The sequence below is a fragment of the Aphis gossypii genome, chromosome 1 (genome assembly GCF_020184175.1).
Source record: "Aphis gossypii isolate Hap1 chromosome 1, ASM2018417v2, whole genome shotgun sequence".
Lineage (NCBI taxonomy): Eukaryota > Metazoa > Arthropoda > Insecta > Hemiptera > Aphididae > Aphis > Aphis gossypii.
The window spans coordinates 40,399,678-40,603,014 of NC_065530.1; the positions used below are offsets into that span (position 1 = coordinate 40,399,678).

General features: G+C 27.5%; 1 protein-coding gene and 1 pseudogene across 4 annotated transcripts; one reads left to right on the plus strand and one right to left on the minus strand.

Moving 5' to 3' along the window:
• Positions 1–3,027: 3,027 nt before the first annotated feature.
• LOC114120559 (fasciclin-2) lies at positions 3,028–155,253 on the minus strand. Of its 4 annotated transcripts, none has more exons than XM_027982494.2 (15): positions 154,828–155,253; positions 41,370–41,538; positions 40,339–40,496; positions 39,988–40,253; positions 39,294–39,691; positions 34,835–34,991; positions 32,572–32,938; positions 31,428–31,556; positions 30,326–30,600; positions 29,746–29,935; positions 20,154–20,288; positions 18,313–18,382; positions 10,753–10,881; positions 6,894–6,965; positions 3,028–6,189 (listed from the first exon to the last, which is right to left on the minus strand). In XM_027982494.2, exons 1-15 carry the CDS (start codon positions 154,901–154,903, stop codon positions 6,105–6,107), a joined length of 2,676 nt encoding a protein of 891 aa, XP_027838295.2. In that variant the 5' UTR covers positions 154,904–155,253; the 3' UTR covers positions 3,028–6,104. The 4 variants fall into 4 exon arrangements, with proteins under 4 accessions (XP_027838295.2, XP_050056019.1, XP_050056025.1 ...); XM_050200062.1 differs by lacking the exon at positions 10,753–10,881 and adding an exon at positions 18,031–18,129; XM_050200068.1 differs by lacking the exon at positions 10,753–10,881.
• A 24,072-nt stretch (positions 155,254–179,325) lies between these two features.
• Positions 179,326–180,618, plus strand: LOC114120557 (uncharacterized; annotated as a pseudogene).
• The last annotated feature ends 22,719 nt before the right edge of the window (positions 180,619–203,337 follow it).

The window sequence follows — 203,337 nt, forward strand, 5'->3', positions numbered from 1 at the left end:
ATTCTATCAGTATATTATTATAACTATTTTCATATTTTTAACTACTATATTAAATTACTTTTCATAATACTGTCTGATTCTACACAGCGTTGCCCGTAGATTTATCCAGTCTTTAACTCTGTTAAATTTAAACTACATACATTTTTAACACAGTTATTGGGGTGGTTTCCATCAGATATAAAATACCTACAGGTTGAAAGCTATATTCGATCGTTATAGCTAATTTATTTTCTTTAACCGATGACAATATATATAAGCTACAATATATAAATGATAATATAAACAAACAAAAAAAAATATTCGTTTTTAGTAATTCAATAAATCACTATAATATTTAAAATACAAACTTTTTAACCTTACCAATCTTTTTTTGGTCACAAATTGATATAGCGACGAGTACATTTCCTCAAAATATCAAATTAAAATAAGTAAATAGTTTTGGCTCGGCAATATGATGAATCAGACAATACAATCGATTGTCACCTATCCTCGAATCCTCGAAATAGTTCTATACATCACTCGGCAATATTATTGTTTACATTTTCTGTGTTTTATTGAATTCAATTAAAATATTATATCAGTATATCAATACCTAGTGTGTTTGTAATATTTGAAGAAATGATTTCAGTCACATATTGACGTTTCACTAATTAAAAAACGTATGATATTATCATTGAATAATCAGCTATTGTGATGAAAACGTATTACCTTGAATTACATTAAGGGTGATCTGTGGTCATCATACTTACAAGTCCTTCAGTCAATGTATCAAATTCATCAAAAGCCGTAACACACCTAAATTTTTTTAATAATTTAACATCAGTAACCAGCTGTAGGTATACCTAACCCAAATAATTTTTTTTCAAAAAAATAACTGAATTAATCGAAAAAAACGTATCAAAACCGGCGGCAATACGTATTAGCGGATGGGTTTTCAATGCACCATTATATAAACACAATATCATATAACGACGGATAGTGAGTGGGTCGGCCTTTAAAATAAATCGTTATTGAAAAAAATCCTTTTATCAGGAGAACTAATTATTTAAAAAACGAACAGTACATAAAAATAAAAAATAAAATAATAATATTATTATATTTATTAAATATATACAATAGTTATAAGTTAATGAAATATTTTTACTCGGTAGGCGGTAAGTAAAATAATTACTGTTAATGACACTGTCGTCATTATTATTATGATTATTATCAAGGCGAGTATTAATTTGTTAAATGGTTAATTTCTTTAAAACTTTTTATCAAAACTAGTTTATAAATTTTATAATTAACTTAATAACTTAATTAGATTGATTGTCGTCGGGGTAACTCAGTTTTTTTCTGATAGTCTGAAAAGTTATAGATATAGCATACTTAAAGTTACATTCTCTAACGACGCGAACGGTAGTTTTTTTAACAGTGTGTATACTGTATATAATATATGAGGTCAACAATCACCCGAGATCGGGATTGGTGCCAGTATATAATAAAGCGTAACCTCGCCAGCTTCCACAATAGTGAATTACGTTCACCGCCACGGTCCATTTGTTATGACGCTCACGGAATGGACCACGTCTGATATTCGCCTGTCGTAAAATGCTAAGTATAACTTAACCTGTAATCTTTGCACCACATCGCGATCATTATCCTTATCCAGAATAAACCCATTTTATTTCATAATGTACGTATAATAGTGGCTGCTCTTAGATAGGTATCGTCTACTACATTATATAGCACAATATTGTCAGGATTATTGATTGCGATGCCAACCATAAAATTATTATCGTCAGGCAATCACATATGGTTGCATACCCTGAACCCAAATCAGGCACTGTTTTGTTTGGACATTAACCTATAGACTTCGATGTTTATTTGTAAAATCAATAACGTTCCCTATATGCATATAAGCAGTGAACCATAATGTGTGAAACACCTAATACAATATGTAGAGAATAAGTATAATAATTATTAATAAGACGCCATAAGTCCTTAATTTGTTTGTTGAAAATTGTCTCGCGAAAAATATGGAAAAATCAGCATAAAAAAAATCCATTAGTTTAAATCTTAATTAAAAACCATATTTTCACAACTAAAAGGAGAAATGTATGCTTATGCTGTTGATTTTTTAATGTAGGTATTCTCTTTAGTGGGTTGTATTTTAATCACGCCAACTGAGCCTGACTTAATTTTATATTTTTATGGTTGTTCGATCATTTCAGTTAAAATGAAAGTAATTCATATTTAAATGAAATAAATAATAAAAGCGATTTCAAAATTATTTAATTTTCTGTGGTATATATAAATACAAAAACTACGTAGTGTTAAGATAATGACTATGATAATTGAAAAGAGGAAGATCGTTAAAGAGATATAATACTTACGTTGGTTTTATTAATGTTATTTTGTATTCCACTCAAAAATCAAACGAAATTAAGTTAAATTGTCACTTATACTTATATGTGGCCCACTGGTACATGTATAAAAAATGATGAAAACAGCTCTATTTATAAACTTAAATTGCCAAAATTAAGCCAGCCATTGTTTTTTATCATCACTCTAAATCAGAAAATTAATTTTTAATCAGGTTGCTTATTGAAATCAGTTGTGTACCTATATCTTATTTAAAATAATATGTAATAATAAAAAGGTAAATTATAATATTGTAGGTAGGTACTAACCAATATAGGTACTCCATGAAGTGGCATGTGAAATAGTTAAGAGGGTCCTTTATAAGTAATGGTTAACTTCGAGTCAAAAGGCGACCACTGCAGTGATGACACTTCTCGTTACCGACCGATGCTGTAGAAACCACGTATATACTTGTATTATATACAATTGTCAAATTACTTTATTCTCGTCGTGATTTTCGTTCTTTTTTTGTTGTTGTTGTTGTTGAGCACCTATATAATGTGTGTACCACCGCACAAGACTAACGACGGACTTCGAGGACGAGAAGGAATAGGAAAAAAACCCACTCATCGTTCACATTCACGAAAAAAAATGTATTTCAGCAGCAAAAAAAAAAATATATATATATATATCATGATAATATATTATAGTATAGAGGCAGACAATTGGTAAATGACATATAATATTATAATATATTATATACCACCTACGTACATACAAATAATATATTATAATTATTGTTCATATAGCTGACACTTAAACGTAACACATATTTAAATATAATAGTTAATTATTAAAATATAATGTTTATATATATATAAATATTATTTTTATTGTTATAGTATTAAAGATAGAATATAATATGTTATTTACAAGTGCGCGTTCGTACGGGGAAAAAACGTCGTCCGCGCGAAAAAAATAATAAAACTTTGAGAGTCTATTGTAGTAACACGTACCGACATGATATTATACGGAAGGTATAGTTAATAAAGAATATTATTATTGTAAAGTCAAATGAAAATCGCAAAAGACTTCTGCGTTACACTCACACGCTGGACGCGATTTACGAAAAACAATATAGAAACGTTTCGTCGATTACCTGCAGTGATTTTATTCGAAACGTTTTGAAAACGTTGTAACAGCGGTGAAACAATAACAACACGATGTGCACTATGACGGCGGGTGTAAAATCTAATATTAAACGATTTACGTACATCAAAAGACAAACACGCGCCGCCGAACGGAAGAAGAAAATAGTTTATATTATTATGACAGAACACTGTGCTGCAGATATTATTATTATTATTATTATAGTCAACGATAATGATACCGAGTTTTGAGAACTGTTAAAGGGTCTTTTTGAAACTCGAAATCGACAAGTTTAATATAACGCATTGGTGGTGTCGTAGTACAAAAATAACCAAAAAAGAAACGTAAAAATAAATATTAGATGTAATTTTTACCTACCTATGTATTTGAAAAAAAAATTATCAAACTAGTCAATAAAAATTATTAAATTATGTAAATGTGTTAAATTAACAATAATTATTGATTTATAAGCATTATTATAGTTATATCATGTTTTAATCATTATTGGGGAATTATTATATTCATTCGTCACAATAATAATAATAATAATAATAAAAAAAAAAAATGACAAGATGACGGCCGAAAGGATGGCGATTAATGACGGCAGAAATGTATAATGTAAATCTTAAATCGAAAAAAAAAACAATACATTTTTTCACAGTTAATTTAAACATAGTAATATACAATAATTTACAATACGAATTATGATTGATTTGTATAATATATATTTTATAAATACATTTTTAATATGGTAATCATTTGTTTTCCGCAAAAATGATAATAATATATAAAATAAATGGCCGATAAACGCGCGTATAAATAGAAAAAAAATTGTCTTGAAAACCATAATAATAATAACATTATTATACTTAGGTAATATGGCGAAGGTATAAAACGCGTTTTTATATTATAGGAGTGTTGTACATGATTAAATTGTTCGAATTTCTCGGAAGACGGGACAGCGATGTTTTACGCGATTACAACATAAGAGGAGAAAAGTAATTTTTGCTTTTCGAATCAAAACGTTTTAGTAAGAACCGCACAAGTGGTCCTTAATCCAAAAGTTATATATATATATAAATATTATGTTTCAATTACATTAAATGGCAATATAATAGAGGAGTTTATAGTATCTAAAGCCGACCTGTGCGTCAATCGACTTAAAACCAAATCACAACAATTTCACAAAATATATAATATTATTATCTTATACATATTTAATAAAATAATTATTATACGTCAGACAATGTATTCACACGATTTAAATTTAAAAAAAAAGTAAAAAATGATGTACGTAGGAACAAATTTAAGAAATAGTAATAATAATAAAAAAAAATTATCAATTCAAACGATCGTTACACAATAATACGAAAATAGTTTTAGACATAATATTATAATATAATTTTTACACGACTTAATATGCATATCATTTTTAAGTACAAAGCAGCATCAAACAACCAAAACGTTGGGCGAATCGTGTCCGTTGTAAAAGCAAAAATTAAAAATTCGTGTAATAGTAGGTAATGGTTTTTTTTTTTTTAAAAAACCGAGATTCCACCGAGAAAAACGAACGAATTCGAATAAAATCCTACCAAGTGTATTTATGTGCCATACAGTTTTCAGTTTAACACTTATGAGTTATAGTGTACAAGTACAGAGATAATATTTTTATGATGAAGTAGTTTTATTTAAATTGTTCAAAATCATGCATTCTTGCAGCTGCAAATGTGTTTTTATTATTATCATATTTTTTATTTTTTTTATTATTTTTTTTTTTTTAGTATCAAAAATGGTTCTGAATTACATCGAACCGCACGAATGGATAACACTAAAAGGGTTTATTATATTGTGATATTTCTCAGTCCGAGTTTGTTGAGAGATTATTATTCGATGAAAATTCGTTCGAAATACGGCATACCTAATTATCATCATATTATTATACGACATAATATATAATGTATAAAATGAAATAATAAAAATTAATAATCCTTAACGCTAAACACTTAAAAAATATAACATTTAAAATATTATCTACAAATCCTGGCGGAGAGGGGGGGGGGGAGGAGTTCACGACACGAATGCGTTACACGGTAATAGCGGTGTATATATCAGTAGTAAATAATAATATTATAATATTGTATTGTAATAGTAAACATTGTATAGTAACAATAATAAAAGTAAAATGTATATTGTATATAATATAATAATGATAGTAAAAATATTATGTAGTAGCAGTATTATAATAGTACTTATATATAGTATAGTTGCTAGGTATTATAAAACGCTACGGTAATAATAATAATAATTACGTAAAATAAATGCTAGAGCGGCGCGAAACTCAGTCGGTCTAACTCGAATCATTTCGAGTACAATTATAATAATTATACACCCCAATCACAATAATATTATATTATACAGCGTTTATCTTAATAATATATTATTAATGTTTTGAATTTTGTTTTTCAAAATATATATTTGTCAGTCGTGAAAACGTCGCTCCGCGTACACCGCCGCCGTCGTAATGTGCATATTATTACGCGGATTACGTGTGTAGTATCGTGCAATCGTGTCATCGTCGTCGGATTGGTTTAGTTCGCGCGCGACCGTTTTTAGACGGCAGAATCCTTGCCGACGAAACGAGTCTGCGACACGGACCTTTTGACGTCGTACTCCACTTCGGTATCCTTTTTCAGCCTGCAAAACGAGGACAAAAGCCAAATGGTTTATAATTGTGTAATTATTATTATTACAATTGATTTACTACGGTATAGCTAAATTCGTTAGCTCCGAGGGGTCGATTTTTGTCATAGGCACGTATTGGAGGTGAAAAAATATAATACATATTGCAATATAATATTATACATTATACGTATTATAGTGGAAAAAAAAAACGTGAGTTTCAAATTAGTTTCATTGGTCAGTCGAAAAATAATTGATATGAAATGAAATCCTAACTAGATTTTTACAAAGGTTCATAAAAAAACGTTCGGTAATTTTTAACACAATTTCCAAGTTCAATGTATAATTGGGCGATTTATCTGATTTTATCGATGTAGGTATTACCATTGATTATACATATTATACGTGTAGATAATTTGCATGCAACGAATTCTTCCCCAATTTGTCGTACCTGACTGATTTGTTTGAATTATTAAATTGTAATTTATAAAACGAAAATAACAATAATAACAATTTAGCGACGACACGCAAACTTAATTTTAACGACCCTACATATATGTATAGTAAATGAGTGTAAATGAATGGGTGGAACTGAACACGGGGCGATACGACCGAGGTACATAATAAAACAAACGTCTATTTGGACACTCAGACCTGAAATCAGCGAGAAGGTGATATTTTTCGATTTTATTTTTGAATGCCGTTTTTCATGTACTTACATTTCGGTGGGTTCGATGCGTAAATTGTTGCTCTGATAGGTGTTGCCGTTGGTTAAAAGTTCTTTGCCCTCACTGGAAAATAATGCGTAAATATAATATAAGACACTATTGTACCATTATGTATATTAATACATACAGAGTAATTTATCAAGCATGTTCAACCCTTATTTTTTTCATTTAATAATTAATTTATTCTAATTCTGATGCTTGCGGTTAACAAATATACGTAGAGACCATATTTTTAAATTCTTAAAAATGTTTATACTATACTTTAGAGTGTCATGTGGCGATATCGAGTTTTTCAAATGAGAGTCCCTCCCCTTTTTATAGTAAATTATTTTGTGTGTATAATATATATTATACATTACTCTTATATATTGAAGAACCTACCAATCTACCTAATTCAAAATTCTAACGAGTAGTTTTTCAATCATTTATATGTTTATTTTAATGATAAAATTTCTTAAGAATGGTTATAAAAAAGTAGGAAATATAACTGGATCTACCTACTATTTATTATAGGTACATGAACTATTCTTTAAACTATAAATATTAATAGAATAATATAAACAACTAAAACTTAATAATTAAAAAAAATAAATTAAACCTTTTGAAAAAAAAAAGTTGTATCTCCACAAGACATATAATAACGGAACCTAGGTAAAACGAAATAATTTAAAGAATTTGAAAATATGGCCAACAGGATTTTTAATAATTGCGTTATTGAAGAAAAAAAAGGGGTGAGCATGCCTGGTGAGTCACTCAGTATATACAATGCGTGTGTAAGTAGGTACTATATATAATAACAATATATATTTATATATATATCATGTATAGGTATATTACCACTAGGTGGCGGTGGCGCGAACTTTTTTCTTTGTGTTAGACGCACCTATATAGTCTTTACGAGTTACACTTAATTATTAATGTTTACAACAGACTTCATGTACCTAAGTTGTATTACAATGACCAAAATTATATTATGTTTATAAGCGTCGTATCTATTACGCGCATATATTATAATGTGTTGTAATTATGTTGTTTTAATCGAGAATTTATATTTTGTATATTATACAAGGTGATTATTTTAACGTCACTCGTTATAAAAGCCCAAAATGTTTTTATACATCATAATTTTAAGTGCCGAGTACTTATGTGGGCATAAACTTCCTAGCGTTATAATACGTATTTTATTGTTTTTTTTTCCACTAATTTTCATAATATTTTATAGCTGCACATTTTTTACGAGTCTTACTTTTTTAATTTAATTTTATTTAATGACTGTCTACATTTAGATGATTCACAATATTAAAACAAAAATATGACCAACAGTAAAAATGTGAAATTTTAAAAAATTTACTGGATAAAAAAAAAAATAATCAAAAAGTTAGCTTTTCTAATTATTGAAAATACGCGTAAGTATAGGTGTAAAACATTGTTTAAAAACATGATGATCGACCAAGATAATTATTATAAATATGAACATATTTAGCAAAGCAACCAAAATAAAACTAAAGAAAAGTTAGAAATTAAAATATTTAATAAATTTAAGTTCAACTAATAAGACTTCGGAAATGTATTTATTTTTCATTTAAGAATTTTTAAGTTATATAAGATGTAGGTATACAATTGGTTATTCATTTCTAGTTTAGTACTTTTGTTAGTGTTTATAAAAATATTTTTTAAATTATCAGATGTATTTTATGTCTGAAAATCAACAAAAACTTTAAAATTTTTATTGAGAAGAATTACTTTTAAAAATTCTATTGGATTCAACCCTGAAAACAGATGGAGTTTTATCGAGTTAGACTTTTCTATGCTATAACCCTGCGTTAATGTGTATAAATAAATACCCAGTATATACAAACGTATTTAATGGTAAAAATTAACATTTGCATTTTTAAATTAAAATTATATTTATATCATAGGGTGGGTTACCGTATTTTCCCATTTAAGAGCACTAGAAACTGGAAAAAATACTGTTGCCCCGTGCTATATATTATCACAAGGTGATTTTTTTCGAACAACGTTTTTAAAGTTAAAAATGCAATATGTTTTCACAAAGAATTTCTCGCATAGCACCCAAGTTTGCGTCACCACTGACCTATGGCATTACCATACACATACTTAAGTATAAACTCTTAATAATGTATATATTATTTATTTATTGTACACGTATATTGTATATTATAATGTTATATTCTACATCGTATAAAATGTAAATATAGTAGAGGTGTACACGTTGGCATGTGTTCGGAAAAAAAAAACACCCAACAATTTTTATAAATCGCAAAAGCGGGAAAAAAATTAATTTAAAGCGAGTTAGTCTGCAGCAGACAGGTAATTGGCTTAAGTGTATATAATTTATAATACATAATATATTTATATAGGTATAATACTAATACAACTTAAAAGCTTATATTATACTATGTATATTTTATCATACATAGCACTATAGCAATGTTGTTATAATATGTAATAAATGCGCAAATGTATAAAATAATAACAATGCTATTACGTTGGTCGCCGACAGGTACAGACGCGCTACCTTTGAAGAGCGCGCGCGGTCCGTCGCTAGGTACCTACGTATTGAACAGTTCTATAAGTAAGGTGTTAAACCAAAGCCGTTCACACCGTGTCAAGTATACAAAATTATTCAAATTTCGTAATTATATAATATTATAAACTATATTATTATTATGTTAAACGCATATATGACGTGTTAGCTGCAGCAGGCGTATATTGAAGATAACAGTATTATAGCATATTATTACATAGCAGCGAGATCTACGATAGGTGCATATTATGAGTTACGACATTACCGATACAAACATAATATAGGTGTTATTATTATAGCATATAGTTTTGTATCAAGTCGCTTATCGTTCAAATTAGTTGGTTATCACTCTCGAAACACGCAGCAAATATTTTTATTTGTGATCGCATGAATATGTAGATGAACGACGAACGAAAAAAAAATTTAAAAAAAATAAAACCACTCACACAACACACTCAAAAAAGAAGAATTTGTACAAAAATAATATTATTGTAATAATTTAAATATATAAAAAAAAATACAAGGCGGCACACACACAACACAAACGGGAGAAAGATAAAAGAAAGAAAGGGATAGGAAGAAAAAGATAAGGCGTAATATATAATAATATTATAAGCTGCATAGTTAATATAGTTGCGGACAATATTCTCCAGGTCATTTCTAATCATTAATTTTGTCATATTAGTGGCGAGTACGGGTTAGGTTTTGAAATTATAATTCAAGATGTAAATTCAATATAATAGAAGTTATTAATTTGTCTGTGTTTAATATCTACAACTTTTTAAGTACTTAATGAAATTACTAGCTATACATATACTTAGATCAAATCTCAAAAAATATTGCCATAAAAATTTAAATTATTATTTAATTAATAGGAATATGTTTTTAAAGTTCCTTTATTTATTTGTTTACTTGTATAGAGTTAAGATTAGTTTTTACAAGACAACTTTATATTTCAAAAAACTCGCCTTCTTATAAATTAAATATATTTTAAGTACTAAGATTTTTAACGTACCTATCCTAAGTCTTAAAAAAGGTGAAGAGAAATATTTATGTTCACAACTCACAAAGTTTTATTCATTTATCCGCAACTATAAAACAAAGTACCTATAATATTAAGTATTATATACTATATTACATCACAGAGATATTATATATAGGTGATAGGTAGGTACAGAAAGTATAGAATATAACGCTTTAGTAATTAAGATTTTGATATTATGGTAAATACAAGCGACCAAACCAAATCAATTAAATAAAAACAAAAATATTAATTAATTAAACAGACAACACGTTTCTTACAACACAAAGTTCATATCTGGCAAAGGGACTTTCTCTACGTCGGAAGTGTAAGAAGAACCGTTTCCGTTACTAGATGATTCGCCCGTACTGTTGTTGCAATATGGCAACGGAAAACGCCATCCATACAAACTGAAAACGGCCCTCGATTTGAATAAATAATAATAATGGTAACATGTAATATTATAAACACAGGTAATAAAAACACAATGACAAAATATCCACCAAGTCAACAACATGTAAGTATATTATATATGATACAAATCTACTACAAAAATGTCTCACCGTTGCGGTCATTACCACCGAACTAATTTTCTTATAGCTTATTTCCGGCTGAATGTTAAATATATTTAGGTACACAACATCAATAATTTTAATGTTGAAAAATTATTATAAAATAATATAATATTATATTATACAAACGCATAAATTTCCGACTTAGGAAGATTTTTTAAAATTATTAATCAGATAATGTGAGTTAACGACGGTGAGACACTTTTTATAAAATAATTAATAATATACAATATGACCAAAGAGCATATTATGTACCTAAAATTATTTAAAAAGTGTGAATTTAATAATAATATGAGAAAAAGTATACATTTTTACAATGTAATTTATCGTTAAATTATACATTAATATATTATGTAGGGAATATGTTTGTAGTAATGTAGTAGATATTTAATATCTAATATTGTAATACGTATAAAGGAAGTAATTTTTTTTGTTCATATCAGAGTAGAGGATATATATATAACCAAAAAACATCATAAAAAAAATATAATATCATATTCAATTACTATCAATTAAGATACTTATATAACGTGTTTATTCTTAGGGTTATAACTATGTTATAAAAAATATCAATATTTTACTATTTTAAACATTAAATTATATAATTCATTTTTTTCTGTTATTATGAGGGTGCAAAAAAAAAACGAACATACCATACATTTTAAATATATGTATTAAACTTACGCGAGGACATACAACTTAACGGTCAAGGTTATACGGAAAACAAAGGGTGTATAAAATATATAATAATGCGATTTATTATTGTCGTGTATATGCACGTGTTAATAATATAGTTTAAACATAAAACGCGCACACACATACACATTCACACATTAATACATAGACATGCGCAGCCTACAAACATTTTTGCAATACATACAATTGGGACCTTATTTTTAAGTGAAATGATACAATTACAATTTAAAATCATTAAAATATTAAAAAATTGAATTGGCTTATTAAGTTTTAGTTGCCTTTTCACTGGTATAAGGGTTTTTGAACCTGTTAATAATTTCTTCATTATATGATATTGTTTTAGATACTGGTTTTTGAAAACAAAATTTTATTTTATTGAGAATAAAATTATGAGTTCTACAAAAAAAACAAAGAATCTTCAAAATAATAAGTATAAATGGGCTTTTCTTGGAATCACGAAATAGGCAACATCAACTATAAACCATTTAATATGCATTTTACTACACAATAATAAATAATATTAAATACGAACAACCGTCACCTTGTATAACTACTATGCTGCAGTGATATCGCAATTTAAAAATATGAGTAATATACAGTAAGGATTATAACTAGGTATGTAAATATAATACAAAAAAATAATTTATAAATAGGTATAATAGGTATATACAGAATGATTCTTTTTATATGACATTAATCAGCAAATCAGCGTGAAATTCCAATGAAAAAATTAAAAGTGCTGAAGTCTGCAATTTTTTCGGATATTCTTGAGATCATGGACTACGGAAATTCCTCCATAATTTTACAATAATTATATATAATATTGATTTATAAATATATAAAATAAAAATTAGTAAATAAAAATTAACGGTTTAAATTGTTTATTTTTGATTTCAACACCTCGAAGGTTAGAAATATAGAGTAAAACTAATGAATAAACAACATGATTACTATAAAAAAGAGTAATTCAATTATTCAAGATGCAATTTTCTTAGTTTAAGAGGTAAAGAATTGAAAAATAAATCATCATCAGACAAATTATTAATACAGTGCAGTGTGATCAAGTGGACTTGTGTACCCAATATTAAATGCGCGGAATTTTATTTTAAGATTAAATGAATGCCTTGAATTAAATCATGTAACAGACAAATGTATAATTGAAATCGAGAGAGTCAATTGATCTATGTATTAATTTATAAACAAACAAGATATAAAACTCTCTTTGCTTATTTACAAACGATTTAATTGATACATTATCTATATACCAAAACTAAAAGTTCTTTAAATATTTATTATTGATTTTGTTTAACAATTGAAAAGTGTTAATTGGTGAGGATACCAAACAAAAGAATTATGCACACATAATAATATTAAGGATAGGTCATGACTATATAAGAATTATTATACGAGTATAATATTATAATCTTTTTTATGTATGAGACAATGCAAATTATAATAATATTATCTATACTTGTGGAAGGTTTCTCTTTCTAATATGGGACATAATATTTTCATGAATTAACAATTATCTGATGGTGAGGTTAACTAGAAAATTCATTGTTTTATAATCTATGAAATTATGATGGCATTGATTTCAAAACATTCCTAAAAAAATGTCGACTAAACACCCAATGTATGTTTATTGAAAACTCAGAAATTAAAAAAAATAAATATGAAATTATGGATTCTGAAGTCTGCAAGATATGTTTCTTGAATTTCCAAGATAATGCTCAACTGATTTGCGATAAAAGAATTGTGATGTGCGTATGCATGTGTGTCAACGACGACAAAATAATATAAAAATAAACAGTGGTCGTTTTAAAGACCAAATAACAACGTATTATTATGATATTTTCATATTTTTTTTAGACAATCCTCAAAACATTGTATTGTTGTTTGAACTCGCAAAAACCTTCGTTAACATCTACACAAGAATAACTATAAGTATTGTGACGGTTCAATGTAAAAAATATAATACTGATCATCCTTATAGTATTATAGAACACATTTTTTTTTTTTTGATCTTAATAATGGCAGCCCACTATTTTTATTATTATTATTATTTGCAAATAAACGCCGATGATCGACTTTTGCTCGCAACGATAATTGCACGCAGATTTTGCTGTGCGAGTTCGACGTTTACAAGCTAATACTTTAACACAAAATCTGTAGTGGAGCAAATAGTGGATGTGGTGGCGGGGAGGTTGTAAGCCCTCTTATAAAATACAAATAAAAAATATTCGACTTACAGCGAATATGGAAAGAGATTATTTCAAAACCCTGTAGAGGTTATATATTATTTATGTATAAATACTCCCCATGAGAATTAATTTTATTTTCGCCACTGTCCATTTTCGATTTGTTGAAAATAATGTTTTTTTTATATAATTTGAAGTGTTTATAAATAATTTGAATAAGTTTTTTGAACTTTGTGAGCCATAATTCTAATTTTATATTTGACTTTGCAGCGTTTTCTTGTTGATGTACCGCAAACGAAAATCGAACTAATACAACTATTATTTCTTTAGAAAAGCGTTTAAAGTTTAGATGAACGGAACATGAGTATTGCGATTTGCGAAACGAAGCACTTCTCGACAGCGCCTTTTTCTATATAAACTTTAAACGCTTTTGAACGAAAAAAACCATTACTTCAATGTATGCGATGGTATTTATATTTCAACACACACATATGTCGAACTTTCGATAAAAACATCCAAGTATAAACCACGATAAGTTATGAAATCAAAAATAATACCGCAGTCGATTCGTTAAAAATATTAATTCAAAAAACAGTGGTTATTTTTGTTTTTACACAAATAGTATAAATAGATACACTTCAAATTATATAAGAAATAAAACATTTCGAAAAATCGACTTACACTTTGACTATATTATGACGTATTATTCTATTTTAATTAAATAATACCTATAATGAATACAAGTAAATTGTAAATTGTAAGTATAACATAATATATACACAAAACATAAGCACATCCACACCACACGAATATAACGGGGCGGGCGTTGAAATAAAAATGATGATGGTTTTTTTAGTGAAAAGGGTCAGGCTTGACGTGTGAGTAACGACGCGGACGTTGTATTATATTATATGCGTATGATGAATGCAAAATGATGACACGCACACACACCACAGACAGCAAAATAATCTTAACCCACACTTGCTGGTATATTATATAAATGACACACGAGTTAGTTGTGGCGTAATATTATTTTCACGCTGTTAATATAATAATAGAAAACAATATTTATAAAGTATAAATGATATATATATATACACACACACACCTATACATAAATACTATTATATTAAACGCGTTGATTTACTTTTCGTCGGGGACGGAGGGGGTACTAAAGGATAGGATAAGGGATGGATAATCTTTTCGGCTCGAAATGTATATATCAATGTACCTATTCAGCTGAATACAGAGTATCAAACACGTCATAATAAAAAGATATGATAATAATATCTTGTACAGGTGCACTCGTACGATATAATATATGTAAATGATGAATAATAATAATAGTAAAACGTCGTTTATGAGCAGGCGGGGTAAGCGGGTGTGATCCTTTCGACGTTATTATATTATATAATATTTATAAAAAAAAGAGTCGCATTATATTATCGTCATCGTCGGGGCGTATTAAATTTACCGTTTAAAATTAAAATTATTAAGAGTTGAAAAAAAAGAATCGAGAGGAAAAACTTTTTCCTGTACGATTATTATTCCGCATCTTTGGTCGCGTTTGTATTATATATTATATAGGTCCTTAACACGACTTACTAACACGACTTTAAAACGAAACGAACGGAAAACTTTTACTCGCTGCGGCAATGTCGATCGTCGTCGTCGTCCATATTATATACCAACACTTTAGGGATTAGTATAATAACGTATGAAAATTATACGCATAAAATAAAATATCCTCCGCATTGCGACCCAACCCCTATCAACAGAATATTAAACTGCTTACCGTGTATATATATATTATATAAATCGTAAAACTTATGACAAAAAGACAACGATATATTATATTATCTGTGACATACACGTACCATAATAACGTATGAAATTAATTTAAAAGATTTTAAAACTATAAAACGATATTCGGAAGATCAATAATCGAATTCTCGAAGGAATTATGAGTATATGGTGATAGTTTATTTTCCGTGATTACGCTCTAATCGATATTACAAAACGAGTATATTTTATGAGTACTTACAGTTTATATATAATAGATACACATATATATATATATGCAAGTGTATTGTGGGGATTTGACAATTTTACATTAAAAATACATTTGAACGTGCCAGGTCATTGTGATACACCTTGTATAGATCAAACGATGAGGTTTATAATTTATATTATAGTTTCGACTGCAAACAATAGTTTCATAGTTAACTGTGAGAAAAATAGGTCTTTAACTAAGTAAAAAGTTGAGTTGTTGTTATCAAGTTTACGATTTAATAATACATAGGTACACGTCCACAGCTCACCAACCCTTTATAATAGTATATAATATATTGGCAAAAAGTAAAAGTATAATAATAATATTATATGCGGGTACCGTGAAATTTCATTCTCCTAAATATTATATAGACCACGTATTAATATATTATGCATAATTTTGGTCGACCGACACCACTGAACCGCATCAATTAAATGTAAATACATTGTACGATAATACGTCATGCGACGCATGGAAATCAATTGGGTGAATCTGAGTTTAAAGACTTAACGACAGTTTGTTTAAATTATCGCTGTTTAAAGACCTAAGTCAAACTCTTCTCCAGTAAATCCTGAGTATACCTATCCTGGTGTTAAACGCCTATTGTAGTACACAAATGCTGTATACGAATCTGGTAATAAATTAAGGCACTTATTGTAATATTATTTTATGGCTCTACTGTGTTATGATATACCGAATCATAACAACCCTTGATAGGAGCACAACTAAGGGGTAAACTGTTTCGTGAACGAATATATACCTACATACTAAATACATGAGAAATTAATATATGTGTCGGTGAACTTATTATGTATGGACACTGAAATTTACTTAACTACTTCGTTGTTTCGAAGAACTTTTTAGAAATGTATACCTGTTATCAAAATTCTCTGAACTCTGAATCGTCAACTTTTAATTTTTAAATAAGAACTGATCATGTATTTATGATTTAATAATAATCGGAAAGTTTTCAGAGTAAATATATAATTAATGTACCAACAATATTGAACGAATATATATAATTTTTATTTTATTGATACACATTTTAACTTTAGTTTAAACTGTGAAATAAAGTGAATAAATTGCTTGTCATTGATTTAAATGTTCATTTTTATGGGAAATATTATACTATTTATTCAATAGTAAATAGTTTTCAGGAAATTAGGTATTCGGCCACAAATATTATAGATTATGCATGAAATTACAATGTTATATGTACGTATATTAATATAATGTCGAAAGAATCACTTATACTGGGCTTATGCTAGTCTATAGCTAGGATTTATATGCATTGATATGTTTTTCTAAGTGAAGTCTTGTTGTAAATTTGGTTAGTTATGTTCACACATCGCCTCATATTTATAAATTTAAGATCAGTGTAGTTATATATTAAACATATACCTAATACAAAAAAACACTTACAAACGTTTTGTGATATATTTAATTAAAAATAATACGAAAATGCATAAAAAATAAAGGAATTTTTGACAGTTTCTATTGTCATAGTTTGAAATTTTGGAAACCATTTCAAACTTACTCCTTACCTCTACCATATGGAATTAACAAGATTTCAGATTATTATACTCTGATAATCTCAATTCCTTAAAATGTGAAAACCATTCATTTTAAGTTTGAACGAAATACATTTTAAATCTAATTAAATTGGAATGTACAGATTTATATTTTATTTTAGAATTGGAGTATAAAAAACGATTCAGCTTGCATAAAAAACTAAGAAAATAACTTAGTTTTTTCATTTAATCTATTTTAAAATTAAAATACGTTTCACATTCAATTAACGATAGTTATTAAGAAATTGTTAGTAATTTCTGTGTACATACCATGACAATTTTAACAAAATAAAATGCATATAAATCCTAGGTCTACATATTACGATGGTGGTTAAGTAAGTTTCTGTATCTATATAATTTGTAATAACGACGTTTTATTTATTATTAGGAAAATCTTTGGAGTTTTCACTAAAAATCTATGCATAGGCGTGATGACAATATATAATATACCCATTTATAATTGGTATACCTATATACTGGTGTGTTGCTGTTGATTATCTTGCTGCCTAGGTCTAGTACGTCGGCGTAGATGACTGCAGTGCGCACATCCAAGTGCATAAAATGTACACTATATATGAAATGATATGATATGATAATATGTTATAGCTAAAGTAGGTACACGTACAAGTTGAACGTACAGTGTTAGGATATCACGAAACCCGGTGGATTAGTGTAACCAGCAAAGTGATTATTATGTGTTTGTATAAATAACCCGAATAAAAAATAATAATAATAAAAAAAAAAATCATACCTTCCGAGCTTTGCGTCTTCGTCCCTCTTTTTCTTCCGACAGCACATACCGAACAATATGTACAAAATACCTGTGGAATGCGTATGAAATTTAAAACAAAAACAAAAACACATTATTACATAATATTATCAAATTATAGTATGCTTACGACGAAGCGTATCCGTGCGTATAACGCACTTATTCTAATGTAAATAAAAGTTTAACTTATTCGGTGTGTGCTTTTACGATGAAAAGACTTTGAAAATTAACATATAGGCACTGAAAATATAAGATATAATGGTCTGATCTGAGATGGTTAAAAAAATATTTTTAAACCTGATTATAATAATAGTTATATATTCTTTATATTTTTGTTTGAAACTGAAAAAAAATTAATTTAAATTATGATAAACACCTTATAAATATATATTAAAAGGCGGTATATTTAAAAAAATATATTAGACTATACATAAGAGTATATTTTTAAATTATTGTTTAACAAGAGATACAAAACTAATCGATAACCACAATTATAATACAATATAACGTTAATAGAGTGACGTTGCGCGTCTATATTCTATTTTGACAGGATCGACGTCATTTTTGTTCATTATCATATTTTCGTTTCACGAATAAAATATTATACGTGATATAATATAAAACGATTAGAACAACTATAATCCCATGTTGCTATTTCTAAACAATACACTTCAATTGCAAAAAATGTATTCTTATGTAAATATATTGTATTTAATTATGTATTAAACGTGATAGGTTTCGTAAAAGTATAGTAGGTATCACAAAGGTTGTTGAAAATAAACGTAAGAAACCTAATTTGAAATGCGTTTAAATGTATGAAATGTATAACATGATTATAGAAAAGAAAAATTATTACTATTTTTCTGAAGAATAAAGTAATAGATTTGATACAATAATATACTATAATAATATATTTACTATAAAGTATAGGCAGTATTATGCTAGTAAGTTATTCTATTTAAAATAAATATAGATAAATACCGGGTACCTAATCTATAAAGTATACAAGTACACGTCGTGGTATGGTAATATATTCTATATTTGATTATGTTATATTTTATTACCTTTTTTTTTAGAAATTTAGGACACACCATTGATGATAGACTGGATAATATGTGATATTGGATATCAAACCGCAAATAATAAAAAGTAAGATTAAAATTACAAAGTATAATATGAAAAAAAAATTATTTTAAGTTAAATCTTCTGATATTTTTTATGAATGTGATGATCGAAAATATGAATACGCGATATAGGGTGTAAATTTTGATTTTTTGTAAAATGAAAAACTCCAAGAGATAAGGAACGGTCATCATCAATTCAACGAATGCAATTTTCGCTCTGAGGAAAATATTGAGAATCTATATTATTGTAGTCATTTATATCATTATGAAACAAACAAAATAATAAAAATATTACAATCAAACCTGATGGTAAATATTTGTAGAACCGATTGATCTAATTATTCCCTAAGATTTTAGATATCCACGACCCTATTTGCAAACTTTTAGTTTGCATATGCATTTATCAAAATGTTAAATATTGAACAGTGGATTATGTTTTTCTAGAAAAATAAATGAAAAAAATATAGATAGAATCCAAAGGTAACAAATTATCAAGTTTTTAGTATCAAAGTTGCTTCATTGTACCAATTTGTATAAGTGAATAAAAACTGATCAGTGATAGTGATATGAGTAAAAATATATAAATATTTATAATAAGGGTAATACTAGCTTAAACCAATAAATCAACTCCGCGTAAACCCGAATATTTGATAATATATATAATATGGTTAGTGGTTACCGACGGTTCGACTGACTTACCAGTGTTGTTGGTGAAGTAACATGACACGTCAATGACTACCAAGATGGTGAATAGGACGGCTAAGACGATGCTGATTATGACCGCCGAACTGAGCCGGTTAGGGTACGGCGGTTGCATGGGAGGTATGTCCACGCCTGTAAACGAACATGATAAATCATCATTGCATGTAATAATATATTATTTTATCGTTACATTATTCTATTTTTTGTCACGCTTAATACGCCTAGACATAATAATTTATCTTTATGCGCGTGCACTGCTCAAAAAAAGCCCGTTCGAGACGAGATGTAGTTCTTACAATTTAATAATAAATATTGTATAATAATTTATAATAATTGTCGTAGGTAAGTGGAAAAAAAAACAGAGTTAGCCGCAAATCATAACATATTAATCAATTTTCGTAATTTTGTGATTGGTGTCGTTCACAGGTAAGTACACACGTATACACATACACATACACACACAACACATACGTCATACATAGACACAAACACATGCACATGCTATATTATATTATACACATAAAAATATGCTGCACTATGACAACAATAATACACGGAGTGAAACGTTTGTTGTTTTCTCGCATCCACAACAATTGTTGTTCTTCGGATGAAGTGTATCATCATTGTTGTTGTGTGGTCTGGGACCATTTAAACGAAATACAATAATAAAAAAAAATAATATTCATAAAAAATAAAATTGAAAGTATAAAACCGCAAAGCGTTAGTGCAAAAGCCAAGGAAACAAGAAGTAGCTGATATTATAATACGGGTAGCGTGTATACTGTATACGTTACATACATCGGTGATGATGCTATAATATACCTAAACGAAAAATCTTTGTCATCCGATATAATATTATTATATATATGGCAGCCCCGAGTCGTCGGCTATCAGATTTCGTCGCCGGCGCGGGTTGCATGTGGGGGGTAGCAAAGAAGCCACGAAAAGATAGAAGAATACCGTGCACTTAAATATAAAATCCGTAAACGCATCATGCTCTTACCTCTACGGACACGTCATCGCCGTGTTTTATAACAGTATTATTATTATTATTTTTGTTGTTGTCGCGATGTTGCTGTTGCTGTCGTTGCGATACACCTCAATTTATACTTATATATATATACATACGAATACGTACACTATGCAGGGTGGTATTATTTTATCGAAGAACGATCGATATTCCTCAACAATACCAGACGCATATAGCGAAACCAAACCAACTTAATCTAAAAGTCAAAACCATACTCTGTGCTTCAACTGTCAGCTAGATTAGCTCAGGAATAACGACTGTCCCGCGATAAAATAGCCACTTATCCATGTTATAAAAAATCAATCAAAATAATCATGCGTTAATAATAGTAGTAACACAGTATTTTATATTATAATATTTTTGTGAGAAAGGGGTGGGAAAACTATAAAAGTTGACAAACATACACCACAATTAGTTTATATATTAAAAAAAAAAATATTCGTTTATTATTGTCTTATTACATTATGTTTATTATTAATAATACATTATATTATTAATAATATATAATATATCACTAAATGCATTTACAACAAAATTTCATTTATTATTATATAATATAGTTACTTAATGAGAATCTAAAACAAAATCAGTAAATATTTTTTTGTTTACACGTTTTATCTTATTATAATAGATATCATATAGCATCAATAATGGTATAGGTACATCAATAAGATTGGTGACAAATTATACATAGTAATAATATAATACCATAAAATCTAAATCGTTTATCTAAAATAGGCAACTATTAAAAAGTGAGTAAAACTTAATTATTAAGACATGTTTTTTTATTACTATATATTGAAAAAAAATTTATAAAGTAAAAATAAAATATAGTTTGTATTATATAATATGTATGACTTCTACTCAATAATGTTATTAGGTATATATATTATGATAATATCTAGACGGATAATAACAATATTAGTCTATCGATTTAGTAATTGTTATCGTATTATATTTTATATCTGATGAAGCGTGGATAAATGTACACATACGATGGGGTTAATATTATAATTTATAACATTAGTATAACACGAGGACGGCGTTAATAGATAATAATATAGGTATTGGTATAAACAAAATATTATGTCGGAAATTATATAGTACCCAAGGTCGGAAAACAATTCGATGTATATATATAATGCATTAGACAATATCATAGTAGAACTGGCGTATACGAATATCGATGGGGTGGTTTTTGACGATCAAATGAATTTTGTTTTATTTAATCATATACAAATATGCGATAAAATCCTCACATGATGAGACAAGTGATGTTTGTAAATTATATTTCAACCATGGACTGATTTTGTGGTATACCGTTATGATGGTAAAAAACTAATATAATTTCCAGTAGACCAAATATGAATAATCACTGATCGAATATGGACGCAAATCAATAGAACAATAGCTATAAAATATCAAATATTATCCCTAAAAACAGTATATTCACAATACGTGACACGGGGAAGTAATATTTGAAATAGAGACGAGTAATTGAAGAACTAATACAACGAACTCCTCTAGTCAACATATAAAAATCGTAAATAATAATGTCGCCGTCAGGGAACGAAAATAGAGATACAGGTTGCAGAGTAAGTAAAACAATACCTATCCTATGATTCGTAGTCGTTCATACACACATATACATTTTAAACATTTACATAATTTTATCACAACAAATATATAATATTAGACAAGTACAAGGCTTAACAAGCTACACAATAACATAATACTATGTATATAATATATACCTTACCACGTGGTAGCAGCTTATTACATCGTAAAAACATACATAATATTATTAAACACTAATCGTTATCAAACTTTTCGATTTTAGCAGTCATAAAAATAATATTATAATGAATTATTATTTAAAGCAAATAATATTTTGTTTGTGAGAAAAAAAAAGGTTAATTGAATCGTTCGCGAGACATGACTGCGTACGCGTGTGGAGATGGGTGAAATACAGTATCATAATAATTAATTATGAAAAATAATACTTATATAAAAAAAAAAAAAAAATAATAATAATAAAACAAAAATATAGCGACTGTAAGTCGAACGGGTAAAAATGAATAGTAATAATAATCGTTAAAATAATATGCTAAAAACGATTCGCATGAGTTTTAGCGTAACCACCAGCGGTTGCCACCAAAGGAAGCAGCTAAGCTTAATGCCGACAAGGCGACAATACAATTGCGCACGGCCAATCGGTTAACGGTCGCAGCCGCGTTGATGACAGCCACCTTTGCGGTTTGCTCTGTAAAATCACAACACATAACACACTTGGATATTACGCTCGCAGACATAGAAAAACAAATAAATAATAATAAATAAACAAAATATAAATAAACAAACAAAAAAGTGTGTATTGACTATTGTTATTTGTTGTAAGACGAAAGGTCGAGAGAAACGGTAGCAGCGTAATAACAATAATAATATGTTGGGTTCTTCTTCCCGACGTGAAGAAGGAGCTGCAGTAGGACGAGGATGAAAAATAAACAAAATATAACAACCGTACAAATAATAGACAGCTATGTACTATTTCTGTGATTACGCCTTATTTCCATCAATAATATTATACTGCTTATTTCCTTATTAACGATTATTAAAAACGTTATCGTAATTTTGTTAAAGAAAATAGTAGGTACTCGTAAAAAAAAAAATAATAATAATAAATAAATGCTTAGGATTTACCTACGAGTAATGGTTAACGATAAAGTCAAACAAAATTATTGGATAATTAATATTTAAAAAGTGTAAAATAATTTTTTTATACACAATATTGCGATGGAGTATTTTTCTATTCCATCTTTATATATTATATATTGTTATATAGACGTAAAGGTGGCTATTATATCCTTTCAGTATACGAATATAATATTAACAAATATTTACAAATGAAATTACTTTTTATAATATTATGCGAAATGTATTATAAGTTTCACGAGATCTTATCAGAAGTTTAATACAGAAAGAGGGAATGAAATGTACGGTTTTGGAATAAAATAGTGCGTAGCACGTATATTATTATTTCGACAACCACGCGTGAAAATCCAAAATGCCTAACCCACAACAACAATATAATATTCATCAAACTAAATATCAGGCTTAGTTATTGTGCGTAAGAAATCAATAAATCTTATAGTTAGTAAACTACACGTGATAATATCTCAATACTATTAGATTTAAAGTATATTATTTTTAATAAATAAATGCATAATCGCAACTGTAACAACGGTTGGAACTCGTCGGTGCTGGTTGCACCCTGCATTTTCCCCTAAATAGATGCAGTTTATTATTATTGTTATTATTATATTTGTTGAATTATTCAGTAAGAAAATCATGTGGGAGTCTAAAGTGGTAGGGTATAATAAACTATAGCGTTGTATTTATATATGATATTACGTTATGTAGGTTTTAGGTAGGTACAGCGAGTAATAGATAGATTTTAGATTGTGGGAAAAAATGTACTACGTTTCCGTTACTGCGTTTTAATTGTACCTTTATTATTCTCAGAGAACTCAATATTTTTATAAAAATTCAAATTTTGGTACAAATTCATCGAAATCTTGTTGTGCACGTAGTTTTTCATGACGCGAAACTAAAAATTATTATTATTATTTTTTTTTAAACACCGTGCAGTTAATAATTAACAATAGATATATTAAAATGGAAATTACATACATTTATTAAGATTATTATTATCAATTATTATTTTATTGTTATTTAGTTACTTGTTTTCAGTCGTTTTAGTCTCTGTCGTGCACTCGTGTCAGTGATAGTGATTACAAATTACGATATTATAAATACCACAACCTTATTCATGTTATCGTTCGATATATTAGTATAATAATATTATTCTATTGTGTATATCTATACATGTTATTAGATTTTTAGGAAGGATGTGATACAGTCGATGAAGACATACGTTCAGTTCGAGATTGGCAAAACAAATTAATTAAAAGAGGAAGTCGTATACTGAACATTTTTAGTATACGAATACTGCCATAGATCGGATACAACAATTTAACAAAAGCATATTACAATTTTATTGTTTGAAAAAGGGATAATAATTAATTTAAAAAATCAAATACCATCAAACACTGATATGAAAGTCTGGAAATAAAGAAATTATTTTTATATTATTTTTTTTTTATAAATGTGTGTCTTATTTGTTTAATCGAATTCGACAATCACTAATATACCACAAAATATGTTCTATTTTTTGTAATACAATTAATATATGAATTTTTTATTCAGTGTAAATTATATAGATAAATTGCATTGTTTTGAATTCTTTCTAAATAAACATGAAAAAAAAACTTGAAGTATTCAGCCCTAATAAACATAATGTAACAACAATCATTGTTACGTCGACCGCAGAATGTTTGGTCGAGCACACTGTCGCACGTGGTCTATTATATGAACTCGATTCCGGAAACTATGTAACAAACTATTTTACGACTAGCTCGCCGTCGCCACCCTCACCTATCGTTCTACAAGTTAATAACAATAATAATGTTGTACGGACACAAAAGGGTTAAACTCGTCAGCCATATCAAAGCGTATACATTGGGACAGCAAGGTACATTATATTATTATATATATATTGTAGAACACGATTGGGTACACACAGAACGCATCACGTACACATACATAGAAGAACGTAATTTACTTTAAAAAGTCAATCAAACTCCCTTACCACACAGACATTATACAATGTTAAAATAACAATTTAGAACTTTTATAAAACGACGAATGCAATCAGGATTCAGGATTTAATAGTATATAGAGTTGACAGACATAACAACATTGTGATAAATATTTTTTGATAATAACTCAAATAAGATTTTTTGACTATAAGAAATTTGTGAAATCATGAAATAGATGAATATCATAAATTGAATTAAAATAATTAGGACTTAAAAGAAGAAGAGAAAGATGAACCAACAACACTATTTTAATATTTATCGGAAATCAACTATTATTATTATTGTTTATCTAACATAAAACTTAATTTATTTTTCAAAGAAAAATATATGTAAAATATATTATATATGTATTTTATACAATAAAATATGAGAAATGTATTAAACTTGTAATATATTCATACGTGCATGTACATGATATTCATATTACAATATGCGATCTATATAATATTGAGTATATAAAAATGCAAGAGAATATAAAATAAAAGCCAATTCATTACGAAACGATTTATTTTTTTTTTGAGCGAATTCGATGAAAAGCCAATTATAATTTTCTTTTGTTGGGGAAGGTGGGCATAACGGCTTACGTCTCTTGACTTGGCAGCAGCGAGGTGTTTACATTATATAATATTAACGAAATAATGCAAAAACGTAAAAACGAGTCGTCGTCATCCTACAGTCTGTCACTTTGTTCCCGCACGAAACAAAGGGAATTCTTGTTCCGGCGGCATTTCGACAAACGATTTGAATAATTAAATTTTTTCGAATCACGGCAAGCGAATGTTGCGTTTATACTGTATATTACATAGAGTTGGCTGCAAACAAAACGTAACATTCAGATAGAGCGGTACGTACGCTGTGTATACACTTAAAAAATAAACAGTGTTAACTTAGAATTATACACACTTTTTCTGTTTGCCGTTGACAATTTAACGCGCGCGACGGACGTTAAAAGGCATTTTAAACATATAGTCGCTTTTAAATTTAAGTAAATAAATACGGCGGACAAAAGAGCCGGCACACTGTCGGGTGGTGACATCGTTGGGAAGCGGGTACCTACACTTATTCCTTTGTAGAGCTACCTACATTCTGTGAGTTTTTTTAACACTTGCATACGCAAACTCTATATATTATAATAAGCACAATAATAGTAATAATAATATATAACGCGGATAAAAAATGGAAGGCCCGCCAGAGGTGGTGAGTTGTGTACGTGGTCGTCCGTGTGTGCGGTGGTGGTATGGAATGAAGGGTGGTTGACGCGTGCGTCGTAGAGGCGACAAGGGTTGCGGCAAAGTAAGTTCGTGTGAACTATGTAAAACCAACACTTGAAATGTTATATACGTACCTATATATATTATACTGTAAATAAGTGTCAAGGGCGGTCGTGTTTCGGGAAAGACATTGTCTCGAGGGAGAGAAAGATAGAGAAAAGAGGAGAAAAGAGTCAGGTACATTTTGTGTCAAGACCACGGATGAATAAAAAAAAAACGTAAAAAATAAACCCGGGTAAGTTGTCGATGGAAGGTAGAAAACAACGTAGATACAATAACCATAAAATGAATAATAATATTATCACGCACAAAATATTATATTAAAATACGGTCTACGATATCGACAGTTGGTCGGCACGCAAAATCGTCTACTTTGAAAAACAAACATATCTTTGTGGCTTGTTTACAAGGAGGGAGGAGGAGAAGAGATGGTACATTAGTATATATAATCCACCACCGCTATTTAAATCATCGAATCCTCCGAGCTATATTGTACATCACAACTGTACCGTAAAAATATCAAAAGGTTTGCGTTAACACTCGCCACTCTTATTTAGTCTGTCCCGCAAAATAAAGAGTACCGTTTCGAAACGGTTTGTCCGTAATACATTACACTAACGACAAAAGAGGATGCCTTTATACCCGTAATTATTATGTGAGTACCAGACATATAATAAATCGTAGTGTACTTTCGTCGCTGTCATTATTATTATAAAAAGTTTTTTTCAAACACACTCTGACACAATTTTTAAGTTGGTGACGTGCCGGTGCGAGATGACGATGAACGAAAATATAAGTCTTATCGTGTACACTTTAAAGTTTGTTTTTAATTCGGGAAATGTGATATTTACGTACAGTTGGTAGCATAATATATTGTGTTGGGTGTTTGCAGTAGGTAATTAATTATATTGTACGCGCATTATACATACATATTATTATATTATATAACGTATTACATAATATTTAACTTGCACAAAAAGATCCGTTGATGTGTTAATGAAAAGCACAATAATGTTGTAACCCGTAGGTACATGAAATATCATAAGAAACACTGATGATAAGAAAAAAATATTTACAAGCTACTGAAAAAATCTATAGATATTTAGTTTTTATTTTATTTAAGGAAAAATCGTAATGACATTTTTAAATACAATTATAAATATAATAAATTATCCAAATTTAAGGTTTTTTTAGAACAATAAAAAAAAAAAAACTAGATATTATCCATATTTTTCTCATCTGCAGTGTTTCATGTAATGTATTAAATACTTACCTATATACCTTTAATCATTGTATTATTATTAAATATAGGTATAATAATATACATATATTGTTAAATATTTATTATGTTAATAATAATAATAACAATAATAAAAATGATAGAAATTATAGTATATATTATTATACAATAATGAATACAAAACACGAAACACGTTTTTAAAAACCCAACATGCATGCAGTTAAAATAAATATAAACATAAATAGCAGACGCATCCCGTTTACCATAGAGAATAAATCGTTTGAAGCTCTACCAATATAAAATATGTAAAGAAACAGCACAAAGAATACAAATATGACGGAAAATAATAATAAGAATAATACCAAAAAATAATAATGATAAAAAAAAAAAAAAAAAAACGGCACACAAAATTCCACACGTTTATGATGTAATATTTTTTAATATCGTTACGTACCACCTAGATTACAATCACCAATCACAGTGTATGATGTTTTAACATATCTCATATAAAATAATTTATACAATTACAATAATATGTCATGCTAAACATTGTGTACTCGAATAATGCAATTTGTAATGAGCTTTACGGGGACGACGCAGGAGAATTGTAATAATGAATATATCGTAACGTGAAGTAGGTACCTATATAGTGTACTACTCATTTACACTATACGACTTGTGTTTGTGTTTATTCCGAACGTGGCGATTTTTTTACTCTGAACCATTCGTTCGTTCGTTCGTTAAGGTAAACTTCACCGTTAATTAGAAATGGTAAATAATAGGATACGTAGATACTACTGATAAATACACCGTCGAAGCGTGGTACGTAAGTACACGATCTCTTTTGGAATATACGATTAAGCGGTGCCTATACTAATTGGTTGCTATGCGATAGTATAGTCGAAAACGTAGGTACTTATTTGTATTACTGCTTCGAAAATAAACGGAAACGTTTTAAAAGATTATATAGAAAAAAAAGTTTCAACGGATTTTACGTCTTCTCAAAGTAAAAACGTAACTGTATATTATACTTACGTTAATTAAAAACAAAAGTTTAAACTTTTAATTAAATCGTACATATAAACGGTTTTAATGAGGAGTGTATTATTATACACTGCTTAGACGAACCGACGTTCCACGGACTCTATCTCCGCTCTAAAAACCTATAGCGTGATAGAGTTCATAAATAAATACGAGATGAGAGTACAAATGTTTTAGTATCGTATATTCATTAAAACATCACCGCAGCGCAAACTGTTCATTTCGTTATTATGTACAAGTAAAATATTATTTCATTAGAGCTATTAGGTTTTATCAGGTAGGTACTCACCAGTCGCAGTTTTGAAGACGAGTTCCGATGGTACACTAAATCCAATCTCGTTGTGGGCTCTGACTTCCACTTTGTAAAACGTGTTGGCATTCAGATTGTCCATCAAAAACGCAGTCTTGTCTGGAGACCTGAGGTCTTCAGATCGACAAGAATCTCTTCTGACTGTCCACACAGTGTTTACCTTATCGGTCTGAAACACGAAACAGCGGCGATTAACGAACGACAAAAAAATTATATCCTTTCGGGTATTATTAAAATATAGTTGTATGTCCGAAAAAACGTTTAGTTTAAAGTGGCGTAAATGAGTAAAACACCAAGGAAGAAAAGGCAAAATAATTTATCCATCAAAATTAATTAGGCAAAAAGGTACCTTTGTACTCCTACAAAAATATCAGGGGAAAGCGCCCCCTTACACCCAACCACAATTATGCACTGACATTTTATATTTATGCATATTAAAAAAAAAGGCATTTTATAACTTTAGGGTAATGGTTTTCGATTACAATTTATAAATTAACTAAAAATTGTTGATAGAACTATTTTTACTAACTTAAAATTTGAGTGAATAATATAAACTTACCACGCAATAGTGAACGTTGTACAGGTTTATGGGCTCCCCATTGTCGGCCGGTATCTTCCAGTTCACTTCGTAGCTGTTTCCGTACGGCGAGTTAATATAATCTTCGGTGTCCACGTCTTTGATGACCAATATTTTAGGTTCTTCGGGCGCACTCCTCTTGGGCATAGTACGTTGTTCCTGTGAACCCCAATCGCTGGTACCCACGTCATTGATGGCGGCGAACCTGAACTGATAAGTTCTGTGAGCTTCCAGACTTTCCAGTATGTAGGGTGTATCTAATAAAATAGATATAATAATTATTTTTGTAAAGTAAATTTATTGAAAAAATGTTTATAATGCAAATGCTATAATAAAAACTTGTTTGACCCCCCCCCCTTCCAATATCATCAGGTAGTACTAGAAATGGTTTCCATACGAACTTTATTTACTTTTTAATTTTTCAAAAAAAGTTTTCATTCAAACAATTTTAATAGATGTATTGTTTTGTTATTTTAAATAAACATTAATCATTACTGTAAATAAAATAATAAATAATATAATTATGAATACACAATAAACAAAGAAACTGCAGAACTGATATTTTAATAAAAGTTATCATATTTTAGGCATATTTTATGAATTTGATTTGTATTTTATTATTTTTGATAACATGAATATGATTTAAGTTATTGGTTTGAGGACTTAAAGTTTTTTTTTTTTCATTTAACGATTAAAAATTCACGGTTACCTCTATTAAACAAATGAAAACGCTATGACACAGATAATTTCTTCCCAATATGAGATCAAACGTTGGTAATTTTGTTATAAATATCGAGGGAGTAAAGTCATCCCGTGTAAAACAGTTTTTAACTATATTTCACTTTCACGTTGTTTTGGTTAATAATATTAAATTATTCTTGTACACATCTTTTCGAATTAAACATATTATAAAATGATATATATCGTTTAAATTAAAACGTAAATAAATATTATAATTGTGCTATTATTGCGAAAAACATAAAAACCCTCTCCTCAAATCAGCTTAGGGGAAGTTTATCTTTCCTCCTCGAAACGGTACGGTAACGTAATCGTAGTGCTATAAATTGTGTGTTGCAGTACTTACCCACTGGCCAAGATTTATTGCGAGCTTCTTCCCACGTCTGCGACATCTCCTTATACTGGACGGCATAGGCTTTGATTTTTATACCTCCTGTGTCTGTCGGACCCACAAATCCGAACGAAATTGTTGTAGCTGAAACGGACATAGAAATGAGTTGAAAGAAAATTGGTATTTACGAGTAAATGGGTGGACTTTCAAACGATTGATGAATGTTTACTGTGTAAATACGTAAAGAGGATGCAAACACCTCCGCAAACTGTTTTTTTTTTAAGCTGTTAGGTCATAGGTACAGTCAAGTGGTTACTCGAGAATTAAAATATTAAAGCTGAGTAAACAAATTTTTACGAGAACTTTTTGACTGTTTAATATAGTTTTTGTTTTAAGCATATCACTTACGCAAAAAAAAAGTTATTATTGTTTCAAATCCATTATTTTGATGTTTTTCAAACTTAAATAACTTTTTTCACATTATAGCTGTAGGTAATATAGAAAAAAACTTAAACGATATTGCACAGTTAAAGTTTCCCTCTTTTAACGTTAACAATTGGACTACACATATTTATACGTTTTTTATTTTTGTACTTTTACAACTCTGTCTAGAATGAAGAAGGTTTCTTATAAATATTATTTCGTAATCACGCAATAATAAATTGACAAATAATTATAAGTTACATACAACTTGCAAATTACTAACTCGAATTAAAAATAACTAAATGTAATAATAGTAATATTATAAGTTGATTATACGTTTTATAATATTCATAATTCTGTCAGCATAATATGCTAAAACATAGGATAAAAAAAAAATAAAACAAAGAATGAAAGAAATATAACGGTATAGAAATTATTAACAATAATTTCTAGAAGTATACAATTTAATTGTATACCAACAAAATCGTTTATAAACAATTAATAAACACATCTTTTTTTTTCATTTTTACGAAATTGTCGGAGGTCTATATTCTATACATTACTTTTCGTAGGTCATAAAAACGTACGCCCTAAATTCATAGATATTAGCATTATAAATCCTACTCTAAAATCCACTACATGAAAATTGGTGGAACCCGATTTTATGAATTAATCATTTAAATATAGACAAAAAATAAGGGCTGCTATAGTTCAAGATTCTTGTCATGGGACTTACCAGTGACGACTTCAAACTTGGTCTGGGACACTTTGGACGGCCGGCGTGCTTCCCTGAGCGTGATTTGTATGTTGTTCTCGCCGTGTATGTTCTTGGTTAGGCACGTGTATACGCCGTAGTAGGTCTGGTCAATTGGGGTTACCAGGAGGTCACTGTATGGGCCTTTACCGAACTTTCTCACGTTGATGTCATCCTCTATCATTCGGTTGTTGAGCAGCCACGTGATTGACGCGTTCGGCAGAGATTCGGAAATGCATGAAAGGTTCACAGGCTTCCGGTTCCACGTCCACACCTCCTTGACCATGTTGCTAGCATACACTGGCGGAAACTCAACAGTCAGATGTCCGTTTTTCCTCGCTTCGCCGCCCTATAACGAGTATAAGATTTCACAATTATTTCAATATTTAAAGGTAATGTAGTAACAAAGTTACAGGACTTATTCTATTGCTCACTTAAATTGTATCATTTAAAAACAAAGTTATGAAAATTATGAATTACGATTTTTAGAATTGTCTATAGGATAGACATACGACTTAAAAATCGTATTATTTTCTATCTACTAGTTTCAATTTCGATTTGTACAACATTTTTTTGTTATATATTTTGTATACATACATCTGCTTTGCTATATCAGTGAAAATGGTAGTACATATAACTAAAAGCTTTATATTGACAAAGGTCATTTCGTGGCATTAACACTTTTAAGTGTTAGAACATATATATGGTCTTTGTATGTCATATTTATAATTGTAAATTTCAATTAACAAAATTAGAAGGAATTTATTATGAATGGGAAACAGCGGTAAACATATTATGCTTGGTTAATCACCTTGTTATGATAAATTAATAATATGTCACATAGTTATATAACTCAATGGCGGTATATACGAGCGGATAAAAGTGGCAGAAAAAAGGGGTGAGTTACGGGAATGATATTATGTACGACTATAGTCTCACGTGTACAGAAGTATCTACTATTCATTAGTTTTTGCGTATCGTATCTATTAGGTAAAGTAATAATAAGACAAAAATTGAATATACAAAAATGTATACTTTGTATGATCAGTTGCAACTTACAGAGCTATAGGTAAATATTCAATATAGATACTTAAAACTTGTTAAAAATTAACACATAATTGGTAGATTTGCACTAATGACAAACAATATAATATTTGGTCTAAAAATTCTCAAAAATAGGATTTAAAATAATTAATAGGCAGAATTATTTCTAATTATTTTTTTTTTCTAATAAGATTTAAGAATAGCAATGAATAATTGAAAATTATAATTTTAAATACAACTTTTAAAGACATATAAATATTTATTTCATGTCAATTTTGCTAGTAGCCATAAAGACTATCTCTAGGTTATGCAATTTAGAGTTTTTTAAGTGCAATAAATAGTATTCTGTAATGAATACCGGTTTAACGAAAATATAATATTACCAGTGTTGTATTTATTTTGATTCGAGTATTTGAAACTTTTTAAACTTATTAAGACAACTTCATAAATCAAATACAGCTGCGAATAAGGTAAGGTGCATGAGCATTATGAGTCCTACAAATTCCGGCATTCATTCAAGGCTTATGTTCCTTGTGTTTGCCTCACATTAAATTTATCAAACTTACTGAAACATTCTTATTTAGTTTACTTTTATATTTTTATTTTATTTTTGAGTTATTACAGTATATTATAAAAATTATATTATTGTATGCCCACTACATTCTTTAAAAGACCAGGAGATAATAATATCATGAGAGGTACTCTATTTCTTATCAAACTTGTTACTTTCTATTACAAAGAGGCAAAAAGAAAACATAAACATTGAATTCACAGACCATAAAAAATCATTTAAAAACAAAAATATCAAGTAACTAATCGTGGTTGGCAAGTTTTCTATATGTCACGGGTTACTCGATCGCTTTCTATACACAGCAGTGTTCGAACACACTAGGGTGGCGGTTGCAATGGTTATATAATATTAATTATAGTTCTATGCGGTCGCATAAACAACAATATTCAAATATTGATCAGTTTGCCTTCTACTAATGTTTATGTATTTCTTATCCCTATATAGCAACTACCAATATTAGATGTGTTATATTATTACAGTATAATGGCTTTTGGGCTTGGGCTTCGTTTAGCAGATCGACATTTTAATAATTGACACGCCGTTGGCAAAAGTGGCTTTGTACGGAAGAGCCATAGATATACCTTTAATAGTAAAATATAATTATTCAAATTCCGTAGCTATAGTACGTACCTTGTTCGACGCGATGCACGTGTATAGTCCGTCGTCGGATCGATTCAGGTGTTTAATCACAAGAGTGGCCGTTGCCAAGTCCCCCATAGTGTCGTGCTCCACACTAATGCGATAATCTTCGATTCCTGGTTTTATGACGACGTTTGTGCCCACTCTCCTGTAATTATTTAGCACAAAGTTTGGATTAGTAATATTGTTATACTATATACAGGCCGTTGCAGCCGATATTCGTTTGTAAATTACTGTCACCACAGTGCCCGTTAGAATAGAACAGGCGTTATTGAAATCTCGATATATAGTATTATAATATCGATTGCGTGATAAAAACTTTTTAATTTACGACGCATATATAGACGCGGCGGCAGCTGCGTCTTCTTTGAATATTATTATTATTCAGTGTTTCTACAACGCCTACATTATTATTATGCTACGATCTCGGTGGTCTTTACTCTTTAATAACACAGCGTGTCTCGAAGAAATGTATTGACTTTTATATAATATATATACCTATATTTATTGTATATCTCAACAGCAGACTCGGAGTAGTTAAAAATTCCGACGTGCCCGAATAAAAGTGATACAGTAATGTATACATATATTGCTGCAGCAATGACTATATTATCTTTTGGCTTATTTCCGTGCTATACCATTTTATATTTTACCCCCTCAAACTTTAAATGGTTATAGTTTATAAATCTGTTTTATTTTTATTCTTTTAGATTGGGTTGTGACACATTCATAATGTAAAAAATGGACGCTTTATTTAAAAAAAAAAATGTTTTTTGTTTTGTTTTAAATTTACAGCAACATCAAAATGTAAAAGTTTCTTGTTTATTGCACGATTTACAAACAAAGTATTACCGAGTTAATCTTAGCTGCGTTATTTATTCTAAAAGTTATGATCAAATTAAATTAAATTATAACTGTATTTAAAGACATTAATATAAACACGCTGAAGCGCGTCTTGTAGTTGTATGTACCTATGATTTTTTTTTGTATATACAGAATATTTGATGTATGTTTTGATAACGATTAAATTTAGAGTACGTTAGTGGAATCGCGATATACTGTCTTTTGTTTGTTAAATATAATTCTTTCAGTCTTGTGAACATTTTATTAAAATTGTTTAGTATGAAATATTATAATACTATGCTGATATAAACGCCTGTATATATAATATATATCTATTAAATTATGTAATTATCGATGATATTGTGAATTGTGATTTAATGGGTTTTAATACCGACCGATTATTTTTTTTTTTGCGACAAAAATAGCTAATACTTTGCGCATGTACTGATAAAACTAGTGACAAAATAAAAATATGAATATAGTTTTTAAATTTGATATGCATGTTTTTTAAGATTGATAATAAAATTACTTAACAATTTGATTCTGCAGAATCAATGGTCTTCCTCGTGATTTTTTTTTTTTTAGTGTAAAATTTAAAGAATGTTTAAACGTTATTCATACGGAATTAAACATAATTGGGATGATCGACCTAAAGTAAAGTTTATAAAACATGATTTTGGGTGAAAAACATTACTATTATGGACCACAATTTAATTACATATAAGTGCAACTGTGAAAGCTATCTTTTTTATATTAGTCGCACACGATAATAATCATTTAACTACGCAAACATTTATTGAGAAAGCACCTAAAAATGTGCCTTTAAAACGGTTATTGTTATCGAGTTATTGACAAAATAGAATAGACTATAATATATTCAATATATTTTTTTATTTCTATTAGATAAATATGATTAAATCCACAATGAATATAATATTATATTAACATAGAGTATTATAAATAAACAACATGTTAATACAATATTGTTATTCGTTGCGGTTGTAATTTACACTGAACCGTATTATAGATAAAGTTTTTGAGAACAAATAATACCATTGAGATTCTATATAATAGTATATAGTATAATATTGTTTTCGTAATAATATGTGCACAATATAATATGTACATATTTATAATTTGCAATAATATTATAATAGTAGCGTAATCATCTACGTAATTGCATTGCATTGCAACGATCTTTAAAACGTTATAACATTTCCTCGAAATGTCCAATCGTTTCATTGTAACAACCTAATTAAAAACTTTAACGATTAATTATTATTATTATTATTATTATTTTACTGATTATTCGAAATGGAGTACGGAGATCGCTTATTGTATAACGTGCAATACCAACATCGGTAGCGTTCTCGATGTTTTCAGACGGGAAATTACTTGTTGTGGTCGCCGAAGTTCTTGCGTACACCGTTAAAGTTATATAGGTACTCCCGCAGTGTAGTAACTAGTAATTAAAACAGTCTAAACTAGCTCCTAACTAACCGTATAATATTCAAGAATTGTAATCGAATTAAACGAACACGCACCTACGCAACGTTACCATATACGCGTTTATTTGTGTAAAACATTTAGGTATAATAATATTATATACGTTTATAGTTAAAAGCAATTGTTATTTTCTTTGTCAACTATTCAGTCAAACATAATGTAATAATTATAAAATGTAAAGCAGAATCATCACAGAATCACGGTATCATAACTTTCTTGGCTGGGAATTAACGAGTTAAAACGTTTGGTACATAACTATTGTTACTTTTTACTTCAAATGTTTTTCTCTTAGATTTATATTTATATTTTTTTAGGCATAGATCACTATGCCATTAAGCTTTAAATGAGTACATTTCTAAATTGTAAATAAAAAAGTAATTGATTTTTAACTAAATTAAGTTACTTTTTTTCTTGTTAACTTATAGAATTTTTACACATTTTTACACTAACTTTAAACTTAACTTAAATGTTTCTATAATATAAATTATTAACGAGATATTATAAGTTCTATAGTATAGATAAAATGTTAATTATTGTGATATTTAAAAAATCACGTGAGCATATTATCAACGATATGTTATTGTGGCTTATGGCTGTACTTATAAGCAGCCGTTTGGAGGCAATTTTGGCGTGACAGCGAATATCTAAGGCGCAAATTAAATTAAATCTCAACACGATAAAAAATTTAAAAACGTGTACGTTTACTTTTACTACTGTGACACGAGTAACTAAATGTAACAATATAATATGTATAATATCCCCAATACGAGTAAAAGAAACGTACACTTTGTAATAAAATGAAAGGAAATTGTGGGAGTGAAGTGGTGTATTCATTTCGGTTGTTTGTAGTCGACGTTTGAAATTACGAGTGCACCTATATTATAAAGTTATATAGAACTATTACAACCTACCGTGAAATGAAAAATTTATATGATAGAATGAATTTTAGTCACCAATATCGCCGTTATAAATACTTCCAGAAGCCCTAAATCCTATTGTTGTGATTGTGTAACCACTCAAAATTCTGTCACTAATAAATAGTCTTTATAATTTATAATACTTCGTGAAATTTAATAACAAATATGTATAATATATACATACCTACAGACAACATACACATAGATGACATTTTTTTAAACAGTTTACAATATTATTATAGTTTATAGATGACACAAGGACGTCTCGCTGATGATTTATAAAAAGCACAAATATAATATAAAAATTAATTTATGAGAATAAATTTATGTACAATACACCAGTTATTGTAAATTAAATTGAAATTCAAGTAGGTCACGAAATTATTTTAGAACGAGGAAAGAATTTTAAATAATTACCATCAAATAATCAGTTAAAATAATAATAAAAAAAAGTAAGAAAATATTGCTACGAAGAAGTTTTCTTTTTTTTAAATGAATAAAATTTAACTTCTATACTTTAATCTAGTATAGTAGTCTTTTTGATTATCACCTGAAACTTTTCCTATATGACCTCGTAATTACGTAACAGCCAAAACAACCAAAAATAATACTGATAGGGACCATTTTTAAGTTATTATGGTTTATGTAATATTTGTATTTAAATGAACCATAAAATGTAATTGAAATAGCCTATACAAAACCCCTTACAATTGTGATGTGTAACGTGGTGCGTTAATACATATTATTATGACATATCGCCATATCGGCCATTCTTCCTCTTTCTAATGTGATCTTAGAGCAAATAAAAATCATGAAAAATTTTGGAAAATGATAATAGTGTTTCAATACATTAAGTTTATTTTGTGGTATTTAATTTTCAAAATGTATATTTTTTTTTTTATATAAATTAAAATTAAAAAAAATTTACATCCATAATAAATGCTTATACAAACAAGGTTTATTTATTTTTCATTACTATAATATCTAAGCTGCAGCTCAGAAATGTATTTGTGATTGTTTTATGTAAAAAAAAAAAAAAAGTGTAATGCAAATCTATAACCAGTAAATCCATAAACCTCAAAAATGTCAACGAAACGTTCTTTTGTTATAAAAACCTACTAAACGGACACGTTTGTCCTGGATCGTGAATCAAATCGAGAAATATCTAGTAAACGACGACTCACCTGAACATGATTGACGGTAGAGGGTTGCCGTTTGCAGAGCACTTAACTCTGGCCTCGGTATTGATTGGCACGGACACATTGGTCACGTCCAACACTTCTGGTTTAATTAGCACGACCACGTTCACCAATCGTTCGATTTGTCCAGCCGCGTTGTTAGCCACGCACTTAAACTGACCGTTGTCAGTGCGACTGATACGATTCAGGCTCAATACACCAGTTAGCTTGTTCACGGAGTATCTCTCAGTACCTTCGCTTAGATCCCGCTGATCCGGCATGTGTATCCACGTAACCTTGGGTTCTGGTTTACCGTTGGCCGCGCACCGCACGCTGGCCATCTCGCCTTCAACAACTTCCAGCTGGGAAACTTGGTCAGGAGCAAATGTTGGTGGGATGTGAACCTGTGATATAAATACATATTCATCATTAACTTCAGTCATTTTGGTGTGCATGATTTTGGAAAAATATAATGCATCAATTCACGCGCAAAACGCCTTCATGAAGTCTCATAACAAGTGTGAGATAAATTTTATACAGCTGCGTTTTATTTTTATCGAACTTTGTGACTGACCCACATATATAGATATTAAATTATTTTATAAAATCAAAATTTCAAGGCTGATATTGTTGGATGATAGATAGGATTAAAATTTTAATGAAAAATACGAGTATAGTGTTGTAATGTTACAAAACTCACCTCGACTCTGATGTCCCGGTCCAGGATGTTACCCGTGTCTAACACGATGGCTCGACACTTGTACAAACCGTCGTCTTCGGCTGTAACGTTTTGGATTAGAAGACCATCGATGTCCTTGACAAAACCATTGCCATCTTGAATTCTGGTGTCTTCCTTGTACCAGTCGACCAGTGGAGCGGGATTAGCCTTGACTTTGCAGCGCACTTTGTAACTTGTTCCGGCGATTGGATATTGTTCAGTGGGAGCATCAACCCACGTGATATCGTCTTAAAAAATAATATAATAACAATTTATAGAAGATAGTAAATTCAAAACGAAAGAGAACTCAGTCGATCAATTTTGACGACTTACAGAAACTGTCCACGATCACGCTGCGAACCAGATATTCAGAATTCGAGTACGTGGCAGTGCATGTGTATGTGCCCACGTCCGCTTCGGTGAGACCAGTTATCACCAGCCCCAAATTGTTGCTGGAAGTAAACGTCGTGGTCACGTGTGCTCCGGCGGTCCTGTAACGACACACATCGAACGTCAATATTATAATGTACAACAGTATTTTACAATAATGCACTATACGTATAAATAAATACGCGAATCTCTGGTATAATATATATATTTATATTATCTAATATACGCGTTTGATGATATTTTAATTGCGACGGCAGACGACCGTATTGATTTCGCGATTTGGGGGCGACAAAATAGTAATACAATTTTGTTATTGTATCGGCACACGTGCTGTTTATAATGTATTATATTATTATATATCAGCTGCAACTTCCACCCTTCTGTTTTCGAATGGAATATATCCATGGGGAGTTAGTTTTACCAGTATTTTTGGTGATACGTGTCATTATGAGAGATAATTTAGACGCTGCAAACGGGTATCAGAAACTATATACAATGATGTATATAATTGTAGGTAAGTATACTACGCGGTTGTCATTTTGATTTTAACTAAAACTATAAAATCATTTACTACAATGTGGCAATTTTATTGTAATTATAATATACTTAAGTAATAACAGTTTTGGCTACCGTTATAGTGTCACTCGTAAACAGCTATATAGTTATCTGCTGCCAGACCGCATTTCCAATGAAAACAAAGGGGTGCTGAAGCCCTCTATTTTACAAAATGATCAACTCCAACCCACCATCATATACCACACCCTCAATCCAATAATATAATATTTAATAATAGTCTTGTACAATATAAAAAATAATTATTTATAAAATCAAAAGTAATTAATCAAAAATAGCATAAATTATTAGGGTGTTGAATTCAAAACTGATGGTGCCAATCCCCCTTTCTGAATTTCGTCAAAGGTTATTTGCGAACATATTATTACATACTATACACGTATTGTAGTCAATATACTTACGAGGTTTGATCGATCGTCCTGTTCTGCGGATCTAGCCATTTGAGATTCGTGATAAATTCTGGTTGGTCGACGTCGGGCTGGCAATTCAATATCAAAGATGAACCAATCGGTTTTGTTTGTTTCGGTTGTGTCGGTCTGATGATCAGCGAAGGTTCTTTGGCTATAACGTCTGAAAAAAAAAACACATGATTACATATATAGAATATATAGATAGTTATTCGCAATCGCAGCGGAAACTCATTAATTATTACTCCGCATTTCGTCACAAAGAGATAAAAGCGGGTACTGTACCGAGGATCATCGATTCTCTTACTGCAGTTTTCTTGGTTGACCTTTTCTGAGTCACTAATGGATTTCGTTTTCTTTTCTACAACACTGTACTTGCGAGATTTCGATTTCAATTCAATACACTACTGATGTACCTATATACGCTCCAAAAATACATCCACTCATACATATACACGTACCTATAATATAATATTTTATTATATAGATTCCTACGCGCCTTCTCGCTACACAGTTATGACTTTGATATTAAAATTTTGTTTTTCAAAAATTCGATAAACATGTATATAAACACAAAATCTATTGTACACTTTTTTTTTTTGTTAATACATGTGTATTGTGTACACGTAACTATATAATATATAGTATATATATATATATATATGACGCATATGTCGGAGTAATATAACTCAAAGAATCTGATGAACGACGAATGGAATGAAAATAAAAATGGCATTAAATGGTCTAAGCGAAAAATACATCCCAATATAATGTATAATATTTAAAACAGTCTCCGAACGAATTATTAAAAAATAAAGTAATATAGGTACATTATTCGATGTAAGTTTCAACTACAACAATAATAACTATGTATAAGTATTATTATTGTGATACCCATAAAATATAATAAAGCGTTGAACCAGAAAAATAAAATCTGGTTGTTATTTCACCGCGAAGTTTCTCTACGATATTGCATTATATAATAATAACATGTACTTCGTGGCAGATGCTAAAATGCGTACAGACGAATTAAAATTCTGATCCAGGCAACCCTCGCCCCAACAACCGATCCCTGAATTGAATAATAATATAACAATAACGAACAAGAAAAAAATATCGTTTAACAAATTAGCACGAAATGGTTTCTTTGTGCAAAAAATAAATCCACCGAAGCCGTAAAAAGTATAATAATATTATAATCTAAATCTCCATTAAATTTACGTGCGTATTTGACTCGTTAGTCGTTTCAATTTTTAACGGGATACACTATTTATGCGATAATAATAATAATCGACATTGCAATGAGCTTATTTCATACTGAGTTGCATTTTTAACTTGATTAGATTTATTCTTTATGTATACGTATAGGTATTAAGTATAAAAGGTGGCCTTGACTGAGGTTCGAAATATTTATATTTTCGATATCATATATTATGATGTGTAAATGTCAATTGTTTGCGTTCTATATTACGCCACAGTCGCAATAAATGTATAATATAGTATTAATATATTATATACCATGAATGAATTTATAATGCGTGTGCGGTAAAAAATCTAACCTCTGTAGATGGTTTTTCAACTTGTATCCTATAATTTCTCGGGAGTGGGGCGGATTTGGAACTCGCGCACATAGCCCCACAACAGTGCTGTGCAGGCTATATAGTGTTGGGATCGATTGGGCTAGGCGATAATTTCAAAAGAACACTTAATTCATACACACACGCACATACATGCACCTATTCGGACACTAACTTACGCCTGCGCGAGTTCGCTAGAAATAATAATAAGCCCCCCGGAGTACAGGTCGGTTTACGATACGGTCACCCGCCCAGACATCGGCTCCGCCGACCCGTTGTCGCACTAGGGGAACACGCGCCCTTTGAATTAGTTATACCTTGTTTACACAACAATTCCCTTTTTAAGGGTGGCACACGCAACTCCACCACAATTTCCCACTGGACCATAACTACGGCGGCTTACAGGGTTGGGTGTTCGGGAGGGGACGGGGATTTAAATTAATTTGCCCGGAGGTCGTTTGGTTTCTCGGCTATAGATGTTTTATTGGCACCCGGATTTGCCGTGTTAGACACCCGGCCGCAGTGGCGGTGTACTATACACGCATACACACACACACACACACACACAGCAGAGGGATGATATATACGTAGGATAGCGCAATACACAATTAAGTGTCTCCTATATATGAGCATATGTATACACACCACTTTCCTGTCGCGCAGTCACTACCCCGGGGCTAGAGAATCGAAATAATAACGGTTTACTCGGTGTGTAAAAACAACAACGCACCTATAACCTCACGAACGTCTCGCCTTATTACGTTTGGGGACGTGCGGTAATAATATAATTTTATTACTGTTGAAGAATACCTATACCAATATTCTGCACTATTGCGGAACTATCTCGTCCCAAAGTATATAATATTATATACACAGTAATAAATGTCGCGACTATAAAAATATTGACGCCGGCGATATATACCTACGGTCAAACAAAAATACAACACACACACACACTCGCATACACGGTGAAACTTTGTTCAAACAGTTTTGAAGAGATCTACTCGAGTAAGTGTATAATATAATATATTCATCGGTTGACACATTATTTTATTGTTGTGGATGTTGTTTTTTTTTATTATTATTATCGTCTACGTTTGGGTTTATGCGTGGAACTTTTCAGTTTCAATTCTTAGTAGATTATTATAATTTTATTCAATCCGATACGTTTGTAAATTTTTAAAGAACCATAATATATCTTCGAATCACCTATGTATAAGTATTATAAAATGAGACAAAAGATCGTATGATAATATCAAGTATATTATAATAAAGCGGTTGGCAGAAGCAGAACGCATGACATTAAATACTCGTGCTGCAAACGAGTGCGTAAATTAAACGATATTATACGATTCAGTTTTAACTACAAGGTTTAATTACGCGAAAAATTATTATTCGTTTCCCGAGCTACACATACACACGCACACATCATACACTATACACAAAGAGGATTTTATCGTATTTCACATAATTTGGATTTTAGCCATTTTTTCACGTTCCCTGCTGCATTCTTCCACAGATATACCATTAATTCACTCGGCGTATGGGGTTGAAAATGCAATAGTATTAGAGGACGACAAATTGTTCTGAATAGTGAATATAATATTGGACGAATGACGAAAAAATAAGTTCGCAATACGTAGCATCATATACTATATATACAAAGAAGTTTCGCGTAGTAATATTTTATTTAATAATTCACGAATTTTATTATAACTCGTTAGAGAAAAAAAATTAAATCATAATAATAATAATAATCAAGTCGATGGCTTTGAAATTACGCGATGGTTGAAAAATTAGTGAACACTATTCATATTATAATAACGTTAAGGTTCCATAATTACATTTTGGTAATTTGGTTTCGTATATATATATATATATATGCGTATACATGGTTTGTTAGCAATATTGTACCGTTTAATTAAAAACTTTCAAAGCGCAATAAGGAAACGAGGGTTGAAAGCACTTCTTGGGGACATTCAAGTGACGGCGTCGTCGCCGAGGGGCGAAGAAAATATTATACGCTCTACCGATTGAGACAAATAATACGAATTTTGTCGGTTAAAATCGGGAATTCGATAAGCTCAAAAATATATATAAAAAAATATTCACTGTTAACTGTTATCATTAGAGAAACAATGGAATATATTATAATAAATACAAATTTTCCTCTTATCAGATACCTATTGAGATAAAGTACATAGGCAAATCACACTTAACATTATAATAAAATAATTTTATTAGATACATATTATTTATGTTTATTTTTATAAATTTGAAAATGATTGATACATTTTTACGATAAAATTATAAAAATGAAATATAGGCAAACCGATTTAGATTATATTGTACGGTTAGTATATACCTAATATAATAAGTTTGATCTGAAAGGTATCATAATAGCTTGAACGTCCGTCTAGGCTAAACGCTAGAATAAAATATTGTAGTTTTGAGTTTCAATTGGAAGAAAAAATAAATAGGGATTATAAATTTAAATTTTTGCGGTATATGTTTAGGTTTAAAACAGTCAAGTACATACAATTACACAACCGAATTAATACACAGAGTGTAGGTACTCTAACGTAAAATATTGTATAAACAATTTAAATAAAAACTGATTGGGACTCACTTGCATTGCGGGCGTATAAGAAATGAATCGGTATTATAAGATATCGTATATTTAATACGTAGGTTATAAGTTAGACACGAATATTAAGATGTGTTTGTGGTCTTAATCCATGAAAACACATAATACCAAGTACTCAAAATCGGCCACTATGTAGCAAGTTGCCCATTTTCTTCTCTACAGTATAAACCTAATCATAGTTATAACGATCATTCATTCGTAGAAACCAAAATAATACTATATTGTATGGGGTATATAATATATTATATATAGTGATTTTGGGCGATGGCAATTAGTCCGAAATTTGCGCCTGGCTTCCATTGTGCAGACGGACGGTTTCCGATTAGTGTGACCCAGTGCAGGTCACGCGTATATATGTGGAGGAGAACTTAACCGTACACCACCGATTGAAAAACTTTGAGACAAAAGGTTTTTAATTGATTTCCGAGGTACGGTGGTGGAGTGCATTATATTCATTTATATTATATGTGTAAGTACAGCGTAGTAGTAACGAGGGTATTTTCGGCACAGACATGCATATATATATATACAGAGAAGTCCCCGTGACTAGCATATATTATATAAGTCTTTGGTAACAATATATTTAGACGAAAATGTTTTGTTGTCCATTGCTCTGTTCTCGGAGTGCTGAAAAAAGCGGTAACGTTCGTTTTATATATATAATAAGGACCCCGACCGACAGAAAAAAAAGAATGAAAATAAATAAAAACGAGAATTTCGGTACATAATAGAGCTTTTCGTGATACCTCGGTCTTCAATTATATACCTAATTTACGTTTATTCAATAGGTATTCGCGGACCATGGCGAACAAATTAAAATAATTCACATTGCAATCCTGCTCGCTCGCTAAATAAACGTAAAGATATATTATATTATTTAATTTCAGACACGATTTTGATTTCAAAAAATGTATCTTGACGATATAATTATAACTTTGATTATTATTTATCAAACGGAAATCCTTTGTGAAAAAACATAAAACTTAGCTAACACTTTCTGGTAGTTATAATAATACAACAAACGGGTTTGGTTAGATATACTAAGTACATTGCACATGGCTACCGTAGTAGAGGCGTTACGAAATAATATATTTATTTATCGTCATCATTAGCATAAAACGTGATAACCTCGCGGTTATTATACATTTTTATGTTTCGTTTGGCAAAATGCGAAATGGTTAGGTTGAGCAATTCTGAAATCCCACTCAATTAATCAAAAGTTGTTGTTTCGTTTGTTGAATTCAGGGCTTAGGTCGCTGACATCAAAAACGAAATAATAATAGACAACAGACTATATACATATATACCGAGCAATAAACCCTAAGTACATCCGAGGGACTCGCAACCGATGTTATTTAGCAGTTTCACGTATGGAATTAATATAATTATTGTAGTTTGAATGTAAAAAATATGTAAATAAATAAAAAAATGTATTTTTATAGCACGCCTACAGTTCAATCAAGAAATTATGATGTATATTAATTTGATAACTAACACTATACAGCGATAAATTAATTAAAGTTATTTAATATGTACACCCTGCGTTTTGTCACCATATAATATATACTGATCGTTGTAATTAATAAAAAAGAAATGTATAGGACAGGTACCATTCAAGTAACAATATACACAGGGGTGAGCGGGGACCAAAAAAAAAAAAATGTATCTTGATACATATGACACAAGATATTTTTATTTTAGGCATATAAATAGATACTTGATACTTTAAAAATTAATAATAGATATAAGATACCCTACAAAAAAACTGTTCAATATTTACCGAAAATATACAAAAAATGAAATAAAAACTGTTGAAAATGTTTTCAAATAATAATATAATTAGTTAGTAGGTGATACTAATATATATCAAAATATTTGTCAATTAAGCAAAAATAAAATACCTACTAAATATATCGTTGATGTATCTCGCAAAAAAGATATTTTAGATACAAAAAAAACAATAATTTATATGAAAAATTTAATGCAATATTGTAAATTTATTATATCAATACATTTTTTTTATAAAATACTATAAAATATATTGCTCCCAAATGTTTATTATATATTTTATTTTTTAAGTCAAACATTTCTACTCGTAGATTAGAATAAGGAATCCTTTTAAAAAACAAAATCGTATCTTATCACTCCCTATATTCATGTATTCGAAACACAATCATAATGTATCGTCATCGGCTCATGGTACACCTTTAAATCGTACAAAATAATATGACTTAGACTACAAAACCCACACGCAAGAACGCGTAAAATTATTATCTACCAGGTGTTTTCGTGTAGTCGTTGCGGGTAGTGGGTACATACGTTTGAGAATAGTAATAAGGTTGAGGAGGAATTCAACATCAACGATAATTATTATAAACACTAAAGCACGTGAACAAGAATAACAAAGCGGTAATTGCGCGATTTTAATTCAATCCGTTTCGGGTCGTGCACATGTATTAGCTAACAGATATATTATAATATAATGCTATGTGTGTCACACACTTATAGTGATGGTCGATATTAATCAAAAATGTCAATACTATATAATATAGTGTAATATTGTTATATAATAATTATATGATAATAATAATTGACAATTATAATTAATACATGGAATGACGCATGAAACGAAAATCGTCCTCGTCCTTTGTAATAAAACGATTTCGAGAGCAATAATGTTATAATAACGATAATGACATCAGTTCTCATTAATGATTCAACAAACTATACTAATAATCATAGAATTCTATTATACTGTACTAGATAAGAAGCTTGAATCATCTTGTGATTCTTGTTTCATATTTTTTTCAATTGACAAATTATAATAACATGTAAGTATATTATTGGCATGTCGGTGTATTACATAAAAAGTTTACAATTTTTATAGAATATATTGTGTACTTGTAGACATTTTTGCAACCCAAAACAAGAAGGGGGACGAAATTAATTATTTGTATTTGTTTTATTCAGAAAAAAAATACGCGATAAGATTAACTAAATCGTTAAATATATATGACAATTTTTTATTTGGTTTACCCGATGGTCACATAATATGATGGACGATGGTACATAACTATACAGTTATTACTTATTAGATTAAGCTCAAAATACTTTTGGTGTCTGTAAATTTTTGTTTAAATAATTTTTACACTTATATTTTTCTAATTTTATTCAGAGCTCTAACTGAGTAGTATAGATGTCAGTGCCAACTTCCATTTATACTGTTGATTGTATTGCATAACAATTTGATTATTGCACATAATATGATATTGTGCGTTCGTGGATTATTCAAAATATATTATTAGATATTATTACATGGGCGGTTTATCTGACACGAAGGCTATACTCGCCCCGCAGTGTGATATAGGTAAAGGAAAACGGCACCACACCACATCATCCCACTATAATATACGTGCACGATGATTTACGCCACTCGATTTCGTACCGTCTTTGTAAGTTGCGTCGGAACGGAAGCACTAGTGTTGGCGTTGGAAAATGCCGGCCGTATATAGCTAATCATGAAGAAAATTGCACTTTTATCTCGTTACTCGGTGAAAAATCGACAGCACCATCATCGCTGCCGTCATTTATCCGAACCGCTCTTTCGCATTGCAGCCGTTGACACACTGCTGCAGTATAATAATATATACGGTCTCGCATAAATAACCGTCACTTTGATCATGCAAACGAGACACGACCAGCTCAGAGACATTATAATAATATTATGTAAACAGTATACAGGGTAATACACCTCAGCCGGTTACATCTAAAGATGCGATATTTTCGGTTTATTTGGTCCTCGTGTATACTCTGGTTCTCGAATCAAAACTATGGACCGTCCATAAAAAATTGTTAAAAAAAACCTGGTAAGATTTGGCATAAAACATTTCGTGCTCAATTCACCTCGGTTAACTTTAAGGGACTTTGTATAGGCAACTTTAGCACGAGATTGAGAGACATTAATTTAATTTTAAAATCCAACTACGTTAATACCGTCTAAGTATCTAACATATTTCAAAGTAATTTACAGAAGATATCCTCTGTAATAAAATCTGTCTCAAAAATCGTATTGACAATAATATTTTACGGGAATCGACAATGTATATTTTTTCAATTTTTAATTTTAACTTCTGCAAATTGTAACAGCAGTTATTTAAAATTAATGTATTATATTATTTTATAAGATGAGACAACTAAAACTTTTTAAAAATTGAATATTTTATAAAATAGTATAATATGCAGTGATTAAAAACTGTATGTTAAATCGTAGGTACTCATTTTAGATTAAAATGATTCGTTGACATCATATTAATTACATTTTGATATATAAATTGTGTGTAGGTACTGACATTATTTTCTAAACATGGTAATAAAATATAATAACGATAAATAACATATAACCACAAAGGTTATCAAAATTCTTAACTATATAATATGTCCCCTGGCTAAGTGTGATCAATGGGCTATAATTTGGAGACCCTTGCCCTGGCGTAGCGCATCGTAAAATATTACTTTATAAAATTGTAATGTTTTACACCATTATGTATATAAGTCAGTGGCGTAGTTATGGGGGGGGGGGATATGGGGATAGATCCCCCCAGAACCTTTTTTTTTAATGTTTAAATCATTGACTTATTGAGCCCCCACTTTATGTTTAACCAATAAATTATATATCCCCCCCAGAACAAAATCATAACTACGCCACTAATATAAGTATGCTTATAAATGACGTTTACACGTGTAAAAACGCATATCTTCATCGGATTAAAACAACGCAAATTAAAGTCATGGTCATCGAGATATGTAGAATAATATATATAATTTAAACCATTTGCTTATCGTCACTGTTCGGAATTTCACAGTACTCAATGATATATAATATATATGTGTACCGGATAATCAATTTAACTTAAGACACCCATTGCTTTAAAATCTATAAACGTTTTTGAAAATAATTTTTTCTAAATACCTATTTTTTATTTGTTCAATAACAAAATGTTTCTATACAAAACATATTTTTATTTTTTCGTCGTTATCATTTTAATTCATCAAATTCTGCAAATTGTGTATAAGTACATTAGGAATTTTAATTTTTATTTGAATAATAAACTACATACACTTTTTTAAATTTGATTTTTGTAGATCGAAATACTCCAAATAATATTTTCCGTAAGAATGTGGAATTTAAAATGTATGCTTTGTATACTTTCATTCAAAATTGTAAGCAACTTTGAAAACGATAGCTATAAAAGTATATTCTAAAAATATGTTGTTTTATAGTAAGTAACAAATTAAAAATATATTTAAAAAAACTCTATAGTGATTTTTGAAATAACGAGTGTGATACATTAAACAGATCATCCGTACTTTATAATATAACAATAAATACAAAGATTAAACCCGTACAACTATAACAATATTTTATACCATCGCAGCCGAGCTCGGTAAAGATGAATTTCGCTCGCCGTCACTCGGATTCACGCAGTCTGTGATACGGCTGCGGTGCGGTACATTAGTACAACGCCACGGAGAAGAATTTGGTAAACGATTGATCAGAGTGGCGCGAAACCACCCCCGCGGGACGTATGCTAATTGATCTCGTGCCGCACATTCCCTCGTGTGTGGTAAACGCCCGGGTGTATATATATATTATAAGTACATATTATTACACGGTATATTATATAATGAACATTATACGAGAACGGAAAACCCTATAGCCTATAGGTACATTTATACATACGCGTACAACCCTCATTGCATTCGCATTTCGAGGTATATGTATACATACGCAGCAGCCTACCGCGATTTCCTATTTTCTCGCGTCAGTTATTGTAATAAATTCGGATTCCAATACCCCCCACCCCCACCCCCCATACACCGGTCTTACGAAGTCTCGTGTGAACGTGATAAATCACAGCGCAATGAGTGAATATCTTTTTCTGCTCTCGTGCTTTACGTGCGATATTAATTGTTATGCACAATATTATAATTCCTACACGCAGTTCTCACAATGATCAAATATAATAATTTTTCGAGTTTACCACTCGAAATCGAGTGATCGACGAACGAGAAAATTGTACACAGTGTATACAACCGCACTTCTTAATAGTATTATAATAAACTATATGATACTGATGAAAAACCCAATTAAATTACAATTATGATAGAGACTATAGTATTTACCTCAGAAAAAGCAGCCAAGCAGATTATTTCAATGTCGATCACAGGTAATTTGTTAAAATTGTTGAACAGATTTATTCATAAGAACCCGACATCATATTGTTGCTTTCGTTATTGATGATTAATTGCTTATACCGTGATAGCCTTATTGTTGATATTATATTATTTTATTTATTATATTATTGCAACAAATTTTAGTATACTATAGTATACATTCTAATATATTAAATTACAAAATACATCATATAAAAATCATTAACATCATATCTAAATATTGATAGCTACGCTTACAACGACAGACGTTAAGAACAGTGTGTCATTGTGATTGTCAGTTATAGCAATGTTATTCTCTTGCATATTTTTATTTACTACTTTTAAAAAAACAAAAATATACAATTTGACATTTAATTGTGCATTAATTTAATCGGAAAATATATAGGCATAGACATTTATTATTAAATTGTAGTTCTACGTTTTAATGTTATTATCTTTACAATTTTACAATAATATTATTTATCATTAATATAAATTACTATTTATATTAAAATATAATACAAGTCAAACGTAATCGTGACTAGAGAAAGTAAAAATTATATCGGTTAACGAAATATATATCTATTAAACGTGTGACATTGACAAAAGGTGATCCACCAAGTAATGTTTTCTTACTTTTTCTTTAAATAAATACATTATTTAAATTCTGACTTTTGTAATTAACTTAAAATTACATTTTCAAATACGTCTTGTATTTGTTCATTCTATTTAAGGAGTATATTTGTGACATTAGAAACTTATTTTTATCAAATGAGAACCATCATTTTATATACTATTCAGGTAATATTATTATTATTTTTAAACTCCAGCAATTTTTAAATAAATTATTAAAGATTATTAATAGGTAATAACAATTATTTTGAAATCATAAAAGCCATCATATCTCCTAAATATATATTATTATAAATCTAAATGATCCATAGTTTTTTATTTATTTAACTTTGTGCAAATAAAAAACTATTTGTTTGAATTTCGAATTAGTTAGGTACATTAACCCAGTAGAAAAATCATCCGATAAAGATGACTTAACAGTTAACTATTAAATAGAATAGTTCTTACTTTAAATAAAAAAGTTTGTATGGATCTTAAGAAGTATCTTTAAATTATATAATATTATAAAATATAATTATTTTGAAATATGGTAATAGAGGTACATAGAAATTTCAAAAATTTCAAATAAAATAAATGCGTTATTAAAGGAACAATAATGGACGTGAAAATGTTTTATGAATCGCCCTGTATAAATATATAGTACTAAAATATGCAATTAAGTCCAATAGAGCTGACTTAAAAAAAAACCTTCCCGAAACCACCATTTACATATTATATTTAGACCTTTATGAAATTGCGTTTTAACGATGAGTTTCTTAAACGCTCGTCGTAATAATACCAAGAGGAACTATCTGTCAAAACGAGTTAACCGTCGACTTACAATTAGTGCGTATATTTTAACTTTTTTATGCGTTTTCCAGGGGCGCATTTCAACGCGCTTCGGTACGCATATATTTTATGCTATATTGAGGAGTTAGTATACGTATACATCGTATATTTTAATATATAGTTTTTCGATCAAGAACGTAATATTTTTACGAACATCGCCAAACCGCATCGTTCAGCTCACCGTAATATAATAATAACGGCAGTAATGGTACCCGCAGCCAGCATCCGTGCCTAAACCTGCTACCTATACTATATGCATTTATACGAAACAACAATAGGCCGGACGTGATTCACCGATCAGATATACATGTATTATATAGTGTGTGCGCGCGACATACGAGATCTCCATATGGGTAGGGAATTTATCATCTTTCAGAGAGAATAAAAATAATATATTGTATATCGTATATATTCTTTCTCTTTTTTTGGTTCGCTAGGTTATTTTTCTCCATACGTGCGTCGTATACGCCACTGATTGATCGGCGTTGGCACATCACGTACTACATATACTATATATAATATACGAGCGTGGCACTGCAGAGTGATACACAGGAGGGTCCAAAAGTATAAGGGACAAGATATATCTATACACATCCTACTGCGGGATTGTGTTGTCACAGTCGGGGATGATGTTTACCATGTGAATCACGTGCAAGGGGTTCGACAATTAAACTATGTCTCGGTGTAATCGCGGCGAGAACTGCACTGCACACGTTCGGGTCGTCGCGGATATAATGTCGTATTTATATATAAAAAAAAGGGTCTCGACAAAAGAGGAAATTAATTATATGCTAATTTGAGGGCATCCTCATATATTTTTTTTTTTATAACTATGTCAATTAGAAGCATATTCGTGTTCGGAATCATTACCAGTGGGTCATAACTCATAACAGTACCTATGGTTCGTTTTCCCCGAGGAGCCCGAAAATTTAGATAAAACCTCAAACAGTGTTGTCACGTATAAACATAATATTATGTACTATAGCATTATGTATTATATACCTACTTTTATTTGAAAACATTTTCGCTTTTCTCTGTTTGACGTCGTCACGTAACGCCTTCTACCCTCTGTTCCGGAAATTTTCCAGTTTGTACCTAATAAAACGCGACTATCTACGATATCTTTTTTCTTGTTTTTTTTTTTTGTTTTTTTTTTATTATTATTACACACGTATAAAGTATACTGTTAACAAAAAACGAGCAGTTTCGAATTCACACCGTTTGAAACTAATACCTTTCCGCGGTAGCACTGAACGCGACACTATAGCTGAGCAATTAAAATAAATTAAAATTGCGTGTAATATACACTTGCACGATAATGGATTCGAAATGAATTCGGATTTAACGCAAATTTTACGCCGTCGAACACATTATACGGCGCGACAGACCACCATCATGGTCAAGGACTAATGAAATTATATATTATATCATTATTATTATTATTATTATTACTATTATAGGACCTCAAGTCCGTATCGAACCACACACGCTCACTGCTGCAACATCGAATTACTCTCGTATTATGTCACACTCGCATTGTTTTAATTGACAATCAACTCACGATATTAGAGTTTTGTAATACACGGTTACGGTGAAGTGTATTTCACTACCTCGCCTGCGGTTATAATTCTATTTATTTTTCCTCCCGTGTGCAGCCGTTTCGCAGTAGACGCGCACGCACGTACGTACACGGTGCTGTCCAGAGTGTGACTAAAATTACAGATTTTAATGGATCAACACGTACACGCCGGTGTTGTTATTATTTCATGATACAAGAAAGGAAAAATACAATACTATTGGTCGCGGGTTCGCCGACCGCCCGCTGCTCTCGCTACACAAGCACGCACCGAACACGTTTTCCCGGAGGGATCTAAGATCCAAAAAGAAGATTTTTCAGAAGCTCTACGCGGGTAATCCGATACTACAATATCGCGGGTTCTGCGCCCCCGCGGCGACGAGTACAATCATCCTCAGAGTGGAAAAATCCGGGAATATGTTATACTGCGATTGTGGCGTTTACCCGAAGAGTAACAAACCTAAGCTAACTTATTTTATAACGAACTACAGTGATTAGTCAGTCGTGCGGATTGTATCTTCTTAAACATTCAATAATTTATTATTCCCACTCACCTGTCTTTGTTGTAATTGCTGTAGGTATCATATTTCACAGTGTTATTAAAAAGATAAATGTCATGACATATAATATTATACGCATACGTAAATTATTGAACATTAAAAAATGCTTTCATGACATATTTTACTGACCTGCTATCGTCTAATATACAATAGTATAATGTGAAAAAATACTCGACGTGGTGACGAAAAAAAATTCAGTTTTACGTTATTTATTTTTACTATTATAGTCGAGCTGATTTGTATACCAATAACTTAACCTAAAGTTATTTTCAGCGAAGCACAAAACTTTGTTCGATAAACTAAATACATTTTGATGGTTATGACGACAAATGGTGAAATAAATTATACAAAGTATAAAGTGTATTACATTATTATACAGACGACCCACTGTGCAATATTCGGTCACATAAACGTTTCAGAGATGTTTCAAATCAACTTGTAACATTGCGTTTATTGTTACTTTTACGTTGCGCCGATGTTGTGGTAACTGCCGTTGTCCAAATTTGATGACGTTTCATATGAGTTGCATTGATGTTTACATAACATATTTTATAACATCGTACCAACATCTCTGAGATGTTATAAATAAAACGTTCTAGAAACATCTATCTTACAATTAGTAGATGTTACATAGATGTTATTAATCAACATCAATACGTAATAAAACGAGAAAAAAGTGTAAAAATAATCTGTCCGAACTGGGTTTTGAACTTGTACAACGGAGAATCATGATTTTATCTACCTAACTGGGGAACGCCTTTACCTACCTAACCACGACTGCCTATTGGAAAATGTGTGTATAATTGTTCTATTTGGGTAATGACATTTTCACAATATTGAGTTTAGAGATGATAGTTTAAGGACTAAGCAGCGGAGCCGCGGAGGCCGGGGAGTATTATTATGTGAAAATAACACACATTTAAGTACATTACTTACCTAAAATTGTATTTTAAATAGATACAAAACATTTTCAATGCACAATATAATAGATTATGATAAAAATGTACAAAAGAAAAATGCTCTCAAGTTTCAATAATATATAATATATTTATTTTATTACATGTAAGATGTAGGTAACATAATATTATGTAGGTACCTATTTATTATAAACATAACATTTTAAATGTAGAGGACAAAACAGTTTAAATATTAATGCCAATAGACAACAATTTAACTAACCTAACCGTAGTCCCTTAGAGTCCCGTCACAACAGCTAGTCACAAGCGCATCGCCGTCTGCCGACGTTAATCCGTTAACCGTTATAATTTATAATTTTTACATTTTTATCTTGTTCCCTGGATCCCCGCTCGCGCCTTTCGCAGTCGCCAGTTTGTCTAGTGTCTACCGTAGTCCCTTCGAGTCCCGTCACAACAACTAGTCACAAGCCGTAAGAAATACCACTATATTTGTCTATTTATAAATAATAATTGAATTTATATAAATATTTTCCATCACAATATCACATCACTACGCTGTTGTTGTACTGTTACAGCAACTTGTTTCAGTGATGTTGAAACGTCAACGTTTCTGGGATGTTTATTTGTAAACTTAAAATATTTGTAAAACTAAACCGTTTACGCGATGTTTTGGTAACGTCGAGGTGCGATGTTAGCATTGAAACTTAGATCATACATCGCAACAACGTTCTGTAACCTAAAATGCACAGTGGGGATATAGACGAGGAAGTGGCCCACACAAACTCACACAAGTATAAGACAAAAGGTACCTATAAATGTTTGGTTTTATACCACATACAGTTCGTGCTCAGTGATTATTTTTATCGTTATATAATTTTACTATGCCAATATAACGAACATCTCAATAATTTATATCAATTTAAATTTTAACACTTATAAAGGGTACCTACATAATATATTTTATTATAATCATTCGGAATTGTTAGTAGTAATATGTTGACTTAAACGTGTTTGGTCTGGTACAAATATACAATTATTATTATGTTGTAGAATGTTAGTACCTACTATATTATATTTTAGTTTTTTTCTATATAGTGGGCACATACTATTTGCAAAACGCATTTGGTATAACACAAACAACGGCTTCAAGTGTTTAACAGCGCAACAGTATTTATGGTCAAGTGCACTATGTATAACAATAACAATAACGACCGAACGCGCCGATACGGTTATTACTTATTACCTATATAGGTAAAGGTACGTGCGAACGCAAAAATAAAAAATAAAAATATATTTATGTACACAGAGTAAACGCATACAAGTCCCATACAATAAATTGCTACACGCCTCGCGTGTTTAGCAGTTCCGATTTGCATTCGTTATCTCCAAAATATATGAAAAATGCAACTCGCGCAAATCGTAATAATATACATTGGACATACGTATATAATTCAGATGCAGAATAGACGATAAAGGAACTGGCATTATTGAACCACCCGTCACGTACTGCAGAGCGGCCACATGCATTTTTTAACTTTCCGATAATACACTCAGAAGTTAGGAGCGCACGTCTGATCGATTGAGGGGGTGCAAGGTCCTAAGCCTTCCAAAAACCCGAACCCTCCGAACAACTCACAAATATTATACATATATAATATATATATATTATATATATATTTTTATTATTATACAAAACACTATTATCTGTGCGCAACACTCCTTCGTGTAGTAGTAGTTCTTGTTGTTTTTGTTGCACTGCTATTGTATTATTAATATGCCTCCTTTAGTGGTGGTTCCATAATAATAATATTATATTATATTATTTATGGACGAAAATTTGATTTTTGTAAACGCCATGAATTCACGCAAAGTCCACATTTCAGCGACCGATTCCTTACAAATATAATATGGTAGAAAAACTTAGGTACGTAACACAAAAACAAATTAACAATAGAAACAACCGCATTTGTTGCCGAGATGAGCGGTGATTGTAGAAGTTTTGCTAAGTATATACTAATATCTAGTAGGTATTACACATATATATATACTTAGGGTAAAAACACTTTTATTCGTAGGTTAATTTTAGACATCGGAAAACACATGTCCGTGACATTTAAATAACCCGTGGTTAAATTAACCCAGTGTCAAACACACTTCCGAAAAACAAGGGTATAGTAATAAGTAGGTATTATTATTTTAAACGTATATATTTAGTGCATCGTAGCAATGCATAACGTGAAGTAGATAAATATGGCAGCATTATGTTAACAATAGGTAGGTATACCTATACTCTCTAGTAAACAAGGACAATGTACGTATGTATAATATCATGTGCATACACTGAGGCTCTTGTAGGATTTCGACTATAATCCGTACGAATTAAAACGTGTCCACAGAAGTTCAAAGGAAAACAAAAATTAAATAAAAACCTATACGGATTATTAGTGTATAAAGCAGAGGATTGTAAAATCGGTAGGAAACTAGCAGCGGAACTATACTATAGCATCAGTGTGCTTTTGCATTAAAGCCCTCGCGAAGACTTATATAATATTACGATAGTGTACCTCTATTTACATGAGTAAATTCAGAGTTTTAAAATTATTGACAATTCTTTTAAGAAAATGTAAAATCCTCTTGATACACAATATATATATTATACTAGGTATCTACCATCAAAGCGTATGAAAATAATTCATGGTGTTAAAATGGAAATTACCGTTAGTAATCACTAATCAGTAATGACACTAAAAACTAATTTTTATCATAGACATCACAAATTTATTACAACATATTATATAACAAAACGTATAACATTAAATTTGTTATAAACAAGTAGCAAGTATGTTAACAAAGTGAACAAAAAAAATAACACTTTTTTTACAAATTACGATAAAATATTGATAGGTACTAGCTGTGAGTATACCTAATTATTATTATTGTACATTTTTGGGGAGAAATAGGTAATTTAAATTGTACAAAATAAGTAATATTATATACGAGTATATAATATTATATATTGTCACTCTAAGCTAAATGTTCACAAAGGCAAATCATTTTTTAGTTACACCGTCGGAAAAAATCAATTCAAAGAACAAAACAACACATCACCGATATGACGACGTGAGAAGATAAAAAATAGAAAATATTTAACAAGGTTATATACTTTTTTTTTGCGGAGTGAAAAAAAACAACACCCGCCGACAATAAAGTTATAAGATAAGACTACTCGAAAAATACGATGAATTATCCGTATTGCAGGCACTCATGTATAATATGTACTGCCATAATGTTGCGGCAATAACAATGTGACGGAGCAGACGACGTAGCGCGTCGACTTGAAGGGGTAGCACTAAACATGTATATCTATACATTTTACGAGTATATACCTACTCAAAGCGAAACAACCAATTTGCGGGGCTTTTTTTTCAAAAAAAAAAAAGTAAGCGCGTCAACGACAACCGAATTTATTAGCAATTAATTTTTGGTGAAAAAAGTCGTGCTTACGACCGAAGACTTATCCGAATTAACAACGACAGCACTATATAACGAGACAGGAAGACCAAACGATATGATAAAAAAAAAAAAAACATATTCTAGTCACGTGTCGCTCGTTTAGAGGAAAATAGACGGTCGCTGTGGTGCGCGGGAGAGCGTAAAAATAAGACTATACACGAGAGAGGGATGACAAAACTATAGCGATCTAGATGAATAGGATGAGGGGGGGGGAGTTAATGCCGGGAAAAAACTTCATAGAGAAATTTCCGGAATACACACGCACACACACCAAAGTCGTTTAGAAAATAATCACTCGGCGGCGTTTACGGGACCTAAAGCACGAAGCCCTAGGCCGTGTCGTCATGGCGACAGCATGACCGACGACGATGTACACCAACTATAAATATATATGCGTGTTTCTGTTTGTGCGTAAGTGCGTGTGTGTGTATAACGCGTGTACAGTTTATCAAATAAATAACTCTGTCGGCCCGCGGAAATGGGCGACAACGACACACTACACGGTACGGTGAGAGGGATGAAGCTGCGGCGACGATGGTCGCGGTGCGTCAGTAATTATTTACACTAAAGCGCGCGCCACACTTGACGCGCGACCGACGACCGGCGAACGGGTAAAGGGTTTAAATTCTAACTGCGGCGGCGGCGGTGCGTTAACATATAATAACATTAATATTATACAGCTAAGCTAAGTTGGCCTTCACGACTGAAACCGTCTACATCGTATACGTGTCCGCACCACCTCATTGCGGTGTATCATAATAATATACTTATAGCTATTTTAAAATTGTATAAATAAGTATAATTATTATTATATAATGTGTAGCCACGGGAGAGTGCGGGTATGCTGTAGGTGTAAGTGAAACGATTTCGTCTACAAAGCCACATCGCGAGCAAATATCATTATATTTATTTCGGCATACGGACATCATAGAATGTAGATAGGTATTATTAAAATATTATAACAAATAACGTATCACGACCTTAACTAACCCCTCTGACTGTTTTAGACGTAGTAGGACATTTCCTTTACATCTTGTTTTTTTAAGATTACTATTTTATAATATTAAATTATGTTTTTATTTTTTACTTATTGTCCAATTTTTCTAAATATTTTCATAGATATAAAAAATTATAGATGTTTGCATTTTTAACAACCAACATATATATTTTAAGAATTAAAAAAATAATCAGAAATTATTATATTATATATTTTTTAATTATTTTAAAAGCAAGTTTTATTGTTTCAAGTAGTTTAGTTGATCAAAAATATACACATCTATAATTTATTATATTTATGAAAATAAAAAAAATGTACCTATATATTGTAATATAATTACTCATAGGTACCTATAAATAATATAATAATTATATAAACGTATTTTATCACTAAAAGGCGATGATAGATAGAAAATACACACATCATGGTAAAATCAATACAATCATAAAGCTCGGTTCAGAATCTAAAAATTATTCAAGGTTTATTTAATTTGAGTGTTTTAAATGAACAATATTTTAGATATAGGTGTAAAACCCTAGTGCCATTAGTATTCTGGCAATAATCCATGGCTGCACGACATATATAGTGTATAAATCTGAAAACGTTAACATTGAAACTGTATTTGAACGTGTAGTCTAATAATCGTGATTCTGTAATCTGTATATTGAGTATTTTATATGCACACAATGTGGTGTACACCCCTTTGGTTTCAAAACAAAATAAAATCTTATAACGCCATGATAGGACGTCATTGCACGGTTTCACAATAATAAATCACTTTACATATATATCTACCAGGTATATCGCGTAGTTTGATTTAATTTATGTTTTACTTTTCGACAACGACAACGAGAAAATATTTCGAATAAAGTACAATAATTATTATGTCGTCGACAACAATATCCATTATACGATTGTTAACAATTTAATTACGAGCTCAGGAAATGAGTTTTCGTACAAATTAAAAACAATTTATTTTCGCAATTTATTAAGACAATTAAATACATATACATTTTAATTCAAACAAATTTTTATGGGTTATAATAATAAGTAGTGACAACAGTTTTTGATAAAGTTAAATTGTTGATATTTTGTGTAATATAATTGAATATTATTAGCCTTGAACACGATCGTATTTTGAAATTTTTCAAAAGAAAAATCAAAGAAAAAAATAACACAAAGAAACTTATTAAATTTGTTAAAAATCAATTTCCCGAAGTACCTTATCTCAATTTATCCCATTTCGAATTTCTGTAAAATTGGTTTTACGCATAAAGCCATTTTAACTGAACCTATTCGATATGAATATTGTTTTCGAATTTGGTTGACACTAAAAGAAAAGTATTCCATTAGTTATATTTAAATTTACAAAACGTATTTATATCAATAATATTATTTATAATAGCATAAATTTCTATTAAAAAAGTAGAAATACCCAAATTAATTAAATATTTTTAAATATGAGTAGTGCAACTACTAGTAAGTTATATTCTATTAAAATATAATTATTATTGTTATTATTTATTTTAATGATTTTTTTTGGATTACTAGACAGTGCTTGTGTATTTTAACTATAATATAAGAACAGTTACCTAGTGTGCCATATCAAATAAATCTATTTTATTCATTTATCTTAGTTTTAGTATTTAGAATAATATATATATATATATATAATACATATACTTATTATGCTTTGTTGCATAAATATAAAGCGGTTAACCATCAGTAACACCTTTTGCCGGTTTTCAGCGTCCATTAAAATATTTTTATTTGAGTTTGCGAAACGAGTTGTGTTGTTGACTTTGGCGTGCATAGACTTTTAAATGTAGAAAAAACTTTTTTTATTCATAATTTCTATTTGAAGTTTATAATAGAAAATATTATTACGCTCTAGGTAGGTACCAGGTAATACAAAGAAAATACATTTAATATAATATTGTTTACATGGATTTAAATTAATATTTTCATGGTACTTTGGAATTATGTAATTCCAAAAGCTAAAAGGGAATCATTTTTAAAACAAAACATTTTCTTACGAGAAAATTGTATAATTTAAACAAGTAATTGACAAATTTTCCAGGTCTATCCAACATAATAATATTGTATGCTGCAGGTTTAAAGAACAATTGTATTACTATTATTATTACGATTGATTATCATTCCTATTATCATGCATTAATATAGTATAGTCTACAAGCGTATATAAAAAGAAAAAAATAAGCCATTGCAAAATGAATAAAACAATATGGATGTATAGAAAAATTGAAAAATATATGTGTAAAAATGAATTTTGTATTTCATCAATCGATACGATTTTTCATATCATGGATACACCACGTCATGTATAAAATACTATAATAACGATAAAAACAATTACGTCTTATGGTCCCGTTGTTTTATATTGCCATTCTTAGAGCGCTCTTCACTCGCATACTCAACAATTGCACATATATATTTATATAATATACTTGACAATCCGTTTCTCTGCGAAATGATCCCGTGATCCAAAACACTTGTATTTTTTTTTCATCTCTTTGACTACACGAATACTTTGCCGTACAACGTGTAATGATGGTGTCTTACTCTTGGGAATAATTGAAACACGAAATGATTACCTCTTGACCTTTTGCTTATATGACCAGAAATACGCTTCGAACACACACATTATACTAAATATAAGCACTCACCATGCACAGTATCGACAAAGAACATAAAGCACTAAAGCTCTACACATATTATTCTCTTTCTAATTAAAAATAACCAAAAGATACATAACATACATTGCTTCTATTAGTCTGTATTCTGTAAACATTATACGGTTACCGATAGTTTTTCTTATCAAGCAAATTAATAATTGGTACTCAAATATTGTTATTTTCAGATTATTTATTTTATTATGATGATCCAATGACTCAAAATGAGATAGAAATAATGAATAAATGGTGATTTTTTTCTATCGGATTATATTTCAATTAAATTCAATTATACCCAATTAATTATTATTTTACCAACACGTTTTATTGCAGATGATTATTATAAAATCCGAATATTTAAGTTACATCAACGACCAAACAGTAAAATATATAAAAATTAATTATAATAATAATATTTAATGATATACTATGTATACTGTAATAAAATAAGATATATCACAAAACAGAGATAATATTTTATACAATGATTTCGAATGTTTCCAGATATTTTTATCATCCTAATATTTATATATAAGTATAAAATTTTTATTGCTATCATCATATATTAAATATCTAAACTCTAAATTTTGAAACATACCAATGCCAATACCTTTCTTATTCTAGTCTATAGATAGGTTAAACATTTATTAACCAATAAATTCTCGAAATGTACTATATCATCATTATAACAATATATTATTGTAAACCATAAAGTCAAATGATATTATTGTTGACTACACACACACACATACACAAAATAAAAAATATCATTAGTATTATATTATTACATTTTAAATGTTAGTGAACTGAAATAAGAACTATTTCTTTTAATTTTGTATTAATGAACGTTGTGTAATTATTGTGCATAAAATATTTTACTGTAAGTAATTTGAAAAATTATAAACGAGACTGAACTAAAAGCTACACTCAATTTTTGAAAATATACGAAATTTCAACCTTTGAATATATAGAATATACAAATAGATACTCTTGATTTTGAGTAAGTACACATTCGTAGAGCATTTTTGAGTAATTGAAAACTCGTTGGAAAAATGTTTATTAAAAATAACAGGTCAGTACATTACACAATACCAAACTGGAATATATTTGCAAACTATTAATTTTAATACCTACATTTATTTTTTATTTTATATTATTAATATTTATGATAAAAACGATTCTATGATTAACTAATAATTATTTTAAAATTATAAAGCTACGAGGCTGTTATTTTCGTTTTCATTTTGAAGTTGATATACGTTATATAATTAGCATATTATGCAAATTAAGATAATTTTAAACTAAAAACAATCGATAAGAGTCGAACGAATGATATTATTATAAATAACTTGTCTACCGAGGAAATATGAGAATTAGTTTAATATATTGCGTAATATATTTTTTCTTCCCCTCCAGAATTGCCGTTGCTAAGATAAAATACTAATAATAATCGAGAGAACTCCGCGAATATTTAAGGGTATAAATCATTCGAAGACAAAACTTTAATAATTTAATAATAAAACATATAACAGTTATACCTATAAGAACAATTTTAATTAACAGTTCACTGCGTGTAGACTGTAGACAAACGTTTCTCCGATTAGATCGTATTTAATTTGTGGGTATAGGCGTCTAAATTGTATTCTCTTAGTTTCACTCTCTATTTACTACAGTATTTCTGTTTTACTCCTTACTCGCGTATAAAGGACCGGAGATTGGCGAACAGTTGGCGCACGTGAATTATTTTATAAGACATCTGTGGGGTAGGACTCATGCGTCGTAATAGAAATAATAACAATAATAATAATAATAACAATCATAATTATTTCCCTTTTACGTAATTGGGCGCATGTTGTGTACTTACGGCGAGTGGATAACGACTTCATTACACATATTTCACAAGTTGTATAGACAGAGGTCTTTAATGGATGGTGATAACGGTTTCACACAACACATTATTATGTACACATCCATGTTTAAGAAGTGTTATTGACGGCCCATTAAAAAAAAAAATATAAAAAACAATGCTGTTTACGCCCTCATACGAATCTTTTTTAGTAAATTCATCCTCTTGACAAATGACTAAACAAAGACGTCGATAAATCATTACATCAAATATACTAATATATAGGCAAAGAAGGTACCCATAATATTATAAGATAAACAAATTGATACTTTTAAAATTAATAATATAATAATTATTCGAAATTTGATTTAGATATACCTAGCGAAATTTAAAAAAAAATATTTTGTTACGGAATATAAAATTAAAAATGTTACTTTCACTGTAAAATCTAAAAAAAACTTCGATAAAAACAATAAAAATAATACACAAATATTTTTTCAGTGTTGTTTTATAATATAGATTTAAACTATATAAAAGAGGAAAAAAATACGAAAAACTTCAATAATTTTGAAGCAATACAATGTTTGTCATTAAAAGAATCTGCCTGTATATTATCAACGCTACATCCTGTGAAATACATTATGTAACTATAATGCACAACTGCAAGTGCACAAAGAGCTAGTATTAAAGACGTGAAAAAACGGCAAAGGATTTATCTTGTAACTATACTTGAGATTTTATTAAATTCAATACATAAGAATAAGGAGAAATATCATATTGTTGCATTTATACTACATGTCTATATGGATGTATGCGTACTTGCGTGAGTGCCTATAGCGAGTGTATAGAACGTATATGTGTATAACGACTATAATCCGAGCAAAATCTCAATTTTTAGGGGAGAAAAGTTCGGATTATATAGGCACGTGAACAATAATCCGAGATAACCATCGAGTTCCCCTACTAATCAAATTTAAATCAATATTTGCTGTAATATGACAGACTATATTATAATTAAAATAATATATATATATATATATATATATATATATATATATATATAATGATGATAATAATAATAATAATAATAAAACTAAATATAAATCTAAAACATAAAATCATTATATGTTAGGTATGTTGAAATTGTTTCTGTTTTTATATTAATTATACCTATATCTTATTTAAAATTGATGAATTTCAATACATATGTAGTCATTGATTTTGTCGATATTAATATAAAATTCGATAAACAAATGCAATTATTAGACAATGAAAAAAATTATACATATTTGCCCATATTTATAATTTTGCTAAACTTTATTTATATTAACTATAATAAAATGCATTTTAAATAATTATTATACTGTATTAAACTATTAAATTTTAAATAGGTCTAGGTCCGATCTTGGAAAATTCTATAAATGGTACCTATATATTTTATTAATTATTAAAATGTATGAAACTCTTATAAATTTTAACGTTGATTATCATAATTTTGGAGTTTTTTGGCTAGCACCTTAACCATGATATAATAAGATGATAAAACTGGAACAGAATATTACAAAAAGCAGTGAACACAAATTAATTTAATCAAAAGACAAAACAATTTTAAAATAATACAATACGATATTGTATTAGGACTAACAATGACAAATAAATGTCCGATATGTATGTTATCGTTTTTCATGCTTTCGTCGGATACGGGTTAACGTACATTATTTTTATTATTGTAATATTTATGTTTTTCGAAATCGACATAAAGTCACGTACTAGCAAAAATCATTCTATAAGCACTGTCGTGACCTCTGACACAGATCCTTCGTGTGCAATGTGCATATTATAATATAGAAATTCTGAACAAATCCTGGTGGGCGTGTGAAGTTCGCGACAGTGGCGGCAGACTTAACTTGCGGGTATAATATATATATGTGTGTGTGTGTGTGTGTGTGTGTATATGTACGCTCGCAAGTGTATACGGCGAGTGGACACTTCGACCTTGTCACCGAAGAAGAAGAAGAAGGACCCTTTTTGTTGTCAGGACGTTATTGGCGCCTCATAGTCCCGCCAACATTACGCACGCACACACATATAATGTTTTTTTATTCTATGGACTGATTATTATTTATATACAAATATAATGTATAGAAAAAAAAATATATAATGTTTTTTTTATGAAGACAGTGCGACGGCGACAGAGTTCTTTATGTGCTCGAATGATTATTTTTAGTTTTATACATTATTATACATTATTTCAAAACTTAAACTTTCTGAAGTACGCACAACCGAAATAGGTGACCTACGACGAACAGACTTTATTACCACATACCATGGGTGACTAGAAAATATAAATCGGCAAAAGTTATACGGTAATAAATAAGTTTTATACTAGAAACTATAATATTTAGAAATGGTACAAACTACAATACTATATTTTACGAATATTTAGTTCAATTTTTTAAAGTCTTAAATTAAACAAATATAATAATTTAAAGTAATACCTGTTACCTATGTGTACGTATAACTTTATACTGGCCTTATACATTACGTGTAATGGGTTTACTTATAAATGGATATTTCATAAATCAACACAAAAGTTTATAGAGAAAAAAATTAAGTTAATTAATTACAATGGAGTTGTATTGAATACAGGTGTGTGTAAATATATTTTAAGACCATAAAGTAAAAGAGTAAATAATGTACGTTACATAACGAGTGCTTAATTTATATGAAAGAACCCATAATATGGGTTTAGGTGGTTTTAAATTGTTTTACTCTGGTTCATGTTTGAAAAATATATTTCTTTCAAAGCTTAAGTATAACGATACAGATAAATACTACGTATTTTATACAGATACCCAATATTATCATATTTAGTGTAATAATATATTACAGAAATATAATACAATTATTAATTAGTTTACACTTGAATATGCAATAATGCCTATACATTTTTAATCGAATTTACTCAAAAATATATTGTAAAGTACTTAATAATTAAATTGTTACCTTCCATTCGATACATTCTTGAATAATATATAGCATGAATTATAAAAAAATAAAGCGAAGTTCAGTTTAAAATTGCTGAACGGAGAATTTCACTATTAATAAAATAATAAGCAATCAAATGAGTAAATACTATAATGCATATCTAAACACAAGTAATAAGTAAACACGTGCAAATATGTGCAAATATTGTGAACTTTTGAATAAAACAATTTATTTTTACGAAAATTGTTTTTCCTCGGTTCGAATGTCAACAGCTGCCTATCGTCGTACATCCAATTCCCAAGAACCATCATATATATATGGATAATAATCGACGGCGGTATGGTGGCAAGGGAGCGGTCGTTTTGCTACTAACAATAACGACTTTGGAGGGATACGAATATATACGACATACACACAATAGGTCACGTGAAACAAAAATAAAAATAAAAAAATTATACATTTTCATTATCCCTCTACGATCGTGGGGGGACGCGAGGATGGCAAAAAACAAGTCGTCGTCAGTAATAAAATGGTTATTAATTTAGTTCATTGGACCGAGCGAATTCCATAGCGCATACTCACACATACACACACATTATATAACGTTATATAATAAACAGGGGCTCGTCGTTTGTCGAAGGAAACTTTTCAGGGCTATAAACACATTTTGCCCGTCACAAAACGACTACACGGTTAATGCGTTTCCTCGTAATTTCAAGGGACGTCGTATAACAATAATAATTTTGGTAATGTCAAGGAACTCCTTTTCCACTCTCCGTACATTGCGAGAGTTCGTACATCGCGTATGTGTATTGACGTAATAAAAGAGATCGGACGGAAATGATGACTCAATACATGACGGGACATCACGACCATCTTCGTCGAACTGTTTTCTATTGAGAATATCGAAATAAACATTTATGGTGGGGTGGAAGTAGAATATATGTTATAATATACGCCATTTGTAAAAGCATATGATATATACTTATATATATATATATATTGTACAAAACATAATACCTATCTTAAAGGTTATTACCAAAAAATCAGTGTCTGTTTACACTTTACACACAATAATACTAAGAAATATAGACAACTTTACTGTTCTATAGTTATTTGTGAAAAGAATCCAGACGCGGTTATCCAATTTAATGAAAATTAAAAGTATGTTGAAAAAATATATAAATATTATAATATATTCTATATAGTATATAGGTTGATAATATTAATTATAATATTATGTTATAGTTATAGTACCTATTGATAATTAATAATTAATTATTATAAAAATTAAATGTAATTTTAATTATCAAACTTTAAAAAGTAGAGTAAAAACAATCGATAGATTCATATCAAAATACCTTAAATAAATATTGATAATTAATTATTTATATTAAGTACCTTATATAGATAAGATAAAGTATTGTGCGTGAAAAAATGTTGTCACTTAATATCATAAAAAAAATTCTATATGTAGTAATAAAAGTCTTTAAAGCATATTTAAAAATTATGAACAAGGTGAATAATTAATTAAAATACATTATAATTGTATTGTTTTACATGAAATGAATTAAGCATTTCACTATGCAATATATTTATATATTTTACTAAAATACTATTAACGTGTAAATTTACTTTACTTTAGGTATCATTTTAGATTAAAACATTGTTAATAATTAATATATAATAGAAAATTAAAAAATTAAATAAACATTAATATTAGGTATTTTATTTTTTTATTATTTGTAACTAAATATTTTTATTTTGTTCATGTATAAGTATACATTTATCAAAAATAAAAAATAGTACAATGACTGATCGAAAAATATAATAATTAAGATTAACTAGATATTTGGAGGCAAATATTAAAATACTAAAATATGAGATTCGTTATTCGCATTACTTTTAAATAATTTGCAATAATCCCTAAAATAATTATATCATAAAATATTCGAAACAGGCTAACCCAAGTTGGGTCGACCACTGTTTTATTTTTAAATGTACAACATTAAGTATAAAAGTTATTCATTAATTAATTATAATTACTGTGTGAAAACAAGGTTTTTAAATAGTAACTTAGTTATTATAAATTTTCACGCTCTGACTTGAGTACAATAAAAAAGGCCATTTATTAATTTTACTAAACGCATTAATTAAATAATGTATGTTGTATGGTATAATATAACATGTTCATTATGTTAACCTTCCTGGCTACCTCTCAAACATTACTTTGGAATTAATAAAAAAAAAAAAAACAATCCATATTTTTTTTAAACATTATATTAGATTCAGCAGATATCATATTATATTAATAATACATTGGTAGCTGTGAGACTGTGACGTAATTTGTCAAACAATATCAACATCACGATGATTCGAGACGGCGATGGTTTTCGTGATGAATCGATTGGACGTCGAGAAGCCTTTGACAGGCATATAATAATTATAGAGTTCGGAGACAGGTCAATGGTGGATGTACTGATGGTGGGGGTAGAGGCGACTTCGGAGAGCACCGGTGACTTTAATTAAACGTGATTTCTAAACGTACCAAGAGCGCGCGAAAATACTGTACAGCGGCGGCGGAGGCAGCAAGTGTTTGTCGGTATTGTACACGACCAGGGACGGCAAAAGCTAATTAACCCTAAAACGGGAAAAGGTCGTATTTTCTCGTACACCGATCGTAAATCGGACCGCACGAGACTATTTTTTCACGCAGTGTTAGTACTGAAAATAAAATTAAGAGTTTGTATGTACAGTGACAGGAAAACTATTACAGATGCATGACTACAATAAAATAATAATATGCTAAAAGCAAGTTTCGTATGGATTTATAGTTTATATTTTTTTTTACCAAATCCGTAGAAAATGAAATCTCGCTATACTCGCCGCGCACGCACTTACCACTGCCACCATCACCACCACGGTAGTAGTCTTCACTGCCTACGTAGGTATATGTATATTGCATACAATAATATATATTTATTAATAATATACGCAAAGGCGCCGCACACAGATGTGCCGCCCTTCAGAACCGTTGTGCATAAATCACTTAGCGCACTTGCAAAGGACTCGCCCGCGAACTTACACAGGACGGGACGGTCTTCGAACCATATGACACATATATGTATAAAACAGAAAATCGCTTTGAGCTGGGTGCTCGAGGGAGGAAACATCGTCAAAGGCTGGGTCGCGAATAATTTATGCGTGACAGTTTCGATTTCTAACGACTGACTATGTAGCTGCTACACGTCTGTATATTATACACCTATAGCGGCGATGTGAATTATTCGGAGACAAATCAAAGTCCACGTAAAGATTATAAATAACTACGCTTTGACTACGATAAACGACTATATGAAGTTACGATCGCATTTCGTGGAGTGAATATATACCTACTTTATTAGACGATTATAGAGATTGCATCCGAATCGAGTGGTATTAAAATTATCGTAGTTGTATAATATGCATGATTTATATAATTTATTTACTTTACATTTATTTTTCATTTATCATAAACATTGCGTTTATTTTGTTTTAAAAATTATGTAAGATCAGTTTTAGGTTTAATTTTTATGAATTTGCTTTAAACGAAAATAAATATTTTTTAGCAATTATTGTTAAGTTATTTATTTATCATCAAATAAAGTATAACAAATAGATAAATGGCACAAATGAATCATACCTAAATACGATTAAAAAAAAAAATGTTATTTCATTTTAGGAAATAATAATAAAAAGATTAAAGTGACATTTTTATATTCCCAGCTTTTTATATTTGTAGCCAGATAGTGTAGTAACTTAATATTTTTAGTTATCAATATAATGGTAGATTAAATAATGATAAGTAAAACTATACTAATAAAATTTTTATCCAATCTAAAAACTTATATATTTGGCATTATGTTATTCAAATGCGTTGTTTATTTCAAATACTGCTATTTTACAACTTAATACGATGAGGTACAGATAATAATATTTATTATTTTAATGTATACTTAGCGCTCGTTAACAGAGAAAAAAAACAAAATACGAAAAAAAGATGTCTTACATACACACATTATTGTTATTATAAAAACATTCTGCTGCCGCAGCGTAAAAGTAAACGGCGTATAATATTATAAATTATATAAAAACCCTTAGTCTGCTATTTTAGCACACCCAAGTCCGACAACTTTATACATACCTATTGACCTTTGTATATAACATACGATATTCGTAAACGATCCGATCGCTATTTTTTTGTTTTTATTTCTTTAATTATTTTACACTTTTACGGCGAGCATACGATGATCGCATCTCGATGGTTTTCAAAGGAAATAATATACGCAAGGTTTGTTTTTTGCTTTTGTTATCAATATTGCGTCGTTGTTGACATTATAAATTCATCTTTGTTGTCCAAATGAAAAATATTATCCGGTTAATATTGCTTATGAAAAAAAATAGAACAAAACAAAATGATTTAACGCATCTCTTTTCTTTACAGCGAATGGTTGAAAGTCGATGTAGTTGATCCAACGAAGCGTTTCCTTCGCAATTATACAAATACAAATCTTTAGCATTATTTGTTTTTACGTATACAAAAAGTAGTTTAATAATGGATAAATGCCATGTTATATAGGTACTTGTACTAATGATGATAACGATCCGACAATTCAATTATAATCATTGGGAATACTATAAAAATGAACTCCGAACCCAAACATTGTGATAATACGTAGAGAAAGTTTTTACGGCTCTATACATCTATATATAATATTATATACCTATACATTTAATTTATAAATAATATATAAAGTACACAATTAATACTTTGTAAACCTCGCAATTCAACTTTAAAACAATTTGTAAGGTTAAACAAAAAGGTCACTAAAACCTACACTGCAGTGGCAACTACAAAACTTCTGGCAATAATCGAGTAGGTACAAGAGATATTATACATTTGGTTTTTCATACTATATACACCTATATACCGTGTATATATGGGAAGAGTGAAATAACTTTGAAACAAACTACACTAACGTCTTCAATTTAAAGGTTTGTCGACGGCACATTATATATATCGTCTTTTAATTTCATATATAATAATTGAGTTCAACCCAAATATTTTTGTTTGATTAGTATTATAGAATAATATAGATCTTAGTGTTATGTTCTGAAGTGTCATCACTAGGTGACTTCTTCACTCACGCTTCCTGATTCTTTACCTTCGTCAAATTTGTTTTTCATACCGCTCTTAACTTTGCATATTTTATATAAATAAAAGTAGTTTATTTAATATTTGACATGTTATATATTATAATATTACTCAAATATATTCAATCCATTCGTTAACTTTATGAAAAATGTTAATATATATTTTTTACTTAATGTTGTTATATGCTATAGTAAGTATTATCATCTAAGTATTTAATAATAATTAATTTGCGAGGTAAGTATTTTATTAATCACTAACAATCCCTTCCATAAATATAGCACAAGTAAATGTTCATAAACATTTCTATATTGTACAAAGTGCATTTAATGCTGTTTTTAAATACTAAGTAGGTACTTATCTATATATTTGATTTCAAGATCAGAACCAGAACGCCTCCTTTTTAAATAATTATAAAAAAATGTTGTAGGTCTACAATTTTAATATTAAATAAACTATTTGTAACTACAATTTTAAGCTATTGAAGTTTAATCAAACGGATTTATAGCAAACGTTCCAGAACTTTAACAGAGAATCTCACTTTTATTTCCATTTTACTCTTTTTAAAAAAAAAAACTTTAAATATTCTTATGAATGAAAATTTCGAAAAAATTAAGAAAGTATTCTTCCATCCATAATTGAAATAGATATTTCTATGTATGCCATAATCATAAATGTTTCTAACCATAGGTAATTTAAATTGAAAAATTAAAGGAAAAATCCTTTATAATGTATTATGCATTAATAACGATTAAATATAAGTATAGAAATTCGGGTAGGAATGCTACTAGTTTTTCTACTTGTTTAACGAGTAACAATGAGCGAATGTAATCATTTTCACGGATAGGTACTGCCATAAAATGTTTCAACTATTATTTAGTATACTCGGTTTGTAATAGAACTTATACCGAACTATCATAATAATAATTTATGGATATAATATTATTTACTCATATTAACATATAGACTTTTACCGATAAGGAAAATCAAAAACTATAAAAAAAATATTTATTAGATACAAAATATATAATACGATACATATTATAATAAACTTTATAATATAGTAACTATTGTACAAAACTATAACGAACAATATACCGACGTCAAAGTGTACGTTAGCGTAGTCATTAGACAGCAATGTATAAGTATATAAAATGTATATATTTGATAAGTACGAGTATAATATATATACAGTCAATCGTGTTAGTCATATGGCGCGTAACGTCGTATCACGAATGCATATATAATATTATATACGACGGTTTTCGAGTCCGACAAAAGGAGTATGAGATATATATATATATATATATATCAACTACCCTCTGCGTGAGAGGTACACGCGTTTATATATATATATAGGAAACCGGGATAGGCAATCGAATTATACGCCCAAGGGATGAGAACAAATTTACATGGCTTTGATCCGCATCCCACATTCTAAACACGTACGGCACTCCGCAAACTTTGCCCCAGCCTTCATGTCCTATCCACCCCTACAGAGGTTAATGATTTTGGCACGAGTACACGAGTAATTCTTGTTTATTTATTTTTATTTTTTCATGCTAGTGCAAAGAAAAAAGAAGAAAAAAACGGCGATGGCACGAACGCGGTGTGCATTCGATTTCCAAGACTTTATTCGGTAAACAAGACGAGAACGGAACATAGGTAGTGCCATATAAATCAAAAGGATGTTGTTTCGCAAAAATGGGAAAAGCGGTTGGAAAAAAAATTTCCCACACCCGTATGATTTATACAAGCTCTCCTGCACGATTGGGGATCTGGCGCCTCCCCCAGTGACTTATTTATCGTATTTTAACCGACACCTGACGTCTTAGCAAATGCCCCGTGTTGCTGTTTTTTTTTTTTTTTTTTACAAAAGTTACAGAAATAACCACAAAAAAGTACCCGAAATGATAGTCTATTATTCATAGCCGGTCCCTTCGCAAATCGTCCAGGGGTATACATTATTTTTTTCCGCATGCACATAGGTACCTATATAATATATAGTATATATTATAATATTATAAGATTCACATTCTATGTACACATGTACTGAATTGGCAGGTATATTGAACGTAAAAATAATAATGTTATAATAAATGTGATAAGTATATTATCAAAATATTATATATTTTATTCACAGCCACAGGTTTGAAGGTATATATATTATTATATAAATAATTTTGACTGACAGGTCAAATAAAAAGACGAACAAATATGAAGAGTTTATATTATGTTTGATTAAGCAATGAATGTGATATAATAATATACTACCTATTATATTTTATTTTTTTTATTATTAATTTAAAAATAACTCAGAATTCTACAAAGAAAAGTTTTTCACGTGTGTTAAAGTTCACACAAGGCATTTTTTTCTTGAAGGGTGGTTTATAATATTCTAAAGCTTCAAAACAGTATATATGCAGTGTCGTTCATCACATCATGTATCCCTAGGCACAGAATTGCACATTTAAAAAACGATGTACTGAAAGTATAAATCATTTTTTGCAAAGAACATTTATTTTTCAACAAACGTTAGGTATATATTATAAAATATATAATAAATAAAAATATATAATTATATATACGTAAAAAAAAAACAAGAAGATAAACGTTTAACGAACGTATTTTCTCAACACGCATGCATATATGATTGGAAGTTATCATAACTTAGAGTAAGACGCTATATTAGGTCAAGAAATTGTTGAATATTTTCATAGCTTAATATCAATAATATATAAATACAAATAAATCGCAATAGACTTTTCAATAATAGCCACTCATACGTCTATAAACGTTGTAACTTGAATTTATGTTTTCTTATACGTCATTGAAAATTGTTCAACCAAAACACATAAGATGTACGAATGTACCATGCAATGTCTGTATGTATACACTGAGAGGAAATTATTTATAGTGCATATTATATACATCATACATCCGAATAACATATATTTCTTAGCAACAATAAACTATTCAGTTCCTTAACCGGGTCAATGGTTACATATTAACTATTTTCATGTACCTTTAAGATTACCTTTTAGAAATATAGGTACATAGACCTATTCATGAGAAATATTAACACGTATAAACAGAGTACATAGTAAATAATTAACACTTAGTATAGATACATATAAAATATATAGTAATTTATGGCCGCATACTCGAGTTGATGCACTTGGGACTAACGTTACCGACATTTAGGTACACCTATATGTACACATACCTACTATAAAATGGTTATCTATACTACGACTTACGAGTTGATAGTACAATAGTGAGTGTAAGTGAGGTACCATCGAAATATGAATACAATAATGTTTGATTACAACTAACTGCTGACAATAGACGCACGTATATTTATAGCTAGGTACGGAATTCTTTTCAATCAGACCCAGTTTATAGTGATATTTATTATATTAGGAAAATGGCGAAAACTCACCACCGCAATCGTTTATTTTATTATCAATCCATCCCAAATAATCCACGCGTTGCGTATAGTAAACTAACACGGAAAGGGGCCACTGACGGCAACAGAAAGAAAAAAACATTAAAACGAGGGAAAACTTTATAGATACGTAAGTAATTCTTCCAAGACGAAGAGCAAAGAAAAAATAAATAGTTGATGTGGTGGGTAGTAGAGACGCTCGTAACTGGGCGGCAGCCTTAGTCGTGGTCCGCCGCGTGAGATCTTCGCGGCTAATGCCAATTATCCCGTATGATGAAGACGAGGAATGGTGGGGGTGCAGAACAATAAATTCTCGAAGAAACTGCTGCTGTTTCCCTGTCATGGAAAACTGTTATCGTTTTTCTGGTGTGTTATTTATCACAAGCATAAAAATGTATATCAACATTTCATAAAAAGTTGTTATCAAAATAAATGATTATATTTACTATACATAATTTTATTATAATCGTATTTACATAAATATGTGCGTAGTTCTAGGTAAAAAGATCCCAAGCTTAAGTTAAAATGTATTTATGTGTAATAGAGAAAGAGAGAATACTTACAATACATTGATTAATAATATAATTAATTTGACAACCATAATCATTTTTTTGTTAATCGTTTATTTTAAAGTATAAATTATTTGTTTTATTTTTAGATTTAACTGGTAATATTATAGTACAAGTAATTTATCAATGTACAAAGTATGAATGGCTAAAAAGTCAATAATTGGTTTGTATTACTTGCATTTCCAAAAGATGTGCTCACACCATGTCCCGCACAGTATTACAATGTAACTAAATAGAAAAAGAATCGTAGAGGAGCAGGCAACAGCGTTATCGTCGTTTTTATTTTACCCCTCTTACAGCACATAAATCCATTATATAATAATTCATAGTCGATGTGTATAAATGTGTACATACATCGTAATCCATAACAATAAAACTTGTATTTTTTATGCAGCTGGGAGAGAAAGAAGAAATAACAAAACGCAAATATCCTATAAGTAGCGTAAAGGTATAATATCTCCGACACGTCAATCCGATTTTAAGCACAACTCTATCTCCATCAGTAATATATTAAATGTATGTATTAAATATTGTATTGATTATACATACAAACAACCTTGTTTTACAGGTGAACCTTAATAGTACTCTTAAATGGATCACATAAACAAATAAACATGATTTCTCATAACTACTACGCTTGATTCTAATATTATTTATTACATTTAAAACAAAAAAATTTAATTTGTTTCAAAACGTTTTTCAAGTTGATATCATATTATTAGATTTAATAAACAAATATAGAAAATAAATTTATAATTCTAAAACCAAAATACATGTATAAGTCTTGAATATTATTACATTATTCTTAAAGAATCATATGGAATAAAATAATGTTAGATGAATACAATCAGTAGCAAAAAGGACCATGTAACTACTAGGTTACTATAAATTATTATTGATGTGCTTTTTACAAACTGAAAAAACAGTTTTTTATTTTCTTATAGTATTGTTTGAAGTACAAAAATATGTTTTTTTATCCAACGTGAAATACCGTACAACGTGAAGTTGTAGGGAAAAATAGAAAAAAAACTGTTCATTACGACGATTTATTGTATGAAATGTGTTATTGTGTTGTTCAACGCCTAGCTTGTTCTTAAATATATAAGTACAGGAGTTTACTGAAGTAAAAAGAAATAACATTTTGGACGCACGACACAAATTGTGAACAGAAATCTAATTCAATAATTTCACGAGATGAAAAATGAATAGGCCACTATATACTACAATAAAATAAAAGTACTTATATGAAAACGTTCGGCTGTCGTAGAGTATGTATAATTTTACGATGCGTCTCGAGTATCGTAACGAAAATAACTGCTAACGAAGGATCTGACACTCAAAATTACTGACCCACTTTTTTGTTGGAGTGAATATTTTTGTAAAATATTGTCATATACGTTTAACATACTATTGGCACCAAAAGTAACAGAAAAAAAAAGTTGTGCTATTTTTGTACGAAAATCGAAAATGTTAAGTTACCTGGTAATGACAAAGTTGAACAAGTTAAAAAGATAAAATTTACTTAAGTTAGTTAAATAAATTCAACCGAGTACCACACAACATAATATATGTTAAAATTAAATTGTTTTTTAATTAATATGTACATTATTTGTATGGATGATAATATGTTTAATGTTATAATGGTTAAATATTAATTTTTTTTTTTTATTTAAACTACAATTATTCAAGATACTTATAAAGCAAGTTTTTTTTTTTTAAATTAACTGGAAAAAATCAAACTATTACATTTTTTTAGTTACAATAAACTTGTTCGTTTAATTAAAAAATTAACTTAAACTTTTTACCAATGCACCCACTTCCCCAATTTTAATTATATAAGTATTTTAATACTATTATTATTACTATTATTACTAATATTACTATATTATTTTAACTATATTATAATTAATATAACAGTGTAAATTTAATCACGGTAATTTATCAATGATAAGATGTATAACAACTACAAATAAATTGTGCAAGGTAAAAAGGTATTTATAATTAAGTGGGTATACGCAATGTCAATAAAAATACGAATAGTGTTTATCAATATTTTTTTACGAATAGGTAGTCAAACAAAAATCACTATTATAAATTATTCCATGATAAAATGTGTACAGAAAATTGTACTTACGCAAAAAAAAAGTATTTTGATTTCATAATTTCATCATAATACACTATATAGTTAGTAATATAATTTACGATGCTTATATTATATTATTACAGACTAGGGAAAAGCGCGGCAGTTTTATTCCGGTTAGGATTTTAATCACAAGAGTCTCTCGTCGTATTTGTAATATACTAAAATATGTTCGCTATTATATACGCTATGCATGAACACAACTTCGATCCATTTCTACTCACAGTTTCATATTATATTTTACTTTGTATGATAATATAGTAAAGGTAATATTGAAAATCGATATATGATAAGGAGCGTGTAAAAGGTGTAAAAACGCGACGTGTTCAAGTCAATGAACAATGATACCTGTATAATATTATATATATTGAGTAAGTATTTAAATAGTAGCCATTGTCGTTATGAGATGAAGAGCTGTGGTAAAGATTACACGCATATAACATGTTAATCGATGATAATCTGCAGCTCGAGTGCGCGGGTTTAACGTCAAATAATTTTAAAGACGAATGTAGTGCCGCAGTGTGGGAGCAGCAAACAGAGTATAGGTTTACTATCGCGTTTCAAAACAAAAAAAAACCTTGATATAGTACCGGTTGCTATTAAATAGGTATAGATTGTATTTCATAGACTATAATAAATATATTATTTACTTGTAGCCGGCGGCGGTCACATATGCATACATCATAATATAGAGATCTCGACTCAAATATTGTATACAAAAGTACAGGATAAAAATAAGACAGATTTGAAAACCAATGATGCACATACCTGTAACAAACAAATTAAAATATAATGTTAATATAATATATTGTCAAAAATATTGGTACAATTATTCTTAGGTAGGTACTAGGTAGATATAAATATACCGTGTATAATACATTATATTATATATATTTGTAACTAAAAAATATGGCTCAATTAAAAGTATATTATTTAGTTGTAGGTAATACATTTATATTGAATTAAGAATATTTTTTTGCTAATTTCATTCTTATCTGATTATTTTTTTACGTTTTTGAATACCTATACTTATATTGAATTTCATACTTCGCGACTCACTGATTTTCTAAGAATTTCAAAATATAAAATCTGATTTAGAACGAGTAGTATAAATCATTTTTAAGAACCACATCATTTGGTTAATCATTTTGGCAACCTAGCCCCAGATCACTTTATTCCAAACATCTAAACTTTAAATACCTATTATCAAGTAATAATTATTAATCAAATACTAATTCTAAATTTATTTTTACACATTTGAATTCTGAAAAAAAATATTTTGACTCAGGGAATGAAGTTAAAAATGTATGCTAGCGCTTAAAAATTTAAGACTTAAATGCTTAACATGAAAAAATAGTAAAAATAATGATTTTTTTAAGAAAATATTTTAAGGTAGTCATGAGTTATAAAAAATAAATAAATATTATATGTATTTCTAAAAACAATAATACTTTTCGAAAATATGATTAACTAGGTATAGGTAATATCTAAAAAATAATCGCCTTATATCACAAATATTATCGTAATAAGCAAACTGTAACGTTAGCAGTATGATCAGGAAATATTTTTAAGTTAAAAAACATAGAATTTAAATGATTCTAAAATTAAAAGTAAACACGGATGTTGTACATAGTGTTTGATGACGCATCCAGTATGGTGAAGACAATGAAACAATGAGTACGAGCATAAATACTAGATTCAATAATAAGTAAATCTATTTTTTTTTTTGTTGTTAAACCGTTTTTAAGGAATTTTATATTCTAAATATAATTGAAAAACTATTCGTTCAAATTAAGTAAAAAAATATCTACTTAATAACTTACAGTAAAAAAAGGTGGTTCTAATTTGTAAAACAAAAGTTTGCATTACCATATAAAGTTCCTTAAATAGTACGAATATGTTAAGAATTTGAAAATATAGTCTTTGAGTAAATTTGAAAATTCCAAAAATCAAAATTAGAATAAATTTATTATCATAGACTGAATCACACTGTAAATAAAAGGGACCGCTTATTTACGTCATAATCGCAGTTCACAAAACGTGACAGAAACGATAGACTATCAGTCTTATAACTCGCATAGATATACATGTAGATAAATATACGATTTTTAATTTCTAAGTATATTTTTCGCTGCGCATAAATTTCAAGGAAAGCTTTTAACGCCGTTTGTGATGCTATTTATAAAAATTAGCTAATAAAAATTAACTGAGTTTTATAATCTATATAAGACGTTGTATATTGTATATAAAAGGCCCAACGTGAATGTGCGACCAAGTGCTCGGCAGTGGTAGGCATATATATATATATGTACCCAAATAATATAACCAACCCCCAAAGATCTAAATGAAGGGAGTGGTTTTTAACCGACTATACCTATATGGTATATGACATCGTTCGACGATATCCACGGTCGTAAAAAGGCTCGCGCGATTTTCGTGAGTGAACCGGAAGAAAATAAACATACAATAATGCTCGTTTTATATGTTATATACATAGTATTATGAATGAGCGTAAATTGTACGAAGCCGACTTAGTGGCTCTCTCACTCACTCCGAGAAGAACGACGTGTTATGTCGTCGTGTTATAGTTGGTGTTTTTTTTTTTTTTTTTGTAAACTGGTGCAATGTTTATTTTTTACGCCAGGGCGTGCTGGATTCGAAAGATTTTAAAAATAAAACTGCGAACGCATATGATATTATACACATACATAACGCCTGCAAATGACTGTCGACAAGAACATATTATTGTTATATTATAGTATTTTATATTACAGTGTGTACCTTTATCTACTACAAATCGCTTTTGTTAATTGCCAAGCCAACACTACAGTCGTCAATTTTATTTTTCAAAAATAAAAAAAAAATAAAAAGTTTTGACGGTATTTTGTTATGTTTACCGTTTACCTATATTATAACCCTTAACAGTTAATCTTTTTTTTTCAATTATATTATAGTCTAACTTATTAAACAGCTTAAATTAATCATAAGAATAATTAAATTGCAAACTATCAACATTAATATAAACATAATAAATGCTGCTATTAATAGAAAACAAACTATTCAAGTTCGATTTTCTATATTAATTGTAAATTTATATACCTAACTAAATAATTCTAGACGTGCGTTAGATAATAAGAAATTTTATAATATTAATAAATTTATTTATTTTTTGAAGTCTATGGATTGAAGAGGGTTGTCACTTGTCTGTATTCACTATTCATACAAACAAGTATGTGAATAACGAGAGTAAATATAATAAAATAAAAAGCACGTTTAAATTTCTCAATTACTATGAAAAATACTTGGAATTTCATTGTTTTACCCACAAGGTAAAAATAATACCATCACTGATGATAATACATATTTTCAATACATTAAATTTTAAATCGTAGTATTATATTCTTCTTTCTAAACGCATTCAAAATCTAAAAATAATAAGCGTCTATTTTCCATTAAAATTAACGATTGAAAAAAGTTTACATTTTCCTTCACAACACGCAACAGCCAAATGATTGTAATATTTTACAACCATTAAACAGTATTTCACCAGTATTAAGGATTGTTTTGAATACAATAATATACATTTTATGTATTACCTAATATTATACAGACGGTGCGCCGGTAAAAAATAGGAATAAATCAATTTGACTATTTGTGATTACCTATTACACTGCTACCTATCTTACCTACTATATATTGTATGTAGTTTTCTTTATTAAAATGCTTGATTTTTGTACTTCTCAACTAAATTCTTTGAAAAAATGAAAAAGCCAATTATAGCCAATACAAAAATAAAACTTTTTTTTGTTTCTTAAAAATAGTGATTTTGACTCATTTCGTTTACTTGCATACACCATTCATACATAAATGCATGTACTTAAAAACTCATTGGGAGGTAGTTGATATCCAGTGCTGATTCTAGAAAATAACTAACAAAGCCCAATATTATATTTTATCGTCGTTGAACATTTTATTATACAAACGAAACGAACAATTTAATTTAATTTAATAATAACATTACATTGCACTAAAACGTTGTCACCGTCTATCTTACTAATGGATTTCGGATAATTCGATTATCACAGACCGATTTAATTGCGCAGGCAATGATGATATTATAAAAATGTCCCACAAAGAGAGAGAGGGAGAAGCAAATGTCCACGCGTACATACAGTGGCAATATTTCATCTTAATCAAATCTCGACAAGGGCGACGGACAAAATTACGTGATGTGAGGGGGGCAAAGAACTGACGCCACTGTATACGGGCCATTTAACCCGAAACTATATAGCAACCCCCCACAGCCCTCACGTAAATACGTACACTGCACCCTATAATAATAGCAATATTTTTTCTCTCAAAAACTGACGGTGGCGTCTACTCACTTGAAATACGTAGGACCGCCGCCACCTTTTATTATTATACGTATAGTTCGCCAAATGCAAACGGCCACAGCTGACGTAAACTACCGCCGCCGACATTATTATTTTTTTATTATTACATATACAAGCGTAATTACGGAATAAAATAGGCATGGACGTTGGGCGCAGTGGATAGGAGTTGAGGAGTGGTATGAAAAAGAAAAAAACACGCTATAAAATGTAAAAATTCGCGGTGGTTTTGGTGTTGTGGACGTGTCGGCCCCGCAACGGGTTAGAGGGTAGCGCCATAACTGCACTCATTCTCTCGGCATTTTTTTTTTTTTTAATCAAATGACCACGAGAAATATTACCCAGTACATGAGTGTTTGATAATACTCCCTAACAAACGACGGGTCACAACAACAGCAGCATTCATCTCATTCTAAAACATAATATATTATAATATATACATCCATTTGAGTACTGACTTCGAAAGATCAGTAATTCTAGTTATTAAAAAAAACGAGTCCAGATTCAGATAGAATATCTTGTGTACGGGGTATTTTTAAAAAGAAATAAAAACTCATAACATTTATCAAAATCACTCTACAAATATATGCTTCAAAAAAATATATTACTTAAATAATTTTGTAAAGTATAATGTAAAAAAAAAAAATTAGATAAATTGAAAACAAAAGAAGCTAGGTACTATAAATAGGTACTCTTATTAAATTATTTCATAAAATCTTCTTATATGATGTACAATTACTGTGAAATGTATAATAACTAATAAGGTTTTATGTGACTTAAAAGCTATAGCTAAGAACAGATATACATATACAATATACATAACTTATAGGGTAATTTATTTGATGCACATTTTGCATTGTTGTCATTTAATTGACAATGCAGTGGTTTCATCAATAATCAATTTATAAAGAGCAATATAAAAATAGTACATAAATATTATATATATATATATATATAAAACATAAATTTGATTAAACTTACTAATTTTACTATATTTTAAATACTCTACTAAAAGTATTTAAATATGATATAAAAATGTGCAAACAATCTCACTATTCTATGGACACATACATCACTTTATAGCTATATCACCATTTCATACCCGCGGGGACATTTAACGCACTTTAAACAATACATTAATACTTGTTACAAACATTACCATAGGAAAACACAACTAAAATTACACACTTATACAACAAAACCGCACACTTATGACACTGTACAAGTGTATAATGTGTAATATTATGTTTTGTGAAGATATATTGCGCTTTACTATATGCCTATTACATATATATTTTACTATAGTGTATGAATATTTTTTAGTCTTAGACTAATAACCACATGGTGTAAACCTCAAACAATTTTACGAAGTGAATATTAATCACACAAACGGATTTATTGATAAAAGTTTTAGAAACGATATTGACATCAACTGCAGCGCTTACACGATAGCTTTATATTATAATTGCACATAGAATATCAAAGTGGTAAAAGTGTAAGCTATACCATATATTATTGTATTTGTTATACGTAGATACAATATACACACAAACAATAATACTTTGTAAGCTTTTAACGGTGCGTGTTACACCTGCAATATCGGGACGGAAATAAAACGAACAAATGTGGATATATAGAAAAAAAATAGAATATTTTAAAACGTATATATAAACTTCGTACCTATCACGATTGCAATAAATTTTTGTGTTCAGTATAATAGATGCTGTATACCTCTACCGGATGTCGTTCCTACCGTAGAAAATAGTGCGCAATCGACGTTGTTTGTACCTGCATAATATTAGTTATGGAAGATAATCGACGATTATTAAATCGAATTTTTGTTAACAAAAAAAAAAAAAAAAAATTTAAACAAAAATAAATTAGCCACGAATCACTTGGCTATTATAATATAATGGTTCAAATTAATTTAATAGGTATCCGTTACTCTCGTCTTTTCCGCGCGTCGTACATTTTATACATTTGGCAAGGTACCTATAAACTGAGAAGGACAAATATACTTGGCGCATTATCAATAAATAACATAACAGATTATCTGTCGTAAATTATACAAGCAGAATATATTTTATAATAAATTATCTATAATATTGTATAGAATTATAAATTACGTATGGCAACGACTATATCATGCATACTATACGCAATACGAGTTAAAGCAAGCACAAAGCGCGTTTAAATTGAAACATTGTACACATACGATTATGAATAGGTACCCATATATATTATAAATGTATTATATATTATATTGTATTGAACTGAAAAAGTCGATACAACTGTGTACGGAATTCCTCAAAGACCAAAAATCAATATTATATTTAAACGTAATAATATTTTATCTCGATAAAAAACGACGTCGTGTATAATATATATTAAAAGAATATGCGCGATAATAAAATTGACACGCGATGATTATAACTAATACTATTGTTATAATAATTATTATTTTGCACGAATTTTCAAAATCGATTTCGTTCATGCAGTGAACACGGTTCCCGCGTCAAAGGATTCATGGCCCGTGGGTTCCACCACAGCTGATTCAACCCTGGTTTTGTTTGCATCCCCCTACACGTACACAACACAACACACACTGTATAGCACGTAAATGTCGACGACGACATTCGGTGGAATGAATTTATTTTATTTTTCCTCCAAGCAAGACGACAACAATCGTTGTCTATGCCACTACAGCCATAAACTTATATATAATATATTTGTGTGTATGAGTGTATATGTGTGTGTTATGTACTATCACCGCCGTTGTAGTGGCGCGGAAATGTTTTCCATCCTGTTTATTCGCCAAAAAACATCATCAACAGCGCACACGCATAGCAATAGAAGAGAAAAAAGAACGAGGAAGTGATGGAAAAAAAAATAAAAATAAAAATAAAAAAAAGCCTACGGAAAACATGTCGCTTACACATTGCGTTTCACATTGTAATATGTATACAAACATTTACCGGTCTGCGTTGTTTTTAATTATCGCGTGTGGAGTGGCGGAGAAGAGTCGTTTAATTCTACATACAACTACAACAATATAATACATATAACGGGTCAAATAAAATAAGAGTATTATTTTTCATGTCAACACATCCCGTTTCTTTTTTCTATTATATATATATTTTTTTTTAAATATTATTTCTTGCTTTTTTGTTATATTCAAAATATAGAATTATAAATATTACCACAAACTGTCAATCGACTTAAATAATAAAAACACTAAAATTTGAATTATTATGTTATGTTCATTGTAATAAAAGTATTAATTGATTTTATGAGCTCTCATCAAATGGAGTACAATACAACAGACTTACATAATATTATAATAACGATACAATGGAAAGGTTAGGTTAGGAAGTATGTGACATTAATAAGCAATTATATGATGTCTTGTCTGCCTTGACGAATATTTAGAAAAAACCTATACATAAAATACATCGTATAGTTAAGATAGTTTAAAAACCGTAATCAACTTAACAAGCGTATAAATAATTTTAGTTGTGAAATTATAGCAATAAAATGATAACTCATCTTCTGTCAATCAAAACGAGTCAACATATCATACGTTATATAGTAATATAATATAATAAACAAATCTATTTCGATAATATTCCTCAACAATTTTATTAATAATAATCGATAAGTAATAATAGACCATAAACGTTCCATTTAAAATATTTAAAACAAAAGAAACTATTTTTTGCAACAAGCGTTAAGTAAAAGCGCCTAAAAGAAAAAAAAATATATAAATATAATATGATTTATACTATGCACATTTATAACTGTTATACTTCAGTATAATATAGCTGTAGGATAACATAAAAAATAAAAAATAAATAATAATAATCAATAATTGTCGGAGTTATTTCATCGAAAAATGCGTATTTTGAAGCAGTTAGAAAGTATTTCGCTATTTTATTTATGGCCTTGTCGATAGTTTCTGACTATACGACATTACATATTCATTGTTCTATGGGTATAATTTTTTATGACCAATAATAGAGTTCTCTTATTTCCAAACATTTTTTTTTTTTTTTTTTAAGTAGGTATAACTCAATTCTTTAAGTAGGTACTACGTCGGTTTTATTTGAAGTTGGTTGAATGAAAATGAATGAAAAAATGGATTACCCCCAGATAATAATGATTAAAAATCCCCAATTCACTAAAAATGCTAAAAAATGTGGTGTTTGTGTGTGTGTCAAATTTCATAAAAACTAAAGCTGTGTGTTCTAGATATAGAATAAATATATCATAATATTTATATATACCTATATATGTATTGAAAAGATTCGATTCAAAAAAAAAAAATTGTAGATTAAAAATTAATTAAATTGCAGAAGAGATTACACGCATGTATTTTATACACATTGTACAAAAAGTCTATTATATATTGTTCTCATACAATAGGTAAAGAGTAATTTCTAGATAATAATAAAAAAAAAAAAACATTCACCAACTATGCTGGCCAAAAAAGTTTTTTCATTAATTTTATAGTTTTAATTTCGTATTTAGAAGGTACTACAATAATACTATAAAAACAACTTTCATAGCAACATTTGCATCTATTATTATAATAAACATTAAAACATATTTTAAATAAAGGGATATGAATGTATAAATATATGAAATAAACTTATTTGTTTAACGATAGAATGTAATAAACAGAATGATATTTATATATATATATATTATATATACATATATATACCTGCAGTTGATTATTATTCTTTAAAAAAACGTTACATTAATATTTAATCGAAAATACGATAACATCGAGACTGAAGTATTTATTAATTAACTATTTCATTCGTTTAAATATTCGAAGTCGTTTACCTATATTATAATACACTGTTTTGTGTTCAGCTGTTCTAGCTTTATTTAATATATGTAGTGATTTTAATAAAATAATTATTTTAACTCATAAATAATTATTTTTGGAATTTAATATAATTATAAAACGAATTAAACGATTTATATTATTATAAAGATTAAATTAAAAAATATATAATAACCAAGAATATTAAAATTAAATAAACTAATTATTATTATTATTTATATTTTAACTTATTATTTAACTTTCAAACTTTTTAAATTTTTTACTAGAATGTGGTATAACATTACAGTAAGGTACAGAATAATATACTTACATAGGTACTTAGTACCTTTAGTATAAAAATAAAAATATTATGATTTCTTATTAAATATACATTCGAGATTTCCCTACTTTTAAATTAATTTTAGTTGTAACCTATAACTTATAAGCACGGCAGCAGTTATCTAAGTATAGAAGAATATTTCAGAACAATGATTTTATCGAAGTCCGCAAAACAATAAAGGTGCCCACGATTTGTTAAGAACACGTGATGACAATCGTGGGCAAGTGTCTAAGTATATAAATATATTAATTATAAAACTGCAATATAATATATAATATCGTGGTATTACCACATTTGGTATACGCGCTTGGAGATTCAAGCAAAGACGGTTGATTATTGGTGCACACGTGAGACTATCGATCGTGAGAGATTCGTTCTTAAATTGAAGAGAATACTGCAGTGTTAGTGTGTAGTATGTACAAGCACTGAGACAACCGCAAGTACCCTTTTCAGTTTCTTATTCCAAAAAGATTCGTACATCGAAATGATAACACAGCGATGGTGAAGGAAACAGTTGTGGTGGTATAGTAGTGAAACACCCCAACGTCGAACGACTCCGTGTATATATTGCACAAAAACATATATCAGAATACGATAGCCCGCGGTGATGTCCAATACAGAAGGGATTGTCGTTATATTCAGTTTCGTACAAATACAATTACGTGTGCTGCAGTATTTGTTTTAGACAGCAGAAGACTTTTGATGAATCCCAGAACATAGCAAATATATCACAAGAAAAAGGAACCGTTGCATGATATATTTATATTATATGTATCGTCAACGTTTACTCCCACACGCAATAACATCATACGAATACCTTAACATACTGCAGGGTGTATGGCATGCGGTGCAATATCAAAAGAAGTTTTACGATGCACGAATCGCGAGTTACAGGTGTACCGATGAAAAACAAAAATAAATATTACATGGTAACGAAATGAAAAAATAAATTGTATTTAAAAATGGTAAAATAAATAAAAAAAAAGTTACAACTAAATACGATGATATTGCAGCAATTCAACATTTCTATATTAATAAATATTACAAACGCTACTATTAAGTTATAAGTATATGAAAATCAAATCCCGAGTACGTAGAAAATTAGTTATAACTTTTTAAAGTTTTTAAGTATTTATAAATTTAGACGAGCGGAATGGTAGATCAAGATTTTACGGAATACCTTTAAGTCACACTTCACTCCGTTCATCTATACACTTTAAATTTAATTACATATGATTAATTATAACTACTTCTATTTTTTTTATATATAGGTACTTTTACACAGAAATATATTTTCCTCTTAAACATTAAACTATAAATGTGTTTTGTATAAATCAAAATTATATTTAGATGGATACTAAAAAATAATACTTAGTGTAATGCTGTAATATTAAGTGGTATGTTGATACCAATAGAAAGCTATTGATTTAAGATTATTTTAAGTCAATATTCCTTATATTTAAGTTAAAAATAAAAATTTACTTTTTAATATTTAAATAAAATAGAAGCAAAGATGAAACTTTGAAGTCTTTTTTCGTTAATTGTTTTCAATTGTACTGTAAACTTGTTTTAAAACCTTTTTAATAATACAACGTACTTATATGAAAACTTTTAACTCATTAATGTATGCTAAGCAAACGTCCTATGATGATGTGTATAATTTAACGAAGATACTATATTACCTTCATGATGCACAATTGAAATTAAAAATAATGAAAACTGGTAGAACTATTTTTAAAAAAAATGTCATTAGGTATAAGTATATGTTTAAATAAAAATACAAATTTTAAATTTTAAATTAGACAAAAATATTATAAAGACTAGGGTAACATACATGCGTTTTCATCATCGTCACCACCAATATGGCGCCATTTATAACTATTATTATTTTCAACGAATATAAATTATACAAAAAATTAATAATATAATCTAATAAAACATTTTTTTTAATCTACCAATTGCATTCCATTGTAGGTAGATGTAAGTTTTGCTACTGCAGTTGTCGTCGGGTTTGTACCAGTACGCAGAGAGGATTATGTTATTAGATTAACAGTAAGTTATAGGGGCGAGGAAACAATTCCACTAAAAGCTTAAACGCTTAAAACGGCCGAGCTCGTAAAAGAGTTCTACACTTCTACCCCTCTTGGCCACATTTCCACACTGTGAATTTTGGATAATCCTATACACGTAATAAATTGAAAATAATTCAAAATTCTGTTAGGCATAAACAAAGATAATTTTTCAGAGTTAAGTAGTTACATTAACAAGGATTCAAATACATTAATTGGAAGTGGTTTTCTAACGCACACAACAAATATAAAGATTTTTTAATTCAATTTTTAAAATCAATGCACAGACTTTAAGCTCTAATTTGATTCCATATATATTATATGTTTAATTAAGTATACTAAATAATATTATATTGCTCTACGCAATTTTAAGTTTAACTATTACATACAAGGCAAACCACATCTACAAAAAAAACCTAGATTTTTTCAAAACAAAAATGTCATCAATGGCTTCTTTAATCAATTGTTCTATGTTTACTGGATTTTCAACATATAATCTTATTGTGCCGTAGGTACGGATTGTGTATATTTAATAAAGAAAAAAAATTCTTTCATAAGTCATAAAAAAAAAAATAGTATGGTAATTTAATAATAAAATTGTGATAGTGATTGTTTTATTGACAAATAAATTAACAAATGATATTTAAATTCACAAAATTAATTTAATATTATGCTTATAGCACAATATTATATAAATAATAATTTCATATTACAGGTATTTTATTTTTATTTTTCATAGAAAAGTAATAAACATTTTGCATGCAACTTATCAACAATGAAATAGTTTCAAAGGTTCAAATATAATTTTAAATAGTTTTATTTGGACACTGCTCTAATATTTAAAAATAATTAAATAAATGACCGATTGTAAGCTTTTATTATATGTAAATAATATGTTGTCAACATTAAGTAACATCGTCCTCAGAGTTATTAGTAATTTAACTCATGACCACTTCCAGTTTTCATGCCTATAACTATATAATATACACTGTAGTGTTGTGATCAGATTTTTTCCACCCGGGGGACGCACATTTCCGGTCGTTCAATGTTAGTCATGGAAGGAAAAACAAGCTAGAGAGTAATACATATATATAAATATAAAGAATAATAGACAAAAAGAAAAGGAAAACATTTTTAGTGCCTACACGTGGCCACAATATATGTACATTAAGCCTTCTCGATATTTTCGTACAAACCCCAGTAATGGTCTAAAGGGGCACTCTACCCCTTGCGGTGTCACTTTACCACCCCCGTAGTATAACCCGATCCCGTTTGCACTCGCACACATACACATACTCGCGTCTTCGGGTCGGATTGCATTCAGCCGTGCACGCGATTTCACCGCTCTGAATTCTTGCTTGTTGCTGCGGTTTAGTGCAGGCTGCCGGAAAGCTCCCCAAAATAGTATAGAATTTCAAAAAAAAAAAAAAAAATTATAAATATGTTTATATTTATTTATTCTAACCTAATTCAAATGCCATATGAAAGAAAAAAAACCTATTCAAATTCGTGTCGACGTTATACCGGTTACGTTTTAAGAATCTCGTTTCTGCAGAGTAAATCGCACGTTAAACGTCTTAATACCTATACATACTATAGTATTGCGTATGGTGTGTAACTGCTATATAATACTGCAGATAAGTACTACAGAATTAAGGAAAATGCCAGGTATACGAATTATTATAGCTTAGTTTACTTAAAATATGAGCTCAACATCTAATGTAACATACATATTAACTAAATTTTTAATTTTTTTTTACGGAGTCAATATACAATTAATATATTGTACGTAAACAATTATGCATATAATATAACATGTTGTTCAAGGCTATACTACCACAACGATTTTAGATACCTAATATACTTTATCGTATTATTCATTATGTCGTTATATACTTTAATATTATTAACTAATAATAATAATAATAATATACAATAAGTCCGCGAATCAATGGTCAAGTATACTCAAGTCATTTGGTAATATTATTATACTTAGTAAAAATAGCTGCCGTGCCTACATAGGACAATTTTTTCAAAAATAATGTCCATTCAATAAATAGCAGTTTATATGCAGGTAGGTTAATTTCTAAGTTTTTGAATTATTGGAGTGTATGATAAATTTTAATAGAAATTAGCCAACCGCGATAGAGCTGGTTAACATTAAATCTTATTAACACCGCGGGCGCGCGTATACGTCATAAACATCTACACTTCTAGAACGGTAAATTAAAGCAATTTAAACAACGACGGGGAAATTAGTAAAACACAGAACTTTCGTTTTAATAAGAATTACTTTATAGTAGTACTAACACTGTGTCAATTAGAATAATGAATAAAACAAATTAAAATTAACATCATAGCCATAAACATAAACATGTTGGCGAATTAGCGTAAGTGTCATATATAAAGTATAGCGGTTTTGTAATAACATATTAAGTTTTGGTAAGAAAAAAATCATAGCCCTAACGTAAATCAGATGATAATGTATTATGTATGTAAACTAAATAAAAACATATTTTATTCAACCAGTATATAAATTGCAATATTGTTAAAACACCATAAATTATAAGTTGTAATCATATAATACACAATGAAATAAAGAATTTACTTATTTATTAAAATTATTACCTAAACAGTCAACAAAAACAAATTTACTAACAGTAACTTAATAAATAAACTGATATTTGGTTCGGCAGATCATCTATAATTGTCTCACAATAATATAACATAAATAGTATACTTACTAATACTATTACAATTCTTCTGTTTTATTTATGATATGATTGATAGATTGCAGATAGACATATTATTCATAATATATATTACCTGAAAAATAAAAATACACACAACCGTTAATATTCATATGATTACTATATTCTCACGCACCGTTAATTTGCGAAGTGGATTAAAACGTTACATAGGAGGAATAAAGTTTATTAGAAAAAAGTATGCATGCATTACTTTATCCTATACACACACACAACGCAATGCTCCCTCGGAAATTCAAAAGGGAATAGTGACCTTTTTGGAACGATGTGGAGTAGGGTATGGGTTAACATTTGGATTCACATAACAATTGAATTAAGTGTGTTCTATTACATTTTTAAGCAACGTTTTGAATTCGCCGCCCTTTAACATAATGTATGGTGGACATAATATTATGATTAAGTGGGATGGAATAACCTGCAGAGTGCACTTGTTATAGATACAACGGGAAAATGAGAATGAATAATTTTGTTGAACGAATGTAGTATATAATACATGGCACACAAAACCTGAGAAAAAAATACAAATCCCGACTTACTTAATCACACTGACGATGATTTATTTGGTTTGTGTAACATTCGTTAAGACTGTGCATATAATAAAGTACGATAAAGTTTTTTCGGACATTATTTTAACCCAACGTGAGCATTGTACAAATAATATGGTTTATTCAAAATATACGGCATTTGTTTGACTTCAGTACTAACAGATTGGCTTCATGACCGAATCCTCTCAAATACAATTTGCGAGTGTGTATCGTCGGTGTTAAAATTTAAATTGAATAATCAAAACCAAAAAAACAAATTAATATTTTACCATGTTAAAAACATTTCAGTTTTGACATCCTATTACCCTATATTTATACATCCATTCACAGGGAATTAATTTTAAAGATAATAATATTCTCGATTATGTATTATGCTAATTAATAATAACAGTTAATCAACATCAAATAAAATCAGAATATGCAAAATTATTAAACAAAATCAATCATAAATCCGTATAAAATACAATTATGTATAATATAGATTATAGAACACACGTTTTAATCACCGACCAATAATGTGTGTGTCCCGAATATTTCTTCTGATAAAATGAATCTAATAAGTTTTACTAAAAATCTATAGGTAGCTAATTTATTATTTATTTATACATCAAATAATTCAACACTATACTATAGTTATTTTATTATCTTGATTTTAGTCGATCTTTATGTATATGTGGTAGCCAAATGGTTTTTAATTTTTATTAAAGTTCTATAAAAGAATGCTTTGTTGTTTTAATCGCTTAAAAAATCCTCACTAAGATATTATACTTTAAATTTTTACAAACCACAAATTAAAAACTTTTTTTTAAAACTACGTAAATTATTTATTTTACTGGTATTTTACCAGTTATCCATTCTCATAATCATAAATACATAATTTATTCAAGTATTGACCAATTAATTCATAATACATACGTATCTACATTAATGAAAACGAAAATTTTAATTGTTGAATAAAACCTATTGGTTTTGCAGTTACATGTAGTTTTCAATAAAATTACAAAAACAACCATCAGAAATCGAGGAAATTACAAATCAATAATATTTAGTATTCACTAATATAATTATACTATTAAAATTGTCGATACAAATTAAATAGTAAATTAGTTAGAGAGTTATTGATTAATATTGAATTTTAAATAGGGATATTTCCATTAAAAAAAAAATAAATAAATAAAAAAAACATTTCATAGACTTTAAATAGGTGGTATGGGTACTTAAAATTAGTTATACAATGTTTTTATTTAATAATATATCGGTAAATTATATTGTGCTAAATATAAAATGTTATAAAATGTAATTAATGATCGATATCACCTAAGCTACGGTATAGTTTGAAACATTTATGAAAATAAATCACTCAGTATATTATAAAGTGTTAACAAGGTGAACAAAAACTGTGATATTTGGCAAAATGGGCGATAGCAGTAATAACAATCACAACGTGGTGTCGATTGTTCTCGACGTTTGGCAAGATAAACGACTTCCAGTTGAAAGGACAAAAATTCAAGCTGACGGAAAACCCATGAAGTAAACGTCATCCTCTCTCTATCCTCTCTCGGTGGTCGTCAAAAGCAAACAAGTGGATGGGCCCTGACAGAATTTTTAAAAGGCTATCGGGCGGAACGGAAAATCCCCACACCAAACTTGTGTACGAGACATACCCTTCCTTATATAGTACTCGCGCTTTCAACAGAGGGTGCAAAAAATACATTTAATACGCTGTCAACCAATCGATCAGTTATTTTATTTTAGTTTCGTATCCACTACCCCAACTTTGTCGCCCTTCTCTAAGCACCACGTTCAGTAATTCATCAAAAAATATTTATTAAAAAAAACTTTTTGATTTTATCCTAATTGCTGATGGTAAAGTTGGGGTGTCCTTATAATTTCACTTTCCTAAACATTTCCAAAACATTATTATTGGTGCCAAAAGATAAGGGCGAGATTATACAACACTCGTAATCAAAGTACAGACTTTCAAAACAAAATTAAGTTAGTAAACATTTTTCAAAATTATGTATTTATTTGTAACAAACTTTAGAAACATTAATGCGGTTATTTATAAATATAAGATAACTTAACTTAACTTAGAAAGTAGCGATTAAGAATCAATTAAAAATAAAAAAAATGATATCAATATAATAAGATTTGGTTGAAGTAAAATTAACAATGAGAATTTGTTAAAATAAATTTAAGCATCACATTTGTTGCTTCAATAAAATATATATTTTGCTTATTTTCCGCTTGATTAAGTGACTTATATACCAAGTCCATAAATAAAAACGTGTCGATACATTTTACACTTGGCCTAACAATGCAATTCTTATAGATCAGATCATTGGTCTTTATTACAAAACGTCATGCCTCATAACTACAGTTATCAAAACCGGTACTTTTTAATGAAATTATACATCAAAAGAGACATTGCACCTCCTATCGTCATTGTCTATAACATTTTTAAATCATTTTTTTTTTTTTTTTTTGTATAATAAAAATATATAGTACTAATGTAAGTACTATTCATATTACAGTTTAGATAATATTATGCATAAATAAATACGGAATATTATTTCTTGTATTACTATTATATACAAATGTTATAAATTATATGATTATTATTATCTAAGAATATGTTTACAAATTTTAATTTATCTTTTAAAACACGGTGATGAATAAATAAATTATCCTCACAATTGATAGCATAAACAATATTAGTTCTAGTATTGACATTTAAAAAAATTACTGCTAACAGATATTATCAAATGTTTAATTTGAATCATATAGGTTTTGTAAATTTTAATTATTTATTTTTACGCGTTACGACTGATTTAAATAATTACTTAATGAATTAAACTTATTATATTTACAACCACAATTTTATAATAATTGCAGATAATAATTTTATTGAAAATTAAAAATGTGATATAATAGGTACAATATGCTTTCTTTATATTATGTTTATAGGCTGATTCGACAAGAATTATCATTTCCACTATTTTCATTTAATAATGCATTTATTCACATTCTGATTTTAGATTTTTAGTACAAATATCTACTTAATTTCACCTGCCATGTTTTCAAATACTTATCTGCTACATTTTTGAAATTATGTTTTTTTTTTTTTTTATTTAAATAAATTTGAATTTAAGTTAAAATTGACATAACATTGTTCTTAAATAGTAAAAAAATATAAATAAATATATGAAAATATGATTCTTAGGTAAATTTAAAAATTTTATAAATTTGAATTTGAAAAAATACATAAGTAAAGGAAATAATAAGATTGCTTAGGAAATCACCGTTTACATGGCATTGGTGAAATACGATACATTTCAATTCAATAGGTACATTTCATTAAAAATATAGTATCGTTTAACAAAAAAGTAATTTATAAACTAGCTACTGTGTTTCGAAAAGTTTTGATGGATTTACGATGAAAAGTGTTTGTAATATAACTTAAAAATAAACTTTTTCACGAAAAAGTGTTCGATAACTTGTTCGTCATATAAGTCATTAATGGTCACTGAAATAAGGTTGAACTATAGTCTGTAAGAATCATTGGGCTGGGTATTAACAGTATGCGTGTGCTTTGGTTAACAAATAGTTGGCAAATTCTATTAGATTTCCTAGTAATAGGAAAAAAACCGAGCAGTAGTACAAATCGCTTTACAGTCGAATGTACCAGCTATATATCGATGCATGAACACGTGACAAAATTACAGATAAGTGAAAACACGATAAATGGTAGGTACACCAACGAATATATCACGTAAACGTTTAGAAACTGGATTTTATTGGCGTATACCTATAGTTTTTAAAAGTACGTATATATCGCACACTTTTAATTCAATTGAAAGTCGAATGCTCATTTATATACAAACTTACCTTGGTCAACTAGTGCTATTAAAGTTAAATATATAATTGAGTTGTTTAAAAAATTATCGTTAAAAAGTTTAAACACATATATAAGTAATATAATTATCAAGAATTTCCCATTCTAAAAATTCTATAAACAAAGATTTTGTTCAGATTACAATATCTTTAAAAATAAGACAATAGAATGCATTCGGTATACTAAAATAACAACATCCAAATCGTATTCAAATAAAATAAACACAATTTACATTTTATTTTGACTTTTAGTTGTTTCATAAAATATATATGAATATGATTTATTGAATTTCAAATGTAATAAAAATGTAAAAAAAAAAAAACAAATGAACTTTTTTTGACTACAAACATATGGGTTTCCCACACGAAATATCCAGATGTTTATCATATTATGCAATTGTCCCACAGTTCAATATTCATTAAGAAAATATTATATATTATTAATATTTCTATGACGCTCGTTATAATACTCTTAGTTAACACAAAACACGTAATTATAATAACTTAATTAATATTTAATAATATTATAAAAAAAACTTTTACAGTATACAGGTAGTAGGTACAAACATTTATTATCGTTTTTGATTTTTCATATTTAGATTACAATTTAGAGGATCTGCAAATAAATCCTAACTAATTCTTAAAAATAATTGAAACATTGAATAGAAATTAAATTTAGGAATTAGCTGTATGCCTGTATAATCGTTAGCTGCGTTAATCTACTATTTGCGCATTGTTACACGAAGATACAATAATGGAATAACCAAATAATTATAGTAATTAATCCAGATAATTTACAAAGATTCAGGAAAACAATTAAAAATAATTTTAATTTGATTATTTAAATTATCCAATTGAGAAGACAAATGAATCATATAATAATAATAATTGAACGTCAATATATTTTTTTACTTATCTCGTACTTTATTATATATCTATATACATATCTATATATATACTGTGTCTTACTTAATTATCATAACTTAACTCGCATTAAAGAATTTAATTTTGTCAATATACCTATCTACATCTTAAAAATTCGACACTGAATTTAAAATCAGGTGTTTAGTCGACTAATAGGTAACGACGATTTTTTAGCTCAATAAAATTAAAGTAAAATGCATATTTCCTTAAACATAGACCCCATGTGTTACATCACTCCGTATAACGGTAGCAATTAGTTTTGTGTTCGACGATGAACTTTCCAGAGACAATCCCCCCATTGTAAACCCTTTAAATGACCTACCGAATTACATTCAATTATTCACAAACTTGGACGATTCACTTACTCGAAAAGCTCCCAACGAACAATATATTAAGACATACATTATACCCAAAAATAATGTTTTATACTATATGAAAAAATAACCATGGGTCACGCGTATAATAATGGATTATATTGTATAGCTAACATGTGTGTACCGACGAAAATTAAAAAATAAGTTTTAGTTGTTAATGTTACTTATTTACGTGCACCCATACGTTGTTCTTTTAAATCTATCCTGCTTGTAACTTATAATACATTAACGTGACAATAAAATTAATTATAACCAACACAGTACGACAGTATTTGTACAGAAACAAAACTATAACAAAACCACAATAATAATAATTACAAACTATAAACTTCGAAAAAAATATATATTTAAGCTCATTACATTATTATAATAACTGTTGAGCGGTTTTTCGATATGATTCGATGTGAGAACATAGTGAAATACTAAGTAAATAATTAAGTAGTGCATATCTACACAACAAGAATGGTTAAAATGATAATAATGTGCGTGTTTTTAACGTCGGAAAAAAATTGATTGTCTATAGAACTTGTTCGAATGGGTGAACGGAAGGATCGCTGAAATTCGTTGTCTAATGTAACGGACGTGAGGGGTTCGCTTTGTTTACTCTATAATATAGCACACCACCATACCTTGATATATAATTACTAATGGAATACAATAGTAAGGTAAGGGGATAGGTGGAAACTTGAGTTCACAAAAGTTTCTGATCCATGTGTATATATAGGTATGTATGTTTGTACAGATATACGTAGAAAGGGCGTTATAGAAATTCAATCGAATGTAACTGCACATCGAAGTTTATTTGTATACCACCGTAACGACACTATTGCTGCAGGTAAAAACATTCCTCGTCAGTACACAGCGAAAACTGTCATTATCGCAGCGCAAAAATATTCGTGACCGCCGACCAAAACTTTGGACCCTCGTCGTACACTCGTACATCATCTCTCAAGGGACCGATTTCGGCGCATTTTTTTCTCTATATATTCCCAGGAACAAACCTAATACTAGTTGTTATCGTTGCGGTCAGACTTTGTTATTGAATGGATGTTTGACTATTTAAAACGACAAGGGATCAATATAGAACCATCTAATTTATAATAGAAACAAAAGTCGTGAAGGGAAAAACAGTTGTAATACGTATCAAACTATTAGTTATTTAAGTGAATAACGGTTTCTTAATGTACTAAGTTTCGAACGCAAATTACACAATATGTTTCTAGTATATAAAAATAAGAACTAATTAGTGATACATAATATTTATTAGACCAAGATTACAAAGTACTACTTCTTTATTTAAAATGATACGATCATAGACAAACACAAAATTAAATTCATCTCAAACTTGGAACATCAATATAACTCTGCAGATTTCATTTAAATTTGATAATTTATTTCCTCACAATATATTAAATTAGGTACCTATATTAGATAAATATATGTAGGTATTATAAAAAGTAAATCAATCAAATAAAAATATAACTTTTTAAGATTTTTACACTAATCAAATCAAAAGAAATTAATTTTTCTGAAAGCGATACAACTTGTTGCTAGAAATAAACGAATTATACTAATAATAAAAACCCAAGATTTTACAATAATTTCGAAACACAAAACTCTCACCTTTAATATCCAGTTCAAAGTAAAATATTATAATCAATTCAGCCAATCAGATCTCTACAATCTATTAAAACACGCAAAACAATAAATATACACGAATTTTTATTTAATAAAATAAAATTAAACTGTTCTATTGGTGAAACATCAATTTGTGTATAACTTTTTCAAAACACTAATAAAATATGCAAAAGTAGAAAACAAAATACAAAATCAAATGGATACTGATTCAGCTGAAATTGGATATAAATCTGGATGTAGGTACTGCAGAAGAAGTTATATTTCAATCAAATATATTATCAGTGTAATGTCACGAAATGTGTTTACAACGGAAACTACAACCGCAATCGTGGGATATTCGATTCAGCCAGAAAAATAACAATATTTTACGTCTAGCATATGTCATTAAAAAAAGTTGTACTTTTTGATTTATACCTACAATGATAACATGGATAATTTATACATACAACATCAAGATAGACTGATAGTCATGTCAACAACGATTTTTAATATAAATGTTGACGTTTTAAAATATATAATAGGAAATTTCACATTTATTTTATATTTTATAGGATTTTTTTTTTTACTTTTATTATGTACTATTTACAACTTTAAATTAAACATTTTTTTTTTTACTATACAATACATATATTTGTTTAATGAAAAACCGTGTGATCGAATCTTAAAGCCACGAAAGATATCAATACGAATACTTAAATATAGTAAATAATAATAAAGCAGTATTACTATTAATAAAAAAAACAAGTTCATGGCTGTGTGAAATATACTACAATTCAATTTAAATTAGATTAAAATATTGATAATTATGATTTTCAAAATTGAAAAAAAAAACATAAAACAATATGACATCACATCAATTGGTACATAATTTTGTATATTTAAAACACTTGAACGTGAAGAAAGAAAAGTGTTTGTAAATCGTGTAACAATAATTTATATTAACATTCAAGACACTTAAAAAACCTTCACACTAGTCTCTCTTACTTATTTTTTTAACACGTACATAAATCATAAAAATATACTCAGTTTATACAATGACGATCCAAGGTACTACACAAACGCATAGTAAAATCAAATTTATTTATAGATCAGAGAGATCACCATACGATACACGTTTCAACTTAGTTTATCACGTTTGTCTGTCAATGTCATACTATAAATACAAGCTAAACACTTAAGTAAATCTTATCGAATAAAAAATAAACTGAGACGTAGCATTATTAATTTAATGACCCAAAAGTACCTGTCATTTATAAATTATAACTTAAACGATCTGCATTTACTCCTTTAAATTATTGCGTACACACCTAGTTATAAATTTAATTAAATTATTTTTACAACTAATACACCAAATACGCATCTGCACTATTTAACGTGTATTATGTAGTCTGTTAACATATACATGTTTAGATTTATTATAAGTGTATTAAAAATCATAATATTAATAAAAGTACACATATATATATTGATTTCGTATGTTGTATGTTGAATTCCTCGGAATACCCTCTTAAATTTTCACGGTCCAAGTCATCCTTTTTTTCAAATACGAATTACAATAGGTGGTGGTTTTGGCATGCAAGAGTAAAGTTTCTCTATACGACTATACGCCGAAAACCGGCAACGGAAAAACTTCAAAAAAGTTTCGGAAAGCCTCGTGTCGCATAAATAAAACACACCCCTGTGACCTGTTCAACGGCCGTGTGCATATTATTATTATGTGTAAACACCCAACTTGGCTATCACCCTGGAGTCAGACGCCCGTGTGGTATACAACAACTATACAAAAGACACGCTGTTGTGTACGTACCCTCTAAAACTATATATTTTAACAGCGCACGTCTGTAAAGTTTTTATTTATACGAAAGTAGGACTCACGAGGTATTGATCTATGGATTATTCAAAGGGTGCTCGATTATTCAAAGAGACCAACCGACGTAGAGAGAAAATGAGAGAAGGCTTTACCTACACATCGAAGCGGAGTTAATGTATTTTAACTTGTTCACGGCCCATTAGACGATAAACGTCGACTCGATGACCCGGATTCGAATAATTACATAAGGTTTGGGGTAGTGGTTTGAATGTGACTGCAGTGCGCATATTTACTACTGACTCTTGGGAGAAGAATTTAGGGGTAGTCGTGAGTACGGCCACAGTCGACACAGCCAACACTACCCTTGACCCGTGGGAGTCCTCCACACCACTATAGGAATGACGGTTTCCAACAAATATTGTCACTAAAGCCACTATATTCTATCCTTTTGGAATGGAGAGATAACAGTTACTATACATAACTGGTCTTAACCCTATGATAAAGCACTGCCATTGAAAGATGTAAAGGAATATTTAATATTATAAGAGTGTCATTTAGATTTAAATTTATGAGAATATTTATAATACACTCGTAAATTAATTTTTACGATGTATACTACACTTAATCAAATAATATCGGTTTAGAACACGTTGATAATGTTGACAGCCATGAGATCCAAAAAAAGATTTCACAGATATTCGTCATAATCGGCAAAGGGTATATTATTGATGATTTACTTAAAACGCTTTTGAAATGAAAAATTCTCCGAAAGAATTTTAATTTCATAAATACATATGTTTTAAATTAATTACTTATGTTAATTATATTTGTTAAAAAATAAATGTCTAACATACGAATGCTTATTCGCTAAATTATTTTTATAACTTTTAACTTACGACCAAATTAAATGCAACAGGCATAAAAGTCTTCAAGAATGAAATCAAATTATAAATGTTTATGATTTTTTTTTTTTTTTAGTCATTAATAATAACTCTTACAATATGAAAAATTCACTAAAAAAATGGATAAAATCTCAATTAAATTAATATTTATTTGATATTATATCGTATAATATATTTTATATTACTACATAGTCACTAATACATTTTAGTTGTATTTAAATATAAATAATAAATAAAAAATATACAATTTTCTCAAATAAAATAATTATAATAATAATAAAATAATCAATAAAACGGATCATTTCTAATTAATTGTGAAGTCCAAATTAAAGGATTTTATTAATATTATTATTATTGGCCTAAATACAGGGGAAAAGCAAATTCCATGGTTAAATGAACTCGGATGACAAACGATTTGAGGAAAGGGGAGCTTAAATGCAGCGTATCATTAAAGCTCTATATAGGTCTACACAAAGTGATTAATGATGTAAAAAATTTCTATACGCAAGCACTAGAGTTGTATACCATCGAGGGGAAAGAATTGCATCTGTGAGGGTTTTAAAAGATATTTTCGATATTTTTCACAAAAACTGCTAATTGTCGGAGAGTCCAGGGGGTCGCCTAGACACTCAAATAAGTTTATATACATTTATTTCGATTTATTATCCGGGAAAAAAGACGTTTATACCTATGTACATATATATATATATATATATATAAGTTATATAGGTAAGGGTAGAAGTGTACAGTATAACCATTTGCTTTATGGCGCGGAAAACGATTTCTGACACCATCAGGTGATTTCTATCCAGACTCAGTATATTATAAATATATATACGTGCGTGAGACATTTGTCCAAGTATATAAATGTATACACATTACACATACTTCAAAGTGACTGGTGAGAAAAATGAATTTTTTTCACAGGAAATCAAAAATTACCTATAAAGTTAATTTAATGGTCACTGATTGTGGTTGATCGATCGGTAGGCCATGTTAAACGTGTGATACAGATATCAACGAAACAAAACATATAGTACTACACAATTTATACTATGATTACATGAGTTATTATAGTAATAATTATAGTCGAAACGCCTAAAGTATACAACTGTTTTTACGTTAATTTAAAAATATTTATTAATATATTATTTCGGAAGACAATTGCATGTACGGACATCGATCATATAATGTTTGGTAAGGCACTAAAGTGTGAACTGTGTATAGGATGTAAATAGACCGTAACATACAGTAGACATTTTTTTTAATATATATAAGAAAGGATTGGTTGAAATAATCATTGGTGGTTAACTTTTGTTCGAGATTTTTTATTGTTCTATAAGTGTTGCAAAATTAAATAATTGAAAGCGTGAAAATAAAACATTGATAAAAATATCTATATTCTATATTATCATAATTAAATTGTGTAGCTTCATTTCCCATGTCATTACAAACAGTATTATGATTACTTTTAATACAAAATATTATATAGATTCTTGATAAAAAAAATTTAAATGAATTTGTATCCAATAACGGCAATGTTAGGTAGGTACTTACTTATTTTATCAACATTAATAGTAGTTTTAATTATTTTACTTATACGCAACGAATTTAAGCCAAAGAAAAATTCAATAGTTTTAATAAATGTAATTTCAGGATGATTAAACCAAGATGAGCAAATGTTGATTAATTTCACAAACTTTATGTTTAACAAATCACTTTACAGATGGGTACACATTAATTTAGTTCCCAAATATTTACGAATATAAATTAAGATCCATTATTAATAAAAAAAAAAAAAATTACCACATATAGCATTCACATCAATATTTTTGAATTTAAAATATAATATTTTTAATATAATTATTATTAGGTATACATTTATCTAGTTATTTAGATCTACTATAACAAAAATATAGACTTAAAAATCGTTAAAATAAATACGATTATATGTGCAAGGTTTTCTTATTTTCAAAAATCATAACATTTTTCTTTTACATAATAAAACTGTAACACATAAACAATATAATCGTATTTTTAACAAAATATTGAGTTCAATAATAGAACAAGCTTTTTAGTATTAAAACACATTAAACAGTCTGATATTAACACCCAAAACCTACCTATTATATTATATTTTATTGTAATTTCTGATAATTATCAGAAAGATAATATAAAAATACACTAAATATGCATCAGGTGCGCAATGAGTAATTTCATTTTCTAGATACTCAACTCATAAAGTTATCTCAAAAAGTAATAAGTAATTTAAAACCAGAATAAATAAATAATAATAATAATTACAACAACAACCACACCAACAAACAGACATTTGTTTCCGAATAAGATATTCGTCATCGGCCATCGCCATAAGAAATACGACGTTGTGAAGGAATTTCTGAACCGTATCTCCACAAACTCCCCTGCTTTATTATTATTATTATTGTAGGCAATAAAACAAAATCTTTTTCCAAACATTCGCATCTGGTCTTTTCGGGCTCGAAGAAGACGGCGGTTGTTGCAGATGGTGTGCACCATACAGAAAGGGGGAACGAAAAATTAGAAACACATTTGGAGAACACAGTCATGTTAAATACATTGTTTGTTTAACCGAATCATTAATGGATCATCCATAGTTTCCGGTAATTTTTCATTTGCGATGAAACATAAATTCTCAAGTACGATACTAGTATAATTATGTAACGAAATTTGCATTATCGATGATATTCACTATATGGTATATAGTATTATTTATATTTGTTTTTATCCTCTAACGTACATTGTATTATTCAGTAAAGAGTAAGAATTTCAAATAATAATAAAATTTATTATTGACCTATAAAAACAACACTATTTTTGGAGTAAAAAAAAAGTTAAGATTAAAATCTAAAATCCTTCGAACAAAAGAACTTAATAATATAAATTCTTAAATTAGAAAAAGCTCTACGAAGACTTATTAATTTAAGAAAGACATATAGGATCATTTCCTTTTCGACATTTTTACGTTGTATAAAATTAAATTAAAAGAAAACAATAGTATCATTTACTAAATACGTTTTTACAAATCACATTAATAGTTTAATAACATAATTTATCAAGTTTTATTTTTAACAGCCACCATTTCTAATATAAATATATAATACTATAGTAGAGTAAAAAATTAAATATATTTTATACCATAGATTGATTTACTTTGATATAAAATTCTATAGCTGGTAATATAATTATATAAGATTTGTTGAACCTTTTAAAACTGTATCCCAAAAAAAAAATATATATATAAGCATGTTAAGAGAAAACAAAATATTTAAAACGATTTTACCCGACTCCGACTGTAAAATATAAAAAATTCTATTTGTATAATTGAGTTTTCATATTTTAAACAGAAAATACAATTAGTTATTTTTCAAACAACATAATATTTATACGTATAGTATCTACAAACAATGTTTGCATAAAATATAAATTTTATTAAATTTAACGTTTTAACATTTTTTTATTCGTTGTATGTATAATCAAAATAAATCATGATTGCATCAATGACAAACCTACATATCATAGTCAATATGTTCACACAGTCTACACGTCAAATAGTTATGCACGCACTGAACTAATGAACAAGTATACAACTGAAACACTTAGAAAAACCCATGGACAATTTTTCAAATCACTATCACTACAATAAAATAACTGCAGCTTTACTTGAAAACCGTAATGTCCATGTATTGCTAATAGAACTAAAAAAAATCGTGTCAGTTTCATTTACTTCACAACAATAACAACAAACCAAAGAAGAATCATAAGTGATAAAAACTAAGAATTTACAACAGAAAATTGTAATAATATAATATTTAAAGATTGAGTACCTACCTAATTATAGTATCTAAATTGGTCAAAGTAAAATTTTTTACCATTATCGAATCCTATGGATTCCAAGTACATAAACAATATTATAACAATTATATTATTTCAAATTACATTATATTATATATATATATACTGGTTACTGTTACTTATTTATTTTAGAACCAGAAATTCACACTTTGTAAATAATTATAATTAGTGAAGAAAAAAGAGCTTGGAAAGATTTATGTAATACAATTTAAGATTGGGGTATTTGAAAAAGAGTAGTTAGGCAAAATTTTATAAAAAAAAAAATGTTAAGAAAGAGAGAAAGCTAGCCCCATTTCTAATTACTGTTCGAGTATCATAATTTTTAAATTCAAATTCTAAAACTAATGTATACAGCATTGTTTGTAGGAATACTAGAACAAAACATCGAAATTATTTCTGTAAACAGAATAATGTAGGTTAAATTTAGGTAGTAAACAACAAATCTACTCAATGTATTCAACGTATATATCTAACATAATGATTTATATTAACATTTACTTTAATATGTATATACGAGTATTTGCATTTCACGAATCAACTATACCATCTTTTTGTCAATAAAATTTTCTTTTTTTTTTTAATTGTAGGTAATACTAATTTATATAAACTTAAGTCAGTTGAATTAATTTTGTATTACATGACTATTTAAACTTTAAATACATATATTATAAATTTGTATTAAAAAGTTTTAAGGCGTTAATGTACAAAATATCATTTTAATCATTTTAATTTTATATGACAATATTTTTCAAAAAAAAAAATTTAAATACGTGTTATAGCAATACATATTACTTGTTTAATATTGCATAACATGAACAATATGAAAAGCTAGAAACGTATATAAATAGTAAGTATTTAGCATATTATTTCTTACTTCATAACTAGGGTATTAAATTTGTGTTATCATCCTTTTTAGATCAAATAATATCAAATGTTCAAATACTTGTTTTAAATATTATGATATTACGTCAAATACAGAAAGTACCTAGGACCTAGGTATATGAACTTTTATTAAAATTTAAAATGATAATATGAAATTGAAATTAGTTTCTTCAGTAAAAACATAATATATACCTATATTCCTTATAATTTGTTTTTGTAAAATAATATTATTTAGTATGTATCATGACTAATACAAATATATGCTTAAATTTGGTTATACTGTATAAGATATATATGCGTTTGTATGTTAGAAAGTTAGTAAATATTAAAAAACATTTCAACTCCTGAATTATTAAAATAAAATGTTATGAAATTATTTTTTCATTTCATATTGCTATAATTTTTTTTTTTTAGTGGAAAAAAATTGTGTTTCTTACAAGTTACAACTATAACATATACAAAACAATAAAAATGGCACTTATAACTTAAAACTATACATTATTATATTATTTAAAATTTGTCGAACAAAGTGATCACGATTATCATTTTGGAGGAGAGAATGTTGCTGCACTGTTAAATATATATTATATCATCAAGATTATCTAACTTAATATTTACTTATCTTAACCTATAAATGTAATAATATATCATATTATTATTATAAATACATAAAAATTAGTATTCGTTTCGTTGTAATGTTAAATAAAATTATTGTACAAGTTAGTAGAACTATAAAAGTTGACAGCAGTAAATACATATTGACTTTATAATAAATTGTAATATTTCCTGCTGTATATTATAGGTATGCTTAATCTCTTATTACAATATACCGTTGAAAAGCTTCGACGAATACGTTTTTCATATCTATTACGGACATCCGAGATGCTTGGAAAAATGGAAGGATAATGACAATAGGAAATGGTACTACCTTAGTTTATACTCACCGAGTTCACTATTTTAAGAATATTTTACGTTTATCAACGCAATCACAAATATAATTTCTATTCGATTGGAGAATCTTATTAAAAAAATGCATAAAAATCAACTACTTATACGCGTACTTAAATCGAATGCGCATAGTTAAAAACTATTTACGAGAATAAAATATCAACTATAGATACGGCAAGAGAAACTTTATGGTTTAAATAATAAATAATTAGCAATATGTACAAAGGTCGCATAATAGAGTACGAATTAAAGCACCAAAGTTCCGTATTGTGTGATGAAACCAAGGCGCATACATATTATATAATAACTGCAGGAAAAAATCATCAATTTCAACGTGTCAATAATATAAATTGTTATATATACCAAATACAATTTTTAATAAATACACAGTATAATAATAAAAAATATTTAATATAAACCAGTATAATTAGTTCTGAAACGATGGGTTATCGCTTATCATTTAAACTGAATACTTCATATTACGAATTATTTTTAATGTTAAGTATTTTTTCTTTTAAATTTGCCTAATCTTAATACTATTTTGTTTATGTACACAGCCCCATCAACACTTAACAAAATTAATTAAAAATTTAAAATGCTTCTAAAACCATTACAACACAAAAGATTATATCAAAACAGATACAAACTCCTCGAGCATAATCTAAAAGTGTAAACTAACTTTATTCCACTTCGGGTGCTAAGTGGAAAAATACATCTTTCATTTTAGTGATGCTATCATAATAAATCATATAAAAACAACGCAGATTTGATAATTTTTTGTCACACTTACGGATTATGCATTACGAACTTGTTTTCATTAACATCAATAAAGATTCTGATTACGATATCAAAATTTAAAATTTTTATACAATCATTTTGTTGTTATAATTTTAGCACAATATTGGAAAAAAAATTATTATTTGTTTTATCTGAAATTACTAAAATGTACAATTCCATTAAACATAATTTATATTCATAAATAAATTTATTTTAAAAAACTAACTGACTAGAATCTATCAACATCGAAAATTTAATAAGTTTTATTTATATTAAAAAAAGGTTTTTATTTTTATTATGTATACCTAGTTTACTTAAGAACCTTACACTTAACGTTATTTTTAGATATACAACAAGCTTGTTATACTTTTATTTTTTTTTTTTTACTTAACATAGCTACGTTTGAAACAAGACACTTTTATCAACATGGGTTGATAAAAAAAAAAATTAAATTACTTTGAATGTAGTAATACATTTTTTTTATAATAAAAATAATTTTCACGTAACTAAACAAAATTAATATCATCTTACTTCAATAGAAATCCACTATAATTTTCCAATAATAATAATAATAATAATAATAATTAATCTTTAGAAAAAAAGATATATACTGAGTGATAATCAGACATGATCATATCAATTGTTTCTTTTAATAATGATAGTTTATTAAAATTCTGATTTCGAAATTTTTAAATACACCCAATTACTACATTATTTGAATGATACTTTTATTTGTTTATACCATTTTAAAATCATCTCACTGGTATCAAATAAGAACCCTCTTTCTCTACTCTAAATTGTTAAATAGACGATTTTTTTTCGTGTGCATGTTATCAAATCAAAATTAATTTCAGTAGTTCCTGAATTAATTAACTTTATGAACTAAGTTATAATGGTTATATGATAGTGATATTTAAAGATGTAAAACTGTGATAATTCAATAACTTTAGCAATTTTTAATAATATAAATATTAAACAACATAATATATTAACCTATCACTATAAATATTTTTAATTGTCTGTCTATGATAAGTATGTATTAAAATATATATAACACATACTTTATACAATAAGTAAAACAATTATTAAGAATTATTTACCCAAAAACTAAAAGTTTAGGTATATTAGAATTGATTAAATATTTTCAAAAAAAAAAAATCATGCGATTAACAATTCACAGAAAAAAGTTTTTGGTTCATCTTTAAAAAAAGAAATATCTCTCTTTAAATAGTTTAAAAATATTCAGAAAATATGATCTTTAAATATTTAAGTAAACTATAAAACCAAAAATCAGAGGTTGAATAACAGCATTTTTAAAGGATAAAAAATGATTACCTTAAAGTATTATAAACATATTTTTATATAATAATAAACACCCTGTACATATTGTATCATCATTAATCTTTTCATCACAGTTGACGATTACAGGAAAATATAAAAATACGCATCAACGAGAAAAGTCTAATAATATATTAACTTCATAAATAAAAAAAAACATTGCAAATATATTTGCATAAATTCCAACAGAAAAAAACTGTAATTTTATCCTTAATTTATTTATGCATAATACCGCCGATGTCATGCTATAAGGTTTTCGTATTTCAAAAACCTCGTGATAAAGTACAAGAAGTAAACAAGAACTTTTAGACAGTAATTGGAAACTGTGTACCAAGCGTCAAATGTAAAGCACAAAAATAGCTCTGGTAAGATTAAAAGTTGTAACGATTGTGGATGTGAACAATAGAATAAGGAGGATATAATTTTTTGGGAACATTTTTTGCCAATGTACTCGTACTATGCCCCTATTCTATATATTTCTAAATTATATAATACACATTATTATAGGATTCAGATAGTTTCTTTCAAAACAGGTTAATTTCCATCAATTTAAAAACAAAATATTAAGCACAGGCTTTTTGATTTGCAATGAAATTATTAAATTAATTTTATTGAATTATTCGTTACACAGTATGATATAAAATGTTATTTGAAAATTGTGATTAAAACAAAATATAATTTTAAAGCTTAAAAGTTACGAAGAAGTCGACTTAATAATAATAATGTATTTCTAAAACTATTATGATGGGAATGATTTTAGTTGACTCATATACATACCAAGAAATCTATTTCCCCTAGACAGGAGAACTGTTTAGAAAAAATTGATAACATTAAACACTTCTAATTTCATTTTTACATACCTGCAACATAACAAAACAAAATAAATAAATAAGTAACATAAAATATTTATAAAAATTAATTAAAGTATGATTTAGGTACACACTTAATTATAACTTAAAATGAATAAAAAAAAAAAAATAGATATTAATTATACCTAAACAACAAAAATTATTTAATAATTGGGTTTATAATTTGTAATTAGTGTAAAATGTGCTTCTATAATTTACATTTAAAAAGTTCACAGAAAAAGCGTGTTGTGGCATACAATTTTAAGTTAAAAACAATCGGTTTTTCATGTAAATTAAAAAAATAACGAAATTTATGATCCGTTAGACAATATTCGAGTCTCGTCTTCCTTTACAGCGTTATTATATAGACTAAATATATTATTATAATTTATTTAAATGATCAGAATCCCTTAAGAGAATACTAGAGATAATACAATGTATATTTGTAAGATATACATTTAAATATAATAATACAGTACATTCATTAATTTATTTGATATATATATATATATATATATATATATAAGATGAACATAATTGGTAATGATATATATTTTTATTTTTATTTTTTATTAGGTCAACAATTTTATGAAACAATAAAAATAAAACTTCTTTGTTGTAACATGTTTTAGTATTATGAAATATGCGATTCTTTTATAGTCAATAATACAACTGATATAGAAGGTAATGTAAAATTAAATTAAAATAATTGTATGTAATTAACTTAGTTGCTCAACAGAAATTTTAAAATATTTTTTAAACGTATTTTTATAATACTTGGAACTTAATTAATTGTGATCAATCGTTAAGATATATATTTAAATTAATAATATTTCAATAATAATTCATAATCAGAAAAATTAGTTTTATCTAACTAAAATTATAAACTTTACTTTTTATAATATATTCATAATTATACATAAAATCTGAATTTCGTATTTAACAGAAATTATTATTCCTTATTATACTGAAGTAATACGATAATGATATTATATTTATTACAATTTTTTAAGTATGCGACAATATATTTCTAATTATAAAACAAAAAGTTAACTAGAATATTAAAATACCTATTGAACTTTGATTGTTTACACGTTTGATATAAACAAACAAAACGTATAATATAATCAATTATATCGAATCATATCAGACAAACTACAACCGCTTCTCAGTTGCAATAATAGCCCACGTAATGGTTTCATAAAATCCCGACGGAAATCAATGAGGTTTCTTGCATACTGTGCATTTCCTTTCGGATAAGACAGTACCGAAACAATGATATTTAAGGAATTTGAAAATCAAAATCTTACCTAGCTGCTATAACGTGAGACAATACGAGTACGAGTATAATATGTATACATACATAATATAAACGCCATATAAAACGGCAACACAGTTCATTGTAGTTCATATACTGTTACGATATAAAATCAATTCTCTTTTCCCTTACTTTGTTAATATCGCTGAAATTTCCCCGGGGTCTCCGCCGGCAGTTGCCCCTTGTTCTGTTTATACGCATGTATTATAGGTACTGTAACTTATATAATATACATACACTAGTCACTAACCATATACTGGCGACACTTTTGAAAGAGCACCGGGCTCCCGTCCTTTCCTGCACATGCAAGCTGCTATAGTGTTTATTATTATTGTTGTTATCATCAACCGTCCACCGTGATGGATACGACAAAACGAAGCGGTTATTATTGCACGCGGTTCGGTTAGAATACACCGTAGAAATTGAATCCGATCGATTCATTCGGTGTGAATTAAATCCGACACCGACAATCCATCATCGGATAGCATTGTGTAGCACGGGACAATTTTCGGGGCGGAGATAACGCAGAGATACACACATAATAGTACATATACGCATCGTCTCCGTGAGCTTTTATTATATTATATTATATACTATACACCGTGACGGACAACAGTTACGACATGGCGGCGATGTATGCAGAAGAACGACGAGGGTGTGCATACATCATCAACAGCGTTAAACACAATAGAGATCACCCTTAATCTGTCAGAATCCCTTTGTAAATAACGTAGTTTCACAATCAAATTTGCCACAAATAAGAGATTACAACAATGTCAAAACGTTGTAATTACTGTCGATTGTACCTATATTGTTTTTATCTATATACCTACGTCCAGTGTTAACGCCCTCTTTGGGCGTGTTTCAAGACACAAACATGAAACAAGGGTTTGCAACTAGAAGAACGTAATTTTCAACCACGTTAAGGTCGAATGACAACGCACAGTAATTTTCATACCAATACTATACTGAGTAAGTCCTATTTTAAGTATTATATTAGTTTATTAGGTATACATTAGACACCCCGTCACTACTTATTTCACAAATTCTAACGAAATTTCGTAAACGTAATTATTAAAATAATTCAACAAAACGTATACGTCAGTAAAATATAATTTCGCATTTGCCTGTAAAAACGCCTGTATTAAACAAAATGAACAATGAGCATATTGTGATATTATATTCACGACACGTTATATAATACATTTTTACTATTTAAATTCAGTCGCCAAATTTTTAATGCAAAAGTAGTAAGAAAAACCAAGCACGTATAATAAGTAAATTTAAAAACTACATACATGTATAAATGATAGTTTTATGGTTTCGACAGACTTCAAGTGCTCAACATAGTGGTAGTTTAAAAAGAACTAAACGAAAAACTGAACGAATAGAATAATAATTGTCGTGGGGTTTCCAATATTTTTTTGTGAAATTGTATTTCCGTTTGAAAATACCATAATAATAAGTCTACCGTGCACGCCACTGCACGCGCGCATGACACGGTGACTCAGTCTAAGATATCTTTTATCGGCTTATCGGGGAAAACGCATAATGTCTATAACGCAATGGTACCTATAGAAAAACACATAATATACGAAACCCCAACAACGTCAGTCTGTTGTCACAGCTATAATACATATACGTCCGGTTAATTAATCACTACTGTCCATTTCTCACCCCACAGAATATTTTACAGGTGGCCGCCGAACACTTGTCATGTATGGAGCAGCGACGGCGTCAGCTGCCCGTCTGTCCCTATTGGACCCCCTCCACTCTTCATTCGGACTCGTCAATAACGAATTAACAGGGGACGGACGACAAAACCATCGGGCCGACAAATATGAACGCACAATTGCTGGATAACTCTACTGCGGTACCTAAACAGCCGATGACAAATTAAAGTGTGCGCCCCGGCTTGTTTGTTTCAATTATCGATTAATCACTCACAATATACATTATATCGTACTATATTATTATAGTCTAAAGTCAGCAAAATTCTACATTTTCCAAACCCTGTTCAATATATTATTATATCAATGTAAAATAAAAGGACAATTTTGTTCCGGATACTTTTTTAGTGCAATATTGTAGTTTAATGATGCTTATTTCTATAGACGGAAAATGACGTATTTTATAAGTTTTAAGTTGTTTTATTTATAATTTATCTGTTAAATACAGCGAACATTCGTATAATTTAAAGTAATCATAATAAATAATGATAATGTAACATACCGCTGTATAATTATTTTTCTCTGTGAATTAAATATATAAATACACTAACGAAATAGTAATGTGAAAATAAACTCAACTAAAACAACCAAATATTGTATATCGTACAAAATAATAATGTATTCACTAATTTCGATATTATAATTTATGTTATTGAAAAACAAATCATTTGTAAAATATAATATTATAGTATGTGCTATATAAGTATTCAAAATAACAAATGTAAACAACTCTGAGCGACAATGGGTCTATACAGAATATAGATGGTCATAAATTACATGATACGAAGAATAAGAATGTCACAGTTGCATATTAAAATGTACATAATATTATATATTGTACACGGTAAAATATACCATATACGCTTACAAAACATGCTGGAGAAAACTCGGTATGAGGTCTTCCGTCATGGGTTATTTAAACCCCTAACGAACCCCATTTCATCTATTTCTCAATGCTAACAATCAAGGATGAGTTAACTGAACTCAAACTAAAATTTCTAAAATTTGTTATGAATCAAATATCAACGTTGAAATATTTCAAGCTTATATTTTAATTTGGTAAGTAGGTAGCACATACGTAATTACAAAATATGATTTAATATAAAATAATTTGAATCAAAGCAAAGATAAAAGTAAACTGCATATTTTAATCGACAAATCGTATTATATACATATAAATAACGAAAATGATATTAATTTATTGTTGTGATTTGTTTGTGAAATCACGAACGCAAGACATATAAAAAGAAACGTTTGACCTCATAAACCCGTGTTTGGTTCATTTGATTTCAGTGTTCTTAAATAGCATCGTATTCACTAGCTAAAATAAATCCCAATAATAACCACAACCGAGCATAGTTGGTTTATTTTTCAAACACGTCAAGCTGTCAACTATGTGTATATCTACTATATAGGTATTACAGACAATTTAACAAAAAAAGCACGATCGAAATGACTTATCTCCTTATTACTAAATAATGTGAGAATTGATATTTCCAAACGAATTTGCTGAACACGTTTTAAATATATATTATATATATATATAATACATCATGATCAAATATAGTTAACACACACACACACACATATATATATAACACATTTTAAATCAATACTTAGTTACAATAGTTGCAAAACAACCCATCGAGAAAAATCAATTTTTATAAATATTATGACCGAGATTTAACATTACTACAAAAAGACGTACATGTCGACGGCCAAAATGGTACTATTATGCAAAAATTAATGCAGCAATGTAATTATAATACCTAATTATGATGTAGCAATACAAAGTTTATGTTAGGCCTACAATTCAAAATTTTACATATATACAAAAATCAATCAATCAAAAAAAGTTATTAAACATTTTTTTATCAAAATATAGGTATACTAATATAAAATCTTTGTTTGTGGCATGTGTTGTAACATTTCTACAAATTATGGATGATACACCCATATGACACACAAAACGCTCGAACCTGAACTCTGTAGAAGGTACTACGATGTACAATATTTATGTATACAATTTGTATATAATAAAATGAAAAAAATAGCAAACGTATCTGTGTATAATAACATGGAGGAAATATGTATTATGGACGACCAGGACAGTTTATACTTGCTACTGAATGGCTTCATGTATCCGCTTTCATATCAAACGACAGCGCTATACGGCGGTGACGCGTGTCACCCGGAAAAAGAAATGTGAATTTATTTTTCCGGCGTATATATACGACTCTAGAGAAGTTCTATACTCAACTTTCATTTCAAGATGGATAAAAAGCCGACGTGGCTGGTACACGTAATAATAAAATATGCCAAGCAGTATTTGCGCGCCCGCCGGTCAACGACGCCGTATACGTCGTATACACCCTTACACTATACGATACTATACACCCCTGTACTACTACTATACACCTATACTAAGGACCTCGCGCGTATAGTGACGGAATCAATAAACCGGAAGCGTATACGAAAGAAAGCCCCAATGGGCCAAGCAGTCACTGCCGCCGTCGTCAAAGTCCGTGTCAACAAGCTCAGGTCATGATTAATGTATTAGAATGCTCTAGCAGGTCTCTGCTGGTCCGCATCCTATCCGGAGGCTGCTGCTGCGAACCGACATTATCGAGTGGCCGCAACGTGCTCGGAATATTGGCACAAACCGTCATCTTCACCGAGCAACGTTCCTGCATCAATCACAAATTCAAAATGTATAAAAGTCCTTCTATATATCTCACACCATCCCTCCATCACTATCTCCCCCCTTATTCTTTTCCGCCATTTTTTCTTATCTATACATTTTTGGGGGAAGGAGGCTTTCCTCTCATACTACTGCATAGACCCTACTAAGTCCAAGGGATTTTAGCACGAAAATACGTCATGTTACGTTCAGGAAACGACAATAGATTTCCCCACGTCCAGTAACAGATATCAATGCAATGCGACATTTCGACGGAAGCCATACCCTCCATTATTTCAAACACAAAACACAAATAAATCAAGATTGATTTAGATCCGATTATCGTAAACGCTGCGCACCGCTTTGATAAGTCATCTCGTCACAAACTATAACCCAACAACAACAATTACGGTATACTTATCATAAACTACGTGAAACAATTAAAATATATAGGTATATAGTGCTCGTATACCCATACTCATTGTTATGGTGCTTAATTGCTTTTGTGTACATTACGAAACGTTGTACTAACACACCATGATGGATTGCTTTTTATTTTACATTGTAATGGAGATAATAATATATTATAAACTTAAAATTCGTTGTCAATTATGTCATTGTGTTAATATTCATACTTACATACCTAATTATTTGATTACAGCATTTTAACTTTTCTCACGATATTTAAAAAGAATAAATTAATAATGCGCATTTATCATAACTAAATATATACATATATTATTTTGTGAATAGGGCAATAAAAACGAATAATTAATTACTTTACCACATGATTTTTACTTTTTACTGTTTAGAAATTAAACTTAAATTATGTTTAAAATATATATTTTAAAATACGCATGCAAATTACATGAAAATATATTTTTGAAATATGTGTACAAAACACACTTATACAAACTGTTAATAAGTTTCCTACCCAAAATCAATTAGGTCAATTACATGAAACCTCAATAATAGCATCCAGTTAAGTTTTGAATAAATAATATTTACAAACATTTATTTAAAAGTACCCATTGATATAACAATATGCGACTTCGTTTTCAAATATAATGTCAATTATTCATATCCATTTTTTCTTTAACACAAACTTACGTATTGTGTAATGTGTAAATAGTAAACACTATATTTTGCATTAGATGTTTATATACTCGTATTATTGTGCAAATATTTATAAGATAGTTTATTCATAATTTTATCAATTTTCGTTAAAAACTAAAATGTTAAAACACTTATCTTAGCATACATTCTTAATACAATTTTACAATTGAATAGTTATTATCTCATTCATTAATTGATAATATTGATAAAATAAATCATAAATAATATAACAGACATTTTAATAATTTATACTAAAAAAGTCCAACAAACAAATTTTAATTATATTAAGTTTACAAACAATATGTATAAGTATATACTATTATACTTTGCAAAGAGGTAAAATATAATATTTTAAATTATTATACCGAAATCAACCAATATTACGTATTAAACTTTGGTTTCATCGATAACAAACAGTATTTATTATTTAAGCTGTTTTAGGCACAATAGTTTTCTTAAAATAATTAATAAATGATTTCTAATTACATTGGCAAAAAGTGATATTATCCTATAAATCCGTCAGATTTCTATTAAAAATACTAACATTCTGCCAAAGAGAGGATGTCTATCACACTAACTCGTTCGCAATTTATAAAATAGACCACACACTTCATACTCTGAGACTAGAATTCTTAAACAGGATAATAATAATAATATGTGGAAAAACTTTAGCAAGAAAGTGCAAACTTTGAAATAAAACTTTAACGCTTAAGTATTATTTTGAAAATTTTAAATTATAATTGTAGGACAAAAATATGTTATTAAAAATAAAAAAAAAACCATTATGTAAGAATTATAAAATACAATAAATTATCAATTAATTAATAAAATGGGATTTTTGATAGTAAAATAATAATTGTAATACCTACTATACATTATATGCATTTGCATATACATTTTTTAATTTAAATTACGAAAACTTTGGTTTTTTTTATCAAGTTTTTATAATTATTCTTACAAAATTCACAAATCATATATTTATATGATTATTCGTGATTGAGGAGACGCTATGAAGACAAATCGTGGAAGCCACCCTTAACGAGGAGAAATCTAAAAATAATAAAACCATAGGGCTAGACGATCGTTTCGTCATATTTCTATACGGCCATTGAAAATAAGGAATGTCCTCCCCTCTAGGGAGTAATATGTCATTGTTTCAGCGATTTCTATTCCCCTAGAAATACGAGGGATGTATTATTATTGACTTGTCATCCATAAATTCGGTCTCGTGCCTCAGTGTTCCGAAAATGATAAAAATCTGTACACCCCGCGGGGAAGGAAGATTCTTATTTGTCTCTCGTTTATTTTTATTGCATTACTACGCAATTGTGATGAAACGAATAGAAATTAAGGCTCACTCTCTTTCTGTCTCTAATGATAAGTCTCAAAAATAAACACATCAAAAATCAAACGACACATAACATTCTTTATTCAGTCGAAGACACATTAATTCTCGAATGTCTCACGCTAGTAACATATGTTCAGAGTTTTTGGCTCCATACAAATATTGATTGCCATTTTGGTCAGTGAACAAATAAAAAAATAACATAAATTATATGATTTAATTTTTTTTTTCGTTATAATAATTGAAAAGTTTGTATTGTGTCCCTCGCCATGAGGCCTTTAACATTTTGTCTGGAAATGTGTTTTGAATTTACCATTGCATGTGACGAGTATAGACATTCTACTTAAATTCCTTAACCTTCGAAACAAAACCATAGTAGTGAGTATAATATGAATCGATTGGACCCTCGACGGACACCCATGACATGTGTGGCAATAAAATACCATATGTGGCGTACCATTATTTATTTTTTTTTATGGGGATTCAATGGGGAAAAAACATTGGGAATCTATTTTATTTTATTATTTTAGGTCAAAAACTTGTCATAGCATTTTTACGGTTTTTAATGAAAGAACAAATTTACGAGTTTATGAGTCACAAATTTGCTATTTAACTTACATTTAATACCACGGCTTACATTTTCAAAATACCATGGAGGTTCTCTCAACAAAATAGAACGACTTATAATTTAACTAAATACAATAATAATAAGTTAACCGTATTTAAATTTTTTTAGCTATCGAATCTTCATAAACGTTTTGGCTACATGCCTATTATTATATTAAAACAAGAACAGGAAAATATATTACGTTTTTTTAATACGATATTATGTAATAATATGCTCGAGAAAGAATGAACATTTATATTTTTCAACCAAAGTATAATAAGAAAAAAATCAAATGTTTAAATAATACGGCTTCTTGAGAATATAAGAAAGATTAAATGAGGCGTCGTTAAGGAAGTAATGGACTTCCATTGTACACCTGTCTTCATTTTTTCCTTCTTTTTCCCAAGCGACATTTCTGACATTGACACTCTGTATGTGGGATAAAGGGACACCACGCACAATACTTAACAATGTGGGAGAACGTACAATTTTAACTCATCGGGGACTCATTAAATGACAAACACTTGGCGTTCATGTGTGGTTTTTTTGAATAACACTCTCACTGGAAAAAATAAACTATATTATACTATCATAGAATACGTATATTTCACTCGCAGTTCGGAAATCAGATTTCCATCGACACTAAAATACCGCGAGACTATAAACAAGTGTGTTAAAATAATATTATAACAGTCCTTGCAATAAGACCAGCCAAAAATAATATAATTTAATAACTTCTGTACTACTTTATAGTCAAAATATGTTAGTTCTATTATGCAAGAAATATGTGCTACCCGCGCGTAATAATATTTTCCCTTAGGTATAATACGCATAACTAATATTATAGAAACTGAAATATTAATAGAAAATACTCCCTAATCAAAAAATATAGTATAATATTATAGCACCTAAAACAATAATAAAATAATAAACACACAGAAATAATATTGAATCAAAGCACAAAATAACTTATTTATCGTAAATAATTTCGGAACACATTTCAGTGAATCTTTTTTTTTTTAATTGAAACACTTTCTAAAATTAAAAACGAATCGAATATGTTTCATTTCTGTAGTTAATACGTCTAGCACATTGTTTTCGTTATTTCATTTACTAAAAACATAATCTCCGTCGTCGTTCAAATTATATTGGGTAAATATATATAAATATAATATTGTACACATACATAATATACCTAATAGTATATACATATATTAAGGTATATTATTATGAAAAACAGACATGATTGACTGATATTATTGTCAATATGATTTTACGGCAACCTGTCCAGATCCTAAGCCGATTTTTGAAAAGGGTTAATCCCCATCCCCAATGGTGGTAGTTTAATCCGATATTATAATTTTCGGCCCGTAAAACGTTTCCGGGCAAACGAGCAATACTGTCGCGTTCATTAGAATCCCATTATGTAGTCGGATGATACAAAATAGACCGGAACACACACCCCTTCTGCAATATATGCACCTCCTGCGTATACGTTCGATCTACCCATGTCGATCGGCGAAAACCTAATGCACCGAATCTCGGATGGCCGATCTCACATCCCCATCGCGGCCAGCCACCGGAACTCTGAGGGTTACACAATGCTCCGGGGAAAAACGATAGGGGGAGTGCGTGTGTCCTACAGGATGTGATCCTCATCGACGTTTAATTCCAATTAATTATGGTTAATTGTAGTGTTCCGAATTAACGGATGAAGAAATTTACCCTTCAAAAATATTAAAGGGCGATTATTTGTTCCCCGCAATTATTAATAAAACCGACGAGGAAACCAGACGATTATCATTCTTATAGTACTGTATATTATAATGATTTAAGGAACTTTGGGATACGATTCGAATAATTTATTATGTTCAATAAAATATAATTTTCTTAGATAATAATATATAAGTAAGAAAGTCTTATAAAAAAATATCATTTTAAAGCTCTAATCATTTTTGTTTGATAAAATAACAAAATTATTCCTTATTAAATATAGCTAGTATAGTTGGGTAACGTGGGTAACGTGGGTATATAATTATATAAATTATTTTTTAAATTTTAATTATTGATTACTTTTAATTAATTACTATATATTATAACCACCGCCATAGCAGTTAATATAAGTTATATTTCAAATAAGTAAATTATAAATACTAAAACATTAAATCGGGATAGTGTACAAAATCCTAACATTAAGCACAATATATAAAACCAAAAAAAAAAAAAAAATTGTTAGTAAACTTTTGGAAATTATTCTGTATTATTAGAAGTTAAATAATATAATTTTACATTTTTAATGAAGTTCGAAAAATTGTAAAAATCAAATAAATATACAAAAATATGAAATTATTAGTGATCTTTTACGATATTATTATCATAAATACGAATAAAAATTACAAAAAAAACAGTATTTCAAGTGATTTAACCTTTCAAAATAACCCAATTTTACAATATAAAATTAAATCTGTTATATCGTTTAATTAGATTACAGCATATCTAAATAACATCAGTCAATAGAATATTGTGTTAACGAAGGTATTTATATTAATAAAACTGTATAGTATCATTCTACTTATGTTGAACATCTGGTTTCAAAATAATATCATAGAATTAAATGTATAACTCTTAAGTCATATCAAAGGGGAAAACATTCGACCCATTTTTAACATTGTATTAAGGTTTATATAATATACAGTATATTATACATGTATATTAAGGGCAGGTAGTATAAATATATATATATACGAGTATATATTCATATATTTTTTAATAAACGCAAACTGTAATACATAACATTATAGTGGGTTGTAGGTATATATCTACGAATAATCTACAGATGTTCATTGGGCAAAATGATTAGGGGATATAAGAATATAACTCTATAATATACCAAGACTATTTGCAAACCTTTATGATATTATACAATTCACGCGATGCTTATTGTAAAATTACGTCTTTTACGCCCTTTTAATTATAGGCTAAAGCACGCACGATAAGTTCAGCACGGATTTTCTTTGACCTGGATTTTAAATGTTTTTCGTTTTTTAAACATAAGTGATTAGCAAATACCAATCAGGAACATATGTCTTTTTTTATTCTTTCTTTAACGGGTGTTACCTACCATCACGACCGGAATAAAAACGTTTTAAACAATGGACTCGTTAAGCAACACAATGAAATATGACTCATGCAAAGACAGACGGAGAGGGAGAAAGAGAAAGAGAGTGAGAATAAAAATAAAGTGCATAATAATAACAGAATTGAGTGATACAGTAAGTAATACGATGTTATGATGTTAAACTACTACTGTGCATATATAGCGTGAACATAAACGTTCAATATAGATAACGATTATGTTTAATAAACTTATGACATCATCGTACTAAATTTATTAACCACTAAATCAATATATATATATTATATAATATACATACAGTATTTACACTCCACGAAATATGAAATAAAACAGCACATTTGTGCAAGTGCAATTAAGATTGATATTAATATGAATTATTCAGTGAGTATTATAACACTATATACGAAAGAAAAAACTCGAAAATAAATATTTAATTTTTAATTTTAATTAACATACATTAGATTTTCTAAACGTAAAATGCATATGATAGTAAATAAATGTTTTGTTAATTATTATGGGTTTTAAATCCATCAAATAAATGAATGAATAAAAACCTTCCCACATAAGTAAATTAACAACTTATAAATTGTTTAATTTACTAACCTCAAATTAAATTAAAAAAAATTTAGAATGTATAAAGATAAACACATTTACAAATAAATTTATAAAGCAAGAAACTTAAATACGAAAGAAACATTTTGTGAATAATAAATATAATATTATAATATGACATATGTAATATGTATAATACTATGTTTTTAATCATAATACAGGAATAATAAAATAAATAATTTAAATAAATATAAGAAGATCTTACGGTTAAAATACAAAAAGATTAATAATCACGTAATTTAAAAAAAAATTATAGACTTAAGTTAAATTAATTCACTTTAAATAAAAATCAACGTATGACTGCTACTAAACCATACAAATACGGTATTTTAATTATCGTACAAGGGTTCATTAATTATTTTTAAGGTATTCGTATTCGATATACTGATCAGTAATCATTAAAACCTTAATCTGTAAGGAGTTAAAAGTAGTTAATTTTCCAAGTTCGTTAAGTTAAGTTATAAGTAATCAATTTGTGATCAATAAGTAATATATTTTTTTATTATTTTAATATTTTAAACAGTAATATTTAAATTCATTGTTTACTCGTGTAAGACGTGATTAAACATCTCAATTTTTATATTTTTTACAATAATGTAATCCAACTAAGTAATAATTAAAAAACTTTCAATTTTTGCATTTCTAATCAAGTTTAAGATGAATATGAGAAACAAAATTTTAAAAGTAAGATAATTGATGTCAAGTAAACTACATAAAGAGTTAAATATAATGTAAAATAAATTACAAACCTAACTAAATGAAATTATGGTTTTTTAAACAAATCACCTTTTATACTGTTTCGTATTTTTATTGTTTTTATTTTTGAACTATTTTCAAGTGTTAAAACTTGACGATTATAAGAAAAATAATAAATACTTTCACTTGATAGATATTTTAACACACATGTAACTAGCATGTCATCTGAATGTTATTTTTTTATTTTTATCTTAACTTGTCGCAGTATGCATAAAATACCACTAGGGATGTAATTTTAATTATGAAAGTTGTCACATTTAAAAAAAAAACTTTCAAGCTGCTTTCTTCATTACGATGTTACTACTCCAAAAACTTTACACCGTTACAGCCTCAAAACCAACCAACTACACTCAATGAATATTTTTAAATGTGTTTACAGAACTAGTTAGTTCTCATACGGTTAAAATAAAAACTATATACCTACCTAATATAAAACTTTCAAATCAAATTAAAATGAAACAATAGATTTCAAAGAATTTTTAAGTTGTTACCAAAGAAAACTAAATTTTTGCATATTTCATATAGTTTCTCAACTATTAAACTCAATTAAAATTTCTAAAATATCATATAATATCATAACATATGAATACATATTTTATACAAGATTTTACAAATATAAATCATTATCCTCTATTTTAAACGTATTTTTGTGTATTGATGATTTTGCTAGATAACTTAATACCTGTTTTAGGAATAGTATTACATTCAATGATGCAACTAATAGAAGTGTTCGAGTTGTATAGCATCCCCAAAGATACCTCATCATTTCATGAGTAGGCACCCAAGACTTTGAAACTAAATTATATTAATAAGTATAAAATTTGGTTTACAACTAAACCCTTAAATCCCTAGTTGTGACACTGGTTAAATTATTTGTGTATTATAAAGTACAATTTCTTTTAATTCAGTAATTAAAATAATTTTCCAATTTATCATTATTTTTTAATTATTCCAAATGTAAGTATTTAAAATAGTTTAAACAGTCTTAACATGTAAAAAAAATCATATGGGTATTCAATATATTAAATTATTAGATACGGTTTCAAATATACCTAGCTAATGAGCAAGGAGCGTATAACACTTCAGACAACACAGTTACAAATTTATTGTCAATAATATTTTCTAAAAGTTACACATAATGTTTTTAGAACAAACAAAATGCTACTTCACAGCAAACAAACTGTTAATTATAGGTTACCTAAATAGATAGATATGCTTGATCGACAATAATAAATAATATACTATAATACTATAATATACTTAAACGGTTAGTTAAGCAAAATTATTATTATTTTTTTTTAATAGTTTTGCATATTTCTAGTAGGTATAAAACAAATACAAATAACAAAATGTTTCTATAAATAGAAATGCTTTTTCGATGCGTACATTTTCTAGGCACTATACAATTCTGTGTAATGAGTATTTACATAAATGCATAATGCAATAAACACTTACAATGTTACAATGATTTCATTCATATTTTATGTAAATATTCAATGAAAACTTAACAAACTTGTAAATAAATTGAAAAATTTTTAAATAGTAAAAAATATGTAAAACAATGTGGTGTATAAAAAGATGCGTTTATTGATAGTGGTCTAATGAATTTGTCAATATTGTTTTACATTAAAAAAAACATGTTCTTATCTATTTAATATGATAACAATGAATACAAAATATAAATGTAAATTTACTGTTGAAGTGTTTAAGTTTAAATATTTCAAAATTTTAAAATAAGAAATAAAATTGTTTTGTATTTCGATTCGATACAGAAATAGAAAAAAGTTTCATCAGTTTTAAAAACATATTTTAATAAGCATTTGTAAGGGTTAAATTTTAGACAATTGTTATTTAGATAACACATTCCAATTTTTACCAATAAAAGCACCATTTAGGTCTTTAACTCCAGGTTTGCAAAATATTTATACCCCCTTCCTTGTCTTGTATTTATTTATCGTTTAAATATTTTTAATTATAACTTGAGTATTTATTAAAAAACAAAATTAATATACATACAAAAATAAATGATTTTATTCCTATTTTAGTTTGAAGGTTTACATCTGATATCGTGATTTATATACAATTGTACAACGTTATAAAAATAGCTTCATATTGTGAAGTTGTTAATAATATTATTGAGTTGGTATCTCATGAAAATTAATATTGTCTTCATTCAATTATTATTTTTACATAATTATACTATATTAGTCCACTAACGTTTCATTATGAAATAAAGTACAATGTTAATCCTACAGGGATTACGTTTACCTATATTATGACAAATTCGATATATAATATATATTTTGTAGGTATTTTAAACCCTGCTTTAAAAATTAGTTTCATATTAATTTTAAATATTAAGCTAAATTTGAAAAAAAAAATGTGGAAGAGACCGGAAAATAGGTCCGTGGTATTAATTAGTCAAATAATAAATAATTTTACAATTCAAACAATTTTGAGCTGGTGGTGTATAGTGTCACAGGTTTTAAAGGTGTGTGTTCATACTCGCAAGAAAATTTATATATTTTGCTTTGAACACTAATTATAATCAACAAAAATGCATTATTTCCGGGAATTTCACGCGAAAAGTTTGTGAAAATGTAAAAAATTAAAGGTAAAAAAATATGACAAGAAAAACAAACCCCGCCAAAAAAACTTTTGTAATCGTACAAAACATTATATTGACATTATCGTTATAAATATATACATGGCTCGCGCACGTCAAGGACGTCAAGTTTTTGCGTGTCCAATATAGTGACATGGATATAGGGTGTACATTATAATAATCATTTACGAGTACAAACGATAATAATAATATACAATAATATCGTCCTTACGTCGCCACTAATCGCCACTCCTAAACTCTATACACCATACGTGTACATAATAACGGTATTATATATATTATTATTGTTTCGTCTTTCGGTCTGTCTTTTTTTTTCGCGCTGGCAATATTGTAATGATATGATACATACGCCGTCCTGTGCGGACACGCGCACGGCTAACCAATTCAGCCAATTAAACGGCACTTATTACACAATTGTACATTGCCGACATGAATAATATTCCGCCGGGCAGTACGGCGAGTGCACGACATACATTTCCGCCGCCCGCCCAAAACTATGGTTCGAAATATTATTATTATTATTACTATATTTTATGTGAGCGTGGTCGGTCCGTCCGTCCGCCGGTTCCCACGCGTTCGTCCTCAACGCCACAACCGCCACCGCCGGGGGTTACCACGTGTGGCCGTCGACCGGCGCAGTGCTGCAGAATAAAAGATTCAAAATTGAAGAAAACCACCTCCTCGTCCATTGATATTGTCGACCAAACAAAATATATAAATAAATAATAAACCTATTTCAAAAACTAATCGGTCGTGTATTATGTATTCATGTGTATCTAAAAATTAAAATTAGCGTCGCTAAGATTTTATAAACCGCATTGCCCTTATAATATTTTAAAATCTATGGCAATAATTATCTACTAATATTTCATTGGTTTTTATTTTGACTTGTAATATTACTGTGTATTCCTACTTTAAATTGAATTACAAGTTTTTATAGTTCAACTCCAATGTTCTCTTTGAAACAAACATTAATTCTAAGACTATCGGCATTTATGCACAAGTATTAAAGTATTATAATTTAGGTGCGTTGATAATTATCATTAAAACTTCTAACCATGTATTACTCATAAAAGTTCTTAAACAATTTTTATTTATTTTTAATAGTTAAATCTCTATAAAAACTTTATATTTATCAATATACCACCCACTCTAAATATTTAGACCAAACCAGATACTTAAATCATATACGATATTAACTGATTCTACTATCGACGACGACCGTAACGATTCGATTAGTTACATATTATATTAAAACTTCGAATCATTTGCTTTATACTAAGAATCGTGGCGACGGTTAATCGATTGTAAATTGAGAAATAATTCGTCATTTCATGAGAAAACCGCATTAAAATAAAAACTGGTCATTTGACGATTGAGACTTGTATGGCAAACTCCGCCCAGAGATGTTCGATTCTATTGGAACGCCACGTAATTAATCGCTAACAGATTTAAAAATACGAAACAGCCGCCCTGTAAGAAACTTAACTATACCCAAAACGCGATTCCCACGAAACTGGATCTATTTTTCATCATCACAAGACCACGCCTAGTCAAATACGCAGTTTTGTTCTATCTCACATCGTCCGTTTATACTACATTCGACGATAACAGTGTGCGTGATAAAAATCGATTTGGCGGGAACGACGAAAAAGTAGTCATGTAAAACCGAAAGTTATTTCGGACGTCTGCACTATTCGAAGACGCGTCGAAAATCATACGGAAAGTTTGTTTATATAGTCATTACACGCGCGCGTAGGTCGATAATGACGACGATACGCGTTTTCGGTATCTCGTCACGTATACACACACACACACACACACACAAATACAAGGCACTAAGTATGTATAACCGAAAATTATACGATAGTAAAGACCGATTTTAATGAAAGGTTTAATAAAGGGATTACGTACAGGTATATTATACAATTATACATACATATAATACACACAAGTGGAGTGAGCGTATAACAATCGCAAATATAATTATACAGAGTGATTCACCAAATCAACTCAGCTTCTTTTTGCTTCTTGAATATCTAATGTTGTTATTCAAAATCTAATTTTTGGAATTTTTAAATAAACTTACTTAAAGACCAATCAATTTTTTAATGGAACCTATATTTTTTCGAAGTAGAAAAAAGGGTTTCTTCTATTATTAATTTATTAGATAATTTTTCTAAATATTTTATATAACAATATAAATTTAACACAACTTTTATTTTATACTTCTGTAAAACAATTTTTAAGGTCTTTTACCCTAATTATAAATATTTTAATAACTGAAAAACTATTTGTTTGGATTTTGAACTATGTAGGTATATCAGGATTTTCATAGCAATTATCCATTAAATAACTTTTGGTAAAAAGTCAAGAGGTTCTCATTTGAAAAACAGAAATTAATTTCGCTTAAACACTCCTTAAGTATTATATATTTAAATAAATTAAAATATGGTCTTGAGTATACTTAAAAATTCAAAATTTAATATTTTTATAAATTCATTACTTAAGTTAAAATGGGGGTACGCATGCTCTGCAGTGAATCAATCTGTAATATTATACATTATACACCATATATTAACTATTTTACCTAATGCGACATTTATAACTTTATGGACCTGAGTACCTGACGATGCATAATAATTTGTTGTAGCACTGCAACTAGTGTTTATAATATTATATACAAGAATCATTTTTTAAAGTATTAAAGATTTATAATTAGATATTATGTAAAATAATAAATACTCTCATATAGATGTTGGTGTACAAGATTTCTACCACTTATACCATACTCAAGCTTAAACGACCAAAGATATAATATCTACATAGAACCCAAGATTTCTGAGCACATGCAAATTGTGAAATTATACTTTAATCGAAACAATACATAATACTGTTATTTTATGAGAAATGGTTGTAAAATATATAGTGTGTATAGGTTAATGTATTTTCATCATACTATCACTTTAACTATTTTAAATTTATGTATAATATTTTAGGACTTATTTTTTAGATATAATACATTATTTATACATTATATACATATATTAATTATATATTATAATACCTAGATGGTAGATTAAAATAATTTTTATAACATTTCATACAATTATTTTTTATGTTACCACATTTTTGCACATTTTTTGTAAATTTGATTGAAATATATTAACATACCTGCAACAAAAAAAAAAAAAAAAAAATGATTAATAAAATGTCCATGAAAAATTATACACTTATTTAGGTTTAATTTTTCATATACTAAATATTCAGTTCTTAAATCTATAATATGTTATACCTACACAACATAATTAACAAACTATATAAGAAGGAATAATATTGTCGCCTATTTTAAGTGGCAACGTTTAATAAAACAAAATGGTTATTGTAAACTATATTCACTCGGTCAGGATATTTACAAATTGTATTTAAGTCCATAACATTACCATAAATACGCCCATGCCAAACACATTTTACTATATCACTTGTGTGTGGCATGTACTCGTAAAAAAAAACCTAACTCCGAAACACCCATTTTTCGACCCTTTGCAATATACGTTCTGCAGGCAAGATGCTCTAGCTTTATAAGTACACGGAGAGTAAAAAACTGCCAAGGGAATCAATTGGACAGAGTGGAAAAGAGTATTAAAAAAAGTACATTCCTGTGCCATTGAATATTATACTCTTATGAATTTCAAATGAGAGAAATATGCATATACGAGTACAGACCCCAAGTTTCCCCACAGGAGTTTTCAAAACTATGGAATAATAAACCCAACCAGTTACCCTTTAAAGACACACAACCACAACGCACACGTTGTTTTATCTAATCATTATATCGTTCATTCAATTTGACCACCGGACGTTAAAATACAATTCTTCATGGCTGAAAACGTCACTGTCGAGTTCACCGACACCATTAACGCTTTACTCGATAGGTATATAGGTAATACACAACACAATCGTACTAGATGACCTGCAACACACCACATCAATAATATACCTAAAATACGTCTTATTTATATATTATTATCACATATCGGCAGTGACAACCTCATTGTTGGAATTTAAAGATATTTCAGTTTAAGCTAATTGCCACGCGCCAACAATGAAAATGATAAAATGATAATAATATTATAGTAATATAGCAGACAAAAAAATACTTATTCATAACATATTATTTATAATATTATACCTATGTTTTTTGCAGTTCGTCGTTACAGAGAATTTAGCGTACCAAACAAGTAATATTCCGTCTAGCTATATTGTTCGAGCATAATAATAACAATATACTCGACAATATCATAATATATACTTGTGCATAGGTAAGTTACGTAACATTAAGAAGACAAGAAATAATATGATACTCTCCTTCTCATTCGTTTTTGGCACACGTGACGTATATCACACATGCTTGCCTCCCTTTGATGACGCACACCATTTCCTACCCCTATCATCAGATCATTCTTTTGCACGCTCGCCAACGTCATGCGTACGTATAATTCACTGAAGTGGACGAAATTTACGATATCGAAACAATATAATAAACATATACATATAATCATACAGCTACGTGAGCAGCGTATACCACCGCCAGTGGCGTGTAACGGACGTATCTAATACGTATAGGCATTTCTTTAGAAACAATATTTTAAAGGGTGATATGGCCGTAGGGTTGGTCTGCGCAGCAAAAACATTTTCGTAGTACATTATTATGATATGATATTAGTTATATAAACATTTTACGTGTTTGTCTTAACATTTTATTAATATATTTAAATTCTACGTTAGAACTAATTGCGTTATTAGATACCTTTACCCGATGGCGAAATTGTTCAAAACAACTCCCTGCAGTATATAATAGGTTCGACAATTAATCGGAAAAGAGAAAGAAATGAAATCTCATCTACATCGTAAAATAGATACATCCACGAAATGGTCTACGCCAAAAAATTAAAACCAAATAGAACCATAATAACATCTCTATGGACTATTGAACTATGATTGAAACAGAAGGACGGTATTGAGAGACAATTTAGTCAGTTTGTATATTAGGTACGTATTAATATAGGTAAATTTTAAATAGATCAATAATTTACGCTATTATAAACGGTATCACCCACTACAGGATTTATATATCCGCGTGCGAAACGAATGCAACAATAATCATAATAATAATATACTTTCACCAAACGTACTCGAAAACACGGTATACTTGCAGATTATTAAAAATACATTATAAACACGCAACCATAAAAAAATAGATACAATAATTATATACGAGATGGTTATTTTACTAAAGACAATCTTTGCTCGCTCATCTTTTGTGGTTCTTATGTAAATTGTAAAAAATTACACAAAATAGTCTACAGTTATATTAGGTATATACATCGTATACGAGCGGGGGCGTGCGTTTAATGACTAGACAAGCACTAAAACAATTTTCAAAAAAAACAACACTGCAGTGTATACAGTTAGTTACGATTATCTACCCCTAATCTGTACGATATATTTATAATAATAGGTAGGTATACGCATACTGCCGAAAAACGTGATAGTTCAAATGCACATAAATTAACTGAGATAACAGAGTGTCTTACGAGAGAGAAAAACCGTTAAAAAAATCACCTCGAAGAGGTACGAGTTGTAATGACTCTCGACGACGAAAACGTGCTGGGAGACGTGACGACCGCCGCAGCCGCCGCTACCGGTCCAAGAACAATAGCCCGGTAACGTTCGTGAAACTACAGTGACGTTCGTCCGCGGACACTTAGCGACAGACGGAGGCGGCAGCACGTTCCGAAAAACTAGAGAACTGAGAGAGAAAAAAAGAAACACTTTATTATGTGTACAACAACGCGTGTAGACAATAAAGTAAAACGAAAACCATAATATAATATATAATATCGTAGTAGGTATTATATTCCTCGACACGGCTCCGTCGAATAGCAGTCGGTCGATGGTCGGTTTCTGCACATATTATACACATCGTGAAATTATTAAAAACACAAGTACGATTACAACAATACGAAATCCGGTAGAAATTCTTTTTTTTATAATAACACTTTTAAAAATCTCTAAACGTTTTACAACTCTATTTACTACTACTATTTTCTATCATTTGTATAGTTCATACTTTTCAAAAATGCATTTAGGCTGTATTGTATTCGACATCATCATCATCATCATCATATTATTATTATTATTATACAAAATAATAACATAAGTACAGTGTAATAATATATACACGTTCCATCTATACCTAATACGAGTAAATATTATAATATTACAGCTTTATCGCAATAACGTTAGTCCCCGAGAACGACGACGGTGGCAAAAGTGAGTTTCCAATAAAAGTCTGACCACCTGCAATCGTCAACAATAGCCTCTAAGTGTTTGTGTTAATCATACGTAATATTAAATTGTATATAAAACACCCATAAGCAGTTGTAGAAAGTTTTACTTGAGTATTGTTCCGATTTTTATTTTTTCCTATTTGCGGTTTATTATTTAAATACGGCTATAAAATATTTTACCCTACATTAAACGTTAATAGTTTCCGATTCAAAATGCCCAACGGCACGCTATACATAGCTTAACGACACTTTTATAAAGAAATCTGTTGGTATCGCAATTTTGAAAGGTCACGACTAATTTTTGGTTTCAATTGTAAATTATAGTATATTTATTTTTTATCAAACCTATAATGAAACGTATGTTCGTTTTATAGTTTATACTAACCCGAGTACTCACAACCTGACCATTAAATTATTACTTTACATCATTCGAATTTTGATTATGACCAACACTTACATGAATTTTGATATTTTTACCAAATTCACTAGATTAACAAAAATAAAACACTTGGTAATTCTTATAAAATTGAATAATAGGTACTTCAATTATACATAATTATACGAATAATTAAAAATAAAAATAAAACATTTTTAAATTACCCCTATAATATATTGTACTATTGTAGTATAATTGTAGCCTGTAGGATACAAACTAACAATATACGTTTACCGTAATAACATTTCAAATCAACATCCTACTATTCACCCTAAAATCTACCATTAGAATACATAATATATATATATATACAATAACACAATTAATAACCCTTGTACGTACACTATTATGTATTTAGGTATCTCGTTTACAGAATCATTATTTTTTTAATTGGGTTTCATTCTTTTAACGACCATGCGAGACAGTTGCTTTGATATTTCGATTCTGTAATAACATTAAATCCACTATAGCTATCAATAATATCTATAATATATATAATTTCACTACATATAAATATAACTTTAAGACTAAAAGACGAGTACAACCTATTATAATACAATGATAACTTTTTTCAAAATTACATTATAATATTTGAAACGTTTAACTCGCCAATATTATTTTAATCAAGTATACTCATAGTCATTAGTATTATTATATTATTTATCACTATTCATTACATAACAAAACCATATTTGACATTATTACACTATAAATATTACACAGTGTCGGTACTTTATGGTAATCGTTTTATATTATACTATATGCTTAAGAAATTGTAACAAATCGTGGTATGAACGACATTGGTGGTACATCATAATAGCATTGTTCCAGTAAAACTAATGCCATTCGTTTTATGGATAAACTTCTTTGAATAAATACAATTATTGTAAATGCATATAATGATATGTACTTTTAATTAAAAATTAATATTTATAAAAAAAGCCAATATTTATTTTTTTTTAGACCCCAATAATTATGTTTTGTTGTGTCAACAATTCACATTTTTTATATTCATAACATTCACTACTAGACTAATACTCGAACACACCTCATATAATTATTATATTATGTACATATATGTATATTATACACTAATCACTAATCAGCAATAATCGAATTAAAATCAATACTCTCTCAGCAACTAAAAGAGTATCTTTATATGACATAATGACCGACCACAACAAGAACTTCAAGGGAAAATTTATTTGGTTTCAATAAAAAAAATATGTATAATGTATATTTTACATTCATCTATCAGACTAAACGAAAACTGTGGACAAAGCGAGGAAAAAACTAAAGCCGTATATTATACATGAATGGCATGCAACCAGCTTTTTAAGAGAATGACGCCATACTCGTCAAACTATATATGCGTATTATATCCGTACTTTGTTACTTTGTCCAGTGTCCATCATGTCTATATTTAAGTTTTTGTAATTGGTATGGCGAACGATAATTTCAGAAGCAATTGCCCCCCTCCCCCCTGGAGTCTCTCCTAATTACAATACTTAATAGATAGTCATTACTGATATAAAATAAAATTAGTTATATTACAGTATTACATATATTAATGTTATATTACAGTTAATGTTAGCGACCCCCATTTTTTGCGTAAATAGTATCATGTATAGGTCTTTGGAATATTTTACTTTGCCTTTGAAAAATGGTGAATTTGAACACCACTATAGAAATAATTAAAACGATCTGCCCGGGTAACTAGGTCAACATCCAAAATTATATTATATAAATATGATACAATATATCTCGATATATTAAATCAAGGAACATTTATATTGACTAGTTTACTTTTAAGTCAAAGCGTGTTACATATACCTGCTTACATAAATTATTGTAAGATAAAAGGATATGAACAAATTTATAAAGTTGAATATGCAGACATGCAGTATTGCCAGTATATTGGATCTATAAGAAAAGTAAGTTCTCAATAATAATATGTTTAGCACGTGGCGCCCGTACACATGAGGACAATAAGCAATGATAACAAATCGATATGTGCATTGGATATATGTAATATTAGAAACACAAAACGCATAATAATATATAATATAATTTATAATATTTTTATGTCGTTCAAAGTCATCGTTTAAGTTTCCGTCGCACTATTGAATACTATATTATGTAGAATATACGTTATGCAATACAACTAATACACCCGACGACAGTTTTGCCTATATAGCCACATTGTTCCATAGAGCCCATTACCGCCCTATAATGCAGTGTTATCGTGCAGACGACGATATAGCAACGGTAAACACCGACCGTTTGAGGAGTAAAAGTTGAAACTCATTTTGTACCGCGTGTTGTCAACACACTCAGTGGTGCCTGTGGATGACATTCGATTCCCTTTGAACGCGTTGTTCCCGTCTCCCCTTAGAATATATATATTTTATATTTTTTTTTTGCCATCTGTAATTTCTCGAAGAACGCCATTACTTTTCACGCTTCCGGAGTGCTATGTCTACTTATCGTTGTGAGTTTATATGTATATATATTTCATTATACTTTTCACAGAGTTTTGCGTTACTCAACCACCTCATGCCCATACCACCGTTCCTTAAAGTAAAAACCACATCGCGACACCAAAAATAACTACTCGATGATAAGAGAAAACCAGGAAAACGACAAGTCCACTAAAAAAAAAACTAGTTGTAAAAAGAAGTTAATTAGGGAAAATATGAGAATCATAAAAACTTGCGTAGATCATTGACATGCTAATAACTTGTTTGGTTTATTTAATTTTTTTTAATTTTAAATAAATGTTGCCGGTATATTAATAAACGCTTATCCAAATCGTTAGCTATGTATACACTTTGTAGACAGAGGGTATATAATGATATGACATTTAAAACTAGAATCATATTTTTTTTAACTACAAGGCGAACCAATCATCAAAAGCATTCAAGGACATTAATAATTGATTGATATGAAAAAGATGCAATAGATCGTTAAACTATTCATCAGAATAGTTAATATCGGTGTTGAATTGGTCATGAAGACATGAAGTGATAAATTGAATACTATTTAAGAACAGTTTAATGCGATAGATACATTTATTTTGCGAAATGAAAACACTGAGTCTTAGAAATAATATTTTAATCGTAAAAAAAAATATTGATTAATGGGTATGAATATAATGACCAAATAATATTTTTAATAAGTTAGACAAATCAAACAGCCAATCTTTGTATTAAACTGAAGAAAATAAAAATATACGTCAAGGTAGATTAATAGTTAAGTTAAAGTTAAAGATAATTTTACAAATATGAAATGTATATAAATAAATTCAGACATGACATTTTGACAACAAATTACTTGTTTAAACATTTAATTATTAAGTATCACAAAAAAAGTGAATATAAACAATGAAATACTGACATTTTTCTAATATCTCATCTATTAAAATTTCACTAACCAGCTTAAGTATAGGGGGTGATTGATTGTATCCATTTGGAAATGAAATGAAGTTATCTGAACTCAAGATGTGATAGGTATTTAATTGGTATTTATTGTTACTTTCTCCTCTAAAATTGGGGTCTTAAACAGGATTTTTTTTAAAAGAATCTTATCCAATACAATACTGTTTTATTTAAATTATTTATTAGTTTTTTAATTTCAACCATTCAAATTAAATTTAGTAAAATTCTTAAATATATATTATGTGCGTACACACAAATACATAATACATGAATATATCTTTAGATCTAAGGTATAAAATTATTTATTTAAATACGTCCAAATAATAAAACATAAATATATATATTATGCAAATTTAAACAATAAAAGTATTTTTATAAAACACTTTTCTTATCATAATTTTAATTAAAATTCCAATCATTACACTACAAAATAAGCATTTAAAAATATTTTTTCTATTAATGCAATAAAATTACGTATCTGTAAATATATGCATTATACTTCACTGCTCAATTATAGCAACAAGTAAACTTTGATAGTAATTAATAAGTCTTATAAAATTTAAGTTTTAATTTCCTACACAAAAAAAAACTTTTATTTAAAGTGAGTATAAATAAATAAAATCCACAAATAATGACACATCGAAATGAACCTAACAGTTTCACAGTTAACAATTATAACTTCATCATTTCCTATTGGCATTTATTGTACATAGATTTTGATTTAATACTCCTGAATTTTCCATTAATAATAAAGGAAAAATAGCATAACTAATAGTAAAAATTAATGTTAACAAATATATAGAACATAAACGAACATACTAGGTCATTTTGAACAATTAAGTATTGTTTGATAGCATATCCCACATGTCAACACTCAAAAAATGTTTATATTGTCTATAATACGATCTCAAATACAAAAAAAATATACAATCAGTTTTTAAACCATTTAAATTATGAAAACAATTATAATTTAATAACTATAAGTACTATAAACTATTCATTTACATTACCTATATAATTATAAAATATTAATAAAAATAACAATATTGAACAATTAATCAATATAACATATAATATATATTATATATATTGAACAAATACCTACCATTTAATAACTGACTAAAATTAAGGTTTTGTTAAAAACATTTATTTCTTTTTTATTAAAACATTAAAATACCTAACAATACCTCGGAGCATAATATTTTTGAGTTGCTTGGTACGAAAGATAATTAACAAAATTTGGTTAGATAAAAATATAATAAAACAATTATATAAGATAAATATAAAACATAACTACAGCCAAAGAAAAAAGTATTTCTTTTTTTTATAATTCTAAGATTATACGACTAATTAATAACCAACTATATAAATGTCTTTACAATTATCAATTCATTTAACCACGTAGTTTCTACGAAATCATACAAGAAGGTATTTCGTTTACGGCATTTTTTTCTATGTTTATCGACGTCATGTAAAAACCATTTAAGCAAACAACACGCGTCAACTGCGATACGATCGAATTTTTATTTTTATTTTTTACTTTACGAGGATAAAACTACCGGAACTAAGGAAATCTCAAATCTTTTTTTTTATTTATTCTTCAGACTTTAAATCCGTCATCGCGATTATTATACATAGGTACCCGGCAGCACACCGAACTGGATATAAGGAAAATAGACACACCATGTTTTTTTGTCTACCACAACTATGAATTCCCGTTACACAGTCTGCTTTACATGGATACAGTCATATACATATATATATATATAATATATATATGGTGGTAACGGTAAAGCGCTCACGTCCAAACACTATAGCCATTAAACCAGTTAAAGGAGCACTCAAGACGGCCGTAACATAAATCCCCCAACCGAACAGGTGTGTTTAAACCGTTTTATTATGCTTAAGGCAGGAAAAGCGTGGAAAAATCGAGTTTCAACAAAATAAAAATAAAACCTAGGTAATAATTCTTTAGCGATGTTTATCACTCTACTCTCTTCCCATCACCATTTACTTTGGTGTAAAAATATAGGGAAGGGTGAATGCCAAACGCCAGGATTTGGCGCACAAAGCACCGATCGAATGCAAAATGCGCGAAATGACAACAATAGGGCGAATTTTCAAGAGCCACAAATCAAACCACACCCTCACCCATCCAAAGAATAAAAAAATAAATATTTTTAACCATAAAATATTCTTAGGATACGGTCTATTTAAAGCCTGAAAGTATATGGTCGTTAAGTTTGAGCACTCTGAACAAACTTTTTTTTGTGTACAAATTTCTAACTATCGTCCTATTGAACCTTGATATATTTCAAATTTTTGATTAAAATAAAAACACATAAACATACAATTATTAATTATAGGCTAACTTTTATACGAATACCAAGTAAAAAATAAACCTTTAACTGTATTATTATACCTATAAGTTCGTTATTGATTAAAAAAAATCAAGTTAAAATCTCATATTAATTATAATACTAAATTATAATATTTAAGTAATTAAATATTGAACAAGTTTCCATATTGATAATATAATATTAAATTGTGTAAATATATACAATTAAGATACAATGACTAATAATTTTTTATTAAGTTAATTGTTATAATCATTATAATAATAAATCAACTAATTTTAAAAGACATTTCTAAATTCTCAATTTATTATCATAAATATAGCTGTATACTATAACAGAACAGACATTTGAACCTAACCTTTTATATCTATCGATAAAAATACATAATTCCAATGAAAAAAGCTACCTCCTTAATAAACCATCAATTTACTAATTTAAACAGATTATAATTAAACTTTATTAGGTACTAAAAAGTGCTATCTTAATTAATTTAGATGTATATAATTTAACACAATTAAGCTGATAATATAAAAATAGGATTCTAATATCGTTTTTATTTTCAAACAACTGAATTTAATATTAGTAAAATTACTAAAATATTTTCACTAACATTAAATATTTATAACACTCTAAAACTACATAGGTACTAGCTTTTAGCACCCTTCATTTAACGTTACAACGATATAACTCGTAAAGGTAATTGCATTCTTTATATTATAATGCATTATACCTGGTATATTAATATATTTATTAAATTACACAACACGAATATTATTTACAAAAATGAATCACTTAGATAATTTATTAAGTAATTCATAATTTTCATACGATTTTTTTTTTTTGTACAAACACAAAACACATTAAATTATGTAAGTTAAATATCATTAATATTAAATAGGGACTCTTTTAATCTAAAACCAATTTGTTTTCATTGAAGTACTAATCACGAAAAATAATTAAGACCAAATAATTCATAATATCAAGTTGTTAACAATAAATATAACATCTTTAAAACTTGTTGCTAAAGTTATAACAAAAAGATTTTTTCCTAATTTTTTTTTTCTTATTTGACAATTAAAATTAAATGAATATTTAATTGTATTTTATTAAATCGGTATTTTTTCAAAAAATCAGCATTCAAATTATTTTTACAATGCATGATTAATAATAAACATTAATCCGTATGATTCATTTAAGTTTTAGTATAGCATAATATAGGTATAATAGCCTTTTTAATTTCAGTGTATTGCAAAATAATAAAAACTAAACAACAAAATAACATTAGACATACGGCATTAAACATATGTATGCTATGAATATACGTAGCTACTGTCATTAAGCATAAGATTTTTGGGAGATAATAACAGTGGTCGGATGTTGACTTTGTTGTTGGATAAACTGGTTATATAGCCAGTCTTATACATAAGACACTGAGAACAAGACTAAAAAAAATTTCTTTATAATATTATCGTCTTGCTGCACTGAGTCACATATCATTTATGACCTTGAACAGCAAAGAAAAAATGAATAGTCAACAATAGAGACGCTCTAATAACTTGAATTGTAACACTTGATCCATCTAGTAATATTACATACACGCAAGATTATCACGTTAAATGTAATTATTCTTGTCTAAATGAAAACGTGCTACCGTTGTTTTGGTCTTTTTACTGTCAGTGCAGTTTTACTAAAATAAAAAACTTGTACGTACTAAAGAAAATTAATTTTTAACAAGTATATGAATACAAAAATACATACATAATATAAATATATTATATTAGGTAATATAAGAGTATTAAATAAGTACAGTCATATAATATATAGTATATACGTATGTATAATAGTATACATATATATTATATTAAGTGTTATTATATATAAATAAATAACAATTAGGAAAATAATTCGTTTTTAAAAAGAAAATTATTATCAGACTTTTAAATAAGTTTTAATAAAAAAAAAACAACAATAAATTACAACCTTATATATACTAATTAAATCCAAAAAAATCATATCTCACACCAAAAAAACGTTACAGAAATATGCACTTCAACGAATTAAGTATTAAAACAATATGAAACGAATGGTGATACAATAGTGTAGCGGGCCAATGAAATTTCTTCTGAAATTATCCAAAGCAATAACAAAACATTTAATTTATAAAATACAATTTTAAATAGATTTTAGCTTACCAAAATATTATAGAAATATACTTATAATCTGATGTTTGATACACCATTAACAATATGATTTTTTCAACTAGTGATAAATCAAAAATCACAAAAAATGTATTTAAATTAATCAATAAGTAAATTTTAGAAATAATTATTCTATACATTATGGTATTTTAAGAAAATAAAGTACTTAAAATATTATATCTATTACGTCATTAAGATTTTACAGAACACGAATCTGTTTATTTCAAGTAATACAAATTCCTATGATAATAAGAAATTTTAAAAATTAAAAAACAAAGAGTTGATACAATTAAATGTAGGCATAAAAATTAAATAATATTTTACATCATATTATAAACAAGAATACTTTACACATCTACAATATAATATGTCTTATAAATTAATAATCGTATTATCATGAATACAACAAAAGAAATGAACAATGACTATATGTGCCAGCTGCCATAGTTGTCATGATGGCTATATTATGTTGTACTATTATTGTTATAAGGGCATTTTAATTGATGTACTGCAGTTTGCTTCTACTGTGATTGAATAATAATATAATATAAAAAAAAATTGACATAGGTACTGCTACATTCAATAATCTTACAAACTAACATAAAATATCATACATTACACCAAAAATTGAGTATAATATTATTTTTACAATACTACTCTAAAACGAGTATAAGAAAAAATTATGATTTTTGTTAGTTATTATTAAAGTTAGATTTATTTACCAAAATCAAAAATATGAAATTTTGTTTAAAATGAAACTACAAATAAATTGTAAATGTAAAAAAAATTATATTTAAATCAATTAAATAAAAGCATTTTTGTAATATTATAAAGTAAAACATCAAAATGCCTTACGATTCTAAAAATTAAACGTTAAAATATAATTATTACTTTTATAAGAAAATATTAAATAAGTAATGCAAAATATTAACAAAAATTATTAAATTAAACAATGGAAGAATCATAATTGACATTATTATTCAATTTTATATAATATTGACTAACTGATTATTTAAATTAGTAAAAAAATCATAATTACTCATTAATGTATTACAATTTATTGTAGTTAAAACATTTTTGACAGTACTAAATAAAAAAAATGATCGATGGATATTTTCTGTAAAGAAGAAACCGTGCTATAATTTATTAAACGTTAGTTACACTACACAACTACAAATATACATAAAATATCGTTCGATTAATATCACTATTATGTTTTTAGAAGTTTCGTGCTAATTTCTAAAATAATGAAATCACTTTGAATGAATTAAGAATGAACGAATTAAACCCAATGGGGGTTGAAATTTGTTACACAATAAGTCACGAAATCACGTTACCTCCTTTTAACTTACAAACACAATTGTTATTTTTCTGATTATTATCATAATTTAATATGCATAGGATTATTTAAAAAGTGTATAAGTCTGAATCTGAGCAGTACCTTCCAATTTAATTTTTGTTATTTATTTTTAAATTTTCTAAGTAATTAAGTAATCAAGTGTGTATATTATTATGTATTATTACATTTAAAAAACACTTAATCAAATAAAATATTAATGTGAAAATAACATGAGTTATACAAACAAATATATACTTGTTTTCTTAATTTCTTCCAAACGTAAGAAAGTATTAATTGGAAAAACATCAGTGTAATTTAAAAAGAGTTCGCATAGAATAGCAATATATTTTTTATACATAAGTATGATTAATTAAAATAATGTATAGATTAATCTTTAATGATTAAAAATATTATGGAATTAAATATTCAATGTTAAGATTATAATAACCGTTTTACAAAAAGGCATGTATAAAGTTTATAAAAATATTAATCTCATCAGATAACTTTTGCTCATACATGCTTTAGAGCGTGTAAAATAGATGGAGAAATACGCTATAAATCAAACGTGTTTCAGATTTTCTTTAATGATAAACCACCCTAAAGTTATAGAATGAACTGAATTTGTCCCACGTGACCTAGAAAGAATCGCTGAAACAATAAATAAAAGTAATATGGTTTTAGTCTACGTTGCGTTGAGTTTTAGGTGGATAAATGGCCTATAAAGAGTATATTATAACCTATCCTTATCGTATAATTTTTCGAACCCTTCTCAAAGTATATAAAATAATCGTTTATAAGATTTTATAAATCTAATATTGCTCACAACATATTCAGAAAACACTCGAATTTTCAAAACTTTTGTACTTTATCACACATTATACATACCTATACTACCTCTTATATATGACGTATAAGTTAATTATAAAAATGTTAAGCCTCTATTCTTAAAGAGATTCTCAGTTAAGTAGTTTAATCATAAAATAACTACTACGCTAATAGAAATTTTTTAAGTAAAATAGAAATTACTAAGCAAGATTCATTAAATATAACTATATATAAGAAAACTGATTAAAATAAAAGAAGACTTTAATCATACATATTGTAACAATAATTTTAAATTAATTTGAAACTTATTTATTACGCATGTTTGCTATTTTAAACTGAAAGAATCCATTTTATTACTAAGCTATACGATTAGCGTTAGAAATCGGATAACCAATCCTTGAGAGGACCAAAAACTAACCAAGGAAAGACCGAGTGACGATGAAAAATGACCCTTAGAGATGACCCCCTTTACCTATCCTATTCGACATTTTTCCTACCATAAATGGTTTTAATTTCGTATCAAGGACGTATATACTGGTTGGTCTCTAGGGAAATACTGTGTGTCTATCCTACCATCACTCCCTACGTTCTTAGAAAAACCCCAGGCTGATTTCCCTTCTGGTTTTCGAAAACCCCCAGAATGTGGCTAATACCTCAGAAAGTTCAGGTCATTTTATATTAAAACAAGAAGACTTTTTTCTGCCGTTCACGCATCACTGATAAAGGTTGGAAAACTAGCATCGATTCACTGTGACTATAAACAAAACGAGGGTGCAATGATATTTCCAATTTAAGGGAAAGGCCAGAAGGTGTATAAAAATCAAGTCCCAACAAAATCAAGGATTTATATGATAGAAAACTATACTATTATATAGTATAATGGCTATAAAACATAACGATTAAATTAAATGCTATATGAATTACATGTGACAAATGAACAAACAAAGTTTCACTAGTATAAATAATCGACTTTTATGAGTATATTCATCATAATATGGTAAAAATTTAATTATTTTTTTCATTAGAAATCTGCATAATATATACACCTATATATACACGTCATTTTATAGGATATGTTTACATTAACATCATCGTTTATAAGAAGATCATGTTCTTGATAAAGATAAATAAAAAATAATCATACAATATTTATAAAATATTTTAATTTTCTAAAATCCAAACATTTGTATACACTAACTCAAATCCATGTGATAATTAATTATTAATAAATTTAGTATTCCGTAATAATTTAAAATATTTAATAGGTAATAAAATAATATTTATTTTCATCGGGTAGGTACTCACTTATAATATATTGATTTGTGTAAATCAAATCAACATAGAAAATAAAACACTAACAACATTAATTATTCATAGATAATTAAATGTAAATTAATGCTTAAATTGTCTTAATTTATAAATAAATTAATACATTTTATACTTTAATTTGTATTCTTCAATGATAAGATTTTGAATTATTTACAGGTATTAACTAGGTATACAAAAAAATACTAAATAATACATTTACTTAATTATTTATTATCCTTATCTTTAAACTAAAATATACTTTCAAGAAATAATATTACCATTTATAGATAAAAAGATGGAAAAAATTGATTTTTCAATAAATTTGCCGATTTCGATTTAAAATAAAAATAAATACTTTAATTCTAGAAAACATTAATCTTAAAAAGAATTTCTTAAACTAGATAAATGTACATTTATTTAAAATCAATTACCATTCGATAAAATTGATATATATTTGTTATACACATTGCTATTGTAGGCTAAACCGGACATATGAGCAAATAAAATAAACACAAACATTATTTATGAGAAATTGAAACGGACTTGGCAATATCTACAGGCATTCCGCAGACTGCCGGCACGGAAATAGTGCGTCCATACATAACATAAATATTTTGGCTTATCCAGAAGTTTAATTGGCAAACAATGTCAATACGACGACAGATGCATCGTTTTTTTTTTAAAATACAACTAAAATAAATAGTCAGGCACATGTATGCGTATTGACGTATTGTATAGGACTTTAGCCTTTATGACACGTGAGACTGAATACAAGGGATTGGACAATAATTGTTTGAATATAATATATAAAATATTAGTAGTTTAGTTGTCCAACAAATATTTTTTTCTGATAAAATCACAAGAAACACAAAATACAATTCTTATCCAAGGACAAATGGATGATTTTATGGTGGACTATATATATCCGTTAAGATAATGGAGGGTGAATAGTTCCTTTCCCACACGCGTGCATTTTGAATAGAACACGTGTACAAATCAAGAATGATACGAGACACATTTCAAGAAATAAAAGCATTATTTAACAGCGGGCAAAGGACATAAGGATAAACTCAAAACCTTATAGTGATAATGAATAGCAAAAAATAATATAACTGTAAACCAATGAGTTTTGAATTTTAAATCAAATCGTTTATTTGAATAAAATGTCAGCTAAACAAAATATTAGATACAACTAAATAATATTACACTGCACCAAGAAAATAAAAGAAACTATACATAATTTTAACAATGGTTATTGTAAAAAAGAAAAAATTTAAATAAATATTTTATGTTAAATATTATTATATGCATACATGTGTAGATATATGTTGTTAAACGAAAAAAAAGTGTTTATCTTAATACGGTAATATATGAATATAAAAGCACGTATGGATAATAATATAAATGTAAGACGTAAAATAGTACCTTGCTGTTAGATAATGATAATAATACCCAATTTAAAAATAATAAAACCGTGTGAAATAATATTTTTAAATCAAGAAAATAAAATAAATGTAGAGAAAGAAGATAGTCATTCATCAAAAGTTGAAAAGTGTGGTGGTAGTTTTAAAACAACGAAGAGTCTGCGTGGGACTTGAATAGTATGTGTATATCAACAAGACCGATCGTTAAGTAACGATATAACCAGTTTTTACTATTATATCTACAGAGTGCGACAAAAGTCGAACCCACAGGCAATGACCCGACCAGTCATGACCCACATTAGAGAATGGAAATAAAAAAACTTGCAATCATCGCGAGCATAACAAATGAGTATTCTACTCACGCGGTATACACCACACACGACTTAATATTTGACGTGGTATTATAATACCTCTAATCTTAAATTATTGTGTACATGTAGGTATAATTCGATTATGGTCCCGAAGCGACACGGCGTGGGCATCTCATTTCAGTACAATAAAAACGAAAATGTTTTTTGTAGTCCTTGGTTCACAGAAGCATATGCGTTATTATTAGAAAACTGATATATACTAAAAAAAAAACACTATCATTGAAAAATAAGCAGTGTATTGAAAAACATTTTTTCCACGATATACACGCTACGCTTCGAGATTCCGGATATCCTCTACGTGTTAGTTGACCGGAACCCCCCTTTAAAAATTTTATGGAAAAAGAAATATCTAAATAACCAACTAGATAAGTAAGATGTGAAAAATTTTTTTACCCACCTATAAATGTAATAAATGTATTTCTTATTACCATCAGTGCGTTAGTAACAAGCACGTAAAACAAATTTTATAAATATAGTCATAAACTCATAACAGTATATACCTAGTATACCTGTCTGAATTAGTTTCAATAAGAATTATAATAATACTATAATCTGAACAATAAAAAATTAACTATATTTTCATAACATAAACGGAAAATAAATCTTAAAACAAAAATGTATGCACATTGATTTTAATAGAATAGCACAAACAATATTTTATACTTCGATATTGTCAAAAGCCAAATCACATTCCAACATACATTACATATATTTAAAACACGAATAAATCTATAAATCTATAGGTAGGTATATAAAAAGCATGCAATAAATATAATATGTATAGTGTATACATAATACATTAATACATATACCTAATATTTTATGTAAAACGAAATAATTTATTTAATCGAAAAAGTATAGAATACACTTTTTTACATTAACCTAACCTATGTACAACAAAATATATTAAGTTTTTAAAATTAAAATAATATACTAAAACATTGCTTATGATAGATTGTTAATACAACAATCAAAATATTCTTGAAACTAAACATTTTTAATTTTCATGAAAATTCGAAGTAAAATAATAACCAAAGTCGTTACAACATAAAATATCTACAAAGAGTGTATATTTGTGAATTTCAAAAAACAAAAATCATTAAACATAATATTTACAATAAACAAAATCAATATACCTACCTAAAAAAAAAAGTTACTTCTACAAAATACAAATACTTCTTTTTTTTAATCAATCCTTGATGAGAGTCATCAAATAACTTCCTACAGTTATCTTAATAATCAAAATCAATTTAAAATTTACGTATATAAACTGTATAAGTTCCCTCAAAAAGTATTACCGTCTATCTAAAACCACATAGGTTCGTACCTAGTATTCTCATGATGTTAAATGTGAGATAACCTATACAAATTTAATTGAACACCTACAATATTAGTTTTTAACTGTGTGGTATTATTTCATAACAAATTATTATTTTTTTATATGTTCATCCTTTTTTTTTTTTTGAATGTCATTATTTATACGAGAACATTTTAAAAATGTATCGAATTTATTGTCTAATTTAGAATAAATGTTGATAAAATGTCTATGACCTCGAAAACCAAACATACTTTAGTATACAAATGCAATCCTCAAAAAACGAACGCTAACTCTAAATATTTATAGACAAATGTATTTTGTTGTTCTCATAACTCACTAATAACAGAGAATTGAGAAAAAACAAACGAATTTATTTTAATAAAAAAATACAATCACTCTTTTCTACTACTATTTTAAGAACAATTATACAAGTTTTAAAGTATAATTAAATTCATATTATATGTATAACTTTTTACCTATTATTTACATACAAATTAAAGACATCCAGAGTCAGGCATCCAAAAGCAGACATATTTAAGTAGTTAACACAAATAATACTTACAAATCCAAAACATTTTTGTCACCAAAAAAAAAAAAAAAATAGTTATAATAGATATTAATTGATTTCATAAATAAGTAGATATATTTAAGCAATAGATAATTATTTACTTGACCTTTCAGAACTTATGAATTTCAAACCAGCTGAACTCTGAACAAATAACTCAGTTTGACATCATAAATAATTGTACAACACAATAAACATTTTTTATTTTAAACATAACCAACGACTTTAAATCTTCTACTTGATACTATTATCATACAAATATATTATAATATAATATACATTTTCTCGATATTTTTCTATCATAAAAAACTTAACACTGTTATTAAATGATAATAATAATGGAACCTAATATGATGACGTATTCTTCTATAAATTATGTTCATCATAACTTTAGCTAAATTTTTGTCTAAAAATAATTTCACAAAAATTTTCTAATTTTAATAATAATATTAACATTCACAGTAGAAACGATCTAAATACTTTATTTTAATGATTTTTTTTTTTTAATATAGATATGGAACTTCGTATATAATATATCTAACAATATAATATACGGTATACAATTTTCAAAATTTTGTTTTTTTAGTACTACGATAAGGTATAAACCAATATGATAAAATAACAACCAACTAGATGACATCAAATATATATAAAAAACCACTATTCCATAAGACGTGAGCCATTATTATAATGTCTTGAACATGGATATTATTAAACAATATATTTATATAACTATTCCTTCGCATTAACATATAAGTTAAAACCTGTTTTTAACTACTAAACATTAAGTACATTGTTTTTGTGAAATATTATTTATTTTATTTTATTTTATTTACAAACCCTAAGTATTTCCCACGAAAAAATCTACTTATTAAAACCAACGAACAGCAAAAGTGTATCCAATCGATACTTGTGTGCTTTGTACGTAAATCAAAATGAAAATCGAGATCAAGGATTAGGCAGACTCAAAAAGACGCACTTCGTGGGAGCCACCCGGTGCCATCACGACTGGACAGAGTAATAGGAAACGTGAGAGTCACCGAGGTAAAAAAAATACACAGTCGAGTGTATTGTGTATGGCCCAGTCACGATACGATAAAAATTGTGTTGCTGTTTCACGGCTTATCGTTAAAAATACCGTATACATTAATTCTGAACGATATAATAATATAGTAATATAATGCTCATTGTTAACACAAAAACCGTTTCGAAAACAAACTGAAACAAATTGTACACAGCAAATTTATAATATATATGACAGTCGATACATGATAATATCACGCACTATAGCTTGTTGTTTATACATATTGGACGTAACAAACGATTAATACAAGAATATTATTTGATAAAATACTAGGAATAGTCATAATAATTAAGTATTAGTATTATTATACACATTGCAGTTGGAACAAAAATAATAGGAAAATTAAAATCATTATGCTTAATACTGTTTACTAGGCAGTTTTAGTAAAATAAAATACTCCGAACTTAAAAATGTTATTGGTTTAAAGATCAGTTGTATACATAATATACAATATTAAAAAATAAATACATCCTCATTGTAATGACTTAAAAACTAAAAACTACATACAAAACGACTTTTACTTTATCATGATATTGGTACAAATGTATAATAGAATTACATTTTGTTTAGTTATTAGGTACTTATTGAAGAATGGCGCCAACGGCTGAGGAAATAAGCAATATATGCAGTGCGGACGCCGGAAGGCATAGTCGACTGACAGACAACCTAAGAAAATACAGACGTCAACAAACATTCAGATTTTAAAAATCTAATAATAAACATTAAAAAATGTACAAGCTTTAATACATTTTACTTTTAATAAAATAACAACTTTTCTTTCACTAACAACTTAAAAAGAAGTAAGCATTACCAAACTGTTAAAAATGATTGAAATTTGTAAGAAAAGCATTTTCATCTGAAAAATACACAAAAATATTCAACCATCAATAAGCGAGAGAAATTGCTCATGTTGGGATGGAAAATAATATTATATTATTAACTGAAATAAGAGAGTATAGTGAACTTTACAATGATAGAAGTCATGTCAGGGTAGGAGATATACATTCATTCGCTAAATTAAATAAGACTAAATAATCCATTGAAATGATAGGTTCCTATTCATACGAGTATATGACCATCCATTTTCCATAAGACATTCAATTGACATGAAAAACGGGTGTCTGACATCGACATGATTGTTATTCAGGAAGTTTCATTATTTAAATTTAAAAACATTGATTTTTAACACAATAATGAAAAAGTAACACAAACTTTTAATGCGCACACAATAATACATATATTTAAAATTAAAAATAGTAAATAATTGTATTACATTCTATTTACACTTATAAATTATAATCTAAAATCTAAACTATAAAATATGTATTTAGATTCAAAACAATGTTTTACCTACTAACTATAATATTACATTGTCTACAACAGTATCTGCATTATTCTCATCAGTTATCTATTAATTACACAACTATCTAAATTCTATATACACTAAACGAAATAAATGTTTGTTTTTAGTTTTAAATTCATTTAAGGCAAAAAGAATAATTATTGTGTTTCAGCATTAATTGTTAACTAGCTGAATAAAATGTAAATTTTTGATATAGCTTGAGAAAAAAATACCTCAACAAATCCCTTTTACACATTTAGTAGGCAAAATTTAATTAAATAGGTACCTAATACAATTAAATAAAGCAATTTGATATGTATTATGCACTTACATTATTAGTCTTATTTTATATTATTATTACTTTTTGTTTTAACAACTTGTGCATTTGTCAGGGAGAAACACTGATATTAGCTTAGAATTGCACAAAATTAAAACAATCCTCACATTATTTCGTGTCAATTTTTTGTATTTTATTCCGTAAAAATTGTTTACGTTACTTTCAAAAAAGGCAGTTAAAAAACTTTTTATCGCGCCATTTAACACGAAACTTGAAAGTTTACGAAAACAATATTATAATATATATGTAATTAACTTATAATCGTGTATTAATCTTACATACCTACATATTATATATGATAATACCTATATAATATAAGAATATTCAATATTGAACACCTGTATTACGTACGTCATGTTTATAAAGTGGTTACAATCGATTACGTTTACCTACAGTTCAAATATTGCCAGCCATTCGACAAGTCGTCCGTCGATGATCACGGTTGTCTAGTAGATAACGATACACTAAAACTGACAGTACAATAATAGACCTGTAGGCTACTATATAATAATATTATTTATTTACAGTACAATATCAAATATAAAATCAACATAATTTTATAAAGGGATAATTTTTTTTTTTTACTAAGTGACAAAAAAAAATTGAAAATACACGTGTTAGGTACCTATATTGTTCAATTCTTTGTCCACCAAAATCGAATGATTGTGAACACGTGCGTACTAAGAGTGGTGCCCAACCTACTAAATGCAAACAGACCTGTGTAACGCACACAGGTACTATTTGCCTAAATTATATTACCCATATGGCCATGGCCATCATTCGTAATTATAATAATTTAATACGTCGTATGTCCACCGACACTAGTCACAGACCACCACATTGTAAACTATTTTTGAGAGCGGGTTTTTCGAAAAATTACGTATGTGATACTGTGATCAGTATAATTTATTACTTTATTATTTATGACTACTGCTGATAGTGAGTGCTACGACAATGACGATAGCTATGACAACAAAATTACGCAAATGTGGGGAAGATCCAGTCAATTAAAATCAATAGGAAAATTTAAATTTTTTAAAATTTTTAAACTTAACAGGACAAAAAGAGAAACAAAAATCAAAATTAAAGTCTACATGTTTTCCAGCGGACGACAAATAGGTAGATACTAATCGCAGTCTCCCGAGGGCCGAAATCGACATTTTTTTTCGTTTTAATCGACGCATAGTCCGCATCATATTAAAAAAAAACTTGGAATGATATATTGAAATTTTTTTTTTTAATACCATCACGCCGTGTCCACTAAAAGTCCGTTACGACTTGTGGTGTATTCTAAACCAACATATTAAGTATAGACGGTTTTACCTGAAACGACGGCGACAAGCAGAACCAAGGCCAGCAGCGGCGTAGTAGGCCACGACGACAAGCGGTTTCGCGTCATAATCGTGTGGTTTTTCACTGGAAGCGAATAATAACGACGAGACGACGGAATTATTACTCGAAAACGTATATCGCACAAGTTGATAAGACAATAGAAATATCGATCGATTTGTTTTGTAATATTATTATATTATGTCGGTTTACGGATATTACGAGTTATTCGGGTTTGGCGGTAATTCGTCAACAGCGTATCAGCGACATATTTACGTACCGGGGTGAAATAAAACACGACGTGATGATTAAGCCCGCGAAAGTAACAAACCGAAGACGGCGATACGTAGAAGAATGTGCGTACGACGACGGCGGACAACGACTGCGGTGACGACGGCACAGCGACGCGCGAAACGATGACGGCGGCCAGTGGCAGTTGGTAAACGGAATGCAGGTGCCGCGTGTTCGGCGCCGGTCGGCAGTCGTCGGCCGCGGCGGCATCGGCGGTGGGCTGCATGGTGCTCTTGACTCCTACGACGCGCGCGCAACGAAACACGACGCGCACCGGTTGGACCAGTCGTGGCGGCGGCGGTCGTTACCTGTTCGTTTGTGGTCGATGTCACCGCATCGCTCTTTTTTATACGCGACCGCCGTGGTTTGCCGTTGCCGAAGTTGGTATCGCGCGAATAGATTCCGTTCTGCTGGACCGCGGTATACCTAATAATATCGTCTCTCTCGATACGAAACGGACGAAACTATGATTTCCTGGTCAAGAGGGACGAGGAGCTTGGCTGTATAAAATTCGATAAAAACGTATATCAAATCGTATATATTTATATTATACACGGCATGATTGAATAAAAAGCCAGAGAAATTTCCAATAATATACTGTTTATTATTGTGTGAAAACTTAGCTCACATCTAGTTATCTCCGCCTTGAGCTTAATATACATGACACCATGACAAAATAAGAAATAAAATCACAACCAATACTACCAATGTAGTTAAAGTCAATTACATTATATTATATGTATACCTACATATTATTATAAGAGATTATATATGACTTACTGGTCACATCGGTGTCGGTAATTTCGGTAAAACTTGAAACTGTGACGAGTTGCAAAGGCGACAGTTAATTATTTTCATTAATGAAGTGAATAAAATTAACTATCGGATATCGATTAAAATAAATAAAATTATTGTTTCTTATGATTACTTTCAATACGATTTTCATCAAAACATATAAATCGATAAAGAAAAATCATTTATACAATAATATAATTGTTCATATATTGTATTCAACAGTTTTATAAACCCAAATAAAACAATGTTCACACATATTATGCATAAATCGATTAAAAACGTATTAAAATACTAGATCGTTCTTGTAGTTTTTAATATTATACGTGCAGTACGAATAGAAGTACTTTTAATTTTAATTTTTTTTTTCTTTAATAAACTGTATATACATTTTAAACCATCCCTCTTATAAAGATAGAACCATAGAACCCGTCATCACTATTGGATCCGGTTCTGTTTCAACGGCGCGTTTTTTTTTGTTCTCTGATGTTTTTCATCAATGCCGCGAAGCGACATCCGGTAGAAAAAAAAATAATAAAACCCGAAAAAGTAGAAATCGTCACTTCCCCGTGCACCCGCCGACCATGGCCACGGTTCATTGTCGTCAAAAATTGTCTCGATCGTATAATACGGAGTATTATTAATACCTATTATCGTGGTCGTCAAACACGAGCACACTCGATTTCCGAAAATCCCGAACTATATGGTTATTTAGAACATAAAATAGTTTAAATTATACTAGGTAATATAATATTGGATATTATATTATTAGATGTTCGATTCGTTGGTCTATTTTTTCCACGTATAACAAACTACAAACGACGTTACTTTGAAAAACGTAAAAAAAAAATAAACTAACAATAACAATACACTGCAGTACAGTGTACACCTTCGTATATGTATATAATATATTATAATATATATTATGTACTAACCTTTATATACCTTTACGGCTTCACGGATGTTTTCGTAGGAATATAGTGTATCGGGAGAAAAGCAAACAACGTACCTATACTATAATATACACATAAATAAACTATACTATACTACGCGTCTCTATCCATTTGAATACAAGTTTTTGATCGTACCTATATGTATTTTTCGTACCTACTAGAAGCAAATACTATACTTTAAACACATACATAATATTTTATATGTATATATACATATATATATATATATATATATATAGTATACATATTATTATTCTGTTAAATAAATATTGAATACCTACTTTTCTTCTCGTGTTCCTTGTAATTTGTATACAGGCTCGGTGGGCCGCTTAAAATTTAGACCGACTTAGTAATATAATATGGTCGAAAATATTTAAATACCCCAAACTCTGTTACTCTTAACAGCTCAAAAATGTATATAAATATGAATTAATGATTTTATATTATTGAAAAATGGGCAGCTAACATTTTTAGGGCCAGTTAAAATTCTAAAACTCGGTGGGCCGATACCTTCCCTATTCGGCGCTGTTTGTATATTAGAATCATTCAACAACTACATAATATATAATATACCTATAACATTCGAACTCCCCATAATATTATTATTTATTTTTCAGTTTTCAGTTTACACAATTATTTATACTAAAACATTTAAACATTTTAAACACGAAAAATTGAACACAATCAAATACAACAATCTGCACACATTCTATCTAATTAGTTTTTTATTTAGATACTTAATTTTTATTGCTTTTACAAGTTATAACATACGTATAGACGTACCTATAGTAAATTAATAATGTAGATAGTTAACAATGCATAGGTACAATTTGTACAAACATAATATGTACATTTTAAATCAAATACATTTCAGTTACTTTCGTGTAAATATAATTTAAATTGACGTGTTGAGAATAAAACCACAATATGAATATGAAAAAATACTAATTATATTATGTAAGACTTGAATTTTTAATGCATTTTTTTCAGACACTGTTTTCTTTTTACGTAGGTAGTTAAAGATTAATTTACCATTAAAAAGAGTTCATTAAAAATTTGATGAACTCGTATACGAAGTTTTTCATTTAAATTCAACTGAATCTGTATATTAACTAGTTCATTTAAAACATGACATTGCAACTATTGCACGGGACAGTGTATACAAATAAAACTTAACATTTTAATAAGATAAAATCCCGGTTCATATATTTACATATATGCTAATATGGTAATAAGAAAAGTGAATTATCAAAATAGCTTAATGTTAGTTTTAGACCCTAGATTTTCAAATTGATGAACTCTATTAAAAAAAAAAAATATGGACATGCATCACAAACCATAGAGTTTACATAGTTTATGTTACAAATTACAAATTACGTTTTATTTCGCTCAGCCAAACATCATCAATATTTTTTTTTTTTATAGTTTCAACTATAAAATTTAATTTAAACTTAAATACAATGACATCAGAAAAATATGATTGAGAAAAACTCAGTTTACTAATATATTTCAAAAAATTTCATAAAAAAATAAATAGTAGGTAAGAAGAAGAATATAATTAATAATTATATTATAATAAAGTCTAATAAATTATGACCACGTGTATTTTGAACAATTATCAGGATGATAATCTTAATAGGAATTCAAAACCGCAATAAACAAATACTTTATTAAATAATATTATACTATAGGTATTGCTTCTTATAAGTACATTAGTTGGTACGTTAGAGATAATTCCTATTCTAATTCAAAATTACCTATGCCAATTTATGTGTATAATTTATGATAGGTATAATTCATATTTGTAGCCACAATTTAGTAAATTTAATTTTTAATTTTTTTTAAGAATTTATATTATTCTTAACAATAATTGAAATAATAAAACTATAAAACATTAACACTATATTGAAATTTTAAAATTTCAATAATTGCTATATGAGTTGCAATTATATAAGAGTGTGATGTACTGATATAAACAAGCAATAAACCAATTTCAATTAAGAAATACTTAACTCAAAATTTATATTTTTAATTATTATATGAATAATTTACTATACTACAGTGAATGAGAAATTTATTTAAGTATCCTATAATACATTATACTATAGTCAGTACTCAGTATTGTGTGCGATTATACAATAATACTTTATACAATTACAGTAATAAAATTCATATTTTAAATTGTAATTAATAACTATAATCGTTTGTATACATATTTAATATTTATCCATAAAATAAGGTTTATAATATTAAACATAATAAAATGTTACCAAACATGTTTATTTTATTTAATATTATTATACTATTAGAATTAGATTAAAGCTTTACATTAATCATATTATAATATTCTTTATTACTATAACTAATGTGTTAACTTCTTAAATTTTAAAAACAAATAAAATAAATAAATACATAGATTAATCAAATTAATATATACAATAGTTAACTCTGAAGTAACTTTTTTTAAAACATTTTAATTATTATTAAGGCTCAATTAAAATAGAGTTAATTTGTTTCATTCCAATGACACCTATAAAGGAAAGATAAGGGTCAGGTGTTATACATATACCATCACTGTAAAGCCATCTGTTAGAAATACATGTCGTATGTTCGTCATAAATAAAAATAAAAATGTTCACACGCATAGTTCATTAAAAAATAAATTATTTTAAAACACATTATTACATTAGTATATAATATTATTATCTATGAATTACAATTGTGTTAATTGATATAAAATGAGTTTTTAAATTATTGCAAAACAAAAATAGAATATTTATATTATTGTTTGTATTTATAAAATTCATAATGATATGAATATAATATATATATATATTGGGTACTTGATAATTGGTATTTATATTTTAAAATAAAACACTGATCATTATAAAAACTTTTGGTAGATTACTTTAAACATGACAAACTATGACATTTCCACTATTATTAGTTATTAGGTTATGTGTTTAAAAATAAAAAGCTCACAAAAACTAAAAACATAAAATAATAATAATAAGATATTAGGTAAAACGATTAAATTTTTATTGTCTATTTAATAAACTTTACTTTAATACTTTTTTTTTACTTTATTATTTTTCTTGATATAAATTATAAATACATTAGTATTACAGAAATTTAAAAACTACATAAATTTATTTGTTACCATTATAAATAAACCTTAATAACAATAACTTAATTTAAATAAGTTAAAGTAACCTAAATAAAGATTAAAATAAAAGTAAATTTACCTCACCTAAATAAATTAATCTAAATTATTTAAATTTTATGTAATGATCGTCCTTAATTATATAGCTGATTTACTATTAGAAAACTTAACAATTTAATATAGAATAATTGCTATTCAAATATAAATATATGATAGGATTATTGTGTGGTCAAAATAGTAAACATCCTATAAAAATAACATATCTAGACGTCTAGTTGGTTTAATATACCTGGTATATAATAGTTCAATGTAATGTATCATCGTAAAGTATAAATTTAAACATAAATCCATAATATGCATAATATAATAAAATTATTCATCTTTTGAAGTGGAAATAATCTTAATTATTAACATTTATGTTGTCAAAAGATACCTAATGCGATTAAAACTTTACAAATTTAACCATATTCACCGTTTATACCAAAAAAATCTCACTAACTTCAATTTCGACTATTATTAGATACAACATAAAACTCAATTTGAATTCATTACATCCCCTTCTGATAATATCTAAAAACGAATGAGTTTTGTAAAATAACAGATTTCATAAACACAATTCACTATTGTAATAATATATATTGGCGTGGAATTGGATTGGAAAAGAAGATTTAGGGTGTTTGGCTGCCTCCCTACAAAAAAAAAAAATGATTGCTAAACATTTCTAAATGGAACGATTGTCTATCACACTTGTTTTTGGGGGGGTTAGCAACGAGGGGCTTGGAAATTCACAAAACATAAATGTTTATAACAGCGTGGATTATCTAATTTCAGGCTACAACAAGGGCTGCTGCGGATGTAGGAGTAACAACTGCTTGTTCGAGTCACCGCTATACTACCGTAATGTTGTTGTGCACTCAAGACGTAGCTTTTAGAGTACAGAGGCGAACCGCAATCGGAAGGGAGTTTATGGAAACCGAATAGCAGGAAACGTTTATATGCCGAGCGGTCGGTAATTGAATTATTATGTTATCACAGGAAGAAAGGTGCACAATTGCGTTATGTGGTCAAACGCAACGCTGTTAGAATTCATGATATAGTTGCTTAGAAAGATAAATATTGCATTTGTCAAGGTATAGTCAAGAATATATAAACGTGGTTGAACGGGAAATACTTGAGAAAGAAAAAAACGACTTTACTGACCTGTCCTAATGGTTAGGTACTCTTTGTAAAAAAAATTGCATCCATGAAAACGTATTTTTCAAATGGTCTTTTCAAAAGTAATAAAAATAAGGCATAAATATATAATGGTCATCTCTGAACTCTTTTATACACCTATACACAATAATATGGTAGTTTCAATAACAATCGGTAGGTACTATAGGTAGGGTAGCAAAAATGGCAGTAGCTAGTTGTAGTATACTATAGTATAATATACTAGTTGTGAATAATATTATGTATAACCAAAAAAAAAAAAAAAAATTAATCGTTGTATATAATGATTAAAGCTAGGTAAATGATTTCTACAACTTCTATCATATTTTTCAAGTGAGACATTTAACCTTTCAATGTAGAATTTTCAATAAATTCGTATCCATATTTAACTATTTAAATTAATAATAGATATTACAGTCAATATGAATATCAAATTATAAGAAAATAACATATCACTTTATCGATTCAATATGTTATAATATGTATATAGTCATAAATTATAATTTATTTGTAGATGATGTATCAATGTGTTATATACTTTTGCAGTTATACCTACTCGATAGTATTGTTTTAAAGTATCACAATTATATAAATTAATGATAAATCAAATTTCTATATACATATAAGTCATATATATATTTTTTATTGAAAATATACTACTACCTACCTAGGTAGATACTTGGTTATTTATTACACAAAAATAAATTTTGAAATATTCACTTGAATGATGTAGGTAATAATTATATTTTATATTATTATATAAATATAGTTTAAGTAATTATACCAAACAGACACAATTTGCATTAATTAAATTATAATCTTAATAGCTTAAAACATAATATAAATGCCTATATTATACATAAATTAATTAAATAAATTTATCGTTGACAATTTAGATGTATTTGTCTTGCTGTGATTCATAACTAATAAAAAAAATAATGTAAACAAATCGATTAAGATGTTCAGTTTATTTTTTCTGTGGCTATATAAACAATAAATAATAAATATATTATATGAATAAATAATATATTACGTTATAACTTTAGATGTATTTTGTAACATATTTAATTTATTTCTTACTGACTATTGTTGTCTCTTACATGAATATAATAAATTAATCTTCAAATATCTTGAGAATAATATTAAATTTATACCAAATAACTATTTTAATTCATTTATTACAAATAATTATTTTTAATTAGTACGCCATAATAATTTTATAATAAAAACTTACTATAAATTATTGTACATATTAAACTATCCAAATATTTTTGAAAAACACAGAAATATATATGTATAAATTAGTTATAAATTGTCCAGTCATAAGTTATAAATAATTTTAGATTATCTGCAGGTATCCAAGTACACAACAACAAAATAATTTTATTAACTAACTGAATACATAAATAATAAAAACAAAAAGCATATAATATTTAACTCTCGAATATGAAAAAAAAACGAAGATAAAAGAAATAATATAAACAATTATTATTTTAATCACTTAATTTCAATATTAATACATCATTCATTCATTAGGTACACGAATTAACGAGTCACAACATTAAATTTACTATAATTTTGTGTTTGTGTTTCTTATGCTACACGTTTTCTGTTAGGTACGTAAATATAAATTACATAAATTATTCTACTATCCCGTCATGGATAAAATATAATGCCACAATTTGTTTTGTTGTCAAACTTCCAGTTTCTATAATCATCATATATTATTAGTATTACCCTCTTAATGTGCTATGCATACGTTTGTATGCATATTAAATTATATCACAATTTACTTAAGTCTAAAAGTTCAGCTAAAAGATCAAATTTAAATCACTTGAATTGAACTCAGAAGTCGAAACAATAATGGATTCATAAAGTTGAAATAATTAATATTTATATCTAGTTATTGTTATTATTATTTACATTTTAAATTATAGTAGGTATACCTAAGTATATGCTGTATAAACTGGATGATCTTACTACCTGTATATCTTAAAGCAAAAAATTATTTCCAAAGTTCTGAAATGAAATAAACTTAATTCATCATTACTAAATACAAATACCTATATTAAAAGTGCCTATATTATTAGTGACTGATTGTAAAATTAAAAGCTATATTTCTACCACTTGGAAGTATAAAATTTAACTTATATCTAGGTATATTTATACAAATGTACCAACAACTATATAGAAGACTATATTAAACATTTTAAATATTTTTTATATTATAGACTTCATTTAATGTTTTCTATTTTTAAATTAAATAAAGAGTGTATTGAAAACTAAGTATGTCGGTACGGAAATAATTCAAAAACCAAGTAAATTATATTTTATTAAAATGTATAAAATAATAGCGATACTATTTGAAAAATACTAATGCATATAAGGATTTAATATTTAAACTATATCACCTAATTTGATTAGATTTGTAGAAATAATTTAAAAATAATCTCTGAATCAAATACAAATACTTCAAAATATGCATGTATCATAATCTTATAAATATATAATTAGTGAAAAACTTACAAAAAGAAGACAAAGTATGAGAAATAAAAATAAGCACCGATTGTCATGAAAAGTTTTTTTTTTTTGTTTCAAACATTTTAAAATAATTGTACTGTGTTTATTGTTTCAAATTATAAATCTTATTCTTGAAAATTAATATTGTCTTATAGGTAAATAAGAATTAATATTATTTAATTGAATATTGTTACCTAACACACGCTCTACCGACTACCATTACATGTCAGAGCTTTGTTATTATAAAATATAAACTATACAGTATATTTTAGTAATTAAAATCTAATTGTAATATTTCACTGATTCTATTACTTGTTAAAAACCAAACATGACATTCATCAATATATTTATTGAAAACATAATAATAATAAGTATTAAGAATAAATTAAGTAAACAAATCTATTGAAATAAATAAATAAAAACTACTCCGAAAATGTCAGTAAAAAAAAAAAAAAAAAAGAAATGAAATTTTAAGAAATACATTGATTATTTAGTTAAACATATTTTAACGATTTTAATTCTTAAAAATATGATTTTATTTTAATATAATATACACTGCAGGCATATTAATATAAATGTTATCTTTGTCCTATAATATGCATGATATAACTATATTATACTTAATTATATGTGGCTAAATAGTTAATAAAGGCTTACTATCGCTTTAAACCATCAAACTAAAATGTTCAAATATTGTATATCCACTTAAAGTACAAGCATGAATAGTAATATTAGCCAAAATATGGCTTGTCGAAAATATTGATTTCTAATTATTTCTCATACGTCATACACGATACACATCATACAGAGCTAATAATTATTATTAATTTAAAATTTAGATTGAACAACGTCCTATTATTTTATTACTATATTGTCCTGATTAAATTAATGGAACAGCGCACAAAATAAATAGTGTTCATCACAAAGTTACTACAAATGGATATTTTGAGCATTTTGAGTTATTATTTCTTTAATTTATTGTAAGAAAATCAACTTTTATACAGAATAAGTAGACAGTTTATCAGCTAATAAAGTATTGTTAATTATTGTATTATATTTAACATTTAAATTCATTCCCAGTACCCACCTATTATAAATTTAGGTATAATAAAAAAATATATGTATAAATATATATAAATATATAAATATATGTATGTATTTAGGTATTGTTTACATTGTCTACAGGTACCTATAATATCATTGTTTTTTATTATAAAATTAAACATAATCTTATATAGGTACTTTTCAATCATATTTATAATATAGGTTAGGTACCTATAAATAAATCCATTTAAGGTTAAACATGCAGTGACAATATAGCTAATTGTAAAAAAAAAATATGTTACTTTAATAGACATAAATAAATAATAATAGGTGTATAAACCTATAACAAATATAATATTATTTACCTTCTGGAGATAGGGGTATTTACTATGTAGTAGTAGACCAAGGGGAATCTAAATTAATGGCAATATATATTAAGTAAATATAACTATATAGTATTCTTATCTATTATTATCACTTATATCAATAAAATTAACAACAGACCACCGTTCAGGACGTTCAGATATATGGTTGTCTATAATTGATAATATCAAATATGTAACAATTGTCGACTAAACTACTGTTGGTTAAAATATTTTTCGGCCAAAATGTCTTCGGCTATAGTATTTATCAGCTAAAATATTGTCGGTTGAAATATTTGTCGGCTAAAATACGGTTCTGCTATTATATCTACTTGTCCAACCAATTATTTTTCGGCTAGAATACGGATCGGCTTCTGTATTTCCGGCTATTATACGCGCTCCCAATTGTACCATTTAATATTATACCTATTACCTACGTTAAGTCTACACTCACCAATCTGTATACTGTATGTATAGTTTATGTCAACAGTATAAGTGTTGGTATTTTATAGTTTGATATTATTACTTATTAAGAATAATATTATCCTAATATTCATAAAAAAATCAACGAATAAAACTATTATACCTATACTACTACTATATTATTGTAGACATTTAGTCAGTAAATACTGAAAAGTTGCATAGTTAACCAACATAATTATTTAACATTAAATGCAATTTATAAACATACATTCATAGCAAAAAATGTGTGATAACTGATAATAGTTTTTATTTGATCGATAACAATATTATTTCTTAAGAATTTTATATTTTTTAAACATAATATTATACATATTTTACATTTTTAAACAGTTACATGGGCCCGAATCGTTACATAAATATTCATATCTATTCATGACTCGGTATTTTAAAATCATAAGTCATTTAGAAATTAATTTGTATGATTCTTTATAAATTATTCATTAAAACGTTCAACATTAACAACTTACAACATAGATACAAGAACAATTAAATTAGTCATAATTCACTTTCTAACGTCGCTCGTCGTATAGTTATTTATACTTATATTCGTTCAGTTGAAACAACAACTTTTAAAAGCCCCTTAAATGTTCTAAAATGTTCTAATAAATTTTAATAAATAAATTTTTACGCTGACAATAATAGTTAAGAGTTTTAAAATATTGTTTTAAATAAATAGTAATTATTATAATTTTGATTTTGATTTTATGTATAATTTATAAATATATTTCTATATTTTCTAACTTGTAATTGAGTAAATAGTGAATCACATTTCACTTATTTTATTTCACACTTATTAGTATAAGAATAAATAAAGATTTGGTATATTTTTCAAAACAATAGAAAACAAAGTAATAATAATACTTCATTTTTTCCAACAAACAATAAATTATGAAAATATTGTTAAATAGATTGCAACAATTGTGTTAGATTACTACCAGAAAGTTATGGTCATACAGGAGAAATTCAAAGTAACATAATGGATATTTTTATATGAAAAATCTATTGATTGGCGGGTGGCTAAAAATTAAAAACTACGTAAAGTACATTAATAAGACATAAATATTGTGAGTGCCTATACTAAATATTACATAGGTGTACAAAAAAGATGTTTCCGTCTTACATAGTTACGTAATACCTAGTACACCTATAATATCATCTTACAATAATTTTCTAATATTAATTTATATTTATAATTAGGTAATTTTAAATTTTAACTTTTAATGAACGTTTTAAATTTGAATTACCAATGTATACATTAAAATCAAGGGCGCCCGTAGGGGGCAGGGAAAGTAGGAGCAACTCCCCCTTGGTTTTTTTTCTGGACCAATTATCATTATCATAACCATTATGTAGTATAAAATATCACAAAATAAATATTTCTGAAATTAAAAACAAAAAAGATTTTTTTTACCAAGTGATTTTTACACACGCTTATGAATAAAATTACAAAAGTTGTTTATGGTATATAGTGGTTAGACCAAGTGCAGTGTCAACCAAAGTTTTAATTTTTTGTTAAAAATAATTAATATTCATACAGATTGCATAGATATAATAATTTCTAATGTGTGATATCATTGGCTGAATTATTATCTGCATTTGATATTTTTCTTATAGGTAATTTATAATTTAATAATTACATTTATCATTATTACTGTTTTTAGATTTTTAGAATAATTTTTGCATTGACATCTAATATTTAAAGTTTTATAAATGACTTAAAATGAATGCTATAAGATTAAGTTCTAACTATCTACACATAATTAATAATTTAATTTTTACGTTCCTGCCTATATCAGAGAAAACACGTCACAAAAAAATAACAATACTACTTTAATACTAATCAGATAATGAAACAAACATTTAAAAAATAAAATATATTGTCCCCCTTGACGAATTCCTACCGACGTCCTTGAGTAAAATCCATTATTTTCACAATAATAGAGATCACACAAGTAAGTTGTTACCATATCTAGAATTAAAACTTGAAATAATACCTAGTACAAATTATATAGAATAATATTTTAACTTAAGTAAAAAATGACTGTATTGCCTTATTCAATTAATTTCATTAATTCAAAATATTACCAAAAATGCTCAAATATTTGAAAAATAATTTATTAAATTTTTAAAAAGAGTTAGGTACTTTTTATGTGATAATTTGTTATTGCATTTATATAATTACATACCGATCTTAAAAAATAAATTATTTAAAAACTGTGATTTATTAATATGAAAGAAAATGGTTTTCTATGCTTATAACCACTAAATTTTAATACACAATCTTAGTATTGTTTGATTTTAGATAGCCTATACTATAATACAGCTTACTAAGTACCTATACTAGATTCAAATACATATATACCTATATAACATAAAGAAATTGTAAGATGTCAACTATGACGAATGAAATAGTTTTTTTTTCAATGAATCTTCTGTTTATTGAAGAGGAACATAAAGATGACCATAAAATAATTATTTTCGTTGACCTCTCAGAATAATTTATTATAAAAAAATAAAGATCATTGTGCTTTGACTGACAATGACATAAATATGGACATTTCAAAAACAAAAAAATAAATACAAGCATAAAATGATTATTTTAAGCTTATTTTTCAGAAGTTATTTTACATAATATGTTTAATACATATATATATTATAATTTATAGATCGTGAATATCCAATACGGAATGTTCAAATATGTTTTCTCATTAAAGTCTAAGCTCAGACAAAAATAAAATGGGTATACCATAAATCGTAATAGCTACAATTTGTTTTTATAGAAATAGTGTAATAACCTTCTTCAAAACAATTTGTGTAGCTATTTCCCGGTCCTATTTTGCCGAACGATGTTCGACGACAGCTGTTAAAATACTGAATGTATCCAGTATATTATTACTGTCTTTCGCCTAAAAGAGTAACATTTATTTTTATATAAACCAATACTATTATAACTTCAAACGATGTGACCATTCACAATATTTTGTTCAGTATATTAGAAAACACAATATTATGAGTAATGAGTATCATAAAGATAATTTATGGTGATAATTCTTAAAATGAATTATTTTTATTAATGAAGTATATTATTATAAATTTAAAAATATTATTTTTAACTAAAATTATACTATTATTATTATTATTGTTAAAATATTACCATGTACCTACCTACTCAATTCGAGTATTATCAAATACAACACCGTGGACCCTACTTAATCTAAGCAAGCCATCAGATATCTTGGGACCCAAGTCTATTACCTTTTACCTTACCCACTATAATGACCAATGGGTAGTATTTAGTTTTTTTGGTGGATATAGTATTTACTTAAATGTCTTTTTGAAAAAAAAAAAATTATATTCATATTATATTATTTTATTATACTTTTAATAATATACATATATATAAAATAACATACAAATTTTATGTTTAATGAATTTATATTAATATAAATTGTAAATCTTACATAAATATCTTAAATTTAAATAGAATAATAAATTCTATTAGAAAAAAATGTATAGTTCACGTCCAATTAAAATTATAATCTATATTTTTAGTTTCTTTATTTTTGTAAATTATTTCTTATGTGAGATTTTTTTTCTTTGGTATACAATTATATTTTAATTTTAATTAAATTATAATTTTTGGTTTTTTTTATACAAATATTAATTAAAAATAAAATTAATTAAAATAATAAATCTTGTTCATTTAAATTTTAAATACGTGACTAATTTTTTATAGAATATAATGCAATTTTATAATATATTTTAGGTACCTATAGAGTATAGGCTATAATACATATTTTGTTCATTGATTAAAAGTTGATTTCGTTAATTCTATTTAAACTAAAATAAATTAGATAAAATGTTTATTGTAGAACTTTTTAGTTTAAATTATTTAAGTAATAATTTTATGTTCTTAAATGAGTATTAAATAGCTTTATTTAAATATTTAAGTTTTCTTGTTGTATATTACTAGACATTACATGATTTACGATAAAAGAAACATCTGTATTCTAGGTAGGATTAGACATAATTATATACAGAAATATTTATAGTAACAACTACTGTTTTAGTTAACGTTCTTGATCTTTCCTACCTATCTCACAATTCCATACTTTTTTATTTAGCTTCTAAGCCTATCACAGATCACAATACATTATGTCTGATACATTAGCAGGCGCGGATCCAAGTGGAGGGGGGTGGCAAGGGGCCATGCCCCCCCGTAAACTCTGGTATACACTGTATGTATATTTGCATTGTTTTGTCGTTAGCGTTTTTAGCGAAATTTTACTCAAGATCCCCCCCCCCCCCCCCGTAAATGTGTTCTGGATTCGCGCCTGTACATTAAAGAAATAGAAAACTGAGTAGGTACCTGTTTTGATGAAATAAAATCAGTAAAGAAAAGAGTAGCTAAAATTAGATCTACTTGTGTATACACATTTTTATAAACTAGACACGCAAAGGTCTGAGTATCGAATAGTCTTTATATTAATTATAGTTATTTTCAAGTAATTTATAACCAAAAGTGTCTAGAAAAACCAGTGTTTCGCTGTAGTTGAAGAAAAAAAATAATGACTTAAAAATATGTGATACGTGCAGTGATACTTTATAGTTTATATGTAATGAATTTAGCTGAAGATTTGTTTACTGATTACAATAACAAATACCTATATGTACATTATCGTGGATTAGTGGATTATAATTTATTTAAACGATATTGTGTATCCGATACATAATTTTAAGTTAACACATATAATGGCCTAGGCTTATATGATGACTTCTGCCATACGATCTTTGTTACAAACCACCATAATATGTACATTTTATATTATTATAAAAACGTGATAAGTACAAGAAACAACAGTAGTTCTATTCAATTTCTAGGTACATATTCTAGAACTCTGTCCATATGCGTTTCTATGTAATCAGAATCGAACCAGTTAGTGATAGTTGGAAGACTCGTAAACACAAGTCGGATTATGAAAAAACGCTGTTGACACGTGCCGTGTTACCAACGGTTCTTCACCTGCAAGTCACTACACGAAACACGGTCTTTGCAAGGGTTAACAAACCTGAGGGGATTTTATTATTATTATTTTTTTTTTTTTGTAAGTATAATTATATATTATTACAGGGTTAATACGAATACTGTGTAACTCTAATCTACAGAAAGGATCATTGTGCGGAGGTGCTCAACTATTATAATATTTTATCTTGAAAAAAAAACGAATTTTTAGAAAATTAAGTTCCATCTGATAATTTATAATAGTAGTTAGTAGAATAAAGAACAATAATTATAAATTATAATTTACAATTCAGTCACCAGTATATTGTTGTGGAAGTGTTGTATACAGATTTATGTAGTAGGTGTTCGATTTTACATTATTTATCAGTTTTACATTTTAATTTGTGTACATAATTAATAATAATGTCCCAAAAACGTAATTATACATTAATTCTTAAGTTAATAATACATACCTAAGTATGAAAAACATTTTTGAACAGTAGATATAAAACTTAAATAGTAACGAGTAAGTTTATAACCAATAGGTACTAAGTAGTAGGTATAGTATTATATTCACTATATTGTATTTAAATACTAACTCATAAGATATTAGATACAACTATACTAGATACTTTTATGTGATTCTGTTTACGGCTATATTATTTAGGATGAGTTGTTTTTATTTCAAATTTTTAATTTAATGAGGGAAATGTCATAAAACAGGTTATCGTTTATATTTTTAATCATTATTGACTATTTAATATTTAAAACTAATAAATAAATAATAATAAATATGCATCAAAGTGTATATATAATTATATAGGGTATAGGTGCGAGTTATTCAAAGATGATGTAGATACCAATTATTATAAGTATAGTTTAAATTTTAAAGTAGTGGAATAATAATCAAATTGAATATCTCTGTATCCACAACTCTTTAAATTAGTAGATACCCATGATGTATCCTATTATATTATACAATAATATTAAAGTGTACACTAGAATAGTAGAATATATTATGTAGTCATACCTATTTGAATAGTAATTATTTTTAAATTCAAAACAATTTATGTTAAGAATTTAAAATATATTATTGATTAACAGACATAGTTTTAGACTCAAGCCAAAAGTTTTAGCTGAACTTTTAAATCGCACACATACTTTAGTCATCGGTATTTTATATCTGCATCTAAAAGTTAAAGATCTGAATTAATTTTTAATCATTGTTTTGGACAAGCTGAGTATTTCAGATTATTAAGCAAAATAAATAGGTAAATATTTACAAATAATTATTTATGTAAACATATTATGAAATGTGTTTGAAACGTTATGGCCAAGTACCAATACAATATTATTATCAATTAGTTTCTCTTAATTGTGAAATAAAATACATTTTTATCACTATTTAAAGTGTTTTAACAACATCCTACTGCTTATAGGTGATTTATCAGAGTATAAAATGTACAGATATATTTTAATCTGTCTTTTGAATGAATAGTTGTAAAGAGATCGGTGGCCTTCTGAATACAAAATAATGTATAATACTATCCTCCTACGACATATTTTCAGAATTCTATTACTTTTTTCAGTACAGCTAAATTTAGTTTTCAAACTTTAATTTTAAATTTTTCTTTTGTTTTTGTTTTTATTGCTAAAAAGTTTGAATCGTTTTTCGGATAAAAATGCTATTTTATTAAAACAACTTAAATTTATACATTGTGTTATAAAACTTTATTGATAACTGAAATGCTTTTATAATAAATATAGGTAGATATTTTATTGAATTTTTTGTGTATGTATTTTTTTGATAGTAATAATGAATATCAGATATTATATTATAATTGAAATAGTGATTAACATTTTTGCCTTTATTTATTTATTTATTTGTTATCATAGTATTAAAACATAATATGGATGCTCACGTTTAAGCAAACAAAAAGTAGATTTGTTATATTTACTTGATAATATTTCACGCTGCTGACATTTTTTATTTTTTCGTAGAAGTTTATTAAAAGTATATAATTATTATTGTTATATTTAAGGTGATGATTGGAGATAACTTAAAGTCGACATAAAGTACTTATTTCAATACAAACCAGAGAGTACATTATTTTCAAAATTAGTATTAAGATTTTTGATTAGAACACTTGAATTTTAACAGCATACTAAAAAAATCGTTGAGCATATCGTTTTTAAGTTTAAATTTTATAGACTATACCGAGAAATAAAAACGAAATGATTATTGTCAATCGCAAAAACAAAAACGTATATCTATCATTGATTAAAAACTGCTGAAAACAAAATAACAGAAAATGTGTACATGGAAATGCCATTTCTACTATTACGTCATTTGCTAACAAGTATAGAAAAATCTTGGTTCTAAGAATTCGCTTTGACAAATAGAATATTCGTGAAATTTTTAAATGATAAACACAAACACTCTCTGATACCACCAAACTATTAAAAACAATAAAAAAACAATAAAAAACGATAAAAAAAAAAAAAAAATACCGATCGAATCTCGGAAAAATGATCATGATCATCTTTTAAATGAGATCTCCTGCCCGAATCGAAAACCATAATATAAATCTTATAGCAAGTAACTTATTTCGTGTGTATCATTCAACGTTCGGACAACAATTTAGCTCCTTCCCTTATAACTTACCCTCGATGCTCATCAGTTCGGATAACCTTTTCGATAAAAAGTCACCCCATGTCATCCATTTAAGGTTTAACTAATGAAAAGTTTACCCCTCATACGTGAATGTCTGGTTTATAATAATTAGTTTATACATTTATTCTTTGAAAAAAAAAAATCATTTTAGTAATATCAAAATATTGCACTGAACATGTCCCCTTAAGAGATGGTGAATGCAATAGCACGACACTAAAACACTTTGAGCAGTGTTCAATAATTATTGTAACTATAATAAGCAATTTCTGCTGCATATCTAGTTTTTGTATAATATAAATGATGCTATAGGCTTATAGATAATCTCAGTTAAATTATTATATTCCTCTTTTATAATTATCACTTAATAAAGTACATACTTACTATTAAACTCATACATTATATTATATGAAATAAGAAAAATATCTTTATAATTAATATAATATTATATTATGCATATTATATTATACATAATATTATATTTATTATTATTTCTACCTATTAAAAAGGTAAATTTATATTAGATTAAATTTAAATCATTATCATTATTATAAAATTAGATTGTATTATATTGTTATACGAATATAATATTGAAGCTAAAATAAATTAACAACTCATACCTATGTATTTTTTTTTTACACAATTATTATTAAATGATAAATTTAACAAAATAAACAAAATAATTAATTTTCGTGTAGTGCGTTATTGACTTATTTTAGTGTGGGAGCACATCACTATTTCTTTTACACTGCAGACTAATGATCATCTATACACATTTATACGACCTACAAGTGTGCATTAAAAAATTGCCTACGTCGAATTCCTTAAACAACGACCGGTATCAAATCACCTTAGTAATAGTTAATAATATTACAATAATTATTATATACCTAATATTATAGTATTATGCGATTTATTTTTGAAAAAAATAATCTAACTTATCGTATTTCTCTTAGAAAAAAAATACTAATGATAGTGTGAATAATTAATAAAATATAGAAATAGAAACTGATATATACTTCTCCTATTTAGAATCTTTTTTCGTGAGCAATGATTTATCAAAGAATTCAAATTTAACTCATTGATTACAGTAATTTACTCATTAAAAGGTATACTCGAAATCTACAAGTACTATAAAATAGAGCGACTTCTCTGAGTAATTGTTTTTATTGAGAATAAGCCTCAGTAGCTGGATCGTTTGATCAATTCTTTTTTGTTATTATTAAATAGCTACTAGTTATTATAAATTTATAACTATATACGATAGCTTGAAAATTATTATGTACAAATTAGAATAAAATACTAGTATTATATAATAAAAAAACCTTTAAAAATGTCAAATTATTGGTACTTAAATTACATATTTTACCTATAATTTTTATTGCCAATTTGAAAATAAACTGAAAACGTTAACAGATACAACCTAATGCTCTTCTGTTACAACTCGTTTGCAAAACATATTTTCTTTACCACCGTGAACTGAAATTTTATTATACGACATGTCTGTGACTTACATATAGTTGCAAATAAATTGTAATAACTAATGACAACTGTAATTTGTGAGGTATACAGTCAATATATTTACACATTTATTCAATTATACTATATAATTTTGTAAGAACAACGACGATTCAGCAATAAAAAGTAATAATAACTAATCCGTCTATACACTTATTGTACTTTACATACATATAGGTGATGACAATTATAATTTTATTTGTCACATTTACTCTTGCAATAACTGAATAACCATCACCTGCTGTCATCATATTCCAATAATAATATGATCAATGAAAATGTATTGTATAAGACTTTCTGAACAAATTACTTTCACAAGTAACATCATTGTATGTAGAAAATATTAAATAACAATATATTTATTTATTGTAAATTTATAGGTAATTTGTACTTAAAGAAATCCCTAAAAAAAACTAATAATAAATAATAATAATAAGATAATATACACTATACGTTACATGTATAGTTATGTAAGTAAATATATATTAATATAAACAGGAATTTAAACAACAAAATAAAAGTTGCTAAATGTTTCGATGTCGGTGAGTTGATTTCCAAGATTTATTTTATGTATTAATTGATTCTCAAGTTTGTTTACGAGAGTGCTTATATCTTCATTTTTCAACTCTTAGTGAATTAATTTGAAATACATTGCATGAACACCTTCCGCAGTTTTCCTCTTTAAGCAAATTGCTCAGCGCTTGCCTCCTAACAATAATACTTCAACTTTGTTATTTTTACGATTTGTGTTGATTTCTAAAATTTCATTATTAGAATTAAGTTTTAAATAACACTTCTATCGACTCATACTATAAGTTCAGCTTTGTATATTATTCGACAGCATTTTATGAAAACAATACTTATTATATCCATCAATCAGCTTTAAAGGATTCAACTTTTGACTTGTCGTAAACTCCGTGTTAATGATTTAAGTTCTTCTAATTATTCTTTTTAGAAAAAATACTATACGACACTACGAACTAGTAACGGCTGCAACGATACTAAATAATCTGTTCAATACATAATAATATATTCTAGAATGATTGACTATAAAAACTACTGCCAATTATCCAAATTCCAAATAGATATTCGCAACAAAATATTATAATCATAACTGATATACAATATTAAGGGAATTAATTTGTACGTATTCAAAGACCCATTAAATATGATAATCAAACGTTATTTAAAGTTCTAAATTTTTTGATATCAACTCTATATTATATAGAATAAATAAATTAATAATTAAATTTTTAATTTATCAGCATATCTATATTACTATAATTTCTAACTACCTTTGTTTTATTTTATTTTTGACGTATTACATTATTCTATAATAAATTAAATATCCATATTTGTTTTATATAACCTATTGTGTATTTTAATTTAAGTATAGTAAATGTATTTGTTGAATTGGGCTTCCGCCCGTTTTATTCTCAATAATTAAATATTATTATTAATGTACTTATTATCACTATAATTATTTTATTCTACGAAAATAGTTAGTAAATTTGAAAAATGTCGACTAACTTAATATTATCCCTAGCAGATATATTATTTAAACGATGTATTAAGGTTAGTTCCAAACTTCCATGCAAACAGTCCGCTTTTACATCGCTCCCGATTTATTCCCTGCTTGCATCTGTATTTTAAATATTATAAACCTAATAAAGTAGTAAATACGTGAATGTATCTATTAATCTAAATTGATTGATGAATGATTTAAACTATATTCATAACCTTAAAAAACCTATAATTAATCAATTAAGTGGTACAAATTAAAATTTTTATAGCCTTATGAGTTGTGAGTACTTATAAGATTGCATAGATTATATAATACTGTTTTGTCTAATTGTATGTAATGTAAATTACCAACTTTATTTAAAAAATAGAAAAAATAGAAAAAGTATAAAAATAGAAAAAAAAGAACATAAAAAATTTAAGTTTGTAAAAAAAATTCTTGAAAACAAACAAAATAGAAGTATGATCATAAAAATAGAAAAGTGGGTACTGCTCGGTACATTAGGTGTCAAGTGGATAGACATTTTTGCCAAAAACATGGCATTTATAATATTACTATTTATCAATATTAAATTATTTTAATAATATATACTATCATATCATATTATATTATTTCATTATATTTGAGTCAATATAAACTCACCGTAAAACACTGTGAATAGGTTTAAAGTATGAATAGGTATAATATCTTAAAATTAATCTACGTATTTTTAAAATGTCATTGCTTGTAGAAAAAATCATAACATGCTTCAAAATTTTATGTCCTCGAGAATTATGTTTTTGAATTATTTTGAATTATAAAATATTTCTATACAGATTTAAAATTATAAGATTAACTTATATTGGATCCGGTGATGAATTTCAAGAATTTTGACCCAGTAAATATTTTTTTATTAATATTTATAAAAATAAAAAAAATGAAATTTCTAAAATTTTTCATGCCCATGATTAGCACGAAAACATTCAAAATATTTTGAAAGTTTTACAATGCTTAGAAAAAAATAATATAAACATTTGGTAATTAAATTCTGTTTTTATTTATTTTATTTTTTTTTTGGTTTTTCTTGATTCGTAAATTTTTTATTTTGACTCCCTAAAGTACCAACTAGATCCAATTGTCAATTGACTATCAGAAACCACACTCAAAGTTGAAAATCCAAGCATTTTTTTTTTTGTCCAGAAGTAAATGATAGAAAGGCAATAAATATAACTCATACATATTGTCAAATCAATATATCATCACTCCACTTAAAATTTAAAAATCTTAAAACATGTGTATTTGTTATAAAGTTAACTTGAGTTTGATCATCTTAATTGTTGATTATTTTAAAAATGTTTATATATTTATTCCCTATTATTTTGTCTTAAAATTCTTCAATTTTTTTTTTTATTTTTAAAATCAAATTTAATGGTATTAAGTCCACATTTTAAAAAGTGAAATTATCGATCTCAAATATACCTAAATACCTAATAAAAATTGAAATATATTTTCAAGTTTTTTATTGCGTTATTACTTGTTTTATTGGTAAGTACGAATGTACGATGAACATTGGACAATAGATATTAAATGCTCTTTAATACACGAAAATAATGAATTTAAGTTTCTTAATCACTCAATTTGTGTCATAGAAACAAAATATACAAAAATGACAATTTACATAATTAAATTGGGTTAATATCTATTAAACAAAATTAGTTTTAAATTTATTAAAAAGATTAGGTATTTCTAAGTTTATAGTTAAAAACTACCCAGTGTAGCCTGCTACAATTAATTATATGTCATTAGACTCTATATTTTAAGTATAGTAGACAACTAATTTCTTATTAATTTATATAGAATAAGTTTAATACGGAAAGTTTAACAATCACCAATGAAACTCAATACATTAACTTAGGTATATAGCATTTAAAAAAGCAATTTTTAATAATTATCAAGTAAGTTTCTAATCAGAGAATAGTTGCTTTACTATATACTATATTACTAAGTAGGTAGTAGATTTTGAGCTTACATACTTTGTTATTAAATAAGTCATTATAGTAGATATATTAAATTCTAATTGAATAATAAAATACCACATACAACAATTAGGTTCTAATAGATTTTGTAAAAATTTAAATAAAAACCACGTATTTTAGATACTATTTTAAATTTATATACAAAAAAAACAAAAGGAATAGGTAGTGTATTAAATTTTCAAATTTTTTTAGCCAAACATAAAAGTTATTGTATACAATACAAACATTTGTAAATAAAAAACTAAAAACAGTAGAAATACTTGTAAAAAGCTTAAAATTAGTATAAAATATAAATATTTTCAAAATCTTATTGGGTATAGAAAATTACAATTTAAAACATAAATAATAATGGAAAGTTTCAAGTTCATACAATTAATATTTTATTTATTTAATAATAAGAAAAAAATAGTTTATGAATAAATCGTTATTATTCGATATCCTATTTCATATTCTAACTTAAAACGCTCATAAAAAATAATGGTGCTTTACGCCATACTATTTTTTTTCTTATTCCATTAAGTACAACAAATAAGTAATGAAGGGAACATTAAATTTTCAAGTTTTTTGATTAAGAAAAAAAATCTAAAAAACATTATTAATTTTTATGTTATAAAAACAAATTGACTTTATCAAAAATTTGTGTAGTATAATTAATATCACCGGTTTTTTGTTGTTATTGTTTACTATTTGAAAAGTAGTAAGAGATATTTAACTCACTAATCTATTACGACTACCAGCAATTTTAAATAATAATAATAACATTGAAAAAATTTTACTACTCTTGATGGGGACGTTACTACGTCAAACACAAATAAACAAATCATTGTAAAACCAATACATTCATCTGCTTAGAATTTAAAACAACATTTATTTTAATATTTAGTAAACCTGTTTTCTTATTTAAATATCACTGGAGTCTTAGCTCACGATTAATCCACTATAAAATGTTTAGTGATTATTTATGCAATCAGGCAAGATGTTATTGTATTTAAATTATGTGTTTAGATTACAATTTCTTTGTTTTAACATATTTAAACATATTTTATTAAACTTACAAATGCCAAAATATAGAATTTAAGTTAATTTAAATTATAAATGAATATATTACTATACAACATAATATGTTGTATTATTATATTTTTTTTCGGTTTAATTATATTATAATTAATGGTATAATATAAATAGGTATGTGTATTAATAAACTAACTATATGTATTTATAAATAATATTAATTTTTTTTTCAAATTTCATACAACTTTATTTAGACATTTTTCTCGAGCAGTATTTATGGAAAACCATTAATTGAAGACTACAATCACGAATATTCAGTTAAGCCATTTTTTAATAAAATATCAACACATTTTAAAGTAAACTTCAACTTGTTTGAATAATAATACCTACTAGGTTATAACTTTAAAATGGTTGAATCATTAATTTGGAAAATAAATTTCATCATTTATTAAACTAAAATCTCTATCAGTTATTTTGACTAGACATAATACATTTTATAAAGAAATTATATATAAATTATATTTTAATGTGTGCCACTGAATTAAATTTAAAATATAATATTGATTTAATGATTTAAAGTTAGTTTAGTTTAGTTTGGTTTTATAAATAAAATATTTATTATAAACAAGATAAATTCCAACACACGTATAAATAATTAATAGTAGGTATATAGATGTGCCAATTTAAATTATAGATTCTGAAAGTACAAAAAATTAACAACCCTCAAACGTATGGTATGTATCTATTACAATTACACAATGAAGAATTGGAATTGGATTGTGACAGTAATAACGTGAGGGAAAAAATATTGTTTCATGCAACATCCATACGTAATGCAAAAAATATTGCAAAAAACAATATTGACTGACGAAAGACAGAGCGAACCAGATTTGGAAGTGGTGCTTGTTTTTCACCATGTTTGTATTAAGCGAATAAATATGCTGGACTTAAGGAAGGTAAATAAACTATTCACATTTAGAGCATTTAAAGTATACATATCGATCAATTAATATTTTAGTCGTTGAATTATTTAATGTTTTAAATTTTAGTTTTTATAATATTGCCAAAGTGCTAGTGAAAAATATTGAAACCACACAACAGAAGTCAACTACAATTTAAAAATACCGTCAATATATGATTGTGACACGACACTAGGAAACGGAAACGTTTATGTTAAATACGATGATAATATTTTTTATCCGGAATATATTGTTCATTATTCCTAAAACATAAAAGTAAAAATATTGATGTTTTTGATTTCAAAGTGTAACATACACAGATATTTAAGTTTGGTTCATAAAATCAAAATTATAAGTGAATTATTAGAATATATATTAATGATTCAAATTATAATCTATAATTAAAAGTTTTAATGACTTAATAACTTCATCTCCTAGCTCTATTCAAGATATGTACTGCAGTAGGTTTACATATAACAGTTTTTAACTTTTTGTAGGTTTAGGATACCATTAGTTTGACCTTAATAATCGTAAAATAAAACCCATATCGTTGTAGAAAATATATAATAATTAATAACTGTGGATCGTTTTATTCAATTTTTAAATTTTAAAAACAAAAAGGTCTTTATGAAAATTAGAATAGTAATTTATCAAATTTTCAATCTAAAATATTTTTGTATCGTTATTGTCAGTAAAATCCATTTAAATTAAATTTTAAAAAAATAGCCACAAGCACGCAGTTGTACTCTTATCACACGATAAATGTTCCTTATATAATTATGAGTTAACCGGTATATTTATATAAATACCGAAACTTAAGATTAACATACTTTAATAATACGATGAAAGTCAATATTATATTTTTGTTTATTGTTCCGTCCTAAACGGGATAAATCAATTTTCTACGAACCTCTCATATTGCATAATAATATGTATAACAGAAATAAACCGTGTTGTAGTTGAACTTCAGTTTACACCATTATACTATATACCTAATGTATTTTTTAAAGTATGGCAACTGATTGAAGGTTAAAAATAATAAATACGAACGACAAATCTATCATACCTATAATACTACTGCAGCTTCATTTGACTACTTGAGTATCTCGAGATGTGTGTGTGTGTGTGTGTGTGTTTTATTATTATAATTATTCATCGTACTTAAAATTTAAAACGATATATTATACTATATCTGGAATATCTAATGTGTTCAAATTTGATTTCACCGTAAAATTGTCATATCTTCCCGATACACCCTGTATATTATACACTCCACATTATTTCGTATGCACTGAGCCACTGAATAGGCCATAAACGTATACCACAATTTTAAAACCAATAATAGAAAATAATAGCATAATATATTAAATATATATTATATATCATGTACCATATACGAACATTATGCTGTTCACAGACTTCGGGCCGTTGCAGCGGAATATGGACCGTCGTTTGGCGGAAAGAAAAACATTGTCCTTCCACCCGCCACCCCCAGCAGGACGAGACTATATAGCGTATCCTTGGAAACCGGCTGGCGCCAGTGGCGTCGCGACGCGCCAATTACGACGCCACAGTTTGCCCCTTCGGTTATTATTATTATTATATATATATACATACATACAAACACATTATACATACACTGAAATAGGACTTGTGTGTAGAGTGTTGTATATGTATATATGTAGGTCTGTCCCGGGCGTATATTACTCATTGCTTTACCCTCTCCCCCGCAGAGCCATCCCCGCCACCATCACTTCGACTATCGGACGACGACGATACATCTAAAACTCCGTAAAAACTATGACTAATACTATACGCGTTCGACCCTTTTATCGATATAATATAATATAATATTACACGCATATAATAATATCATAACTGTAATTTTTCTGTTCTCCGAAACTTATTTCGTCCGACAAAAAAAAAACGGTTATCCTATATTATGTGTGTATATTAATATTACTGCTGCTATTACAGCCGTTACGGCGTTACTACGGTCAATCTGCACGTATATATTACTATACGATATGGAGTCTAAAATATCATGATAATAATATGCACTATATATTATATATATATATGTATTACTATACTTACTAGTTACTGTACTCTGTAGCATTGTATGTAAGCAAAACGCGACGATGTATAATAATAACAAAATCGATTTCTTTTAAACGGTGTCTCGAAGGAGAATTGATAACAGAATGTGCAGTCATTACGTTTTCTACGTATCGTGAACGTGCAGAATATTTCTTAAATATTCAATTAATAAACTTACTGTAGAAACTAAACATTTCAATATGATTAAAAAATAATGTATAATATAAGTATATACAAATCAGTTGTTAGTTTCTATTTACAAGGATATTTTACACCGACCGTGGTATAAAATATGCCACTTCGAAATTGATGGTAACCACGTAACAAGGGTCTATATTTCTATAGGTATATGGTAATGGTATACGTTATAAACTGGGTAAGCGGGTTACCGTAATATTTAGTATCATGGAACATTCTATATTGTCGCCGGCATTTTTTTCCGCGTTTGTCGTGCCGTTCAATTCTCAATCCACAGTATTTCACACCGTCCAAAAGAGCATATTAAACCATAATTAATAGTGATTAGTGGTGACATGATGTACACTATGCTGTGAGACAAAATTTAAGAAAATCGAATTTTATACTTTTGTAATTTTGTGAGCCTTATATAATATCCAACCCATGTACTCGCATAGCCCATTTATCGAGGGTTACAAGCCAATAATGGCGATACGCCAAAGTGAATACACTACGCAAGTTATGTCACCAGTTCACCACTCACCATGTAAGTTGATAAACAATTATTCATATACGTTTCCTACGAGTCTGAATATCTTATTACCGTTATTTTTAATTGACTGTGCTTGTTTATTAAAATATGTATAATTAAATAAGTTTGTAAAAACCCAGTTAAACCTTACAAAAGAAGTAGCATAACTACTAATTCGAATAATAATATGTAGATTTAAAGTAGGTACCTATTATGGTAGATTATCGTAATTTCATAAAATTGTATTTTTACATCTTTATAACGTGTATAATTTTCTACAGTCCAAGTTAAATTTTGTAGAAATAATCACGTTATGCGTCCGTCAATTTTTAGTGAGTACCTATATATAATAATACCATATTATTATAAAATGGAATTAAAATAGCTTTATCATATAGAAATATAGAATAACGAATACCTAACTCCTGAATAAGCATCTTATATGAATATATAAATGTAGAATAACGTTGGAGTATGAAAAAAAGATATACACAAATATTCAAAGTAATCGCAGTACCTATGTATCTATCGTATCACTGTACAAAAAAAAAAAACACAATTTATTATTGCCAAAGCCATTGCCAGGGTACATGAGTATTATAGCTTGGTATAGTCATGAGTTTGGCATATGTCAATTATTTACATCAGTGGAACCAATATTATATTTATAAATCATAGGTCATACATGCCATCATCTCGATAATATCTGTATAATTATAATATAGGTATAATATGCTAAAAACATCAATAAATTATCGTATATTTAAGTTATCAACATCTTTAGTCTCTACATATTAATTTAACTTTAAAATAAACAATTAGATAATAAATATCTTTTGTATGTTACATTATGTATATTTTTGATTAGTTCAATAATTTTTATATATTTTATAATTAAATAAGAAACATTAATTTAATAAAGAAAAGTTGAAAGACCTCCTAAATTTCAATAAACAATAGCAATTATACAACTAATAATAATTATGAAAATAATTCAAATTTATAAATAAAATTGATTTTATTATGATTAGAAAATCAAGAAGTTCAGATCATAATAAAGTTGAAAGTATAAATTATATTTATAACTGTAAATAATGTATCTATGTAAAAAATTGGCAGCCAAACAGGCGCACCTACCGTTAGCTACCCTCCTATAAATACGTTTCTGGCTACAAATATTATTCATTCCTTTATTAACAAATAACTAACAATAAATAATAATTTAAAATAATATTTTAATTCATAATTTCAGTTAAGGATATTATTTTTCGAGTATAATATAATTCGTTATAGTTTTAAAATTCGATATACCTACTAATATATTATATATTATATTATACTATTCAGTATTTACTAGCAAAGGTAATAATATAGAAATAAGAGTGGGGACTACACTTTGTTATAATATCCACTTGAGTTTTATTTTTTGTTTAACATAATGGTTTTTTCATAAATACTAATTAATATGGATACTATTTATTTTATTATATTTAAATATTTCTCGTTTTTTTTTTGTAGAAAAAGATATAAAACCAACAACCCGATATTTATGCTTTATATAAAAAAATATTGAAACTGCTGTATTATACCAATGCTTACATCAATCTAATAATATTAATATTATCGACTTTTTTAAGATTCAAAAAAATCATATTACCAAGTAAATAATATAGAAATGTAATATTATCATGATAAATATACGATAAAAATGTTATGCAAATATGAAAATATAATAAAACATTTCCATTTGTTTTTAATGTCAATGTGAATTTTATAATATAAATCATTTCTAAATAACTTTTTATTTTATTCTTTGAAGTTCCTAAATGCAAATCTTTCTTTTTAATATTAAACAGGTAATGTTCAAGTATCATTGAATTTTAAATAGGTATAAACTTAAGATGAGTTCCTTTCACTCTGAAACACGAACTTAAATTTATTTATTTTTTAACTTTATTCTTTTGTAGTACAATTTGTTTGTTATACGCGAAGTCGTGTATAGCACAAGCATGACCAATACGTGCCTAAGCTAAATAAAACTAACTTCTTGATAATAATTCCCAGACTCTATTGGCAATTTTGCCTTCATTTGAAAGCACTTGACGGAGACAATCATTTGAAAGTTTAGAGTGTCGTCGTAATCTTTTTTTCAAGTAAGACAAATCTCAATGAAGTGAACTTCATAGCAACGGTATGAAGTGTCCCTCAGCTAGTGGTTAAGCTTTTTCTCAGAGACATCGTATAAATGCGAGATCCTCCCTTATATGGGTGTGAAATTTCACGAATTCGGCATGTCGTTTTAATGAAATAGCTTCACTGGTATAATTCAAAAAGCAGATGTATTCTCTATTCGCCGACTCTCAGAGAAAAATAGTCATGAATAAATAGGTACTTTTCCATTTAATATTAATTCAACGACTTTAACGAATAAACCCATAAAACCGTATATATATAAAGTAATTTGTTTTATTGATGTACATTCTGTGATACAATATAAAATGTAAACGATATTTTTCATTTTTAAAATGTTATCTTTCTGTAAAAACGTAATACTTAGAAAGAATTTTGTAAACCACAAGTATTATTATAGCTATATAATATACCTATGAAATATCATTATTTTTGATATTGTAGTTAAGGCAAACATATTTTAATAGATTTAAATTTGTCCGTTTCTTCTTAAACGAAGGTATATAAAAGTTTAGCTTGTCGTGTTATATTATTACATCTATGAATTTATTTTTATTTTTATCTTACTAATATGTTATAATATTATTAAGAATTATTTATAACATAATATAGTAATTTGTTATCAGTTTAAATTATAATATCATAATATTTTTGAATCTTCTCGGAAAATTAATTTCAATATTTTTTGATTGTTATCTAATAAAATAATTATATTATATGGTAATATAGTTTCCTCTTCTAAGAATAACCTTGATTTCTGAAGTTGAAAGAAGATAAATCTGGAAACTAAAATCTGAAGTACCTACCTGTATACATAGGTACTATATATAGTTTTAATTTTAACGCCTTCGAGAGTTTTTGGATCATTTATGTTAAGAATAAATAATTTTAATTTTTTAATTTAAGCAACAATGTTTAGCTATCTTGTTTAAAACCGATTTCATAGTTTCAAATACCGACGAGTACTTCGACAGAGCTTAGCAGTATGCATTTAGAAGTTGGTATAATCTTAAAGTCAAAAACATATTATGATAAAAACTCACCTAAAATAACCTATAGGTATATACGAATTATATACCACACAAGCTATATAAAACCTAACGGAAATAAAAGTCATTAAAATGGTGATCGACGTGCGATAATATAAAATACGTGTATATTTACATTTCCTTTACTATAAATATGTCACAACTACGTTTACCTTTACTGAGTTTTCTGACTACCATAGTTTATTTTTTGTTTATTCAATGACCATAGTCTATATTCTATAATATTATACCTACGGCTTTTTCATGTACCCACAACATATTATTTAAATTTAAATTTAAAAAGAATATCCCTAAACACAAAGATATACAATTGTACTGACTACATCTTAGTAATTGGATAAAACTTTTGAAAACATATTTAAATTTGTCATGATATTTACTTGAAAATGACTTTTCCAAAATCTTATAAACTTTTTGACTAATTCAATTATGTTTTAAGAAATTGTATCAGATTACTAGATTATAGATAATATAATATTGGCAAAATGTTATTACTTTGATGCAAAAACAAAAAAAAAACACAAAATAATTAACATTAATATTAAGTGCAATTGACATGTGCGTGAGAGCTTTGCTGTTTCTTTTACACCAAGTTATACACAATAATGTTCATTTATTACGAACGCATTTACACACGCACACACAATTTTTTAAATTATATTGAACTCCTTATGAATGGTCAGTAAATAGATTATAATATAACTGGAGGTAAAGGCTCGAAATGTGATGGTCGAAAAGAAAATAATATTATTACTTACCTTACATTGGTGTATTGTAAAAATCAATGCTGTGCAATTAAAAGTATGATATTTTAAACTTTGAAACCTACTTTATATACCTAGGTAATAATGTAATATATTGTACACCTAAAGGCGTGACTCGTGGTTTCTTTATATTGTATTACATTATGTACACTCCGTGTACTATGAGCCTGCTAAACTTAAATTTAGTGAAACGATCAAAACCTAATTTGTCGATGGTTGAAAACAACGTGTTTCGTCGTTTAAATTTAATGTATAATTCATCAGCTGCAAGTTCCAGTGCGTATACAGCGACTTTATAAAACAAACGCGGTCGAGAAATCCCATTACGGATTAATAATAAAGATATTTTATAATATACTTGTTTTGAAAATAAAGCTCACCTTCGTAAACCCTCAAACTTGTATCGGTAACGTGGGAAGTTTTACGTATAACACATTATAACAAACTACTAGCTATATATTGAGTAAATAACGAATATAAAATTATAACAACTTTAAAAATTATGGGGTACCTATAAACTCTTGACTCACTATAAATTATAATTCATTTATTTATTGTTATAGCAATAGTATTATTGTGCATTAGTATTAATTATCGATTGAATTAACTGTGATAAATTCCAGAAGCGATATTTGGGTTTACATACTGCTTTCCCTCTCCACGAGAACAGACACAATTTACTTTATAGATTTTTTTAAAGAGGTATATTAAATAGGTATATATTGAATATTATAAACATAACGAACGAAATAAAAATAGATTTATCATTAAATTTCTACAAAAATTACAAAAATAAAATTATAAGTACAATGTGATAAAGTTGAATAGTGCGATATGAATGGTTATAAATAGTTGAGTACTACATATAAAAAATTATTTGTTTTTGAGAATAAATTCATTTTGAAATAGTATCAAAATTAATCATAAAATCATATCTAAGTAGAAATTTATAGCTTTAAATCAAATGTTATGACCAAAATAAAACTGCATTTTATCATTTATACATAAACACTATTCTATTTAGACGTAAATTATTATTTATAGCGGCGTGTTTAGAAAAATAGATGAAACTGTACAAATTAGTAAGCATACCTACTAGCTAATGGCTACTAATTATTATATGTATATTGTAATATTCCAGTAATTATTAACATTCGTCTTATTCCATGATCAGACTATTATAAGACTGTAAATATGCGAATGTATTAAAAAAAAAGTCAAATTATTTTCTATTTATTTATATACATATTTATTTATATCGTAATTATTCAATCGGAAGTTATAAACGCAATATGTAGGTTATTAACCTATACAGTATACTTATATCACTGAAAATTATTATCCATTACTTAAGTACTTATTTAAACTGACTAAATAATCGAACCAGTATATTAATCTAGTGTAAACATATTCCAGTATATACTATATATAGTGACTATAGAGTACCTACGGCACTGCATAAGTTATAACCCTTTGAATGAGTCAGTTATATCTATAGGACATAATTTATAAAGTGTTTAAAAAAGGTTTAACATTTCATGGAAACGTCGATACCAACAATTTATTTAAACAACAAAACACTTTAAAGTTTGTATAATGTAGATTATAGGTGTATGTAGACATATTTAATGACTTTAGAATTATGCACGGGCTCTTAAAAAGTAGGTTACGGAGTATGGAAGGGAAAGTGACTTCGTATTAATTTAATTTCATTAATTAAATTATCACTGATGAAATATGATTTTAATCGGAAATAAAATATAAGGGTCTGGGTACCAGAATAATTTGATTAGATCCCTCAAATGTCGGTAAAGTATATTACATTATAAGCCCAAACTTTCTAGTCATTTAATTTTAATTAAAATTTTTTAAGTGGCCTTATATAATTATTAATTATATTTTATGAAAACTCGTACTATATACTGTAACAGTGTAACTTGTATAACAATCACATCAAATGTTAAAAGTTTACTAGTTGAAAGGTTATGATTGATATACATATAAGTTATAATTAATAAGTGAATGTGACTATATCTAAACAAATTTAAGGGAATATTATTAATGGTATATGATGATGACTTTATGAATATTCCTATATGAATAAAACTATATTTTTGAGTTTATATCTTTTTTAGTGTTTTTATTCATACATACAAAACTAACTCAAAATATTATATTATTTCTGTGTTTTAAAATAAATATCTTATATTTTCCTATATTATAATACATAGTTTCATATACTTAATTTATCACAATATATAGGAGAATTGGATAAATTGACTACTATTTAATATTTCAATAATTATCTTGCTAGCTACAACTATAATAATGTCTCTTGGTTAAGACAAGATAACGTTTCAATGGAACAATAGTGAATTATTAAGTTCTGTTGGATGTAATTTTAAAATCCTAAATAATCCTTTTAGAATAACTATACAATATACATATAGTGTATAATATTAAAATAACACAATAAAATAATTTTTTACTTAGTATTTTGGAGAATTGTTGTAGATGCATTATTGTTTATGGCCTTCACATTTTCATTGTAACGAATACGTTATCATGACCAATGTTAGTTACCTACACAAGTTACATGTAAATCGCTAAGCGGCGTCTCAAACAAACATGACTTAATTTTTTTTATGTTTGGCTGTTCGGTTTTTTATAAAATATGACGTTAAAATATTATGTCATTGTTATAAAATAAGTAGCTCGAAGTAGTTTGTTTTAGTTTTTTGATCATTAGTTAGTACAAAATAAACAAATAAATGATAACACAAGCAAGAGTGTTATTAGATAATAATTTCTATTTATATAATTAACAACTTAACACCAATATATTTTTTTAAATTCTCGAGAACCACCATGCTTGCTTGATGCTTCACTCTTCACTAGGTATTATAATAGTATGAAAGGATAAAAAGTGTGTTTTTCTTTTAATCACGTTTTGGAGTTGAAGATATCCAGTATCTACTTTTCTTAATAATTGGAGAAAAAACTACAAAAAAAATAGCAAAAACAAGAATATTTGTACAATTGAAACAGATTAAAAAAATCGATTTTAATTTTAATTTCAAAATTCAGAAAGGAATAACTGTAGAGACTTGAAATTTTCTTAAAATATTATTTATGTTAGTATTTTCTATATACTATGAAATTTCTGAAATATTTAGACTAATTTAGAGCTATTTAAAGAAATGTTCTACTTATGATAGTCGAATGTCAGTCAAATAGATTAATATTAATCTTAAATATATAATACAAGAGTATTTGTCATTTGTTCTTATAGAAATTTAAAAACATCAAAAGTATAAAATCACAAAATAATTTTTATTAAGGTTGCAGTTAAAATTCATAATGAGGGTTGATAATAAAGTAACCATTTAATTGCATTAAAAAAAACTGAAAATATTACACATTTACATATCACAAAAAAAAAAAAAAATTAAAATTAAAACATTGAATATAATAATTATTAATTAATTAGTTACCTATGTCAAAATAATCAGTTATTTTAAGCTTGAATAATAGGAATTTAAACTTGAAATTCACTATAAATATATATTATTTCTGATGGCACAATGCCCACGTGTAACAGGTATAGAGAGTAATCATGCAAATATTGCTAAAAAATTTTATATTTATAACAGATATTTTACGATAACGTTGGATTATTTCAGTAGTTGTAAGTGTATGATTTCATAAAGACGAGCTTAGTTTTCACAATGTTCTTATTTATTTAAAAATCTAAATATCTCCTAAAGGTAATGGATATAAAATAAAATTTGATAAAAAATTCCATATATCAATAATATTATACAAAATTATTCTAATTAAAAGTACTTAAATATTGTAACAAAATTGACCAAAATCAGTTTTAAAAATTCTGTAAATAATATGAATTAAAAATATAAAAATAAATAATAATTGAATCCTATGCAGTGGTGTAAGGGGTTTTCACCCCCCCCCCCCCCCCAAACCAAACCAAAATATTTTTTATAATGGTTAGAACAAAATGAAAATGAAGTATTAATAACTCGGAATTTGTATCATAAATACATTTAACCCCCCCCCCCCAGAAAAAATTCGTATCTACGCCTGATCCTATGTTATATTACTACTTTTTTTTTTACGCAAGTTAAATTAAAACTAAAATGAGTGTCAAGAAAAAATATATTACATTTATATTGTTTATATGTATATTGTATAATTTATATAGGTATTTAATGACTAATATAATTTGTATTCTTTTGTATTATTTAAATGTTTTATTATCATACCTATTTTGACAATTTATTTAGACAATACTCATATTTAAACTTTGAAGGATTTTGGTAAACAATAAGTAATAATCAATAATAATAGAAATAATAATTAAAAAAATGACATCTACGTAAATTTAATTGAAATTTTCGGTTCGCTGAACCACAGTCGATCGTTTGAACATTTGATTTTAGGGTATTTTAAAACGATGAACTATACTTCGTTAAACTATACAATTAGAAAATTTTGTATAATTTTAAACAATTGTTATTACTTTTAGATACGTTAAATTTAATGTACATTATAAATAATTGTTTCATTGCATTTTATAAGAATTATAATTTTTAAACATAAATATAACTTATTATATATTTTAATGAAAGATATACACATATATATACATTACTTTCTCGCTAATTGTAACACATTCCCTATAGAATACAATTAAGCACGTATTGAATACATAAAAATTCCAAACGCTTTCGAGCTTAGATAATTTCGCATAGAATTCGTGTTAAAAGCATTTTGTGTTTAAAACTTTATTCCTTCCTTAGGTATTTAGGAATCTATTCTATTGCAGCTTGATAATCAACAGGCGAAGCTCAGAACAAATATTTAAATATCTTCATGTACAGTTTAATATAATATTAAATTCTAAACGAATACATTTTAACTAATACCCATGCTGATATTTAATTAAATGATAAACAGAAAATAGTAACAAAAAATGGAATACATTCTAGCATAAACCATTCTCAAACAATAGTAAATTTATCATGGCTATACATCAGTGTATATGTATTGTGTATGTATAATACATCTACAATCTATATATAATATATACATTATAAAGAATAGGCCTTTTTTATGTACCCATTTTGTGGCAACAATATTTAACTTTTTTCCATTTTTTTTTTCATCGAATTGTTCCAAATACCTTCTTAAGTGTCACCACATTGTCCGATTTTCAAAATTTTGATTTTAAAGGGTTGAAATCTGTAAAAATAAATTTTGAAAAGTAAAATAAGACAGATTGTTTTACCAACTATATAAAAACCACAAGATGGCACATTATTATATTTTATCTACCATACTAAAAAAAATTGATATAACTTTGAAACTTGAGGATTAGAAATTATAAAACTACGTACACATCTCGCGGGGTCCGCAATCCACCACAGCTAGGTGGATTACTTACCTGATAATATTATACTGCTCGCATTATAATGAGTCTCACAGGTAACGTCAAGTGCAACGACTATAATATAACCTGACTAACACGTAATGACATGAGAACTAATATATAATATGTCTTAGTTGGTATAATATTATGATATATTATGATTATGCTAAAACGTACATAATTATTTTTAAATATATTTATTCATATTTGATGCATAGACGCATAGTTATGGACTTGGCAATTATAAATTATAGTACCTATTTTTATATATAAAATCTAAAAATTGTATGAAATCATTCCTCCTTTTAAACTACTTAGCTAAAATATAGTTCTAAATATTTTGACATTTCTTATTAATAATATTTAAAATAGCTTTACAAAAATATATTTTGTTTCAAGATCATACATTTTAACATTGATTATAAATACTATAATCAATATATTAGTATTTATAATCAATGATTTTAATTTAAAATTTCTGTTTTTATATTACACTAATGGCTTTGGGTATCATATTTTTATTAGAAAGATTTCTTTATTCATTTTGTTTGAAAAATCTTTTTAAAGAGACTTTTCATATTCTTCCTAGGAATGATTTTGACGACAAGTGACAAACTCGTGATGAGGTGTTTAAATTGGGATAATAAGGTTTCTGAATTCTGATAGTATAAATATGTGTAGTTTTGTTTATTGTTTTCATATTTAGGACTTGGGTTACAATGTAGGTTTTGGAAGCGATATTTATGTTGATGCGAATAAAAATTAATTGAAATAATAAAGATTTATTATTTGTATTTTTATTATTAGGTATGGATGATTTTGCTTTAACTGTTTAAATTAATTACAATAATACACTTATAAAAATGAATTATTTCTATTATTATTATTTGAGAATTTTTAATTTAGAACTTATATAAGGAAACTTGTATTCAACCTTTTTATTTATGAAATATATATCTTTTCCAAGAAATTTTAATCTATTTAGATCAATATAATATCATACATTTTTTTATTTTTACAATACCTGTTTAATGATTTGTATTAATAATTATTATAATATATATTTATGAATGTGTTGTACTACTATCTAGAGTCATACATTTAGCTTATAATATCACATTTATTTTTCCTACACATAATTAATAAATATTAATTTTTTTTTAGTTAAATATTATTCATGAATAACTACAGATACGAGAAAAGAGTAAAATATGTGATGGTAGACACAAAAAAAAAAATACACGCATCATTGTAAAATCAATACGTTTATCACTCCACAGGTAAGAATCAAAATATATTTTTTATTAATATAATAAATAAATAACAGTGATAAAAATTGCTTGATACAAGTTACCTAGGTTTTTTTAGTAATTTTTTAATTGAAAATTAAAAAATATTCAATGATTATCTGATATCTCCAATATTATTAGTTATGCCTGTGTTCAGAATTCTGTAGGTTAGAGTATAAAAAATAATAATATAACTTATGGCTTAGAGTAATATTTAATAATAACAATTATGATGACAAACACTTCACTGTAGAGATTTTTCCAATTCTAGCAATTAGAAGTAATTTTTCGTTATACCTATATAAAACTTTTTTAAAAATGTTTTTGACAAATTAAAAACTTTTAAACTTTTAATTATTGTAAGTGCCTATCATTTTTCATTGTGCAATGTTGACGATTCAAATATAAGACAGTGGCTGTAAACAGAGATAATAATATAAAATTACCAAATTACTTTTAAATTATATACGCAACAAAGTTCACGACAAGAATTTTTTTTCATCAAACTTTTGTTATATTAACATAAAATATATGTTTTATTTTATGTTTATAATTTATATTTGTGTATCAAAATCAAAATTTTAAGTTTATAGTGGAACTTTTCTAATAAAAGAATAAAAGTAGTTTAATTTATACATCTTAATGATAACTCATCTGATGAGTTGTCTCATATATTATATAAGGTACGTATTGTTAGATACATACAATATTATTCAAATGCGTTTGTATTAATATTTCTCGTCGATAATAATAATGATGGTGTAGTCGATTGTCAATTCTAAATAATAATTTAGCTATAATAGTCAGTTCCACTATATTATTATATTATTCCTAATGTTCCTACTCACTACAGATACAAGCAAGTTTAATCGAACTACGATGATAAATTAATATGTGTCGTATTATTAGGTATTTCACACTACTACACTAGTTGTAAAATCTCCAAGCGTAGCGAACAAAAAGCAAATAACAGAAATCGAAATAAGTAACTAACTAATTAAGTCTATTGGAAAAATTCGATTTGTACGTCATCCGCGCATTCGCCAAAAATATAATATCATTTTCGTATATAATATATTATATAAACAGTATTTAGAGGCTAATGGACCGCATGCTTATTTTCCTAATACATACATCATATATATAAAGCTTAAACTCTATGTAACTAAATTTCCTATGTTATATATTATATGTCCGGTTATTGGTCTAATGGCTTGTTGTAGCTGGTATAAAACACATAATAATATTAAATATGCTATAGCTGGTATTCTGGTAACTAAATTGCATACTGCTATAATTAGTATACGATGTTTGTAATCATATCGTAAGCTTTTTCGGTAAATAAAAAGAAGTATACATTTCGATTGACAATAATATATTTATTATCTTTAGATATATAATGGCAGTTTTTTTTTTTTTTTTGAGAGGACTTTTAAACCAGATTAGTAGCTGGTGAAACTTTTGTTGACCCAACGTGCCATTATTTAGTATTAATATAAAAATTCAACGGAGGACAAAATTCTTATAACCTTTATATTTCCAATTTCAAGAGGGGGATGGAATTCTAAAAACTGAAAATGACGTCACTGCTTAATAATGCACATATAAATACCATATAAACATATGATAGCAGCCTACAGAATACCCTCGATGAGTCACGTTAGCCGTTTTTTCTTCAACGAAGAAAAGTTACCGTAAGGCTTCCCGCTTCCCTGCGCGGATACGGTCGGATGGTTAAACGGAGAAAAACGACGTCGGCTCGATCGTAGCAGCTTTTCTCGCGTGTTATATTTCACGTCCGCCGTGTGGGGGTTATACATGTTGGTATGGTACATAACGGTTCGTATCCGTTTCCGTCGAGTGCTATTGAAAATCCCGTTGCTCTTCTATATATTAAAGCACCTATACCACACTGCTGCACACGCGTACGGTTCATTTACCACTGACACCTTTACAAATTAATAATTGCGCTCCCGCGAAAAACGATAGGTACATATAATACAGTCTATATAATATGCGTATTATATATATATATATATATTATAGTTAACACTTAAGTGTAAGTTAGTCGTGTATATTGTATACGTATAAATATAGAGGTGCCTACCTATAAATATATGTAGGGTAAATGCGCGAACTCTATCATAATATCTATAATAAGGTAACTGTATGTCTGTGTGATCTTGTTACAAAAAAATACAATGAGTGCTATTTTTAAAAAAATGAGATTATTACGATTTAGTTAGATTCTTTCGTTACTTATTTTACTTGAGTAAAATACGGTATACTGCAGACTATAAGAAATACCCTTAAAAATCGCTTTAAAACATAGTATCGACTACAATATTGTGAATTGTTATTACGTTCTTGTAAATCATGCTCATAATACTTTTAGAGACCCATTTTAAGCACCTAGTGTATAAAAAATATATAAATAAATAATAAATTGTAAATAAATAAATAATAAAACTATAATGAAATACAACTTACAAGAAACTACAAAAACTAATTTTCTCGAAACAAAATTTTCGAAAAAAAAAACTTTCAATATTTAGAAGTGTTTGTTAGGGGAGGTATCACTGTGTGTGTGTGTGTGCGTGTATTTATGTGTATTTATTTATAAGGCTGGACAAGTTAACAATTTTTTTTAACTCATTAAGTTAAGTTATTTTAAAATAATAAAGTTCAGTTAAGTTAAAAGTTACTCATATTTTTTTTCGTTAACTCGTTGAGTTGGACGTTAACTTTGAAATAAAAGTAACTTAACTTAATTTAAAGTTAAAATTTTCTAATTTGCAACATAAAAAATTCCAGACACATAATGATATTTATTACATAGTTTTTCTTCATGCTCAAGAAAATTACTGAGGAAATTTAAAATAATATATCAAAATATTAATTAGCTATCAAAAAAACCTACTTTTCTAAAAATATCGTTCAAAAATTTGCATTATTCTTTGGACGAGAATTAACTTATTTTAAATATTTTTGAATACAATTAACTTTAAGTTACCACGTTAATATTAAAATAAAATAACTTATTAAGTTAAAAGTTAATTTTAAAAAAAGTAACTAGTTAATTAACTTAATTAAAATTAACTTAACGTTTTAACTTAATTTTAAATTTTAATTCGTTAATTCCCAACCTTGTTTATTTATACACAGTTGATACACATATACAATTGTGACTATTTCCAAAGAAAGAAATAAATATTAATCTGTTTTATGCATGTTCAATCTCTGCTGAGTTGATCTCTAATACATGAACTAAAATTAGTTTCTTTAAACGTGAAAAACCCCTCGTTGTCTTAGTCAATTAAACTATTGTTATGGTTATATAATCTTAAAGGACAATTTTTTTTTTATTTCAGTTAAGATAAGACACTTTTATCGTGATAAGCTTTAACATAAAGTTTCATTTTTTATACCATTTATTTGATCATACAGTATACTTTTAGATTTGTAAGACTTTCAATTTTTTAAATTGCTACGATACATTAAGTTATAATTTAATATTCCAAAACGGAATATCTTTTCAGATAACTCTTCAATGTTGATTAGTATGTATCAAAGTACATAAAAAAATTGTTTTATTTTCAATCATTTCGAATAAGTAGAGTGAAGCAATAGGATCAAATACCTCGATAAATATTATTTTTGCGTGTTGCACTTTAATCCACTCTTCTAAACTCAAAATGCTAAAAGTAAAAACTATTGGTTCAATACCTTCTTGATTCTTATTCCATATGTTGTCATTCCCAAAACAAAGTATAAAATTGGAAGTAAGATTTGTTATAAAAAAAAATGTACATAAAAATATTTTGATAAAAAATGATATTTTTATATCTATTTATATGGCTGAAAATTATATTAAAAAAGTAGCGTTTCCAAAATCACAAAAATTAATAAAAATAATGAGTCGTGCAGCTCTGCGTTAGAACGATCACTTAGTATAACTATAAGGAGTTATCATTTTTCATGTTTATATATTTTCATTTAAATTTGTAACAAAATATCAACAATTGTTTTTTAAGTAGTTAGATCATTTTTATTTTCTATACGAATTTAGATACTTTTACTTAGTTTTAAATTTTAATTATATGTAATACGAAACTAAATAATTTTTATAACTTTCTACTCGGCACAGACACAAGTACTTAAATTAAATTTATAATATTTTTAAATTAAATTTCGTTCGCCCATAAAAGACGTTTTCTATCTTATTTTGGGTAACTTGTTTATAAAAAAAATATTTTTTTTTTCATTTTTATCGTCATCACAGGTATAAAATACATTTTCTTTTACCGTTTTAGTATTTTTATTTTTTGGAGCAGTAAAAAACATACATTTTTTAATAATAAAATAATCAATAAAAATAAAAACTCTCTAGTTAATATAATTTTGTATATAATTTCCATACCCAAATAATACAATTATATAATTTTAATAAACATATAGTCATAATGTATAATGTTTATACAATTAGAGAAACATTTTTAAATATGATTTATAAAACTTAATTTTGTATTTACAAAGCTAAATCGGATGTGGTATACATAATATTATATAATGTTGAATAATAAAATATTTTAATAAACAAAATGATTATAATATAATACATAATATTGTATAGTTCTAAAAAAGGAGACAAACTTGTTGCATTCTGACATTTTTGTTTTTTATTTTTTTTCCATGTTATTTTGGTTCTATAAGACTCATATTTATGATTATGATGTATATAGTAAAAATAATAAAATAATATCTAAGTTGAACCAAAAAATCATTTTAGCGTGTCTCGCGTTCGTGCAGATATTCTTCAATTGATTAATACAATAAATGTGTGTTTTAATATTTCTGTACCTACCCTAAAAACCATAATTTTATTATTATAAAAACAAAAGTTTGTAAAAAAAATATTTATTGGTAATCATATTGATGTATTACGTAATAAGTAATAACAGTGTTAATAATATTGAGTTTTTAATAATGATTTTAAAAATATGTCACTCAAATACTATTTTCTGATAATTTTTTGCAGAATAACTCTTATTTAATAACATTATATGATTTTAAAATGGTTCATTTATTTAATGATTTACGGATTTTTTTTTTTTTTATGTGGACACAATATTAAAAGTACCTAATATAGATTGAGGAACATTTAAATTTATCAGACTCAATATTAATTTATGATTTATATGCTTTTTGGCAACGCAATTTACCCATAAATCATAACGCAAAATTCTCACAGTAATAAAGTGAAGAAAACATTAGCAGTATTACTCCCCCTCTACCATCAATTAGTTAGTAATGTATTATATTATTTAAACCAGTAACTTAAAATGTTTTTATTAGGATATACAACAATCTGTACAATGTACATAGGTAGTTAGTATAATAAACCGAAGAAACATAAAATAATTTTTTATAACGAGTTTACGTGATGAAAGGTGCCATCCAACCACGGCACTTCAACGGTGAAATACTAAGAAAATTTAATTAAAAAAAAAAAAAAAAAATGTGATACTTATTTTGAGTACAATATATTATTTTATGTAGGTACCTACTGATATTAATATACTGATTAAAAACTATTTGGATTGGGATTATTGGTTATATGTAGGATATAGATAAGTACCTGAAACAATATTACAGTATTCAAAAACAAATCACGTTATAAATAATTGTACTTTTTACTTCTACGAGTATGTATAGACTTTATAGTTTATACTACCTTATAGCAAAATATCTATGTTTCTATGTATCCCATAATGTGGTATATGCTTTTTTATTTTAAAAATAATTTTAACTTTTTAAATAAAAATTGTTATATTATTTTAAAAATAACATTTTTAATACCTATTTCGACGTGATGTTTGTTTAATGGTTTCCTACATTTTTATGTAAATATTCTATGTGTGTGTTTATCGTCAAACTTTAACCTATATATTATTTATGAAAAAAAAAAAAACTAAAAAGTCTGCCGAATGCGTTTAAAAAACTTTATCGTTTGTGATATTAATGAAATGAAAAAAAGTTTGGTAGTAGCTAGTGAACGAGGCGTGATTCGATTGAAAAAACAAACGATTTTTATCGCTATATATACATGCATATATATAAATATATATACATATATATATATATACACTCGTCACGGTTGCGGTCGTAGAGGTTTTTTCTCCTCGTTACTACTTTATACACATTGTCTTTTGTCGGTTTATGTACACGTGAAAAAAATGTATAATATATAACATACACTTATGTATGCATTATGCATGTATATATTGTGTATATAGTTGCACAACTTTCGATGTTTACAGATTTACAAATTCAAACCCGCGGGGTAAGCGTGCAGCAGTCTGTCTTCTATTCGTAGGTTCCATATAGTATAAATATATATAAGCATCATCCGCTATATATGCGTATATTAGGTATATATATTATAATAGGTACTATATATAATATGTATATTACTATATATATAATATTCAGCAGCGAGTTCCTTACATAATAATATACATAGGCCATTCGTGCGCACATATTTTCGAGTCAAGTTTCGATGTTCTTTTATACTGCAATAAGTAAAACATATTATATATTATATAATATTCATAATATATACTGTGACATATGAGGATGGGTGTAGAAGGATATATATGTGACAGTAGTTATGTGTGTATACTCTCATATTCTATGATTTCCTTCAAAATATTTCATTATAAATTGTATAATATATGTATATATATATATATGAAAAAAAGCTACCACTCGCTCCGTTCCATACAAAAAAAAAGAAATACACACGTTTAAAAATAAAAGTGTAACACATGTCTATAATATTGTCACCTCACCGCCAAATTTGTAAGTAGGTACAATGTTTTAAAATAAATATTGTGTTTTCCGAACAAACCGAGGTGGAAAAGGAATTCATTTCTCTGCTCTCATCGCATCACCACACACCTCTTATAATGACATAATATTTTACCATACGTAGTTTATCCACGTCATGCGTGACGCGATTTCATCGTAACCGGAGATGAAAATAAGCCAAATTCCATTATTACTTGTATTATTATACACCTGTAGGTACATATTTTATTCGCAAAACCTCCTGAGATTATTTGAACACGTGTCAATTTATTAAGAATACGTGACGCAGGTATGTTCAGTATACGCACGGCTATTTTATATATATATGTGTGTATAAAACTGAAAATTATACGAAATTGAATTCAATAAAATAGCACGGTAGTATTAAAAACCCATCGTTCGTTTAATATATATTATGGAGAATGTAGTTTGTATAAATTAATACCACCATTATAATAACATCTACATAAACCTATATGTATATTGGATACACTATACATGTTTCGGGGTTATTTTAAAACAAATTAGTATTTTCAAAACCATCGTTTGAACCGAAAAGAACCAATATTACTGTAATTAATTAGATTTGAATATTTTACGTACACAAATCGCACAAAACATGTCAATATTTTGCTAATGCTCGCAATAACGAATTTAATTTAATTTATATATTATTTATTAGATTTTTATTGGATGTAAAATGTATTATAGAATAATTATTATTCTGTGTAAAAAACTGTTAAGTTACTTACTATTCGAGTTGTTCGTGTACAACATTTTTCAATATCGTGAAATGGAGAAAATATAATCGCAATAAATTGTTAAATGAATTCTAAAAAAATATATATAATATTATAAGGTAATATACATCTCATCCCGTATCCGGTTTGCATAATATCGAGATATACCTTTACATAATGAATGTATACATAATATAAAGTTTCAGCTTTTAAGGAAATGTACCTATTTATTCTTTATTAATAATAAATAAAACTATTTAAATGACATATTATCTAACATTCCGTATTATATTAACAGAAAAAATGTACTGAAATGAATTTTGACGTTTTTATCGGAATAACATTTATACATCAAGCTTGAAAATATTAAATAACGTTAAAAGTATTAAATTTTTATGACCTATTTCACGTATAACCAAATATCTACTCAAAATGTTTGTGTGTATGCTGGTATGCACGAATTCTGAACGTATAATTTCAGCGGCTGTTTTTCAAAAATCTCATACGCGCAATTAACCATACTAAAAAATATAATATTATTCATCAATCCGATAGGTATAAACTTAATCATTTATCTAACGTCGCACATCAAATACCGATGACGATATGAATGTTATTATATTTTATTTGAATCAATGATTGCAAAAACGTCATGAGTCAATTATTTAAAACTTTTGAATAATATTGATAAAAAGTAAAAACTGTATAGTGTAAATAATTAAAAAATAAATTCTTATTAAAATATATCATATACTTATTAGTTATTAGACAACTAAAGACGTTTTTACTCTCAACGCATAAAAACACATGACTTGTTTATCTAAGTTTTTACTAATATCTCAATTTCATAAAATTTGTGATTCGTGATGTTTCTGGAATCATCGATTCATTTATAGTTAAATATTCAACCACCATTATAAAAAACGGGCTTTGATTTCTGTTCTCATAAACTTAACCCATCAATTCTTTAGATTTTACATTAGATAATTATTTTAAATTTATCTTTTTTAAGTTTTAAATTTTCTCAGCTATCAAATGACCTTAAAATAGACATACCTATTCTGAAATTTTATAAAACATAAATATAATGCCCGGGCGCCACTATGTCACAAATAATTTTTTTTGTGAATTTTATACGCTTGCGTTCGTTTCTCGAAGTTATCGATTAGAATACTTCACATATGTACATTGTGTATAATATATATGTAGAGGGAGTGAATTTAAGAAGAGTGAGAGACAGAGAGAGAAAGAAAGAGACTGAGAAAGAAAGAGAGAGATAGATTGAGAGAACAAGAGAGCGAGAGTTTCGATTAATGGCTGTTTAATACTTGGTGGAACATTATTGCGGAAATCTAGGAAATAGAAACGTCTATTAATCTATCAATCAGGATAATCTACTTGACATTTGCTGTTAATAGCAGAAACAATTATAATTATACAAATTAATAATAATAATAGTTGATGTGAATATAATATGATGGGTACGAGTTAATACAATATTATTATGGCAGGATAGCAAATACGCAAATATTATTATATTATTCGTTTTGCAGTAGTCGAAGGTATTGATCTCCTGGTAGCTGAAATCGTAAAGTTAGCGTGACTTTTGAAAATCATGTTCCGACAAACTCTACTTGGACTGCTTGTAAGACATTTATTGGCACCAGCCTTAAATGCTATTAAAGTTTAAAGTAAAATATCGTCAATTAACTTTTATTTTCAATTTAATTTTAACACCTATACCTATATAATATTATGTACGCTCAATTCAGAAAGTAATCATTATAACAGTTCAGAACTACTATTAAAGACTATGATTTGGTTAA

Excerpts from the sequence above, each read along its gene's own strand:
- LOC114120559 (XM_027982494.2), bottom strand. The coding sequence starts at position 154,903 with ATGACGCGAAACCGCTTGTCGTCGTGGCCTACTACGCCGCTGCTGGCC. Across the intron at positions 40,254-40,338 it reads CGTGATCGTGGACAGTTTCT|ACGATATCACGTGGGTTGAT; the intron begins GTAAGTCGTCAA and ends TTATTTTTTAAG. Across the intron at positions 29,936-30,325 it reads ACAACGTTCACTATTGCGTG|ACCGATAAGGTAAACACTGT; the intron begins GTAAGTTTATAT and ends TTCGTGTTTCAG.